The following is a 288,358-nucleotide window of genomic DNA, read 5'->3' as shown; positions in this document are numbered from 1 at the left end:
CTGTTAGCATGATAACTTTTTTGGGTATACTCACTGTCTGTTTAACAAAAAGCACTGCAGCTGAGCAGGCAGGGACTCGGGGGCCAGAGCAGTAGTGGGGGCAGAAGGAAGGAACTGGGGGCAGTAGAAATTGAAGGCTTGTCCTCTCTTGTGGCCAGAGGGTGTATGTTTAATTTCAGCCAGGCAGTGAGGCTGCTCTACACCCAGTCAGCCTGGTACAAAGCAGCAGGTTGCCCTCTCTGGGGCACAGAGCGGGCCAGACCCCATTCCTACCAGTGAGAGAGTGATAAGGACTGCCAAGATCCACCATCACCACCATTAACAGAACCTGATCCTTTGCCACAGAATAAGTCACTACACAAAGGGGAAACAAAGACCAACCTGAGCTTCCTCTCATGCATGCCTTGTAAGCCACAGGCTCATCCTGCCAGCGGGACAAGACCTGGTGCTGTGGTTCCTCAGCCAAGCCTTTCTCCATGATAAATCACTACACAAGATGAGCAGCAAGTTAGCTAAGCAACCTCAGACCTGTCAGGGTTTGGCTAGGAATGAATCCACATGCTTCAGGTGAAAGTCAAAGCTTCAAGCCTCAGGCCAGTGCCCACAGACACCAAGCAAGCAGGAAGAGCGCCATGTGCCTCCCTCAGCACAGCTTCGCTTCTCCACCACCCACAGCAGACACAACTCCCCTCCTCAGCAAGCAGAAGTTGCTTGCTCTATCTTCAATCTCATAGTAGGGCCATGTTAGCTCCCAGGAGCCACACCATGAGGGAGAGACAGACAGACAGACAGACAAACAGACACTGACCCCCTCAGAGAGCTGAGGCTTGTGGACTTTTCTGCCCCAGCCCCCTGAACGGGGCTGAACTGTGTTTTCTTCCTTTCCAGCTTTCTGATATTTAATAATTTAACAAAAATCCTTACCTAGAAGATGAGAACAGCATCTCTTTCCTTCCTCTGCCATCTGGTTGATATTTCCGCTCACTAGATTGCAAAATCCTATTTTTAACCTCTTCTGCCTAATGATAGTGCAATGCCAGCCACTGATTGACACGAGCCTGCCTCCCGCTGATGCTTCTCCCCAGCACCTCATCCAGCCTGGGCTGGCCTCACATGCCACCATCTCTGGGAGCAGAACAACAACCAGGCCCTCACATCTTCTGAGGATCACCCCAAGCAGCCATGAAAAGGCTTTTCAGAGGGAGACTCTCCAGGTGGAAAACCTGAGAGCTGATTTGGGAGGTGGTGCCTGGCAGGCCACACTATAACCCAAATAAAACTTCTCCTTCCTCTCTGCTTCCAGAACAGCCTCTAATTGACTTCACCTGCTTCACCCTGCACTCACAGCCCTTCTCAGCACCTCTGCCCCATTCCCTTCCAGGAGGTGCAGCTCCTTCTGCCTCGCTGCCTGTGCATCAAGTTTGAGCATAACAAATGTGTGTTTGTGGAGGCATTTAATTTCTAGCTTATCTGGTTTTATTTTGATTTTTTTAGTTTTGTTTTGGTTTTTTGGTTTTGGGTTTTGGGTTTGATTTTTTTTCCTGCTTTCTGGAAAGTGGGGGATATTTTATTTTGTTTTTTTAGAGTAAAGGCTTCCTCAAGTGACAGCCAAGATGGTGGCTTCATCAGCACCCAACAGCTTTGACTCATTTTTTTTTGTTTTGCTTACTGAATCAGCTTGCTGGTTACAGATTCCTGTGATGAGGAATTCACTAGAACGTGAGAAAAGGAGGCACATTATTAGTTTCTAAATGCTCTGCTTCTTCTCCCTGTGGTACCTCATTATGGCTGTTGGCAGGGTATTGCAGCTCACCTGTTGCCTTACGACTGCACAGGGCATAAAACTTACCTCACCTTAAGAGTTAATTTGCCACTGCCTCCCTTTTAGCTCTTGCTGAAGAAAGTATATGATGTAAAAAAAAATAAAATTAAAAAAGTAGGAAAGCCTGTAAATTTTTCATGTGAATGGGCAGGGGCAGGCACACTGTGTCACAAATACTGAACTCATTTCCTCCCTGGTATGAAAGGATGAACCTAAGTACACTGCACTGATCTGGATCAGCACTGTTTTGATGAAATATCCTAAGTATTTCTTTCTTAAGGCAATTGGTTCATGCATCCCTGGGTTGTCAATGGCTTCTTTAACTGTGTAGCTCTTTAAAGAGAGCCATGTAATTTCTGAGCTGCTACATGCTACTCAGGCAACTCTACTGACAGGTTTATTGACTTACCTAAATTGTAGATGCTCATTTGCTTTATTGATGCACACCCTTAATCCCTGTTGTGAGGGCATTGATTACCTGAGCCAAATTAAAACAGGGTACCCTATGGAAGCAAACGATTTCCAAAATCCCTCTCTCTGGTCACAGCTCTGCCACAAAGGCATTTCTCTTTGTCTCCATGGATTATTGCTGTTGGCTGAGTGTGCTCCCAGGTTGTCCAAACAGTCTTACTCCACAGAGCATGGGCAGCAGCTCCAGAGCTTGTTGAACATCCTAATTTCCATCTCTCAGTCTGCTACTACTAACAGCATAGGCATTGAACCAGTGTTGTCCCTTGGACTCCTTCAGATGCATCACTCCAGCTGCTGCCTTGAGGAGCAGTCTGGTTTATAGGATTTTTTTTGGCTCATCCCTCCCCTACATGTGGTCTATGTCTATTCTCACAGGGAGCTGTGATGTGCCCTCAGAGGTCTGCCAGGAAATAGACCTGTTTAGATAGTGAGTGTTGCAGAGGAACTCTGATTTTCTTTAGAACATACATATGAGATCTGATTGATTGCTCTTTCTTTTTTTTTCTCTTTTTAAAGTAATTCTTGTTATAGAAAAACTACAAACAAGTTTGTTGCCAAAGAGTGACCTCTACTCTAGCAGTGTAAGCAAAATTATTCTTAGTTCCCCTTTTTTGTTGCTGGTAATAGGCCTCAAGGGTAGCTTAAGAAATACTGAGAGAATTAAAATATTGGACGGGTGAGTGAAAAATGCAAGTGAAAAAACTCAAGTGAAGTAAGAAGCAATAATAAACCCATGAGGTCACTGATCATGTCCAGACCAAATCGGGATGAGAGGAACTTGTAGTCATTTACACAGCAGCTATCACCCCCCATGGAGAAAGGAGGGTGGAGTCCAGATCTCACCAGTTAGGTCACCTCCTTTCTGATCTTACTCTCCTCATACTTTTTGAGCACAACCGCTGTGGTTTTAGCAGGAACTGAGCTCAGCCCTGCCAGCTGAGGGATGTGGAGTGTCAGGAATTTCCAGACTGCTCATCAGTCCAGCCTGCCCCCCCAGCTGACGTTGTTTATGAGTCCCTGGACCCTCTCTGCTTAAAGAGAAATCTAGATCCACCTACTCTCTGCACATTTTGTGCTGTTGATGCATTGCAGGGCTGAACTTGCGTAGCCAGGGAACCTGACCCACACACACTGGTGCATGCACTGGTAGTGACTGGTTGGCGTGGGTTAGAGATGTTTGGGTGCCTAAACCACAGGACAAGTAAAGCAGTCACACTTCTCAGACCCTAAATCTCTTAACATGAAATGGAGAAATGCTTGGAGGTCCCTCATTCACTGCCCTACTATTAGACCAAGTAGCAGATGTAAGCTGATTATGCACCGTGCATTGCATTCAGCCTGCTTTGAACAGCAGAGATCAGAGGGACCTCTTTTTCCCCATTTGTATATGAGGAAGACCAGCTTTTGGATATAGGCACCATAGCTGGGTGTATGAAGGAGGGCAGAAGGAATGCCATCCTTTTCCCTTTCCTTTTTTTCCTCTCCAGCAGTTTTCTAGACATGCTCTAGAGCATGTCAGATTTATGAAAGGCACAACCTGGCTCTCCACAGAACTGTTCTTGCACTTTCTGAGACCCCCATCTATTGTGCTGCTGCACCAATGTGTGAGAGAGTATGGGCACACATCCAGGCTTTTCTGCTGCCTGTTTTCTTCAGCTATTTTTTAAATTTTATTTTTAATAAATCTAAATCAGGTTTTGCAATTCTTAATGTAGTTTTTTTCTTCCCGAAAGAATAAAATAGAAAAGTCACCAATGATTTGTTCTTTCGCTATATTTCAGTGCCAATACATCACATAGTGCTGAGCAGCCATCAATACCCACTCAGCCACTACCATGCAGCTTTTCCCTGTCATTCACTCTGCCATTTAGAAAGTGATAAAACTCCCTGCTCATAGCAGTATATTCACTTTTGTGGTCCCCTGCTTCCAGCAACATTTTAGAACACTGAACAAAATTAGCAACAAATTACTTCATGAATACCAAGCCCTTTTGTTACAGTGTTTTGAGAATTTGCAATACTGTCAGATTTCAATTAAATTTAAGAAAAATTAAGCTGCTCTGTGTGGCTGGTTGCTTAGACAGTGAGGTAATTATACATAATAAGGAGATGTGTTTAACAATTGCTCCTAGTCATGGCAACCCTGATTGTGCTGAACCTGAAGACAGACTGCTTGGTACATTGGTTTTGGAATGTGGCAAACAGGCAGCAACGGAGGCACATCATGAGCTTAATGCATGGAGTAGGATTTTTAACACTACCAGCTGCAGTGAATTAATTGCCATGACTTTTTTGTTCTCCTTCACAGAGTCTGGTCTTGCACACAAGTTTAAACAATGTAAGATCCCCAGCAACTTGCACACTGTGCCTTAAGTAGTAGGCACGAAGAAAAGTACCATTAAAACTAAGTTTTTGTTGATCAAATCAAAAATAGTTTTAATGGGTGCTTTGTTTAAAAGAAAAGGAAGTAAGATCATAAAATAGTCATTGCCTATCCATGTGTCCCAGTGAGATATGATGACAGGTAGTATCAGCAAGCACCCTGCAAAAGCCCTCTTCATCCCTGTGTTCAGGCCCAGCAGTCCCTCAGTGCCTTCCTTTCAGCCATGGTGCCACGGGGTAAGAAAGTGTATCTTGCTACAAGTGATTCTTTGTATTTGGGAAGACTAATGGACATGGAGACTTCAGACATCATCTTTCACAGGTGAGAACAATGACTTTTGTCCAAGCAGCCCTGAGGGCACACATGCTGTTGGGCTGGGAGCACAGCGCTCAGCTGTGGATTCAGTGGGGCATTTTACCCTGGAGGATGGAAAGAGGAATTTTACAAATAATGCAGTTTTTCCTGTGTTAGTAAAGTGTCTTTTTCAGGGTTAGAACTCATCTTCACAGTAGTGTGGCATTTTGAACTCAGAGAAGCAGCTGGAGAAGAAAATGTCAAAGTTCAGTTCTGTTCAAGGCATGAGTTTTGAGTCTTGGCTAAGCCTAACTATTGAATCAAGAAATGTAAGTCATCTTGCTGGTTTGTGCCATGAAAAGGAAGTAGCTCAGGCCTAAGAAAATACAAAACAGCCATGTTTTTTTGTAGGGGACAATACAGAAGTCTGTGAAAGAGTCTTCTTAACAGAGCATGAAGAGAACTAGGAGGGAGAAAACAGCAGGGAAGTACCTACAAGACCTTGTTTGGTACTGAGGGGGTTTAAGAAACATTTGTAAATAATTTCTAAATGAAGAGTGAAAATAGAGTGGAAACTTCTTGTAGGGCAGCAGTAGCCAAGTTGAGCTCCCAAACATCTCAAGCACAGCTCCCACGCTGGGACTGTGACAGAAGCCAGCAGCACAACTATTTGGCACAGGCAGCATCTTGGAAATCCAAAGGTCCATCTGTGGGAGAAAGTTATTGGGTGAGTAGGTGATAAGGTAGCCAGGAAAAGCACATAAACACCAAGAAAAGCAAAGAACTGAGTTCAGGCTTGGAGACACTAATTATCACTCAGGAAAGAGCTTGGCGTCATTGTGGATAGTGCCATAGGAATGTTGAGCCCATGCCTCACATCAAAAAGGCAAATAGGACACTGGGAACTGTGAGGGAAGGAAGAGTGAGCAAAACAGAAAGGAAAATCACACAATGTGCCTGCAACTGCTTCAAGCCCCTGTTATTCCTCTCAAAAATGACACAAAGGGTATAGAAATGATGGGGCAATAGCCATGACTGGAGCTACAGAGCAGCATGTGTGTGAGGAATAGAGAAATACTCTGGGACTCTCCAACCTGGAGAAAAGAGAATGTGCTCTTCAAAGTTCTGGTGGCTTCAGCAAAGGGCAGGAGGGGAAGAGTTGTGGCTGCTTCTCAGCATCTCAGACCTAAGGACATGAAATGAATTATCTTGCAACAGAACTGGAATGAGCAGAGGAAGCACTTTTCCATGTGGCACATAATTAAGCTCAAGTACAGATAACTCTGGAAGCCAAAAGTATAAATTGGTTTAAAACATAATTTAACAAATTAATGGAGGAAAATCAATCAAAGGCTGTTGGACACAAAGCCACAAGTCTCCAGCTCAGAGAGTTACTGAGCAACCAGGAAGGATAAAGTTTCATGATGCATTAGATCCCTTCCTGCATTCCTTTTTTAAACTTCCAAAGGAGATAGAAAACATCATCTGGTCTGACACTGCAATGCTATCACAGTGTCCCTAATTTAGCCTGCCCAGGCTGCTGCTGCTGGACTGTCCTGAGACCCAGCTGTATAGGTGGCTGTACCTTGCAGGACTGATGGGGAAAACTTGGTATCTCCTATTTTCAGCTCACTCCTAGAACTACCTCTTCCCATTGCTTTTTAGGGCATGGTCTGTATCTTTCATATTTCAGCTATACAAAGATTTTTGAAAGTTTTCCTGAGAGAGTTCACTGACTGTCACAGCGAATAGCAACCACAAAATTACTGTGAGAAAAAGAGGTGCTTTGCAATAAAAACAAATTAAAATGCCTATTAAAAACTCTGACTCATGGTCTGAAGCAACACATAGGAAAACACAGGAAAATTCATGTCTATAAAGTAGCTATGTGAAGTAGCTACGTAAAGGCTACCAGCATCGTGTCCCTCAGAGCAAAGGAATTGGGAGATGAGCTGGATAACACTGAGTGTATTGCACTTCCTAGGACTTGGGACCAAAGGAAAGGCATCAAAGCAGAGCAGATGGTTAGAGAGAATGAATACACCCAAGAAAATTACAGTGGACTGATATGATTTTTGAAAAAAAGAGTTATTCTCATAGTCTCCAAATCTGTTGTTTCATTTCTGTAGATTAAGCTGATCAGACATTCTGAGACACATTGGGGTATTCAGTGCTTGCTTTTGTTGGCACAGGATCTCCATGAGAGTTGCTCAGGAACCCAATGTCCCCATTTTCCTTGTGGGATTTTCCTTCTCATCATAAACCAACTGGCTTGGTCCCAGAAGAGTGTTCATCATGTTGAGGGAGATGTAGTCCTCTAGGGAGCCTGGCTCATAGAACAGAAAAGGGCTTCAATGTCTCAGTAAATCAATGTGGTGAAAGAGAACAGCAGTTTAGTGGCTTATTGCAGGATGAAAAAATTACATGTTCTTTGTAAGTCTAGTTAAGTGTTATGCATTAACTACTTCTGCTTGGATCAAATCAGCTAAAAGTGTATATTTTTTGTTTTCAATTTCTGTTGTAATATTAACATTTTCCGAATTTTTAAGGTTTCATTTTGTGTCATACAATAACTTCTCAGAAAATTTGCAATAAATGTTAATAATCAGATTCAGGCAGTGTAATTTTAATTCTACAGTCTCAATAAATAGACTTTTCCATAGATACAAAAAAGAATTAAAAAAAAAGAATTAAGAATTGTCCCCAGTCTCACACAATCTAGCACAGAGCTTAATAATCCAGAGAAAGAATGAAATCTATTAAAAAGTACAGTAACTGAAGAGGAATGGCTGCACAATTGATGTTGTCATGAACAAATCTGCTATCAATATGGTGACACTGGTTAGAAAGCCACAGAGGTAGCTTCAGTAAGACTCACAGGGGAAATGGACTTTACAAAAGGAAAAAAAAAAAAAGCATATGAGACAACAGCAATTAGTTAACACCTAGCACGAGCTACTATGGAAAGACATCAGGCCACTGTATTTCTGGTAGCATTTGCATCTACCTTTTAACCACCATGGCTGAGACTCAAAAGAATAACTGGGAGGAACTCACTGTGCAGCTTCTTGTACTTACTTAAGCTCAGCCCACCCTGCTGGCCCAGAGTTAAAAGACATGCAGATGATAGGTAAGCAATGCAAATAAGCCAGGGAGCAAATGAATATACAGTGGAGTATTAGCCCAGCAACAGTCCTCCTACATCCTGTTCAAGCTATTGCAAGACATAAAACATTATTGGATTATATGTAGCACAGAATAAAAGATTAGTTTGAAAAGCACATTCAGAGTCACATCCTAAATTAGGTAGACAGAAAGATTCCTGTCTAAGTGTTGCAGAAGTTTGGGGGTGGCAGCCAGTCTGCCTCAGGTGTTAGTCCTATTTTTTTCCTAGAGCACATTGAGCTCATCATGTCATTGAACAAGCTTTAGCAGCAAGTAACTGTGAAAAACCTAACTTCAGAAAAGTCTGTGTAGAGAGGAGAGGAAACAGAGTGTTCTCCTCCAGAGAGCAGAGCTATCTACTCAAAAAGCATAAGTAATCCAGTCTCTCTTTAAAAAAACAAAAAATAAACACCCAAAGAGAAAAACCTCTTTGACTGTAGCAGTCTTCAAAAATACATAATAACCTCTGGATGCAGAGCTACTATGGAAAATTCCAGTGCAAATGGGGCATTTGAAACAAGGGATTTATAGATGAAAGCCTTCCCCAGGCAGGTACAACCAGTCTTCTCATTGAAGGGTGTCAAACCCCATCTTCTCTGGTGGACAAGCCATATGCAGTGGAGACTAACAAGAAAGGTGGACATGCTGTACAGTAAATGAATGTTTCCTATACTGAGATTGCTGCTCACTGATCTCTCTCACACCTGGTGGATGCTGCTGGATCCAGGTGAGGTCAACACAGTGTCACCAACACAGCACACAACTCACCCTGCCCAAGCCAAAAAGCCCCTTGAGCGCACCTCCTGGCATATCCAAGTGCACTCTGTCTGAAATGAGCTGCTATGCCCACCCAGCTCTCCCTATATACTCGTGTCTTGCACTGTTGTGGGGCCCCCTGTACAGGCACAGTCAATGTTTCTGACCAATTCAACTGAAAATGCCCTCAGATTTTTAACTCCTCTTTTCTGTGTCCATCTGAAAGAACACCAGTTCTGCTCTTAAACTGCCTGGAGACCTTAAGCAGCATCTGACAGAGTCTCTGGTTTAATTTTATATTAGTATTTCGTATGGTTTTTTTGTCCAGACTTGAAAGCAGAATCACTCTTTTTTAAAATACAGCTGGTAAATAGCAGTGGTCACTACAGGCTGCCTGATGGGTCTTCCCTGATGGATTAATGAGCTGACTGGTATTATAGCCACCCATGAAGGACTTGCTATAGAACAGCATCCTTTTCAGATGTTTTTCCTGAGAAAAAGAAAAAAAAGGTACCTTGTGCTCATGGTATAGTGAGGATAAAGCTCAAACTTTATCTCATTACATGCATATGAGTTTCATGCATGTAATGCTTCCAGATGTTGATGTCAACTTGTTGCTTGTACTTATTTTCTTAAATATTTCTTCTGTATCTACTGTTACCTGAGTGGCTTGGTTTTGTTTAAATTAGGGATATTTTTAATTGCCTTTCTGTCCTCTTTTTTTGTTTATGTTAGGCATTGGTTTATGGGACACAAATTAAGCAGAAAATATTGTGAGGAATCTTTTTATCTGTCTCTGTAAAAAGTAGATTGAAAAGAAAAAAATGCATCCTCTGCAGACATAGGACTCACTTGTTAAAAAACTTCAAAATCTGGAGAATTCTGGGTACAAACTTAATTTGATCAAAGGAATGAAAAACTCTCAGTCAACATTTCATTGAACCTGGATACAAGCCAGAAAAAGGCTTCCAGATGTCCTAGACAGGACATAAAATATCTACCAGAAAAAATAAATAATAACCAAAGATAAGCTGTGAAGGTTTTGTAGAGACTAATCATCTTCTTTGCATAACAACCATACTATATATACTAAAGTATGCTTACTTTAAAAGCATATGTATATTAATTTTTCCATTCACCCATACTATATATTTTTCCACATACATACCCCACATGAACATTCTAGCAAAATGTTTCTCACCATTGTCTTTATTATAGCGTGAACTGAAAGTATATTTCTCTTTTGTAAAGCAATCAAAGAAATAAATAGTATTGTGTGTTAGAAACTGCTCTGAGTTTGTCAGTAAACTCATGCCCACTGTTACCAGACCTAAAGATATTAAGTACAAAGGACCCAGAATTTAGGCACCTATCTCAACCTGAATCAAAATCTAACTACTTCTCCTGTCTTACAGTGTTCTTTATTGCCAAAGTGCTATAATCAAAGCATCTTCCTTGTATGTCACTAGTATGAAAGGATCTTTAACCAAAATTAGGTTTTCTATTAAAAATGTGCTTTACTGAATTTGCATTGGAGAAATAGAACAAAGTTTAGCAAAATTATCTTCCTGATGCCAAAGAGCATCCAGGTCAGCCACTGCCACTATTTCTCTGCAGTGTTAATAATAGCAAAAGCAATAAATTTTTGTCACACAGAGTATGAGTTGAAAAGAGAGACAGATGATCCGTTGATGAGGAAAGGGGGTTTTGGTCATTTAAATCAAGTAGTTACTTAAAGAAGTAAACCAGCATTTTAAGTATCTAAGCCTGCAGAGAGTTTAGCAACACTGTGCATTTCAAAAGTAGCCTGGGTTAAGATTGTTTCTCCTCAAGAGGTGACATCTTGCTTTTACAGATGGAGAAAGGACCTTGAGTTCTAGCAAGATCAGTCACTGCCAGTAACACCACCACTGTACAGTAAGGAAAGTACAATTTTTGGATATAGTGTTACTTCTTGTTACATGGGGACTACAGTTGCAAAGATAAGGTAAAAGTTGGTGTTTTTTTTCATTAAAAAATGTTGACAAGGAAGACAATCTTGTTTCGACATTTCTTCTTCAATTTTATTTTGTCAAAAATCTCAAACCAGAAAGGTTTGGACACGAGCAAACTGAAACACTGAAGCTGAAAATAGCATGTGTAAATTTTTTAGCCAAATATTTCACCAGCTTGAATACTTAGTGGCTATTATTAAAAAGTTTTAAAGTTTAGCTGTAGTTTGGAAAGAAATTAATTTTAAAAAAACTTTCTTAAAAAAATCTTTTTTGTTGAGAAAACTAGAAGAGTATCAAGTTAAGTCTTTGTGCATGACATAGAATTGAAAACAGACATTTCCCCTAGGAATGTCCATTTCATCAAATTTTCCACTTCGACCAAGTGGTTGTTTTTCTACACACAAGGTGAAGGAAGAGTTTTACGACCATCTTTCTATTAGGTCTATTATAATTTATTTTTACACTCTTTATATTATGCCCACCTTGGGCTGGGGTTACAGAGATCTTAGCTGCTCCCACTTCTGTTGGGTTTGGGCATCTGCCTGCTAGCTGCTGGGAACAAAAAGGCTTCACTTGAAGCTTATTTATGACTCACTGGTTTTAAAGTGAACCCTCTTCCATCACAGCTCCACAAAAGCCATCTCTTCCTTCACACGTTTATTAGCAAGCAGATGCCTTCAGCTCCTCTGCACAAGCAAAAAACTTCACCCAATTCCTTAAAATCACTTAAAATATCACTTGCTCGAGAAAGACAGGTACAGGACTGCCTGTCCTCTCCTCACCTCATGCTTTTCCACAGCAGTGGGGCCTTGTGTGGAAAGTGAGCTATTCTGCAAGAGGCTCAACCTGATTTTTTCCAGCCACCCCCTGCAATGTTCTGTAGCAGCTGGGGCTCCTTGGGCACCCAGGGGTGGCTGCCTGCTAGCACCAGCTGGGCTTGGGTTCAGATGCCACCATCCCATGTGGACTGAGCAATGGGATTATTTGCTCAGACACAGGCAGATATCCAGCCACATTGCAGCAGGGACAGCAGGAGGGGAGCAAAAGAGAAAAGATAAGGGGAAAGAGACATTGAAATAAAGAACCTACGCACAAGCCAGAAACTGCAGGAAAAGGCAGGATTGTGCCTGATGGTCTATTTTTAAATTGGCTGACAAGAATCCAATGTGTTGTTTGGGTAAGGATACTGTGCTTATAAGTGGAGCCAGTCGTGGGATGGAGAGAACAGTCCAAATCCCCATTTTTTGCTTCTGCTCAGAGTCCCAACCAGCAACACTGGTCTCCAGCTGCCACCAGAAGCTCAGAGCACTGGGCATGAAATGACAGGTACTGGAGCTTCAGGTAGCATTCAGCCTGCCAGTCTCCAGTGATTTCTCTGCAGCCTGGTGGCTGAACACAAGACGAAGACCTGTCCCTTTGTTATAAAAATCATTGTGCTCTGTTAGTTCTAAAGGGAAAGCATCCAAAGAGGAGGGCTGCAAGGGGATGTCAGGCGAGCCAGGCTTCCTAACGTCATCTGGAGTCTTTCCAGGGGCTCTACATTGTGCCAGAATTTGTCTTTTAATTTGTACTCCTTGGTGGAATGAGCTCTGGCAAACCGACTGCCTTTTGTGCCTTGCTTCACCCATATAAGAACCACACAATGATAAATGGTATCTAACCTCCATGTCAAAGGAAGCTCCTAGCTTTTAGCATCCCTACTGATTTGGAAGACCTTAACTTGTTCCTTTGACACATACACAGAAATTTGGATAGGTGAAGTACTTTGAGGTGTCAATCACACTTCAATCCCAACTGGAATTTCTGCTTGGGATGTTTTTGGCCCACAGTTTCACTACATGTGTCCTGCTCAGAAATCACCATCTATTTCTGAAGCTTGTAAAAATGAAAGCTCTTCAACATTTTTGGAACATTTCTACCAATTTCATCTAGATCAGATTAATTTTGTTATACCCAAAATGGAGATACACTGCAGAAGAGCTGACAGATGGACCACAGAGGAGCATAATGCACAACTTTTTTGTGACCCTCACCACACAAGCATCTCCCCAGAAGTCTGAAGGCTGCATTTTGTGTTTACATAAACATACCTGATGGGCAGGTTCACTGCAGATCTCTTCCTTGATTTCACGACAAATCTCAACTACAAGCACCTTCTTATATTTTTCTTTATATTTGAAATCTTCTTCTGCCAAGTTTTTCTTTCCTTTTTTTTTTTTTTTTTTTTTTTTTTTTTATTTTTTTTTATTTTAACGCCTCTGTCTTTCATTTCCTTACTGTTATTCCTTCCATTCACAATGCTATTTCAAACTCCATTTCCCAGTAATTCAATTTCTCATCTCTTTTTTCTTCTTCTCTTGCACTCCAGCCATGGGCAACTTGGAAAAGTCATTCTTGGAAAAATTCTCTTATTGGCAAGCTACCCATCAGGGCAAAAGTCTGCAACAGGCCAGATTCCATCTTCATGCCCTATTTCTCTGGGTAGCACTGTCAATATTTGCCTCTTGTTTCATTTTTTTGTGGCCACCACCAAGACATCCTGCCCTACAGAGCTATGGGCTGCTGCCCAAACACATAGTCTTAGTCTCATTTGGGATTCCAGTCTCAAACTCTGCCTTTCCTGCATGTTGGCTCCCAGAGCTGAGTTCAGAAAAAGACAACCTTGGTGGTCCCAAAAGCTGAATTTTGGAGGTGAGCTTGCTCGTGCCCTGGTACCTTCCTCAGGCACCCAGCTGCATCCAGGGCTGGGGTCTGCCCCTTTTCTCTGCAAGCAGCTTCCTGCTGATGGGCTCCTCTTGGTGGGGGATATGTGAGCTGTAGCCTTTGCTGCATGTTACTCATACATTCACCAGGAGATCTGGAGGAGAACTCTCCAGTCTTATTGCTCTTTCGCTGAAATGGCTCCAACTTTGCAGCACCTGGTCTGTAGTTCCAGCATGTGAGGCCCCGGCTCCAACATCTTAAACCATGACTCCCCCAGAGCAAGAAGTGTATGAAGGCAGCTTGCACAGCTAAAACTCAAAGAAAAAAAACAAAAAACAAACCACCCCAACTTTTGAAATATACCTTTTTCCTTTTAGAAAGCGACAAAACGGGCTCAGTTTAGCAGGCAGAACAACACTACCATTATAATTGAAACCCTGTTACTGCTTAGCATTTACAGACTGGATGTTAAATAGACTCAGAACCCAAACTTACTTTGCAGAAAATTCAGAGCTATGGAGAGGGGTTGAAAAGGATTCCTAATCACACCAATTTATTTTTTTTTTCTTGCAAAATTGGCAATGGATTAAAAATTGCCTCACATTTGATATAGAACAACCAACATATTTCTAGGAATTCATTTATATAATGCTTATTCATCTCATTTGATCCCCTCATGTTAAATATGATGTGTGAGATAGTACATTTAAAATGAAGCATGTTAAAGACATTTTAATATAAAAAGAAAATTAAATGAAAACATGATAAAGTCAAAACAATTTTATCTTGTATCAAAACAAAATGTTTTTATATGATTAAAATAAATTAAGAAAGCAAAAATGAAATGTTTTGACTTCTTGTTAAAAATATTTGTCAGAATTGACATTCTTGCAAAACATTTGGATTTTGACAAACAGAATTCTTTTTTTACAGAGGAATTGTTTCACTGAGCTCTAATTAAAAACTGGCTAACTCACAGATCTCAAAAAGTACTTGTCAGTGGTGAATTATTACTACACATCAGATATATGGTGAAAGGGATGAGTTCATGGCCCACTGCTATTTAATATTAGCATCTGTGATCCTGAAATGAATATAAAAATACTTTTGAAAAATTCCTAGGTAATAAGGAGTTTGGCAGAGTGGCCAGGGCCATGGCAGTGTGATGGGATCTCCCTGGGAGTCTATTGACTCAAACATACCACGTTTCAAATAAGGAGAATTTAGACCTTGCCCCTACAAACAAAGATGCTGAGTTTGCTGCCTGATGGTAACTCTGCCTGGGCAGGAAAGGATCAATGAGTCTTAATCAATCAATCAATAAATCAATAATAAATGAAAGCAGGGAAGAAACAAGTAGGGTACTGAGAGGGGACCAATAGCAGAATGTGGTGTCCCACTCTGGTATCAGGAGTGTAAAACTGTAAGCACAGAAAAGTGTGATGAGGAGATGAGGGCAGTATTTATAAGCTGAATTAGTATGCTTCACTGTTCTGCTGGTCAGAAAGAAGACTAAAAGAAAAATGAGGTTAAAAGGTCATTTTTCCTTTTCTTTTTTTTTTTTTTTTTTTTTTTTTAAGCAGAGAGCTACAAAAAGAAATTTAGGACACATTGAGAGAAAAAATGAAGAACTGTTTTTACTGAATGCCCATAGGACAAGTGGCAAACTTGTAATTTTTGGCTCTCTTTAAATCAAGATTGGTTGGCTTACTCAAGGCACAAGTTATTTTTGGTTCAGCAGGTTAGCAGAATGGGAAAAAATATGCGACCTGATTTAAATAAAAGATCAGAGTTATTAATATCTGTTACATTTTAAATACATGTGAATCTATGCATTAATTATTTGTACATAGTAGATAATCTGAAAACAGGCAGGAAACTGTCAGTGAATCTTAAATTATGTTGAAAATAATTTATCTTCAACTTTGTTAACACTTGTTGGAGGTGGATGCTTGGATTTAAAATACTGTGCAAGACAACTTGACAAAAGCACTTCCAGCTTTCAGAATTTTGGTACAAATTCTAACAAGACTGAGGTTTTAAGCTTTATTTTAGGCAAAGAAGAAGAGGCTTGATCTGGAATTACTGCCCTATAGAAGTACTGCAGGGGCAGTCATGCAGATGCAAGAGAGAAACCTTCCCTTTCTGATTCAAAGATTCAGTGATGCCTCATACAATGCCCAAGATCTCAGGAAATTTTCAGTAAACAGAATATAATTGTAGAAACATTTCAGTATCAGTGAGCACCGTTTTCTCAGGAAAAAAACGTGTTTAATAAGCTTGATAATTTTAATATATGTTTTTTTCCTGTTCGCACTACAAAAGTTATTTTATGAAGCTAGGCTTGAAATCTGTATTTTTATTATGTTCTTCTCTACTTGTAAAATGGGAACATGACCTTTTTCTGCATTTATTTCTGTTGTAAAGTCCTTTGGGTAGAATCTGTTGCTTTCCTTGGATGTATATTTACACACAAAGAAAAAAGTAAACCAGCTTTGGGTTTCTAAGCTCATTTGTAGCATAGATAATGTCTGTTCTTCTATTGCTCTATTTAAGAAATATAGACAACTGTTAAAAAGTGGAAGTCAGAGATATTATCTGCCATCCATGACTTCAATACTATAGACTTAAATAAAACATTTAATTGTTTGAAGGAAGAGTATTCTTTTATGCCATGTGTGTCTTTGTTCAACAATATGATAGTAAGATAACATTTTGCTATTTCAGATCATTTCCCATGGCAAGTAAATTACATTTTCCAAACAGTTGTGGGTTGAGTTTGGTTTATTTTTTTTTTTGCATTTAATGTACACATGGTAGACTGATTACTTTAGTAGAACATTGTTCACAACTAAGTCTAATAACTGGTACAACCATAGAAAATCATGTTTAAGCTTCAGATATTTTCAGGTCTCAAAATTTAATCATGCTTTTCAATTTTAGAAGTCTTTTTGCTTCTGGAGTGGGATTGCTTTTAATGAATTTATTTAATTATGTGCTATTACAACACATAATACAATATATAGAATGCAATTAAAAGTAATGGAGTAGAATGCTGAACATATAATATATAATAATAACTTGTCTCATAATATTTAGTATTTTATAGCTATACCAAGTTTAAATTGGCTGTATTAATTTGATTTTGTTTTTTTTTCTTAATTAACTCTACTTTTATATAAAGGAGGGGATTTGTATTATTTTCACTGTGACAGTAGTAAATCTTTCAATGTGTGACACAGGGGCTCCTGCCCTTGTTTATCAGTATCTACAACCTTGACAATAGAAGTATGCAAAATAACACAGGAAAAGAGAAATAGAGAAAACAAGATTGGTACGAATGAGGTTGGTTAACGGGTTAGTAGCAGAGTAAAGTATTAAACTGAACTTGTTGCTCAGACAGATACATATTCATAGAATCATATCATAGAATCATAGAATTGGCTGGGCTGGAAGGGACCTCAGACATCACCAAGTCCAACCCTTGATCCACTACCACTGCAGTTACCAGACCATGGCACTGAGTGCCACATCCAGTCTCTTTTTAAATATCTCCAGGGATGGAGAATCCACTACTTCCCTGGGCAGCCCATTCCAATGTCTGATCACCCTCTCCGTAAAGAAATTCTTTCTAATATCCAACCTAAACCTCCCCTGGCACAACTTAAGACCATGCCCTCTTGTCTTGTTGAAAGTTGCCTGGGAAAAGAGACCAACCCCCACCTGGCTACACCCTCCTTTCAGGGAGTTGTAGAGAGTGATGAAGTCTGCCCTGAGCCTCCTCTTCTCCAGACTGAACAGCCCCAGCTCCCTCATATCTCATAAATTGAATATCTCCCCCTATCAATTTTCCCTGGTTTTCCATACTGAGGACCAGGTTATACAAAGTAAGAGGCAGTATTTATAGCTCTTTCACTGCACACAGAGCAGAATGGGTATTAACCAGCAGCTTATTAAAATCTCAGTCCTTCTCATTCACAGCCTATTAAGTCTGTTGCAGCAGTTTCGCTAATCTTAGCCACTGAAAACAAGCTAGGAAAAAAATCCCACAATGTTACTCTGCATCTCAAGCCATAACCAGCCAAACATTGAGAGAAACCCTTTTATCCCAAATATTCTTAGGTTTTTTGAGGTGACCCATGAGGTAATTTCTTTTTTTTTTTTCTCAAACTTTTGCATTATCAGCCACACTAGGTAAATGTTAGGTACAGATCTTTAGATTCATGTTAGCACAACCTAAATAGAAGCAATTGAGTTTTATTCAGCAAGTAGTTCTGGCAATTCCCCAGTGTCAGTGCATGTTTAATATCTCCTGCATGCATTTCTGTTTTTTTCCTCACAGGATTTTTGGCCTAGAGAATTATAAGCAGTTGAACTGAACCCTGTGTTGAATTAAGTACCCTCCCAAAATATGAAACAGAACTTGCAACTAGATATAGTTCTGGGACGCTGTAGTGAGCTGTGCTGGACACTGCTGAGTCTCTAGTTAGATGTTCAAATAAAATACCCCAAATCACTTCTGCTTTTTATAATGTGTCAGAGAAACAACAAAGAAAATTAATTGTGGCACCCTCATAAGGAGTTCTCAGTTATTTTTCTGAGCTGCAAACAAATCAGTTTACTCTGACTTACTCTTGCCACTCTAGTTAATATCTCCTGTACTCATTTTTGCAGGTCCCTTTCTTCCATGTCCCAAATTTTCAGCCCTCCAGTCCCCCACCTTTTCACTAATAGCTCTTTTTCTTTTTTCGATTCTCTTTATTCTACTCTTTCCCCATAATCCTTCCCTCATCTTCCTTCTCCATGGTGCTGGCTCCTCCTCTCAGAGTCACACTCTTCTTTCTGACCCCTGCAATGAAAAGCCCTTCTTTTACTCCTCCCTCTATATACTGCTACCTTAGACAACTCCTCCATTGTTTAACAATAAACATTAGTGTTAACATAGGTTAAGACTAGAGTAAAACTTTTTCTTCATTTAGTGCATAAGATACAGAAAATACTTTCTCATCCTTGTCCACTACTAGGCATAACTTGTTTAGGTTTTTTTTTGGTTTAACTTACTTGCTTCTAAAATCTTGATACTGTCAGCAGCTGCAGCCAGAGACTGCACTATTTGCCTTGGGTTATAAGTAGTCATGCATCACAAGTCCACAGCACAGGGAGAAGCTTTTGTTTCTTGTCAAGTCCTAACCACCTGACACCTGCATGACAACTTAATTTGCCCATCCCTGCAAGTTACTCAGCTCCACTTTACACAGAGGATGCATGAACAAGCTGCAAGACACTTTGGTGCAGGTAAAAGATCACCCCTGACAGGTTACCAGAATTGCTAAATCTTGACAAATGCAGCAGGACAGTCAGGAACCCAGTGCTCCTTCTCTAGCTTTTAGATATGTCCAGCTGCACAATCCAAAGGAGTAAAGAGCTAGACCACTAGTCATCATTTTTTCAAGCCTGACTGTAAGCTTTACTTTAAAAGCTTAACTCAATTTTGTTGCAAGGGCTAGAGGATGCCCAATGGCCAGATCAACACTGTGACTGGAAGTGACACAGATTTGGTAGGTGAGCTCCATTTCAGTTCTCATCAGCTCTCACAGGATTACCACAGCCCAGAGAAAAGCATGGCAGCAGCTGCTTGCAAGCTGAAACTTCAGATAAAATTCCAGAGAGCATCTTAAGTATCTAAAAGGTCAAATGAGTTTTTAGTCTCCCTCCCTCCGTGGTCTTTTCTTGGGGTTATCTTACCATTAAAAGCCAGGGAAAATATGCTGCTCTTTTCATAGTGCAACGTGATTGGCAAACCCACACTTTTGAGAAGTGTAAGTAGTAGCACGCATGGCTAACAATTAACGATGCTCATTAAAAAATGAAGTTCTGATGAAATTCATTAATGCTTGGCTTGAGTCTTGCTAACAGTTACGCAACATTAAGAGCAAGGCAATTACAGATCTTGGCTGCAATTCATTGAGAGATAAAAGAATACCCTTTTTCCTGTTTAACTCAATGTATGACATGCTGTACTACAAAAATAAGCTGCCTTGAAAAGCTTCTTCAACAATGAGATACAGTCTGCAACTCCATTGCCACCTGCGGGTAAGTGCTGGAGTCTGTCATCCCACTCTGTTTCCCAGGGCACAGAACAAAAAATTATATCAACAGAAAATAATGGCAAAGAGCCATGCTTCTGACTTGCCTGAATGCCATAAAGTGATTTGAAGCCAGCACCACCTTTGGCCTCTCAGGTGACTGCTACCATTTGAACAGCACTTCTTTCACTCTCCTAAAAAAAATGAATATGAAACAGCTTTATTCTAAATAGCACAGCAAGTGTCTCAAATGAGGATGAACTGCAAACAGATAATTGCACCAGGTTACGCAACCCACTGTTGCACATTACCTGCGGTCCCTTCACAGAGAAGAATTTCAGAAACAAAACACTTAGTAAAGGAAAAAAAATAAAGGTAAAAAAAACCAACAAACAACCCTAGATAGTTCCCCCATAAAATCAACCCTATCTTCTGGAAACTCGTTTTTGCTGTACAGCTCTGGGGAAGAGCAGTATCTGCCACTGGGACTGGGAGATCATAGAGGGATCCTGACTGCAGCTTTAGAGAAAATTTGTCTTTTGGGAGGTATTTGTCAAATAATCTGTAGAAGCTTATAATCTGTAGGCCCTGGGACGAAAGACTGTGAGGAAAGGCCATGTTTGGACAAGGTGGTCTCAAGGGTTTCTGGGGCTTGCTGGGGTGCAACCAGGCATGTGAGTCAGAAGAGGTTAGGTTTAGGAGTCAGATGAAGAGATGGAGTCAACCAGATATAAAATAAAGGAATATAAGTAGACAACAAACCAAACACCCCTTTTAGAATGGGAAGGTATGATTCTGCGCACCAGTTAATGAACTGTAAGTGGGTCAGATGCAACCAGATCCAGAATTCAAGCTAGGAGTGTCAAGCAGTGTTTGGGTGCTGAATGCAAAATTAAGACACCGAATACCACTGCACAGCTGTCACATAAGCCTGCAGGCACCTAAACAATTCCCTAAATAATAGGGAATATTACCAGGGAATGTGAAGGAAACAAGTCATGGTTAGCAGCTTAAGCCTGGAGTCCCAAGGAAGGCTTCCAAGAGTGTGCAACAAGAAGTTCACACTCCTGTCTCAAAGCCAGTTCTTCATGAATGTAATGTTTTTGCCACTATGTCAGTGATCAAAGCACATTTTACGGCTTAAAAAAAGCCTTCACTACCTGTTCAGCAGCAAGTACAGATTCTGAAAGGGGACTGCTACCATACACAGATGGGTGTATATAAAACACAGCCTAATGCACTCATGTTAGTGGGAGTAAATTCTTCCCTTTATTATATAAATCAACCTATAAGCATATCTATAATATCAATCAACTTTCTATTGCTACTAAGGCTAAATGTGCTATTTTGAACTCACTTGGAAACTCTAGGAATGCGCATTTTATGTAGTTCATATTTAAACACATCTGCCATTGTTTTCCCTCTTATTTAATGTCCACAGTTTGCACTGGGGGAAATACCATAATTCAAGACCATTTTTTCCAGAGTGGTCTCAAACATACCCCACCTCTATTTTTTTCCACTGACAACTTTTAGCTCAGTAAGAGCTTGCTCTGCATTTTCTGCAATACAAAGGCCGATACATGAATGAAGAAGGGGTTTTACCTAGAGAAAATAAAAGATTCCATGTTATGATGGATTAGTTCATCAGCACAGGAGATCTTTTCACTGCAGCCATGACAGTGAACAAAGATCAGTCACAACTTAGCCCTGTTGAAAGTTTTGAGGATTTAGGCAGCAGACACCAGAGAAAACACAATCTCTTGACTCTAAGAAGCAGTTCAGGAGGGACAAGTAACCTGAGCTACCCAGTCGCTGTGTGAGGATTTTCTATGAAACTGAAAAACAACTCTCTGATTCACCCATTCTCTAGTAGTATTTCACCAGCAAGAAAGCCCCCCATGAAAACAGGCCGTGTGTTTGGATCAACAAGAACCACCAATGCTTGGAGCATTTAAAAACCTTCAGCTGGGTAGCTTGTGTGTATAGAGCTATATTAAAAGGTGAAGGACTTGAAAATTAAGAAGGAATTGTTATGTACAAAGTCTTACTTAAGCAAAGACAAATGAGGCCTGTCTCTGGCCTCCTACAATTCTAGTCCAATACTTTTCATAGCCTAAAGTTTACTCTACTTTCACCCTCAGCAGCACTTTTTTCCAAGTTTTGGCTTAATTTATCCTGTCTGTCCCTTGCTACACTTACACAAACTGGTAACACACCTTCAAGCCTACTATGAACAAGCCCAAAATCTTGTATTCAGTGCATACAGACCATGCCCATTTTCAGTGACAAGAATGTCAGGCACACCATGAAGTGCAGACTGACCCAAGGAAGGTTCTACTCAAATTCAGTGTGGGCATCTGCACAGGGTAACTCAAGCCCAACAAAAACCAGCCCAGACTTGGCATGTTTTCCTCCAGTTCCTCAACAGCAGTAATCCCTAATAACCACCACATTCCTTCGAATTCCTGCCTCCCTGAGGGGAAATTTTAGTGGTCAGTGTCCAAGCCTATTTAATATGCAACAATGTTCAAAGAGTTGACTTGGTTCAAACCAAATACCAGCTCAAAGTAGTTATTTTTAACTGTGTTGTTAATACCAAAAAGAGGGATCTGGATAAGTCAAAAGCCCCTAAGAACCCAAGTATCCCATATCAAGAGCTTTCAAGCCTGGGGAAAGAGAAATAATGAGAATATATGCTAACAGTGCAGTTAGAAACAAACTTTATTGTTGCGGTTTGAAATTATTTACATAATATAAATCTCTTTGAAAGGTACATTACTTCATTTAAGGCCTGCTACCACTGATTATAATAGCTTGAATAACATTTAGTTCAAAAGAAATACAATTCACTCCAATGGATAAATGATGCATCTAAACTCCACAACATACAAGGAGGGTCATGAGGACTTTTGGGGGGATGACGGTGCTTGAAGATGACAAAGGCTTCTTTGTAAATTGAGCTTTTTTTAATTCACAGGACATAAATGGACTCATTTTCAAAAGAACACTGAAAAATATGCAGTACCAAAAAAAATGACACAGAATGGAATATACCCTTAATATGCTACAGCCCTATTTCTGCAAGTATTTGAAAGATTTTAAACAGCTGGATTAAGAGACAGACCCAATGGATGTAACTGTTTGATCCAAGAAAGATTGGATACATTCTCCATGTGGAGACTATGCAAAGCACTTGTGTACAGAGCAGCAATTGACTACCACAGACCACATTTTAAAAACAAAATGTTAAAAGAAACGTTTCTAAAAAAAATAAAAAAAAAAATCACATACTGAAGACTTGACACCTACCAATTTTTACTAACACTTAAAAATTACTACTACAAATGCTTTTTTCCAGTTTAAGCTGTGTTTTATGGCATTGTATAAATTTTTCAATGTTTCTATTCCATGGTCTCTTTCATCTTCTGTTTTGCATGGATCTCCATATGGGGAAATAAAAAAAATACACAGGAAAAATTCAGTTGCAATGCCACAAAAAAAGGCTGGTGCAGTACCTGAAATTATTTCAGCACTAATTTTCAAAGTTTGTTAGATTTCAAGTAATTTGCTTGCTTTCTAAAGATTCACACAACTTCCAATTTCCACCAAGTTGTCTCCAAGTAATGTCTCTATAATAAAATCCAACATATTTGGGAAGTCCATGAATTAAGTTCCACACCTTAGGGAACCCAAGACACAAGCTCAACTGTTTTAGCCCACTACAGAAACAGCTAATGAAAAGCCTTGAACCAGATGTTTGGTAACCTGCTGAAGTCTGGCTACCTGTTCTAAAATCCTAATGGGCTCCAGGGCTGATCCAGGCAGTTTTCTGACATTCCACAATAATAATAAAACCCTAAAAATCAGAGCCTGGTGCTGACCACCACCTATTATTAAATACATAGAAAAGACCAACGTGTACTTAAATGTTGAAAATAATAAAACTGCAAAGATTTAATTTTTTTTAATAAACATCTGTAAAGTTTTTTCCATCTGCCCCAAAGGTTTCTTAAACACAGGAACTTTATCTCTGCAGATTAGACCAACTCGAAAAGTTACTTGGAAAAAAAAACAAAACAAAACAGTATTTTTGTGTCTCACCATATCACTAAATGGAGCACATCCACAGAACTGGCACATGCAAACATTTCCCAGCTCTTTCCTTTCCCCCTCAGTCTAAAAGCCACAAAGTTGGATTTCTTCTGACATGTTCCACCTGGATTTGTATTGTTTCTTACTACTGAGATCCTCTTTCTAAAAGCTGTGTGGTGGGCTAAGAGAACCTCTACCTTGCTCAAGACCAAAGGTTCTGGCTTTTCATCTTTCACAACTAATGGAAAGCCAGCTTGCAGCTCACAGCATTAGAAAGCAGGGAAAAGAATTAGCAGCAAGACTTAAAATCAGCCCTGCATTGCCTCAAAGTTTGGTCTAATGCCTCATGTTCTATTATAATTACAACCTGTCTGTTGTGAAGAGATGACAGGAGACAGTCACTAACTCCAGTAGTTGAGACTCAATCTAGCACACTTTAGAAGGCATCCAAAAACACAGCAAATACAAAAACATTAAATCAGAACAAGACATCCACCTCAAACAGTGACAGGTAAGATGCAACTGCCAACTATAGGAAGGGCTATCCCAAACAACATATTATATTTGCTATTGTCCTTAATCCATTCAAGTTTATCCAATACCTTACTACATCAAAGGCTTATGCTTGAGTTTCCCAGTGAATTATTTCCTTCCACAGATTTACTGAGCCCATACCTCCTCTTGACTTGGACAAACTCCCTTCCCAGGATCAGTGTCAACATTGGTAAGCACGAGTACCTTTCCCCAGTGCAGGTAACACTGACAGGATCCACAAACTGTATCACAATCTATTTGCATGAGTATTTTCCAGCAGTTTTGAAGGACACCATGGAGTTCCAAACAGACAGCAAAAGGCAACAGTAATGAAACAGAGTTGAACATTTGGGGAAAACTATGCTTCATCCTGTCTGTGCTTCCCAGATCAAAGGCCTTTTCATAAAAGGGACTTCCTACACACAAAAACACTCGTGAGAAGTCACACACTAAAAAACAGAACAGAATTATAATCAAAAAGGAAACAGTGGCAATTAAGTGTGGAAAGGAAGCTTTTATATTCTTGTTTCCCCTAATCAAGTAGGGTTGTGGGCATGGGGAGAAGAGGGGATGGAATGGCACACAGGGAAATAAAACTTTTGTTTTGAATAGACTGAAGGGGCAATCAATAACTCTAGTGTTGAGGAAAATGACTGGCAGTTGATTTTAGCAATTTGGACAATTATTATAAGCACTTACTAGTTAGCAACTGATTCTATCATAAGGCTATATCCACCAAAAACGTTCAAGTTGGGGGACTTCTATCACAACTAACTCAATAGCTGCTGCCATGGGAACGCACACTTTAGTACTTTGATTCAACATGGTTGTTTAGAAGTCACTAGCATTCAAGAAAGTATAGGAAATTTCTGGAAGTTAACAATTTTAACAACTTTCCCTATGCCATAGGTACTACATGTACCTCTGACACATCATCTGCCCTGCTATTAGAACAGCCTCTCTTCATCTTAGTACTGTATAAATTTCATTATTCTCAGAATCATTCCCAAGAGCAGGATGCCAAAAAAGCTAACAGAGCAACAAGACACTGGATGCCCATGGTTACAAAATGGATACCCTTTAACATAGAACTATTATGCTCTGTTACAAGTCAATTTAATAAAAGAAGTCCACACACAGAGTTAGATTTCTTCTTTACATCAAAATTTCTACAAAATAGGAGAGAATACAATGCAATACACAAGTCCATAAATGCAAGATACAGTACAATTCACACTAATTTACAAATGGTTATTTACAGTGTTGTATATACATACACAGTCAGACCTGGTTAATGCAAATCTAGCGAGTCCTTTTAAAATGCAAATCAAGAAGTGTAAGTGAAGGAATCTGAAATTATGTGACAACAGACTAGTTATCATTTGGAAATCTGTAATGCTTAGGTGATTTAAGAGATCAGGCATGGATTAGCCAGATCTGACTGCAAAAATGAGAAGAAAAAAATTCACACTATTCTGCTTTACAAAAGCAACCAGGCCACTACGGTCTATTGACTTGATGCTATTTATGCAAGAATGCCACTACTAATAATCCTCTTTTTATTTACAATATGAGTTTAACTAGAGTGAGAATTATTAAAGTTGGCATTCCTGCCCTTATCTTAACATAAAGGCAACAGAGTATCTTCTTGGCAAGTCACAGTCAAAACTACTACAGGATGTTTCTAGAGCTCAGTCTTTTTTTTTTGTCCTTCAAATATCTAAATGTTGCTATTAAAGAAACAGATAAATTAACTGAAACAAGTACATGTTCTCTAGTTTGCTGTTCCAGTACCTAACTTACATTCAGAATGTCCTGTATTCACAGTTTCAAGCTACTTTATAACCTGCAATGCTACTGCAAACTACTGCTTCAAACATGGAAGTAAGAATATCCGAGTGCTACTGGCTCAAAATGGACAAGGAACAAGGCTCAAGGTAATGAGTGCTTCATAGCACTTCCTCAGAACTTAATCAGGAACTGTTTTAACCTGCACTTGTCTTAAAAGAAAGGTAATGCAAAGCAGCATTTAGACTTGTAGAATTATTTTGAACATGCAAAATGAAAGCCTCTAGCTGTACTGCAAAGTCAACCTCTGTAGCCTGTGATAATCCTTGTGCTTCTTCAAAGTGGCTCAGGAGAAGCTTGCAGTATTTACTATCTGCTTCAAAGTGCTTTTTTTAGGGGATTCAGTGGAACTTCACTCCGTAGAGTATAAGGATTGAGCTGCACTCACAAAGAGCTTCAGTTCTGCAGAAGCAAGCTTACACTCCTACAGTTATTGCTACTTGAGATGAACAAAAAAAAAAAAAAAAAAAAATATACTACTGAGAAAAATTACACAAACCCCAAACTTAAGTAGTACTGGTACCCGAACAGGGAATGTGTTTTGCCCACTGCTGGCAAAGGCAGGATCTGTCAAGTGATGGATTTCCCAGGATCAAGTGAACTTCACAGCCTTTTTCAAACCTTTTTGAAATATTTCACAAATATAACACCAGAAATAAAGCCACCACTTAAGGAAAATAGCAGTAAAGAGTTCAAAAATCTTTAAAAGTCTTTTTTTCAAGCAGATCTTGCTGAACTTAAAGGGACTACACCAAGACAGCAGAGTATTATTCAACATGTATCAATAATGTCAACAGAGAAAGTACAGAAAAATTAAAGTCTTCAGTGCTTTCATGAGCTCTAGCAACATCCTTCATAACTGCTTCAAAGGAAAATATAAATCTCTATTTCAGCTAACTGTTTCTATTTAACTACCAGGAAAACCTGTCCAGTACAGTAGCCTTCAGCTAACAAATGCTAACGAAACTTATTACCTAATTTCAAGTTACAAAAAAAGCCCAGTTCTTCCATTTTGTACTAAGATTAAGGTTTTGACTGAAAGAAAAAAATACTGGAAACATTCAGAGATGAATACAAACAACTTAAGAGGAAAAAAAAAAATTCTCAAATCTTGCTTTTGTAAAATGACAGAATGCCATTCAAAATGGTCTTTCAAGGTGAAAATTTTTCATCCACATTGATTTTCTTTGTCCTGATTCTATCCAAGCTTTTGTAAAGCACATACATATATGTGTGTGTGTGTGTGTGTGTGTGTGCACGTATATACACATATACTCATATACACACACAGCAGTGTGCCATAAAGCAATTTTGAATAAATATCTTTGCTGGAATCTGTACAGACTTCCCATAATATTTACTCTCCAGGTAAGTTTGTGTTTGCACATGTACATGAAAACACACAGACTTTGTACATGTGGGCACTTATGTGACCAAAGTGCAAAGTTTTTCAGAGTATAATCATTGTTGAGTACACACCTGCTCAACTCCACACTGCATTGTTGGGTTTTACTTTTCTGTTAGAGTTTCGTCCCCTCCCACCCACCACCCCACCCCCTTTCAGATTTAAAGCCTCTTTTCCACACAAACTTATACATTGTTTTGTTAAGTAAACATTTTCTTCTCAATTCACATTTTGTAATCCAGACCATTCTTGGTATAATAGCTTTAAGAAATAAGAAAGCATGTAATCAAAGCTCCATTGTTCAAGTCCATATCATCCTTCAATATGGAGACTTTGAAAAGTAATTTGCTGCCACAAAAAAAAAAAACCAAAAGAAAAACCCAAACCCAGACAGATCAGAATCTGCAACTACAGGACAAAGCAATTAAGACTAGAATCCAAGGTTGGAAGATGAAAAAGCAGAAAGATCTCAACAATACACAAACTGTAAACCTAAGTGTCTTGCTCCCCGGTGCAACAGGATCTCTATATTCACTGAGTTTCAGTTCAATAGTCCATTCTACTAGATACTGTTGAAGCACAAATACAGACACCAGAATAGTGTTCAAATTTAGAATCAAGTTTCAAAAAAGATTATAGATTTTGAATAGTGGTTTTTTGTTTTAAAAGTATGCTTAAGAAACAAGAGGCTTTCCCAGAGAAGTTAGATATGGTGCATTGTCCATCTAACACAATGATGGTACATATCCTTGAAGAACCTGATGGATGATCAACGAACTTCCACATTTTTACAGTTTAACACATCAAGAAGGAAAAAAATCAAACCATTATTTATAATTCCAGAAAGCTGGTTGATTCTTATACAAAAGAAAAGTACCATTGTTTGGAAAGCACCTTTGTTTGTTTGTTTTTTAGAAAGAGAGGGGAAAACAAAGATCATCTTAACCTTTTTTCCTGTTACAGCACACTGGTGATCTCAAGTCTATTATCACACATTTTGTTTGTATACATCTAAAAGGTTAATATTCTCTGACCATGTTTCTTTAATATAAGTTAATGCAACTTCAATCAAATAACTTGTTAAACAAATCCTTTGGAACAACTTCACTGTCTGCATCCAACTTTCACAAAAACTGATGAAAGCAGCAATGGAATCATGTTAAACTTATAATAAATAATTCACATACAACATGTTAAATTACAAAGAAGGATTAAATTGCCATTTCTACAACTTTTTATAGATTTAGCAAGTTTCTAATCCGTTTTATATAGACAGCAGTAGGTATGCTTTTCATATTAAATTTAACATTGAAGGATTGTTTAGAGGCATTGTTTTTAAAGCAAGAACCACCAAGTGAGCATAACAGAACTTAAACAAATGTTTAGCTTTTTTTCCAGTATCTGTTCTTAGAAAAGATTCAGGGGTTGTTAATCCACTTGGTAAGTTTCTTCCTCTTCATTACTCAGGAAGAGTTAATGTCATGACCTCCAGCTTCATTTTGAAATACTGGTTAAAACGAACAATTGCATACCTAGTCAAATGGAGAGGGAGAGAGAGAGAGAGAGAAATTTCAAGTTAAGCACAGATATCTCCTTCAATGTAAACAGCCAGGACAGGCAGGACTAGTCATAAGTCCACCTATCCTAGTACCCCATTTCCAACCCTTAGCAGCTGCCAAAGAAAGAAACTGAAAGAGAACAGAGCAACCACATAATGGCACTTCTCTTCACCTTGCTTTCCACAGTTTGCCAAACACTGTCCCAGGATCATCAAAGGTGGTGTTTTTGTTTAGTAGTTCTTAACAGTCTGTCCAATAACTGAGAGGTAAAATTCCAGAGAAATCTGATGTTGATCATTGCAAAAATGACATTTTAGTCAAAACTGAAAAGTTTTTGGGGTCTACCCCATGTGCTTTAGCTTGGCTTTTTGTGCCATCTAGCGGTTACTAACAAGTACTTCTACTTGAGAATAACTGGTCACTAGAAGAATTTCACGTTTGTCTTACAAATTGACACAACTGTGTCTTGTAAACTGGCCAAGTCAGTGCAAAAAATTCTTAAGTGGGTTCTATTACCAAGAGAAATGATTGACTGTATCACCTCTCCCGCTCCCCACGGAGAGATGAATTCCTCCGCTCATTGCCATGAAAGACCAGTTAAAAAAAATGTTTAAGACACACATCCACCTGAAACAGAACACCACTGGCCAGTGTCTCAGGAAACATAACTATGCATTCATTCACATTATGAAGACTCTTTTTAGGATAGATTAAGAATTTCCAAGATCAACACTCCATGCAAGAAGCAGCAAACAAGCTCTTCTGTACAGAAGCCCCTTTTCTTGGCTCTTGCAGTTGGAAATGCACAGCTTGCATCTGAGAGATAGCATACTATGCTTAGCAACTTGGGTTTTATGTCTGTTTTTCTAACAAATACCCCAAAAAATTTTACTCCTCTAGTTACCTTCCCAGCCTTGTTATATACTATGTGCTTCAGCCTAGAGGCACAGACTAATTTAGAGAACTTTCAGCAACAAAAGGCACAGATTTGACAGTTTTGATTGTCTTGTTTTCTCCTACAAATTAGGAGTTGTAGTATGATCACACAGATTAGGACTGCTGCTCTGATCTTTTCCATCCTAAATTCTGGGGTGATGGAGTAGATGACCACACAGGTTCCTCTCAGCCTCAAGTATATTGTGACTACATGTAGCATGCACACTTACCCTAGAAAATCAAAGTCAATGGTGGAATACTTGGCTTGAATTAGAGCCCACAATCCCCAAAAGAAGTGGGAAGCCTGAAAAAAAATTAGTGAAAGATTAACATTATATAAAATCCAACATGTAAACATATTCTGACACTGATACAGTTATCTGCAAAACAACTCTCAAAACCCAACCTTTCTATGAAGTTATTTGATATTGCTTTACCTAAAAGATTGGCAAATAAACATTATAGGATTAATTACTGTCATCTGGAGGGGCAAATCCATTGGCCTCCTTACTGTCCATGTGTAGTTTTCAAGAAAAATAATGTTACAGTTACAAAATACATCATCTATTAAGAAGACTGTTGTAGAACTATAGACACCATGTTAAAAAATGAGCAGAAGTGAAGACTATTTAATTTCTACTGCTAGGAATATATATTAGACTACATGCATTCAACTCTAGTGCAACTATGAAATTCCTTTTGAGTCTTTGATTATAACCCTAAGCTGTTATAACTACAACTCACTTTCACTACCGACTTGGACAGAGATGTGATCTGTAGCTATGTAAGAGAACCTCTAATTCATCAGCATTTACATTTCTGGATCACTCAGGTTATGCGAGATATTTCAGATTTCTGTTCAGTAAATCAGCTGCTTACAGCAATTACCTAAATCACTTTTTTAAGCTTGCATAACACCTTTATCAGAAGCATAGAAGATACATTCACGCACACACACCCGAAAACACCTTGTAATGGCAATTACTGTGTGTACATGTGAATCCTACCTGTACCTCTAGTTTAAATAATTTTGCCAGATAGTGAGCTGTCTGGCCTTTACACCACTATCCCCTAACTTCTGTTTGTATTCTCTTAACAAAGCTTCCCACAATAACTGACATGTGGATTTGGCAGTATTTGTGCATCATGTGTGGTCTACCGGCAAGTCCTGAGCTGTTCTCTGAACAGAGCTCTATCCTCTCAAACATTAGTATGACCAGAGTTTAAAACTGACAAAACAATCTTACATATATTAAAACAGACCACCAGCCTAATAATTGCAGATCTAAGTTTCCTAAATGAATGGGACAGCTAAATCTAATTTTAACAGTTGAGAATAGATATTTTAAAAGAGTAACAGCAAACAAGCTGGTATTTTTAAGAGCTTGTTTATTAATAATCTTCCTAGAAGATTATTCTTACTGCAACCATGAGCTTTTGCCAGAAAACTGAAGGTATTACTGTAACAGAAGTGTGCCTGAACTAGTCAGAGAGAGGACTGAAATTAGGCCAAACTGTGTTCTTAGCCTTAGTCCACCTATTAATAGTTTGCATGTTATTCTTCAGGAGAAAACAAAACAAAGTCCTTCAGCTATAGGGTTAACAGCACTTAGCCTGTAATGTTTCCTGTCACATCCTCTAGGTAGAACAGCCTCAGCTGAAAAGCATAACAAAAATAACATGAATCTGTAGAGTATCTTCAGAAATTAAACACAGATCAAGCTTGGAAAAAAAAGAGACTGCTTAAACTGCTAACAGTACACATAACTGGGACATTCCAGGAGTCAATGCCACACCTATTCTACCCCAATGAATCACACCAGATGTGGGTTTTTTTGTTTTGTTTTCTCTGAAGGATGAGGTACCAGAGCCAGACCAAAACTGAACATGCTGCATCTTTTCACAAGGAAAGAACACAAGAGCAAAGCTTTTACAACCAAAGTCTGCAAAGACAGACAGGAAACAGCTTATAATGCACAAAAAAAAAAAAAAAAAAGAAAAACAGCTAATGCTCAAAAAGCCAACTCTCACACTCTACAGAAAGGCAGAACTTCTGAGGTACCAAAGACAACTACATGTCCACTTTACTGCAATTTTAAACCACTACGGTGACCAAAACAAATCTGAAAACAATTCTCCAATTTCCAAGACACTGCAGGCAAGGAAAGAGTTAAGGTACTACTGACAGACTCTGGAGTGACCTAATTATCTGAAACAAAAAAAAAAATTACCCTAGCTGTACTCTAAAATTTAAAAAGACTTTTAAGAAGTCTGAAGATTTATAGGTATTTATGAAATCCTGCCTTGCTCTTTGATTGTCTTACCATTACAAGAACCTGCTCAATACAGACCCACCCTGAGCTCTAGCCAGTCCAGGACCCTGTCAGACCAATAAACAGCCAACAGAAATATTTACTAAAAGCTCATCTCCTCGTTCTCTGAATGCCTACTTCCTCTTTCAGTAGGACTACGCTACAGAGTATTTTTAACACACAACATAGTGGAAATTTTTCATGGAACTGTCCAGGGAAGGTTTTTTTCCCCCCACAGCACTCAATTTTTCTGACAGTGACGGTTTTGTCCATAGAGTAGCAGGCTCCTCTATAACATGTAACAAAGTTCAATGAAATGTTTATTTACCAGTGCAAACTGATTGACTTGGACATACAGAACTTCAACTTCTTTTTCACTGACTTCTGTGCCAAATCCTTTATACTCTTTGTAGGCCTCAAGGTAAGATCTCAGCCACTGTTCCTGTAATTTTCTGTTAGGATAAAGGCTGTAGTCTACCTCATTCACTCCTAGAAGAGAAAAAAAAAAATTAAAGCCTTTTGGTACCTAAAAAGACCATTAGAATCACAGTATTAGACAACCTCCCCACCTCCCTGCCTTGAACACACACATACAAATTGATGTAGACAAGCATCAGTACTTTTACTTTGATGTGATTTTGTAAGGTTACATGTTGGCATCAGAGTATTCAGTACAGCAGAAAGATTTATAATGTCTATGTTTTCAGCTACACACATATTCTACTTGTATTTTGAGATTCATCAAGTTTGGCCTTGAGAGAAACCTAGGAAAAAAGTATTTGCATTAAAAAACAAAAGCCCTCCTGAACATACCAAACATGACACATTTCACAGGAAAGGGGACTTCTACGCAAAAATATCCAAAGCTGAATCAATATGCATATATATTTCCACCACCTAAGCTCGTATTTGAATAAAAATTAAATTGTTAGACACCCACTTCTCTTCTCCATAGCGTAATGGTAGAATTAGAATAAAATTCTAATTTCCATAACTATACTTTTTTGCCCTATTTTTCTTCCTATACTGGAGATGCTTACTCACTGGCTGTACAAAGTATGCCAGGAGCCCCAAGCAGGGAGCACAGTTCACTCCCACTAGCTATCATTCCCAGAGGATTTTGCTCTTTAAGTCTTATTTTACGAGCAGTGCAATCCTCTAGCACAAACTCTTTTCTGTGTCATATACACTCAAATTTAGCTTTAAAAAAATAAGTCATGTTTTTACTGGATGGATAGACAAGTGAAGCACAACTGTTCTTCATAGGAAAAAAGAAAAAGTATTTGTGCATTCAGTCATCTTATTGTACTTAACTCCTTAAAGACTGTCAGATTCTGAAAGGTCTAAATGAAAAACTGAAAGCTCTCCAATATATTTTGTGAAGAATTTGACTTTCCCAATACGAAAATTATCAAGGAAACATTCAAGTTATCTGGAGTTAGCATTCAGTTTGTGAAACCGGTAGATTAAGGCCCCTAACTTCATTTTACTGTGTTTTCCATATGTACTTATTTTACTTATTTTTTCTGGTAGCCCATTTTCCGAAATAATAGCAAACACTCTAGGGGTTTGCTCTCTTATGGAATAAATAGAACAGGAGTTCACTGAAAAACTTTTAACAAGTCAAGTAATTAATCCACCAACCTCTTAGTCCTAAAATCCCACCTTTTTCCCATCAAGAGTCTTAGCCTGTCCCTCTCATTTTAGGACATGACTCAGGGCAAGTACTTAGCACAGGCATTCAAAGCCAAAAAAAAAAAAAGCACCACCACAAAAGCCAGCCCATTTGGAACAGTGGAACCACACAGCATATTCTCAATACATACCAGTGCTGCAACAGATACATCTGCAGTGTTTCACTACAGTGGGCTGTCTCTGCTGTGTCATTTCACAAAAGGACACTCTGAAAGTGGAAGGTTCTGTATTTATCCAACTCTACCAAAACTTAGAACGTGGTATGTATTTTCATTACTAGCAAAGCTGCAAAGGAAAGGCATAACTGGCCTGCAAATGAGATAAACACCTTTTGATGCTATCAGATGAACAACTACATATCTAGATATACAGGAAAAATATATGCAATTATAAGGTTTTTATAATATGTTTACTTTTCCTCACACATTCAGTGTTTACCTGCAAATTCATTGAAGTGATTTCCAATGTCATAAGCCAGGTAGTTGTACCCAGAATACTCATAGTCTATGAACTGCACATCACCTGTGTGAGACACAACAGCAGCAAGATAAGAATCCATATTAAATCAAGTCACAGCCCTAATCCTTTGGTGTCCTTTGAAATTCTACATGAAAAAACCGAAACAATACAACAAACAAAACCACACACCTATCTTTCTTGTGCCTTATTGTGTGCACTCAAGACATTCCAGGGTAAGGCTGTGATTTTTATGATGAGATTTGAACATTCATTCAAAAAAGCTCTTAAATAATTAGAGAGTTCTCAGTTTTTAAATTCTGAATAGCACAATTTCAGTTTTAACTTCTACCACATGAGGGCATCCCTAACCATCAAAATAAGGTAGCAGATGATTCTTTATTTAATATGCAGAAATAGCAGATTTTCCCCAACTTAAAAAGAACCCAGTCATGTCTATTCTCACACAGGTGTGCAATCACAGTGGATTGACATGTTGGCACGTTTTGGTATTCCTTTAACACACTATTTCCTGCTTCCTCCAACCACACTTAAAAAACCAATAATGTCCTTAATTGATGCTTTTTTTAGCTGTCTTAAACTACTCTGAAGAAACAGACAGTCCTCAAGTTCTCAAAATTATGAAAACTAAATAGTCTTATACAAACAAGGACTGATAAAGAAGAAAACACAGATTTCTCCAAACTACATTTACCTTTCGTGAAGCTGGGGACAATGCTTCATTCAAGGTAATACAGCATTGAACCTGCTCAAAGATGTCTACACAAATATCAAACAGTTAGGACATTAAGAAGATGGATTAGGTAAAGCAGGAGCTCTCGTATTTTAAGCGAAATCAGTAAAATTACTAAAAAGATCAGAAAAGGAAGCAATGGATTATCTTAGCTGTTTGCACTAGAACACTGAAATATAAAACATTTCTCCTATGGTGAAATGGGTAATTTTCACAGTTGCACCCTTTTCCTTCCCTACACCCATTCCTTTAATGACTAGCTGTGTATTTACTCAATAAAAATATATTCCTTCAATCAACAAACAGCATGACTTAAAAGTATCTTACAAATACTAATGCTAACTATGGAACTCAAGGACAAAAAAAAGTCCTCAACAACAGTAAATCAAGAATAATGTTGTTATATACTTCCTAGACTAAGGATTTTAAGTATCCTCATATAATGTCTCAAGATGTGGACATTGCATATATAAAAGGCAATAGCTTTGCCACATAGGTTTCCTGACCAAGGTATCACAAAAGAACTTTATTAGAAATATTCCTTGAATCTGTAACAGTTCATCTTTAATGTATTTGATATAGGAACATATTAATGGACAAATCTTGTACTTATAATTAAAGTTAAACCCCACAACACAAAATTACTTACTTACAATCCTCCAAGTCAGAATTTACCCCTATTTTCACAGAATGAGAGGATTGCTTACCAAGGTTATGAGGTTAAAAACCTTTTAGGCTCAGATAAACCAATGTAAAAATGGCCTGCAGAGCAACAAGCTCCTCCCAGGAGGATCTTGTTGGCCACAGAAAAGTGAAGTTCTCTAGATCTCTGAAGTGACAAGAAATTTTACAGCAGCTGCAGCCAAGAGACTGTAACAGATTCAACTTCTGCCACTGCTTGACTGGCAGATTCACACATACTTGTGTATGATTTCCTTTCTCAGTGCTTCTTTAGCACCCCTTTTAAAAAGGAACATGTGTACGTTCCAAGCCAAAATACACAGCCCGACCCTGGTTAATACTTTGCAACACAACTGACCTCCTGAACTTCCCCCCTTCATACTCCCACAAACATTGGATATTGCTTACAGTCAAAGTGTTTTCCTACTTCCTATATATAATACAAATATAGCAGGTACAAATTTACTTGCAAAATACCAATGCCAGGCATACTTAAGATTTCTTTCATGTGCAAAATTAATCTTGAATATACTTACGTGCCATTATGTATATTTTTAAGTACAGCTAACATTTAATACATACTTCTGAGATATAAGTGTTATCATATACAGTGAGAAGTCAAATCTAACAAGATACAACTGAGGCTGTTACCAGGCACTCTCATATAGGGAAATGCATGTGAACAGGTGATACAACAACCCTCCAGTCACTGCACAAGTAGCACATTGTATGCCAACACAAGGTAGCAACAATGGCATCTGTAGCAGATGAAGAAAACTGGCAATCTTGCATTCAATAAATCAAAAGTTCAAAATGAGCCTTACATTTTTACTGATCTCTTTCAGATTTACTCTACCGTGGAATTCATTCTCAAGTTCATTTTTAGGATCACAGAATCAACTGGGTTGGAAAGGACCCCTGAGATCATCAAGTCCAACCCTTTTTTCATAAAAAGGCTCAAAATAAGTCATATAGTTCTTTCTGGGAAACTGAAAGCAAAAAAAAGTTTTTTACCACTTCATAAAATGCTTACACATCTCAGCTACCTCGTTTTTGAAGAAGCAGAAGATACTCTGCACGATTTTATATAACTGTAGTATTAGAAGTTGTTACTTTTTAAGTTTTACTGCAGTTCATACAGGAAAGCCTCTTTAAAAAAATACAGCTTACACTAGTATTTAAGCAGTTAGCTTTTGTTTTGCTTTGTACTTATTTCTAGTAAGTACAAAGAATTTGTACATCCCACCAATTTCACTGTAAGCAGGCAGGGCAATAAGAGATGCAAGTTTATACAGATTTGCATTTTACTGAACAATTTAAAACTAGGATCTATCATCTCTCTGGAGAAGCTACAGTTATCAACAGGAATAAAGACATCAAGGGTATTGAACATCTCAAGTGGAAACACAATCCTTTCATCAAGAGGTCTACTAATGTAGACAACGTGTAATGCAATCTATAAGAACTACATAAAGACAAAATGTGATACATGGTGTTCCATACACCAGAAATTCAATTTTTAAATAGATCAAGTAGTAGTCAGGAGGACATCCATTGGATCTCCTCAGGGAACTGAAAGTTAGGAGGGTGATAGCACCTCTGTTTCTAGTGACTCTTCACTTGTAAAGGGTAAATAAGGTGAGCACTTCCAATGTGCAAGTTTCAGCTGCGGTTACCACAGCAGAATGATGTATCCTGAGTTTCATCTCATCTTGCTCATCAGGTGAGCCACTGAGGTCCTACAAGACAGGTTCAGTAAAGACAATAATCTATGCCATGAACATATGTGAAAATTCATGAACGGGCCATACACCCAAAGAGGAATTTTAGCTATAGATACCCAATATATCTTTGCCAAAAGAAAAAAAAAAAAAGTTTTTAGATCAAAACCAGAAGCCTTAAACATACCTCAGTCTTCAGAAGCACTGAGCACCCACAGACTCCTACCAAAGATCATAGAAAACATTGGGTAGGCAGAGGGAATAAACAGAACAAAACTAGCCATCTACCTACACACTTCCTGGCAGGTGATTTTAATACATTCAAAAAGAACACATACAGAAACAGACAAATGAATACTGATACTTGGTCTTATTGAATAGCAAGCAATACCATTAAAACATTAAGTATTATTGGTAACTCTCTGGTCACATTTAAAGAAAAAAAATAATCATACTTTTAACTGCATCAGGACACAAAGGCTATAAACAAGCAGTACCAAGCATCAATCATATTTTGATTATCTTGATGCCCAAGCGGTAATTAAGAGCAACACAAAGCTCTGAGTTATATCCCTCAGAGTATTTCATGCTGATAATGAGAAGTTATGTAAAGTAACACTCACAAATTTTCATATCCTGAGTGACTGCAAGCGGACATTGACAAAACAGCAAGAGGCTGAGTTCTCTCAGCCACACAGCATGGGCAAATTTAAATAAGGCAAGTGACGCTCCATTCCATGAAGCCAGCACTCAACATGCTATTCCAGACTCATAAATAAAATATAAAGACATTAGACAAATTTGTCTTAAAAGCAGTTTAGTGACACAACTGCTATTTTCCCTTCAACTTGAAAATATACCATGAATTTAATGCAGAGGACAAGTCTGTCTAAAAAAAAAGTACTGTGACAAGCTCCATTTTATGCATTTTAACTGCATTGGACAGAAATCTTAGCATCTGTTGATAGTCTGTAGCTCAAGAAACATACATGCACCTACCCTACGCCTGGTTCATGTGCAAACTAAGCATTCACAAGCCAAATTATATATACAACGTGGCTAAAACCACTCTGTTATTTTGTTTTTGCCAGTTTCTGAAAAGCCAGGCAAACACTTTGCTCAAAGTTCACTGGGAAAAGAAAAAATTGTAGTTAACCTAGAAAAGTTAACCTAGAAAATTGTAGTTAACCTCTTTCTTTAGTTCCATCTTAAGGTCACCAAGGTTGTTTTGATACACAGGAGCCTGTGTACAGTAAATTTAGTAGAAGTACAGCATCACCAAAGCTGTTAGTTATCTTCACACAGCTTGATGGCATTCCAAATGAAGAACCTCTTTAGAGATTCTATGTTGAGCTCTGCAAAATTATTTGTATACAGTAAAAGCTTTTGTTCTGCTAAGTAGAATTCCAGCAATACATTAGCAGTTAGAAGCTGAGCTTCCACTTCTAAAATCATGTTCCTCATTTTAAGACTGTGCTAACAAAGACTTGTATCTTTTGCTATGTAAAAAGTATAATGTAAGAAACAGCTTTCTAACAACAGTCTACAAATGGCATTGAGGTTTGGTTACTATGAAAGCAGTATCTGTTGTACTGATATTATAGAACTTTTATAACACGCTTAATAAATACATGTATTTCATAATTCCAAGTGTTTTAAACCCCAAAGATGTTTAGCTTGAAGCCAAAGTGCTTTATGCACCTCCCTCCACCCCACCTTGCCCCCAAACACTAAGCACTCACACACTCGTTACTGTAGGATTGCTCCTAAGTGATGTGCTGCTGACACTGTTTTTTCCTCCATTCTGTTTACAAAAAGAAAAGCATATAGCATTTGTTTTAAAAATACAAATTTCAAGCCTGTTGAATATGATAAGGAACTTTAAAGAATTCCTCCAGGTTTTTTTGCAGCATGGTTCTACTATGAAAAGTGACTATAGAAATTACTGTTATACTACAGAATGCTAAAACTCAAGGTAGTTTCAGCACAGAAAAAACCAAGTAGTAACAATGGCTTTATTTTTGGTACTACAGTTACATAACTTCAATCTCTGCAGTATCACAAGCAGATTTTTTTTTAATCTTCCATGCTTCCTGTCCCTACTCTTTAAGTAGGACTACCACTGAAACTAAGTAAAACCACTGAATTGTGAAAATTTAAAACTGCTGTTAATAGCATTATACATATTTATACACCTATAGAACTAAAAGCACTAGAAAGTGCCTTCAGAATGGTATTACTCAGAAGCTTGTGTATAAGCCACCAAAAGACGTATTTTCTCAGTTCACATACATTCAGTGCATATCTGATGCAGAGAATGGTTATACACACACAGCCAGTTTTCATACTAGAACCAATTCCAATGTGTTTTTATTAGGTTTTATTTAGAAATTTTGGCACATAAGTTTGAAAGGTCAAAGACCAATGAGCACTAATGGAGAACACTTCAGTTCCATTCACAGTCATATACTTCACACTTTTGGGCTTATCAGAAAACTAGGATGGTACTAGAAGGAATATGTGATCCTCATTTCAGAAGAAAATCTTGTTCTAACCTGATCTGAGATTTGAAATGGGAAGTAAATTGTGCATTTTTACTACACCATGGCCATTTTAGTATTGTAAGTTGTTTAGTATTGTAAGCCTTTGTTTTAACTTCCTGTTTAGTTGATTCATTTAGTAACCGAACCTCAAACCACTAAAATCCATAAATAAAATAAACTGTGGGTTTACACAGAGGCTTCACAGATTTTGATTAAGGAATTCTTTAATAACATGAATGAGTTAAAATTGTTATAACAAAAATATACTTCATCTTTGCTAAGATGTACTGTTTAAATACAGTACATACCTACAGTAGAAATCTGTAAGATGCCTATGTACCTCATGCAGGAAATAATACTACATTCTGTGACTCGAATACTTAATACTTTATATTAAGTATCACCAAGATACTTCATAACGAACCTGTCTTCGAACAGTCAACCAGAAAAATATGTATGTCAGAGACAATGTTTTCAGGTTATTTTTTGTGCTTGATTGATTTCTTTTTTCCCCCTCCAAAAAGCTTTATATGACTAGAATAGAACTAACAAACAACTATATACTTTGCAGCCCAGTCACACCGTCAGGCTAAGGATTAACAGATTCAGGAAAGCAAGGGACACCAGCATTCTTCTTCTGTACATATAGATGTAATGTGCATATAGGTGAAAATTAGTTAATTGAGGAACTTAATATTTGCACAGATATGACTAACGTTGGGTCTTAAAAGCTCAAATTCAGTTCACTTATTTAAGTCAATAAAATTATATTAGTGATGTAGCAAATGCAATTACAGCATTAACAACCTAAGCTACTACTTACTGTTTTGTCAGTACCTACCTCGTTTCTTGTTGTAAATTATATTCTTACACAACAGGTCATTGTGACAAAGTACCACTGGTGATCCTAAATTTGACAGTCTTTCCTTCATCCAGGTCATTTCCTCCTGAAGGACTTCAGGACTTGGAATGTCACTTAGAAACCTGTTCAGGTATAAGAAATTTGAGTGTTAATATTTAAGTAGCATCTGTTCCATACCAAGCACCTGAGATGAAAAAAACCTGTTACTTTCCTCTACATTCTTATTTCAAGTAATTAAGACTTTTCCCTAGAGTACTCTTGCCCCGGGCACCACAGCAAGTCAAATTACAATTGCTCTGTCCTCCTCAAATTTGCTCTGTCCTCCTCAAAAAATATTCTCTGAAAATTATCTGGAGCTGTAAAAGTGACAGTAGTCCAAACATAAGCAATATAATTTGAACACAATCCTGCACGTTTCTTAAAGGAGTAAGAATTAAAACTCTTAGAGCATGAATTGATTTAATTTCTTGCTCACATTATATTACATCCTTCAAGTACCAGATGTATCCATAAAGAGGAAATTTTAGTCACAGTGAATATGCTTAAGCAGGTATTTGCAGACTTCCTATTATATACTCAAATTTTCTCAGTTTTCTCAAGAAAAAAAACCTCAGCTTTGCTAAATCATTCTTTGATTACAATACAGCAAGAAGGGCAGCTGGTATCAGTAATTTTGAAGAAATTTATGAAAAATGGTAAGCAGTTTAATGCTTAAGAACAAGTGATAATGAAGTTTGATGTCTTGTACCAGCACTTCCAAACTACAGCTAAGTTAAAAGTTCAAATCCCAATCCCCCCCAAAACATCATCTTCAGCTCAAGCTTTAGATCACAGCACAGAAATTTTACTCTAGGTTAACACAAACATAAAGACATTGCTCCTAGTTTTGCTGTTCATCCCAATCTTCCAGTGCCTGATGCTAGAACCCTTTGTATGTATTCTTATTTTGTTAAGTCTTCCAAGAAAAATGTTTGATATACAAATTATGAGCTATACTGGGATGCTAAAAAAATGTCATTAAAATCAGGTGAAACTCCATGATAGCACAAGTCTAGAATGATTGCAAGGATACCTTCCACTGGGAAACACTTCAGGAGCTCATACCATCACCCAAAACAGCTTTTCATTAACTCTGCTTTTATGGCAGCCAATTTTGGACAAATTTAAGAACCGAATAAAGTCAGGACAGCTAAGAGGTGCGGGTTACAATGAGCAACAAGTTCTACTCTTGCAACCCCAGGAAATATGCTTTCAGTATTCACCCTAGAACATAGGCCTCAGTTTGGCAGACTTACTGATCTCTTAAAAGCTGCTGAGACACAACTACATGAAGTACTTCTATAGACCTTGGTTCTTTAGAAAGAGTGAGGAAAACTATTATCATTAATTGTCTGATCAAACCAAGAACTGCGTATACTTGCACAATAAACCAACTGAACTAAAAGTCCCTCCTTACCATATTCAACATATATATAGCTACTTCAGCATCCAAGAGTATCACAACTCAGTTTTACAAACTTCATTACATAACCCAAACCTGTTTTTAAAGCATTCTTCTACTCCTCAACCAGAAAGAATGCAATATATGGAAAACATATAATGAAATACGTACCTTTTATTTAATTCCTCATCTGTAAATTCTGTGGGTATGAGAGAGAAGTATTTCCCCATCTTCAGCCACAGATTAGATTTAGGGATCCATCCATTGTGTGCATGAATAGCATGGATTTTAGCAAGCTGTCTGGCAATGAGTCTAGAAACCCCAAAGTTTAAATTAATGTTATGTTTGCAACAGATCTGACAGTCTATCTTATTTTTCCAAGGAACAAGAGAAGACAACTACAACATATTTAACAAACGTAGAAAATGCAACAAGGGAATTCAAAGAGTTTTAAACAAGAGCAACACAGCTATGGAATAGCATCTTTAAAGACTCAAAAGGTCATTAGCAGCAGTATTTCAGAGAAGGGAGGCAGAAGCTCAGTTACAGCATGTATACCTCACCTGTATTTACATTCTACTCTTCAACTTTCTTATCTTTAGAAGAACTGACTCAAATTAGCTGCCATTGTTAGGAAAATACATTTCATTGTATACGTGGAAAGAAATCTAAAATCTTGAAGACATTAGCACTTTCTTTTCACTGCTAATAGCTTAAAAAGTTATGTTTCAATGGAAGACTACCTTGGACCTATTCACAAAAGTAATGTACTAGAAACAGAGCTAGGAGTACTTGGTTTTATCAAGTCAAGTCCCCTGCAACTCCACCATGTTAAATCATCTCCCCAGCAGTAATGTGCAAGTGTTAAACACTCACAATGAGCACACTCATATAATGAGAATATAGTCTTCTGGGATGATAACTAAGACAAGGGACAGCGAGCTGTCACAAGTGTGAACATCAGCTTTGTGCAAGCTTATAGAAATATTTCTTTTCTGTTTGTTCATCTACCCTTGAGATCCTCTGGGCCTGACGGAACACTATGAACACATCACAGAACTTGAATACTGAAATAGTAACGATTTAGAAAACTAAGAGCTTACCTAAAAATATCTGGATTGCATACATGCTCTGTATCCAGTGCTTCTCCCTGCATGAACTCGTAGCACAGGCCATTATTGAAGGTACAGTACAGCTGAGGAGCACAGCCATGAGCCTGCAACACACGGAAGCTCTTCACTTCCTCATCCCGATCTACTAAGAGCTCAGTCTTATTTCCGTAGATCCTAACTAGAACCACATCATCTGTTATGTCACCCACATAGCAGCCAATTAGTTTATTGGTGATCCCATCAGTGAACAGCTGAAAAGTAAAAAAAAAAAGTGTAACTGTTATGCACCTGAATTTTCAACATGCAGGAAAATAACAAAGGATTATCCTTGAGTGAATTCATAAGCCACAGATGAACACTAGATCAAGTATTTACAAAATAATTCTAAGATACCAGAAAGTCATGAAGAAAACTGCAAGGATTTTTTTTCCCCCCCAGCAATACATGAAAGGAGAAGGGGAAAGTGTGGAAGCATGCCGCAGTGAACTGAAGAAATACTACACGTAAAAGGCAACAGCTGAAAACTCAATACCGTAAAATTAGTTTCCACACAACCACTCTGAAACCGATGGATTAAAATATCTGAAATCAAAACCCCAACAAGGCAGCAATGCTAAGGCAGCATGAAAAGTGGTGAATACAGGGAGTATGGAAACAAACATTTTTGATGCACTTCACTACCAGTGCACAACTAGTAAAAGATACTCCTGGAGTTCAAAACTAATCCTTTTTAAAAGCTAAGTTCAGCTTAGAAACAGTTCAAGTTTGGTGGTTATCATCTTCCCACATGCCTTGACCTTTTACTGATCTTCAAGTCTATAAATTTGAGACAGTACTTGAAATTCAAGATCCTAGCCATTCCAAATCAAAAGCCTCTAAGAAGATGCACTATACCCTCATTTTACTTCATAATTCGTATATGCAAAAGATTTAAAAAGCATTTCCAGTCCATTAAAACATATACAAATGCAATTTTTAAAGCCCTGAAACTCAGACTTTCAGCAGTCTAGTCACTGATGACTGAACATCCTGAAAATTAAGCAGCTTTCTACAAAAAAAGAGCATTATCTCAGCATTATATTAACATCTAATGACAACCCACTCACAGCCTTTCAAATGATGGAGGTACAGATACCACAAGTTCCTAGCTATGGAAAAAGGGTGGAAGGGGTGTGTATACAAATAAAACCACTCCTCAACTGCTGCTTCTCCTTTCACATTTGATGACAAGGCCTAAAGAACCCATAGTACAGGTTGAACTCTTGCAGGTGCTATTTGAGAGACTGGACTCTGAGTTTCTGAGCTGAGTGTACTTACTTGCATGTATTAAAGTCTTTGAAATCCCAGCTCAATACCTGCCCTAGTAACAAATCAGCTCTTAATCTCCTACTAACTAGGACAGTATAACAGCTCAGAAAGCAGATGTTTAGCACTTTCAAACTCTCTGCATTTTATCAGCTCAGATTGAAGGCTCAAGAACTTGCTGGATGATCACTACCCACATTAACTCTGTTAGGTAAGTGACTGAAAGACAAGCCACTAACTTCTCAGACAACATCACAAGCAAAAACACCAATCCAGTGTTTTCATCACTACTGAGAAGCAAACAATTTAAAGTCAAGGTCCTCGCAGCAACTGTGGTTTGTATTCAAATATAATTTAGTTTTTACAGCCATGCCTCTCCTCCCACTATTGCCCTAAAATCCTATATAAAGCTTAATTAAAAAGCAATGAATCCTACCAAGGAAAACAAAACCAGATTTCACCCCTTTCATTAAAGCAAGAAAGCAGAAAGAAGTAGCTTCAAGTTTGTTAATACAGCTAGACACACACAATTTTCCCTTGGGTGGGCAATCTGCAGGTTTAACTTAACACCTTCTTTACAAAGTGCCCTCATCATAGATTCTCATTAACTCTTGTGGTATATGAATAAGTGGAAATACCATTTGATGACCTTCATTAGAACTTTTTAAAATACTTATTTAAAATACCCTCAAAGCTGCAAGCAGCTGTTATTTAAAGGCAACCTGAAGATGGTGGACAAGTGTTTTGGTTTGGTTTTTTTGTTTGGTTTTTTTTTAATTCCTCATTGTAACAGAGGTTCGAAAAGCAGATGAAAAATGAAACCTACTCATCAGAAATAAAATATTAAATGTTCAGTGACAATAGTTGGAATTCCTTATTTACTGATATCCACTCACACATCCTCCCCTGCATGTCTTACACTAAACCTTAATATTTAATTTAAAAGTATGCTTATTAAAAATACATGCCAACAACGGGCAACTTCGCTACTGGCATACTCATTCTGTAGAACCTTAAACAGTCTTGGGTGGGGATTTTTTTGTTGTAGGTTTTGGGTGGGAGTTGGTTTTGTTTGGGGTTTTTGCTTGTTTATTTTTTAAGCAAAACAATTCAGAAACATACTACTTTTCTTCCCCTCTATGACTTAGGGCTTTTTTGTTTTGTTTTTTGTATGTTGTTTTGTTTTTTGGATTTTTTTTAAGTAAAGCAGTATAATTCAAACACAAGTGACAGTTTATTTCCAGATATCAGGAGGCTACAGAAACTGAGCATCAGGAGCAACTTTTCTTAGGTCTTGAAGGAAAAAAAACCTGAAATAGGGGTCAAGACATTCACAGTGGAAGATACTGTTTTAGCTGTCCTGCCATGCTTTCCTGATCAGCTCTATACGATGAAGTGAACAAACTCAAATTAATGCAGAAGAGGACTAGGGAAAATTTCGTTGTTATCACAAGTAACAAGAAATAGTTCAAGCTCCTAAGATGCAGAATTGCAGAGGATGCAAAGATACTTCATGTTCTTAAACAGTTACAAACAATTTTGCAGAAGTAGGTTCAGCAAATGAAGTGCTCTTTATTTACACAGGGTAAGTATAAATTCAAATAAACTGGCTTACAAAGCCTCCTTGATTTACTCAAAATTAAGACTTGATAGTTTACGGACAAATTTTATTATTAGCTATTATTTTAATAATCCAGAATAGGAAACAACTAACGAAAAATCTTGCCTTAAACAGTCTTCATAACAACTAAATGTTACAATGTTACTCAATGCAACTAAGAAAACTGAAATTTAGCACTATAAGATACTGGTTTACACATTAGAAATAATGTAACTGTATTCTAACACTATCCTACTGTTTTGCTTGACATTTACACAGATGTTTAAAGTATTCTCTGTGTACATGAGCATATTGTTGCAACAATGTACATACTGTTCCACAGGAAGGATGATTTGCTTGAGCAGCTACCCACTTCGCACAGGCAGTACTTAAACACATTTAAAATACACCTTATAAATCACAAATTACATCTTTATATTATAATGTATTCATCCATAGCTTTCCCCCTTATGAGTGTACTGTTCAGACTGGAATCATTCAGTTCCTGTGCTCACACAGCTCAGCATCCCTGCTCAAGCAGGGCCAACCACAGTCAGTGGCCCAGGAATGTGTCCAGTGAATTCTCCAGAAATTCTGGAGACTCTACAACCTGTCTGGGCAACCTGTTCTAGTTTTCAACCACCCTCACATACTTGAGGAACGGAATTCCACGTGTTTTATTTTGTTCCCATTACCTTGTCTGTAACTGGGCACTGAGAAGAGTATGGCTGCCTCTACTTCATTCCCTCCCATCAGGTGTTTATCCATGTTGATAAAGATTCCTGCAAGCCCTCTTTCTGTCCAGTCCAAACATTTTCAGTCCCCTCCTCATATGAAAGATGATCCAGTCATCTTCACAGCCCTTTGCTGGACTTGCTTGAGTGAGCCTACATCTTTCTCATGGTAGGGAGCCAAGAACAAGACACAGCACTACAATATGGCAGATCAATGTAGAAGCACTGGTTCTCATACACTTTAGTATAAAACCAGGTTTTAACTCATTGAAATCTTTAAAGAGCACTTCACAGAAGTAATTTCTCTTGAACTATCAAGTTTAAAAGTATCTTATCTGCGATACACTTCAACAAAAACTTCTAAAAGGTAGCACTAAAAAAAGCTCTTCTGCCATTGCAGGGCCTGAAGATGAGTTAAAAGTTCTGTTAAACTGAAAAGAATCAAACCCAGTAACCATAAAATGGATTACTTCCTCTAAAGTAATCTATTCTCATTATCAAATGGTAAAGGAAGCTATACAAATTAGGCAGTAATTCCCAACATGCAACACCAGTATTTCAAAACACTGCAACTAGTGCCGCTTTCTACTTCTTTTAAAATGGTCCTGTAATGAAGGTTTTTCTCTACATACAAAATTGTACTATGGAAAAGGCAAGGCTTTGCTATCATCAGAAATCATGATACCACAAAGAACAAACAGATGTTAAGTAGCACTGATGCAAGCAAACAGTAAGAATTTGACATGCTTTTGTTGTTGAAATTCTGGCCATGCTATAGCTTTTGTCATACTGTACAAGTCGTTTATCCCCTTAAAATGAGTCTCATTACTGTTATAAAAAATAAATCTACAACAAGGAAATTGGACTCCCTCAACTGATAATTTAGGAACTCTACTTCTTATTAGCATCTATTTGTAACATGCTATTAAGTAATTATTTACACCCAGGAGCACTTTAATTATCGCTTCTTAAAAAGGCAGAACAGTTTGCTTACTTTTCTAATAACATTAATCAGAATAGACAATTTTCATATTCCATTGTGAAAAAAAACATCTGCTTTCTACCAGCAAAAGAATGTAATACTTTATTACAACAGTGTGCCCAGGTAGCCAAGAAGGCCAATGGCACAGCCAGCAGGTCCAAGGAAGTGATTCTGCCCCTGTACTCAGCGCTGGGGAGGCCACACCTTGAGTACTGTGTCCAGTTCTGGGCCCCCCAGTTCAGGAAGGAGATTGAGGTCCTGGAGTGGGTCCAAAGGAGGGCAACCAGGCTGGTGAAGGGACTCGAGCACAAGTCCTGTGAGGTGAGAATGAGGGAGCTGGGGCTGTTCAGCCTGGAGAAGAAGAGGCTCAGGGGAGACCTCATCGCTCTCTACAACTCCCTGAAAGGAGGGTGTAGCCAGGGGGGGGGTTGGTCTGTCTTCCCAGGCAACTCTCAGCAAGACAAGAGGGTGCGGTCTCAAGTTGTGCCAGGGGAGGTTCAGGTTGGATATTAGAAAGAATTTCTTTACGGAGAGGGTGATCAGACATTGGAATGGGCTGCCCAGGGAAGTAGTGGATTCTCCGTCCCTGGAGATATTTAAAAAGAGACTGGATGTGGCACTCAGTGCCATGGTCTGGTAACTGCAGCGGTAGTGGTTCAAGGGTTGATGATCTCTGAGGTCCCTTCCAACCCAGCCAATTCTATGATTATTTATTCAGAATGCCTTACTGTAGCATTTGAAGACTCAACTTAGAATGCCTTGCCTGAAAGGTAACCTGAGACACAGCAGAGCAAACAGGAGTTCTAACAAAAGCATCAACTAAGCAGCATAAACAAGGAATTGACTCTGATGCCACTGATAAGATACTCCCAAGGTCACATGGAAAGATGACAGAGGAGATCTACATAATGTTATGCATAGCAAGTAGAAAATTCTAAAAATTAATAAAATATACCAAGAACCAATAGATTGGCAATACAATGAAACAAGCAAAAAAATCAGCAGCAAGATTCTTCTACTTTTGTAATCTGCAAAAATGTAATTATTGTGATATATACTCATCACACTGTAATAAGTATTTTCAGGTGAGGTGATGCAAAGCTAAGACTAAATTCTGAACACATTTCCATAATGTTATTTATACTGGGCCACAATCCAGCCAAGAGATCTAGATTGAAGTCAATGTTTTCTAGGTCTCGGGAACAAACAGAAACTGTCCAACCGAAATGCAGAGTGAAGCTGAGATGGCTACAGACAGGCCTGGGTTACACATGCAGTCTCAAAGCAAGCCATGGTAGAAACAAGATATCCCAAGGAAGAGTCCAGGAAGAGCAAACTCAGTCAAGACACAAGGCATCTTTGCCAGGAAGCTTACACTGGAAGCACTCTTATCAGCAACAATGAGGTTATTAAGATTCCTAAAAGGAGAAGGTGATGGATGCATTCCCATTTCCTATGCAGGTGGTTCAAGAAAAGCTTTATCTGATCCTACGGTTCCAGGTGTTCAAAAGAATGAGAATGAAAAGAAAATTATGATCACATGTAACAAGCATAAACAGGCAGAAATAAAATGTTACGGGGCAAAGTATAAAGTACTTATCACTCGGAGAGATGTAAAACTAAGCAAATTTTTTTCCTTCTAGATCATTATTACATCCATAAGAAATACAGAAAGCAGTATTGTACTGCTGGAGGAACAGAACATTGATGCAAAATTCTTATATAAATAATTCTCCCTCTATTCTGCTGCTGAACCCCAGATTGCTCATTACGATCTCCAGAAAAGAAAACTTTAATACAACTTCTTTAATTGTTTGTATTTTAAGATGTAACTTCATTTCTTCTGGAAAAGTATAGTCTGTGGAGGCACATCCACACCTGTGCATCTTTCAAGAATCTAATTTCTTGAAACAAGGCTAGTTATTTCTTAATTTCTTCTTTCTGTAGCTATTCCTAAAAGAAGGACAAATTACATTTACATGAAAATGTAAGCCTTAGGTAAATTGTCAGGTATTAAGCAGGGCTTACAGGGAACATCATTCAAAGGTCTCCAGGTCCTGGAGCCATATTTCTCCAGATCATTACATTCAGCCTGTGAAAACCATTGGCTATGTGATTTTGATGGTCACAATCAGGAGCAAGAACATTTGGTGTTAAAAGTACCAAGGCTAGCACAGAGCAAGGTAATATCACCAGTCTATGATAAGTTTGGCTGTAGGCTGAACTCAGTCTTCTGCTGAACTCTTGAGGTGCTCTGCCATGACATTAGTACGGAGGAAGAAGAACCTATTAAATGCTATATAATATCACTTAGAACATGTTTTTGGCTACCAAACTTTGCAGCTTTGAGTAAGAACTCGGGGTTGTTTGTTTTGCTGTGTTGTTTTTTTTTTTCATGGCATGCGTTTTGTTTTGAGCTAGGTTTCGATATTGGTTTGTTTTTTTATTTTTTTTTTAACATGTTAACTGAAGTTAACATGTTAAAGTTAACATGAAGTCTTAAGTTGTGCCAGGGGAGGTTTAGGTTAGATATTAGAAAGAATTTCTTCACGGAGAGGGTGATTAGGCTATGGAATGGACTGCCCGGAGAGGTGGCAGATTCTCCGTCCCTGGAGACATTTAAAAAAAGACTGGATGTGGCACTCAGTGCCATGGTCTAGCAACTGCTCCGGTGGGTCAAGGGTTGGACTTGATGATCTCTGAGGTCCCTTCCAACCCGGCTAATTCTATGATTCTATGAAGTTTTCCATACTCCATATCCTCAATACCAATACCATATAAAAAGTGACATTCAGTGTCTATTATAAAATGCTACAAATCTGACACTCCTTGCAAGGACTGGTTCTGATCTAGGTTAAGTGACAATATGAGATAGCTCTTTGTTTATGTGAGAAGAAAACCTCAAAGAGAAACTATGTATTTTTCATCTTGTTTCTTTTCCTACCTGAAAACAGTCAACATCATCTAACTAGTTATAAGACTTAAAGTGAATTTATAGATTTTTCACAGATTTTCATTATACTGGGGAAAACAGTTACAGATAACTAAAAAACAAAACCAAATAGAAAAGGAGTCTAAGACTTCATTCTTAAATTTGCTGCTCCCCTCCTGAAAGATTTTGACACAAAGTAATGGTATGCTCCTGGAAGAAAAAAACTCCAGCAATTAAAACATCTCAGATAGCTACCTTCCTTTCCAATGTTATGTATCTATAGTATAAACTATACACAATTACATAGCCAGATCCAAGCTGTGCCCAAGCAAATATCAATTCTCAATAATTAGAATCAATCATCAATACAAACACAGCTATATTATGCACTACTGGATTACACCAGGCACTGTCATGTAGCACATGAGCAACATAAAATGTCACCACACATACATTTGTTGCTGCACCCACTGATACTATAGAGAACCTTTTACAACAAGGGATAGAGATTACCAAGCTTTATCAGAAGCTTAAAAAGAACAGAGAAAACAACCCAACCTCAAATGACAACTAGAACAGCCTACATTTCACACTTACTGTGGCACTGTATTCAATGCATGCCTCAAATTACAGTTTTTCCACAACACATCAGCAGTGGAGCCTATTCTGAACCTTTAACTTTCCTTACTCTTTCCTCTGGTCATCACTTCTCCTTTTACAGATACTGGTACTTCAGGATGGAAATCTGTGAACTCAGTCTTCCCTCTTCACATGGCAACTACTTTCACAACTGCTGAAGAGCGTGATGTCTTAAAAAATATCTAAGCAATTTTTTTAAAAATTTGGAAAAAAATTTCATCTCTTGAATGCGGTGACACTAAGATACAAAATAAAATGTTTAGTTAGTCTCCCAGAGACTTAAAATTCTGTTTCAATTTCAGTGCTTGAAATCCCACACTTGGTCTGTTTAAATAAACTGTGAAATACTTAAACTAGTTTGAAAATCTGAACTTAATCATACTTTGTTAAAAGAACATACCAAGATTCACACAAGTAAAGACATTAGAGAGGCAGCCAGAAGAAAACACTGCCTGAAGAGAAGAAATTGAGCACAAGTCAGGAAGAAAAAGCAAAGGGACAAGGAGGTAAGGTAATCTTCTATATTAAAAAAGGGGGGAAGGGTGTTTTGCTGGCGAAAGAACAATTCCTTACAAGCGTGGCTGTCTTGTATGTGCACGTTTCATAGCTAGAGGAACAAATTTTTGCAAATAATCATAAAATGCTGCAGTAGTGAAGCCATGCCAAGCACTAATAAACACAAAGGCATACATATCTTGCTAACAAAATACCAAAAACCGAGCAAGTTCTCGTTTCAGAGAATTAATGAATTGGATATTAGAAAGAACTTCTTTACCGAGAGGGTGATCAGACATTGGAATGGGCTGCCCAAGGAAGTATTTACTGTAACTTTATTACACTTATTTGGATATATCAGGAGCTTGCAGGATTCAACAGGAGGAATCTTGCTGAAGAATTTGATCCCCTTTGCAAAACTTTCTTCCTCTCTCCTTGGGTTTGTGCCCAGACAAGAGCACTGTTTGCCATAATTTTTGTAATTTTAGATATCTGAATGATTTTGCAGCAGATTTTTCTTTTTGCAAGATATGATGCTGGTCTCTCCAAATAATGGTGTAAATTAACACTGTTAATATTAATCCTTTTCTGCAATAAAAGAAGAGTAGCCTTTATTCCCAATGGTAAAGATTACTTCAGAATGATAAGAAATACTGATTGTTTTTCCTGCAGGGTAACATTACACTGCAGGCAGGAAATTATGTATCAAACTTCTGAAGCCTTTCTTATGATCAGGCTTACAAGATGTAGAGCAGGTCATGGGATAAGAGGATTCCAAATCTACACTTACAGAAGCAGCAACTAACCTCCCCATACTGTAACCAAACACTGATCCAAAAAACAAATGTATATCCATAAAAGAAGAAAAATAGACAACTGTTAAAGTAACATATTCTAAGCTGCTATTATATTTCTACATTAAGAAGGGTCATACAAGTATATTTTAATATTTCATTAAGAATTGTCCTGAATAAAAATACTGGAATGGCCACAGTCATAATTCAAGTCGCATACTAATTAAAAACAGTTGTCTGAGTTTTGAAGTGTTTGTTTATGAAATTTAAAACATGTGTTTCCCATGTTCAGCACAGCCAATTTCAGAATTAAGCAAGCAGTGATCTTTCCAGCAGGAGGCTGAGAGGCCTGAATAAATCCTTTCCAATCTTCTCGACAATTTCATTACTCAAGTCAGCTGTTACAGAAAAGTGACTACTGTAAAAGCACCTCATATCTGTTTTAATGACATTGCTTTGTATTACTGTAGAGCAGAGAAAGCAACTCTCAGAAATTTAAGGGTTAAAACACAACACCCAATTCCATGCAGTTCCCAGCACATTCACAGATGACAACTGCACAATGTACTTGTAGGAACACCAGGTTTAGATAGGAAAATTTTGTTTCTCCTTACCAATGTAAGAGAAATTGAATATTTCTACTGTGATATAATTCACATATTGAGCAGTGATAATACTCACATATAACAAGATAGGAGACACAATAGAGCTGCTTGTGATTCAGTAAGTAATTGAAATATTTACAGATTCCATAGATTTTCTGATAAATAATTCAACAGAATAATTTTAAGCACAGCAAATTTAAATTATTTCTTCTTCTTATACTTGCATTCCATACTATGATGCAAAAACTTTAAAAAATGTTATATATTCATGAGTTTAGATACTAATCTTACAGAAAGTAAGGGTTAGGAATTAAAAATTTTTAACTGCACTGTTTAGCCTATTTTTTTCCAAGAGAAGTCAATAAACCTTTTCAAGTCAAACTCTGTACTCTTTAACTTCTTACTAATTGTTCTGACCCAAGAAGTAATAAGAGCAAAGGTAGCTAATAGCCAAGTCCAACAGAAGAAGTAGGAGCTGGTTCCACCTATTAATGTTGTGCACTTTGCTATGATGCTGCTGTTTCAGATTAGTCAAGTATATTTTTCATGCAATACATGACTGTCATTTTATCTCCCTTCTAAATAAATGCCCTTCTGATGAGGTGACTCCAAGGCAGACCTTCTGTTCACTCCCATCCTCTGAACAAGAGCAGTCATCTTTCATTTCCGTATCTTACTGCTTGTTACATACACACAACAGTTTTAACATAGACTAAGGAGCTAATAACAAAGGAGCTTCAGCCACAGGATGTTGTTCTGCTGTTCAAAAAGAGTAAAAGGAAAAACACAAGTTGAAAAGTTTTGGTCTTAAAGTAACTTGACCAAAACAAAACTCACAAGTTTCCTGTCTAAAAATTGTCTAACCACAAACTACTTTGCTACTGAAAGACCAGACAAATGAGTCCCTGCTCCACACCAATGGTACCAGTGTTTTTTATTCTGTTACTTGCATCTTTGGGAAAAGTGAGGGGAAAAAAGCAACAGAATTTTCTTTTTCCTTAAACCTCCTAGAACTTTCCCAAAAGGTTAGAGTCATCTTTCCTTAATAAGAAAGTGTTCTGGTTTCATTATGAACATTTCTGTATTAAAGAAAAAATATTTTATAAAGAAGTACCCTCATCAGAGAACTGAAAGAACAAAACCATGTTTTACTTTAGGTAGTCCTGGATGCAGCAGGAAATTGGACTCAGTGATCCTTATGGGTCCCTCCCAACTCAAGATACTCTATGGACTCTAACAACCCTGTTTGTTACTGCACACTGTAAAACTATTTTCATTACATCTCAATGTTGGCACAGTGCTTAACCTATGGCTATAGGCCTGAAAAGACTCACTTAAAAATCTCATTTTCTTCCTAACTAGCCTGTCATGTGTCAAGTTTCCTCCCCTGTCAAGAAACTTAATTCAGTCAGTTAATGTGGTTTTACCACAAGGTGCTTAGTTTTCCTATGCAAATTAGTTCCAGCAGCTCTCATCAGAGGACCTTCACTGAAACAAGACACTTCCACTCATTAATAACCTGCCAAATAAAACAGTTTGAGAGCACGTAATAAAATGCTCAACTTAACACAGGCTGCAACAGAACTGCTGTTTCAGGTGGGTAAATCGACTGAAGGAAGGCTCGCATAGGGCCAGGTTAAGTATATTCTAGAAGCACAAAAAGCAGCCAATCCTCAAGCCGGTGACTCGTCATAAATATGAATGATTGCTCACCTAGAGAGTACCCGAGACTGAACGGCGGTACTTCTGCACACTAAAGAGATGCCAGCGAGGGCATTCACGGGGCTGGCGTTTACGGAGATGCCGTCAGCCCTAAAACCAAACCCGTCGCGAACCCCAAGCACGGTTTTAAATTTTTATTTGTTTATTTATGACAGCGTGTGGGGTCAGCCCGCCAGGGGCCCAGTGGCGCTCAGCCCTGCGCGGCGTCCCGGCAGCCTTTACCTCGGCGGCCGCTCCCCTTCGGCGCAGCGGCCGCGTCCCCGCCGCCGCCCCCTCCCCTGCCCCGGCGAGGTGGGAAGGCCCCCGGCCGCTTTAGGAACACGCCCTTCTCGGCACGGACAAACCTCAGAGGGCCCTCCCCTTCCCCGCCTTTGCCGGCATCTCAGCTCCCGGCCCCCGGGCCAGCACCAGGTGCCGTGCGTGCAGCAGGACTGGGGGTCTGGGGCGGGGGGTGGACGCCAGCCGCGATGGGGTGTAAGAGCTCCCCCTCCTACCCTACCCCCGCTAGCGGGAGGAGGCAAGTTTCAGCGGGGAAGGCACGAAAGCAGGAAGAGGAAAGCGAGCGGTAGGGAAGGAAGAGGGCCGAGAGGGAGGGGGGAAGCAGGGGATGCTGCCGCGCCGACACGCCCCGCCGCCAGGCTGCCTGGCAAATGGGGCTCAGCGCAGGGGGCTGCGTTTGGAGAGCGAGGAGGAAGGGGGAGGGGAAGGAAGCGAAGCGGCAGCACCCCCGCACAATGGCTGCCCGCCCTCCCCCCTTCCTTCCTCTCCCTCCCCAACCTCAAGACTGCCGCATCCCCCACCAGGACCCCGGGCGCAAGGCCCCGACAACGGGCTCGGCCTCCCGCCTACCTGCAGCGTCACCTCCTCGGGTCTCCAGTGGGGCCTCAGGCGGCGCAGGAGCTGCAGGGCGCCCTGGCGGTAGCCGGGCCCCTCCCGCTCGCTGACAGTGATGTCCAGCTTGGGCACCTCCGGAGAGCCAGGCGGGACGTGGATGTAGTTGGACATGACGGCGGTCGTAAGGGACGCGGTACGGGGCGACTGGGACCGGCGGCTCACGCTCCTGCCTCTCCTTCGCGGCAGAGCCGGCAACTGAGGGGGAAATTTCCACTTGGGCTCTCGATATAGCGGCTCCACCTCCCCCCGGCTGCGGCGCGGAGCAGCCTGGGAGAGCGGGCGGGGCTTTCAGGCGCCCTCCCCTCCGCCTCTCCCTCGAAACCCTCCCGGGCCTCCGCACCTGCCCGCCGCCGGAGACCGGGGAAACGAGGCAGCAGCCGGGGAGGTGATTGATAAAAGCTCCTGGAGGCTGTGGCGGGGCCTCTCCGAAGGCTGCCGGGGCGAGGGAGCGGCCCCCCAGCCGCTGGCCGCTCGCCGAACGTGAAGGAATGCGGCCGGCAGCTGCCTCGCCGCCGCCCAGTCAATCACAGGGCAAACGACTGATTTTAATCAGGCTTCGAGTTATCGGCCGCCGTTAATTTTATTTTTTTTTTTTTCCCTTTAATTTCTGTAGCAGCCTTGGCAACGCCACTTCTTTGTCTCGCTCCCTTCCCCCGCAGGGTGTATACCTGCTCACCACCTTGCTCCAGTTCCAGCCAGTTGTAGTTCGACGCCGTTTGTGGCCCCTGAGGGCACTCGGGGAGTATCACGCTACGTGCCCGCCCTAATTTAAACATCCTCATTAAGATCATTCTTTTCACGAACAGTACGAAACAGTTACTTTTTTTTTTTTTCTTTACATTTTTATGCTGCTTGCTGCCTTAAAGTTCAGTTATTTTCAGGAAAAAAAAAAAGCCCACGCTATACCGCATCTTTTTACCAATCAAGAAAAAACGAGACAAAAAAAAAGAAGGTACAAAAGATCCTATCTTTTTTAGACATGTTTTGCTGCTGCTTCTAATACTCCTACAAGTACCTGCCTCCTGTCACATTCTGTGATCTTCCCACGTAGGAAATACTGATGACTCAAGAAGGGGTTTTGTTGTAAAGTAATTTTATTTAGTTAGCCTACAGTGCCAGAACTGCGCAAGCAGAATAATGGCCCGTCTCTTCCCTGAGCAGTTGTTACTTTAGATAGATGCAGGTCAGGAGAAATGGGCATAATTTGCACTCAAAATGAACAATACTATGAGGGAAACAGCTGGTTCTGCCGATTTAGTTCTTACTCATTTTATACCTGTTTCTCTCCAAAAGTACAGTTCATTAGTAACCTCTCCACTGTGTCATCGACGACCATCTACTTGTGAATAGGTCTTTTGTCTTTTAACCAAGAATTGCTGTCGTCACTAAAGAGTTGTGCTTGACCTCACTATGTAAGTGCATCATCAATTCTGATATTACTTCTGTTGAACCCTTCACCTTATCCCACTATATATTCACTCATATATATTTGTTCACTTGCATGTATGCCTTTCCCCTCAGAGAGGATTAAACATTTGGAACAGTCTATCAACAATTTTTCAAGTAATTTCCTTGTTAAACCTTTTTTCTCTTGTTCCTCATGATCATTAATCTTAGTATTCTTTTCTGTCTAAACTTTTGTTCAGACCAAGTGTTTAAAATGTTTACAGCCAGGAACCTATCTTTGTGGGAGTTCAACAAACAAAATTCCTTCTGTTGTATTTTAAATTAAAATGTAATGTTTATTGGTTGATGTCACTGTAAATACGTTATTCTCTTTTAATAGCCTTTTTCTCTTAAGGATTAAAATAGTAAGAACATAGGAGTCCAAATCAAATTTCAAATGTAATAAAATTTCCAGATCTAAATGTTACAGCTTGAGTGCATTTCTGGTGGTAATATGCTTTTAGTTTTCCTTTGTTCAAGTTTTATAACCTTCTTTACTGTGATTTCACATCTGTCTTATATATACCAGCTCACCCCCTAAAATCTTTCTCCATCTCACCTGATCAGACCTACCCATTTCTTCCACTAGCCCACTCCACCTGTTCTTCTTTAAAAGTAAAGACATTTTGAAAGTTAAATTCTTTTAATTTATTTGACAAAAATGTCTATTTAAGCACACTCACCTTTATACATTGTTCAGTCCTGTAAATTACTATTACCATAGTAGCATTATATCACTCTCTCTGATCAAGCATGTGATACATGGTGCCCTCTACTTTTGCTCAGGCAGCTTGGTAGATGATAAACTAAGGCTTACTTAAAGACTAAGGGCAAAGTGACATTATTGTTGAAATAAAATATCAAAGGTTGAATGCTCCAGCTTGTTAATTGCAACAAGAACTGGTCTAATCACAGATTCAGTCTTGCTGATGCTGAACATGCCAGAAGATTCCAGCTGTTACCTCTGAGAAGCTTTGCTAACTTAACCAAGTCTGCCTAAATTTCCAGAAGTTAGCGATGAGTATTAAAGAGGGAAAGTTGGACTGGTCATTTTGCTTAGATTGCTTGGCAATTAAGGGAACTGAACTTTGCCTACTAAATATCAAGTAGATGAAAGAACCAAGAACATCAGGTAGGCAGTAGCACCTTTATCTTTCTCATCATGGTATAAAGACATACTTTTTCTTGTCCTTATGGTACATTGGGAATTTTAGATTCCTGTTTTAAAACAGTTAAATAAAATTTATAGCTAGCTACTCACCTCGATTCTTGTCCTTTTTACCTTTTATTTCCTGCAAATATTTGCTGTTTCCAAATCAAACCCCAGAAAACATCTGAAGATAGGGACTCTTTCTGAAGATTCCAAGTACAGTATATTTTTTCCTTTTTGAACAATTTCTTATCCTTTTTCTGTTCCCCCCTCCAGACACCTGTGCCCTACAAACTATGAAATATATAAAAAATCTAGTGCCACAAACAGGCCACAAACTATTCAAGTTAGCTGTAGACTTGTCTTTAGAAAGAGGTGGTATCACATGAAATAAGGCTCAGGAGTGAACAGAATATGCATTCTCTTAATTCATAAAAATTTTTGTAGGTACCCCATAGTAAATTAAAAGCATTTTAAGGCTGACCATGGAACAACATGGAACTGAAGAAACCAGGGTGCTTTAGTTATCTCCCAGGCCTGTGGTCTACCAGGCAGTCTGGGTACTGACCACATGGCGCCTGTCTGCTTATCTTCACTGTTCTGCCATTCTCTTTTCCTTCTGATAATCAGAAACAAAATTGTGCCATTTCATTTACACCTACATTTTCCACCTTGCCTTTTCGGTCAGTGCTAGATGCTTTTTTTTCTTTTTTTTTAAAAAAAAAACCCCAACCAACCAACCAAAAAATAAAAACCAAAACAAACCAACAAACAAAAAACACACAAAAAAACAACGAAAAAACCCCACAACAAACAGCACAAAGGAAATAGCAACATCAGGCTCAGAACCAGTTTTAACCTCCCAGGTGCAGTTCTGGCTGCTTTCCAAATCCTGTAATTCAGCAATTGCATCAGAAAAACTCCGCACATAAATGTGACTGCAAATGAGAAATGTACCCCTTCTAGCTACAATTAATTTTAATAACATTTTGCATTGCAGAGAGTCTCAAAATACTTTGTATTGTCCTAATCTCACCAATGCAAAAACTGAGTCATCAGAAGGTTAAACCTGCCATTAGACCAGTCAGGCGACAGACCTGGAAATAAATTTTGACTTCCAGTAGAGCCCTGTGATCACAGTCTTTTTCAGTGTTTTAAAGAATGTCATCTCTGTTGATTATTCATCATGTATTATTTGTGTCAAGATGAATCACATCTCCATACACACAATGTTAGACTGTAATTAAACTGTTACATGTATTTGTTTATAATATTGATTTTTAAGGTACCTGGTACCCTAGCATCCATATTGATTTTCCAGCAACAACTCTCGATGTCCTAAGTTGATATTTCTGTTGTAAGTTTATTGCACACTACAAACAGATTTCATTTTAATCTTAATGAAGACTAGCTTGAAATAGATTATTTTATAAAATCTTGATAGCTAACAGATTTCTCTAAGATGGATACTGCTTGGTATGTGCTGAAATGGTAAAAATCCTTCTCTTGTGCAAGTTGCTTGACAGAATAATAGGCTATAGCTTTTCCAAGTGTATTTTGAAAGCTACAAATGATAGCAGAGTAAAAGCCTTGGAGCTCACTAGAGTTTTATGGCTTAATTTTCTAGTAGGCTACCAATTAGTGACGTTTATCTGACAAATTCCATGTGATAACCTCGTTCGTGACTATCTAACCCCTACTTTTTCCAACATGGGAGTGGTGCAGTGCATAATGTACAGCAGTAACAGATGTGATTACATGTGAAATCGCTTCAAGCTCTTTCAGCTTTTCAGGGTTTCACCTAGAAACCTCTGAAGTTTCCAGTGGATGTCTGGCCATCTGTGCTAATTAATAGCCCTGGTTACCTCCAAGGCCCTTCAGATGGATGCACAGGTTCCTTCCCCCTGGCTGTCCCTGGCTCTGAGCCCATGAACTGTAGGCTTTGAGTAGTTACCCAGTCACATGCCCTGCTAGAAATCTGAGCAAACAGCAAAATGCTTAAACATGCCTGTTAATTCAGTTCAGTTCAGTGAGGAGACAAAACCTGCTTAAGTCAGGCTTATGCTTAAGCAGGTGCTAAATAAAAATGAACAGCTGAACGTGTCTCCATGATGGTGGAGCTAAACAGTACATTTGTCTAGGGCTATTTTCAAAACATTATAGCCACTGGGTATAAAAAAAAAGAAGAGAAAATGTTTGTATTGATTACATTATTCAAAAATACCAGTTAAGTAAAGCAGTACCAGAAAGGACAGTGTCAGCAGTTATTTCAATAGATGTATTTTTACATATATTTTACATTTTTATAAGTCTTTTAAAATATGGAATTACAAGTTGGCTGATCATTGATAAATTTGAACTGTACACATGTCCAGTGATTTACCATATCCTGGTGTTCTTCTCAAGGGCAACAAATACATATACAGTTTAAGTACCCAAAAAGAGCCAACTTAGGCACTTGTAGGATGCCTTGCATGCATGAATAAATTCACCTGCAGCAATATTAGAGGAGGAATTTAACTGCTTTTACATCTTCTAGAAATTGAAGCTTTTCTAACATTTTATTGACTAATTAAACATCCGCCTATGAAGAAAAGTTATAAACCTCAGCAATCTGAAACACCCTCTGTGAAGAAAGACAGTATCAAACGTGCATTTAAATGTTAATGTAAGCTTATTAAAGAAGCCTAGAATACTTTTTTCTATTTCTAAGGTACTATCAGAATGCCATTCTGTATTCTCTAGTGAAACCTGTAATCAATTTTATAGCATAAGAAGTGTAGGGGGAGTGAGCTAAACTAAATTAAAACAATTAAAAAATGTCTACAGAATTATCTTGAGAGACTGACAGTATGGTTATCACATATAAATGACTGTCAATACATATTCAATCTGAATCAATAATAAGAAGCAAAGACAAAGAAGGGCAGCAAAGAGGCAAGATTAGAGGGAGCAAGGGAGGGAATAAGCAGCAAACCATAGGGATTCTGTGGGAATGAGAGAAATTACTGAACTGGTGTAAGTATCTTCTTCACAAACCCACCACTCCCAGCAACTCTCTTGGTAGGTTCAGAAAGTCATGGGCTGAAAAAAACCCCATAGAAATTATGCTGCTTTCTCATGCTCATACCTAATGCCTTTACATCAAACTGATAGATAATGAAGACTCTGCTCCTTGTCTCCTTTCTGTATGCATTTGAGTTTATGTACCACAGCTTGTGTGCTCAGTAGGCACCCAGATGGATGTTTTCTTTTGGTGCTCCTATGTGCATCATCTCTCAGAGCATTACTGCCTTGTTTATAGTATATTTCATACAGAACTGAGGTTAATGTGATCAGATTTTGTGTCCACTCTTCACAGACTGAGGAAGAGAAACTTTAGAATTTCACTGTGACTTTCAGTCCCAAATATAAATTTGAAATCCTCTAACTAGGAATTAATGCACAAATGGAAAGAATCACCATTATTTCTCAGAGAGAGGATAGTTGAGCTAAACATTTATACATTCTCTTGCTGCCAATGAAATAAGTAACTTGTTTGATTTTTGTCTCTCTGTTTGCCACTTGTCAGCTGGGTAGAAGGGAGAGGTCCCTTCACTTTTGAAAAGTGCATAATCCCAATTTCCCTGGATTAAACCTAGTTTAGTATCCCCTGCTCAGACTTTGTCTCTTTATTTTCATCCCTTTGTCATGTTTCTAATGCAGCACTCTCATGCTTTGGTCCTCTCCTGACAGAAGAGTGGAAGTATGTAGCTTCTCAATGAGCAACCTGTCCTGTGTCCAGGGAACAAGCAACAGCACCCCAAATTAATCAATGGCTCTGCAGTCATCTTCCTTTTTTAGAGCTCTTTGTTTTATTCCATAACAAACATACTTATTATTGCTTTTTTAGTCTTTTGGGTTTTTTGTTTTGTTTTGTTTTACCTAATTTCTGTTTCATAGAATCATCACAGAATCATGATGATGTTTCCTTGTGATGTTCTCCTCTTTTATTGTATAACCATCCTGGTTAAAATCAGTTATGCCAGAGGAACAGACCTTTGAGCAGCCTGTTCAGTTTCCACTTCCATCACCAAGAAAACCACTGTTTACTTCTTCAGGAGCCAAATCAAGCGAAATAGGCCACATCCCTCTGTATAGTCACGTGAGCTTGGATTAAAGTTCAGAGAGGAGAGCTGCTCCCTTACTGCCACCAGCCCTCACCCAGCAGTGCTGCTCATTCCACCCACCACTTGGGGTGTATCAATCCCTCAGGACCAGGGGTGAGGGAAGGGCAGGGCTCATCCCACCAGCCCAGCCAAGGAGCAAGACAGGTTGGGCTGCAATGGGGTCCTGGGAAGGCTGTGCAAGGTCATTAAAGCCCATGACAACAGCCCAGTCTCAAAGGGGTAGAGGAGCAACAAATCCTGCTTTCAGAGGAACAGACTCATATCATCTTTAATATCTTTATAGATGATTTAGATGAGGGGATTGAGTCCATCATCAGCAAATTTGCAAATGACACTAAGCTGGGGGGAAGTGTGGATCAGCTGGAAGGCAGAAGGGCTCTGCAGAGGGACCTGGACAGACTGGAGAGTTGGGCTGATTCCAACGGGATGAGGTTCAACATGGCCAAGTGCCAGGTCCTGCACTTTGGCCACAACAGCCCCATGGGGAGCTCCAGGCTGGGCACAGAGTGGCTGAGAGCAGCCAGGCAGAAAGGGACCTGGGAGTCTGGATTGACAGGAAGCTGAACATGAGCCAGCAGTGTGCCCAGGTGGTCAAGAAGGCCAATGGCATCCTGGCCTGTATCAGGAACAGCGTGGCCAGCAGGTCCAAGGAAGTGATTCTGCCCCTGTACTCAGCGCTGGTGAGGCCACACCTTGAGTACTGTATCCAGTTCTGGGCCTCTCAGTTTAGGAAGGATATCGAGGTCCTGGAGCGGGTCCAAAGGAGGGCAACCAGTCTGGTGAAGGGACTTGAGCACAAGTCCTGCAAGGTGAGAATGAGGGAGCTGGGGCTGTTCAGCCTGGAGAAGAGGAGGCTCAGGGGAGACCTCATCACTCTCTACAACTCCCTGAAAGGAGGCTGGAGCCAGGTGGGGTTTGGTCTCTTTTCCCAGGCAACTCTCAGCAAGACAAGAGGGCATGGTCTTAAGTTGTGCCAGGGGAGGTTTAGGTTGGACATTAAAAAGAATTTCTTTATGGAGAGGGTGATTAGACATTGGAATGGGCTGCCCAGGGAAGTAGTGGATTCTCCATCCCTGGAGATATTTAAAAAGAGACTGGATGTGGCACTCAGTGCCATGGTCTGGTAACTGCAGCGGTAGTGGATCAAGGGTTGGACTTGATGATCTCAGAGGTCCCTTCCAGCCCAACCAATTCTATGATTCTATGATTCTATATTGCCACTCTGAACCTACAAGCTGTAGGTCACCATCAGGCTGCTTTTGAAAGTCCTGTGGATTAATTACATTTTTTTTTCCCCAATATTGTTTGTTTCATTCTTTGTCATACAGATTTTATTTACTCCTGAGGCTGGAAAACCTAGGGGGGCTTGCCAAGGAGGTACAGTGGGCATAAGGGAAGAATGGCTCAGAACAGCCTGATATTTAATCACAGGCTGTAAATATCTTTTACAGGCTTTGCTGTTTGCAACTGTTGCTAAGCACGGGAAATTACTGAATTAGTCAGCTTCATTTGTATTTTTGTTGTGGGAGAGCTTGGCACATTAATTAAATTACATTTCAATTTCAGGGATAATAAAGCTATGTATTCCCATTAGAAAATCAAAACAATAATACTAAAAAACAAATACGATGCAATAGAGCAATAGCAAATATACTGAGGGCAAGGACTTTGCCAAAGTCTCTGTCTTCTCCATAGAGTTATAGAGCTCAACAACCATCGAAAGAGAGGGGAGGCTGGGGAGAATTGCTTCACAGGCTCCTGACTGCTTGGGCAAGTTAAGCAAGCAGAAGGGTAATCGAGGAGAAAGGTAACTAAAGTTGATCCTACCAGAACATCGTGTCCTACTAGGAGTTTCCAGTGCAAGTGGAGTTTAAGCTTTATCAAAACACCTTGAAAGAGAACTGGAAGCCTCACTACAGCATAAGCAAACAGATCCTTAATCATTACCAGCTTTCCTAAATTCTGTTTCTTTCTCATCTTCTCTTAAAATATTTTGGTTTGTACAACAGATTCAACTCTCCAGTCTTTACACCTGAAAATGTAACAACATTCCTGGCTTGTTGGAATCCTCAAAGTTTTTAACATATGAAAAGGAAAGAATATTCATTCTGGCTTCACCCCCCCTCTCCAAAGCACCAGAGGTGGAAAGAAATGCCTCTGGTCCCTTTCACACTCTGGAATTTTGCATTTCTATGTCAGCTGGGCCTCCCTGCCTGCAAATCCTAAAGGCTGAAGCACACCCAGGATACAGCAGAAATCAGGATACAGCAGAAAGTCCCAACTGTGGCATTTTGTTTCATTTCTGTCATTCCGGGTATCTTGTGCTTCACATTTTTATCTTGACTTTAGCTTTCTAAGGGAGCAGCATTTTTGTCTATAGAAGAGACTATTTTCTCTGGTATTCGTTACAGCTGGCTGTGCTTTGCCTGTTTCAGGAGCTTTGTCAGCTGTTAGTGCAACCGAGACTTGTTTTTCTTCTTTTTATCCCTTTCACCCAGTGGAAAAAGTTTCCTGTTGCTCTCCCTACTGATATTTGATATCCTGTCTCCAACTGATGTACATCTTTAGATTGTAAAGAACATCTTATCAACTAGCTCTGTTAATTATCACTTTTTTTTTTCCTTTCTTTTTGATCTGCAAGATTATTTTGTGGGTGTTATTTCTCAGGGGAATGATTTTTTTCAGATCCAACTCCCTCTTTTGTAATAACGCTAATAATAAGCATTTTCTCATGCTTTGCAACAATGTTTTTATTTAATCTACAGAATTAAAGGAATGCTTAGAATAAGCAAAACAACCAGTCAGCTGGCTGAATGTCTGCTACAAGTAATACTTTAATGCAAAAAAAAGAGAACTTTTTTGAGTTCCTTTTAAAGTCGTTTACATTCTAAAAGGCTGTCCTGATAATCATATTTCCTCCTCTTTTTTTTTTTTTTTTAAACCAGAAATTACAGTTCCTGGCACCATGACCAACTATCTACTATTTAGATTGGAAGAAACAGTGGGAAGCCATTACTGAATAGATGATAACCAGATTTATTGATAAGAGCCATGCCAAAAGCTATCCACTGGTCTTTTTACAATGGGTAAACAAGAGCATTTGAAAAAACCTTATACTACTACAAACATTGAATTCCCTGCTTATTTTTAAAACTGTATATTTCCCACTGTCTTTGTGAACAGAAAACTTTAAGTGGTGGAAGAACACAAATATTTAAAAGCAGAACTACTGAGAGAATATTTGAAAGGTAGATTGGCCAACCTTAAAATCGCATGGATTAGTTACCCAAAATTATGCATTTATGAAAACACCTGCAATACCATTCATATATTCTTAGTAATGGATAAGTGGGCTTCATGAGATAGATCTTCTGTGACAATCAGTTCTAGTTCAATAAATCATTTCTTTTTTTACTGAGCTTTGCTAAGTTGCATAAAGTCATTGGTTCAGGGTCGACTTCTATGCAATCCTTAGTGTCCCAAACTAGCTCTGCCACAACCTCAAAAGATCCTATCTTACAAGCCAGTATTTCACATGGACCTGTGATGAAGAAAGTAGAATAAAGTGTTTTATACTTCAAAACAATTATACAAAATAAATTTTAAAAAAATTTAAATCTAAGGTCACAGCTTCTTTGTAGTTCAGTTTCTGCTACTCAGTGGTTTACTTTTTCTCCACCAAGGAGGAAAGCTTTTCCATCGAGAAGTTTTTCTTAATGCGTGGACATGAAAGTTGATGCAAGAAACCAAATCTCTGGAAGAAAATATTTTTCCTACAGTAACATCTCCTTTGCTTACTCTTTATTAAAGCAAACTCTTCAATTGCTTTCAGAAATAATCTGGGTAGAAACTCAGCTCTTCCCTTTTTTCCTTTCATGCCTCTTTCTCTTTGTGGTGTTTTTCAACATTCTTTCCTCAGCTAGCTGTTCAGATCTGATCCTCATAATTCACTAGATGTTTTCATTAAAAAGTGGGGGTTCTCTTAGAAATAAAAGCTCACAAATAAGAGGTTTTACTCAGCCAAAAGAGTCTGGCAAAATCTGAATTTCATACTGGAAAGATCACAGAGCAGAACACAAATACAAGAACAAAGCACACTTTTGATGCAGCTGCTGAAAGCGTAAACAAGATCAGAAAACAGAAGATGAAATGTAATTAGTACAGGGTTTGGACTTTTTTAATACTGTATCAGGAAACACAGTCTTTTATGGGGGGAAAAAAAAAGGAAATTACAGAAAAAATGCACAATTAGACTGAAAGTTCAAGAAACAGCTGAAACAGGCCAAGAAGTAGTAGCTGTAGAGATGTACTTCTTATGTCTTTGACCTAATTTAAAAAAAAACACTAAATTAATTCCAGTTTTACATGAGGAAAACATGTTTCTGTATGGACACAAGGTGAGTGAAAGCAGTACAGGCATTTAAAAAGCACGATAAGCTGTTTCTGTAGACATAGCCTATGGAAACCTTTTCCAAAAACTAATCACTACTGTTATGTGCTTTATCAGCAAAACATGGAATTCACGACAATAAAACTTATGTCCAATGAATTCAGAATAAATTAAGGGAAAATAGTGCTCTGGGCAGTTTAGGTAAATTTTGTGGCTGAATAATTTTATGGCTGATAATAATACCAGCCACTACTGCACCTATCAAGTTAAGGATAATAAAGATAAGGGTAATTTAAATCTTTTTTGGTAAGGTATGAAGTAAAATGGCAAGAGTCAGGAGTGAATTTTTTCCTTCCAAACTTTATTTATTATTGCACTGCATATATTTTTAGGCAATATTCTCACCTATTTCTGGAAGCCTCTGGTTCTTGGATACTGCTGATAATAGAAGAGTGAATCTCTGATTTCATCTGTGAACAGATTATTTTTGGTATTCTTGGTAGAAACCCAGGAGGCCTGAAAGCACACAAGCAAAAATTCAGAGCGAGAACAATGTATTGCATTGTGTATACATTAAAAAGTATGTTAAAACCTTAACGTAACCATCTTCAGCACATTTTTAAGTTTCTACCTTGGGGCTCCATGAGAATGAGGACCTAGTTCTACATTGAGTATTCAGAACACATGCTGCTGCCTGCCAGCATGGAGATCTGAGAGAAAGAGGGAGTTGTGCCACCACGGAGCCTTTCTGCTCCCTTAATGAGCTCCCCAGCCTTTTACAGACTGCTGAGGAAATTCAGGTCCTCTGAGGGCTCTGCATAATTCTCTGTTTCTTCATATCCAAGCTCAGCTGAATATGATGCTGCATGTATAGAACATACAGTAATAGCTTTCAGTTTCTACACCTCAGTTTTGATAATTGCACCTGACAGAGCATTATTCTGTTTTTATAAACTTGCCTGTTGCACAAATATGATACACTTACAAAAAAGACAAAAAGGAATAACAGGATGTATGAAGCAAGACTGTCCAAGCAAGGCCTAGTTACAAATGCAGAGGTACATGGGATACAAAAGTAGGGGAATTACAGCACAAAGCACTGCCTAGGACTCAGCTGAAGTACTGTGCATAATTCTGGTCCCATATTAAAAACAAAAACTAAAACCAAAACAGATATGGATAAAAGATAATATTTTGAGGTAAATAGAGATCTCCATTCTCTTGCAAGAGTATCTGGATCTTGGCTGGTTCAATCCAGCACAAGAAAAGTTGGGTGTGAACAGAACCACCCATCAGAAAAGGTTCTAGACAGATGTATCCTAAAGAGAAAAATCTGTTTAGGCTGAAAATCAGTACTGGTGTGCACAAAAAAGGCATAAACTGCTACTGGATTTTTAGCTGGAAATTACTAATCATGCAGGAAGGTTCTGAAATGACTTTCAAATATGAGTCATAAGGACAAGAAATGTCTTTTAAATTTTGCGAAAACAACAAACATAGTTAAATCACAAGAAACTTAGTAACTCTGTCCCTGTTTGATACTGAATCAAAACCAATGGGATTCTTAGTGTAGGGTAATATATTATCTCTACGAAATACCAGACATGCCTATATATTTATTCTCATCAGAGAAGAAACTGGAGAACAAGAGCTAATTGGCTGTTCTCTAAATTCAGCCTCCTCTTGTTTTCATTTGTGGCCATTTGTAATGAGAAGAGTTAGACTTGGAGGCATAACCCAGTCTACATCCAGCCCACCTCTAGGTAAGGGGTTTGATACTTTTCTATATCTGACCAAATGGTTATCTGATGTGGAGAAACCGTAATTTTTTTTTTCCAGGTTACTTTTCATCTGTGTCAGCTTCAACAATCTGATTTTATTCATCACAATTTAGGTACTACTGTACTTAACAGTCACTGCATGAAGGAAAGTATGCAGCCACCAAGAACAGAAAATGAAACTGTGACACTTATCTGGTTTATGAACTGAAGGTTCCCTTTTCTCTTCGAGCCATTCAGTATCACAGATAGGTTTGAAATACAACTTAGGTAATAGCATGCACTGATAATGAAGCCTCAGTTTGAGACTGGAAAAGACCATAGCTGCAAAGGTTTTACCTTATAGACTAAACTGTTACTTCTTTGCTGAATGCAGGTAAAAAAAAGTTGCGATTTTGTATGCTTGTCTAACAATCGTGAATGAGCAAAAATACTCCCAAGATGTGAATTACAGAAGGAGTCATCATCCTTTCCACATCTTTCTGTTAGTTGTCCTAGCTTGGTAGCATCACTCCCAAATAGATTTTGCCTCAGCTTTTTTGGTTCTCACCCATACTCTGGTCTGTCTAAAGCTAAAAATTCCTGCTTAGAGGAATACATCATGATCAAACAGATAACACATGTGCATCTCAAACAATCACACATGCATTAGAATTAGTGCTGTGGGGAAGAAGTACACTGCCAGCTGAGTTTGCCCTTAGGCCACAGACTCTGCTTTTAGACTATGCATACTCTGACCACCCCAGCTACAAACCCTGTAGCAGTGGCTATCTGCAGTATACCTCATCTGTTGTGACAGCTCAAGACTTCTCTTATCTCAGTGAAAGCTAAAAACCAAATCCCAGCACAATGTCAATGTTTTATATCGCAAGATCTTAAATGCCAGATATCACAAGAAAAACGTTTCAAATGTTGGAAGAGACAGTTCGTGCTTTTTTAAACTTGAAGATCAATGCTATCAAGCTGCTTCCCCACACATGCAAACAACAACAAGGTTAAAATAATATTAGGTCTGTCTTAATTTCAAAACAATCCTCCAAAATCAAGGCTGATGGAGTGATTAATCTGTTGACTTAAAGCACTGAACTTACATAGTGCATTGAGATAATCTCCAGCATAAACGGAAAATCACTGGAAAGGAATACGACACTAGAGGTGACAGCAGTTAACTCTTTCCATTCAGCAGCTGTGTGAGAATTAGGTACACAGATCACAGCAACACTTTGCAACAAACTCTAGAACTGTTTTGACTTTTGCAAAAATTACATGGAGTCTTGTTTTTGAAAGCCAGCTATAGCAATATTGCTTCCCATGTTCAGCCTAGGGTACAGGAATCAGAAATAAAACCAGAAACACCAGTATGTCTTCATACTATTGAAAGTAATTTGTGAGACACTGCAAGACCAGTGGTCTGAAATGGAGACACAAAATAAGCAAACATGTCTATCAGCTCATAGATGAGCTGGAATATTCTTATTTCCCCTTGCTTTTTTCACACTGTTAAATTAGCCAAAGCAGGTCTGTGTTTAGTCCTTATGTTTGGTAATGGCAAGATAGCAGAGATCTTCCTTACTCCAGAGCATCAACTGTAGGATACAGCTCTTATGAGATGCAATCACGTACTTGTATACATGAAAACTCTTCTGGACTACTGTAGAACAAAATTTTTTGTTACTCCTTAAAAAAAAGCAGCGTGACTCTTTACCTTGTGTTAAACATGATTTATTATTATTCTTTTATTTTAGCAGAATCGTCCTAGAAGCCTACTTACCTTAACTTCTGTCCTTAATAACATACATACCCTTGTCAGGGCTCTGAGCACACCGACACAGTTACACCAGCTCCAGCTGCCCTCACTGGCCTGTATCCATCTTCCTCCATAATCCTCTTCTGCAATCCCTTTCTCCTGTCTCCCCGAGCTTTAGCAGCCAGCATCCACCAAGAGCACTACCATGCCACAGCTGTTCAGCTTCTGTGAAAACTGTGAAGTGCTGAGAAAATCCTCACCATCCCCAAGGGCAGAAGGTTCAGGCCTCAGCCCTTCCTCCTTACTTAGTTCTTGCCCGAGAGCACTGCTGGGTTGCCTGCGTCCAGCCTTGTAGATCACAGTCTCTCCTTGCAGCTTTGTTCTGACTTTCAACTTGTCTCATTACTACAGTTTTGACTGCTAATTACCAGACTGCTGACAGAACTCTGTTAGCATCACTGTACACACTCAGCTTTTCTTGTTGGGGTGCTGTGAGACTGGACCAGGGAGGGCAATGTCATTGCCTCTGCCTTGCTGTTACCCTTATCTCCTGGCTTGCCTAATTAAGGTCTGTATTTAATTTCCATGCATTGGAAGATGCTCAGTCAATTTGCACAGTTAAAACACATAATTTCGTAATATATTTAGCATGTATTTCTCAAGTTGTGCTGTTCATAATAAAATCAAAGTAGGACCTCCTTCAGCTGCTATCAAGACAGTCCAAGGTGATGATCATAATTCTCCTGTACATAAAGACAGAGTAAGGCAGAACAAACCTGATGAATGAGAATTTTTGTACTTTGAAGGGAGATTGAAGACACTGTCCTCATATTTCAAAAGCTCTGTAAGTTGCCATTAACAGGGTCAAATGCAGCACTGAACACAACTCTGCCAGCAATTAATTAAGACAGTACTCGGAGAACAAGCATGGATGAGAGGATCCTACTGTAGTTAACCAGACTTTACACTACGAGAGCTTTTATTTAAGAAGTAAGGTGGTAAAATGTTTGCTCAATAACTAGTAATCAAGTGGGAATTGGATTAATTCACAATAATGAAGTCAGTATTGAGACCATTCATTTTCTCTCTTTTCCACGCTACAGAAAAGTTATATATCCAGGCCTATGTATAAATGAGGAATTTTTTTAAAAAAGTTTTGTGGGGCTTCATTTATCCTACAGGTCTTGACCCTTTATGCTTGCTCTGTGAATACACATTTCCCCCTGACCCTTTGGCAATATAGGGATGTGTACAGGAACTGTGTCATGACTTAGAAAAGAAAACCTCCTTGGTTATAAGCAGCCATCTTTACTGCTCCAATAACCCATCTGCTCTGGAGATGACTCTTTTCTACTTTGATGGTGCCTTCATATACAGGGTTAAGATTTTATCTGTAAGATCACCTAGAGACAATTCCTAGCACAGAGCCTCAAATCCTGTAGCAGCAGCTGCAACATTCTCTTGCCACACAGGCGACACAATGCACACATTGTCAGGAGAAAACATAAAATGAACTTGGGGCTTCCTGCCCACCCTCCTTCCCTGAGAACTCCGGATGAGAAGAGTTTCGTCTATTTGTTCATCTTTTTAGCCATCACTGTGCACCTGGAAGGAATTTTTCTATTTAGCTTGTTAAGTGCTTCATCTCGTAGCAATCATAGTTCCCCCTCCTGTAGTCTCATGGTGTGTCATGACCACTTTGCTAAGCTGAGCTTGACTGACATTTTCTGCAGCAGCAGAACACTATTTTCACAATGAACTGAGTAGCAGTGGAAAGTGAATTATGGTGATATTATGTATGGCTTATAGTTTAAGGTTCTAAACAGGGTGAGTCAGGAGCCTAGTTTTTCTGTTTTACATATATAAAGGGAAGAGACAGAATTCATATCAGGAGTCCCTTCTGTTTCCTCTGGCTTGGCACGAGCATTAAAGTCTTAAAATAAATGTCAACCCCTCTGTGTCAGATGTTCCAACAGCAATGAGTATTACAGTGTACATCCTTGTGTAAGAAGCTCAACATATGGTTCTACAGGCTGCTGAAAATGAAACAGTGAGTTTAATATGGTTTTACTGTTTATACATGAAAAAAAAATTAATGTTTAATAACATCATTTCTCTTCCAAGTGGAGCACAAGAAGCAAAAGAATCACGTGGTTATTAAGAACTGCATTCACTCCCTGTTTTAGAATACAAAGATTTATTGTTTTGATTGTAATCCAATTTAATCTCTTTAATGCACCACGAAATAACCTGCATATCTTGTGAAGGATCTTGAAGACTACTCTTTAGATAGATTATGCAGAGTTACTATACTTTAGTCTCCTCTGAGACACAATGACTTGCTGAGTAGTAGGTATGTACTCTTATTGCCTGTGCCATAGCTGTCAGCAAGACAAACTACAAGTACCACAGCTTTAATGAGCACTAACCTACTTCAGAATTTCAGGATCATCATCTTTGATCCTGACAGCAATTGCAATACACAGATATACACATTCATTAGTATGTCAATGTTTAAGGATGGGACTTGAATAAATTATATGTTACATTAGGAAAAAGAAAGAAAATACCAACAATGTTAAGTGGAATTTAAAAAAAACAAAGCAAATATAACCACTTTAATAACCGTGTAAGTCTAATACATAATTACAATCACAGTTAAATATTTGTCTCAACCCATAAAATGGGGAAGGGCAGAAAGTGTCACTGAAGGACTAATTATCTTCTAATGATATAAATACTGCTGCTGACAATTGCATTTAATTAAATTATTAACTAGGTGTTGACTGATTAACAAGGGCTTTCTAAGAGTGAAGCACTGTGAAGAGCTATTATTATTGTGCTGCTTCTAACTAAATATCTTTGCTGGAGAACATGTACACAGGATTCTGCTACAATCTCTGAACTGATACCCCAATTATGCCATTGCTGCTCATAAAGCACACAAAGTCATATGCAATGTTGTTTCCCTCACAGAACTGTAAGAAAGATAAATGATAGCCAATTACTAGCTGAGAACATGACATCAGATCCAGTTTTTGGATTCCCCCAGTAGGCAATTGCATACATTGCTGTGTTAGTGAATATTTATTTTATTCAATTTTTTTAAGTCCGTATGGAAATTCAGACTTCATGCAGCAATAATGGCATGAAATGGAATATTCTGAAGGCTCTCTGCTCTTGTGAACTGTTTGATGTGGACCAAATCCCAACCTGCTGAAATTAATAAGAAGATTGACTTGAGTATACTGTTGGAAAGATGTCATGTTCAAAAACATATGATGTGTTGCCATCTCGTTCCCAAAGGAAATACTTCCATTTGATATCCAGGAAACAAGTGTACATAAATAATTCAGAAACATAATATTAAGACTAAGACATATTGGGTCTTATTTTTATGCCCTTAGTATAAGCCTTGAGAGTACTCTTAGCTTTTTTTTCCCTGAAAGGACAAGCAGGTTTTATTCAATTCAGTAGATCTGTATGGAAGTAATATTTTAGAATATTGTTAAAATTAAAGAGGTTTAATTCAATAAGCTTTTTTTTCATCTGTATTATAGGACTTTAGCCCATTTATCTGGGTCTGACGATCTGTTTTATCACCAATTCAGTATATGAATATCCCAACAATGTTTAACTTCTCAAATTAATTCCAAGATACTGTCTGCAAATAAGTTCTGTATTCAGTTCCTGTATAAATGACTGTATTATCATCTCTCATCAATGTCAGCTCAACCTAGTTCTGTTAGCCTGGGAACAAATAGATTTAGGACAAAAGTAAACCAGCTGTGTATACATTACTCATGTCACATACTTTAATACCATCAAGGAAATAACTTGGCATAATAATCTGATTTTTACCTTATAGTTACAACATCGAGATTAAAAAGCATTATTGAGAGCTCCAGCTTTGTAGTAGTAGGAAGTCAGCAAAACTGAGCTCAAATAAACAGTACCAGGTAGCCACTGTTTACCTCACAGCATCTTCCAGCAGCTGTCTCCAGGCTCTCTTTCCACCTGTGCTGTGTGTGTGACCAAGGAGGGAGGGAGCTGCTCTGGTTACAAAGGGACAGAACTACAGACTCAAAGTGCTTCCAATGACTCATGAATAAAGGCAATTTAAAATGCCTACCTTTGATAACTTGCTCAGTGATAACTCATATTTTCATTAGTCATGTCTACGTATTTCCAGTTTCAATTTGTCCTTCTCAGACTTCCATTCTTTCCTTATCATGTCTGCAATATTAGAGACCTCTTATGGTAGCACTTTGTTCCTGTGACTAGAAATTGACATTAATATTGCTCCTAATATTCTATTTATACAGGTTAACTACACGGTAAATCACAAACCTCAGCAGCAAAGCCATGTTCCTCCCAGGAGTTCACAATAAAACCCATCTCCATTTCAGTGACAGTCTCACCTTCCTGAATTTCATTGAGACAGGATTTCACTCAGTATCTTTCAGTCTAATGAGCAGGATTAGGGCTTGCAATGCCACATCAAATACATGCAGGTAATGATAAACAATAGTGATCAGGATTTTGCCCCTGTCTAGATCCTTGTATTAGGATTAGACAGTGTAGCACATAGAGAGCAGAATAAGTTTGGGTGTTGTTTTGGTTTTGTTCGTTTTGGTTTTTGGTTTTTTTTTTCCTGGGATATAGGAGTCCTTCACTAAGGAGATGAGATATGTTTTATATATATATATATATGTAACTCAATAAAGGACCAGTTTGAGCATTAATAAAAATATTTTTGGATTGGTGTCCTGTAGATTTCTGCCAGATTGCTTTGAAATGTGTGGGTTTTAAATAGGAATATTGGGGGTTTTCCAGACACCAGAAATTGGCACTGCAGTTTTCTTTTTTAAGAACAGTTGACGAGGACTCCTGTTTCAAAGGCTACTAATCACAGTAACTGCAGTAAAAATGGAGCCAGCATCTTCTGTGAATGCTAATAAGCAAAAGCAGGTATAAAGTCTCTTTGGTGTGTTTCAACAAACAAACAAAAAAACCCCAAAAATACACAAGACCTTTTTCATTATTTTTTTCTCAAATCAGCTCAATGCAATATAATAATAAAACAAACAAACAAAACACCAAAACCCAAAAAAACCAAACCCAAACCCCACTTCCCCATGATTAAGACACAGGCCACCACATCTCAGGTCATGCTGTAACCTGGAGAAAGCCCAGACCACCATGTTCTAATCTGTATCTCAAAAGCTGCTGGTAAGTTAATAAAACTGAAACCTACCCAAAAGTGATGGGACCTCAGATTGAAGTTATGGGGAAAGCCTTTTCTTTGGGATATCAATTTCTAAACAAAGAGTTCAACACATGTCTATCACGAAGGAAATCTCTGTTCATCTGAAATCCAAGCATACACTCAGCAGTTAAGCAGAAAACACACAAACCAAAATCATACTACACTTAAAACAACTGGAGAAAAAGGGATACATGGATCTTTACGTTCATATGGTAAAATCTCCCAGAGTCCCCACACAAAACTTTCTTATCTATATGACACTCACTGTTCCACACAAGATGTCTTTATTACTGTAATTAGCAATGTTCTTGTTTGTATTGTTGGGTTACAAAGCCATTTAATGTATGACAATACCTGCTCAAATAAAGTAACACTGTTCTTTATGCATGTAACACTTGTCTTGCTCAAACACACTTCTGCTATTACAACCTGCTAAAACATTACTTTTAAGAAGAAGGAAAAAAAATTCAGCAAGAAACAAAGTGGATACTAAAATGCAATGTCAGGTGTCACATCTTTTTTCTTCCTTATGATGAAAATACACCCATAAGTATTTTCCGTGATATTCACGCATGCATATTGCTGAGAACATACATAGAGGTTTAGTTTCAAGTATATCTACTATATTGAACATAGTTTGCCTGAAACAGAGGGAAATCTAATGCCATTTTAGATGCATCAAATAGCTAGCATACTGAAGGGCTCTGACTGAACCTTCATCTGAGTCCCTACTGTGTTTCATTTTCCTTAAGTCTCTGTTGGCTCTAGAGAGCTGGACTATTATCAGCATGGAATGTGTTAAATAAAACACTAATTTATGGACATTCTGCCAGTTTAGAAAGTCTTCCACCCTAAGATAAATATAATACCCAAGAAAACTTCTTAATGTGTATCTAATTGATCCTTCCAAGTAGCTAATAAACAGATTTGAACTGGTTTTCTAAAACAGGTGTTTTTCTCATTTCTTTAGACTACTAAAATCTTCCACTGAAAACCTGGATCCTTAGACAGAATTTTTTTGAGAAAGAAATAATCATTACATTAATCCCTGTACTTCATAATCCCAGAGATAGAAACGTTCACTAAGCAACACTCATAAAGCTTCCCTGGAACCTTATTTCCTGTCAAGATACTACACTTTAAAAAAAACCCCACACAGTCTGTTCAGAGGGTCTTCAAGGGAAATTAAAATAATGTTCAGAACATGACAAAGACCTATGAAAAAGCAAAGGAAAAATTTAAGTTACTTGTTCAAAACAAGTCAACTTAAAAAAAAAAAAAACAACTTTAAGGTAAATCCATTTAAAAAAATGGAATGGGAACCATTCTCACAACAATATAGGAGTCCACAAGTTAAATCAGTTTGTAAATTCAAAATAAAAAGGTGGCAATTTTCTCCACAGAAATACAAGGAAAATTTTTCCCATAACAGGAAGTTAACCTGTGGATCCCGTTGGCCCAGATGCTATACATTAAACAACAAATGAAATTACCTACAAGAACACGTACACATTATTATAATCCTAATCCAGGAAGCCTTCTAAATATTTCTAAAAAGGGATAATCTGTTCTCTAGGTTAAGTGGTTAAGACAAAAAAAGATTTGTATTTCATCACAAACACACCCCCACCCCCGTGCTAAGTTTTAACTTCAGAAAAATCTTGTAAAAAAAGTTTGAGGTAGATTGCCTGGGAAGATAGAAGGGGTCTTTAGAGAGTCAGGAGGCTGCAGGTTTACAAGAACCTGCCTGGAAGAGTTCACTGTGTTAGATGTTCCATTAAATGCTTCCCTTTCAGCAAGGTCTTACGCCTGAATAGTTGAAGGCTTGCCCCTAAGTGTAGCTATTGAATGTAACAAGGCAGTACATAGAGCCAGGTATTCACTGTATTAACTAGCATTAGTCAGGCAAACTGTTCAGTCTTCGGTGAACAATAAAAAAACCTCAAGAGTTTTGTTGGGTGCATTCAGTGAATAAAAAGGGCTTTAAGAAGGCCCTGGCATCACATAGGTGTTTGTTAGAGCCACTTCCCATCTTTGAAGAGACAAAACTAACCTACATTTGTGTCCTTTGCTTATAATGTACAAGGCAGTTTCTGGTCTAAATTAAAATCCTAACATTAGCAGTATTTTTCTGGTTTTGATTCCTTGCCCAGGTCTTTGCTCTTTATTGGTATCCTGCCTGGGGAGCAGTTTCATTCCAATATTCAGACAGGGCTGGATGAGGAAGAAACATGTATCTAGCATGTTAATAATTTACTTGGATATGATGAATACTAGCAACAGTATGAGTTGTTCCAAAGATAACTTGAAAACAAGCTAAAGAGAGGAAGTGCAGCTATCTGGAGGCCAGCCAGCCAAAGATCTCCTATTCACTAATTTGCTGTGTCACACACGACTGTATTTCCATTCACATGGTTTGTGTTTGCAGTATCACATTCCAGCCCGAAACATTATTTAGTCTTTTTGTAAGATTAGAAAGAAGGGGAAATAATCCAACCAGATCTACTATTTGGCGACCGATTAATTAAAACACAAGGGTTCTTTTTTTCTTCCTGCTTACGACCATGCCAGCGATACAACCCATGACCCAAATTACCCCACAACCTGGTTTCGTACTCCCGGACTCCCCCCCATTAGGCACACACCCGATGTAACCCCTGCCCACCTCCACTTTTCGCTATTTCCGAAAAACAAAGAGCTTTTTCAGGCATAAAAAAGTCAAAACCTGGCTCCACGAACCATATCAAATCCTATTTCTCATAACTAAATTCCATTTAATCTATTCATAATCCCTCAAATACTGTAAATATTTGTCTTTGATTAAGGAAAATAAATAAATAAAAAAAGCAAACCCCAAATACTGTAAATATTTGTCTTTGATTAAAAGGAAAAAAAAAAAAAAAAAAAAAAAAAAGCAACCCCCAAACCACGGGCTTTGGTTTAAATCCTTTAAAGGACTCTCCCTCCGAACGCCCAGGGATGCACCGGGGTTCCACACCTCCCCTTTATCGGACCCTTAAGCCCGGGGCTGGACGACCCCTTCCTCGCCGAGGGGCCCGACCCATCTCAGCCTCCGGTACCGCTGCCAGCCCAGCGGGCCGCGCCGGCAGCCCCCGCAGCGATACGGACACAGAGCGGCCCAGCCCGACATCCTGCCCCGAACCCCGCAGAGCCGCAGGCACAAGGCTGCATATGGCAAGAGAGATGCGGTGCGGTCAGGAGGCTGGGGGCGGCCGCAGCCCGGCCCGGTCCGGTCCATCCCAAAGCGGGCGGCACGGCAGACCCAGAATCGATGACTCGGCGCTCAAGCATCCCGACTTCCCTGGGAAAGCGCTAGAGCAGCGCTAGCGCGGAACCCATCGAGGAGTCGGCGTTCGACTTCCAGCAGGGTCTCCGTGCCCGCGGCGCCATCTTGGCTAAGGGGCGGGGCGATACCGGCAGTGGCGAGCTGCGTGGCGGCGGGGGGGAAGTAGGGGGGAAGGAGGTGAACTTGACCCCCAGCAGAAAGAGAGTATGCATAGAACTCCCGGCTCTTTTCCCTTCGCCCGTTATTGTCCGCCGCTTTCCGCGGTAAACCGGTAAGTAGCGCATGCGCCCTATGTGCCGTTCCCTCCCCGCCCGGTTGCGTCATGGCGCCGGCTGCGGGCAGCGGCAAACCGTTGCTCGGTGTGGCGCATGCGCCTCCGCTCCCCCAGCCAACAGATCACCCCCCCCCCGCCTCACAATTCCTCCACACCCCCCCTTCAGCTCCCGCCTCTCTCTCTCCTCTTCCCTGTGGCATTCCATGGGACACGCGTTGTTGTTTTCTCCCTTACAGGCGAGGGGAGGAGGAGGAGGAGGAAGAAGATGCCGGGGAAGCTGAAGGTCAAAATCGTGGCAGGGCGCCATTTGCCGGTGATGGACCGCGCGAGTGACCTGACAGACGCCTTTGTGGAGGTTTGCGGGAGGATAGGCGGGGAGGGGAGGAAAGGGAAAAGGGGGGTGGGCAACTCCGGGGATGTCGCGGAGGGGGCCCGGCAGGTGCCTCAGACGCGCGGGCCCGCGCGTCTGAGGCACCTGCCGGGCCCCCTCCGCGACACCCCCGGTGACAGGTGGCACCGCGGTCACGTAGCGCAGCTCGCCTCAGACACGGTCCCACCCTGGGAGGTGTTGTAGTGGCGAGAATGCCCGAGGATATGTGGCTGTGTGCGTGGGGTTGTTTTTTTTTTTAAGTCGTTTTATCGTTTTTAAAATTTATTTATTAACCTTGGGCGGTGGATTTATTTTTTTTCTCATTTATTTATTTTTTTAAGCTGACAGCCGGGTAGGATCGGGAATGGCATGTGAGAAATGTTCCGCTCCTTCCCAGAGGTTGGCTGGAGGTTGTTAATGAATGGCTTCTTGTTGATACGGCAGTCAAACGGAATCCATTTCAGGATAAGCAGGATGGAGAAGTAGTGAAAAGCGTGTTTAAATGTATCTCTTGAGTATATGAAGTGCCGAGGGGTTGCACAAGCTTATATGGCACTTTTAAGAACAGTGTTACTATATCTACTTAATATATTTAAGCTGCAAAAATGGATTCGAAAAGTATGTGTTTTTATTTAATATTTAATACTGTGGGCTGCTCAGATCACCCTATGACAGCAAAAGTATCCAATTTAAATCTTCTCTGTTACCATGTAGCTAACAGACAAGATATCGCGATGTTTCTCAGGAAGAGATTTTAAAATAGGTTGATGTGATTCTTCCTTTTAATGATTCATTATTTCCTAGATGAATAACTCTAGAATATCTCAGTAACATTCCACAGATTTGGAAATAGTGCTCCCAGAAAAAGCAAAGAGGCATTTAAAATGAAATATGTAAATGCAGTAGTTGGGGTTAGTACAATAGAAGAACAGAATTAAGGCAGGAAGACAGAATGTCTTTCTAGAATTTTGTAAAGTGAGAAGTGATAATATTGATAGAAGAATAGATTTTGGTTGTGTAAGTCCTGATTCAGTGGGGTGATTGAAAATCTGATTTGCATTAAACACCAAGCCTGTTGCTTAGTGGGTCAGTAATCTGGTACTAAGGAATATTGCTTTACAATGGAGCTGATATAGTATATAGTTTTATTTTACTGAATAACAGCCATTCAACTTAATCTTCCAGGTTTTGGTTTCAGATGTTTCATCAGTTTTTAATTCATTATCACTTCTTATGTAATTTAAATTTGATTAATAGGCTGCCTACAGCAACTCTGATGACTGGCACTATGAGACAGGGAAAACAGGAATAGGAAAGAAAGCTCTGATGAGTTTCGTTTGGCCTGTTTTTATGCTGCGTTAGCAAGAAACAGCTTTCTTCACTTGTTGGTCACTTGTTCCCAACCCTGCTTCAGATATGTCTACCCCACTGAGAAGCTGTGTAGCAAAATGGTTTTGAAAATTCATCTGGTTAAAGTCTAGCTTAGCAAAAAAGGAAAAAAATTTTCAGAGAGATCAGTTTGGTTGCCCCTGGGTTAATGTGCAGTTTCATGAATGTCTTGGCACAAATGAGGCTACAGAAATACACAGACTGGCTTTACTTTTAGGGCTGATTCTTAGAAAAACTGTTGCAACTACCCTTTCCCTACGAGTGGCCATGCCAGCAAGTGAGATTTTTCTCAAAATAGATTGAGCTCTGTAGTGAAATGAGGCAATCAGGTGTTGCTAATTACAAGGTGGGAGGCGTGAGCTTGTGTTAAGCCCACCTGTGCCCAATTAGGGTTTACCCCAGCTGCGCATGAGCAGGATTGGGCGACCAATAAAAGGTGAGGCTTCCAACTCACAACCTCGGCGTTGCTCGGCTTTGTACTGCTGGATAAGCACCACGCTAACCTGATTGTGCCACTGGAGGCCCCCGCCCCCCCAGTCCTGCTCATGCGCAGCTGGGGTAAACCCTAATGGGGCACAGGTGGGCTTAACACAAGCTCACACCTCCCACCTCGTAATTAGCAACACCTGATTGCCTCATTTCACTACAGAGCTTGAAGCAATTGTTTTATTTTTCTGTGTAAGGCTTCTGAAAACCGTTACAAAACATTTTCACCTTAACAACGGAAGCTGAAGTAATGGTAGGGTACCAGTTGATAGTAAACCTTTAGTTCCCTTTTAAAATTTTCTATTACAAATCTAGAATTGGGAAAGAAAATGAGTCAAGAGTTTAGTGCTCTGATTTGGCTTGAGTTATGCGTAACTTTGTTGGCCTTTGCCAGCATGTATGATCTAGAGGAAATCAGCACAATTTCTTCTCTGATTATACTTCTAAATTTGTAGAGAGGACAGCAGTGTAGGGCTTGATTACCTCTACTAGCTTTGAATTAGCTTGACTGCTGGAGAAGTTCAGTTATAGATGCCTGGGGCTCCAAGGGAACTAATTTACTCCCTAGATAACAAGAAGAAATAGGCTGGGTGGAGCTCCGGCCTGGTGCCTCTTGGCACCCTCTGGTATAGTGAGGTAGTTCAGTAAAAACGTGGTGTGATGAATACACATTCTGAGTGGCAGTGCTGTTAGGTTTTTGTATGCACATAGGCTAGATCCACCTTTTGTTAGCAAGATGATTTTTAACAGTGAGGTTGCCTAATACTGTGTTTTCATACCTCCCTGTCTTTAACTTTAAAGTGTACTTTGAAGCAATTTTTTTAAAAAAAAGCATTACTATTACTATTTACTGAACTACATAGGGGGCACCATTTCAAAATTTTGGTTTTTCGGTCACAAATGCTGTACAGAGCTCTTATGACTGAGGTACTTAGGGTTATGTATGCAGAGGCCCACGTGAACTCATACTCCAGTTCTGCAGTAAAGTTAATTGGGTGTTCTTAAGTGCAACATTTCTTCAGAGCTAGGGCATGCACCTATGCAAAATAATGACCATATGGTTAATGCATCTAAAGTGTTTATTTAGTACTTTATTGAGCAAAAGTATTTTAAAAGTTGCTAGGCATTTCTCAAAGCAAAGCCTAAGTTTAGTCTCCAAAATCCTTCAGACTTTTAAAAAGAAAATGGCATTCAAAATCCTGAACTCTCTTTGACTGCAGCGTTTCTTTTATATTACTGAACTCATTTTTTCCTTAGAAAACTTGCACAAACTAAAAACCATAGCTTTGGGTATTTGTAAATACCATAAGATACTTGATATGGGTTGAAATACTAATTATTTTTACAGGCAACATTCAGAGAATAATGTTTGTAAATGTGTTGGACTGAAGTCTGCAGTAAAATAACTTATTACATTGTGCAGCTTGGTTTCTGGATATAGGAAGCATGACAGAAATGGAGTTTCATTTTTTTTTTTCCCAAAAACAAAAAACAAGCAAACAAAAAAATTACAAACAAAACCAACAGAAAATCCCGTGCTTAAACTACATTAATTATTATAAGTATAAAGAATAATCATTCTTCAGTAACTGGGGATTGCAGTGATATATATAGAGGTATGTATAAAGATATGTCAACCCTATAACCTCTTTGCCTGTATGCTTTCTGGAATTTTCTGTGTTTTAGGGAAGAAATAGAAACTGGTTAGATACTTCCCCCTTACTGCGCTGAATTTACTGATAAGTGTCCCATATATCAAGATTGTAGGTAATGGAGGTGGTTTCAGTTATTTCCTGTTGTGCATCTGGGGAGATTTCTTAAATTTAAGAAATCAATTCACCAATGCTACAGTTTATTTCTATATTTCTTTTATACATTGTCAGTAAAGTGGGTTTAGAAACCCTAGGAAGAACAGTAATAGGACATAAACTGTGGATATTTAGCTAGAATACTTTTGTTTTCAATATTTCTAAACAGAAGGCAGAGAGAGTATGCCAAGTGTCTCTGAATAGACAATATAAGTGGTATTTTTATCTCTCAAGAGATGGAGAAGGGAAACAGTTTTAATAGTGGGAGCATTTTACTGGAAGTGTTATTACAGGGACTGCTACTTACTGATATATGTGAATCAATAATAAAAAAAAGCCACTGTGTCTGTTAGTCTGAGGATTGGTCGATACTGAAATGTGCCTTTAAAAATATTTGCATGTATAAATTTGAGTTTCCAAATTTATTTCTTAATATTTATTATTAATAATTGAATGTTTATATTCTAGGTGAAATTTGGAAATACGACATTTAAGACAGACGTGTATCCCAAATCACTTAATCCTCAGTGGAATTCTGAGTGGTTCAAATTTGAAGTAAGTCTTGTTTAAGAGTTTGCCTGTCTCTATATAGACACTGTCTTTTAGGTGCCCTTAATGAGAGAATTTCAGTTCAGGCAGAAAATGAGTTTTGAGGACTGAAGTGTGTTTCTTTTTAATACACATGAAGCCTTTTATTAAATCTAGCTACAGTTGGACCTTGTTTGCTAAAGGTGTCTCATTGGCTTTTTAGGACTGTTTGTAATGATAAAAGCTTGCCAGATTGGATCCAACTCAAATGTTTTCTGAGTAATACTAAAAAAGATAAGACAGAGGTGAAAGTGAGGGGTATATAGCATTGTGGATTATAATAAAATATTATTAAAAAAATGAAGAGGACAACAGTCATTGGACCCTATCTTTTCCTGTTCCCCTTTTGTAACAGGGAAGGCACTTAGCATTTTCCTGTAATTACTTGTTTCTTTCTAGAGTCTAATTTGTTGATGTCCTTAGACATTATGCCCTGAAAAGCATTTACTATTTTTTTTGTTGTTGTTACTGCATTTTTAATTACTTTTAAAACAAATTATGTAATGGTATTTTAAATAAGTTACTGTTAAACCATTTAACTGTATAGCACTGGTTCACCTGTAGTGTTCTTAGATAATATTGTAGGATAGACATGGTTGTAAATATATGTATATGCACTAAGTGATGTAAAAGCTGGTAACATTAGGAATGTTTTATAGCAAATATGTAACAGAAATATTAGGCAGATTATTAACCAACAGGGAATTTTTGATCTAGGCCATCTCTTAGTCAGCAGTCCATGTTATTTCAGAAAGTAGTGCTGTGATGTTGAAGGTCAATCAGTTTTCTTTTATCTTGCAGTTTCTGAGGTAATTTGGGGGGGGAGGGCAAAGAGCTGATCTGTATGGAGGTCTAAGTGTTTAAACTGAAAGAGTATTTTTTACAATAACAGGTCTCAAAATTCTATCTTTTTGCATGGAAAAGTGGATTTGAGCCACAAAGAATTTCACATTTCAAAGAGTGGAAAAAACACTAACAGCTTAAGACATCAGAAGTGTGTGTGTGTAGTTTGATCTTCTTGCAAGACTACATGTTATAATTCTGCAAACACTTACATGAGTCATCCCATTGCATTTAGCAAACCTGATTCTTGGTTTCTGATGCTCAACATAAAAAGGTGTAGAATGCCTGTATTTATGTTTTAAAAAACAGTTCATGTATCATCAGATTGATTATTGCATTAATCTAGATAATTGCATGTCTGAAATTTCTCAATTTCTACAGAGGGTTGTATAAAATGTCTTCTTTAAATCCACTGATGAGTTTGGAAGGCTAAAAACATCAATAATCATATCTGCAGAGTATAGTAATCCTCTGAGATACTTTATCTTTTTTTTTTTCAAATGAAAAGTGTATTGTGGAGATGGGTAACTCTCTAGAGAATGTGACTTAAATCATGTGAATTTTAAAATGTGTAATCACTGTAATCTTGCTTTTCTGATTGTCTCCCACTGGTATTTGTGGTTTCAGAATCTCACCAGTCTGTGAATAATAAAATCAGAAAAAGTGAATGAGCTGTGTAGATACAGGAAATTAAAATTACAGATTTGTCTGTGCCAGGTCACTGTATGTAATTAAATCTCCTCTGTCTTCCATTTGTTTTTCAGCAGTGGTTCCCTGCATTTTTAAAAAATACTGATTCCATGTTAATATTTGGTTCTAGGTAGATGATGAAGAGCTACAAGATGAACCTCTCCAGATCACAGTTCTCGATCATGATACCTACAGTGCTAATGATGCCATTGGCAAAGTGTACATAGATATTGATCCCTTACTCTATAGTGAAGCAGCTACAGTTATTTCAGGGTGGTTTCCAATTTATGATACCATTCATGGTAAGATTTGCTAATTTAGTATGGCAGTGCTGCTGGATTTGTAATCTCCTTCTTATAATCTTAATTTTGTAACATTTTAGTAGTTTGTAGTAATTCTAGACTTGGAAATGCCTGTTGAACCAAACAGTTCTAGCAAGCCAACAGTAGTATTTGCAGAAAAACTAGCTCAATGGTAATACAAAGTTAATTACAAATACAGCATTAATTACTGATAATAGGGAATATTAATAAGGCTAGCTGTGTGTTCATTTGTGATACAACTTCTAATTTTGCATGGTTTTTGTTGATAGGTATACGAGGGGAGATAAATGTGGTGGTGAAAGTAGATCTCTTCAATGATTTAAACAGATTTAGACAGTCATCATGTGGAGTCAAATTTTTTTGCAGTAAGTAGAGGAAAACAGTTTATTTGAACAGAAAACTTTTCTTTCTCCCCTCCTTTTCTTTCTTTACTTGTTCTGGCAATTTCCCTTCTTTTACCAGCTCTTATATAAGCCCAATGGAGATTACATTGAAGGAAGTTGCAAATGCAGAAAATTGTTTATTTTATTTCCTTTTTTTTCTCTTAATAAATTTTTACTGTTCATATTTAGAAACAATGTAAATAACTTATTTTTTTTTTACCCCCTTTCTTAAGTTGCATTTCAGTGCACATTGTTCTATTTTGTGTGCATATCCTGCTAAAGAGGCACAAAGTAAAAAGGTTTCATAATGGAATGTGTTGTAACTGATTAACTGGACAGTTAGCAGTGTTCCAGGGGCTCCAAGAACAAAACTGCTTGTGTATGTCCACATTTTAACAGAAAATCATGTGGATTACTCTCTGGAATCATTCACAGCACTTTGTGTCTAATTTTATGTTTTTCTTCGAATTACGTAGTTGCATGCCCTACATCTTAATGTATATATATTTTTTTTAACAGCTACATCTATTCCTAAGTGTTACAGAGCAGTAGTAATTCATGGATTTGTGGAAGAACTTGTAGTTAATGAAGACCCAGAATACCAGTGGATAGACCGAATTCGTACACCAAGAGCATCAAATGAAGCTAGACAGAGACTTATTTCACTCATGTCAGGTATTAAACATGTAGGCTGCAATGGTTATTGCTGCTTTTAAAAATATTGCCACTTAATAACTTGCTCAAGACAAAATTGTATCTGAGTTTTGGTATTAATTATGTTTCCTTTTTCAGTTTGCAGTCTTTTCCTTTTTTGAAGGTTCTTTTGCTCTAACTGATAGTCAATATGTCAGACTTTTATTAAATTTTTTAACTTCTCATTGAGGCCATGGTACCATCTAATTTGTTGGATGTTTCTAGCAAGGTCAAAGGAACCTGTGGAACTTTCTTCAAGATGTTCTTAATCCATTTGAGGAGTATTACTAGAATTTTGACTCACATAATTAAAATAATGAACTACTCCACCCTCTGAAGCACTTTGAAGCATCTGTACAAATACCACCTCAAATAGAGTGTGCATTCATCCCATCCCAGTAAGACAATACAGTCTTACTCATCCCATCTTTTTGAAGTTAAGATTGTTTCATTCTTTCTCAGTTTGTATTGCCTTGTGTTGAGTGATTTGAGTCAGTTGATGTCTCCACAGTATCAAGTATCTTCACAAGGCTTTTTTTTTTTTTTTGGGAAAAAGGATGCTTACAAACAGCACTTGTGAACCAGCCCTTTTTCAGTGACAATAGAACAGTAAAAAGCACCCTTATTCTAGAATACTCGTGTGCTAAGACAAGAGACAATCAATTAACAGAGGTGGACAAAATTGAAGGTGTTAGTGTTACAAAGAAATGGTGAAGAATATCCACTAAATGGTAAGCTGGTTTCAGTTCTCCAGTGTGCTCTTAAAGTTTTCAGGCTTCTTGTAGATACAGCTATGTTTTAAGGAAGATACTAAAAGAAAAAGTGATGAGGGTTTTGCAAGCATCTGTGGAGATCTCTAGTAATTGGGGCAACATAAAAGAGATCATGGAGATGTGACTCAGTATCTTCACTAGGAGAGCAACCATGTTTTGAGGAAGAATAATATGTGAATAATCAGTACTGCTGTAACTAACATAAATTCACTTCTTACAAAGTGAATGCCTTCTTATGCCTTGCCTTACATGAATAAAAGTGAAAGTGGATAAAGTAGCACATTTTTATTAATGTATTTTATTAATATTTTTATCAGGGCAGTGCTTGGGAGGGAAAGCCCAAAAGACCTCATAGCAATACTGTTTCATGTCATGCAATATAACGCTTCACACTGCAATCATTGTTAGAGGTGGCCAGACCTAAGGCATACTGAAGAAATCGAACTTCTGAGAATGACCCAGGATGTTTGATAGATCTCTGTCATACTAAATGCTGTGTATGTGAAAAAATTCCTTCTCAGCCTTAGCTTGAATGGAATCTATAGCAATTTTCACTGAACTAGAAATTTTCTTACTCTGCCTTAACCTTAGAGTTTTTTTGAGACCAGTACAGGCACAATTTCAGCCTCTGGTAAAAATTTTACAATAGGAACCTGTTCTGTTAATTCTAAAACTGAGCTTCTAGAAAGCAGTAATGATCATTTCATTCCACTTGATTTCTTAACATTATTGACATTGGGACTGCTGGGCTATCCTCTGTGACAATGAGGCTTTTTCAGTTTATTGACAGAGAATTTAAAAAACCTTCTATTTTCCCCAGAAGAGAGGTTGTATTTTCCACCTAGTATTACCAAGGCTTATCTAGCTACATAGATCAGTGAAGTTTTGTTTTTTAAAATAAAATAAATTTTAAAAAGGCAGACTCTACTCCTGTAGTTAGAGTATTCCAGTCTTTGTGTGCAGCTAATACAAGAGAAGTGGCAATCTTTGTGTTTGCAGTGAGAGTGGTGTATGTACTACTTTATTTTGTTTATTTGGTGTTACATTTTGTAGATGAGGCTGCCATTTAACCACCCTTTATTTTAAAAGAGGAAAAAATATGAATTAGGATGAAATATCTTAAATAATTTTTTCAATAAAAAATTAAAGCTGCCTATCCACATGGATTTCAAAGGCGTTGCATTGTTCTGAACTGTATAGAGTATTTAGAAGCTTATGTGTGTTCCAGCACACATCTTGACCACCTCTTTTTCTCTCTAAATAAATGCAAAAGGGAAAAATGAATGAAGATAAAAAACAGAAAAAAACATTTCAGAAATAACACGCCGTTTTGGCAATTGGAATAAAGTTGGAGAAAAAAGGAAAAAAAGCTCTGCAAATCAAGAATATCAAACTATGTTATAGGAGGCAGAGATTGTGACCAGCTGCTTGGCATAATTATGTAAGATTGGATCTATTACCTGTTTTACTGCCTTGGCTGGCAGTTCCAAAGGGAGAAGCCAAAGATAATGAAATAGATTAGGAAAGTTCAGTGCAATTATGAGCTCTTCACCTTTTGTTTTGTAGGTGAATTGCAAAGGAAGATTGGCTTGAAGGTGCTTGAAATGAGAGGAAATGCTGTTGTTGGTTATTTGCAGTGTTTTGATTTGGAGGGAGAGTCTGGACTAGTGGTGCGAGCCATAGGAACAGCCTGCACGTTGGATAAACTAAGTAACACATCAGCATTTTTACCTGCATGTAACTCCCCATCCAAAGAAATGAAGGAGTAAGTATGAATTAATAGTTTGTAGGGAAACAATTTTCATCTCTCCTATTTTCATACTCATTCAGTTTTACATAACTGGTGTGATTTGGTTTTTTTCCCCAGAACTTGTTCTTTTGTAGTTTTATTTGTGTGCAGCTCGGTCTATATTCCACAATTTTGAGATGTTTTAGTTTGGATTACTTATGTTATTTCTTCAGAAGCTGGAGTGGTAATCCGTGCTTAATAAGACTTTTCTGAGTGTATATAGCAATTGTATTGCATATCTTTGGGTTGTAATCCAGCAGTTTCCTGACTAATAAGTAGTTCTGCCTTGACTGTGTGTTTGAACAGTAAAATTTTTGTGAGGGATTCTTACAATATGCCTTCTATTCATGATTTTCCAGGTTCAGTACAATCAGGTTTCAGCATTTATGCTGGGCATATAAGAAATGATAAATTTTTTAATTCAGACAATTCTGTCAGTGATTTAGAGAATGTGACCCTAAAGTAGTCTGATCCCCTCTTGTGTGCTTTGTTTTTTACTGTTGCAAAACAAGTCGGGCTGTTGCAAAACAGGTGGAGTTAAACAGTGGTCTTGCAGAGAAAACTTTTTGTAATGAGAGGTAGAATTTCTTGGTCTTTGTTATATGTATTGCAGCATGAAACACCTTTGAATGCTATTTCTACATGTTCTACAAATTAATAGAAAATACTTGCAGCCTTCTACAAATTGTTACTATTTGTTCCTTGGATAAATTAGTTATTTTCTGTTCAGTAGAGTGGTCCAATTTCTAGCAGGGAGAAACATCACCAAAAAATGTACTACTTCTGCTAAGTTTCCAGAGGTATTAATTGACGTAGCCATTTTCATTAACTTGAACTGTTTTGTCATTACAGTAATAATTGGGCGTTTTTGTCATGCAGACATCAGCATGCTCTGGCTTCTCAAAATTATGGCTTTCTATTTCAAATCATAGCTTATTTAATTTGCCTTAATTTTAAAAATTTGCCACCAAAAGAGCTTATGGATACAATGCAGCATACAATAACAGGGGCGAATAGTAATAATAAAAAAGGTGGGCCTGGTAGTTACCAACTTAAAAAGCACTCATAAATAAATCAGTAATTTTTACTTTGGAGTAAAATGCGGAAATTCCACCCCCCTAAATAGCTTTTGTTCAGTTTAGTGATGAATATTGTCAGAATCATTGTACCCTAGTCCAAAAAATAGTAGCGTTTCTCAATGCCAGCAAAATCAACTAATACTTCTTATTCTTGGCTTTACTAACTTGATGCCATGTTGCCAAAGGATCAATTATGCATTCACAAGCTAGTGCTTAAGCTGTTCCTGTCTTTCTTTTTATTTCATCTGGACTCATGCATGCTAGGAATTTAAATTCTTAGAGTCTGCTTTAAGTAAGAGATCTCCTCTAGCTAAACTTCCCTGAAATCATTTAAAACATAACTTTGCAACCTGTTTGTATGTATTGTTTTCTTTTCTTCCACCTTGGCTGCAAATTCTCTCAGGTCTCCGCTGGTTCATCCGCCAAGCCATGGATGCCGCTCGACTCACAACAGCCCAATTCACACTGCTACTGGCTCACGACTTACTCAGAACTTCTCTGTGTCTGTTCCCACTCTCATCTACACTGGTACGAGACTGCTCAGATTCAAGAGCTGGGGAGAGGCAGACCACAGGCACAGTGGTCACAAAGGGCAGGCAGGCAGGCAGTGTAGGCAGGTACCACCCATCTTTTCTCCCTCATTTTCCCATGGAGACACCTTCTGTTGTCAGTGAAGAACTACTCTGTGTGCAGCTGATGAAACAAAGGCAATAGCTTCTTGAAAGTGCTTCAGAGTCTCTTCCACAAAGCCACGCTTCGTTTCTTTTTAACATGCTTATTTCTTAAGAAATTAAGTAAAAAGAAATTGATTTATTAGGGGAACATTCACTATTTTACAGTCATTGGAGGAAATCACATTTTGATTGGAGGTCACAATTGCTTTCAAGCCTAATTCAGATATGGTATTTAGGTTTTTAAATGGTCATAGGAAGGGTATGTGCCGTTTGTGGAAGAGATGGTTTTAGAGTGCAGGTAAGTCAACCTGTTCATAAATGAGCTGTTTGTTAATGTAGTTGTTCCTGAAAAGATTCTCCTCTTTGCTCTGTTTTTAGCTGTGGCATGCTGCTGATGCTATAGGATAAGGAAACATTTTTTTTTTCCCCCTTAAAATGTATATGTGTGTATATACATAAATGTATGAATATGTATAAACACAAATATAATTTGAAATCATTTTTTCTTTATTAAACTAACTCAAAGCATTGTGTATTTGACCAGATTCTTAATCCATAAACTGTTTTCAACTTTTTCTTTTGCATAAATATAATTTTTTTGTCACATCTCATGCCTGTCATTTGGCTTAATTGTTTCATTGTAGATTATCAGCATCAATCTGTAGAACGCTGAATGGGTAAATCAGCATTTCTTTGCCTCTGGCCTCATCCCCAGTCTCACACCTAAGGAATAGCTGCTGGCCCTGCCCCAGTCCCATCCTGGTGTTTGGATCATGCTGCTGTCAGCCAGGTCCTTTGGCACAGGATTACTGAATATGTTTCCACCTTCTTCTGGCAGGATTCCCTTCAATGAAGATCCCAATCCCAATACTCATTCATCAGGACCCTCCACCCCTCTGAAAAACCAAACCTATTCCTTTTCACCTTCCAAGTCCTACAGTCGACAGTCCTCTTCTTCTGACACAGATTTGAGTTTGACACCCAAAACTGGTAAGGCGCTTCCACCCACTTTTTGTTTATGTTGTGTTTCTCTTTTTATATTTTCATTCAACCCCTTTTTGCTTTTTGACATTTTAAGTTATCAAAATGATGTGGAAATTGGAGACTTCAAATTGCACACCTCAAGCTTGAAAGGATTTCTGTAGGGTGAAAATTTAAATCCTGCCTGTATTTCCACTATTTTGGATAACATCAAAATTACATTTGTAACACCACTGTATTCAAGTCAAAATAAATAGTGTCAGGGCAGTAAGGGAGTCCTAAGTAATTGCCTTTTTCCTATTTCCTCCATTTCATATTACATATCATGGGAGTACATTTCTCACCGCATTATGTTAAGGACACTGTTATGAAAAAAATGTAGTCTTGAAGCCTAACGTGTTGTGCTTAAAGTGTGTTGTATGCATTCCTCTGTGATTTTTTTTTAAACTCCTTTTTGCAAATGCAATACTAGAAATGTAGCAGCTGATGTCTTTTTATTTTTCTTGGTGTATAGAAATGGCTTTACCTACACACTATGCATCTTGAAAGTTGCTTAAATTATACTCCAGCCATGTGAAAAGTACATTTTTCTTTCTCCATTGGTCAGTCAATTTCTTGAATTTGTTGTTTCTTCCCTCTGTATTTTTCAGCTTCTGGTTAGAAAGAATCATGTCAGTAATAATGTCTGCACAATGCAAAAAATTATTGTCTGTTTATTCTCCATTATGTGACCAATGCCCCAAGTTTTGCTACTGTAGGACAAACTATGTTGCAGAATTGTTTATGAAAGTTCAGTTGCTTTTTAAATGGTGTTTGAAACTGTGGTATTTGAAACTCACAGCATTCTCTCCTCAGTCTAGACAATTTAAAATAATACTAAAGTAGTTGATTCAGCTTGACTTGATAGAACCCCTTTCAAGAATTTTTCCAAGCAGATCAAATCACTGTTGCATTCAAATGTAAATATTTTACCCAGTTTATTCCTTAGACATCTGTTAAAAATTGTTCCCAATTAGGAAACTGTCCTTCTTACTACCTTTGCTGTCCCCGTTTTTAAGTAAGAAACAGACAAACCCACACTTTTTGTCTGTGTGTCCTTTTCTGTAAAAGATGACTGTTCTGTGGATCGTCAGTTATTTAAAGGACCTATGAATATAATGGTGTGCTTATTACACACAACCACAAATTCATGTATTTTGTTTATTGAATATTTGAAAGCCTGTTTCTTTTGATGTTTTTTCATGGTAAGGATCTTGCCATGTGAAGGGTTGAAAAGTAACATAGGTGGTCATCTTTAGAAATGTAAATGTTCCCTATTTCTAAAGATGGCAACTCACTGAATTTGTCACTTTTAAAGCAGCAACATTATATCAGTCCTGTCAATGTTATGTAGACCCTCTCATCTTCAATCCTTTCAGAACTGAAAGAGTGTAATTGGTACCTGCTATTTTTTAGGAATTTTTGAAGTTTATAGATATATTTTTTAGTTATCTTTTTAGTATTAAAGCTAACATTGGGCATACTTTTGCTTACTAGCACTGTCTTTAGCAGCTGTTAACTTTGCTACAGAAACTTGTCCTAAGAGGATATGTTGGTTGCATTTTAAAATTGTGCATCTTGGTGTTACAGAGTAGATTTTGAGCCTTAATAGCTTAAAAAGGCAGTATTGCTTGAGTTGTTTGTTTTACCTTTCACCCAGACTATGTTGTGCAGAAGATATTTCCACAACAAATTAAGTAAGTTTCTTTTAAAAATTCACTGTATATAGATAGGCCTCTATTAATTTCCTGTGACAGTTTATTGAGTTAGAATATTTCAGGGTGAAAATTGGAGGTGTTAATGTATTTTTAAAAAAATGTGTATATAAAAAATCCAAACATCTCATGTGGCACATTCATTGAACACTGTCAGATTTGAGATAGCCATTATTCAGATTGGCCCATGTAGAAAATGATATATTTTCTCATGTTTCTGCAGCCCATTATTTCTCAGTCAGGTAGCTACTGTGTTCACCTGTTTGAGGTGGAGACTAAACTTGAAAAAAGAGTGCAGATACCACAGTTTCACAATATGAATAACTAAATGGAGGAGATTGAAACTTTGAGCTTCTTAAGCATTTAGTTTTCAGTAATTCCAGATCAGGAGAATAGTACTTTAATATTCTTTAAGTGGAAGACTTTAATGTCTTTTATAAAATACAATTACAATTGTGTTAACCATTCTGGTCTATATCTGGCCTAAACATGAGAGGAAATAATTCTGTGCTGAGAAAGCTTGTTGTAGTTTGAAGTTACACATCTGCTATGCATAGTGACTTTATGCCACTGCAAAGTAACAGTGTATCAGGCTGACAAAAAGCATGAGGTATTTTAATCAGGTAATACATTTTGATGTGACATATGTTTGGAGGAAATTGAGAAGGTGGGAGCTCCTTTTCTTTGTGATAACGTAGAATTCTACAAGATTTATATCTCAAAATCATACAATAAATCCATGATTTCTCTAGAAAATAACTTTCCCTATTTAAATAATGAAAGTAATCATGTTAAGGGGGTGAGAAGGCTATTATTTAGCCATATTGGTTATCAATTTTGTATAAAATTTAAAAGAAATACTAGATTACCATGGCTTTTTAAAAAAATTACTGTCAAAATATAGTTACTCAGGTCATGATTTTTGAGAACATGCTTCTCATTTGCACTGTGGAGCTGTATTGTCATTCCATGCCTTTCTTTGTTGAGAAATAATTTAGCAGTAAGTTCTGGTTCATTTTGAGAAAAAAATAATGCTTCATTTTGATTTCTTCCGTCTGTTTCTTTAGTCATCTTCTGAATCTACATCTCTCTGTCTCTATTACTTTCCTCCACAGCACCTTCCCCACAGAGACCTAGGACTTTCCTGTTTCCCAGCTCCCCTACACTCTCTTGTGATTCCCCACATCTTAAGTCCTGTCTCCTCCTCTCGGGGTCTAGCCTTAACCCTCTACACTCTAGCCATGTCAGCCCAGTTGTTCTGAGGAAAAGTGTTTCTTTCACTGAAGAGCTGCTTCTGGCTGCTTCTGGTAGGATCAATATATTATGGCCTTTTAAACAAACTTTGAAGAAAATGTTGTTGTTATTTGATTCGGGGGCATTTTAACACACAGCCTTCTATAACCCTATGCTTTTGTTCAATGAGCCTCTGAAAACTGCTGGCTACATGACTGTTCATACCATCTCTCAGCTCTGCCCCAGAAGCTTGAAACAGCTTCAGCACTCCTTACAGGGTTGAAAACATGTAATTAATGCCACAGAACTTACTTCTTTTTCCTCACAAAATTTGCTTTGCTAATTGGACTAAAATGACTCACTTTTTAAAATCCCCCTCATTCCCTTCACTTTCTTGTTCCTATATGTTGCGTGGAACAAGCACTTGCTCAATAATTCATTTATAATTTATTGAAATAATGGCTATCAGATGGATAGCAACTCTGCTCTTCAATCTTTTAAACAAAGCCCATACAAATGTTTTATTTGTACTGCCTCTTTTTCCATTTCACTGCCATGCATTATTTTCATGGATTTAAATTGAATAGTTGATATTACTGCTTTTTTCTGTAGAAATTGTTTTAAATTGTTTGTATTTTTTGAGTTTGTTTCATGTCCAGTATTTATGCTGTGTTTGTCTGTATTTAATTTTGTATAGTCCCTGACAACGATCAATGCCAAAGAGTAAAAGCAATTTAATTTTGTTTAATGGGACTATACAGATACTAATATTTTTGTTTCCTTATCCAAGAACAGCTAAAAATACTTGTTAAAAATTATAGTGTGTTATAATTAGTTGGTAATGGTAGCCTTGTAATTTTTGAAAATGTTAGAAATTAGTATACGTTTGAAAGTCTGGTATTACTTCCACGTATCCTATTCTTTGGTTAAAACATATAACTGCACTTTGATGTATATGTGCAATCTCATTTATATTTGTTAGATGCTTAGTCAGAAAAAAAAAGGAAACTAGCAAGGAACTGTTATTTTAAATGTTATAAAATCTGCAAAAGGAGATCTTGGCTTCATTCAAAACTGTTCACACTGTGGTGTTTGTATTTCATCCTGCTCCTGACACTTTTTTTTTGTTTGTTTTCTATCCTGTGCTTTCCTATACAACTTAGTTGTTTTCTTTTGCTTTGTCAGGTAGCACTGATGGGGTTAGATACAAGTAGTACTAATGGTAGTGTATTTTTAGGCATGAAATGCTACCAAGAAAATCTGAATCACCAGCATTGTGTTTACTTTAGGAAAAATACAATCTTAGTATGAGTTTATTTTTTACTTTTGTGATGTCTAACAAAATAACGTGTTGTTATACATGTAACCTGCATCTCAACACACTCAGTTAAGAGTACAAGTCCTTGATAACAGGTAATTCAGTATCAAAGGTATTTGTTTATCTGGCAGAATTTTATATCTCTTCAGAAAAGCTACTATATTGGGAGGTAGGGATAGTAGTAAAACATTCAAAAGAAGGAAAGAGAGAATAACATGTATTATGCAAAATCTGAGGGTTTTTTCGTAGTATAATTTAGAGATATTCTGCTTGTTATCTGTGAAAATACAGCAATTAAACAAGTGTGGCAGTTTTAAATGCTGAGCAGTAGTTCTTAGCTTTTTTGAATGAATCAGATGAACATTTCATTGCATAAATATTTAAGAAAATAAAAATAATTAGTAATTTTTGTCAGATATTTCAAACCAAAGGATGGGCATTCCCTTGCAATTCGCTTTTAGGTCTCACTCATGCATTATATAACTACTTCTGTAACTATGTGTGCAATCTCTTCTCAGTGGTTAGGAAGGTGATTTAGTTACTCTGAAACACTCAGAAAGCTAGACTTGTATTCTTATTTTTATTTTGAAAGTGGTAATGAGAATGGAGAGAGATACTTGACTAGAGAGTAATCTGGCACAGAGGCACCATTCATCAGTGTGGAATTAATAGTGACATTGCAGCCCTTTTTGAGAAGGGCAGAAAATCTGATTATGTAGTAACTTTCTGTGAAAGGTAGAAAAGGTAGATCTATATTGAAATCATAGGCAAAACTCCCAATACTAACAAGAAAAAAGTAAAAAAAAAGTAAAAAAAAAAAAAAAAAAAAAGTTGTGTCATGGGAAAGAATTGCAAGCCCTGATCTTTAAATCTTTGGATTTTGAAGCCACATGAAATTCAGGTTGACAGAAAAAAAGATCTTTCATCAGAATTTTTTTGTGGAAATGTTAAAAATTGCCTGGTAGTCATGTCAAAATCCAACCCCAAAACACCTTCCCCAGCTCAAATTAAAATCTGATCCCCAACTTTTTTTTTTCCTGAAAATTAAAGTTATGGGGAAAATATGACTTTTCAGTAACTTACATATTTTTAAATCAAAGTTTGATTGCAAATTATAATATATGTTTCTTTGAATGTCATTTGTACTGACACTCTTCAGGAATGGGCAGTGGGAGTGCTGGAAAAGAAGGGGGGCCATTTAAAACTCTTTTAAGACAACAGACTCAATCCGCTCTGGAGCAAAGGGTAAGGCTTTTTATAATTGTGCTTGTGACCTAAAGTGAAAATTTAGCTTCAGTTAGTTGAATGTTTCCTGTTACTTCTTGTTTAAAATTATGCATTATTCTTTGGTCTGAAAACTTACTGAAAATGTTGAATATTTAATAGCCCTTCTATACAAAAATGTATTTAAATTTTAACATATTATTAAAGAATTGAGAAAACTGAAGCAAATAACTGTAATGTGCACAGCACTCAAATGTTGACATTTGGTTTTAGAAGAAACAGTTATACCATAAATTACTGCTTTTTGGTCTCTGTGTTAGTGATGCATCTATAAACTTAATGTTTTACCATCATTTATTTAGTTAAGTTTTTACAGACGCCAAATTCAGAATACTGGAGTAGCTTGAAACAAGGTGAAAATCCCATTTTTAACTGTGAAAACTTTCAGTTTTGAGAAATAGAGTTGGTGCCTAACTTAGTTTTTGTTCTGCTACATGGAATGGTGTGCATGGAGCCTTTAAAAATGGTAATTTAAACCACTTCCCAAGCAATGAGAAGGCTTTGTAGATACACATCTTGAAAAACCTCTATAGGATTGAAAATGCCATTGTTATTATGCTGAGTAGACCATATAATAAAATTTGGTTTTAATTCATATTTAAATTTTCTAAGGAGTCCTTACAACTTTCTTTCTTTATTAAGATTAAACACAGCTGCTTTTGTCAAAATATTGTTAGTGTGGTGTCTTGAAGGCAGAAATGTGAATGTTTTCCTATTCAGAAATAAATTGTAGTGTCATTACAATTTCTGACCACGTGAACTGTTTACACAGAGCCATATACATTTGTTAAAATCCACTATATCTGTGTAATATGTGAGTAACTACTATTTTGAGTAAGTGGATGATTCTCTTCTCATTTTTTGTGTTATCCATTGCTAAGGGAGGATCGCCTCATAGGTTCTGTAGAAGGCGGGTATATTCTAAAACATTGTGTGACTCTTTGTAGCTTTTTTTTTTTCTTTTGTCTTTAGGGTTTCTAGACAGTGGTTTGAAATATTTTTATTTTGAGATTTTGCAAGATTTTTTAAAAATCTTGTTTATGTAGGATTTTTAAAATATTTCTGATTTTAAGAGCATTTATTTATCAGACTGGCATATTTTGCTTAGTATTTTGCATGTTGATACATTGCAGTTAAAATTTTAATTTCTTTAAACTCAAATCCATTGCTTTTTGCTGCAGATGTTTTAGTTTGAAAAAAATGGTTTAAAATGAGCCTTTTATTTGTTTGCCTTTGATTTTGCTAGCATTATAGACACTTAATAGCTTTATGTTGTACAGAAATTATATTTCCTTAGGAAGCATTTTAAAACCAATTAAAAATGTGAAGTAAGACCACTTAATATATTTTCAGAGCTTGAATTACCTGCACATTGTTTTGGTAAGGCCTGTGTATAGTCTAGTGGGAAAAAAAACCTTGTAAAATGGGATGGAAATGTATTGGGTCTGTTATCGATGATGATGTAGCAAAGCATATGGGCTGTAAATTGATACAAAAAATATGTTCATTCTTTCAGAAAATTGAATATTGGATATGTTTTTGTTATGGTTACCTGTTATGGTTACTTTAAGGTTGATTTACTTACTTAGAATGAATAACACTTATTTTGTCTGTTTTAACAAAATATTGCACACATAAATTTTAATATTGCACACATAATACACTCTATTTACTTGTTAGAATTAGTTAGGATAGTACTTATTTGGGAAAACAAAAATAAATTCAAGACATAGGATGTATTTCCTAATGTGTTAGATAGATAGTAAGTTCTTTTGAGTCTTAATTCAGTTTATATGGGTATGTGGTAATGTGGCAAATCAGAAATCCGTTTATTTGTGGGATGTCTCCACAGCTTTTTTTCATCAAATTGGTTTTTAATGTGTTACTTAAATAACCCTAATTGCAGAAGGGAACAGATTTTGTTGTAAGGGCAATACTACTTTATTTCTTCTGGGAAAATATACCAGCTGTGGAAGACTCACATACCTGTTACGTTGTACATTAATATATCTTCAGCAATTCACAGGATGCCTGTTGATAGGAAGTGTAACTACAGAACAGCTTTGTCTGTTATTTTTGTCTGTATATGTATATGCTATCTTTGCACTTGTGGGAAAGTTTGAACTTACTTTACTGATAAAAAAACAGCCTGTGTTTTTATAGAAAAGTCCAAATGCTGCTCTTGATGGAATTTTGTATCTCTGTTGACCTCAACTTGGACAAATGCTGTTTTATTTCTCCACGTTTGCCTTTTGCAAGTGCTTGAGATCTTTACTGCTGCCTTTTCAAAATGGAGATCTGTTGATCTTTATTTCTGAAGGGCACTGCTAGATAACTGTTGTGTTAGTGTGCAGTTCTCTGTGTGATCTTTTGGCTGAATTGCTGATTTGAACAACTTTTCCTTCCAGTGACTTCTTGTTGTCATCCAGCCCATCCCCTCAGTTCAGTTGAAAAAAAAAAAATTAAGATTGTTTGGCCACCTTGTAAGATTGCACAGTATATGTCCTTGGAATAAAAATAATTCAACCAGGAAACAAGCAGTATTTCAATGTGGACCAGTTCCATGCTCTGGTTCAGCCCCAAAAGCTCTGTGAACATACCTGAGCATTATGATCATTATCTGAGGGAGTGATACAACAATGGGAATGACTGAATGGCTGGAAGGGAATCTAAGAATTGTTTCAACTGGCACTAACACCAAATGATACGTGTGTGTAGCCTTGCCCCATGTGCTTTTTCATTATTTTGTGTGTCTTTGTATGAAATGTAGTTGAAAAAGAATACTAGCAATACATGTATGCGCACACACAAGCATTTTAAAAGCTTGTATTAAACAAATATTGATGAGAATTTTATGTAACCTTATCAAACTGTGCCCAAATGCCAATTTCAGAATCTCTGTGTAGTTGCAAGGATTAAACCAGCAACAGTTCTTTCAGGGTGTATGCCAGTCAATGACTGTGAAATGGTGTTGTGAACTGGTAATGGTAAAGTGATTGATCATCTTCAGTTGTAGTGTGCAGACTGAGATGATTGTATCTTCTCACACACAGGAATTCTCCACTTGCATTACCTTGATGTAAAGATACTCTAATTTGCAGTGGATGAATAGAGGCAGTTGTAACTCAGAAACACTGTGTCTGGTTCCTACTGAATCTCAGTTTTCCATGCAATAACTATAGCTTTATAATTTTGAAGTATTACACATTACCACATATAATTGAAGCTGGAGCTTGTTTTTGTATAATTTACTAAAAAACCCCAAATCTCTAAATAAACATAAAAAAAGAGGGGGGGAAAGATATCACACAAAGTGATGGATTTCCATCTGATTCAAAATAAATGGGACACAGTTAATGGAATAAGAGCATGTCAGAATGGTTTAGTGAGTTAGTTGCTCTGACTTGTCTGTGCCTAAAATTAAGGAAATTGGTTTAATTTTAGCATGTACCATAATATAGACTTGCAACTATTGGTATATTGATTGAGATGAAGCAATATTGTTAGTTTAAAGCTTTATTCCTGGTTTGGAGTGTAAGGAATCAAACAAATCTGAACATGTTAAAATACTTGGATTACACAGCCTTATAAAAATGAAGAAAAATTGAAGGTAATTTCTGAATCTTAATTTATATTAAAAAGCATTGGATTTGCTTATGCTTTAAAGCATGGAGTATTGTTCACTTCGTTCGCTTACTGCTTCAGGGCAATGTATGCATATGTATGTATAAAATATAAAAAATAGCATTAATTCCATTAATGGAATTTCCTATGGAGTAGACTTTTTATTGATTTCTATAGTTTGGGGAGAGTTAATTATTTTTAATGTCATTAATGTGGGATAATTATATACAAACAACAGGATAAACATGTATGTTATATATTTAAATAAAAGTCATGCAGAATGAGTGTCACAGAATTATGAAAGGCCAAATATTATCATTATACTTGTGAATTGTAGAACTGTTGACACTACCAGGGCCACAGTGCAAGAGGGTTCTAACAAAGTGTAGATATACTATCTATTTCCTTTTTTTTGGCATGAAAGACATCCAGAAAAGAAGTTCAGACTGTTTTGTAGTCATAGCTTTCAGACTGTTCTGAAAACCTGCAAAGCACTTTGTCATCTCCTAGAACCTTCTGAGGGAATCTTTTCTGTAGTCGTCGCTAAAGATCCATCAGTGCTCCTGCAGACAGAATAGTCAAGCAGGTTTGCAGAGTCTAATTGTTAAACCTTTCTGCCTTTTGATTATGTCATAAGGCATAACTGCAGGTTTGGTGGGGTTTTGGCTGTTAATGGTTTGTTTTGGTTTTTTTCTGGTTGTTTGCTGATTTCAAAGTTTAAGCCAAAGGACAATACAGAAAACTTCCAAGTTTCTAGGACCTTTAAAAAGTTTTAAGAGTTCTAATATAAAGGGGGATAAGAATTTAGAATGTTGATTTTTAAATCTACATTGGGCTCTAGTTTAAGAGGACTTTTCATGCCATGTATTGCTGGAAGAACTGTGATCCTTACTTAATCTGCAGCATGAACACTGTTCAGGTAGAAGCTGAGTGGAACTGTACTGTTGCAAGTGTTTCAAGTATGTGAGAAAGGAATCCATACTTTCTCTCATATAAAATTACAGTGTTTATGTTTTCCTTTAACCAATCATCCTAATAACTATGATTGCATGATTTTTCTTTTCCTTGTGTTTTTTTACCTCTGTACATTTATAATTGATGATCAAACATCTGTTGCCTTTCCCCCATGAGTGTCCTATCATGTGCGTATTAGAAACTCTATTGAATGTCTTTAGAAAAGATGATCTTCCAGTTTTGGGTTCACCACCTTTGAACATGAGTGTCTTATTTCATTATGTGTGTCATGAAAAATAGTGTTACAATTACTTTGCCTCTTGTATGAACTAGATTTTTGAGTAGTGGCTGAAACATACTAATTCTTCATTGTAATGATGACTTGATGAAAACTAATCTATGCAAATAAATTGGAAGTCAATATAAGAGCTTACAGTTGTATTTTCAAGACATGCTTTATTGCAGAAGATTCATAATTACTTGTTATGTTTAGAGCTTATGGCACTAGCAGAGCAACCTGTTATTATTATTTATGTGTGTTTTGGTGTAATAAGACATTCATGATTCTTGCAAGATTACAGTTTGTTTTACCCTGTGCTTCAGGATCAAACTGCAGTCAGTTGTTAACGCTAAGACTTAAAAATTTGAGAAACACGGTCCTCTATTTTATATCAATTAATAAAGGTAGAATTATGTTGTTCAGCTGCCATCCCAAAAGTGGACCAGTAGAGACTTTGTTAACTCTAATGTGTAAAGTTTTGATTATGTATTAATACTGTGCTGAGATACAACTCTATGGGGGAAAGTGGTCTCATTTTATGTAAAATCTCTGCTTTTGTTATAATATGGGTATTTGAACATGGATGATGACGTAGTGCTTAGTAAGCCTGAAGGACATGTTTGGCCAAATGTAACCGCTTTGCTTGTATTTCAGGAAAATTGTCAATTCTGTGCATGTTTATTGGCATTCAGAAATTGTTGGTAAGCAATCATTTGATGTTTGTTTTTAATCAAAACAGGAATTTCCATTTTTTACCTTGACGACCTTTCCACCAGGCTTTCTTGTCCACGTTGGTGGTGTTGTCAGTGCCCGGTCTGTGAAGCTCCTGGATCGCATTCACAATCCTGGTATGTTTGTTAACATGAGAACAGCTTCCTTGCCTAAGTCCAGTCGTAATGATCATGTGCCTCTAATCTTTGTCACCTTCTTATATATCAGTATTTGAATAGCTACAAATCTATTGCATATTAAACCCGATATTTTTTCAGACAGTCATGTAAGCTTGAAAGCTAATAGTCACTCAGAAGATATGTTTATAGTGAGCAACTTTTCAGCAAGTTAATGAAAACTGCTTTGAATCCAGTCACTTTGCTCTAAAATAGTTTTTGATTTATTAAGAGTTTAATTATCTTTTTACAGTTTTTTTAATATTAAAACTTGATGTAAGTTTTCCATTCAAACAATAAGTTAAATCCTTCATCTTAACTATGAATATTTTCCAGTTTTCAGCTCCTTGAAATCCATAATGACATTAGACTACAATTTAACTGAATACATGTTTTTAACCTCCTTTGCTAAAACCTTTACAGTGTTGTGTCTGTTCTTAAAAACATAAACTAAACAGTACTTTAAAAATTTTATTTAATATTTACCTGAGAAATCCAGTACTGGAACATGTGTATTTTGCATGTCCTAGTTCTGACATCAGATTTAAGTGACTCTGAAGACTTTGTTGTTATATTCACTGAGACAAGCTGAGGAATGCTCCTTAAAAATTTGGAGTTAACAGCACACTTAAAAATGCAGACAGAGGAGAGTAAAAAAATAGCACCTGTAGTGGTTTTGCATGCACTAGTCAGGAGTAATAAAATAAAGTTTGTGCTCATGCATCTTTCAAAGCAATTGAAAAAAAAATTATTTTCAATTTCTTTCTTCTTCATGTGACCCAAGGCAAGTAATTCTGTAAGCAAGTAGATTGTTACTGATTTAAAGAATCAAAAACCTGGCAACATGAAATAAAACGTGCAACTTAAATTGAATTAAAACCCCCTACTTTAAGGGATTTTTTAAAAAGCATATGAGTACACACTGATTTTCTTTTTTTTCCTGTTTGAAAGATTTCTCTACACATCAAAGAGAAGATTAAGAGAAATATTAAAGTATAATTTTTATGTGGGTCTTCCCTTTCTTTGCCACACAATTGTATTAGGCTTTGCATTTTGCATTTTCATCAGGTTTCTGCTGCAGGTCACTTCTGTGCAAAACCTTCTGCGTGATAATTTTATCTAAGACAAAATGAAAAAACCCAACAAGTTTTAAATAAAACTTTAAGGGATTTTTTAAAAAGCATATGAGTACACACTGATTTTCTTTTTTTTCCTGTTTGAAAGATTTCTCTACACACCAAAGAGAAGATTAAGAGAAATATCAAAGTATTATTTTTATGTGGGTCTTCCCTTTCTTTGCCACACAGTTGTATTAGGCTTTGCATTTTGCATTTTCAGCAGGTTTCTGCTACAGGTCACTTCTGTGCAAAACCTTCTGCGTGATAATTTTATTTAAGAAAAAATGAAAAAACGCAACAAGTTTTAAATAAAACATCAACCATTTAAAAAATTAATTTATTAAATTATGCAGTCCTTTATTTTTTACCAGCTGAAAGCAAGATAGGAAATACGATGAGACAGAGATGCATATTCACAGAGCAAAGTGAATCTTTGCAGTGTTCTTTGGGGACTTGTAGATTGCTCCTGGCAAGTGGATGTAAGATGCATGATAATTTGATTTTGGTATATTACAAAATAATGGAAAAAACATTGGAATGAAGGCACATGTTTATGGGCGGGAAGGTGAAGAAAATAATTTCTCAAGTAGTGATGATCATAATAAGCATTTGAGTCAAATGAGTCTGTAAAATTTAAAGGAAACAAACTGGCAAATGATAAACAGGAAAATGTAGAAGAGGAAAGATTTGAAGGTAGATTGAGAACATAATAAGAAAATAAATGCTTTATACTGTACACTTTGATCACACCTAGTGCTAGATTGCTATAGCATGCTCCTTTTATCCCTTTCTATTTCAGCCTCTTATTAACTCTGCTGTCTGTGTCTTTCCAGTTCCTGTGGAGTGGTGTTGTCACTTGTGTTCTTGTTGGTAGTTTTTTTTTCACTATTCTGCTCCTATAACTGATCTACTAATTTGCTGTTTTGAACTCAGCCTTTGTCGGAATTATGGGTAACACAAGATCATACAAACTGCTAGACTGGAATAGTTTCAATTCAGGTATTTTACTAGTCATTCAGTACTACATATGCTGACAGAAATTATGGCAGCTCAGTGAAGTTTTTAGAAATGCTGTAGGATATTTAGGTTCATGCTTCAAATTTAAATCTGTTTTATCATCAAATGCCTCAATGTCGTGTTTTAATGTTGTTAAAGGCTTTCTTTAAAATTACAAAATGTTGCTTTAGTATAAAATAGTAACGCTAAGAATAATTTAATATCAAGCAGGAAAGCTGAATGTTCAGATGATTAATTTGTAGGAGCTTTCAGTTCAGTGTCCATGAAGCAAATAATTTAGGGAAAGAGAACAGCCTTATTTATATAGTTGGGATCATGTCAGGTATAATTTTTTTTTTACTGTTGTTGTTTTTAAATAATTTCTTTTTTTGTTGGTTTGATTTGGAGGGAAGCTGTAGGTTAGTTTTGTTTTGCATGAGCTTGCACTTTCTTCAGGAATGGCTGTACACGTGTAAAATTTAGTGGAAATGTGTTTGTTTAAATAATAGATATAAAAATTTGAACTAACAGAAGATAGATAAAAGGGACTATTTAAAGAAAAGACTAGTAAGTAGTCCAGCATTTGTTGGTTCATAAATCTTGTATTGGAAAACATAATTGTAAGCTTGCAGGACTTACAGTATAATTATTTGAGCACTGTAATCACTTGGATATGTAACTTGAAAAAAAAAAACAACAATATTCTGGTTTTAATGGAGTTTCAGAAATCCAAGTGTGTAACTGATTTGCTACAGAGAGAATGGATGAGTTAATGATGCAGTCTACATAAAAGCTACATAGAGTAACTGGCCTGTTAGGAGTAGAATTAAGGTTTTTATTCCCCCCTCTTTTCCTCTGGAAATGTAACATGTTTTGTAAGGAAGGCAGGCATAATTTCTCTGTATGTAATATCCAAGCCAGCAGACCTTGTCAAACTTTGATGTTTTTAAAGCTAGCACAGAAAAGAAGGTATAAAGCTGGCCTCTAAGTGTTTGTTTCCCCTGGAAACAAATTCTCCTTCTTCATACTTTTTCATACTTCACTGATGCAGTGAGCTATATGTCATGTTCTAAACTTCAGTTTAAATTATCTAGATGCTTTTTTCGTTTTACAAATAGTTCAGTAATAGGTAGTGCCTAAAACTATTAGACCTCATTTTTGTATCCGTGTTTCTTGCTACAGTAAACATCCTATAGTATTACAATTATGAGGTTTTTTATGGGTGTTGTGTTTTATTTGCAACAATAATTAACATAATAATAATAAAGCATCAATATTTAAAAATTAATTTTACTTTCTGTATTAAAAGAGCATTATGAAATTCTGAGATCTATTACTGGTATAGCATACCCTGATCCAAGGTGTTATAAATCTGTTGAAATTTTCCATCTTCTGTGCTACCTTAAAAAGTTTGAATTAATTGCTGCTTCCTTGACATACTGTTTAGTAGGATGTTACCATAGAAGAATTGTATTAGAATAAAATTCTAATTTATTAAAATTCTAGATAGGCTAGAAAGTGATCCAGAAACGTAAGTCTGGGAAGCTTAGAGGCAGTCATTAATTCACTTCTTGACATAACTTCCAAAACCAGTAGCCTAAGTTTCTTGGAGCCAACAGGAAAAAAGAAGGAGGATGTATATATATGTGTATGTGTGTATATAAGTGCACTTTATACCCAGAAATGGTTGTTACACAGAAATTTTGGAGCTGTGAGACCTAAACCAAACAGTCATTTTAGAGTGAATACCTTGCTGAGAACTCTGTGTTTCTGTTGCACTGACAGGTGTCAGCAGCTTTGTAATAAGTCTTGGTTAATCCTGCTGTTTAGGGCTGAGCAGGTTATGCTCATATACCTGGAAAATTGATTCTGTTGCAGTGTTAAGTGCATTGCTGAATGAAGGAGAAAAGAGAGAGATTAGTTGCATCTGACTGTATGGATAAGAGAGTTGCAGATTACATGCAAGTTAATGTGTTTTAGACTGTAATAACCAATATGCTGTACAGATCTCCTATAAATGAAAAACTAGAGGTCAAGATTTCTATTAATCTACCCTCCTAGAACTTTATTTCCAACTTTTTCATTGCTGGCTAATACTTGACCTGAAGGAGAGCAAGGATTTATACAGCTTAAGGAAAACATTACATCTTTACATTACATTCACCTTAGCAAGAAAGTAATCGCAACCATAAGTAGGCTAAGATTATTTTTCTTTTTTAAAATATTCAGGCATTTATTTAATCTTGTTAATAACCTGTGACTTGCATATAGTTCAATGAAAAAATTGTTTAAATGTCTGTAAAATTATGAAAAGGTTATGATCAAGATGAATCTGCAAAATGAAAGAGAGGTGAGAGCACAAGTCTTTAGAAACTAAGGCAGATTAAAGTGGAAGAAATAAGTGCTGTATCTGAAAAAGTTAAAGAATGTGCCATAAATGTAAAAGCATAAAAAGGAATCCATGATCCAGAAGACTGGGTCTTTGTGGAAGTTTGTCCACGAGGTTAAATACAGGGGAAAAAGGTTCCTTTAGAAACTTGTTGTAAGGAGACTGCTTTTGCATATGGCTATTTCATAGCCGTAAAATATACAGTGCTCTCACATTACTACATATTGAAGCTCCTTATTCAGGGAGCTGCTTCTGCAGTGATTCTTCAGCTCTAAGGGTCAGAAAGATGAAGGAAGAAAATATTGTTAATAAAACTACTAAGGATCCCTGAGCTCCTGGCATGATATGCAGACTCGCTGCTGGAGTGTGAAATTCCCCACAGCTCTAGCTTTGTATATGAGAAAATGCAAGAGGAAGGCTTGAATATGTTTTGGTTCTGTAACTGAACGCTTTCCTTTTACAGAAATACAAACATGCAGTGAATGTGCAAATTACATTTCATACTTCTGTCTGGAGTGTAAATGCAGCATACTTGTGAAAACACAGTAGAAAATATCAATGTTTTTGTTAGTGTCTGATGTAGCTGTCATTCAGAATTAGCAGAAAACCAACATTTTAAGCTTGACCCCTGGCCTTATCTTTGAGAATTTTCCAAGTTGACTTCTTGTACATCTGTATGTGTTGATATGGTTAAGGTAGTTGTCAGAAACTCTCCAACCTTTCCAGAGGAGTGAATATTCCTAAATGGTTTTTATAGTTAATGTGAATGGTATTTGAATATTCTTTCTGAAGCAGGTACACCCTTATATTAATGAAACCTCATATAAACCTTATATTAGTTTTTTTCTTTTGAGTAGGTATTTATGTAACTGAATAAAGTGTGGTCTATCAAAATTCTTTGCCTAATATTCAGTAATGCTATGTAGTCTGTTCATATTGATTTAGAAGCCTTCCTGAAACTTGGCTAATGGTGTGAAAGCCATCATACACTTTTCACTGCAGAAATGCTGTGATGAAACTGTTGTTTATTGCACCACTGCAGTTTGTTTTCAATTGATAGTATATAAGAGAGAGATCCTTGTTCTTGTGGAAAATTGTTATTCTTACACATAACTCTTCATATTTTCAAAATATGGTATAGTATCTTGGTATAATTTCCTTCATGGATTACAGTGAGTGTTTTAAGCCTTATGATGTGTCACTCTGGTTGCAAAGATGTAATTGTAGAATTTTTTGCTGGATCAAAATAGAAAAGAAGACTAGAACAATTCCAGTTAAAGGACACCTTCCTAACAACTACATAATTACAGGCAAAAATGTCCTTGTAAAATGTCTTCAGATAGTATAGTAGGAAAGTGGCAAATAACATAAGTTCTAACTGACCCTAATCATAGGCCTATAGAAATAACTCTGGTTAAATGTTAATAGATAAGAACATTATCTGAGCTGAATTAGGCACAAGATATTTTCTTTGTCTCTCCTTACATGCTAAAACTGAAGCTCTTCAGTATGCCATGTTTCTTATAATGAAATGCCATCGTTTGTTTGTTTTTTTTTTGTCACTGAGTTTTTACTTTGAATTCTGTTAGTACCATTTATCTTCGACCCTGTGCACTAATATTTTCAGTGGTTTTTGTAGGTTATGAGGTTTTGGTGTCTCTTAATGCAGTTTCATTGAGGTCCTGAACTCACTTCAGGAGGCACTGTAGGAAAAGTTACCTGGGTCCAGAAGTCCAGAGATGCTTCTCTGACTCATTTGTCTTAAAACAAAATAAGCAATTGTGAGTGTGTAGAAATAATGAATGCAGAGGTTCTGTTAATATAACAACTGAAATCATAGAATCAGAATGGTTTTGGTTGGGACCTTAAAGATCATCTAGTTCCAACCCCTCTGCATGGGGTGGGATACCTCCCATTTGATCATTTGATCCACTTCCAGGGGAGGGGCCATCCACAGCTTTCCTGGGCAACCTGTTCCAATGTCTCACCACCTTCATAGTGAAGAATTTCTTCCTAATATCAAACCTAAATCTACCTCCTTCCAGTTTAAAGCCATTACCCTTCATCCTATCACTGCAAGCCCTTGTAAAAGCTCCTTCCCCAGCTTTCCCAAAGGCTGCCTTCAGGCACTGGAAGGCTGCTGTAGGGTCTCCCTGGAGCCTTCTCATCCCCAGGCTGAACAACCCCAACTTTATCAGCCTGTTTTCATAGATAGAAGAGGTGCTTCAGCCCTCTTATCATCTTTGTCACCTTTCTCTGGACTCACTCCAAGAGTTCCCTGTCCTTCCTGTGCTCAGGACTCCAGAATTGGACACAGCACTCTAGTTGGGGGTCTCACAAGAGTATAGTAGAGGGGAAGGGTCACATGGTGGACACGCCTCTTCTGATGCAGCTCAGGATATGGTTGGCTTTCTGGGCTGGAATTGCACATTGCTGGCTCATGTTGAGCTTCTCATCAACCAGCACCCCCAAGTCCTTTTCCTTGGGGCTATTCTCAGTCCATTTTCCACCTAGCGTGTAATTGTGCTTGGGATTGCCCTGACCTATGTGCACGGCCTTGCACTTGGCATTATTAAACTTCATGAGGTTGGCATGGGCTTACTTCTCAAGCCTGTCAGGGTCCCTCTGGATGGCCTCACTTCCGTCCAGCATATCATCCGTACCACGTGGCTTGGTGTCATCAACAGACTTAGTGAGGGTGCATTCAGTTCCACTGTTCATATCTCTGACAACAATGTTAAACAACACTGGTCCTTGTAGCAGCCTGTGAGGATCTGCACTCCACTGGTCTCCATTTGGACATTGAGCCATTGACCACTAACCTTTGAGTGCAACCATCCAGCCAATTCCTTATCCACTGAGTGTTCCATCCATCAAATCCATAGTTTTCCAATTAGAGACCGGGATGATGTGTCAAACACTTTGTACAAATCCAGATAAATGTCATAGTAGAAAGCCACCAGATTTGTCAGGCACTATTTACCTTTGATGATGCTGTGCTGTTTGTCTACAGTTTGCAAGCTACCTGCATGTTTTCTGTGTGCCTTAGCAGAGACTTCATAAGGATCTGCTCCATGATCTTGCTGGGCACATAGATGAGACTGTAGTTCCCCAAATCTTCCTTTTTTGCCTTTTTGAAAATGGGAGTTATGTTTCCTCTTTTCCAGTCAGTGGGAACTTTACCAGACTGACATGAGTTTTTGTGGGAAAACAGTCTGCGGAGGCTTAAGGATTCCATGTGCACATCAATATGACTGTATGAAATCGTTTATTAACAACTTGCACTCACTTATATAAGAGAAGCCTTGTTTACACCATCTTATCATGCAGGTGGCTTTGTATTCCAATCAACATACCATTCTCACGGAAAAATTCTTCTCACATAATTATTTTCCTCTTCTGTTGCCAATTAAGTTATCTCTTTCCCATTAGCTCATTCTCAGAAAGCCTCTAACTAGGCCTCAATAACCATTAACCCAATGTGGCCTAAGATGAAGTAAGTCAGGATTGCTCACAACCTGTAGATTTCTTAACTGTTTCCCCAACAAGTTTTCAAATGATGGAATGTGACTTTGCAGCTTTATCTACAAGTTCCTTTGGGAACCATGAATGGATCTCGTCAGGTCAAATGGACTTGTGCACTTTCAGGTTCTTTAGATGGTCTTGAACCTGCTCTTTTCCTACAGCCCAGGGATCTTTCTTCTCCCAGTTTTCCTGCCTTTGCCTTCTGCTACCTGGGTGGTGTGACTGGAGCCCTTGCCCAGTGAAGGCTGAGGCAAAAAAATCATTGAGCACCAAAGCCATCTCTATATCCTGTGTGACCAGGTCTTCTGTTTCCTTCTGGAGAGGGCCCACATTATTGCTAGTCTTCTTTTTATCACTAACATACCTGTAGAAGCTTTTCTTGTTAACCTTGATGTCCCTGGCTAGATTTAATTGTCTAGGCTTTATCTTTCCTAACCTGATCCCTGACTGCTTAGACAACTTCTCTGTACTCCTCTCTCCGTTCTTCCACTCTCTGTAGACTTTATTTTTACGTCTTAAGTGTGTCCAGGAGCTCCTCGTTTATCCATGCAGGCCTTCTGGAATTCTTGCCTTCTTCCTGCTTTGTTGGGATGCATTGCTTCTGGGCTTGGAGGAGGTGATCTTTGAATATTGATCAGCTTTCTTTGGGAGTGTAACTGTGTAGAGCCTGAGGAGTGTAACACTGAATAGGAAACGGGCAGTATCATTTTGTGCCATACATTACCATCCTGTTCCTGCAGTTGTGCAGTGAGGTAGATAGTCTGTGGGGCAGTCAGCCAGAAAGCAGTAGTCTTGTCTGTGAACATCGAGCTGTGTTTGTTGAGTGATTTAATTTTTTGTTAGATAAATTAGGGTGTGGATTAAGAAAACAGAATAGTGTCTCCAGTTCTGCTTTATTGCAGTTGTTTGCAGATGTCCCTTGAAGACTGCTCATGTTTTTAAATAAGTTGTATTTACTGTGCCAAGTTGACAAAGCAACAGAGAGAAACAAGATAGATAAAAGTTTGTTATCCAGCAGCTCTTCAAAGTGGCAGACCTTGCCCTTGTTACTGTAATAGGATCAATTAAAATAGATCTTCTTTAGTGATCCACTCATGATTAGAGAAACCTTGTGCACAGCTGTGAGGACTTCACCATTAGAGGATGAATGACTGACGAAAATAATAACTAAAAGCTGGACTTGCAAATTTACATGTTCAGGCAGGGAACACTGCTTTTCCAGAGACAAATTTAATTTCCAATATTTAACATTTTGTTATATCTGGGGAGTACTTTTGAATTCTTATAATTCTAAGGAAGTGCAGTGAAATTTAAACTTCTAAAGAATTTTTTAGTAGTTTTATTTTTAGGTTTAATATATAGATATATAAATACTCTGAACATCATTTTTTGTCTTCAAATGCTGTATCTTTTGATTTTATTTTAGTTTTTCGGTTTTTTAAATTGTAAGTTATATCACATTGTGGATTCCTTTAGCTATAAATTAAATTACTGCAATTTTGGTATTATTGCAGTTTTTTGTTTGTTTGGGTTTTTTGTTTTAGTTTTCTTTGTTTGTTTGTTTGTTTTAAAGCTGGTACTTTTTGCAGCTTGTGCTGTTCCAATCAGATCTTTGTCTATAATTAGAACAAAAAATAACACAAATATTAAACGAAAAAACATTGTTATGGCTATTAATTAGTGGTGATATTTGCTTCAGATTTTCTGAACCAGTTTACAGGAAACTGTTGCCTCAAGGATTACTTTTAATATTCAGAGAAGGTTAAAGTATGCTGTAGTCTGTCCTAGCGATTCTTACATATTTATTCTTACAATCAATTACATCTATAACTTGCAGTCTGTGACTGAGACAGTCACAGAGCAGTGTAGCTTTGGTTTTTTTGGAATATAAAAACCTAAGTAGTTACTCTCCTTTTTAAATCTGGGATTGTAATATGATTTTCCTCCTCATTTCAGAATGTTTTATAATAAATGCAAATATTTAAGAAATTATACAATATTAAAATATTAAAATATTACAATATTACAAAAATCTGGGATATGCTGTTTATCTGGAACATTCTGTTTAGAGTTACTAAATCGAATTCCTTTCATAGAATCATAGAATGGTTTGGGTTGGAAAAGGCCTTAAAGATCATCTAGTTCCAACCCCACTTCAGGGACATCTTCCACCAGACCAGGTTGCTCAAAGCCCCACCCAACCTGGCCTTGAACATTTCCAGGGAGGGAGCAGCCACAGCCTCTCTGGGCAGCCTTTGCCAGTGTCTCACTACCCTCTTAAGGAAGAATTTCTTCCTAATGTCTAACCTAAATTTATCCTCTTCCAGGTTAAAGCCATTACCCCAGTCACTGAAAACTATATAAAATACTTGTGTTCAGTGATATCAGTCATAAGGCTTACAAAGATTATAATCTTTTCTAAGGAATATTTGCTTGAGATGAGGAACAAATGCAGGGAGACATCTCAAAGCTTGCTGTTGGGGAATATACAGTTCAGGAATATATGGCAGAGAGAATTAGTTGATGGGAAATTAAGTAACATTCCAAAAGCCAGAAGACTTCTATAATTCCCTCTTAGGGACGAGATAGGTAAGAAAAAAAAAATCTCCTGATCCATTTAAAATTTCCTTAATTGAATTACAGTTCCCTATGTTTCTAACCAAATTACAAATAAATTCACCTGTATAAGTGATACAGAAGCTATGGCGAGTTTGTTAATTCTGTTTCCTACTTAAAGTAACTTTTTTTTTTGTTTGTAAGAAAAAACAGTATTCACTAGCCTTCTAGCAGTGATATAGGCTTTTTCATGGAATTTGCATATAGGAAAAAAATTCAAGAGTTTCTATGGGAATGTTCCTAAGAGAAACACTTTGCTGCTTCTCTGTGTTGGGATATATCTTGATGTTAAAGCAAACATTCCTCGATAGTGAGCAGCCACTAAAAGGAATGATGCTGCTTTTCTGTATGATTCCTGCCATGTCCTCATGCGCTTTCTGGTGGTCATCTGGTGATTTGGCCTGACCTATCCAATAGAAAACTAGCCCTGCAAATGAATGGGTTTGTGTTCAATCAGCCAGCTGAAATATCTTGTCCTGTAAATGCATGAAAGCTGGATGCAGTTAATCCTAAAAGTTCTTAAAATTGTTTCTTCAGTAATTGAAGAATTTCTTCTACATCCAGACATAAAACCTGCTTTTTAGCTTATTCAGCAGTTTTGGCTTGAGAAGTGAGATATGTGCACTTGGACCTCATGTAGCAGAAAAACATTGATTCAATACCATTCACCAGGCTGAATGTTTTGTCTGTAGTTTAAAATTTGTAGGAGGGAGTGTACTGGTTCTCTTTGTGGTTGGCACAGTTCTGTGCTGTTGTAGTGTATCTTATTTTTCATTTGATAAATCTCAGTAAACTCCTTCCTTCAGTTTCTGTGTTAAAAGCAGAATCTTCAGGTTCACATCTTTTAGTCTTAAAGATTGCAGAGTCATAGAATCTCTTTGGTTGGAAAAGACCTTTAAGATCAAGTCCAGCTGTTGCCCTGTCACTGTCAAGTCCACCACTAAGCTGTGTACCTCAGCACCATATCTGCAAGTCTTCTAAATACATCCAGGGATGGTGCCTGTTTCAGTTCCTGACAACCCTTTCAGTGAAGAATTTTTCTGTATATCCAATCTAAACCTCCCCTGGCAGAACTTGAGGTTGGTTCCTCCTGTCCTATCGCTTGTTACTTGGGAGAAGAGGCTGAACCCCATCTTGATAGAACCTCCTTTTAGGTAGTCCTGGAGAGTGATAAGGTCTCCCCTCAGTCTTTTCTCCAGACTAAAAACCCCAGTTCAGTCCAACACTTCTCATGAGACTTCTTCTCCAGACCCTTCACCGTCTTTGTTGCCCTTCTTTGGGTACACTCCAGCACTGCAGTGCATTTCTTTTGGTGTGGGGCCAAAACCTGAACACAGTACACAAGGTGCAGCCTCCTAAGTATTGAGGACAGGGGGACAATCACTTCCCCAGTCATACTGGCCACATTATTTCTGATACAAGCCAGAATGGTGTTGGCCTTCTTGGCCACGTGGTCACACTGCTGGCTGATATTCAGCTGTGTGTTGATCAACACCCACAAGTCCTTTTCCTCTGGGCAGCTTTTCACCAAGTTCCCCAAGCTTGTAGTGTTGCATGGGATTGTTGTGACCCAAGTGCAGGACCCTGTCCAGATCTCTCTACAGAGCCTTCCTACCCTCTGGCATATCAGCACTCCCACCCCTAATGTTGTCATCTGCAAACGTACTGAGGGTGCACTCAAACCCTCATCCAGGCCATTGCTAAAGACAGGAGGACTGGCCCCAGTATTGAGCCCTGGGGGACACCACGTGTGACTGGCCCCCAGCATGATTTAACTCCATTCCCCACCACATCTCATTTGCTTACCTATTTCATGGATTGTAGTTGTTATCCCTGACTGTATAAATCTTCCCATTAATTGCTGATAACTGTGTATCAACAGTCACTCTTTAAGCTGCTACAGACAACTGTCTCTTAAAAAAAGGGAAGCAGAAAGAAAATCTTAAATGAAAGTGTGTCCCCCTTAACACTAAATAGTGTTTTTATGACCGTGTATGACTATGACAGTATTGTGCTATTGAAAATCTTATGACTTTATGTATGCTTTCTACCTCATGTGTAAACTCTTTATTTTTTTACTTGGAAATTAAAACAGGAAGTTTCTGCAAACAGTAGAACTATTGAAACCACATTTTGGTGGATTTATTATTCAAATATTCTTTATATAATGAGTCATTTTTAAAAAGGGATGGAGGTGGCTTTGAAAATATTTTGAAAATTTTAGATTAGACTGTTGTAAGCTTAGTTATTTGCTACTCGAGCTTTGTGTTTAAACTTTACAGACAAGAAGATTTAGTTGTTTATATACTTAAATATTTTAAAAGGTCATAGGAAATGTTAGTATTTATGGAATAGCCAGAGAGGAGAGGATTAAATTAAACCTTCAGGTCTAGGAAGGGGTACTTGTAAACCTAACAAAGATGTCTCCGAAAAGAGCCCCCAAACCTACAAACCCCCCCCACACTTTTCTGTATAAGATGATTAATGGTTTAAATAAAAAAGATACAAGAATAAGGGGATAAGAAAGTTTGGATAATGACTCTGTTTAGTGAAAGACTAAAGAAATTGAATTAGAAAGAGTATTACTGGTGTTTCCATTGCCATTTTTGATACAAAAGACTGGTAAGTCATTTGTAGATTGTGAAGATTTTTGTAATATGATTTTCCTCCTCATTTCAGAATGTTTTATAATAAATGCAAATATTTAAGAAATTATACAATATTAAAATAGACTGAAATGAATCATATAGTTCCTACATCAGAGTAGTTGTCTCAAAGGGTTGCCAAAGGGGTTCAGCTTTAACCGTAACTCTTGAGCATAATCTGTGTAATCAAGAGACCACTTTTCTTAATTTTTACTCAGTTTTAAAAAATGTGTATGGACCTACCTTAAAGCAGATTCTAGCTAAATTTTGAAAAGTGCTGCAGAAGAGAACCTCTAAAAAATAGCTTTGGAAAGAGGTTGCTTCTTGTGAACCAGAAAGTATTGATAATGTCTAGGGTTATCTCCAGGTGAAGATTTGAACAAGGTGTTGTCCTGTCGACAGTGCATCCTCACAAAAGTCAACCTTATGTTTTGAAGGAAAGAGAGGGATGAATTGGCCATGCATGGAACTGGCTAAAGGAACATTTAGGGCACAAAATAAACACAGTGCTGTTTGTATCTTCTAAACCTCTAATAAAATAAGTTTGGAAAATTTCAGTTGGAGGAGGTTGTGAGTTGGCATGATTTGTACAGAATAGAGTGCTTTTGATAACATTGTTCAGGTCTCAGTTCTAGAAAGAGTATGCTTTGCTTCCACTTTGTTATAAATATCATGCCAGTTTTGAAACATGAACAAAAGTAGGTTTAATATTCAGTCTTCTCTTTCCAATAAAAGATGCATAATAGCAGTGTAATTTTTGCAACCTTTTTTTCCTTGAAGTTGTAGATAAACCTTGCTATAAACTACTTGGTAGATATGCTAGAAAAGCTTGTGATTGAGTGCCATGTATGCTTGCCTTTTTGCTTCCACCTAGAATCCAGGGCCATTACTTTCTGTAACCATTTCAGTGAGCTGCCATAGTTTTCAGTCTGTACTGTCACCTGATCCAAGCATGCGCCAAAATACCCACCGTTTCTGGCTACTGTCTGCTGAATCTGCTTTGCAAACCCTTAGTTCTTAAGCTTTTGCCTTAGCAAAAAAAAACCAAAAACAGGCACTCTAACGGAGTGTACTGGACACATGCCATCCTGCTTCCCTAACTCCTTTAATTGTTTATGTAAATCCTTATCTTTACTAAACTTGTAAATGCTACTATGGCATCCCCGTGTGAAATTGTGTGGCTCATGTGTCAAAAAAAGGCTGCTTGTGAAAATATTTGTCAGAAGGATATGAATGCTACACATTGCACTGCATTCAGTGTTTTGTATCAATCTATTATTGCGATGTCACGGTGTTTGATTTTAATTGTAGACAATCATTTTGTGTTTTAATAGGCAAAGGTAAGTTAATGTTAACCATGAATTTATATATAAATGATAATCTTAATCGTATTTTTGGCCTCATTCTGGAAGAAAAAAGTAGTGAATTACATGTCTTAAGCAGAGGACCCTGTCTTCTTTACAAACAGTTGTTTATGCATGACTTGTAGAAATTTTTAACTTATACAATTTGTTGGATTTTTTGAAAGGTGTTGGGCCTGATCTTTTTAACACTGAAGTCAATGGCTGGACAATTGTTCTCTAATAAGAATTTAAAAGACTGATTCTATTATTTTAGTTAATAGTTTTGTTAATTCTGATGTTGAACAGGTTCTCAGAGCAAAGGGTTAAATGCTCCCTTAGCAAGACATAGTCTTGAGCAACCTGACCATAATATGTGCTTTCCATTATGATAAAGTGTTCTTGTAGATAACTTACGTGAGAGTTGTGTTAACTGTCTTAGGAACTTGTTCCTAACCATTAATTAAAATTGTAAATTTTTTATGGAGGAAAGTTAAAAATGTTTGTATAGAGTTTGGGACCCGTCACTATTTCTACCTTTTCTGTTCCTCTTCAGCATATCTGTTACCTTTCAACATTTCTTTCTGTTTCATTTTTACTGTGGCTACATACCTTTTCTATGTCATATTCTTGTTTGTAATCTTATTCTTTATTCCATAGCACTTTCCTTATTCATCCCCATTAGCTTCATCTGTTAACTTTCAACTCCTTCATTCACGACTTCACATTTTCTTGCACTGTCATAGAAAGCTCATTGGTGACAAGTAGGAGCAGTTTTTGACTAACTCAACCTAAAGGTGTGAAAAAAGAAGTGATTGTGAAGTAAAATTGGCTTTTTTTATCTTTGTTTATGTATACAAAAAGTTTACTTATCCTTTGTAGGTGTTTTTCTGTGAAGTACAAAAATCTGTGTGACTTTTATGTCATGTTTATATCCAACTGCCTGTTATCAACTCTATTGAGCAAGAATTGTTCTGCATAGTCAGTGAACCACTTCTCCTACTACTTACACTTTTTTGTTACTGGGAGAAGCACACTGATAAGCAATTATCTTGTCCCTGATTGGGTGTAGAAGGAGGAATTGCTCCCAAGATCCATGTCCATGCCACCATACAGAGTTAGTGGTAACACTTAGAGTGTGCTTGAGGTCTCACATCTCCCATACAGCTCTCCATTTAGTCAGATCATAGAATCATAGAATTGGCTGGGTTGGAAGGGACCTCAGAGATCATCGAGTCCAACCGTTGAACCACCGATGTCATAGCCTTTGCCTTAAAATGGATTTCCATAGTAACGGTTCACCTACCACTACTGCCATTAATTGGTGGCAGCCTCTGTTCAGAGGTGCACATGCAAAAGAGAAGGGATTTTGTCTCCTGCTGTCCCTTGTGTACCACAAAGGGTTCTCAGAGCTGAGCTTGGGAACTCCAGCTCTATGATGTAGGTTATAATGCAGCTATTTACACGATTCCCAGCTTTCGAAAGCTTAAAAAGTGTGAGACTACTCCAGTCATCTGAGTCAGGATTACTGTGTATCATCTCAAGCATTTGATTTTCCCAGTCAGTGGAAACGTCTGAGCAGTATTTTCCATGCTGAGAAACAATGAAGTGCAGTGCTTCGAGGTTCTACTGTTAGTGCATTGCAGCCTGATGAGGGTGAACTCGGATATAATGGAGTATGACTGATAAAGTTCATAAAAATCCTGAGTTTGTTTTGTGTCTTCATGTCTAAATTTTTGTCTTGATTGTGGAGAACCTTCCTAAGAGCTATCAGTGTAGAGTTTTTTTTCTGTTCAGTGTGCATTTCTTAAAGCAAAGGTTGGATAAACTTTAGTCTGCACACCCAGGTACAATGAGTTAGTGAGTACAATGGTAAGAGTTATGAAGCATTAACATGAAGTTAGGAATAGATGAATATACAAACCTCTGTGCTCTTTTTTTTGTTTTTTAATTAGAAAATTATATTTAGTTTCTTTTAGAAAGGTGAAAGCCTACATCTAAATAAAAAGTTGAGGTAAATTCATGAATTAATACACATTGCTGTACAGTATTTTTGTTTCAGTAAATTTCAAAATATATGTATACCTGCATCTTTCATTTTTGTTTGTCATGTTGTCAGAGAACCTAGTGTATGATAGAGGGTTATCATACACTATATTTGTAAGTATTCCTTATAGTACAAAATTGGTTCCAAATCAATCTCAGGTTTTGGCATTGATGTTTTAAATTATGATTTAGTAAGGTAGCTCAATGGATAGAAGTTTGTATCTACGCAAAGTTCAATTGATTTCAGGGAAATTGTGTAAAAATCTTATCTACCCAACCCTCTGTAGCATCTGAGTGCCTGCTGTTACTTTGTTACTTTTTCTTACTTTTTTCTCTGCTTCTTTTATGTAATAACAATACCATTTTCAGCTAAGTTTACTGGTACAGGTAAACCATTTTGTAAGGAGAAACAGTTGAGAAACTAATACAATACTCGTTGACTTCATATGTAAAATGTTTTCCAGACAAGAGCATTAGTTTTGGGAAATATTGCTGAACAGTTACAGTAAAGGCATCACATAAACTTAATCTAGTAGCAGTCTTTTGCATTTTTAATGTACTGTTCAAAAAAAGCAGGTAGGAGACATTTTAACACATAACCACAAAGACAATAAAGGTAATTATATTAAATAGTTAACATACATTTTGTACTTCTTAATGTTGTTATCATAAAAGTAGTTTCAAATATTTGCAGCTTCTCAGAAATGCTGAAATAATGATGGCAGAGTCATGTGTTTGATTAGTGGTAGTCTTGAACAAATATTTTAAAAATCTGGTTAAGAGTGAACTGCTTGCAGTAGGAAAAGCTATTCAGATTATTTTAGAATGTCAGGTGTATATCAAAGCAAAACATTATTACTACAAATACTCTTTCATTACTAGTTCTAGTTTTTCAGTATTACAGATGCTGTATCTGTGATGCTGTATTGCAAGCTACATGCTGCTCTCCAGTTGTTGGAAACTGACAGCATAATCTTCAAGTGGGTAGAGATTGGAACAGTACCCACAGTATTTTGGTGTTACTGTCATATGGACAACAATAAGAATGCTGTAATTTGTCAGAACCTATTTGCAGGGGTGATAAACAAGAAAATTAATGAAAAAACCAAACATTAGTATTTGCTTGAAGTGAAATAGCTTAGAAATAAAAACTGTCCAGATCCAACAAAACATTTGAATTTGAGAAATTTGACTTTTCAGATTAATTGCATGAAGCTTTATGCTGACACAGTGCAGAATAGTGAACTCATTTACACTTTGTCTTTCAGATGAACCAGAGACACGAGATACATGGTGGGCAGAAATCAGACAAGAAATAAAATCGCATGCCAAGGCATTGGGTTGTCATGCGGTAGTGGGCTACAGTGAATCAACCAGCATTTGGTAAATCATGATGATGATTTGATTTTCAAAATGTCACAGGAAACTTACTTCATCTTCTGTGAATTCAAAATGACGGACTGTTTCAACATAGTTGTTGGTTCTGTCTAGTATCCCTGTTTTGGAGAGTTTGTTAGAGTAACTTTCTGATATTTCAATACTGTGTTTCTTTTTTTTTTTTTTAATTATGTTTTGGGCTTTTATTAGGTTTTCAATTTTTACTTTAACATTACAATGAACATTACAATTTTTATTTGGGTTGTGGTTTGTTTTTTTTTTAACTGACATATTTGCTTATGTAATAAGAATATTAATCTATCTATGAAGATCCCTAAACCTAATCTATCTACTTAAAGAATTAAAGCTGTTACTAAAACTGTATGTATTGCAGTTTCGTTATTGGGTGACAAATGGCAGCCCAGTACTTGAATGGTGAACTTCAAAGTTAAGGCATAAATTTTTTACTAGGAATGTGTTAAATGCAATTTAAAGGTGCTAGTTATGCTGTCTTGTCTGGTTGTGTCCTGTCTTGCTTGGTGTATTAAAGACCATGTATACCTCAGAGTTGTAATGTGCAAAAAGTTTGCACTGCTGAGGGGTGAACTTGTGCTAAAATGGCAGATTTTTTCCTCTGGCTGTCAGACTCCTAGTAAAAAGCATAAATATTTTATAGGATTTTTTTCTACCTTAAGTATGTGCAAAGAATATACAGCGTATAGATAAACAGTTATTGGTTTATTTCACACTTCAATTTTTCCTAAGGATTTCATGTGGTAGTATTTGATCATTAATGAAATAGTTGATTAGAGTTCCCATGCTTACTTGCCAGTTCAGTTTTATTCTGTGCTTCCAGAGCAAGGCTCTGTTTGTAAGTACTCATCTGTCACAAGTTACAGATGAAAAACTGTTCTGGAAAGAAAAACAACAAATAAAAATGCAATCATTCTAGAAAATGTGGGATAGTTTTTCTCTGTACTTTTTAATGACACAGTATCTTAAGTACTAAGTGTTAGAGGTTTGTTTTATAATTTATCAGTTTCAGAAATAGTAAAAGCTCTGTGATAGTGCTGTCCACTTCTGAGAGCTTTGCTAAATCAGGAACGTGGCCAGGTGCTTTACATGCTGTGTGTATCATTATTGTAGTTGGTCCTAGTCAAATTTTACTGTTTTGCTACTTTTTATCCTCCAAGACTCACCCTTGTCAATGTTGTGTTGTAACTACTTCACTTTGAAAGTTTGTAAGATGATGAGACTCTCACCTCCAGTTTTACTTTGGTAAACAATTATGCCTTTTTTTTTTCTTTTTTCTTTTCTTTTTTAATGTTTTGTCCTTTTATGGGTTGGCTGGATTTCTTTGCATTATTGAGCATAATATTGAGAACCATACTAATCATGGTTAGCTTTTGTGATGTTATAGCATATTGTTTAGAATGGGGAAAAGCTCTTTAATCTTTCTCTTATGTCATGGTTTAAATACAGAAGAGGATGGCTTGTGATATTTAATGGATAAAATTGCACAAATGCACAAAATTAGTATCTATATCAAATTCATAGAATCAAGACTTTTGTACCAGCCTGTTAATGTAATAGTTTTAAATAAAAGTGACACTAAGTAGTAGGAATTCACTTTGTTTTAATTCTTTTCTCTTATAGTGAAGAGGTCTGTATTTTGTCTGCGTCTGGCACAGCAGCTGTACTGAACCCTAGGTTTCTTCAGGATGGCACCATGGAAGGCTGTTTGGAACAAAGGTTGTCATGGCAGCCTGGCTTCTTTTCCATAGGGTCAGAGAAGGGAGAGGTTGATTTTTTTCCTCAGAGCCAAGATAGTTCTTCTCTATTAGGGTAGGTTACAGTGTTACAGTGCAGGATGGGGACCAACCACTTTACTGCTTTTCACTAACAACAACAACAACAGAAGTAATGGAACTCTGCACCAAATTAGATATTCTGTTTTTATTTCTAACAGTCTGAATAAGGTAACACATTTGACTACTAACCACAGATCATAACTCAGTTTTTTTCTTTGCTGCTCTTCAGGTATCTTTCTCAACTTCATATCACACTATAGAAAATGGCAGATGTATGATAAATTACATAAGCCAAATGCTGCTGTGGCTGTAATATGTGTATATATGTTCTATATATAATATTTAAGAGCTGTGGGGGAGATAAAATAGTTTGGTTCTAAAAAAAAGAAGGTGCTAGATTCTTAGAGAAGGTGTTTGTTTTAGTTGGAACTTGTGAACAGAATCACAAAACTGAAAGGAAAACATTTCACTATGTTCTTGCTCTTAAAAATAAAATTTGAAAACCAGGAAAAGGCAGTTATTTTTTTAGAAAAAATAATGAGATTAACTAATACATATTTGTATTATTTATTTTTCTGGATAGTCATCAATTTTCTCAAGGCAATATATTTGTCATAAGTAAGGCTATTTATTATACCTTAGTAATTGCATTACTTTTTCCATAATAACCCTGCCAACATAGTATTATTTATTAATCTTTTACTTTGTTAGCAGGAGGCTGTTATCTTCTTGTGTAGGTAGACTTCTAAAACCCAAAATACTTGTTTCCATATTAACGTTATCATGTAGAGAAACAACTGCCATGTCCCTAATAGGAAAGAAATTGCATTTTTATCAAAATACATATGTCATCGATGCCAAGAGCCTTGGGATAGAATAGAACTGCCACAGGAAGCCAAAACAACTAAACAGACAAATATTTGAGGCAAATATATTTGCCAAAGTCTTTGATAACTAATGTTACAAACCTGTCAGATTTACTTAAGCATCTCTTCAGAATTCACTGAGAAGAATTGTTTATGTGAAACAATAAATTTCCAGTGATGAAGTTAGCCTATATTTTCCTTGTTTGTATTCTTTTAATGGTCATTCCTGGATTTTTCTTATGGTGGAGAGAGGCAAAGTGTTCTAAGTGAATAACAAGTTTTGTCTGATACTTTATCTTAGGAAATAACCTTGCTATTTGTCTTACAATGTTAATATATATTGTGCTACTGCTCAGTAGGATGGTTGGTTTGTTGTTTTATGTTCTGCTCCTTAGGTTTTTGTAAGTATCTGGATACAATCCATGTAAGAGACATTGTGTTTGGTACAACAAAGTCTCTGTACAAGTGTTGTACCATAGACTACATTTAGAAATCAGTGTATAAAGCCAGTTCAGTAATCTTCTAGTTTTATATATATCATTGGTTGTTTTATGTACTTTTTCTTGACCCCCGTGTAACACATTTTAATGCAAGTTTTATTTATAGCATTTTAGCTCGTAGTGTGCTGCCTAATTCATAAAATGCAATATTTATCACATTATTATGAATGGAGCAGAATACAGCTGTAGTGTATGTTTTAAGCAGGTATCTATAGGTATTTATACACATTTGTTTGTTGATGATTGTTAATAAGATGCAGATGTTTTAAGTATTTTCTCCATAATGTATTTTTAGGATTGAAGAAGCTTCACCACCAGGTTGTGGATTTTGCCATATACCATATGATGAACTGAACATGCCATTCCCTGCTCACCTCACTTACTGTTACAACTGCAGGAAGCAAAAAGTTCCTGATGTCCTTTTCACCACCATTGATCTTCCTGTAGAGGCAATAGTTATTGGGAAGGGATGTCTCATTCAAGCAAGGTATCTATCAAAATGTTTTCTTAATAAAATTTTGAGATCGTTGAAAGAATTTCTGTAGCAAAAATCTAGTATATCTTCAAACCTTACATTTCAATGCTGAATTGCTATGTGTTAAGACAGGTATCAGAAAAGTAGAACAAGTTCAATGGAAGGCCACCAAGTGGAGGACCTGCCCTATGAAGAGAAGCTGCAGGTGCTTGGTTTGCTCAGTCCAGAGAGAGGAGGGATTCAGGGGGACCTAACAGCAGTCTGCCAGCACCTATAAAAAGGTTTTAGAGACAGGATCTTCAGTTCTGTTTAGTGGAAAGTGAGAGACAATGACCATAAATTGAAGCAAGAGAGATTCAGATTGGATATAAGGAAAAACTGCCTACCCGTAAGGGCAGTCATGCAGTGGAGCAGATTGCTTAGGAGGTTGTGCAGTCTCCATATTTGGGGACTTCTCGGGATAAAGCTCTGAGCATCCTAGTCTGAGCTAAGAACTTGGCCACACTTTGTACACCGAGTTGGACTGGAGACCTTCTGAAGTCCTTTCTCACTTGAGATTTTTTTTCATATTCTATGGTTATCATTCTCCGACTTTTGCTAGAGCAGGATTACTGGAGCTACTGTGTTCTGTGCTACTCCTTTTGTATTTCACATATTATCAAACATGGTGTGGGATTTCTTATTATTTTAAGATAAGCATTTTTAATGTGATTAGTATTTAAACAGTGTGGGCACTAACTTTTTTTCTGTAACCCAAAGTGTGTCTTCAATATTTGTGTTCATAGGAATTTTACCAGAAGTTCTACCAGAAGATGTAATTTTCTGTGCTTGTACTTGAAATTTTTAAGAGGTTTCCAGCAACAGAATTACATGTTGGCATATGAGGTGTTACTAGAAGAAAAGCTGAAAATACAGATTTTTAGGAAAGAGAGTTGCAAGTAGTCCCTATAAAGAAATGACATTTTATTATACAGTTGCAGCAGTCTAGAAGAATTATCTAGTTTTGGGGAGAGGTATTTAACGAATACCGGGCAATTTGGGATAGCAAAGAAGTTGTGTTTGTTCAGTATTTGCTTTGACAAAATTGAGCAGGGCAAGTTTTTAACAGTGCTGTTACATGATAGCAATATTAATATATTTTGCCAAACATCTGGTAGGTAGTTGTCTGGAATTCATAGAAAACTTCTTTACACTGCAGTGTTTTGGTCTGATGTTTATGACAAAAACCCTGTGCGATGCATGTTGTGTCTGTCTTGGTATGTCCTTAAGTAAGTTCTAAGAAAGCAGAGATTACTTCATTCAGTGTTCTAGAACAGTACAGTATTTGTAGTTTTTTGCATTCTATTTGATAAGTGAATATTTTTTAATGTTGCTGAGGTTATATATTGTTCTGTTTCATAAGTTTAATTTTTATGTTGCCTGTTTTTGCTGTCAGGCTGTGCCGTCTAAAGAAGAAAGCTCAAGCTGAAGCAAATGCAACATCTATCAGTAATCTCTTGCCATTTATGGAATATGAAGTGCACACCCAACTGATGAATAAACTTAAGCTGAGGGGAATGAATGCTCTGTTTGGGCTGAGAATTCAGATCACTGTGGGTGAAAATATGCTAATGGGGTTGGCAGTAAGTACAGGTTTAGTCCTGGTATTCTTTTGCTTTCTTACAGTTTTTTGACAGGACACAAAGACAAGTGGAATTTTGAGTAACTAGAGAGATTAAAATGTCATTCTAGGAACAAAGGAAGTGTGGAAAGGGATGAGGTTTCTAACTGTTGCCAAATCACAACAGACTGCCTTTCGGCACCATAAAAACATTTGAATAACTTGAAACTCTCCTAGAGGACAAGACTATTAGAAAGAGGATGCAAGGAAAACAAACTCTAAATTATTTAATAGCATAAATTATGGAAAAACAGTTGTGTTCTCTGGAGGTCCTGTCCAGAGATCCCTTCTCTTCAAGTTGCATTACAGCTCCGTGACAAATAAGTTCATTAAAGTCTCTCAATAAAACTTTTGGTTAAATACTAACAACAGAAAGTGTCACCTCTTCTTTGGCACTGTAAAAATAAACCATAGATTGAAGTGTCTTAGAGATAGCTGAGAAATGTTCATTAACAGTATTTTCTAAGCACAATCTTGCAAGTGGGGTTAGAGCAGTGAAGTTTGCTGCTTCTTTGTGTATCATTGTAAGAGGATGCTTGGGTAATACTGACTGACTTGCCTGCTCTTTTCTCTGATCTATTTTCTGGAAATAGAAATGGGATCGTCACAACTTCAATGATACTGTAAATGGCCAAAGTCTTTGAAACTATCACTTGCCTATGAAAAAAATATACTAAGGCTTATAGGTAGATCTTCCTTCCTGCTTCATTTGGAACTTTTAGTTAAGGGTTCCATAGAAAAGACCCATGAGAAGGAGAGTATTTATTAAAAAGAATAAATTTAATTATAAAATTATTATTAAAGACTATTAGTAAAGAAATTATTCTCATTAAAAGAATAAATTTAATTAATAAAATCCCGAATAGGGGTGGTTTTTTGTGTTTTGGTTTCATAAATGAAGTGGAGAAGCAGAGATCCGTTTATTATGAAAAAAGATTATGCTACAATGTGCATGTCATAATGCTGACCATTATATCATAGGCATTGTGGTAAACTTTATATGACAATATTATAAGTACATGTTTATGTAATTCTCATTTTTCTAAATTACTTTTTAAAAGTCTGCAACAGGTGTGTATCTAGCAGCTTTGCCAACACCTGGTGGTATTCAGATTGCTGGGAAGACTCCAAATGATGGCACCTATGAGCAGCATATATCTCACATGCAAAAGAAAATAAATGATACAATAGCAAAAAACAAGGAACTTTATGAGATTATTCCTCCAGTAAGTAAAGATTTTATATTCTTGAAAATTAAGCATTCTGAGTAAAAATAGGTAGACACCATGTATATTCATAAATTCTTATTGACTGAATAATTCAGAACAGATACTGTTTTTTAATAGAGGTATAGATTCTTTTAACTAATTTTAGGGCTCCAAATGGGTTAATACTTATTTAAATTTATTTCTTAGTAATGTTATTTCCAGAATGTTCTGATTCCTGGAACTGTTAACAAATTGCTTATAATTGAAATTATTTCTAAGCTACATTTTATAATCTTAACATTTATGTCCTTTTTAGGAGCTACCTGAAGAAATCATCGGGTCTCCCATTCCAGAGCCAAGACAACGTTCCAGGTTATTAAGATCTCAATCAGAAAGCTCTGATGAAGTTACAGAGCTAGACCTTTCACATGGGAAAAAGGATGCTTTTGTCTTGGAGGTGATAAGTGTTTTCAATACTCATTTTCATACCTTTCTTGAAATACATATATAGAAAAGACAGTTCCCAACTCTGACCTTTCAAGAATAAAATAATTGTTCACTTAATTTTTTTATGAAAAGGTGATAAGAATAACTGTGATGAAGAAATTATATCAGATGCTGGGAAGGCAGTTGTGAGAGGTCGGGCTGTCTGTATTTTTGTTTTGGAGGAAAAAAAAAAAACTTCTTTAATTTTGAGAGAGAAAAGCAGAAACAATACCTGACAGAGAACCCTTCAATACTGGAATTAAAATAGAAACAATTTCAAAAAAAGCTTGCTTCAAAAATGTTGGTAATTAGGGGTAAACTTGGGTCTCTTGCATATCTATAAGGCAGAACGAACCTAGAGACACATGACACAAAAAAATTTATAAAAGGTAGCAGAACAGATATGATCTCAGTTTGATTTAAAATAACAGAAGTGTTTGAAAGTTGGATAAATCAAAGCTATTTGGATAGGAAAAACTAATAATCCCCAAATTTGTCATTTCCTATTTGATTTGCATAGAATCACTGAGGTTGGAAAAGATCTCTAAGATCATCAAGTCCAGCCATCAACCAAACACCACCCTGCCCACTAAACCATGTCCCATGGTGCCACATGTTTTTTTGAACACCTTCAGGGATGGTGACTCCAACACTTCCACTGCCTGACTACGCTCTCAGTGGATAAATTTTTCCTAATATCAAACCTGAACCTCCTCTGGTGCAGCTTGAGGCCATTCCTCTCATGTGTTTTCTGATGTTCAGACTAAGCAAGATTTTTAAAGTCCTGGAAAGGTTTTTTGTGGAATAGGCAGAGAATGATTGCATCAGTGTAGTAAGAGCTCTACTAACCAAATGTCCCTAGATGCAAAAAATTGAGTTTTTGTGTGGACTTTTGTACAGAGTTTTAAATTATTTTAAGAATTCTCTTTTTATCATTTTAGTTTTATCTACCGCAGTTTCTTAATGCAGAGAGAGAGAACTGTTTTTCAAGGGATAAGCATATTGCAGGCTGTCAGTTAAGATTCAGAGGTCTGGTTCATAGAATATCTTTTTTTAAATCTAGGCCAGATATGTCTCTCTTTATGACAAAATTTTTGCATCTTTCTGAGATTTGTGACTACAACAGCAGCATGATTTTTATCAGTCATTCCTTTTTCCAGATTGATGATACAGATGCAATGGAAGATGTACATTCCTTACTGACAGATGTGCCACCACCTTCTGGTATTGTTAAAATCATATTTTTCTAATTACTATTGTAAACTGCAAAATAACAGAATAGAATGGGTTTTATTTAAAAAAAACAAGTTCAAGAGTAACAATGAAAATACTGCTGAAGTGTTTAGCTTGTCAGATACACCTTTGAAAAACAAGTCATTAAGCCTTTTTTAGGGATTGTTGCATGATGAAGGCTGAAGTAAATACAGTATTTGTGTGGTGTGACAGAGCTCATTGATCTGTGCTGCTGTTTCGAATTTGTTGTTAATTCATAATGGTTTAACAAGTGAATCTTTTCTGCTGGAACATGCCAGTCTGAAGATTTTTAAGCTTAATGGGTGCTTTGTTGGTTTCAGCATCAGTGAAAATCGAAGTACGGAGAACAGAATGTTCTTTAAGTAGCATTTGTAGCCATATAATGTGACATATTGGTGGTGTATTTCAAGAATGTTTTTTAAAGTGAGCAATTTGCTCCTTCAGTACTCTTGTTCAGCAAGTGCATTTATATTTTCTTTGCTTTGTGATTGTGCCAATACTGTCAATTTAGGTCTTTGTGTTCACTGCATTTGTATTCTTTGCTGTTAAAAAAGTGAAGTCCACAATCATATGGAATTCTTATATCACCCACAGCATCTTTATCAAAGGCAGTATTGATAATTTTCTATAGAAGGCCATGAAGTCAAATAGAAATAGAGTAGAAGATTCTCCTCTAATAGAAATGTCTTCACTGTTTCTTATAGATGTACTTTTAAAAAGCTTTGCAACTTGACAACATGAAACTGACTAAAAGGAATAATTTTCAGAATTCAATCATTCATGATATTTGAAATTGGTATCTTTTTACTTGACATTACAAACTTGTTCAGGCTGTGTTGCTGGCCATAGAACTTTGTAAGAGGTCCATTTAATTGTCTGCATTTAAAAACTTAAGTACCCAACAAAGAAGGAGGTGCACTGAATCACTCAGTGCCTGCTTGCTGAGAAGGATCAGGCAAGAATGTATATATAGCATTAATGTAAAAGCAAGGAAAACAAAAAGAATCCCACATGATAACATGCTAACAGTTCATAGTTCAACAGCATCCTGAAATAAAGTTACTGTCTTTGTAAAGAGTAACCTTTCTCAAACTTTTCTGTGCATTTGGCTGTTTTTATTTTGAGCCCATGTGCATCTTTCAGTGCTGACAGAACTTTGCATCACGTTCTGTACCCATGTAAGAGCCAGCTTTGTGTGCCTGGTTAGTATCAGCCACTTTTTCCTTTTTCTTATCTTTGGAAGAACACTGAGTCATTTTTTTGTATCAGCCTTACTCACGCTATTTGTGGATGTGTGGATACCTGTCATATCCTCTACAGAATTAATGGATCTGGATAAGAGGCTAACAACCATTACGTGGAAGTTGCTCTGTACATTTGGTTGTCCTTGTCCTCCCTCTCTTATCTTCATGAGTTTTCCCATGTTTCTAATCCATTCCTAATAATTGGTATCAGTGTTTATAATTGAGTACAGTTGACCTCAGAACTATCCTTGTCATAGTTATCTATTATTACCACTAAATCTTTTATTCTTCATCAATTATCAATTGTTAGATCCTACTGCAGTTGATTTTACGACCTTAAAATAAGGCCATCAGCAGTCACCTCATTTTATTCACTTGTGCAGATAAGCTGAGAGTATCTGTGAAGCATACAATCCCCAGTTACAGATGTATCCACTGTGAAGACTATTTCGACCTTCTCTTTCCAATCTAACAGTAATTGTATTTTCTTCAGGGGTACTTCATTCTACCGTTCAGCATGTTAGTTTCTTAGAATCCTTTGTGAATGATCTTGCCAAATGCTTTTTGATGTCCAAAATAGACTCCTATCAGTCAGATACCTTTTATCTACATGCTTCTTGACAGCTTGTGAGCAATTACTATTGCTTAGAAAAGTGTCAGCTCTTCTGCAGAGTCTTGTTTTTCAGTCTGCATATGAACTCCATTTTCTGGAATAGCTTCCCTAGGTCAGTAGTACAGATACTATATTAAGCAAATTATTAGGTCTCAGTCACTAAAAGCACCTCACTACCTGAAGATTAAAGGAGCTTCTCCTCTGGTGATGGGGTCATTTTAAGATTGAGTTAAATGCCAGTTAGTTATTTCATCTTTTGCCTTCTCTATTGTGTAGATTAATCATTATTTTTCATTTGCCTACATGTATCTCCTTCAGATACTTTTGTTTAAAATAGATTCTCTGGTGGGAAATGACTGGTTTTCCATTGCTGTGGAAATCTCCATTACTGTCGTGAACACTGATGTAAAAAAAAAATGTGTATTTTCCACTGTCGCGTTATAATCTCTGCATATACTTGACTCTTCAGCAAGCTTTCTGCTTTGATATTCTGAAACACAATTATTAATATTTATACCTCCCACAAGGTGCTACATGATTTCTTTTCTAGCTTATTTTGTGCATGTACATAGGCCCTGTCACATTTTTCTAGCTATAGCTTTAGATTTTCAGCACTGCCTATTTGCAGTTTATAACTTCTTAACCCACTGTTCAATCATTATTCTTTTTTTCTTTTTGTCTTCTTAAGTTAGTAGTTGCTGCATATTTGCACTCAGTCTCTAGGTGGTATCTTTAAAGCATTACTATCCTGACTTTCAAGGGTTACCCATTTAGCTTTTACCATCTCACTTTTCAGTAAGTTTCCTCATTTGTACGTAGTGTGTCAATTAGAAACAAGACAGAGCAGTGGTGAATTTGGGGTTTTCACCCTTCCTACAAGAATTCTTAAGTATATCTTTATCAGAGTTCAAAATCTACTTTGAATGCCTCTCCCTGCTCAAGACCAACTAGTCAGGAGTTTCATGTTTTGTGGATGAAGCTATTGGATGAAGCATTTGGGCAGTGTGTTTCACCAATTAGTCCTGGCATCAGATGAAATAAGGTACCCACTTCCATGGGAAGCAGCTTTGACTATTGCATTTTATGCCATCACAGCCTCTCAGGTTCCTCAGCTCTCTGACATTTCTGGCTTTGCTTTTTGGTGGCTGAACAAATAGTTAGAATAAGAATTCTGTGGTGAATTAGTGTGAGAACTAAAGAATTCCACCTTCCCTATCAATTTTTCACTGCAGTAACAGTAAGAGAAAGCATGTGTTTCTTTTGTATGCTATTTTGTACGTATTCCTTAGATGCTACTTTTTTTTTTTTTAACATTTTTTTTTAACATTGATTCTATGATTCTGTGATTGGTCTTATTTCTGGCATGTTATTCAGTACCCAAAATATTCAATATCCAAAAACACATAAGGGTAAGTACTCGAAAAACATCAAGTATGGTCACATATGTTTCTTTAAAAGTGCTTTTATATCTCAGTGTGCAACATAAATTTCCTCACATACTTTCTTCACAGGTTTTTACAGTTGCAACACAGAAATTATGCCTGGTATAAATAACTGGACACCGGAAATTCAAGTAAGGCTGTTCAAAGAAAACAATTTTATTTTCCCAAATTGAATTTAAATGTGTTGTAGTAATTAAAAAATGTATTAGATATCATGAATTTTTAAAGATAAATTAAAAAGATACTCTGGTGTTAGAAAAGTGGTGCACAAGAGTTGGTTTCTTTGTGCTATTTTTCAATGTTGTTATGAAATGGTATAAAAATTAGAAAATAATTACTGTAAATATTAACTTTAAAGCTTTGGGCATATTTAAGAGCTTGGATAGATTTTTAAGCCCCTTGAGAAAAGCAAGTTGTTGAATGTGCTACTAGTGTCAGATATCAAATATGATAACTTTAATATGTTTAGACAAATAAGAATTAGATAAATCCAATCTGCTAAGTAGAGAAAAAATCCATTTATAAATAGATTTTAACATTCTGGTCATGTTTGTTTAACACAGCTCAGTCTTGCAGAGAGAGTTAAAACAGATCCAATTGAGCTTTCACACCTAGTTGGCACAATGCAAGATTTTGCTTTGCAGGGGCACAGTTAAAACTTGAAAATATGGGTGCACCAGCATAATACTCTCAGGTTGATGGGATTGCTTGTGTATCTGTTTATGATATTTCATTATTGTCTCTGTTGTATGTAATTTTCAACAGCGATTAACAAAATATGTAGAAAGCAGAATGACTCCTTTATGAAGCAAGTTAAAAGAACAGAACACTTAATATCTTATTTACTTGTTTCGTATATTCATACTTCAGTTCACAGAAAAATTGCCTTCTGTTTGTAAAATTTCATGAGCAACAAGCACTGTATCTGACTTTCTGTTGCTACCTTTTTTTTTCCTTTGCTTTCTCTCCCTCTCCTTCATGCATTCTTTGCTTTCTTTATGAATCTGTGTTGGTTTTAATATAACATACTGGCATATGTTGGGAAAAAAACCCGTTTTTTGTTCTAATTAGTTTGTTGCTAATTCAGATGTTCACAGCAGTAAGAGTATCCAGATTAAGCAACATTAATCTAACAAATCAAACCCTGAATAAGAACTTCAATGATCTCTGTGAGAATCTATTAAAGGTAAGAATCATATTTCAGACGTTTTTGTAATTGTTCAAATGAAAGCAAAGTACAATCAGGTTATATTGAAAATAACATTTTCTTCATAATTATGTTTTGGAATTAGACTACAACGTGTCTGTAATTAGTTTGTAAAATGCTCTAAAGATACATATATATATATATATAAAGTATACTGGAGATTTCCAAAGCTTTTTAGATCAGAATGAATCCTTGTTTGGTAGCATACTGTAGAAACAGAAATATGATGACTGCAGCAGAGTAGGGGTCATTCTGTCCTGACTTGTCACAGCTGTAGTTTTTCTGCAAGTGAAAAAAAAAAAATTAGAATGTTTTTACTATGAAAAGAGTTTTGATCTTTAATTTCTCTGAAATAAACTATACATTTTGTAAAGTAACACCAGTAATATCTAATGTCTTGTCTTCAACAGAGCTTGTATTTTAAACTACGATCTATGGTTCCCTGCTGTCTTTGTCATGTAAATTTTACAGTTGCTTTGCCAGAGGATGAATTAGTTCAGGTATGCAAACTGCTTCTATTGACTTTCTCAGCATGTAGGCATTCCAGTCTTGGCCTTTAATTAATGTTTGTTGCTCAGAATAAATTAGGCTAGAGTTTCATTTATGAGTATGCCTGGTGAATTGTAAAGTAAAACTTAAGGCCATAATCTTCAGTGAAGAAATAGGATGACCTATGAAGTTCACAAGTATTGAGAATCATGTGACTACAGGGTGTTTCATGAGCACTGTGAATCTTAATGTGTATTTTATTAGTTGGATAGGAAAGAAAAAGCTACTAGGTATCTGCTAAAATAATCTGCTAAAAGATGTTGCCACATATGCTAGAAGAATATGGCACACTTGTTTTCTTAGTGTTCTATCATTATAGTTGTCTGATCTTTTTCTTTCATTTTCAAGATGGGGCAATATATTTATTTTTAAACAAAATAATTTCATCGTTTTTGTGATTAATTAAACATCTGTTTCTCTCTCTTAAAATTATGATAATGACTTCTTATAATTCTTTTTTATGCCAATTCACCAAGAAAGAAGGAAAGAACTGATGAACAAAAATCATTAATGTGGTACAAACACTGTCAGGTGTCTGTTCTAATGGGCCATAGTATTACCTTTTATGTTCTGCTGTGAAGGGTTTCTAATATGTCTATTTGGATTATTTTTCTCCTTATTATTTTTCTATGGAAGAGTCTGTCCTTTTGAAAATCATTTTTGCAGATTGCACAAGAGATTAAATTATCTAATATGCCATATATTTCTGATTTGCAGATTGCAGTCACAGCTGTTGCAATTACATATGACAAAAACCAAGCATTGCAAGCCAACAAAGCCCCTACAGAAAAATCACAGCAAAGAGGTAAATGTTATGAGGCATGTAAAGATAAAAGAGAGAATATTTTTCTTGCCTTTTTTCTTCCTAGTACCTAATGAGTCTACATTTTAATTTCAGTTACATTTACACATTTTTCTGTAATCAACAGACTTACAGTAACATGGAAAAAAAAAGTTCACCATTTCTTTTTTTTGTGTAACATCCTTCTCTGAATATTTTTCTCATAGGAATTAATGTAACAGATAACATTTCCTTTGTATTTCGAAACACGTGGTGTAAGTCATTAGAGAATACTTGTTCTTATGAGTAGCAAATTTTATCCTTATTTCAAGAAGGCAGAAAAATCAATTATTCATAGTATTTTTTAAAAACTCCAAAAAACCCTTTAAGTAGGTCATCAATACTTTTGGAGATCAATGAAGCATATAGCATTATGGAGGAAACAGAAGAGGCTACTGCAATCTGTGTGTCATCTTGCGAATGAAGCACCATCTTATGCTCGAAATTTATGTATGCAGTCTGGATATGAGGAATTAGGCAGAACTATGGAGCTACCCCATTCTGAAGAGTGGAATTAGGTTGTAGAACAGAGCCTTATTTTCCTAAAACATTAGTTATACCTTCTTAAATAGCAACAGTAATTTGTTTTCTGTTACGTGAAATAAATTACCTTTTTTTTACATTAAAATGTGGCTAACTCATATCCGACTGCAGAATCAATTTTAAAGTGCATGAATTGACTTAATATTTTTTCCTGAAAATACAGAATCAAATTCTGGTCAATGGAACATAGATTCTGTTCAAATTTGCAGCTAGATTTATTGTCAGACATCTACCTGTTCATGCAGCATAGCATTACTAAATGCATATGCTGAAAAAGTCTGTTTAAGCAGACCTAACTAAATTGAGCCTGTTGTGTTTTTTATTACTGGCAAATCTTTTTTTTGGAGATTAATTATCAGTTGGGTATGTATTCTTTGTTGAAGCATCTACAGACAATGAAGAACAGCTACAGTTTCCGTTGGAACTTTGCTCTGATCCCCTTGCTTCTCAGCCATTCTCACCAGCCAAAGGTCAGTTAAAAGGAAGAATTCTTGATTACTATTTTTACTGATTCTGAGTTCTGCTCTTTCACTATTGCAGCAGCTTTAAATTAGCTGTACTTTTTACATGCTTTAAAAATTCTTTACTGCCTAAGCATAATGTATATGATCACTCCTAAAGTCAGATTTTTTAAGACCTATATTAGATGGGTTGGCTAAATATTCTGTATACATTCTCTTGTAGATTTCCTGTAGTTCATCAGTCCTTGCATTTGGAGTATTGAAAATGCTGTGAAGTGCTGGCTGTTGGGGGTCATTTGACTTAAAGAATTACAAATTACTTAATAATTAGGTTTGCCTCATACTGCTTTGCTTCTGTAAATGGCTAGAATACCTCCATGTACTGTCAGCCTCAAATAGTTAATCTTAATATTTTTCATGGTGGGAAATAATTTATCTACCAATACTGGGTGTTCAGCTGAGCAAAACTGCATGTGGGTGGAATGTGGGGTTTTTTTTTTGTTTGTTTGTTTGTTTGTTTTTTGTTTGTTTTTGTTGTTTTTTGTTTTTTTCTTTTGTTTAAGTAAAATGAGCCTAAACTTGCGTAAGAACCAATTGTACAGTGCAGCACTTTTTAGCTGTTGAACAGCTGCTTTATTTTTCACCTGTGACTGGTTGTCACAATTAATCTTTGTATAAAAAATTGTTGTCAGTCAATGAAATCAGGTGTTGTTACTTCCTTCTCTGTTGTTGGATTATGTACGACCAGAATGACTACTGATAAGAAATTTAGTATCTTAATTATTTTAGATGTTAACTCTTCCTGTTTTGCTCATTACATAACTTTTATAAAGGAGAGGGCCCACCCCATTTATTTGTATTTTCAGAGGTCAGTTTAATTTCAGCAATAATATTCTTATTGCTTTGTGGGTTTTTTTAGAAATGCATTTCCATGTGCTTAGCTCTTAACTGGTCACATTGTGATACTGTTAAACTTTCATTTTCAAAAAGAGTATCTGTCCAGAAATTTCTGACTGGTGTCTTCCACTGATACTGAACTGTGCTGCTTGTGTAGTGTGCACTCACCAGTAGAGGGTAGCCTGTTCACGTACATCACTTTCCTGACACTTTAAATTCTGTAATGTACTGGAGATCTGTACATTTACTTAGCATCTTATTTAATGCATTGATACTTTTTTTAACATAATTTTCTGTAAGATTGCTTTTTAAAAAATATTTATATGCAGCCTTACACAGTAATGACTTACAATAAATGACCATATCATAATTTGCAAGACATGATTTAGTAAAGTTAATTATTTATACCAATTTATTTTAATCTGTCAAAGTATTTAGTATAATGTATACAGCAGAGTTTTTCTCATATTTTACTATATGTTTTTTACTGTAATAAGAAGGAAGCTGTTGTCCTATACAATATGGCTGATAATATATTATCTAAATGGAATTAATATTTGTCTTACTAGAAGTCCTGGAGGGTGCAAGTTCCCATGCAGGTATTCCTGCCACTCAGAGAGGTGAGTGTACTTAATTTAGCTATATGCCAGAGCAGAATGAGTAATTTTGGGACATTGGATTACCCTTCTTGGATGTATCTTAATGCAGGAAATGTTTACTAGTTAACTGAGAATGCATGCTCTGGTGTGGCTTAATGATATAATATTTTAATGCGGTTTTTAATCACAAAAGTCAGATTTGTTAATAATAACAGCGTCTCTCTGTCAGATATATTGATATAACTTTATCTGACAGAAAAAAAGTTCACTGAGAGAGAGCTTTTTTGCTTGTCTTAATTTGAAGTTAGCATGTGTTCCTTCTGTTTCTTCAAGATAATGAAGAAATGGTGTTTGCAAAACTTCTTTTTTTTTTTTTTTTCCCCAAAGAAATGCAAACACCCCTGCAACTAATACCAGAAGTCATTACAGAAACAACCCTACTTCTCACTGTAATGATAACTGGGGGGGGGGGATGCTGGGAGAATGAAGACAGTGCTTTGTATGGAAAGTCCATTTGTGTTTTAAAACCAAGGTGTTGTTTCAGCTTGTGACTCTTACCCTCCTCACCAAAGCTTTTTTTTCAGTCTGTAGGTTTGAAATTAGGAAGTTTAAATAACCGGCAGCTTTTCATGAGAGAATGAATAACACAAAGTTACAAGTAAACAAGGCTTAAATTAACTTAAAGAAGCCAGAACTTATTACCTAAAAATGAGATTTAAAAACAATAATCTAGTGTAAGTCATTAATGACTGTATTTGAATGTTTTTTCAGTGATGAAGTCCCAGTCAGGCAGTTGGTTCACAGCTGGGACATCACCAGAAATCGGTACACTGGTTTGGAAGAGTCCAAACCTACGCTGTAACTTTTCCTTTAAACAGACCTGGAAAGGGATGTTTGTTCTCTCTCAGACACTTATATTTGCTTCCTCAAATGGAGCACTGAGATGAAGAAGAGACATCATCTATACTTTTTTTTCTTTGTTTTTTCTTTTGTTTTTCTGTCTGTGTTTTCAGCAACGTCAGTTGATTACAGTTCCTTTGCAGACAGATGCAACAGCTGGATAGAGCTCATTAAACTGAAAGCTCAGACCATAAGGCGCGGATCAATTAAGACAAGTAGGCGGCTGTTTCTACCACGTTATGATAATCTGAGACATATCTCTGATTTCCCAGTGGTGAATAAGTGGAGTTTTCCTGCCTAGCAATGGTAGTGCAGAACCCATGTAGAATGAATACCTGAGTGTGATGAGTGCTGACATTGTTGATGTCTTTGTAAGCTAATGCAGGGTTTGAAACCGGTATCAAAAGTTATTTCCGTTCACTTAGTAAAAATGGGTTATCAATAAATGTGTACGCCTACTAATTGTATAACATACACTGCATGGATGTAGGTGTATGTATGAGCTTGGAAAATTTTTGGTGAGAAACAGGAAGCAATCACCAAGGTGACAGTCAAGGCAATGGTCACTAAATTAGCAAGTGGTGAGTTATTTTTCAGTAGTTCTTTGGCCACAGGTCTGACTATCTTGCTTAAATTAGCAGAGATTAATATCTGTTTTAATGGAAAATGCTGCACTGGGGAAACACAACAACTTTCACACTTCCTGTAATTTGTTCTTTCAGCAGAATATGTATTCCAATATGTTGGCACTTTTTTCTTTACCTTCACTTTTTAACTGATTGTTGTATGTGCAGCTACTCGCCTCAATGTTTTCCTTTGCAGGAATGCCACTCTTCCAAATAAATTCCATTTCAGCTTTTTGTCTCTTTTTGCATGCATTGCATGATATTTTCCTTTCTCACGTGATATGGCTGAGCATCACAGGCAGCTGAATGTTGTCACCAAGCTATTTGGAAACCATAAAGAAGAATTTTTGTGTTTTGAGGGACAGTAATGGATCTTACTTGATAGTTACTTTCTCTTCTTTTTTTCCCATCTTTTTAGCTGCTTCCCTTGATAAAACAAGTCCTTTGGCTGAGGGATACTTACGGCACCGTTCTGTTCCATCATGCACCAACTCTACTGTCACAGTTGTTAAGATGACACCCCTTTCTTTCCTACCTGGGGCAAAAATAACCAAATACCTCGGGATAATCAACATGTTTTTTATCCGAGAAACCACTTCTTTGCGTGAGGTGAGCTGATCAGGGATTAGCATTTTTAGTTAATTATAATCAGGTAAATATCTGAAGGGGTTTGAGTTGAGATAAGCAAGAGACTAGAGCATTTTGTTACTTGAGGATAGGTGCTGAATGGCAGGTAAGTTGTGTTGTGCTGCTCTTGTCATACAACATGTAGAGCTGCTTTGTGTTTTGCAGTGTTAGAAGGGGGTTACTTGACCATTGTCATTGACTTTGTATTTGGATATAACACTAAAACAAGTTCTTAAACAGAACTATTTGGAAAAACAGGTCTTTCACTCTCAGTGGGATAGTTGAGTTGTTGGGTCATTTGAACCTAAAACTGAGATAAAAAGAAAAAAAAAATTACATGCTTCTCTCATTTAGCAAGCTCAATGATGAAATTCTACTTTCAGTGTATTTGTATATTGGAATTCTTTGGTTAATACAAGATTTCCCATATCATTTATATTTTTAATATTGTGTTCTGTGCTTTCTCAAGTCTGTGTGATTCATTTCTAAAAAGCATACCACAGAGTATATAACCATTTATAAATAGAGTATACTTTTCCCAGCAGATACAGACTGTATCATACAGAGGCTGTATGCTTTTGTTAAAGTTCAACTTAGCTGGCCTCTTCTACCTGGCTCTTTCATTTTTCAGTAGCACACAGAAAGTTTAGTGATTTTGCCTTTCATTTTCATTTTGAAATTTTATAAATGTTTTGAGCCAATAATGAGCTCTGTTTCATTAGGGTTTTTTCCCCTCTTTTTTTTTTATGTATATTTTTATTTCTTTAGTTGGTTTTCTTCTTTTTTGTGCATTAGTCATTATATCCCCCTAATGTAGTTTCTCACATTTTTTCATAAGAATTATCTAGGAAAAAAACCATACTTCATTGTTTTCCTTCTTCTTTCACAGCAATTTAAATTACTCAGTTTTGCACTAATGAAGTAAAGATCCCCCACATGAACCATCAAGTCAAAACACTTAATGAAACAAGATGGCTAGAATTTCTTTTGGGCTTCAAGGGGAAAAAAAAAACTTGAATATAGATTCCTTGTCAAGTCTCTCTTCTGTCTCTTGCTTATTTGGTATTTGGAGGTATCTTTTCCTTAGGGAGTGTTGGTAACTAGTGACAGTCATTAGCATACATGAAATTGCAATGTCCAAAGGTAATGGCCACTCCTTACCAGTAATTTTCAAGAGGACTAAATCTCTTTTAATCCTGAGTAGAAACTCTGCTCTATCTGCCTCCCAGTTTTTTAAAAAAGTGGGTAGTATTCTTCCTGATAAAAGAAAATCTCATTTTTCAACTGTCAGTGAAATACTACATATTTATGCAGATGTGTAGGAATGTCTGAAAAGTACGTGTAATATACTCACTGCAAAGAATATCAGTGAGAAATTAATAACCTACTTGTGATTCTTGTACTCAAACAGTAAGTTCCATTGGTCTGATTTTTAACATTCACATGCCCCATTAAACAGTGGATAACTTTTAAGTTCTGTACAATATACTGTTTAGAATTCACTGAAATATTTAGCTGATAAAAACACAACAAAAGTACCCAGCATCTTGTAGCAATACTTAAAGTAAAATGTTTTGTCTTTTTGTTTTTCCATTTTAGGAGGGTGGTGTCAGTGGTTTTCTCCATGCATTTATTGCTGAAGTGTTTGCAATGGTGAGAGCTCATGTGGCAGCTTTAGGGGGCAATGCTGTTGTCTCCTATATAATGAAGCAATGTGTTTTTATGGAGAATCCAAACAAAAATCAGGTAAATTATTATATGAAATAACAATGTGATTGTGACCATTATGACACAAATGCACATTCTATGTATTTAAAAACTAACACTGTAGAGCCACGTCTGCATAACAGTTTTGGATCTCTCATCATAATTCTTGTTTTAAGAAGCCAAGAGCATCCTTCAACCCATGAGTTAGCATAAAATTATAAATATGCTTTATGAATACCCAAATGAGTAAAAATACTGCGTTCACTACAATGGAGTAAATTGCAGGAATTAGTAGTGTTGAACTTGTTTATCTTTTCTGATGTTGCAGTGTTAGGATTTTCATCCTTTCTATATGAAGTTGCATAAAATATAAAGTGACATGAAGGGACAAACCTTCATTAGTTAAAGTGACAACTGAATATATAGCTGCTTTGTTACATGTAATGAATGCAAAACAGTAGTGAAAGAAAGTAGAGCTACCCAGTTTCTTTATTTCTGGTGCTCGTATAAGAATCTGTCTACATATTTGATAGCGCACAGGTGAGTGGATGAGAAAGGAAACATGACATGGATTGCCTCACTAATAAATTCCAATAGTTTGTCCTCTGATCTCCCATCAAATTTTCTGTTATCTGCATAGCCACATCTAGCAGATATAAATAAAACAGGTGTAACATAAATTATGTAATTAAATGTTTTGAAATTTTGCACATTGCTCTTTTATTTTTCCAGGCCCAGTGTTTAATAAATGTAAGCGGCGATGCAGTCATCTTTGTACGTGAGTCAGAGGTAGAAATGTTACCAGTACAACCTTCTGCAGTTGTGTCTCAACCCACAAGTTCTGCAGATGTCACAACGTGAAGACAGAAAAAGTGAAACAGTCTCTGCCAAATATAAAGGTGGTTTAAAATGTGGGAATGTTTAGGTTTGCATCTTCAAAATCAGTATCTCTCCATAACATTAAGAGACAAAATCCAAGACAATCAGCTCTACTTTGTCCTTTACATGATAGTCAGAGCAGCATATTGGCAGTTATGCTCTCATTCTTCTGTTACAATCAGAGGCCCCTTTTGAAACCTAGACAGAAGATGTAGCACAGGTATGAAATTATGGATTAAAATAGTAGGAATCACATGGAACAGTGAACACAAATCTGTCACATTTTTCAGCTATTTAACAGGTCCATAAAATTTTCTCATTCAGAACCATTTCCAAACTTGCATATAGTATAGCTGATGCTCAGCTCTGTTTAAAAAATGAAAGAGGAGTTGGGGTAGGTGGGAGATAACTGAAAAGCCTGTGTTAGGAACATTTGCCAAAGGAGCAAGAGATTGTGTGCAGGCTAATAAAATATGAGGTGAAGTCTGAACTTGGTTTAGATCATAGAATATGAAGAGGAAGAAGCAGCACCAAAAAGTCATAGTCTGAATTATTTCTGCAGACTAAAAATATTTTTCCACCATTTTTGAACTGCTGATTTATTTAAATTATTACTCTACAGTGTATATTGTGGGTGGATGTTTTGGGCTTTTTATTGTTCATTTTTCTTCTTTAAAGTTGCCAGACCATGAAGCTGTGTTCCTTGTCATCCCTATGATAAAAAGAAACCAAACAACTTAATAAAAATTTCCCAAAATGTGTCTGTAATAAGCTGTTCACTTCAATATTGACAAAACAAATCTTTTTTTTATATAAGATTCAGTGAAAAAAATTTCCTAAGGCTCATTTTCTTAAGGCATGGTCTCTTGCAAGGATGACAAACAAGCCTCCAAAAATCAATTATACAGAGTTATACTCCAGACTCCTTTCTGTTTAACAAGTTAGAAATGCCTGGTGGCTTGGAGATAGATGAATGTTTGTGAGGCTGATTTCTGCAACTTAGTTGGTTGGATTTTTGTTTCCGGTACAATAACTGGGAAATGAGGGTATTACAGAGAAAGGAGATTTGTCATTTCCAGTAAATATCTGAAAGGCAGTGATATTTGAATATAAAAAATGCAGGCTTTGATCTGAAGATGCATTCTTACTTGATTCTGACAATACCATACATGGAACTTGAACAAACATGTAAACTTGAATGTAAATACTCTGCTTAGTGTTGAAATTAAGCAATGGCATGATTGTTTGTTAAAACTAATTATTTTATTGTAAATGAGCATGAAAATCATTGTTGCACAATAAATTTCTGTATAAAATTTATTGCCTTTTTATATGTGTAGCAGTTAAATGTGATGCTGGATACATATTAAAGAAATCCCACCCCCACTCTCCTCAGAGGAACATTTTTTGTATAGTATTTTACAACCTGACTATTCAAAATCTGGAGAGTTAATTACATTTAAAGTGTTTGACTTGGGTGCTTACCAGAACACTTTACTCATACCATGAATTGTCTTTCAAAATTCTATAGCAGTTGCAACCAAAGCTGCCATAATTTAAGTCTCCTGTGAGTAGTTGCAGCTCTCTTGATTATTTCGCAAGGCAAATCTTGCTCCCTTTGAAGCCGATGGCAGAATATTAATAACTTCAGAAGGCCTTGAATCTGGCACAAGAAGTTGTTTTCAGCATAAGTATTTGACATGGAAATATTCTCTGAAGTAGCACATGAGAAAGTAGCTGTTCTTGTTATTTTGGTGTTTTGGGGGTGTTTTTTTGGTAGCTCCTGTTGAAGTATTAATGCCATCTTTCCATTTGTAGCTGTTTAAAAGGTCACAGTTTCTTCTGATGTGTTTAATTAGACACAGAGGAAGAGCTTTCTCATCTAGCAATTTTAATTCTCTAATTATTACTACAGAAATGACAAACATGTTTCCTAATTGTTACTAACTGGGATTTAGCCTTTCTTAATTGGTCCAGCCAGATAAATTCAACCTGTAGGAAGCTGTACACTTAAATTGCTTTGATTATTGTTTTCTTCTTTCCAGTGTAAAAAAGGAGATAAGTGTGTGCAGATCTACTGTCATTTGGAATGTCAGACCTTGTATTTCTCAGTGGAAAAAAAAAAAAAAGGCTTCAGGGAACTGTTAAGAGTATGTAAGGAAAGGAAGGCTAAAACATGAACAAACCACATTCAAGGAGATGTGTGTCTACAGCTGAATCTGAATTCAGAATGGCTGAAAATCATACAAAGGTGCCTCTTTAGTTAATGGTTTCTACATCTTTAGTCATGACATAGTAACATACAGTTCTAATTGTGGGAGAATCATGGAAGTTTCTGCTGAAATGTGAGAAGTTAATGCAATGTATCCTGCTCTCTACTCTGTGGGGGATTTACCCTTGCTGCATGCCAGGTGCCCACCAAAGCCATTCTATCCCTCCCCACCTCAGCTGGACAGGGGACAGAAAACATAATGAAAGGCTCATGGGTTGAGATTGGGACAGGGAGAGATCACTCTCCAGTTACCATCACCAGCAAAATGGACTTGAGTTTGGTAATAAATTTAGTTATTTTTCCATATCAAACCAGAGTAAGATAATGAGAAATGAAACACCCTCCTGTCACCCCTCACTTATTCCTGGGTTTAACTTCTTATTTTCTCTGCTTCCTTCCCCCAAGGTAGTGGAGGGGGATGGGAAATAGGTTTTGAGTCAGTTCATCACACATTGCTGCTCCTTCCTCTTGCCCTGCTCCAGTGCTGGACCCTCCCACTACAGATAGATCTCCACAGACTTCTCCAAGGTGTGAGGCATGGAGGGAACACAGCAGGGACATCTGACCCAGACCGACCAGAGGGATATCCATACCATACAAAACCCTGCTCAGCAGTAAACCTAGCGGGTGGTTTGCCAGGGGTGGCTGTTGCTTAGGGACTGACGTTGGTCAGCTGGTGGGGAGCAACTGCTTTTTGCATCACTTGTTTTTCTTAGTTTTGTCTTTTTTTCTCTTATGGAGCTGTCTATCCTGACCCATGAGTTTTCTCACTTTCACCCTTCCAGTTCTCTGACCTGTCCCACTTGAAGGGAAGGAGCAACCAAGCAGCTGTGTCACGTCTGGCTGCCTACTGGGGTAACCCCACAGCTTTGTTGCTTTCTCTTGACTTGAGGAATCCCAGTGATGGCACAGGTCACTTGACCTTACTTCTTTTAATAGCAAAATCAGCATTTAGAAGGATTTCAATTATCTTCTTACCTTTCTCGTAGACTTGCTGTGTCACCCCACACGATGATGTTATTGATGTACTGTAGATGTTCTGGAGCTGCACCCTTTCCCAAGGTATCATGGATCAGTCCATGGCAGATGGTAGGGCTGTGTTTCCACCCCTGGCGCAGTTGCAGTCGCCAATGAGAGAAAACAGCTCTGCTCCTACCTGCAGCCCTCAGAAGAGCCTCCGAGCCCAGGTTTAAAAACCTTCACCTCAATATTGTGAACAAAATGGGTGGCATCACACCTCATTCAAAAGGAGTGGTAGTATCTTCTCTAAAAGACGCCCTCCTCAGTCACTGCTTTACTTGCAAAAGGGAAGCTAGGTCTATGCCAAGCCTTCAGGTGATGGCAGTGTCCAGAGCCTGAACAATTGTCCCCTCTTCTGGAGAACTGCAGCATCTGCCCGTGCTGCTGCTGCTTGCTGATTCTTGGTCAGCTTTCTCTAACCATCAGTGTTGTAAGAGATTACAGAGTGCTTGACAAGTCAGCCAACTTGGTGGGCAGAAATGAACTTGGAGGGAGATACTGGCTTCATGTTGGAGTTCCAGCCAGCCCAGTGCTTTGAGAACTGATCTTCTGGCATAACATTCCATTTTATTAGTATTATTATTAGCAGTAGTAGTGTTGGTGTTGTTATTTACTTTTTATAATATTAGTCTCTATAATAATAATATATGAATATTATGTAATATAAATATAATATATATAAATATTATTATTGTATATAATATTGTTATTGTTATTATTATTTAATATTTATTTGTTTGTTTATTATTTTTAACACCAGGAGCATGCTTTGAGGCCTGGTTGAAAAATCCTTAGCTTGCATGTTTTTTACCTTGTTAACCTTCTAGTTGGTGAAGGTGCTCTGATGTGCACATGTGGAAGGTGCTAAATGAGCGGAAATATCCTCTGGGCTGAAGATAATTGTGACTCATTCTCCCAACCCCAACTCCTCTCCCAACCCCACCTCCTTCCAAAGTGGAATTAAATGTTTTTTCTTGCTGTTTTGTCAGACTAAAAGGCAGCCCTGTACCTGTCTCACTAGCAACTTACTGATGAAAATAGAAGCAGCACAGATGAAGGAATAACAATCGGTTGCAACAACTGGGATGTCAGTGACCATGAGAGAGAGAGCTCTTAATTCTCTTTTTGTGGTCAGATAAGGAAAGACAGAAGTTTTGATGGTTGAGCTGAGTGAGTAATAGTAACAATAAGTTATTCAGTAACAGAATGAGTAAGAGAATTCTCTTGGCAATGTTAAGAACAGCTGTTCTGCTGCAGCATCTGTGGCTTTTCTGTTGAGCCTTGGACTGTGTAGCAAAAACCCATTTTCTTGCCATGCAGCATTTGTAGTTTTGGTACACAGGACAAAGTTCAGTTTTGACTTATACATAAAGCTGAAACGAAGCTAAAGATAAAGTGACTTGCTTTGTCTGCAGAAGAGTGCCCTGGAGGCTCTAACATGTCTTATAGCCCCTGCCTGCCTTCCTCCCACCCTGTTCACAGCCCAGGACCCCATTTCAGCCCCCCAGAGCCTCCAGCCTCTGCCCCACTGATGCTGCAGCAGGACCCAGCTCACAATTCCCTGCAGCCCTTTCCAGGCCACAGGCCCTGCTGAGCTTGGCTGTCTCCAGTGTCGAGCCCCCACTGGTGCTTGGGCAGCCCCATGGTGCAGGGGTTAAAACTGGGTTTCAAGATGCAGGCTGACACTGGAGCTTAAATGCTGAAACATCACTCATTTTTAAACTTGCATAATTCATCTCAGTCTGACAAGTGACATGCTGAAGGTTTTCAGAGCAGGAAAGGACTCTGTCTTTCTGGGCTCCTTCTACCACGTGTAGGCCAACTTGCTTCCCAGGCTTTGGAGAAGTCAGCTGTGTAAACCCTGCTTGGTATGGGAGCAAGCTGGGCTGCTGCTCTTCCTCAATCCAAATGACCCCAACAGGTAAGAGCTTTGGTTGATGCACCTTGAGTGTGTCACATCTCCACTTTATGGCTGAAGAGACTGAGATGGGAGAGGTGTGAAGGTGCTAAGGTGGTGCTGGGAGCCAGTGGGAGAAGCAGGTCTCATTGCAGGCATTGAAATGCTATGTTTTGGAGTATGGTATGACAAACAAGACTGTGCTGAAGGTATATTTGCATGGTGCTGAGTCTATTGCCACTGTACCTATGTGATGAATGATTTGCCTGAGAAAGGGACCTTAGTCTACACCAATATAGCTGGAGTTAATGATCTAAGTTAAGAATTTACTGTGTATATCAAATTGCTGAGTAGAAGCTGGAGTTTGAAACTGTTTATTTAATTTTTAAGGAAACGAGTCACATTTCAATTGACTTGCAGTTTTTAGCATAAATGTGCACATTGACATCAAATAATGCACATATATTTTTGTTGCAAAAGCATTTCCTTTAATGTGTATGGAAATATCTCCCTAAATTGTAGGGAGGAGAGGAGCAAGGGGTATTCCAATTTTGGTTTTATTTTCTTAAAATCAGATGCCTATAACACTTTAATCAAGAATCTTTGCCTGGAAGTCTTGTGAAAATTTGAAAACATCAAAGTAATTACAACCTTGTGAACAGAATATTCACCCCTGAAGAGCTGTTAGATTTTGAGGGAGCGCAGCTGAGCCTGGTAAGGTTTGAAGAGATGTTGTCATCTCCTGGCATGTGCTCTGAAACCCAGAAGAGGAAGTGAAAGCATTTGCAGAGAGGAACACAGCCAGAAAAGCATCTTCCTTTCCTGAGGTCCTGCCCTGGGCGGCACATCCCTCATCCTTCTCTGCCTGTCCCATCTCTGAACCATCCCATGGGTCAGCAACAAGGCATCCACTTATCCTCTGCTTTTGCCCAAGGCAGAGGAGAGGAGAAAGCTGTGGTTTAAGTTAGGAAATTGCAGATTGTGTTCACACTTCTTGCAGGACAGCGGAGCTGCTATCTGCATTGCAGAGCTGTAATTCAGTTTTCATGCTTTTACTGAAATTGATGATCTATTTATACTTTGGCCTCAGTCCAAGGCCATTTGCATGAGTGGAAATGGCTGAGAGAAGGTGAAATGAAAGAGTTGCTTGTTATTAAATTGTCCTAAGCTCCTACCTCTGTCTTCCCCAGTGCTCAGATCCTGCCCTTGCACTGCATACTGCATGCTTTGTTACCAATTTACTCTGTCAATTGAAGTTCTGTGTGCAAGGTGATCAGAGTACGCTGGTCTGGAGGGATGTCTTGTTCATGCCAGAAACCTGCAAACAGGCTTTTAAATTGTCACTTTAATTTTACATATATCAGCTGCTAAGCTTACCCAGAGGCCATGTGAAGGTAATGAAACTTAGCAACAATGCTTTCATGCCATCATTTCTTTTAACAATGTCAGAGCACTGTCTATTGAAGATAAAATGCTCTTGTGTTTCTAATACCATGCTGGCTATGGCTGTCTCCACAACTAGCAGCAGAGCCAACTAACAGCCCAGGCAGAGTTTGGTGTCTCTAGAATATTTCCCAATTGCAACTGCAGAAAAATGGGCTGAAATAAAGAAGAAAAAGGCAAGAGATGGGCTAGGTAGAAGAATCAGAGAATTACCTTGACTGGAGAAGATCTTCAAGATTATTGAGTGCAACCATTAACCTAACACTGACAAGGCCTTAACTAAGCCATATCCCTAAGTACTATGAATATGTGACTCTTAAACACCTCCAGGTTACTACTATGAATATATGACTCTTAAACACCTCCAGGTTACTCTATCACTGCCCTGGGCAGCCTGTTCCAATTCCTGATAACCCTTTCAGTGAAGAAATGATTCCTAACATCCAATTTAAACTTCTCCTGGCTCCCTTTGAGGCCATCACCTCTTGTCCTATTACTTGCAACTTTGTTGAACAGATGGATGCCCAACTCTTAACAACCTCCTTTAAGGTAGCTATAGAGAGTGATGAGGTCTCCCCTCAGCCTCTACTCAGAAGAGAATGTAGGCAGGAGAAGCAAGGAAAGAGCACAAAATTAATTTTGAGTTTCTACCAACAAAAAAATGAGAGGAAGGACAGTAGCTGACTGTAGAGACAGGTGAATAATGATTCCCTAGCCAAGATAAATAATAAATACTGAAAATAAAGTATGACAATGTTGTGTTTCAGCAATCAATACAGTAATGTCTTGATCTCATACAAAGTTTTTCATTCCTGCAGCTTGAATCACTTTGCAAAGATCTAGATCTTTGTCTGGATTTATGGTGAGGGTCAAAAACACTATCTCATAGGAGCCAACCTCTTGAACACTGCTCTGAGAGTTACTTTGCCTTACTACAGTAGAAGAGATGGCTAATCGTCTGAGTTGTGCCCACTGCACTCCTGCACCCGGGATTCATGGTCTCACTGAGTTAAATGTCATGGAGCAATGTTTAGTCTTAGGGAAAGTCACTGTCAAATGTAATTGCACTTTTACTCCTCTTACTTGAAGAATAACAGCCTTAGTATCCAAGCTATGACCAAAGAAAATCCCTTATCCACTGTAAATCAAGGCTTTGTTTCTAGGCTTTATTATGAAAGTCAACAAACAAATCTTTCAGTGTGCATGTCTGACATGCATATATTCTGTGTCTGTCTGTATGCACAGCTATGTTTCCTTCTTTTCAAGCCTCAGTACACACTGCTTTTTGGCGTTACCTGTCATGACTGTTCCAGCCTTTGCCTATGAAAGATGCAGTGGGATTAGGCAACTATTCTTCATATACACATGTATGTAAGGTCCAGGTAGGAAAGCTCCTGCTTTCCTCTTACACCTGAAGGGTGCAAGAAAAGTCCTGACAGGATGTGACCATGGTGTTGGTTCAAGTAAGAAATCTCTATCAGAAGTATAATACAGCTAGGGTTAGGTAGCAAGTGTACCTTTGGAAAATAATGCAGAGATTACGGACAGAATCTGAGTCAATAATCTTATCCTTTTGAAAAGAAGGAAGATTCCACGTTTCCGGTTGACAAGAAGATAACATCTGAAATACTGCTGCTGCTTTGCTCACAACTCAGGTTTTGAATTAAGCTCCTCCAGAAAGGTGTGGGCCCAATGGAGAGGAGAGCTTAGTTTAGAAAATGTGATCTGCAAGGAAAGGTCTCAGCTGCAGTGTGGGAAACAGCAAACTGGCTGACTGCCTTCAAGGGCTGTTCCCTACATCTGCAGCAGATAGCATAGTAAATAATGGGCTTGAAGAGGAACAGGAAAGGTTCAGGCCACACACACAGACACAATTTTGCAGCTATGAGGAGCAAGAAGCAGTGACACATTGCATGGGGAGGTTAGCACTATCCTCCACCAAGTGCCTTAGAGAGCTGGTTAGATGAGCATCTTTTAGGACTTGCATGTGCACCTCTGATCAGGGGCTGAATCCGATGGCCTCCTGAGATCCCTTTTGCTCTGAGGATTTCTTGCTCTGTAGGTTTACATGGATTCAGTTTTGAACTGAGAAAAAGATCCTTCTGCCCAAGCACTCAGGGCTGCTGCTCCTAATTTGGTCTGGTTATGAGTTCTGGTAACTTTCTGTCAGCAAGTACTTAACTTCATTATATATGGATAGAGACAGACATGGATTTTCACAGTCACCTTGCCTACAAATAAACTGTCATGATTTTAATAATGTAATTAGAATAGCATAAAACCCAATGTAGTTGTTTTGCCTCTCCTAGGAAGAAAGGTTTATTATTAGTCTAAACTCATTATAGAGTTTAGATTTAAAAAAACCTCAACTACACCCCTGTGAAATAAAAGGGGTTTGTACTAGAGCAATTAAATCAGTGTCCAAATTACTTACCTTAAATTGGAATGGAGAAACAACCTGGACAGAAGTTTGCTCAGATCTCATTGATAGCATTATTACAAATACATGTGCATAAATATAACCTGATATTCTGCAGTAAAACAATTACATTGTCTCATTTAATTTAATGAACCATGAAGCCATTACTTCTTGCAATTAAGAAGGTGTACAGGACAAGCAGCTGATCTCTCAAGCACCCTGGCTGTACTTAAGAGAGAAATCTCTTTGACAGGAAACAATTTGAGACTTTGCAAAGCAGTTGTGCAAGCCATTAGGAAGTCTGACATTAGAAGCTTCAAGTGATTAATGACTTCAGTGGGTTAACCATAGATTTGTTTGATGCCAAACAGCCAGTTCTGAAAAATACTGAGTGTGTCACTAATTTCTCTGAAGCTCATTCTATTAAAACTCAGATGGCTGACTGCTCTTATGTACCTGCTATAGTGCAGAATGTGTTTCTTTTTAGGTGATAGCAAGCAGCTGTTCCTGTGACCAGTTGCTTCCTTTCAACCTTCCAGGTGAGGGCTTCTTTGAAAGTACTGAGCAGCAAAGTTCAAGCCCAGTCAATGAAGCATGAATAGGAAAGCTGTGGCACAATGCAGAGGTTTTAAGGAAACATGGAAGACCTTCCTGTGGTGGTGGAACACAAGAACATTATGGTGTGGACAGCATGGACAAAAACAAAGGTAGTTGTATGTATATGTATAGTTGTATGTACTATTTCTACACACAGAAGTACCAGGTTCCTGCTTTCTTTCCTTCCAATACAACACTGTGGATTTCACTGTGCTGTTTCCTTAGCCCTGTGCTGGGTGGTGGTGTTTCCACAGGTCAGAGTGGGCTTGTTTTCCTGAGAAGTCTGTTCCAAGTGAACTGTGTCACATTCTTCTGTAGGAACTGCAAGGAAATCAGGGTAAAATATTTCACCAGAAATAACAGAACAGGAAAGTAAAGTGGTAGTACTAAAAAGGAGGATGGTTTGAGTGTTGCTCTACATTTGAGGAGTAACTGTCCATGGAGCATAACCACACAATACCAGATTTTCTCCTGTCTTGTGATTCTTCTGGGGGCGGAAATAAAATGTACACTTCAGTGACAACCAAAGATATTTTTGGCTGCCACACACAGATTTAATTCATGTGATTTGCTTGAATGGTATAATTATATTAATTTTCATCATGTTGCCTAAATACAAATCCAAGTGCCAGAAACAGAAGGCTGGATTGGCCGCCAGTGCACACAGGAAGTATCCCAGACTAAAGTAATGTATAGATTATGAGAAGGATTGGGACTGAAACAACAGGAGAAAAGGAAAATATAATCGATGAAGGGGACAGGAAATAAAATTAAATACAAATTACACTTCTATTGCATTTTATCCCACAAGAAAAATCTCATGTTATATTAGTCCTGACTCCCCCAAGGACAGGGCATTCAAATACTTCTGACCATTCTCTAGCACAATGTCCAGAAAAATTCCTCAGTTTCTACAAAGTCCTACTGTTACAGGTAAGTGAGGGCTCAAGACACCTGAAAGCTCAGAACAGTCTTAAGACTGATGAATTATCTAAAAGAATTTAGAGCCAAGCAGAGAATGGATAGAAGTGTGTATGGCTGGAATAAAGAGGGGAAATACTCAAGTGCTGATACAGTTTCAAAGAGTAGTGAGACTCTACTGTAAATTTTCAAACCTCCTAGAATACAAAAGTCTGGAGAATTATCATTTTTGGCACTGAGGAATCTTTTGAAAAATTCCTTCTTATTCCTTCATGAGCAAAAAAACCCCCAGCTCTTCAGAGATTCTAACAGACACATTGAAAATCAATTTAAACTCTACAAGCTCCTCAATTTATTTTTTTTTTCATGCCATATGTTTCAGTTTCTTATGAAATTAGGCAATGTACTTGGTAGAATTTGGTCTACCAGATCCTTGTTTTATTAGAAGGATTGATGGGTAATCAATCAGTTCAGAAATATCTAGTTGAGTTTTACTGGATTTAGTGTGTTCTTCCTATGGTTTTATAATGATATTTTAGAGCTACTATGAATCATTTGAGTTGTGATTAATTAGCTCCTCTGGAAATTTGACTCCTAAGGATTTCTCATATTGAATAATTATAAAATGAGTCACTGACAGTAGACACGTTGTGAATATTTTCAGTTGATCACCCAAAAATTTGCAGTCACTGCTTGAGCAGAAAATGACTCAAAACCCAAGTGTATCTGCTTCTCTGATCTGTGTCATGCAGGCAAATAAACAATATTTGAATTAACTTAGCAGGGCACCCAAGGCAAAACTGCATAAGCTGTAGTTAAAGCCTAGGACTGAAATTTTGGCAGTCTGTAGCACTTATCCATGTTCTATCCAGCAGTCATAAACAGTTCCCCAGAGGCACAGAGCACCCTTTGTTACATCAGTCCTGTGCTGATGTAAAGTGTTACTTGCAGATGTAATTCATTGGTTTTGGGCATTTATGTCCTCTTCAGCCTCCACCAACTAACTTATCTTCGTAAAACTACAAACATACACAAACAAAACTCCCAGGTCTCTGAGGAATTGTGTGCTTGTTCAGCATTTATGGATTTTAAGAACCTGCAGAAGAAAAAAATGCAGACTTTGCAAAATGTTTGACATTTATAATTATTGTAACTGCAAAACACAGCACATTATTTGTTCTAATAATAGGTCTCAGCAGCAATAAAGTGTATGCCTTTCCTCCAGGTTTCAGCTGTGGGAAGTATTTTGACAAACTGGATCCACTGTATGTAACTATGTGTGGGCAGAGCTGCTTTTTTCTTTTTGCTGCTGAAAAGGGGCTTTGAAGTTTGCCACAAATCTCGGGCATATGAACGTCTTTTCCTACCAAAAATCCTTTCTTACGCCCTCCTTCCCTTCAGAGGAAAGGAGGTGGTTGAAATCCAGATTTGTACTTTCTAGTATCACCTTCTGGAAATGCTTCCACTGCATTGTGGGGACACCTCAATGTCAAGTAAGGCTTGCTCACACAAAGCTGTGACAGCTGCTACTGCAAGATAAAATTCCCCTCCAAGCCTCAAGCTAGCACAGTCTGTACATCCCTTCAGTCTCTTCAGCCCTTTTAGGAGACAAACAGCTTAGGCACTGAGCTGTCTTGGGTCTCTCCAAGGAAAGGTTTCAATTGTTTCTGGGATTATCTGCTGGAAATCACAACCACTGGAAAAGGGAGAGCACCCTAGCAATGTATCATGTTGTAATAAAACCTCTCTGATGTACCTTTCCTCCTTGTTTGGCAACAGAACGTAGGTGATGATGTACACTGACATCCAGCACAGGCAGCATCAATCTCACCACCAAATAATCCCTGCAGGAGTTGTGAGAGCTCCTCTTTAGTCTCATGACCTAGAAATAGAAGTAAAGCCTAAACCCAGGTCTAAGAAGCTGGAGGCAAGCAGCTGGAGAGTTCAGTGCCAGCTTCGAGAAATCCACCCTCTCTCTTGCAAACTATGGACGTTCCTGTGTTTTTACTCTGTGTTTACTTGAAGGCACAGGCTCCTTCACTTTTACAATCTTCAGAGTGCAGGCAACCACTGCTTAAGAATTCATTGATAATGTTCTAATTCCCACTTCCTTCTCTGAAAAGGTACAATTCTAGAAAGAGAGATACAAGTTCGGGTATTTTTTCTTTTCTCAGTTTGTGGTTATGGTAATTATAAATAACAGCTTTCAGTGCAATTTAGAGCTTCCTGGTATCCTGACATCAAAAAGCTTGGTGGTTTCATGCAGTTTGGTTAAGTGGCCTACATTTCAAGGCTTTTCCAAACACAGCTGGATCGGGAATCTCATGAGCACAGACTTCCCAGTGGTTGTTGAGCAATTTTGTCTGCCCAGCTGCAGCTGAGGAACGCAGAGAAATGGGAAAATGGAAGTTCAGTTTACATTGCCAGTCAACGTTATCTTTCTGTTAATCCATAATACAATATGCAGACCGTATGGATAATGATTTCCAGTTATTTCTGTGCCTTGGGGGAAAGAGCCACTCTGTACTCCTTTGTGGAACAGAGGCACAGCACTGCAGATATGTCAGGTCTTTGGTTTTTGAATGACCAATGAGTTATTGAATGAGTTCTGTGAATTGTTTAGCATCCAGAGTTGTTTTGCTTGGTTTTATTTTTTTTTACATGCCTAGGTATATCTCAGAGGTCACATTAATGGAGATCTTAATGATACTACAGCTCCACTCCTCGTTTTGGTGTAAGAAGGCACAGTAACAGGTGCCTGATTAATTTACACATCAAAGATTTTGTTCTTTCTTTCATTTCTGGTATATGGGTGATCTTCCCCAAAAATATTCTGTGTGCAACAATGTTAAAATATATGTTAAACTGCCATCTCACATTTCCTACAAAGTGAATAGGTCGGTTGAAAGGCATGCTGTGTCTCAAAAAAAGAAAAAAAGAGAAAGAAAAAGAAAAAGGAAAAGAAAAAGAAAAAGAAGAAAAAAAGAAAAAGAAAGAGGAAAAGGAAAAGAAAAAAAAGAAAAAGGAAAAGGAAAGGAAAAGAAAAGGAGAAAAAAAAGGAAAGGAAAAGGAAAATGAAAAGGAAAAAGAAAGGAAAAGGAAAAGAAAAGAAAAGGAAAGGAAAAGAAGAAAAAGAAAAGGAAAGAAAAAGAAAAGAAAAAGGAAAAGGAAAATGAAAAGGAAAAAGAAAGGAAAAGGAAAAGAAAAGAAAAGGAAAGGAAAAGGAAAGAAGAAAAAAAAGGAAAGAAAAAGAAAAGAAAAAGGAAAAGGAAAGAAAAAGAAAAGGAAAGGAAAAGGAAAAGAAAGGAAAAGGAGAAGGAAAAGAAAAAGGAAAAGGAAAGAAAAAGAAAAGGAAAGGAAAAGGAAAAGAAAGGAAAAGAAAAAAAAGGAAAAGAAAAATGAAAAGAAAAGGAAAAGAAAAGGAAAGGAATAGGAAAGGAAAAGGAAAATAGAAATGAAAGGAAAAGGAAAAGAAAGGAAAAGGAGAAGGAAAAGAAAAAGGAAAAGGAAAGAAAAGAAAAGGAAAGGAAAAGGAAAAGGAAATAGAAATGAAAAGGAAAAGAAAAAGGAAACAAAAAAGAAAGAAAAAGAAAAAAGAGACTTTGTTGATATTTATGTTTCTGTCTGGCTTATGTTATCTACTAGGTTCTGAGCCACCATCTGGATGAGTTAATGACTTGTGAAACTTGCCTTGTGATGACAGACGTCACAGCGTGACTTCTTAAAAGATAAAGTAATCCATCTCCTGCTCTTCTGAGGAGACAAAAGTATTTTTTTCTTGTTTTTCAAAAGTTTAACATCACTAACCTCAGGACAGAGTGAAAGCATGACCCTTCAAATGTTTTCAGAGGGAATCACATTTGAATAAATAACTTGAGAAAAATAAACACAACAAGGCTCAAGAACTTAGGATGTCTGTGGGTCCAGAGTTCATGTAATCTGTGCAGCACTGGCCAACAAATCATGAACAGACAACGGTGAAAGAACTGCTGTGATCTGGGTGCAAAGTACAGCTGAAGTCAGCAAGGGGACGTGCAGGTTGCATTAGCAACTTTTCCCAAGTCCTTGGTCACTCAAACTTTTCAGGGATGTGTTGATATCCTCGTGAGGCAACACTGCAGATCTGTGTGTGAGGCTGCCTTCCCTTGGAAACCTTTCTAAGTCACAGAATACTTCTGTCCTCCTTCACTAGTACTTTGTACTGTCACCCAGCACAGAAAATAAGACTTTAGCTTTTTTCTGGTTTCATCTCTTGTCCATTGGTGGACAATCTCCATGTCAGGCTTTGCTCTCAGGCTTGGGTTGCCAGAGGAGGGCATAGGCAACAAGAGTGTCTGTGAGGCTTCCTCTCAGATACTTATCTCTCCAGGCTTTGAGGTTACAGCCATCCTCGCTTAAACTTCTATTTAAACGCATTCCTGCATCATCTTTTTTGCTTCATCCATTTCTCCATCACCTTTTTCAGGGTGGACAACTGAATAAATCACATTATCTACATCTGCCAATTCTCAGCTAGTCTCAGAAGCAGAGGGGGACTTTCTATGCCTCACACAAATTCATATTTCTCTATAACAAGAGTTTAGGCTCATATGTTATAGCAAGAAAAGGTAGAGCAACAACAAGCTTTTTGCCTGTCCTCTGTTTTTCCTCTGTACACTTTATCCTGATCTAGAAGGATTACTTCTTACAAGACCAAATTTATTATGTCCTCCTCTATATCAGACATGACCTTCTCAGGAACTGGCATTCTTAAACAATGCTAAATTATGAATGATGACTTCCTTACAGCAACATTTCAGATTGAAATTTCAGCAAATGTCAGACATGAGTTCAGAATCTGTCCAATTCCCCAAGGAAAAGGAACTCCACTGACAAAGGAAGTGCCTGAAGTCTGCATGCACGTGTATGTTTATGTGCCATTGTTACTTTTATACACTTTTATTTCCTTTTTAAATGGTGCACAGTGAAATAGGACCCTTCCAGTTCACAATATTTTTGGTTTGGCAGTTCTAATACATAAATGATACTAATTGAGCAAGTCCCTTACTCTTCTGAGTACCCCTTCTCTTTGTGAATAAACAATTTGACTTCACTGGTAAGGACAACTCACAGAGCTGCACAGAGGATTCAGGTTCACAGGTGCTTTTCCCTGTGGGGGAATTCTGAGAAGATGCCAAGCACATCTGTCTCCAGTAGTTTATGTTCTTGTGTGCATTGTGACTTATGGATGTATCTCCTTCTATTGGATAAAACTTTGCCAATGGTCTGAATATCTGTATTATGGGTAGGAGAGGAAGAACTGGTTGTGCACAGTAAATAGACACGTGTTGAATTTGAAATGGAACTTCTTGTAGTGCACATGGAAGGAATTCCACCCAGAATTTCACTGTACTTTCTTTTCTTCACCTTTATTATACTCCTGCCCACTTGTATCTTTCCTTGGCATTTTACATATATTAAAGCATGCTAATGATGTATCCTGAAGCCCTTGCTGTGGAACAGAAATCTGGTATTTCCTGGAGATATTATAATGATGTAGAGCAGTGATGGTGAGGTTGTAAAAATTTACCTGTGCTCCTCTGTTTTATGAGAGAAACTCTCCATGCAAAACCAAAAAGCAAAGTGCCTGTGGCTAATAGGAGGATTAGTTCCATTTTACTTAACTCCTGCATGTTTCCACTCGTTCTTGTTCCACCTTGTTACCAACTAACATCACTGGTCGCATAAGAAAATATTTTGAAAGTCCTTTCATCGCTGCTCATAAAAGAGGTTCTCTGTTTTAGAGAATGAACTATGTCTTTCATCAGTAAGACCCTTTTTTCTCATTTTATGCTTCTTCCTTGTGCATTCTGACTCCTCTCTGCAGCTGGAAGGATGACTATAGATGCTGTCACAGTAATGATATTATTACAGCATGACAGCTGTGGGAAGAAAGAATGTGGCAACATTTGCAACATTTTTTTGAAGGACAACTGCCACAACCAGGTAAAAACATTAGCCTTTGGTCACCATGTCTTTTAAAGGAATATTAATTTGATATTGTAATTATAATTCCCCCCCTTCAAGAGGATTATATGAAAGTGCCTGTCACATCAGGAGCTTAAAATGCTATGTCAGTGAGAACACACATTTGTTGGGGGTTTTAACAAAGTAAATCCTGATAGCAAGAAGCATTATTGGAATTTTCCAACAGGTCTTTGTATGGGCAACTGTGTGTCTTTCATAAAGGCATTCACACTGCATTATGCTTGGGGAGTGAGATTCAGATGCCAGTTTTTCAAACTGTATCAATAGGAGGGATGCAGAGAAATCAGCCTGTTCAAAAGTGATATCATACAAAACCAGTATCTCAGGCAGGCAATGAGTCCTGAACGTTTTGCTGTGGTACATTTGGTCAAAACACATACCAAAGGATCACTGAGTTTTTATGGCAGTGGGGAATAAGAGCTGCCATGTGACACTGAACACCAGTTGGTTTTGGTTTTTTTTTCATCTTCCTTTTCCCTTAGAAAACAAATCCATCCTTCATATAGACTCTACTAATGGTGCAGGAAATACTGGCAGAACTGGAGGCACAGCGTAGAGCATGGCATTTCAGCCAGGTGGTAACTGCATGCATTTGGAAGATAACAGAGTTGCCTTGTAAGTATGATGACATTTGCATCAACTGAAAGGATGCCTTAGCCTGAAAGTTGATTCCAAGGCAACTCCTCTGCTAAATTCTGTGGAGTGGAGAGTGAGTGGGGTGCTGAAGTAGAAGGGAAAAACCCTGTTTTTTGGAAGTGAGAGGGTCTGAAAGGGAGCAATGAGGAGGTACTATGGGATGCATGTAGGAGGACAGGATTCTCTACAAGAAAGCAGGAAAAAATGGATTTTTGGAAAGATGCAGCCCAGGTTTTTGTGTGTGGTTTGGGCTGGGGCTAAGGGAAAGAGGAGATGTTACTTTTTAATGCTTGGAAAAGGTCTTCACCCTGATCTCCTGCCCAGGGCAGTGTCTGGTAGCTGAGCAGAGGGACAGGAGGAGAGGCAGGGACGGTGGGGAGGGAGCGTGGGAAGCTCAGGGCTGTACCTGCCCACCCCAGGGAAGGGAAAGGCTTGGCATGGCTCCATGCTTTGTGTGGCTGTGGCAAGTAACCAGGCAATAGAAAAAGGGAGAAGTGCTCTGCTGATGCATTTTGGGGTGAACCTAAGAAAACTGCAACACTCTGTTGTCTTTCTGATTGGTGAATAATCACACTCTTTCTTCTGAGTGTTTAAAATGCTCATTACTCTATATTTTCATTCAATGTGTTTCATTGAGCTGCTTTTTAAAGGCACATCTCAATAAAATTTTTTGTTTTGTTTTTTTTTTTTCCTTTTAAGCCTGTTTTTAGACTTTACGTGGGGGACCTTATTTGGGACCTTAGTAATGGAGGTGAGGTTAAATCTCTTCTCTCAGCTCTCATGAAAATGGAGAGCAGCAGAGAAGAATGACACCTGAAATTCAATTTTCTTCTTCGATTTTAGGACATGGATGGTTGATCAATGCATCTCCATATCTTCTCAGCAATTGCAAGCTGTCACCGAAGTACTTAAGATTATTTGCTTCTAAGAGATTCATGTTTGGCACTTTATACTTAACTTCTGTTTATTCTCCACCTGGAACTGTTATCCACAGCAGGAAGCATCAGTGCTCCTTGATGGAGGGAAAGGACAGAGACTGATAATGCTGCCTAGAAACAGTTGAATATGGAGTTAAAAGACCTGCGTTTGAGCTTGTCCTACTCTATCTGGGATTTGTGCCTGCAAGAGAGCAGAATGAGGCCGGGCATTTTCAGTTCCCCATGACAAGCCCAACAAGCTCAACCTCATCACTGGCTTGATCTGCCTTGCTCCCTGCAGGCAGCAAGCAGGACACTAGAATCATAGAATCATAGAATTGGCTGGGTTGGAAGGGACCTCAGAGATCATCAAGTCCAACCCTTGATCCACTCCCCCCGTGGTTCCCAGCCCATGGCACTCAGTGCCACATCCAGGCTCTTTGGAAATATCTCCAGACACGGAGAATCCACTACTTCCCTGGGCAGCCCATTCCAATGTCTGATCATCCTCTCCAGAAAGAAATTCTTTCTAATCTCCAACCTAAACCTCCCCTGGCACAACTTGAGACCGTGCCCTCCTGTCTTGCTGAGAGTTGCCTGGGAAAAGAGACCAACCCCCCCCCTGGCTACACCCTCCTTTCAGGGAGTTGTAGAGAGCGATGAGGTCTCCCCTGAGCCTCCTCTTCTCCAGGCTGAACAGCCCCAGCTCCCTCAGCCTCTCCTCATAGGATCTGTGCTTGAATCCCTTCACCAGCCTAGTTGCCCTCCTTTGGACCTGCTCCAGGACCTTGATATCCTTCCTGAACTGAGAGGCCCAGAACTGGACACAGTACTCAAGCTGTGGCCTCACCATCACTGAGTACAGGGGCAGAATCACTTCCTTGGACCTGCTGGCCACGCTGTTCCGGATACAGGCCAGGATGCCATTGGCCTTCTTGGACACCTGGGCACACTGCTGGCTCATGTTCAGTTTCTTGTCAATGCAGACTCCCAGGTCCCTTTCTGCCTGGCTGCTCTCAGCCACTCTGTCCCCAGCCTGTAGCGCTGCTTGGGGTTGTTGTGGCCAAAGTGCAGGACCCGGCACTTGGCCATGTTGAACCTCATCCCGTTGGAATCAGCCCAACTCTCCAGTCTGTCCAGGTCCCTCTGCAGAGCCCTCCTGCCTTCCAGCTGATCGACACTTCCCCCCAGCTTAGTGTCATCTGCAAATTTGCTGATGATGGACTCAATCCCTTCATCTAAATCATCAGTGATTTAGGATGGAGTCAACACCACAGCACAGGACAGACCATGGATTGTTGGAAATTCGGTGAACAGCCTGGAGGCTTCATGCTGAATTATAGTCAGAAAAAGAAGAGGAAAGGCCTAGGAATATCTCACAGGTTCACAATGAAAAGATAGGCAAAGTTCACAAAACTTTGTGTCTCATTTTGTGAGTGTAAAAGCCCATTATTAAAGAAATTATCCCTCTCCATGTTACTGATGGAGGCATTACATTACAGAAGAAATAAACAAATAATTGTATCTGGTTTATTTCAACTTACTTCATTGTAAGCAGTTTGGACAGTGAAAGAAAAACAATCATTCCTACTTTCTCTCTGTTCTTTTCCACCTTCTGGTTTCCCAAGAAACACTGAACCTCTGATTTGTCTCTCTTCTCAGCTAAGGGTGATCAAAGAAGAAGAATTTAATTTGGGATGCAGTTTTGCACATTTCACTATTTTGTTTGGGTTTTTTTTAATGAGCCTAGCTAGCCATGTTTTGAATTTTTCTCTAAAGATTGAATGGCTCTGTTTGTTTTTAAGAGAAATTACTGAATAGGTTTTTATTTATTTACTGTTGGTAAATAGCTTCCTCACCAAAATGAAAATATTTATCCTCCTCAAAATACTTCTTTTGGTCAGAGGTTGGCCAAATGCTTTGCTCAATTTCTTTTCCCATATTGTCCAGAGAAAACAAGTTTAATGCTCTAGAAAGCTCTAGCATATCAGATACAAATGAAAACAATATTTCTTACACAACTACAAGTTTCTGGCGTTTAAAAAATTCATTAGATATCCTGATGTTAATATTCTTTTTGACAGTGTATATTTCTACACACAAAGATGTAATGAAGCACCAAAAGGGCACCAATATTTCTAAGCTTATACTTTATTGAGGACTGGAATCTCTAGTTGAAAATGCTACATAAACAGCCAGTTAGTATTTATTGTTACTTTAAGGCTACCCTCCAGTCAGGACATATTAAACTAAATGTCAAAGTTTCTCCTTGCTTTCCTTCCTTCACCCAAAATTTGTTTCAAAGCTTCCTTCTGTCAGTAGCCCAGGGCAAGTTCCAGACGTTTGGAGGAAGAGACGTAGAGTTTGAGGTTGTCTATTTTCAACCACAGAAGTTGTTTCTCTCTTTGCTCTGGTGAGAATCTGAAATCAAAGATTTTTCTTTTCCTGTCCCGTGACTAACTACTGATACACATCACTGCACTTCAGACTATTTTGATTTTATTAGCTTGCTAATGCTTCCCTTCCCATCACCCACCATGGTTGACACTTTTCTGCAAGATGTGCCATGCAGGCAGAAGACATCATTGTCTTGTGAGGCTGTCAGCATTCGCTTGCTATCTTTGTTCTCCCAGGTTTGAGCACTTGAAGCTATCTATCCCTTTGTTCTGACTCAAGCTTGAAAGTGTCCAAAGTAACCAAGCCCCTGTGTGCATCTAAAAGTCTGGAAAGCAAATGACTAACTCAGACACACTTATTCCTAGGGCTATGTGGGAACCTGAAAAGTTTCTCAATGGGTCTGATAGATGCACCTGGAAATACTGAACACAAACTTAGGGTACCAGCCTGGGCTTAATTCGCCTTGTCAGCAATAACCAGGAACTAGAAACTGGGCTCTGAAATTGGGGACTGCCTCACATCCTCTCTGAGAGCAGTTGAACATGTGTCCCATGTTTCAGCCTATCTGAGCACAGCAGCAAAGTGTCTTCTACTGCTGGACTCTCTTGGCGCAAGATGATCACACTGTCTCTGATGATTTAGGATGGCTGAGAGCCATGCATGTGGCACCCTTATCGTACAGGGCAGGCGGTGGGTTCCCAGTAGAAAACCCCAGCTCAGTATTGCTGGCTCATGCTGCTGTTTCTTGCCTTGCCCTTGTGGGCAGCCTCTCTGCCCACCTTCCCATGCCCTGGGCACTGCAGTGATAACCCCAGCCGAGCTGGGATGCCCCATCAAGAGCCCACGTCCCACCCGAGAGTATACTTCCCACTGTATTTTCTTCGAAGACCCAACCACGCCAGTGCGTACAAACTGACATAGAACTGCTGCTTTGGTAATCGTGCTGCTGGCTGGAACACGCTCTTCTTTTAGATATGTCCTACCCAGTTTGCTAAATAAAAAAGAAAAGAAAATAAAAGCAAAAACAATCTTTGTAGAATGTACTTTGACACGGTCATCTCGGCTCCCGGGATGCTTACTGGGCTCCCGCATGCCCCGCAGGCTGACGCGGAGTGGGGACTGTGCGGAGCAGGAGGGATGGAGGGAGCGATGGAGGGCACCAGGGTCGCTGTCCGCCAGGGCGCGCTGGAGGGCGGCGCGGCAGGCGCCGGGCCGCGGCTGCCGGGGGAGAAAGCCCGGTGTCGGGAGGGACGGTGGGCGCCGGTTCCCGCAGTGGCGAACCTGGAGCGCGATCTCCATCTCTCTGCTCCGGGTCGGCCGGTGCCCGCGGGTCAAGTGAGAGAGGAGCGGGTAGGCCAGGCCGGGACGCTGACCCGCAGCAAGCGGCTCTCCGGCCGCCGTTCTCTTCCCTTTCTCGGTGTCTGGGGGGCTGGGGCACCCCGCGGACGGGAAGGGTATGGAAATTTACCGGGGCTGTCCGCAGGCGCTGTCCCAGCAAGGGAGACGAAGCGAGCGAGCTCGGCGGGAGGCGGAGGGAGGGAGGGACGAAGGGAGGGAGGGGCGGGGAGCGGCGGAGCATCGTCTGGCGGGGAAAAGCGAGGGACCAAATGACTGTGAGGAAGGGCGGCAGCCGCCAGCGCCGAGAGAGGAGACAGCCGCGGCGCAGCAGCAGCAGCCCCGGCAGGAGACCCGACGCCGGCGGGGCCCGGCTCCCCCCCTGGGCCCGGCGGGGAGACGATGGCGGCGGGCGCCGGGCGGCGAGCGGGCCGCCGGGCGTAGGGAGGGGGCGGCGGCGGGGCTGAGGCGGGCCCCCGCCCGCCCCCGGGGCACCGCATGGCGCGGGCCTGATGCCGGAGCGCGGCCCGGCGGCTCGGTGGCGCTGCGGGAGGAGGAGGAGGATGGCGGGGCTGGCCTGGAAGTGGCCGCGCACCCGCTTGCCCGTAGGGGCCAGCGCCCTGGGCGTCTTCATCCTCTGCTGGCTCTACGTCTTCCCCGTCTACCGGCTGCCCGACGAGAAGGAGATCGTGCAGGGGGTGCTGCTGCAGCAGGGCAAGGCGTGGAGGAGGAACCAGACTGCGGTCGCCCTGTTCAGGTAGCACCGTGCACGGCCCAAGGGCAGCCAGGGACGGGCAGCCGGGCGGCGGGAGCCCAGCCGTGCGCTCTCCCCGCCCCGACAAGCCCCAAACTTTATTTTTTCCTACCCGACCCTTTGTTTTTTCCCAGCGAGCCAGGGGCAGGCGGGGCCCCTCTCGCCCAGCAAAACTTTTTGGGTGTCTCTACGCTGCGGCGAGGAGAAGGGGCTCGGCGCGGGGAATGGAGGCTTGTATTTCCCTCGCGTGGGAAATAAGCCCATCTTGGTTGCCTTTCCTAGGAGGTTTCTGGAGCTTGCAGCCTTGGCAGCACAATAAGATGCTTCTCGCCTCCTGGGTAGGAGCCGCACCGGCAGCCGCTGTGGCTGCTGACAAAGCAAGGGGCTGGGTGCCCCCCTTCGCGTCTCGGGTGTGCCTGCTGCCGGAGGGCTGGGCTCGGGGGGGGTCTCCTTAGGGTCTGTAAGGGAAGGTTTGTTCCTTCGTGTCAGCATCCTCGCTCCAAGGAACACTTGGGATGCACCACGCTGGTCCTTAAGTCTCTGCGGTTTATTACGGAAACCACGTGAAAAGGCAGCTCTTGTTTTATTTTATTTTTGCGTGGCTGGGAGATGGCGATGTTCCTCGGAGCCCTTTTTACCTTCCCCAGCTGCACCGGAGGGGAGGAGTGTTGCAGTCAGGGTGCTACATTTTAGCGGTGGAGAATCAGGTCCCTGCAGCAGGGAGGATTTTTTTGAATGACCCTGCCGGCTTAAAAGCATGAGCAGTGGAGTTTGCATCCCGCTCGTAAATTTCTCGCATGTCTCTGACTCTTCCAGTCAACTGGAATAGAGGGTGATTTCCTTCCCTTTCCTGGAGGGAAGCTGTTGTGTTTTGTTTTTGGTGTTTGTTTGTTTTTTTTCCCCTAGCTTCTAAGTAGCAAATGAAAGAGCAGAATGAGTGGTAATCAAAACTGCTTGCAGAAAGGTTCCCTTTCTTTAGTAAATGCTAGAATCAATCAGATCGGAATTCCAAGACACTTATTTTCATTTTTTTCCCCTAAAAGTGGCATACAGGTTTATTTGATGTTCTTCAATATTATTTGAATGCAACTCAACTTGTATTTGTTGTGAACTGGAGCTTGCATGGGATCCCTTAATATCTTCTTTGCTGGGATAACAGGAACTTTACAGTTCTTCAAAAGCATATTCTTCCTTTAGCCTCTGAAGCTTGCAGGCAATACAAGCAATGAGAGGTGATAAGCAGGTGTGTGCTAATATCATCTCTGTGGGTAGGCCTGGAAGAAGCCATCCTTTTAATACAGATCTAGCAACAAGGTGCAGGTTTAGGATCCTTTTCCTAACACTAGAAACTAGGTTGATCTCAGATGCCAATTCATTTAATCCTATTGTGCCACAAATCCCTGTTTTTAGGGCCAGATGAATCCAGATTTTTTTTTTAAATTACCCTGATAGGTGATGTGCAGAAGAGTTTGAGGTACTATTTTTTTCATTTTTGTAACCCGTTTGTTGTCTGAAGATTGATAATGCTGCTGCAGCTTCAATTTTAAAAATGGCTTTTAGACCACTTCCACCACATGGTTGAGTAACAAAAACTCTGCGTTTCTTGTCAGCTATTCCACTTGCCCATATGTTTTTCTACTCCCTAAGCATAGTGATTATCTCAGAGATGCTATTGGAGAGAGTCTCTTGCAATAAAAGGAGCTATTGTTTCTTGTCTGTCTCCTGATGAGTTGGTGCAGCATTAAACACAAAGAGCTTTAAATCAATCTGCTTTAAAAAAAAAAAAAAGAAAGTTTTTAAGAGGAAATGTATACTAGAGATATGTAGTGAGTATGCCATGATATTCAAATAATTGTGATGTAGAAGTCAATTTTTTTCTGTGTAAATTTGCTTTTCCTAGTATTGGTAGGAGGTTATGAAATTGCAGTCTATGTCAGGGAAGCTGCTGTGTGTTGTGAGGCAATTAACAGACACAATGTCCTGCTCTTTGCCATGGTCCTCCTGTCTCTATGCAAGAGCACTGTAAAAGCTCCAAGGTTCATTTTCTGATGAGCTGTTTGTGAATGAGTCTCAAGTGTAATTAGGAGGGAGGTATAGAGCTTCACAGAAATCCTGCAAGCAAACTTTGAAGTAGTATGGCTTTCCATAATAGCCTAATATTAAGTGGTTTTAAAATATAATACTTGCATAGAATTATTTAAGAATGACATTAATTGCCATTCTTCTGCTACATTCTGGTTACCAAACGATTTTGGTTTTACTGATTTTTGAAGAATAAATTTGAATTTATCTGTGATAAAAATCAATACAAGAAACTGCAAACTTTCACATTACTCCTTTGTGTAAAACGGTGGCATTTGTGGTACTGATACATGAATAGCCAGTTTCTTGCTACACAGAGAAAACATCTGATGGCTTTCTATCTTTCTCACATAAACTCACTGGAATCCTATTGTTGAAGTAGATTATTTTCCCCGAGTAATTAACTTGACCAAAGAACACTTTTCAAACCTCAGAAGTGCTATTTCCCTTTTGCCTTCTCTACCTGGATCAGAGACAACTCCAGCAAGGAACCTAGCAGGGTCAGCAAAAATGTCTGGGGTAAATTGGATTGAACACTGGCAGCCAAGTGCCAGTAGCTCCTCAATCTCTTCTGCTCTTTCCTTCTGGCCTCTGGACAGCCAGAAACCTCCTGTGAAGATCTGACCCACGTAAATTCTTGCTAATGCAAGGATCCAGACTGTCCTGCTGCTTGTGGGATGGTTCACATGACACGTTTGAGTATAGATTTGTAGAATGGGTTTTCAAACAGATACCATGGATTGCTGCTTTGTGTACCATGCATGTGTTGCCTTGCTGCAGCTGTGAGTAAGGACAGGTTGTGGGAGTAACAAAACGAGCAGGATTAAGCCTTTGACTCTGGTGTGAGTCTGTTTACTGCATGCTCTCATCTCCGACTCTGCATACATGGCTTCTGAGAGTAATCCTGGCATGATCAATGTGCCAAGTCCCACTGCCAGCAGTGTAGTGGGTGTCTCTGCAAGGGCTGCCTGAGTTCTTAGATGGAAGGGCAGATCCTAAAAGAGGTATTAGTTCAAATCCTTTCCTCAGTGGAATGTAGCTTCCTTCAAAGTCCTCAAATTCCGGGCATTTGGAGTTGAGCACAACTAGCAAGTTACTGCTATTAGCATCCTTTAAATCTCAAGACACTAGTGGCTGAAGGTAGTCAAAATATCTGCTTTGGGAACATCTCCTCTCTGACTAATGCTGGATAAGAATCTGCCAGTCAGATGGTAAACTGCTTGATCTTGAACTACAAAGTGGTCAGAATAGGAACTAAACCATCATTAGAGCCACTAATGGCTAACTTGTCTAATTTACCTGCAATATAGTGGCTTGTCATCCTCTGAGGTTGTTAATGTTATTGCACCCTAATTGTTTTTACAGATTGCTTATTTTTAATTTTTTTAAGAGCTTAGTCCTGCTTAAATTATTTAGCCAAAAATATTGTTAATTGCTGTTTGTTATTAGTGAAGTAAATGACATACAATAACACCTTTAGGAAGATCTTGCTTAAAATGATTGCAGTTGATTAAAGGCAGATCTGGATCTTTTGATCTGCCTTACAAGCTCCATGCAACCACAAGTACCAAGTGCTCTATGTTTATCTGTCACTTCTGGTTTATTGGTTGCCCGGGGTGGGTCTCCTCTGGGTCATGAGCGCTCTTGGGGGAGGCAATGGGCTTTTGATTGCCAGGATCCCCACTGAAAGGGTTTGATGGTGATTAGTGACTTAAAGGGAGAAATGGGACAGTCTGCTCTGCAAGGCAACAGAAAGGCTACCTTTGAGATTCAGATTGTGATCTTGCTTCTGTTGCTGGCATTTTTGTGTTTTGCTGAAAGGTCCCACAGGGTTTATTCTGGGGGTGGCTTGGTTGAGCTGGTGGCAGATGTATTCCTGTGAACTCAGTGTCTGTGACCTGCCTCCTGTCTAATGCATCTGCTGCAATTGGGCACTGCTGCCCCGTGCTGTCCTCTCTGTCCCTAAAGCCAAACTGGCCACACAGCTTGGCAGGTGGCCTCTTAACTCCTTTTTTTGGTCACGTTTGGACTCTTGTCCATTTTCCAGGGAGAGAGAGGAGGAGCTCCCAACCTGAAATCAAATTGCAAGGTCAGAGTCTGAGCTGGACAGAATATCCAGATATGATGGACTATGGTGCTTGCAGTGTGGATGTGGGCAGACTGTGTGAAGCCTCTTCTACTCTTAGCTTTCACATGCTAACATTGCAAAAATAATTCTCTGTCACTGCTACATGCCCTGCCAGAGGGGGTCTTCCCACTGTAACCTTCTCTGCCAGCTGCTCTCTGCCAGCTGTTAGTGTCTGTACCTGGAGTGCAATCACAACAGGCACCAGAGAACATCCCCTTCTGCAGATCATCATTTTTCATTCTAGATTGTATGAACACACAGCTAAAATTCCAGGTCACTTCCCTGCTTGGTTAAGAAAAATGCTATTACTGGGTCAGTGTTTCTTTAGTTAGGATGCCTTTTTCTCTTCTCTTTTGATATGAGCACTGCAAATTACATGAGTGTTGTAATCCTTACCGGGGTATTTCAAGTCAAACCCAAGATGAAACTTCATATTTTTCAAGACAGATAAGACTTCTGTCCAATTATACAGCTTTATCAGTTACTGAATTATTCCCAACTCTTTCACTGAGACACATGAAAAGTAGAGTTAGGATTAGAGCAGGGAGATCCTGGATTAGATTAGTTTTACCTCTGTGGCCCATGAAGCCCTCTCCTGAAACCAGCTAATGTGCTCGAATGTTGTGTTTTGGCAGTGACCAAATCCAGTTCATTTTGCTGTCCTGCACAGGTGTCACTACTGCCTGCCTGTGTTTTTAACTCAGTTGTTAACATTTTGAATGACTCCTTTTAGATTGTGTTTGCTGCATTGGTGATAATTTTATTATTCGGAGGCTGTGATAAAGAAAGCAAGCTGGAGAGAGATCTGGCTCCATATCTTCAAGGTCTTTGGATACCTAAAGTACATGAAAACAATGAGAATTAGTTATCTGAGTTAGCTCATGGCATCTTTGCATATCAAGGCAGTGGTGGTTAGATAGGAAATTACTTAAATTCCTAAATTTTAGCTCCTAGGTGTCCTTCTTCTTTGCCCCTAAGTAGCATTTTCTTACAGACTTTGATTCTGCCTTCTTCAGGAATCATTCAGGATCTCTGTTTCTAGTATCTGCTCTTGCTAAGTTTTGAATTGCTTCTTAACTTTGAATTTTTAAAAACTCCAGGTCTGCCAGCATTTTTGGGAGGGTGTAGCCAACTCCCTGAGGCTCTTTTCCAGTTAGCTGGGAGCATCCGAAGGCCCAGAGCCAGCCAGTGGGGAACAGGAGGAACAGAGCCTTTACTGGAATTTAGGTTACCCAGCTAGGGCCCTGAAAGTCTGGTATGTACATACACAGATACTGCTGGATGTGTGTATTTTCACATCTGTAATTTCCCTTTTTTAGCCTTATAGTGGATGAAATCAGCCATAGGGGACTGAATCAGCCACACAATATAGTAGGAACCAGTGATTTATTCTTCTGGTTGTCATTTTCATCTTCAGAACAGCCAACAGTGTTGCTGCCATTTGATGTGGGTTCAATGACATATGTCAAAAGACCTGTTTCTGAGGCTATTTCCACCTAGGAAAATGCATGGAAAATGAATTGTCTTTCCCTGTTCAGAATTTATAGTTCCACAGTGAGGATGGACCTCATTAACTGCAGTCTACTGTTCTAGTTTTCTAAGCACCAAAAAAATACTTAATTTTAAAACTGTGTATATATTAATTTTTTTATATGCTCTATATGGTTTGTGAAATGCAGGAAAATTGGTCCTAATATTGAATAATTTTAACATAGTTGCATGCAGTTATGTTTATACAGAAGTACATTAATTCATATTATGTAGCATTTGCAAACCTCAGTGGAGGTTCAGGTTTTTGTTGTGTCAAAATTTTTACATGTAGAAAACCAGAGGCAATTCTTCTCCCAGATCTTGGAATCTAAACTGATTAGATAAACAGAGGGGGGGTGGTGGGACATGACACTCTTAAGTCTCTTTAACCCTAGTGAAGTCTTTGTCTGTAAAATATTTATTACAGAAACTCTGAGCTTCATGAAGAAGCATTTCCTGTTGCCTTGACCTTAGTAGCATTCCAGATTTTTAACAAGGTGAATTATACTGTGGAGAACAACATCCTGGTTTTAACCAGGATTCTGGAGGTCACTTTCCCACTGCTCCATTCAGGAAGAAGGTGAAGGCTTTGAAATTAGAATGGTATGGTTCATTTTCTGGCCATCAGAGTGGTGGTTTTTATTGTATGAAATCAACAGCTTGAATTATTTTGACTTCTGCTGTTCCATCTGTCTGGAAAATGCCCTTCTGAATTTCTCAATGTAGAGATTCTCTTTTCTAGTGTAAATGTGGCTACAATGAAGCTTTTAAAGCTGCTAGAAACAGCTGAATAGACATGGTTAACTGTTTTGTCTTCCATTTTTGTTGTAAGCATAATTTATTATCCTGAACAACCATTTTGCTTTCTTTTTTTGGTTTTTTTTTTTTTTCCCCTGTCCATCTCTTCTTCAGTCTATTCCCATACATAAGCTGCTTAATGTGCTCCCCAGCTTTCAGGGGACCCCCAGGCTCTTTGAATGGATCCTTTTATGATCATCCAACCAGCATCCATAGCAGTGACACAAAGAACTTGTGTGAAATTATTTACTCCTTTATCTCCCTCCCCTACTGAGTTGCCAGTCACCTTCTTCAGAGCCCTGCTGCTCCCACTGATGCTCGGCACATCTGTCATTTTCCATCCTTGAGGTGCCAATTGTTGGCTATCAGGCTTCCCAGGTAAACCACAGACTTTACCCTAATGTAATAGCAAGATAAAAATTTCTACTTATCAGGCCTCCTTTGCTGGGAGGATGCACAGCCAGCTTTAATTTAAAGGCTGCTATATAGCTCTCCTATATATTAAGAAGTGCTAGTAAAACAGATCAGCTATTTTGCTTGCTTTCCTGTGGGAAAACTTGCTCTGCCTATTTCTGTGATGCTTGGAGTGGCCATCACTGCAATAGAGGAGTAATGGCTTTGGATTTCCTGTCAAAGATGAAAAAAATTTCTTTTTTTTATTTGTTTCCCAACCCCCCCCCAAAAAAAAAAAAAAAAGATGTTAATGTTTTCCTATGTACTCTGTTTCGGCCAAATGTCAGCTCTGGGAATGCTAATTTGTCTGCTTCAGTGTTTGGAGTTTGTCTTATAAATTATGTTCCACTTTACACTGCTGGTCTCACAGTCTGGTGTGTCCCAGTGCAGGACAATGAAGTACCTACTGCTACAGGTAGTACTCACAAGTGCCACAAGAGTTGAGAACCAGCCTCAAAATCACTCAAATATGCAATGAGGGGAGTGATGCTGAGTCCAAGGCTCCCCAGTACCAACATCTTTTGGTGAAAATTGGTAAGACTTAGGCCTAATGGCGACTGGAATGAAGATTCCAGTTACTCAGATATGTCTGAACTTTTGACTGTCAGGAGAGACTTGATTCTGGCTCCCCAGGTACTTTTATATGGTAAAGGAAATAGTTATAAAGGGAGTTAAGGAAAAGATGTCTCCATGAGGTGGTTATCTCTTGCAACTGAACATGGCAGAGGGGCTGGAACTATGTGATTAAGGTCCCTTCCAACTCAAACCATTCTATGATTCTACAGTTCTAACTTCAGGTCTAGGGCATTACTAAAGTCAGTAGGGAGTCCTGGGAATATTTACGAGTCAGTAGAGAAATTATCATTTATGCCATAATCTTGCAGAGACATTCTGTGCTCTGAAGGATTTTCAGTCCAAGAATGTGTGTAGTGAGATGTAGCCCACCTATGCAGATTAGGAATTTTGATCAATTGAGTGGGTTTTCCCTCTGTTAGTACAGTTTTTAATGGGAGGAACAGTCTGGGCTATTTGCTAGTGACAGGCTGCCTGAATGTTTGCTGGAAGAATGATCCAAATATTCGTGCTGAGGATTTTGTGGGTACTGATCTTTCTTTCAAGTGGTACCTGGAAGTACCACTTTACTACTTGTAAAGTGTAAAGTTTACATTTTTGTGTACATTTTCATCTTCTTTCCTTTGCTTCTTCCACTACAGCTTCAATGTATTTAAGAAGGAATAGACTCTTTCTTCTGTTTAGAATATTCACTCGAGAAATGAATCCCTGTTCCTGGATAGTAAATTGCAACTTTACTTTTTTTTTTCCATGAGTTGCAATGTTAGCAATGCTTGCATGGTCTTCTTCTTTTTCTAAATGTTGATGAAGTTTTTAATTACTGATGGGTAAGTACTTTCATTACATACCACACTCTTACATTTGTCACGAGTCCTCACCAGTATTTAAATGATGGTATGTTGCCATTTGTAATAGATTGCATGCTCTATCTGCCCTAGTATTTAGAAGCATGCATGTGTAATCAGACACGTGCCTGAAACACAGAGAAACACAGAAAAGGACTAACCAGAGGGTAACAAGGGTAATAAAGAAGCCAAAGAACAAATCCTTAGCTACTGATGAAATTCAGATTCTCTACTTTTGACCCCCCCTCTTTCTTTGGGCTAAGTGAGTGTTTGGTTTAACTGTTGTCCTTCTTCTTTAGCCCATCTTCAGTGTTCCCTCTTCTCTCCACTTACCTTCTTTCAAAGTCCCCTCTGGGGAGAAAAAGGGGGAACTATGGTAGAGCTTGTGTGCTCTCTGCTGCCATTGCCCTGCTCAGCTGCCTGGTATATGCATTCCCTTCCCCCTCCTAGCTCTGTCTTGAGTGTTTGGTCTCTGTCATGGATCACTCACTGAGTAGCACTCTGGGTCAGCATCACATCCCCCCAGCTTCATGCCATCACCTTGCATTTGGGGATTTGCTGGCATCCCCCCAGCAACCGTGTTTCCTCATGACTTGTGTAGTGTCTTGTGGGGCATTGTGTGGTGGGCCCCACAGCACTGGCCTGTGGTCAAGACCCACTCATCTCACAGCACAGGGGTCTTTTGGTCCCCTACACACTGGCCTTGTAGCATCACCTCCATGTTATCCTCAGGTTCACCTCAGGACTTCTACTGCAGTCTTAGGAGTTGGAGTGTGAAATGGTGTTGGGTGAGTAGCAGCTTGGAGCACAGTGAGATCTGCTTGTGTGGAATGGGTGGAAATTAGGACCTGAAGAAAGGCAAGGAGGCAAATAAAAGAAAGGAGGTAACAGGCTACTTGGGGAGTTGAGCATGAGTAGGCTACTCTTTCTTGCAGCATCTTTTCAGCTGGTCTTTATGTACTCTCATGATGAACTTCACTTGTGTGAATTGACTTCGTGTGCTTGATGAAAGCAAGAAAGCTGAGAACACTGAGAAAGGTGGGAGCTGCAAGACCTATAGTCTCTGGCACTAGGCTGCAGCAGGGGGTACTGCAGTAGCTGGAAGTGTAATGCTTACATTGTGATCTTGCTTGTTTATGAGTGATTTCCCTGTCCATCCAGTCAGGTAACATCAGGTTCTTGTCTGAGCAAGGTTTGGGCTTCTGAATTGTGCCATTTTATTGCTTAGTGGCAATGTAAAAGGCATGAGAATAAATCCATATAGGCATGGCCACAGTATGAGACAGAAAGGAAATGCAATATTCATGAGGTAATAGCAGAGGAGTGCTGCTGGATCAGATGAGAATGAGAACAATGGGGAAAAAAGTCTCTTACTATTGTGGCTTGTAGATCGTAGCCGTGCTTGCCCAGCCTGGTGCGGGGCTCCTTGGCTTTCCTGGCCTTCCTCAGACTGCTGTTCCAGGAGAGCAAATACTGACAGAGCAGCTTGTGCAATTGTTAACTCTTGGAAAGAAATGAACAGGCAGCAGACACACAGGGCTGTGAAGTGGGGAAAGTGTTGGTTTTGTTTCTTCCCACAGCCTTTAAACATAGGAAGTGCAGTGCAGTGAGGTGAGTGAGGTGGAGCAGTCCTGAAGCACAGAGGATGCTTCTGCCTCATGTTATGTAGGACTCTTTGGGATGCACACTGCTGCCTGATATGGGTTAAGACTTTCCCAATATTTGCTGCAAGTGGGGAGTCTGGGACAGTGTGTCTGTGTGTATTTGATGGGTATGATGAGGACAGCAGTTTCTGGAGTATGTGCGTGAGCTAGCAAGGTACTTGGAGTTCATGCTAATGCTTGAATAAGCCTGAGGGGCAAATACAGTGTTACAGAGCTTGCATCAGTGGAAAGCTGTTTGTTTCTTTGTGGTCCAGATGTTTCCACGGAGCAAGTAGATTTCCAGAAAAGTCATAACGAAGAAAATTTTAAAAGCCAGGTGAACAGATAAGGAGAATCTCAATGAAGCTAAGTCATGTCTTGGGCAGGGAAAAAGGGAAAAACGCTTTTCTAGCAAGAAGGGAAAAAAACCTGCGTGGAAGGATCTGTGAGGTGCATGGAAAGATCATGGACCATGCCAGAGCAGTTGATTGCAACCCAGGTTGAATCATATCAATCATATATCATATCATATATCATAGAGTGATTTGGGTTGAAAGGGACATTAAAGACGATCTAGTTACACACCCCCTGCTTGGGCAGGGACACCGCCCACTAGACCAGGTTCCTCAAAGCCCCATCTAACCTGTTCTTGAACACTTCCAGGGAGGAGTCAGCCACATCTTCACTGGGCAACCTGTTCCAATGTCTCAATGCCCTCATAGTAAAGAATTTCTTGCTAATGTCTGAGCTAAATCTACCCTCTTCCAATTTAATGCTTTTAGCCCTCATGACTACATGCCCTTGTAAAGATACCCTCCCCAGCTTTCCTGTTAGACCTCCTTCAGGTACTGGAAGGCTCTTCCAGAAGGAGGTTTGGGAAGGTCTGGAAGGTCTCCCCAGAGCTTTTTCTTTTCTAGGCTGAACAGCCTTGAGTGAAAAATACGTTTGAAAGGAATACATGTTGGTTTTAATTTTACTTGCTTTTTACCTGACCTCTGTAATTGTTACGATATTAATTAATAAATACAGATGGGATGAGAAACTTAAGTTTGTCTACACACGTCTGTCCTGCACTTCTGAAGAGTTATCTGTAAATCTGATAGCTCACCTCTAAGTTCTCAGAAAGTTCATACTTTTGCCACACCTGTTCCTTGGTTACATGGAGAGGAATTTAAAACTTAGCATTGTGAAGGTCTTAATTCCAGGAATATTAGGAGACTTCTTCTAAGGACCATGACCCCAACTGATTCTAGGCTTGATGCTCTGAGGCTCAGCAGTTCTGGGGATGTTCACCTGTGAAATTTGACCTGGCTTAGTGATGGTTACTTCCTCTCCCAGAGCAAAGCAGGAGCAGAAGCTGAACTCTATGCTTGTGATTAGGGGCAGTTAATATGCCTTGGGGGATGCTACAAAGTCTTCTATTGCCCACCCTGTGACAGTTGTCCCAGCTCCTGAAATCAAGTGAATATGTGATAGTCTTGATTTCATGGAATAAAGATGGGGGAAGGAATTTTTTAGTCCTTATAGATGAAAGTGAAGGGCTTGAGAACATAAATGGTGGCTTGTGCCCCAAAAGGCAAAACAAAAATCTTTTGTGAGTTGTTGTTTTCAGAAGTCTACTTTCTGTGCCTTAATCATAATTTTGGTGCCTGACTCATGATTTTTAAATGTTAGGGATTGCTATAGTGAGAATTACCCATCAGCCTATAATTAGGTGCAGTTTTTTTTTTTTTTAACTAAGGAAATTGCAACAATGAAGGGAATAGGAGAAACAAAACCAATCTGGGCATTCCTTTATAGGCCATACTATTAATTGAACATTATGTCTTGGCATCCAGCAAGCATCTAGTGCAAACACACTTGCTGAGCCTTATGGACAAATGCTGAACATCTGCAGGATTTAGTATTCCCAGTTGCATGAAGCAGTAAAAATGCATGAGATATTTATTTTTTTTTGTACCACTTCAGTCTTCAGTCATTGGCTTTAGATGTTTAAGCATATCCAGAAGGGAATGGCAGAGCTGGAAGTTGAGCTAGCTGATCCAAAAATGGTAACAACAACAAAAAAGTAAACCTATCATTAGAGAAATCCTGTGTTTTGATAGTTCTGTTTAGACAACAGAACAAGTGAAAACACTTATCTAGTGTAGTTCAGTAGATGCTAATGGGTCCAGCATGTGAAAACATGTTTATTTTTGCCTTAGGTCTTTGATGACTGAAAATAGTGCTTTCTCTCATTTTGTTTTAAAAAATCTGTTCTGTGCTTGGCTTGTCAAAGAGGCCATTGCAAGCGAAAGTCTCGTACTAAGAGGGCTGAGTTTGTTGTTCTTCCCCACCTAATCAGAAAAATGTATTGGCTGGCTTGAGTAGTTACACTGTCAGTGGGTCTTATAAGTTTAGTACAAAATCTGCTTTCTTTTCTGCTGTGATACAGCAGATCTACATCGTGGAGAAAAGCAAAGTTACCTCTGGGGTTATGGGGGAAATGGGCTGGTGGGGGCTGTAGCAGGGTGCAGTTTCTTCTCTGCAGAGAGCACGTGTGCTTGCACTTGAAATCACAGCCCAGCCTGGGTGAGTGTGAGCTTGATCAGGACTGGAGAGCTTAGTAAGCTGTTTCCCAAATTTGACTTGATCATCTGCTTTCGAGTGGTGTCTTGTGTGGCTGTGCAGTCTGTCCTGTGAGACTCTTACTCCTTTCCATTTAAGATCTATAATTTATTTTGCCACAGAGAAATTAAAAAGAAATTGTAGAAGTCCTGAGAAGGAAGTAGCTTCCACTCATGAAACACCCTCAATCTGCAGGTATTTTTAAAACAGCTTGGTAACTGCTAAGAACAGATTATTTTTCAATGAGTTTAATGAATAAATACCTAGCCTTTGTCATTTCATTATCATCTTTTTTGGGTCTAAAGTAAATGGATTGAATGTATCAGGGAGGAAAATCTCCCAAAACACTTGTTCTGGGCTAGGCATTGAGCACATGAGTAGGATTAAAAATATTTTTAAGCAAGCTTTCAGGCAATATTCCTATCTTAAGATATGTAGTTGAAGGACTTAGTAGACTGAGTAATGTATTTAATGAACATTTACTTTTATCCTCATACTTAGCATATTTCTTGTATCAATTGCTTGAAGGGTTGTTTTATGATTTTGCTTGCTCTGTTTATCAGCATCTTTTGAATATTGTTACTGTAAAAGACCACTTTAAAAAGTTGATTCATGTGAAAAGTACTTTGGTTTCTCTGGGCTTGTCCTTTATCTGAGGAAACTGGTATGTCTCCCTCCCAAAAGAGTACTAATGAACATTTCTTTCTTTATCAAATTTTGTATGACACTGAGTGTCTCGATAGCAGACCTGCTCTGGTCCACACATCCACTTGTTTTAAACTGAAGCAGTTTGTGAAGACTGTCCTCAAAGTTATCCTCTACAACCAGCTTTGCTGTAATGTTCTTTCTGCTTACCAGAACCTCCTGAACACTGGTCTCTGTTGCTGTTTTAGCATCTCCTTGCTGGAGGGATCCCTTGCTCTCTTATTCCATAATATCTGGACCTTCTCAGTGTTAGAAAGGGAAAGTATTACAAGTGTGCTGGTAGGGAGGTAACCCAAAGGTTTCTTCCTTTCCCTGGTCAGGCCCTGTCATCCTTCCCTGCCTGGAGACCAAGTGGTGGTGGCTGAGGATGCTGTTGTTCCTCCCAAGAGCTTATTCACAGGTGACCTTGCAGGTGCTTCAACTCAGGAATAACTTGTGTCCCGAAGTGGGTTTGAAGTGGATTACCTTAATGCTTTTGGATCAACTTCAAAACTACCTCAGCTGTCATCAGCAGGTCTTCCTTCTTTGAAGAATAAGTTGTTCTATAAATAGCAGTGCTAATTAGGCTCCCTTTCTGTCCCAGTTCCCTCAACTCCTTTTGTCCCCTGTGAGATGAGGGTGGAGAGAGAGGCAGCGGGTGCTGAGGGAGCATCAGCTGTACTCAGGCAGGGTGTGCAGCTCTGCTGGCATGGAGCTTCTGAATTTGGGTCTTCCTTCTACCCAACTTTCACAGGACTTGTGGGTTCTTAATCATATTTGATGCTTTCCCTCTTCCCTGTTCAATTGTTGCTAATCAACAAACGCAGAAGTCTACAAGGTGGACAGGGTGAGTAGCTCAGTTAAACTTCATTTACCATGCCTGTTTAAAATACATCCTTTGCTATCTGCTACCCACAGAATTGCTTGCTGTCTGCTGGAGCCCTGTCTCTCTGACATTCTCATTCTCTCTGGACCAGGCCAGCTTAGCCCCTGCTCTCTCTGCATGCAGCCCAGTTCAGACCAAACCACCAACCAAAGTGAGCCTTCAAGTCAGAAGCATCCAAAATCACATATTCTCAAAGACAAGAGTGTGCTCTTTCCTGGCTGTGACAAAACACATACAATATTCCTTCTCCCTTCTCAGCATTAGTCTCATCCTTGTTGTTGGCTGTTCTCAGGGACAGGATGTCTTCATATATTCTTATTCTTTCATAAAAACTGAATTTTTGGTTGAGAAACAAAACCCCTCAGGTCAGAACCCTCTTGTCAGATGACATGTAAGGAAAGAAATTATATGTGCTTGGAGTGGTGATGGTAAGATGAGGAGATGTGGAGGGGCACTGGGAAGTGAAAGGTTGGTAGGGTTTAACACAATAGGTGCAAGCAGTTTGTAATAGCACTTGTGCTGAAGAGGGAAAAAATGTTAAAAGCAGAAAAAAAGTAAAGAAATATTTATGTGGAGCAGTATAGCAGAGAAAGAAAGACTGTAGCTAGGAAATTTGAGAATAAATATGTGGACAAATCAGAACGGGCAATCAGTTAAGAATGAAACATTCAGTGAAAGTGAACAGTTTAAGAACAGCTCAGTTAGTTAGGCAAGATAACCCGAAGAGGTAACAATTAATTAAAACAGTATGGGTTAAATTATAATCTCAGTTAAGAAGATCAAGTATCAGATGGAAGCAGATAACTTGAGTAAATTGAAGGTCCAGTTTCAATGGCCTAATCGAGGTATAAGAGAGGCTATAAAACTGTAACAGGAGAGGGCATTTTCATGCCACAAGACAGGAGGAATGGGAATCATGCTGCTCTAGAGATGACTGTTAAAGTGGTGAAATTTGGAAGTAGAGTGATGAAATATGTGGAGTACAGCCCACTCACTGCAGCTATCTCTGGTACCTGTCCTACTTAAGAGCTGTGGTAAGGAAAATGTCCATATGGTTAGCAATAAGACAGGAAAACAACATTTGTTGCTCTGTTTTTTCATTCTGTTGTTGCATGTTGCCAACTAGGCAATCCAAAGACTTGGCATCTGCTGAACTTTATGTTAACTGAGGTTTGGACTATCCTCTGGGACACTAGCAGCTCATACTTGGAAATGGTGAATTACAGTGGAGTTAGACTTTAAGAAAAAGGCACTCAGTGTTTGCTCTGGTTGCCACCCATAGCATTTTTGCTGAGCTGTCTGCCCACTGTAGTAGGGTCATACAAATAGTTGGCATTAAATTGGTGATTGGATACTGTGTATTTAGAATCAGGGACTCAAAATTACACTGTGTTGAGGTTATTCAGCTACTCCAGATTTCCTTGGCCACCTGCACTTGAGTAGTTTTGATTCTAAACTGGAACAACTCTGGGAAGGAAAGGGATTTGTGGTGGCAGGCATGGAGCTTCTACACTTCTGGCTGTCAAATGCCAAACTTCTCTCAATTGATCTCACAGGGCAGGAGGCAGAGTGGAAAGCAGTGAAATTCTGTGTCTCAGGTGTTTTCTCTTCTCCGTCTTTCTTTTTTTTGCAACATCTAATCTTCCAGTGTCTGCCCTGAAAATGCCTGCTTTCCCCTTTGGGGATCTGCAGGGCAGATTTGTGAGCAGTGTGTAGCATAAGTCAATTGACAACAGGCTTTTATTACAGTGCATAAGAACACAGAAATGTCTTTAGTAGGACAGATTACTAGATTAGGTCCATTTAGTTTAGTTTCCAGTCGCTCTGTCAAAGGCTGGTGCCAAATGTTACTGAAAAAGTAATGCAAGAGATAGGGATAGGTACTACAATCTCTCAAATAAATCAGGATCTCAGATTCTTATAGTTATGTCTTATTCAAAATTGATGTTAATTTTTGTTAATTGTTGTTAAATATAACCAGCTTTCATATTCTTGGTGCATACAGGAACAATCCCTTCTTCGCATTCATTATGCTTCATTTAGTAAATGCAGGTGGCCTCAGAATGTTTAGTTCTTAAATATATATGTCTCATTCTTAGACTGCTGCTTAATCACTTGAAAATATATTTCCTCTTCAGCTGATAAGCTACTTTTGTACACATTTGCTTATTTACCTTTATTTTTAGATTGTGGCATTGTAGTTGAAAAAAAAAGCTGTTATCATGCTGTTCAAGACTTTATGGTTCATCTTCAGCCCTGGAATAAACACTTTAATTACTGTGGAAAGGCAATTATTACTCTTTAAAATTGTTCAGTTATTACTTCTGAAATATGATTCTTCTTTCTGAATAATTACCTGATTGTATTTCTTGAGATGAGTAGCATGTAACAACTGAAGGACATTCCTGTATTAAATATAGCTCTACAAGATGTCATGTGTTCTGGAGCTGCAAGGTGAATTTTTAAGACAAGTTGGAGACCTAAGAAGCTCGCAGTTAAACTGCACAGTTGCTGAATTCTCTCAAATGCTGTTTGAATTTTCACCAGCTAGTTTCAGGCCTGGGTGCTCTGAGTGTAATGAAAGGCTCGGTCAAAAGTGTTCCTAGAAAGCAAATGTTGGGTTAACTTTTGTGCAGTATGCATCCTCTGGATGTGAATGTGAAAGTTTTCCCACACTGGTCACGACGACTGACATTTATCTTCCTGACAGGACACATTTCTCATATTCTCTCAGTAGCAGGAAGATAAAGCACAAACCCAACAATCATATTGGAGTCTATTGTTGGTTCATTATGGAATCAGTCCAGTGCTACCCTGCCAAGCTGGGCAGAAAGGAACCAAAGAGTGTCCTGGGTGACCATGTCTTTGGGCCAGGAACTGCCCCTGCTCCCTGTCTCTTCTATGGGACCCTTGTTTTTAAACATGGAATTTCTGCAGTGCTCAAATGACTATGAGCTCCTTCCAGTCCAAACTGATAAATTCAAGGTCAGTCAATAAATTATAGAATCTGTTACTCTCCTTCCTCATTCCCCTCAGGATCTTGAATGCCACTGTTTCATGGGTCAAGGTTTCTATTGATTACCACATACCCAACCAGCGCTTCCTTGTTGGTGAAGAGTAGACCCAGCTGTAAGTTGACCCATCAATACTTGTATCAAAAATTATCTGTGACACCCTCCAGAGAGCTCCTTGAACACCTCCAGAGAGTGCTTGCATCACTCTCTGTTACCTTTCCTACAGATGTCAGGGAGATGTAAGTCTCCTAGTGAACTCAGAGTTTGTGACCCAGAGACTTATTCAAGTTGTTTAAAGGAGGTTTTTGTCACCAGCACTATGGTTTACTCTTCTGGAACTGACAACATAGACTCCTGGGTGAAAGTAAACTTGGATTACTGACTTCTTTGTAGGAGGGATGCAGAGTTGCTAAATATGATCTGTATCTGGAGGTGAAGCAGTAGAATGTGAGTGGCAGAGTGGCAGAAGATGGATGGCAAACAAGACGACTCAGCCATAAAGTGGTCTTTACAAGACTGCTGTTTTGTAATAGGTTGTTCCCCATGATGATTACTTAGCCTGAGATGCAGGTTGAGGGCCTGAGCAGATCCACTGCACTTAAGCTTGCTGTCTGTATACTATAGAGAAGGGCCCTGGTACTTGGAGCTCCAGATGGGCAGAATTTGCCAATTCTTTAGGAGCGGTACAGGTCCTCTTCCTGTTCCTGTTCAGTGGGACACCTTGGACACGCAAACCCGAGAGTCTTTGCATGGCTCTGAGTTTTATGTCTTGTTTGTAACCTCTGGTTTATAAATTCCCCTTTCAGCCCTTTTCAGAACCTAGTGCCAGTGTTTTTTATTCTTTAGATTTCTTTGGATTGGGGGTAGTCCATGAAAACTAGAGCATGGCAGCTAGTTAGCTGTAGGATTTCAACAGTCCTTCAAGCAAAAATAGTTCCCTGTGATATGTGTATGCTTCAGGTTTTGCTTTTATTTAGAATTTCACGATGTTGCACTATATATAATTCTCAGAGGCATTACAAGGTAGCATGTTTTGCATTGCTGTAATACACCAGGTGGTTACCAGGTGGTTATCTAAACAGCAACAGGTCACCTCTTTACCACCTTACCTCTAATGAATCCTGTAACTGGGCTTTTGGGATTAAAGAAGTCTAAGAACTCTCAACCAGTGGAACAGAAAGAAGAGGGAAAGTAAAACCCCAGGCTAGAATTCTGGCAGGAAGATTTCCCATAGCTTTAGGGAAGCTGTTTTGCAGCACTGGAACCCTCGGGTTTCCCTGACGCGCCTGTGCAGAGGAGGTGTGATTGTGTAGATGGGGGCAAGTCCAGCAGATGGCAAAGGCAGGAGAGGTAGGTGGAAAATAAACATCTTGGCAAAGTTAGGTAGGAGTCATAGTGTGTAGTAATCTCTGCAGTTTTGCTTTTGACAGACTTTCAGGAAGTCTCATTTCGCATTTAGTGTTGTCTTGTTAAAGGCCACCAGATTAGACAGAGGGCTGAAGTTGGATGTGTTGACTTTCTAGCCAGGATTTCAGACCTAAAAGAACTTGGTACATAAATTGTGTTTATCCCTTGGGGAAGCTTTTTGATTACTCTGGGTAACGGGGGTTGTGCATTCCTGACTTATTCCCAGCAGCACAGAGCATAGGGCAGCAAACTAGTCTAGATTAACTCAAAAGTGGTTCCTCTCTCCTCCTCACCTCTTCTTTCCACTGCCAAGCAACTGCCTGGTTTCTACCTCTGCTGCTTCTTCCATGTCTGTTTAGGCAACCTGCCCACCTTCAAGCCCCCAGGGGGGAACTGCTTAAATGTTGTGGTTTGTTGTGAAACTCTGTGTTTGCAATGAGTGCTGCCAAATATCAGTTGTTTAACAGTAATGGCAAAACAGTGTGCATTGAGTTGGAAGCTGGAATTGTAAATAAGTGACAATCTTGGTGGTCAAAGCTGTTTAGATTATGCTAAGGACTGTTTTAGAGCCCTGACTGATGTGCCTGTGAAATTCAGGGAGCTTTGGAAATGTGAAGTTCAGAAACTGGGCTTTAAGCACCATGTCAGTATTCGTCCTGAAAGGCCAAGTTTATGTGCCCTGATTACACTAGCAAATTCTTTCTAGCTGGCTGGGGGAAGCATTCAGGGGAATCCTGCCAGCTCCTCTTAGGGTCTGGAATAGCTCAGATGATAAACCTCTGCATGTCCTATGGAAGTAGATATTGACTGAAATAAATGCAGAGCACGTGTGTAGAGGAAACATGGAGTGCTTAGGTCCTGGCTACTTATGTCTGACCCAGGAACTTCTGGAATCGAAGTGCATAGTTCTGATGAAGAACAGTGAAGAACTAACTGGTGCTGTGATGAAGAGACTTTGCTAGGTTGCCAGTGAAGGATTGGTGTGACTCAGAAATGAGGTGATGTGGGTGGAAAGTGGAAAAATATCAGATTCTTCCATCCTTCCTGCTAGATACCAGTTAGGTTGCTTTGCAGTAGTGAGCACTGGTGAGAGTTGAGGTCCGAGCATGCTGTAAGTAATCACAAGAGATGTTTTTCATAGTTGTCAGTAAGTTGGCAGCACTGTTGAGAGCAAATGGCAAAAGTTTATTTCTGCATCTACATTTTATCCTTTCTAACTAGGTGCTACAGGGGAGTAAGGTATACAGCAGATGTTTTTACTGAGATATGTTCAGAAAGAAAAAAACCCAGATTTTCCTGTCATTGTGTTCCTATTGTGTAGTCATGAGGATAAGCAACAGATTTTTGGGGTATATAGTCAGCTATAGATATAGATCCTGTCTAAAAGTAAAGTTTTTTCACTAGCACTCCTACTATAGTTTCCTTCTGCTATAGGTAATGGGCAGGCAGAGGTATTTGCAGATATTGACAGCCCTCTTCTGCTTTAGATACCTGTGTTAGGGTAGGGTAAGTGTCCTGACTTCTGGGCTTCCTTCCTTGTCACATCTAGACTGTGGAAAGGCTAGATGACCAACATAAAATAGGTGCCTAACTGTGGTGGCTGGGCTTTGGTGGGGTGAGTATCTTAGGAAGAACACTGAGACTTGAAGCACACCCATAGACTGTTGCATGAGTGCAATATATTGCCTCACCCACTAAGAATTCATCCATCACAAATCAATTAATACAACTTGTAGTTGTCATTCAGCCCCTGCAAAAAAGAAAACCTGTGGTCCACAACAAGCTTAGCATTTGTTTTTGCTTTTGGTTTATCATACCAGTGTCTCAATTCTGCACTATACCTGATGATCATCAATAAACTTGATTTATTTTTTTTTTTGCTGAGCCTACAGGTCAGCAGTCTGTGAAGACAGAGAGGGTATGTAGCCTTTTGTTCCTGGTACAGGTGTTTGGAGATGACTAGTAAAAGCATCTCAGCTGAACTTCCCTGTAAGAACAGATTCATTTCAACTCAGAGCTGATGAGTTTCATTACATCTGTAACACAGGCAATATCCAGAATTCAAATATGGTAGAGTTAAAGATGAGTGCAAGATGATTGCTGTTTAACTTTTTTTTCTGGGGCATCACCAGAGGAAAAATTGACTTGAAAAGATTTGGAATTGGAACTTCAAATGTAAAGACATTCCAAATTGGATGTGTTTTTCCTTTGCTTTAATGCACTTACTGCACTTAGCAAAGTATTTGCATCAGTGAAACAGATGTTACAGCACCTAGTACTCAGGCAAGATTTAAAACGTGTTAACATAAGTGCTTTAAAAATGAAGCTTGTAACAGCAAACAACAGAAATTCAAGTCCAAAGCATGTTTCAGGTAAATGGTTCTGTTTTAATCTGTGGTAATTTTACCATTCATTTTCATCTGTGAGAAGCCATATGTCAGCATGTAGAAGAATCACTGAACTCAGAGGAAAAAATGTGCTTGTTTGGGGTTTTTTTTGTTGTTTTGGTTTGGTTTGGTTTTTTCCTGACCAGTTCACCTTCTGGAAGGTCATGACTTTAACCAACTAAATTAGTAAAAAACTCCTTATGGATTTTCTGGGATCAGGGCATGGGGGCACTTGGGTGTAGAGTGTTCTGTAATACTTCCAGAGCTCTGTGAGGGCTGTATGAACAGGGCTTGAAGCCCATTAAGTGAGGCTGCTGGCATCCTTCTGTGAGATGCTGTAGACAGGCAGAAGACCTACAGTCTCCCCGTTGCAGCTCACATGAAGGTGGTAGGTTTTCTAGTATCTGTAGCAGCAGGTCTGGACTTCTGGTCCAGTCTTCATGGACTGGACTTAAACTACCCAACATAGAGGTCTCTGTCTATGGTAGTTGGTCTCTTTATGGTTATTGGAGAGGGAATAGCTTTAGTTTGAGATGGATCTCACCCTCCAAGACACTATCTTTGCAGTGAAGGAGTCAGAGTGACTTAGATAGAGGTGTTTACCTTTCAACTACTGCAAACAAACTGAGATGAACATTGTGTCGTCCCTCGAATGGGCCCTCAAACACAGTTAAGGGACCAGTGGTGGTGGCATTAGCAAAGCAAAAGAGCAGTTTGGTGCAGTGCCAGTGAATTCCAGCATCATGTGAGGTTACTTCTCTTCATCTGCTGGCTGCTGCCCAGAAACCGTCAGCTCATGCTCAAATTCATCACTTCCCAAGTGAATGTGGCTGTTAGTTGCAGTTCCTAGGTGAGGTGGAGAGTAACAGCTCCTGTCCCTCCTGGATGTGGTTAGGGTTTCATTTGGAACAACAGAGATAAGTGGAGGCATTCTGCTTTCCCAGAGATTTCACTTCATGGGTACCAAAGCAGCACTAAGGTGGTGGTTGTGCTACTGCAAGTCACAGCTTGTGATGGTTTTTCTCACATACAGCTTTTTATGCTTCTGGTAGGAGAGCCTTAGAAAAACATCATCTGACCAAATAGTAGAATTCAATTTCCATAATTCTTACATTGTAGTTTCTACGTTACAATTTATTTTTCACAGCTTATAAGCAGGCTTTGTATACTGCAGTTTGAAATGAGTTTGCATGAGTCAAAATGTATTTTCTCTGAAAAGAGGGTAACAATTCTGCATTTCAGTAGCTTTCCAAATCAGATCTGCTCAGTTTGTAAGTAAAAAAAAACCAACAAAACCTGTCAGGAGGGAAGGTAAACTTAAGGCTTGTTCAGGTAGGTGTCTGTTGACTGAGAAATACCAAGGTTTCTTCTAGTTCTCTATCATTGTTCAATACCTAAGATGGTGCCTGCTAAATTTTGGCCTCATCTATATTTCTACAATCTCAATGTTGCACAGTTCAGTCTTCCTTTGCGCTTGCAATATTAATGAAGATATGAACTAAATAGATGGGATGCTATTACAAAAATCATACCTGTTTACCTGTTTAGTGTTAGGAAAGTATATCCTTCCAATTACTTTCCTTAAAATGCAGGGTTTTGATCAGAGAAAGGATGCATAAACAACTAAAATAACTGCATATCTGAAATTTGAGTTTAAATTAAAAGGAGGACCTGATAGAGATTAGAGAATCCAGAATAATATGATGTAGAGAAACAAGATAAACCAGGTGCCTCGAGTTGCCAAAGAGTGGGTGTGAGTCCACCTGTGCCTGGTTAGGACAGGCCCCCTATTATCAGGGGGCCAATAAAGGTGGGACACACACCCACAGAGAGAAGCTCGTTCTGATGTGAGGCAGCAGAAGCCAGCAGCTCGTTGAGCCTCAGGAGCAAGAAAGGCTCTTCCCGCTACAATATGAAGATTCAGAAACTGAGCTCTGCCACACTTCAGTTTTGAGAGAACAGAATTTAGGCAAGCTTGGGGAATTACAGGTGTGCTGTGTAACACTGTTGCTACTGCTTTCTTCTAAAAATGAATGAAAGACAAGATCCTTGAAATCTTAAGCACAAAGTCTATCTCTTTTTTTCTATTTGAAAGGAGAGTGGAGGAAAAAAAAATACTCAAAACATTTTCCATGATGCTTCGAACATTTCTTGGAAAGCAAACAAAAAAATAAAAATCACTTGGATATTTCCAAAGAAATAAAAGATAAAAAAGAGTTTCACAAAATCAGTCCCAGCTTAGGTTGATACACTGAAATGGCTAACAGCTCACATTTTGCCTGCTGCAAGGCAACAGGTTTTGTTTGTACTGGACCAGCACAGCAAAGAGAGAGGAGCCCCACACAGAGGAGAGAAAAACAGTTTTAAAGGTCTGGAAAACAGAACTGCTAACTGTGTTATGTGGGTGGCACCAAATGTTTTGTTCATTGATTTCAGAACTGTGAGCCCCCTAGGAGACAATATTCTGAGGTCACATATATTACTTTGTTTCCCTTTTTGGGTACCTCAGAAAGACTGGCAGAAAGTTCTAAAGGAAAAGATACTGATGAGGCAGAAAAGATGGAAGTACTTGATTATGTAATTCTCCCTTCTAACTTTTAGTTTGGAAATATGGAGAAAAAATATCTAATGGTTTGTAGATAAAATGTCTTACTCACTTTAAAAAGTCATCTACAGCTGTACTGCTAGGCTAATGAGGGTTGTTTTCATGAACTGTCTTTATCCTGAGAAGTATCAGTGGTCTGTAACCTTTTTTTCTTTCGTGTAGGTTGCAGCACCAGGCAGTTCAGTACATGATTTGCTTCTGACTGTGACCTTTTTATTGTCCTACTAACTTTCCTCTCTTGAGGCAGATGAGGGAAATATTACATGATCCTTGTGAAGTCCAGACACCAGGAACGGCTGCAAGGGGCTTTAAAATAGGCTGAAAGTTTCATAACAAAGAAAGATATAATAATAAATGTGAGAAGAAAAACTGTCATGACTTTAGTCTTCATAAAATCTTATCATATTATAGAAAGCTTGGCTGGGAAGTAAATCAGATTATCTCTCTGTTCTGCTCTGCGGTGTCCACTCTCTTTCATATTTCTTTTTCATTGCCTTTAGACCTATTCCTCAAGCTTAGGTAATGTGATTTTCAGAAATGAACCTGTGCAGAGCACTGTATCCTTGATTTAGATCTTGTTTTTGGCAAAGGTCTTAATTTTAGAGCTTACACTAGTACTTCTTTCCCAAAAATAACCAATTTGGTATGCTTTTGTGAATATCAAGAGCATTAGCATTGGCACTTCTCTTTTTATTTTGGTCCTTGTCCATGATGTTCTTCAGAGGGCAATTTTAAGATCATACTCCACCTAGCTGTGCTGAGAGTAGTTTTAAATTTCATCTCAGGTGGGGTGGAGTCGACTGTAGAGCAGGGTGGTGCCAAAATACTTACAAGGCTGAAGCTGATTTTGGTTTTTATGTGAAGGAGAAAGACCTGGCTGTCTTGTCTGACTTGGATTTCAGTCACTTTGTCCCTTAGCATCTGGTGGCAGCAGAAAGGTGACAGCCTCCATCTCCCTAGAGAACTCATTGTGGCTACTCATGTTCTGCCCACAGCTTTGGTATAGGGGCAACTCTTGAACCAAGAGTTTGATGTGTGTGATATCTGCCCTGATAAGAGAAGAACATTACATTCCCCTTCCAGTTCAGGCTAGCATGCCTTGTACCCCATGAATAATAGGGTACATTATACAGCATGAAAACCTCAAAGCCTCAGTGATTTCTTCAAGATAACCCCCATTTACAAGTATTATATTGAGCTCGATGGGAAAGAGCAATTCATTGTGTGTCACCAAACCCAGCTAAAGATGTGTTCAAAGAATATTCAGAAGCCAAGTGCCAACTGTAACTATGAGTTCATGTGGCCACACTGATTGCAAGTGAATAAGGGATTTTACTGTTACTGAATAGCTTCTGTAGAGCCATGAATTTCTCAGGTTTGGAGCAAAAATGTCCACAGGTTAGCCATGATGTGTCTATATATGAGAGGACTCTCTTCTAGCTGTAAGCATTAGCTACTGCCTGCCATTGGAGATGGGATATAGGGCTAGATTTTTATTTTATGTTCTTAGACGGCAATGGTCATTGAGTGGGTGAATTTAGGATGTGTACATGTGTAAGCTTGCTCAATTACTCCTTGATCCTCTGCGTTTCTTTTATTCAGTGATCTGCACTCTGACATTAAAATATTGCTGATAAATTTTTCAGATGAGAAAAGAAGCAAGGCAGCAACTAATCCAGGGGACAGTCCCAGGAGACACAGTGTCCCAGATTTCTTGCTAAGTTTCCTAATTTTCTATAGAGAGATGTGTAAAATCTCACGTTTAGCAAGCCAAAGTGCAGGTTGCAGTTACAGATGGATGCTGCCATCCTGGGAAGCATAGGCAGCAAAAATAGTAGTAAGTAGTTAATCAGATAAATGCTTTTGCCTTGGACGTGGAACACATGGGTAATAACCAAGAGGTCATTTTATCCCTGTAGTTGGCAGGGGGTGGCTACCCTAGAAATATTATTTCCAGGCTTGGATTATTTAGAGATGGATTTGGAAAAAAAGAGAAAATAACAGCAGGAATGGTGCAAGGAGTAAAATTTAAAAACTTTGTTCAGACCAAGTAATTCAGGGAACTCCACCTTTTCTATAAATCTGAGGGGAGGCTGAAATTTGTGAAGCCAATAATCTCTTAAGGAAGCAGGGGGAAAAAAAGTATCAGCCAAAAATTCAAATTCTAAACTGGAGATCTACTCCTCTGCAGGCTTTGGAGAGACAGGATATTCCTGCCCTGCAGATATCAAGAGATTTTCATCATTCTTTATATTAGGATATTAATTGCCGACCTTGCTGTGATACAGAATTTTTGCTCAATACATCCCTTCAACCACCTCACCAGCTCTCAAATTTCTATTCAAGCTGAGTAATAAGTATTTTGGGGAAATGACTGTGTAAGAGAATATGCAGTTTGGGAGAGGACACAGAAAGTATAATAAAGATAGATAGATAGATAGATAGATAGATAGATAGATAGATAAGTACTGGGATTACTCAGGTTATACTTCAGTTAGAAGGCAGGTTCTAATCGCTGCTGTGAATGTAGCACAAGGGTATTTAGTAAATGGAAAGAGATATCAAGTTTTTCCCTACTTAAGTTATGTAAATATGGTGTTTCTGGAGGCTTTCTCTTCATAAGATTTAATACTGAAGTTTCATCTACCTTAGATTTTAAGGAGCTTCTCTGATTTTTGTACTTTTTGGAGACCAGTTTTTTTGCTCATTTAGAAGGGTTGCAAATTCTGGCATTTCTTTTGCTGAATCTTGGTTCTATTTCAACGCCCCTCAAAAGTGAATGGAGGTTTAATTTTTTTACTGTCTGTTTCTAAGTTTTTGCGAAATAAAATCAGGTTTGATGGCCCTTGTGTAAGTCAGAAAGAGTCACCTATGGTTCATCTGCTGGCTGGGGAAGATGAATGCTTTGCTTTGACATATTTGAGAGTGGCAGGATCTCAGGTGTGAGGAGGAGGGGTAAGTTATCAGAGAAGGAGATCCGAGGTGATAATTAATGCAGCTCTTTCTCTTTTGGTTGCCTTCCCTAGGAAGCTGCTGGAAGAATGCTGTGACCCTGGGCAGCTCTTTGCTATGACAAAGCATAACTCCCCAATGGGAAAGAATCTCTGGTTTGATGGGGAATTTTTATATTCTGTCACTATCGACAATGCAACTTACTCTCTCTTCCCACAGGTAAGTAACCTTCTTTTCGCTTTAAGTTTTAATATACTAAATGGTAACCTGGTATTAATGAGTGTAAATATTCATCAAGGAATTGTATCTATTTCTCAATACAAACCAGTCTCCTCTGCTATTTTATTTCTGTGTTCTGAAAGTTATGTTTGTATGCATCTTAGTATTTGCCTGGCTGCTTTCCTGGTGTGCAGATGGATATACACAAGGGATGAGATTGAGCCACGCATCTTGATTTTTAACATGCTATGTTCTGGCTATTTAAGATGGTGATTTCTGCATTTCAGTCAATGATCATGCTTCCTGGGACCATGATCCCTCATCTAAGATTGCTGCAGTTCAGATCTGTTTAGCTAATATATGACAGTGCTATGTGTTCAGGTGTCCAGATTACTTCTAAGTTAAAGTTTCTTGATGTCAAGCAATGTGAGTCCAGTAACAGAAGCCAACAACTTGGCTTTTGTCAATTCTTGCTATGTTTTGAATATTAGAAGCAGCTTGTTGATGTTCAGCAAAGGTGTTTTGGGTTAAGTGCAGACGTTTTGGGTGCTGGCAATTTGTAATATTGAGCTAGATTTATTGTTTTTTTTAAGTAATGTGTGAAGTGATGTTAAATAATGACTTTATTATACGGAGTTTTGTATGTGGGAGGAGAGATGTTTTATGTGGCTACATATTTACGGAAAGCTAAACATCTGGATATATTAATGAATTTACATATTACTTTTAATTTCTCAAATTAAAGATATGAGTATTTAATAAGCCTCTCAGTCAGTGTTCAGTCATTCACACCAGGCTTTTCAATTAAACATGATTCAGTTAAGCATGTAGCGGAGTTCTTACTTGTTAAACTCATCCTGCAAATAAAGCATCAAAAAGGTTATTTATAAAAAAAAACAAAAACCAACATTGTTTCCAGATCTTCCCACTGTGTTAAGTGCTGGTGAGGCTGCACCTTGAATATTGTGTTCAGTTCCCTGGCTACAGGAAGGACACTGAGGTGCTGAGGCATGGAAGGGCAAGAAAGCTGGTGATGGGTATAGAGTTCAACTATTATGAGGAACATTGCAGGGAACTGGGGTTATTTAGTCTGAAGAAGAGAATCTGAGGGAAGACCCTCTACCACTACCTGAAAGGAGGTTGTAGTGAGGTGGGAATCAGTCTCTTCTCCCATGTAACTGGTGATAGGACAAGAGGAAATGGCCTGAAGTTGCACCAGAGGAGGTTTAGATTGGATATTAGGAAAAATTTCTTCACTGAAAAAAGTGGCCAAGCAGGGGAATAGGCTGCCTGGGGAAGAGGTGAAGTCACCATCCCTGGAAATGTTAAAAACCCCAGTGGATATGGGCCTTCAGGACATGGTTTAGTTTGCAAGGTGGTACTGGGTCAAGGGTTGGACTTGATGACCTTAAAGGTCTTTTCCAACCTTAGTGAGTCTATGATCTCAGCAACAGAGTTATGATTTCAAATGAGTTTCTTTAGTGGAGGAAGGGTGAGGGGAAGATGCAGTGTAAGAAAGAGATGGAAGCAACCACTTTCTGTGTTAAGGCATCATCTGGAGGAGCAATGTTACAGCTGTGTCCTGTCCAGTCTGCTGTCTGGTCACTTGGCTAATGGACCTCTCTGTCTCCCTCGGGCTGCTCCCCAGCTGCTCTGTCCCTGCAAGCTCAACAAACAAGTCATTGCTGAGACTGCATGGAGATGCAGCTTTTCTTGCAGTACAGCTGGAAAGGGGCTGCCAGGATGGAGTGAATTTCTTTCCCTTCCTTTGAGGCAGGTAGAAAGTTTATGGCATGTCACAGAGAAGCAGCTGTAAGTCTTTTTTTATTATGATGTGTATGATTTGTTGCTATAATAGAGCATCTGTATTGGAGAAAATTAAAATCCTTGGCAGAGTTGTGAACTTTGTATCATGTAAAGATATTGGCAGCAACTGCTCAAAACGTGTGGATCCTTTCCAAAGTTTCAGGAAAGCCCCACCTGGTCTGGCCCAGGGAAGTCACTGTTTTGTGCTGGGGTTAGGATTTCAGATTTGGTTTTCTTTGGATAAAACCTAGCACTCTGCCTGGCCACAGCAATGTTCTGCCTCCTCTCACAGAAAAGAGCAGTGCTGGGTGGGCTCCTTCAGACAGGTAAATGCTGGTTAGAGAGTAACCAGAATCTCAGGAACTCCAGTGGTTCTCAGGCTCCTGAGTCCTATCTTCAAAGTTTACAAGTTGGCCATGTCGAGAGCGAGGATCTGGGAAGCCGGAGAGACAAACTGCTGAGGGACAAGATGAGCTAAGGACTTGGGACTTAAATGTCCCTTAGGTTTCCCAAGCAGGCTGCAAAGAGAATGGTTAGGTGCTCTTGTAGGGGTGGTGGTGGAAAAGGTGCATTTTTATGATATTCCAACCCTGGAACAATGCTAGAAAGTAGCCCTAGGACATGTGCCAGAAATGCTGTTCCTTCAATGAACTGATGGGCAGTTCATTTCTGACAAGTGCTGCTGACAGCTACTATTCCCTTTTTCCCTTTTTCCCTTTTTCCCTTTTTCCCTTTTTCCCTTTTTCCCTTTTTCCCTTTTTCCCAAAAGAAATTTGTAAACTTCTATCAGATGAAATTCTGCTAGGCTTAAAAGCTTAGGAAGATTTATTTGCAGCACATTCTTAAACGAAGTATTTTTCTACCTCTCTCTTAGTTTCAAGAAGAATACTTGCCTAAATTTTTCAGGCTTCTGCTTTGAAGAATGGTGTCTATGGGTTTGCTAGCAACAGCAAGCGATTTTTGTGGAGATGAATATTCCTTTCAAAAATATCTAGAAGCTTAAAACCACTCATAAAATGTGGGCAATATTTTGAAAAGCTCAGGGGATGCAACAGGAATGTAAAAGGCCTCAGCTATGTTGATATAATCGAAAAAATATTTCCTCCAAAATAAATAAAAAAGGCTCCATCTACATCAATCTTCTGGGCTTAAGCCATTTTGTGCTTGCAGAAGAATTCTCAGTCCTGAAGTAGTTATTAACTTACAGGATAAAGTAACTCAAAACTAAACAGGAAACTTGCTGTATTTTATGGCATAGAGGAAACTGGCTATGCATCAGTGGAAGTTTATACAGAAATAATACAACTGTGTCAGAATTTAATATGTAAAATGTCACTTATTTTTAAATGTGAATAATACAAAATAGAATACTTTTTCTTCTGAGTCATCTGTAGATAGTTTTTACAGCTGGTTCAACATTTTCTAATGGAATGCTTTTCTGATAAAAATGCTTTTTCATCAAAATATAAATTTAGTATCTGTTCATTCATTTTTCATTTTTTCTTTGAATTGAAAAGGTTAAAAGGTTTTGCTGGTGTTATGACATTTCATTTTACCTTTTTTCAATGTAATATTTCAACTGTTTTCTCTTTCAATCAGCTCCACTGATAGCTCTTTTCAACCCCAGACTTCATTATATTCCTCTTCTTTTTATTTCTTTCTAAAGTTTTTGATTAGCCAAGGGAGAAATTTACAAAAGGAATAAAAAAAGCTTTCCTGTGGAAATAGTAATCCAGAATTACATTGCTGCTTATAAGAACAAAAGCTGAAGTTGCAGAGTTCTGCATGAACCAACAATCCCATCTGCTGGAAGTGGCTCCTCCTACTGCCCCCCTTTTTGAGTTTCATTTTCCCTCTAGTTTCTAGAATTTACTTTTTTTGAAACAGAAATGAAGTATTACACAGATGGCACCATCTTTGCCACTCCAGGGAGAAACTGCTAGTGGCTCATTGTCAATACCTGATCATCAGGAGAAGATGTGGAGTAGGATGTGGCTCATCACAGATGTTCTGGGGTGCTGGAAGGGTGGGCATCCCACCTGCATCTCATCTCCCAGCACCTATCATGGAGTCATTGCCTGGAGCTGTTGGATCATGCAGTGTCATTTCAACTACAACCAAACATTTATTGACAGCAGCTTTGTTGTATTACTTGCTGTGATCTACAGCATTATTTACCACTCTTAGGAGACAAAAAGTGTGGAGTCTGCATGTAGCTATAGATGTAGCTTACTATTAACAATGAGAGATTGATTATTCCTGCTGCATACCTACATGGCTTTTTTAAAGCTTTTCCTGTAGACTTGAAGCTTCAGCATTAGTTTGTGCTTTTAAAACATAGCTGGGGGCACTCAGAGTTTAGAGCTGCAGGTAATACAACTTTACTTGAGTTCAGTGGCATCATTGGATAAACCTCTGAAAAGCTGGGCTCCCCTGTTGGCCACTGGAGGCCATGGGTAACCTGTAAATGCATTTTCTCTCTGCTGCATTCCGACTGGTACACAGAAAATGGAACCACGTGTGGGTGAGTGTTCAGAAGTCCTGTCCCTCTCAGGGAAGAGACACAAAACCTTCTTGCTTTTCTTCTTCTGGAAAGTTAGCTGTGCAACTCTGGTCCTATTTCCTCAAACTGGGGCATGACAGAAGGCTTGACAAGCATTTTCCACCCTATGCTGTCTGACTAGAATGGAAGAAACCAGGCTTCCATATATGCCTGTAGTAATTTTCCAATGCTACGAGTAAATTTGATGTAAGCACAGGAGCAGCTGGGATGTAACTCAAAACCATGTGAGAGAACGATCAGCTAACATTCACCTCCTTTTGAGTTGGAGAATAAAACAAGTCTCAGTTTCAAATGTTTTCTTTGAAATAATTTTGCACTCCTTCCCTTTTCTTCCTTACCATTTCAAAAGCAAATTTCAGACACTTTTACCATCAGGGGAAAGAAACCCCTCACCCCAGTATTTAGATGCTTATGCAAATAATAGGTTTTTTCTCCTTTTTTGTTGGCAAAAGCTTATAGCAAGCAAGACCTGAGGTGAATTTCTAAGGTCTGCTTTCCCCTTCCCTCCAAAAGTCAAAGAAATATTTAAATCAAATGGAACTTTTCACTATGCATGTACAGTACAGTTCTGGCAGGTAGAAGAAAGAATGCACTTCAAAAGAAATTTCAAATATTAAACTTTAACTTTTTAATTTGACAGAATAAAATAACTCAATGAAAAAAAAAATCTAGTGTTATTGTATTTCACCTGAAGCAATTTGACACATTTGGTACCAGTAAATTATTTCATATTGCTAAAGTCTGACTCCCCAGCTGCTCCAAATCCATTCTGAAGTTTCACCTGCAGAATGCTTTCAGGTAGAAGAAAATCTGTTTGCAGTGAGCTTCTCATGAACAGGCATCATAAATGGTGTTTTAGAAATCCAAAAGAAGTAGCTTCAACCACAAATATATCTCAGAAAGCTGGCAGCTGTTTCTGGATACTTTGGGATCAGGAGAAAGGCAGGATTTTTTAAATTATTAATTAAGAGTTTAAATTCTTGCCTTTAATATAAAAGTAGGGAAAAGAAGGGCATGGAAGAACACCTATGAGTGTTAGATAGAGACATTCTCTGACATTTTCTGGGTTATTGGGGTGAATGTTGTATTGGGAAACATTGAATGATTTTACAACTGTGCTGTGTGATTTACAGTTTTTATCCAGGCTACCCATTAGATTCTGGGAGCTTGATTAATTTTAGTTGCTTACAACATTCCTCATTTGGCCAGAGATTTTATCATCTCCTTTTCTGACGCTGGTACTTGTAGTGAAATGAGGCAACCAGGTGCCAGTAATTGCCAGGGAGTGAGCATGAGCTTGTGTCAAGCCCACCTGTGCCTGATTAGGGCAGGCCCCCGGTCCTGCTCATGCGCAGTTTGGGCCCACCCTAATCAGGCACAGGTGGGCTTGACACAAGCTCATGCTCACTCCCTGGCAATTAGTGGCACCTGGTTGCCTCATTACACTGCAGGTACTTGTGCTGTGTCAAAGCAAATTCCCTGGCCTTAGAGTTACAGCCTACAGCTTCTAGAATAATGTGCAATTATTTCAGGGAAATAATTCAGATTTGGAAAGGGAGTTTAGTGCAGAGTCTGTGGGCTCTTCCCCTTTTTGCATGGCAAGGATTACAGGGAAAACATACTCATTCCAAGAAAGAAAATGGCAGTTTGGTTCAAGTAAAATTGTAAAAAAGTAAAAAGTGAGATGTAGGAGCAGCAAATGCTGGGAAGCGTTAGGGGGGAGCTTGATGGCTTTGTACAGGTGGAATGTGAAGCTACAGCTGTGTAAGGAATGTCAACCCCAACCCCATTAAGAGGACAATGTTACCTCTCTTCAAGCAAGCACTGTGTGTTGTTTGGACAGATTTTAGATCCACATGATCTAAAAATTGTGCATAAAATGGGAAAGTGATAGAAGTTAGGAGCTGATGGGCTGCAGTGTTGCCAGGAGGCATGAATTACTGCCTTTGGTGTTCACTTTAGAAATGCTCTGATAATTTTTGCTACCAATCTAATGTACCAACTTCCTCTGTTCTCAATAAAGCTCTGTGATTAATAGCTGCTTGGAGAACTACATTGAAATATTGGTTTTCATATGTGTCCTGATATTTTTCTTGGTGTCTGTAGAACTAACATTTAACGAGCAACTCTTAAATTTATTTTCATTAGTTCTACAGTCTAAATAGAATATCTCCCTGACTTCTTTTGAGTAGTGTTTAATTAGGATTTGGGGGAATTTCTTGGTGCTCTCCCTTTGGTTCCATTTGTTTTTCTTTCCCCAGCATACTGTAATACAAACTGTATTCTTGATTGAGGGATTGAGGCTACATATATTTATTCAAACTGGAACCATAATAAACATTAATTATTGCAAACATGAAAAACATATTGTATACTCAAAGGCAAAGAGGTACTTTTGTGAAGTGGCATCTGCATGTTACAATGCAATTAAATAGAGAACTTTCTGAATTATTCAATCCATTGTATTGTATAGTGCCTTTCATATACTGGGATATGCAATGCAATCTATAGAGACCCAGCAAATTTTGCTGTTCTAGAGCATGAGTCTTGCCTCATGCCTCTTGCCTCGAGCATGAGGATTACCCATCCTGGATAATCTCTAGCCATTGGCATCAGGTTGATTAAGATCTAAAATCTGGCTTAATATTTAGTTAAATGAAGCCCCTACCCTCACTTTGACTGCACACTGACTAATTAAGTACTGTAATTGGACCATTTTCTATACCTTATTAGCAAAGCTGGAATAGGGCATCATCTGTTCTGTTTGGTCAGTTAAGCAAAAGCCATAGTCCACCTCTGAAACTATTCCGTATAGATGGGATGAAAACATGCCTGATGGTAAAAATCAAAATTTATGCTAAAAAGACTGAGATACAATGCATATAGTTTGAAGTAATTAACTAGAGAATGGGCAACACGTTCTTGTTGAAATAAGTTCAAGCAGACCAAGGAGTGGCTTTTTGTCTCTGTTGATCATCAGCTGTGTGCTTTGGTTTCTCTGGGATTGCTAAAACATCTTCAGCCAAGCTGTTTAGCCAGGCTGTCTGTGGTGAGCCTGGTTTTCTGGACTTTATCTGCAATAATGCACGTGCCAAACTGGCTTTATCTCAGTCAGTGCAAATACATAAATAGACACTGACCTTTCCAATGTAAGAGAGAGGAAGGGAAGGACTCGATCTGGCTGGAAAGTGTCAGTTTGGCCTGCAGGCAAAGAAGGAGTAATGGCTGCCCTAACTCAACATTTTTATTTCAAATACAAAGTGACTGGGCATCACTCTCTTTCCAAGGTAGCACAAGAGCTGATCTGAGCACACACCAGTGCCTTTGCCAGACAAGGTCCTCAGGCCCTTGGGCATGAGCCCCCCAACAGATCAATCCCACCTCTGTTGGGATTTTGGGTATGTGGAGAGGAAATATTGTCCAACATCTATGTTGTTATAGACACTGAACAGTACAAAAAGCAGTGTAGAACCCTGTGGGATGGTTGAGGAGCCCACCAAATGTGGGATGTGGGATATTTTCAAGAGGGTAATTCCACCATAGTGGTGTGATTGGAGTGATTTTATATTTGGAAAATACTTCACAGAGCATATTTATTCACTTCTATTTGTACCTGTGGCTGTACAGTTACTGACAGGTAAAATGCAAGCCTTTGTGTGGAGCAGCTGTTGAGTGTAAAGAAGCCACAGCAGGGTGAGAAACCTGAACAAGGCTGAGTGATGGGGTGTCCCAGGGAGGGAGGCAGAAAGGGAACACTGTGGAGGGGAAGATCTTGAGGCTGCACAACCAAAATTTTCTGCCTCAAGTAACATTTTTCGCAGTAGCTAAGGGTGACAACTACAGATGTTATACTGTGGGATTGTAAAGCACAGAGCAAAAAAAGCAGTTTTGAACCTAAAGAGGAAGTGGGCAGCTCATCCAAAGGTGGCCAGAGAGGCTGTACTACTGCCCCGGGAGTTCTGTGGGTTTTTAGTCAACACTCACGTGATTTACAGGGGCATAAAGTTGCTGCTTTATAAGCAGGAAATGTTGTAAGGAGAAGAATAATTAAAGGAAGTGGTCTCAGATGCAAAGCTATAGGAAGAGCAAATTTCTCATGGCTAGAAGTAACTACAGGGCATATGAGCTGCCTGGCTGAGGGTATAAAAATAGAAATAAGAGTTGGTTCTAATCTGCCCAAAGGCAACACAGTTAGATTTGTTTGTTTTATTGTAGCTTTATATAACTGATGAGATGCTAAACGGAGGTTCTTTCTCCATGCAGGGGGTTTTCTGGCTGTGAATTCCTTTTTATGCCAAGACTTCCACCTACAGGTGCAATGAGATTTTTTTTCTTTGGGTGTCAATGTCTAAATCTTGAGTAAGCTTTATCCCTTATATCATGGCCACCTGATTGCCTTTTGTAGTAATTATGAATTTTATTTTCAGAAGTCATCTTGTCAGTTTATAGACTTTTTGCTGCATATCTGACTATATATTTGAATTATTCAGTGATTACATTGCATTACATTTAATTGCTGCTTTTTTTTTGTGAAATATTTTAAAATAGGCTTACTACCAATGTTGGCTTATTTGAGGCTTAGGTTTGGTTGCATTTCATGCTTGGCCATGTATCATGTGGCAGGTGTGTAGGCACTGATGAAATATTACATACTTATTTATTTCAGACACTTATTTGATTTCTTAAAATGGCTCATGTGAATTGTACTGGAGTGTGGCAGGGTATCAGTTTGTGTTCAGAAAGAGCATAATCTGTAGCAAAGACATATCCCCCCCTTTTCTTCCAGGTATTCCTAAACAGGGGTGCAAGCCTGGCTTAAGCAGAGTTTGCAGGCTTTGAAGAAAGTCAGGGAAGGTTACACCACTGCAGAAGCTATTAAGAAGGGCTAGCATGGTTACAAATCATGTAGGAGGATTATATAGGGACTTTCAAAAGATCCTTTATGTCTTCTTGCTTAGGGGGGAGTGTAAGGCCAGCTTTACATTTAATGAGAAATCTGCTGTATTACAGTTCAGAAATTGACTTATGTAGCCAGGCATGGTTGATTTAGAGTCCTTGCAACCTGATATGGTGTGGAGGGGAAGAGCTGTGGTTCTCTTCTGAACAATTTTTATCATCTGAATGGCTCCCATGAGGCAGATGCTGGCTTCCAAATGACATTTTGGACATTGAGAAAGTAACACAATAGTGGTTTTCTTACATCATGATTCCTGTGATGCTGGACCTGCAGGTGAAGGATTGTTAACTTGCTGTTGCTCAGATAAAAAATTCAGCCTGGTTTTCTCCTTCTTGGTCACAAGAGCTTGATACTGTTTTCAGAGTTTTTAGGAGTAAATTTGACAATTACATCTGTGCTGCTCTGACTGTCAACAGGCCAGTAACCACCAGTCTGAGGTGCCTGTTTGGTGTGTGGTGGCTAAAGGGATAGTCTATGGTGGGATGCAAAGGCAAGGTGCCTGAAAGCACTGATGTCTTTCCAGCTGAAATGAATCAGGACATGGCATTTAACAGACTTGTTGGATCCTAGATGCAAAGAGAGAGAGAGAGACAGTTATTTGCAGCACAGAGATGATGTGCTTTTAAATAAAAATTTATTTTTAAAGACTGTCTTAGACCGTCTGCAAACTGAGGGCATCTGGGGGTGTTGTCAGTTGGCAGTGCAAGTTTATGGATGTGAAATACTCAAGCTCAAAGCCATGGCTTGGGCTCACTGGTTCGAGTCCAGGCCACCAATCCCAGGGATAATGCTACAGGCATTTGCAGGGTATTTTCACGTGGGGTACATTATTTCCAGCATGATTCTGAGCACTGAGCTAAGTGAGCCCTTGATGGATAAGCCAAAAGTCAGTTATAAAATCTGTGAGCACGGTTAGGGTGGAGGTTCAAGGTTCCTGCATACCAGCATGATGGCTGCAGCAGAGCTACCTGAATATCACCTCATAGAAGCTCAGTCTTCAATGGCTGTATTTTCCTCAGTGTGAAATGTAATGGGCTAATGTTCTTCAATTTCAAAAGGTTTAGATGAAAGTCATTGGGTTCTAGATGATCAGGAGAATATTACCTGAATTATATCCCAAATGTTAGCTCTGGGAGACTTGAAATGTTTTCTATGAACTCTCAAGTCATGAAGGTGCAATTGAGCATCTTCATTCTCTGACACAGGAATTTCATGATAGGTGAAGAACAAAAATTATACATGTCAGGGGAGGCTGACAGGGGTGCTGTCAGTCCATTCTCATGGTATCAGAGTGAAACCTGTGTACATTCATTTTGTGGAGGACATACTGAGTGGTCATTGCCCTCTTTGTCTCTGCCCTGTGGCAGACAGCCCTACCTGGGCTGTACCTGACATTTATCTAGTAAATTTTTACACCTTTCAGTAATGGAAATTGCACAGAACACTAGGCAGTCCCATCCAGTACTTTGCTGGACTTCTCTTTCCTTATGTGTGGTATGTGTTTCCTGATGGCTAACTTAAAATTCCCCCTTAGCTATAATTTCAGAACATTTTTCTCTTATCTTTTCTATGTATGTCTGCTATCAAGTCTCCCCACAATCTTTTTCTGTAGGATAAACAACCACACCTCTTTTAATTAGACCATTTTTTCTGAAATTCTGTACATTTCTTAGTTTCTGATAGTCTATAAGGAAGATCCGTGACAATTAACTGTGTGATGCCCTCAGAATGTATTTTCTGAGTTTCCTGTTGGAGATGATGTAAAAACATCAATGCCATATCCTCTGAAGTGCAGAGCTTAATGACACCTTTCTACTTGAACAAGCTTGTGTTTAGTGTTGCTGGTTATTCCTGTAGCTGGAAGATCACGGGATGTTGCTCTTAGTGAGGTGTCCTGGTTTGGGCCAGGATAAAGGTGATTTTCTGTCTTGTACTTTTGCTTTCAGCTAAGTCTCTTGTAAGTAGTTGCACTTGCTGACATTAACAGCAAGTTTCTCAGACAGTGTCTGCTTCTAGGACAGATAACACTTGATGTTTATAATTACTGCTAGAGACTGGTGTGCAGAGCCAAGGACACTGCTCAGCTCTGAGGAACATTTTACCCTCCAGAAGGAAGAAAGAGCTCCCACCTGCAGCCCTCCTTTGGGGAAGGACAAGATAGATGCCAGAATTGACCAGAGTATTGCATCCCATACACACCATACTCAATATAAATTTGAGGGATCACAAGGGTCAAACAAGCTTCCTGCCCTTCCTGCTTCCACTTCTTTGCCTGTTCCCTGTTTTGCTTCAGCATCCTGGAAGGATTCCATCCATTCCTCTGCCTGTGCTCCTGATCCGTGCCAGCCCATATCTGTGTGTTCCTGCCTCCAGCTCCCAACTGCTGCCGACTCCAGGAGTCCAGCCTGGACTTTCCCAGGGCTGCCCTGCAGCCTCAGTGGTGACGTGAGAGTTATTGGGGGAAAAGGAGGCAAGGAATGTGGGATCAATTTTCCTGTATATTTGTATATATTTAGTAATTTTTCCTATTTATCATTACTGTTTCATTACAGTTGTGTAGTTTAGTATCCAACCCATAAGTCTCTCTCCCTTATTCTCTCTCCTTTCTCTATCAGGGAGGAGAGAGAGATTAATAGAGAGCATCTGTTACTCGGTTTAATTGCCAGGCCAGTGTTGAACGGTGACGTGAGGCAAACCCAGAATCCCAACATACACACTCATCTTTCCTCCTTAATAATATTCTCCCAGGACTGAACAGGGAACAAAACTGAGATATCTTCTCCTTTCAAGGGTGCTGCAATGACAGCTCTGACAGTCTGTGTTGGCTCATCTCACTCATCTTTTTAACTCAGTAAACTGAATGTACTTCTTGCAGGGGCAGACAGACAGACAGACGGGTGCCAGCAGTGAGCTCCCTCTCTGGGGGGGGCACATTGAGGGTTGTGTGAAGCTGCTGCTGTGTGACTTCACTTGCCAGTGTATAGAACCAAGCTGAACTAAACCCACCTGCAGGGCATGAAGTAATACCAAGTAATATTTTCTTTCTGTTGATGATATCTAACAAGGTTGTGAATGTGATAAGAGTGTAGAATGGAAATGTGTAGTGTATTCTGGTTTCTTGGCTGGCTCACCTACTTGTAGGTTAATTCATTAGTGGAAATTCTTCCATCCCAGCCATTTCCAGCCTTTTCCTTAATCTAAAACCCATTGGCTTGTCTCCCTTCCCTTGCGGCAGGGCTTGACATATGCACAGTGTAGCTTGTTATTACGAGCAATGCTGCAAATCTAAGTGATGGGACTAGGCTCAATAGAAGATAGTTTAGGTGAAATGAGACAATAAATGCAAAGGCCACACAGATCTGTTCTGCGAGCCACTGTTGTGCCAGAAGAAGAAATGGGAAAGCCAAAGATAAATAATCCTTGGTGTGAGTATGATGCTCTTTATAGCAATTCCCTCAAGCACTTTATAGTCATTCAGATTCCATGTGTGGTGTTACTGCACAGTTAAATCTATCCCTAGAAGTCTCTGGAGACAATTAAAATGAGGGTTTCTGCATAGGGAGTATGTGGGGAAGAAATATTGGAACCCCTTTTTCCTCTACAGTAAACAGACACACATGATGAACCACTTCTACTTTTGCTGCACAGACAAAAAAATTGGGAGAGAGCTATGGCACCCCTGTGATATTCTGGGCAGTATACGAATATAGCAGACAGGAGCTTTTTCTCATCCCTGCAGTATTAAGCAAGGCCTTTAAAAAGCAGGACTACATCGGTTAAGTTCATCAGCACTGCTTTCCTGGCTCCAGTCTTGTCAGATTTCTTGCAGTTCCAGTTCCCCAATTCAAGATGTGCCATCCAAGAAGTACCCAGGGCCTGCTGCCCCTCATCCCAGCACTGTGGCTGTGACTGGCACAGTGGCTGCATTCATCTTTTCAAAGTAGTTGCTGGGCAGGGAGGTGTGAGTGCTGGATTGTTAAACACTGAAAGAAGCATGGTAAGGAAATGAGAACAAACTGTGTTGCAAAATAGGTCATCAAGTCTGGTTACCCCAAAGTCAATAGCAATGTTCCAGTTGACCTCAGCATGACCAGGATTTAGGCAATGGTACTTCTTTGCCGAGTACAGTTCTGCTGGGCACAAGTGCATTTGTTTTTGTGGCTTTTTCCTGGTTAACAAAGAATGACTTTTTTTCCATTTTTGGCCTTTATGAGCCCTTGTTTTCAATTAATGAATGAGCGATTTAAATTCTTCCTCTACTCTGACTGAAGGAGACTTGTTTATATTCCCCTTTAAGACAGGCCCTGAGTGAAAATACAAGGCAAATCTGAAACAGCCTCTCAGATGAGATAAAATTGAGCTTTTTGTGGCTGCTCTTCCTTGCTCCCATCCCATCTGGCAGCATGCTTTTTGTTGTCCATGCCAATAAGCAGGGAATCATCCCTGACTTGCTGCTTCTCTGAGTCCTTGCAAGTAGATTGTAAGTCTTGAGGAATCTTTGCACACTTTTCTACTTCTCTGTCTCTCTCCATGAGCCAGTCTTACTCTACTACAGTTACTTTTGCAGGGCAAAGGCAGCCTTTTTTATATGCTTGTGCACAACCAGGAATCATGGTGTCTATGTCTGTGTATGAGGATGGAGCATGCAATGATATGACCCAGTGGTCAACAATACCCTATTAAAGGGATGTCATCCATAGCTGTTGTGCTTATTTTTATTTTTTATTTATTTGTTTTGTTTTTAAGTAGTGCAGAGATCCTTGGCATGTGACCCAAGGAAAGATGTGAAATCACTGGCATCCTGTTTTTCTGATGCAGTAGTGGGTATGTTATCTTCTGCAACTTTTTTTTGAGGGAGGACCAGATACCATCCTCTTGAAGGCATGAATTTACCCCAGATTGTTTTTAGGATGCCTGGATAGTCCCAAAGCTTGGGGATTTTGAAATTGCTATATCTGAGAAGTGAGGAAGTTGTAGAGAGAACCTATATATAGTGATAATTAGCAGTGGTGGTTTCTCTTTAAAGTTTGGTATCTGATCCCACTGGGCACTTGTAAGGCTGAGTACTTTTCCAAAACCTGCTGTTATGTGAAGCCTACAAAAAACCCACCTTTTCCAGTGAAGATCAGAAACCTGGATTTTGTGATTTCAAAGTCTTCTCTCATCAGAGATGAAAAACATGGAGGCAAAGGCAGAAAGTGTTAGGGGTGGTTCTATCCCAATGTAAATTAAGTTCTTCCTGTTAGCTTCATTGCTAGCATTTTGATCCTGGAAGGAGCATAGCTGCAGAACTCTTCATTTGTACTAATTAGGGATGCAAGAGATAATATCTGTTTTTGTTCTTTTAAACATAAGCTTTCAGCACTTCTTTTCCCCTTTTTCCAAGCACTCCAAAGTTTGATATGCCAGTTTCCTCCATCCAATATTGCTCTTCCTACCCATGTAAAGTTGATTTTCATACTGATTTGGTTTGCACAATGCATGTTAATTACTATGTCCCTGTTAGCCTTCCTCTTTTCTTTCTCCTACTTCTGAGGACTGCTGGGTCTGCACTTCGTATAACTTTTCACTTTATTCTCTTTGCCAGCTTTTGTTGAGGGTTGTAGGGTAAGGTAACCTGGTAGGCCAGCTTGGCCTGGCAGGGCCCTTAACGTAGTGGCTGTTCCTGGCTCAGGTTTGGTGGTTCCAGAGAAGTACTGGGGGGAGCTGGAGTGAAGGGAACTTAGCCTGATGCTCTGTCTGTGAGTGTAGGTCTAGCAAATGACTTAACTTGTGTATTTATGCAGAAATGCGAGCTTGTAAAAATGGCACCTTGTTACTCAACAGAGTCCCTTCTTTCATATCCTGAAGGTTTATTTTCCCACTGATGAAAGCAAGTTTTCATTCCTTCAGAGCACATTCAGCTACAGAAAAGCAAGTCAGTGTATGTTGCTTTGCTCCTAACTAGCATCTTGCTAGCTTAATAGGGTTTTTTATCATATGTTTGTCAAGTGTTAAAATTTTACATAACTATGGTACCTTTTCTTCTCCTGGGAGCTGACAATGTACAAGACAGATCAAAATCAAAGCTGATTTACTAAGAGACCTAACAGAGGTCTTGGTTTCAGAAATTACATGTTCTTGTAATAGGCACTTTTTCTTTATGTCTGTAAGAGCAAAACTCTGGCTTGTCAGTTGAGATGGGATCTTTTCATGCCTAAGCTGAAATTTGGTGCTGGTGTCTGACTGAGAGGGGTAAAAATGAAAAACCACAGTAAATACAGCTTTTGTGTGATAGCAGCAGTAGTTCTGATAATATAGAAGTGAGGTGAACTGGTATGTACACTATACTACAAGTGTATTTGAGGGTAATCCTATTACAGGTAAGAGGGTGAGAGTAAATAAGTATTTTTCAAATCTCACTGATTCTAGTGTGCTTTTTTGATGGCTCTTGTCAAAGATATCTGCTGTGTACAGTGTACCTTTGGATCAGTGTCCCTGATACAGGAGGTCTTTGCTGTCTTTCCTGCTTCATACACACAAAAAATTCACCCCCCAGACATGTGAAGCTGAGCCTTAGGTCTGACTCTGTTCAGAAGGAGCCTAGTTTGTGACACCTGGGCCCCTCAGTTCAGGAAGGAGATTGAGGTCCTGGAGCGGGGCCAAAGGAGGGCAACCAGGCTGGTGAAGGGACTCCAGCACAGATCCTATGAGGTGAGGCTGAGGGAACTGGGGCTGCTCAGCCTGGAGAAGAGGAAGCTCAGGGGAGACCTCATCACTCTCTACAACTCCCTGAAAGGAGGGTGTAGCCAGGTGGGGGTTGGTCTCTTTTCCCAGGCAACTCTCAGCAAGACGAGAGGGCACGGTCTCAACTTGTGCCGGGGGAAGTTTAGGTTGGACATTAGAAAGAATTTCTTTACGGAGAGGGTGATCAGATATTGGAATGGGCTGCCCAGGGAAGTAGTGGATTCTCCATCCCTGGAGATATTTAAAAAGAGACTGGATGTGGCACTCGGTGCCGTGGGCTGGGAACTGCAACGGTAGTGGATCAAGGGTTGGACTTGGTGATGTCTGAGGTCCCTTCCAACCCAGCCGATTCTATGATTCTATGATTCCTTAATATCTGAGTAACTCAACCTGTCTTTTTCCTGGTTTCCAGCCCAAGCACCCTGTACCCAGCCATTGCTGGCAGCTACCCAGTCTGCTTCTTCAGTTCTTTATCAGTGTTTTTCTCACTGTGTTTTTTATTGTGGCTCTGACATCTCTCCTAGGTACTTGCCAGCCCTCCCCACCTGCAGCTGCTATTTTTCAGTCTTTATTAGTGTCTCTTTTAGTCGGCCTTTTAATTGCAGTTAGAGGGTCAATTGAGTCCCCCATTAATGCTTTCTGGGCTGCTGTCATGTTTTGTGGAGTTGATGCAGCTTATCATAGCCTTTGGAGACAGGGTCATTGCAGCAATAAAAAGAAGGAGCATGAATCTCACGCAGCAGCTCAACTCTTCTGGCTTCTCTGCTTTATCCTACTGTGGGGATTTCAATCCTGTATAAAGAGGAGACAACCCCCTTCCACATAAGTGCTTCTCCATTAGTCTGATACGGGGGTAATTTGCACACCTGGAGTAAAATTCAAAGTGTTCTAGAAATTAATTACAGGTCTTCAAGGCTGTTTTTTCGACTGTGAAATGATGTACTCGTGACTGGTTTCAGATGGGGGTTGCAGTTGCTTTGCTGTTGCCTGTTCCTTTGTTGTGTAGATGTCTTTTTGATTACCCATAGTAATTCTGTGCAATAACGTTCTTGTTATTCTGCTAGCCTTGTCCTGGCTTTGAAGGTATAAGAACACAGATGAAACAAACTTTGTAAGAATATGTAGTATTTTTTTATTAAAGCAAGATAAGCTTAGCTCTTGGAGGGCTCTGCACACCCCCGCAGTACAGATCTCTTGGTTTTTCTGTTTTATGGATAGGGAAACAAGCAGTTACCTAACATGATTAGGTGATAGCAGAATCTAGGGCAGACCTCCAGTTTAATCAACATAAATGATATAGGCTATATGTTTATTTTGACATGTGCAAAGGGAACTGTGCACAATTCTTACAAGTTTTCAATGTCTGTGTGAGGTTTTGGGACATTCTGTGTTTGCTTAATCTAAGCCACTGAGCTACCAGTCCTTTCCAGTGATAACTCAGAGGTAAAGGAGGACTTCAGAAGGTTTGCTGGTCTGAATAAGTTTTTTTTTGTTGTTGTTGTTGTTTTGGGGGGTGTGTGTGTTATTTTTTTTCTTTCAGATTGGTAGAATTTAAGCTCATCTCCTATGCTATCTTCACTAACATCTGAAGTTTAACTGGCTAGTTACTGAATTTCGTCCAGCAATGTAAAGCCAAAACAGGCAGGCACTTACTAACCATAGGCAATATGAGGCAAAATGATGATTTTGCAGAAGGACTACACATGTAGTCAGGAGTTTTGATTAGTTGGCATTTATCTAACTTTAGCTGACTTATGGTTTTCTTTTCTTTAATGGGACAAAATTAGAATCGTCTTGCTGATACTTTTTCTCTGAATTTTCCTGAAGTGGGAAGTTCTCCATTTTGGCATTGCATTGTATATAAAAACAAGATGTTTGGGTTTTCTTTGTATGTCAGAACAGGGAGTATCCTGTCATGTTAGTCCTCCCCCCAACCCATTATTTAAGAGTATAGGCACAAAATCGATTTCTTTCGTTTGCTCTTTGCATTTGTTTATGTGTATTTTTAAAATCTTTTTAGGTCACAAAACTACCCTAATTCTCAGTCAACATGTTATGGTGACATTTGTCTGTGGCATTTAAAAGTGAATTTGGTATTATTTTAATGCTGTACAGATCACATTTTTGGAAACCATATGCAACTATTTTGTAAACCATCTCCTTAGCAGGCCAGATGTGCCTCCTTTTTGAAGCCTCCTTAAAACTTGAGTAAATACAGAAAATCTAGGATGTGCAGCATTCCTAATTTCATAGTACTACATATCAGCCACTTAACTGCCCTTTTTACCTGCAAACTTAAGGAGTTTCTGGCAAATATGTAAACATTCCACTTAACTGTTGTACTTTCAAGAGGCTAAATACGGTGTAACTTGCAAAAATATAACAGGTATGTGATGGGCTTTGATGACAAGCCTTTCTGAGAGAATTCATGGGATTTCTTTTGGAAAAAAAAACACAGGGTCTTCCTCATTTCACTAACATATGTCTAGCTGTTGTTTACTGGCAGTGCACTCCAAATTCCTGACAGAAGGATTAAATTTAAAACCCAAAGTTTTCTACTTTAAAATTCTTCATTTGATTGCCATATCTTTGTTTTGCTTTCAACAGATGTCTAGGTATGTAGTCAAGGGAGAAAAAGCTGTCTCTGCAAAAATGATGAGCTGAGTAAAAATGATTTTTTACTTTGGCAATGTGTTAAGAACAATTTACATTGTGCATTGATATTTTTCCCACTCCCTTAGGACTTGACAGGAATCATTTGTGATAGTTTCATTTGAATGAGGAATAGGAACTTTAATTTGAGGGAAGGAACAAAATAAACCAGTTATGATAGAAGCTTTAATACAGCCTGTAAATTCTCTGGGATCTGGAATCCCCATTGCCTGTTTTGGAGACCCATGGGAAGGCTGCTTGCAAATCAGATCCCAAGCATGGATATCATGATGATTCTTATTCCATCCACTTACTTAACATCTTTCTTCAGATACTTCTAAGATCTGCAGGTGCAAAGTGTTCTGTGTCATTATTTCCAGTGCAGCAGCTTTAAAGGCAGCAGAAACCCTTAAGACCCAGCCTGGCCTCTCAAGTAACTCAAGCTGTAGGGTTTTTTTTCTAGGATTTCTCAGCCTAGTAGAGTAGCAGTGCTTCAGCTGCAGTGTGTTAGTGCTACAGGACTGCAGTTACTCCTTCTGGATGGGAAAGACTCCTCATAATGGAGCTTTTACCATTACCCAGTAGTGAGTTCCAGGAACTCACTGCCTCCAGAAGTCTGGATCTTATTTCCACCATCCCTTCTAGTGTAAACATGGGAATGGAACTGCTGACTTTTCACATCAGACTGTGTGATACCAAAATACATCACTATGGCTTGTAACAGTGATTTTTAGATAGTTTGCTACCTAGGTCTACCAGGCAGAGAAGAAATGTAAAATATGTTACCTTACCAAATCATTGAAGCACATCAACAACCAAACCAGAAACTAAACACAGCACACATCATGATCGTGATCAGAATATTGAGAAATGCTAGCCATTATCCTAAATTTAAAATTCACTGTAGAAAAATATAGATTTTATGGAGAAAACCTTCTAAATTCTGTCCCTGCAGCTTCTTAGACTGTTAATCGAATGATAGAACTTCTTTGCTTTTGTGCTTCAGGTTCTTTAAATCACTGCTCTGGCTGTGCAAATGGGTATAAATTACATCAGTGTTTAGAGACAATGAAGATCTCTTGGGTGTACAGTCAGCTGTGTAGGATATTACTTCATCTGCTGGGTAAACAATGAGAACTTGCCCTTCTGTTATGTTTATTGCAAAATCATTGCAGTATTTTTTTCATTCATTTATGAAGTTTGATTCATCATAATTTTCCCTATTGAATGCTTATTCCCAGCAAATACAGTCTGTAATTGTGTTTTTGTTGTTATTCTCTAGCTTTATAGGTATACGTGCGTGCTATATATGAATACAAAATCACATCAGTCAGCATGCTGGCAGTAACTAACAATATTTCATTTACCTGTGAAATCCCTGTTGAAAACTCTCCATGTTACAGCTTTATATCTCTCCATATGTATGCATGCTTCAGGTTACAAATTACAGAATTTGTCTGACCAAGCTTTTGCATATATCCTAATCTTTTAATTTTGAAAAATTTTCTTGTGCGTGGAAGAAAAGAGAAAGGGAGACATACCGAATGCCAGAAATCTTGCATCCTGCTAGGAAATGCTCTTTCAAAGACTATTCACCCTTTACTGACCCAGTATGAAGGTATCCCTGGGCCATTTAGTGGGAAGAAGCAGAGAGGTGCTTGTGGAGAAGTTAACTCTACCACAAGGTCCTGGATGTGACTGTGTATGATGTTAGAGATTTCTGAGAGGTGAGGCTGAAGCCCTGGCATTTCATGGGGATTTTCTTGAGTGTGAGACCATGGTGGGAGTTTCTTTTTGTCAGCTTTTGTGCTTATCAGTTGAGTGCACTTGGGATAAAAACTCCTAAAGTGGGAGAGAATGGCTGACTTGTAAAGTGATGTCACCTTAGTAGGGGAATATGACACTGGGGATGAATCTCATTCATAATACCTGAGGCTCAAGAGGTCTGATGAAGTGTTTCCTCTCAATTCCTGTGTGACCTGACAGAATATGGCTCCCATCCTGAAGCACATGGGTTTTGTTCCTATTCTATTGTGGGACAAAGTCTGTGGGTATGCAGCAAGCTCAGAGATCTGTGTAGAATCCCGTTCCTTATCAATTACCACAAGTTCAGCAGAGTTGTGGCATTTCTTTGGTGTAATGTCTTTGAATGTCTGAATTTTAAGTAGGAGTGGGAGAAGTGATTTAAAGAAAATACTGTAGCCTTTGACCCATAACTTTGCCAAACACTGTGTGAACGAGTTGCCCACTTTGAATTCTGATGTAGAATTTTTGTTTCTTTATCGTTAGCTACCTTCTTTTCATGGTAATACTTAAACTGCAGTATCTGCCAGTCAGTTGTATCTAGTATTCTCTTCAGACTTAATGAAAACTTCATGGAAATGTTCTTTACTTAAGTGGAGGCTTTGCAACTAGACTTTGTTGTGAACAAAAAATGCAGGCCAGTAATTCCTTGGTATCCATAAACATTTCAGCTGAATCTTATTTAAAGTTGTGAATGACTGTGAATTTCATGGGCTTCCAAGATTTGCATGCACAATCTCAATGAAGCTCAGTAGTTCTTTTAAGGTTTCACTTTGAGATTTAACTCTGAAATGAATTAATTTTGAAAGACAAGAAGGTGTTAGTAAAATTTGAAGGTTTTGAATTTATGGGCATCCAGGTTATCTCTACTCTAGTCTTAAAAAAGATGACAACCCAACTGATATTATTTCATACCAAACAAGTGTTGGTGATCTGGGGGCAAGAATAGTTGATAACAGCTATCAACTTTGTTCGTGATAATGGTGAGGTCAGCAGTGTTTTTGACAAGAGGTAGCACAGGAGCTCATTTTTTCACCACCTCTTTGGCTTGCTCTTTGCTTCTTGTCTTCAAAACAAGTCCAGTTCATCCTTGGTAAAGTCGTTTCCAGGAACTACTCTTCTCAGTGTGACAGCATGAGGTGGGTCAGAAACATGGGCTTCCAGCTCTGGTCTATGGGCTGCATTGTGACTGTTACAGCTGTCACTACAGATGTGGTCACAGGATGCTGGTGCCACCACCTCTGCCACAGCCTCTATGCCCAGAGGTTCTTCTGCACTGTCATGTTGTTTTTTTGGCAAACAGCTGCCTTCTGCAGGTGGCCATGCAAAGGAGTCCTTGTGCAGTTAAACTGATCATAGCTTTTGACTAAATACCTTGGAGATGTACCAGTCTGATAAGCTTTATTATGGATGTTTTACATATCCTATTTGGCTGTGTTGTTGGTAGAAACAATGAAGATAAATAAGCAAAATATGCCATGCATTGCTAAAGCAAAGGAGAGGTTGAATTAAAAAAACCCAAAAAATAGTGTAGTGTATGACCATCCAAGACAGAGCCACATTTGTTCTATTTGTTCTCAGCAAGAAGAGTGCAGATTTATGTTGAACAACATGGAAATGTAACTAGGAGTAGAAGAGGGATGCTGTTAAAAAGAATCTATTTAATCTATTTGCTATCTGCATATTCTGAAGTCATTACACCCTCATTAAGTAGAAAAAAAGCACAGTGTTGTTGTTACCTTAATTTTTACAGTGGGAAGGTCTTTGTTTCCAGGTATCGTGAGTGGCATTGTTAGGATGTGGCACAAATATGAAAGATCTAAGCGATCGACTTGTGTTCTTACTCTGTGCAGAATGTTTACCAATGATGGTAAAATACAAAAGAAAAGAATCTGATTTGACTTTTAAACACAGGTAATATTTTGAGATTAGGTCACTAGGGGGAAAACCCATAATTTTTATTTTCAGTGTGACACTTTCTAGCTGGATACAGTTGAGAAGGAGTATAACATGACATTCACCATGTCATTTTACCATAATTTTTTTTTCTAAGCCCTTTAAAGGCTATCCAGACATGAGTGGAGTGCAGCACCTCTTGAATATTTCTCTTTAATTGACTGAGAAAGCTCTAAAAATAAAGCTAGAGAGTGACAAGATAAAACTGGAGGACACAGTTACATGTCTTACCAAAAGCCAACAACCAGTCCGTGCTGTCTTTTTTCATAAAATGAGGCTAATTAATAAACTGTCATGCACACTGGGGACACAGATGTTATCCACTCATAGAATCATAGAATGATGAATACACCTATTTTTCAGTTTAAAACCATTTCCCCTTGTCCTGTCACTGGACACTCTTATTAAAAGTCTCCCTCCAGCCTTCCTATAGGTTCCCTTCAGGTATTAGAAGGCAGCTGTAAGGTCCCCCTGGAGTCTTTTCTTCAGGCTGAACAATCCCAGCTCCTTTAGCCTCTCCACGTAGCAGAGGTGCTCCAGCCCCTGTATCATCTTTATGGCCTTCCTCCGGGCTTGTTCCAACAGATCTCTGTCCTTCTTATAATGGGAACACCAGAACTGGATGCAGTATTTGAGGTGAGATCTCACAAATGCAGAGCAGAGGGGAGAATCATCTCTTGATCTGCTGGCCACCCTCCTCTTGATGCATCCTAGGGTACAGTTGGCCTTCTGAGCTGCATGAGCACACTGCTGGCTCATGTTGAGCTTCTCATCAATCAACACCCCCAAGTCCTTCTTTTCAGGGCTACTCTCAGCCTACTCTGTACCCATCTTCTAATTGTGCCTGGGGTTGGTGCAACCCAGATGCAGGACCTTCAAGACCTTCGTTCTTTTACCCCTGCCTTCATCCAAGCAGCAAATGTTCCCTGTTAGGAAACTTTTGTAGCGTTTGAAAGGGAAAGGTGGGGTGCGGGAGAGGGGAGGGGGGTGCGGGACAGGTTGCGGAGGGGTGCGGGTCAGCGCCGGGAGCCGGGGCGGGGTCGGTGTCCGGGGGAGCGGCAGCGGCGTCGCGGTGCTGTCCAGGGTGCTGAGCCCCGGCAGGAGCTGGGTCTGGCCGGGGCCCGTGGTGGGAAGGATAGAGCAAGGTGCAGGTAGGAACTACTGGACTGATTCAGGGGCACTGAAGCAGGTAAAAAATCCCAAGGCTGCCTAATTTTATGGGGTTGACCCTGCCTGGAGCAGGAAGTTGGACTAGATTACCTGAATCATATGATGCTAAAGCCAAGGGATGCACCAAGACAGTGAGTCGCAAAAGATAAGGCTTTGTAAGTGAAATCACCTTACAGCTGCCTCAGTCTGCACAGTTTATTGAACTTCTGATTCTGATGTGTACATTGCACTACTAAGACTCCAGTTTATGGCTGGGTTTCGTCCTGTAATATAGCTTCCTGTTTTATTGTGCACTGATTAGAGGAGTGAGTCCCAAACGAACTTCTGTGTTGGCTTGCAATAAATCACCCTTTCTGTTTGCTTTTCTGGGGGGACCTTCACTGTCGTATAATAAAATTACACTTTTCCCCATTCTACACTTGCATTATGAAGTGTTTTATTACTGGTATAAAAACGACTGAGTTTATTCAAATCAGTTTATGGCATGTTAAGTTATTCAAACAAGTTCATTACTTACTTTCATGCATCTATGTGAAAATACATTTTAAAGAGGTTGTTTTGTTTGGTGGTTTTGGGTTTTGGGGTTTTTTTTTTTTGGTTTTTTTCTTTTTTATATTTTTTTATTACTGGAAAAAAATAAGAAGCTTATGGAAACTTCATTAATTCTGTAGTTGTAGCAGCTTTTCCCTTCTGCCTCCCTGGTCTTCTAAACTTCTGTTTTCAGAACAGAAACCTCTATTTATTTCCTTGTTTGGTGACAATTTGGTAGTCACCATTATATGTAAATCCTATTGTGCTGCTAGTTGCCTTTCTTTGTGCAACATCTTTTCTATACTTTTCTGCAGAAAGACTGCCATAGAGAATGATAATACTCTAAATGCAGACCTATATCCTTGCTTTAAATGCAGTCCTTAAAATACTTTGTGCTGCTTTCTTTGCATACTATTATTTGCTTTGCTTTTCAACTCTTGTTTGTCAGGTTTTCTTTTATTGTTAGTTATACGAGTAAGTTCACATGCCACCTAGGTTTGTGAATGACAGACAGACTAAAAATATATAAGATGATAAAAATTGATGCAGACTACTGACCTGGCCCAGATATAGCTCTTTGGAGCTAGGTACACTTACTGATTCTGAAAATTGTTTCTTATTTCTTAGTGTATTTTATGTATTTGTTTTGACTGTGTGGTATGGGAGGGGAAAAAAGCGATTGCTCGCTTCTCTGGATTCATGCTGTTGTTTCATTCACTTCAGCAGTGCATTAAAGTGTAACCACTGTATCTGTAAGATGATATTACATGATAGATTTTTTTTCTGAGCAGCCCAATATCACAAGGCTTTTCCATCCACTTGGAATGAGAGGGAATGATTTAGTTTTTTACCAAAAAGAAAGATCAGTAAATAAATCTGAATCTATTCTGTAAAATTTGGAATTCTCAAGGTCTAAAATTTGTCTTAAAATAGGTAAGAGACTCTGTCCTCATAGGTGAAACTTTCTTAAGAGTCTTAATTTTTGACAGTAAGGGAGAAGAAAAAAAATAGATCTCCTACTACTGAAGAAAGTCAACAGTGCTTCCATGCTCCCACAACTCCACTCAGACTCTAATTACAAATTTTCTAGACATCAGTTCTTGCTACTTGTCTTTGTCTTTTTAACTAGTGATTCTCAATAGATGTCATTTATCTATATGAACTAAAGGTAGGAAATGTTTTTTGTTTAGGGGTTTTTTTCCTTGTAGAAGCTCATTAGTTAAAATACTAGCTAAATGGAAGTGTCTAAATGGAAGTGTATTGCTTTTAAGAGAGCCTAAAAAACAAAAGCCAAAGCTTTAAACTTCAGTATCTGTCACATGATAACTAAATCTGTATTTTGGTGCCTGTATGAGCTGATTGATTTCCTTTGCTGCAGCTACTTATTCATATCAGTGGGATCAGCCCATAGCAATTCAGAGAGCCATTCCTTTGTTTAAATGTTATTATCTGTTATACAAGTAGAATTGGAAGCCCTTTATATTCTTTTTGAGCTGAAACTAACCTTATTTATGGCATGTACTGTGTACTACTAATAAGGCTTTAGAAAACTGTATTTGTGTAGCTGAATGAGCTTTTTAGTAAATCAATCACATAGATGTAGATGGGTCTTCTGACACCTTTTCCAGAATCCTCCTCCTGCTTGCTCTTTCCTACCCCCACCCCTGTTCAGTGCAGGCTATTGTTGTGTTTCACCATTATTTGTATTCTGCTCATGCCACTGTAGCAACATTCATCCTGCATCAGTTCTGCAGGGTTAGTATTGGCTTTAAAAATGCTTAAGAACTGTGTGTTTGATTGTGGATTGGTCCTGGCAATAGCCTTTCACAGATAGGAAACTGTATTGAGAAATCCTTTGTAAAGCTGGAAAAATGAGTGAGTAGTTCCCCTTACTCAGCAATAGTTGGTCTTGCAAAATTTCTGAATATTTTCCTGGCTTTCCTGACTGTGTATTCTTCCATACTATAACAACAGACTAGTTCAACATAAAAGTTCATTTTCTATGTATTCTTACACCAGCCATATGTAAGCAGATACCCTGCAATTTTCTCTGTTGTTTTGGTTGCAGCTTCTTGCTACTATTCCATCCCGAAATCACCAAGGGAGAAAGTACAGAGTTGGAGGACCTTGTCACTGGGCAACCATTTCATTTTCTTTCTGTCTACATTTCTCCAACTGGAATATAATAGCTATTTTCCTTAACAGAAACTTTTGTGCATAGATGTTTAAGTGTGCACCTATATACAGTAATTTCCTCAGCTAGAAAACTGCACTGCAATGCAGGAGATTAAATTAAAAGTCAGTAATGGTTTTTTCCAGGCGTGAAGAATAACTCATCAATAGTAAATACTCTTAGTAGTTGCTCTGTTTAGTAGACATGTATGGCATTAAAAAAGTAGTGTTTCCCCCTTGTTTTTCCCCTTGTTTCCATGAAACATGTAGTCAAAACTCAAAAATGTTTTGATGCACTTAACTGACTTTAGCTTAGAGCATTTTATCAATGCAACCCTGGCTTATATACCTTAATATACTTAACTTTTTCTCTTCTGCTCAGACTTGGAGCAGGGTAAGAAAGGGACAGGGAAAACATGGAAGATGGGCAAAGCGTTCAGAAGCAGCACCTGAAAATTATGTTTCTAAGCCCAAAAGATATAAGGCTTCTGCCAAGCACTCGTTGTAGTGCAGTGTTAAATAGCCAATGGAGTACCTGTTGTTTCTGACTGTCTTTGACAGTGAAACAGGAGGTGAATTGGTTCCAGGTGTGTAAATGCTGTACAGTGTGAGTCAGTTATCACCTAAGTGTCAGGGTGTTATGTACCTGACTCTGGAGGTGCTGGCAAAGCAGAGCAAGGTGGAGAGTCCCACACAAGGGATGGGGTTTTCCTTGAAGCTCATCGTTGTTTCTGGGAATGTGAGGTGATCAAGTCCAAGGAAGGATTTGCTGAGAATTTCTGTGGCTGTGGGTAGAGTTTGATGATTTGACTTATGAATCAAAGTTTACTCTTTTTGCTACACAGTATAAAAAAAAAAAATAATTAAAAAAGATCAAATGTATGAGAAGGTGTTTAGAGAAGCCAACACAGACAATTATTTACAGATTCTGGTCAAGCTTTTTTATTAAGGAATTTGTACATGATTTTCCACTGTACATTTTACATGGGACTGAGTTCCTCCATGGAACATATAAATGCAGCTATTTGGAAGGAAACCCAAGTCCTCCTTGAGGCATCCCAGTTCAGGAAATGTTAAAAGCTCTAACATCTTTCAGAGCTAGGTACACCATCCTCACCCCTAGTAGGTTGAGTTCCTTTTTCTAATTACTCATGAAAAAGCATTCCCTTTTTCTCATTTTTAATCCAGTTGAATTAATTCAGTTAAGAAATTTTAAGTTTAAGTTTGTGGTTCTAGTACACCTCAGTCCATAGAACATGGATCCAGGAATCTTCCAGAACTTTAGAATTACCACCCATTATTTTGTCCTTGTCTAGAAAGTCACATAAAATGGAAGCATTTCCAGCACATTCATCATTTAAAACACTGTTTATGATATACCACCAAGACTCTGTTTTCTAAAATAACTGTGACACTCTCCAAATGTAATGTGGTTTTCCACAGCTGCTGCACTGGCTATCCTGGCTGTATGAAGGCTGCTTCCATTGAGCTAAATGGTGCAGCAGCAATCTGAAATGTTCTTTTGAATTCACGGCAAGTACTCAGTTGCAGTGACTTCATGCTGGGTGGAAAGCTATTAGAGAGCACACAGTCTTGAAGTTCCCATTTAAAGAAGACCTTGAACTGAAAGTGAGTGCTAGCCAGTTACTGGCACTCCATGTTTTTTGTGAATATGCAGGTATGCTGCAAAGTGTTCTCTCTTTTGTGTGTGGTTGCTCTGCTGTTAGTAGCCCATGTGGCCTTTTGGAATAGAAGAGGGTTTCCTGCAGCTGCAGAGTGATGCATTCAGTCTTCTTAGTGGTCTTTTGCAGAACTATGTCCCCGTATAAATATTTCATTAGATCTTAATATCATGAAAAAGAATACAGCCTGAAGTACGCATCTGTGAAGAGCACAAAGTTTGCATAGGGTTGAATGTTTAATTCCACTTCAGTTCATGATAGACACTGCTGGCATGACCGAGGCATGCATGCATGGTACTACAAAGAAGCTCACCCCACCTGGACCACTTTTCTTTTTTTATAAACAATGAGCTTTAGGTTTCAAAATTTATCTGGCTGTGTCTTGTTGAGCAAGTGAATTATAAAAAAAAAAAGAAACAAAACACAACTGGAGGGTCATTTTAAGATTTTCTTACCTCCTACAGGGATTTGACAGTCAGGCACTCCCACCATTTCTTCCTGTAATAATTGCTTTGCAGTCATGTATGGGGGGGTTGGCAGTACCCAGAATTTGGAAATCCACACTCAGCTTATTTATTTATATTCATAATTACCATGTAGTGGAACAAAGCAATCAGACACCTCTGATTACTGAGAAGTGGGTGTGAGCCGGTATCAAATCCACCTGTGCCCAATTAGGGCAGGCCCCCTATTGAGCATGTGCAAGACCAGGGGGCCAATAAAAGGTGAAACTCACAGCCACAGACTAGCTCACTCCCGAGCACTGTATTACCTTTATTGCGCCACTAGCGCTAGTCTGTGGCTGTGAGTTTCACCTTTTATTGGCCCCCTGGTCTTGCACATGCTCAATAGGGGGCCTGCCCTAATTGGGCACAGGTGGATTTGATACCGGCTCACACCCACTTCTCAGTAATCAGAGGTGTCTGATTGCTTTGTTCCACTACATTAGCATACACAAAAAGGGCTGCATACCTGGGATCAGTCTGGCAGAGGCTCCATTCTGATCTCACACAAAATGTCTGCAAGTATCCTTATAATACTCTGCTTTGTGATAGCACTACCAAAGAGGCAAGGTTTTTGGCTTGCTTCTTGCTTAGCATTTCACATATTATTTCACGTTAGTGGAATATAGAGAATTTTGTACAAGTTGTAGTTAGCACACACATTTAGCAAGTCTCAGTGGAACGTAGACTGTGATCCTGACAGATTTTGCACATGTGAAATTCAGCTTTCAACAGTTTCACTAATGTGCTTTTCTAATACAGCTTTGTGTGAACACAAAACTATTTAGGAATTATATTGCATTCAGTAAATCTACCCGTAAAGTATCAGTGTGGTTTCTTAATAGGTTAAAATGCACTCGTCTTCTAGCCCACAACATTTGCTCAAGATTTATCACGTGGAAAAAAATTTCTCCTTTTCCACTATGCACACAAAGGCATTTTATTTCTAATGCGTGTCTCTTCTGTCTCTTCAAACAAAAACTATTGTTAACATTTTAAATGCATTTCAAATTTTGTGCAATTATTTCAATCATTGACTACAAACAGGAACACCAGGCTGAGAACAGGTAGATGATAGAAAATGCCTGAATTTATCAATTAGTACATTCAAGACCTTTTCCATAACAATGCACCCAGTTCTAAAGGTAAAACAAAAGTCAATCTTTGTTTTTCAAAATTTTCACTAAAAACCCCAAACCTATCCCTGAGGATTTCTTGGTGAAAACTGTTTTGTTTTGGGTTTTTTTTCCTGAGAAAATAACAATTCTAAAGGGTGGAAAGAAGAAAGTTATTTATCTCCCTGTAGTGGCATAGTGTGGGAGGTGAGCTGAAAACTCCTCTCTCTTTTTGGAGGAGCAGCTGTCATCCTGACCATGGTGATGGTCACCTCTTTGCCATCAGTGGTTACCTCTTGCTCTGAGCTCCTGTACCCAGGTCAGTGCAGGATTGGAGCTGTTTGGTGGGGAGGAGTCAGTGAAAATTGGAGAACTACAGCTACCCTCCACTTGTCCCTACAGAAAATATGCCATCCCTGACACTGATGTCTTTTGGAACTGGTTGCCATCAGGCTGTCATGTCTTGACAGCTCTGTAGGAGGAACAAAAAGCCCATCAGACCGAAGTTGATTTGTAAACAATGAAGAAGGAGCATTTGCCACCCTGCCATGGCTGACAGCTTCAAACACCAACGCTGTGTTACCTGTGGCTGACATGAAGAGGCTGTCCTTTAAAATGTCAGTTCCTTCCTTATGCAGAGGTGCAACAAAATGTTTTATTAATATCTGAATTTGGGTTTGTGTTAGCTCGTGGGGTTATGCTGGCTCCTCAGGAAAATCAGTAGAACAACGCCCTTTGCATCAAGATGCTGCCTTCCCAAAAGGGATGATAAAATCACAGCATCTCTGGCAACATAAAAAAAAGCTTATTTAAAAAAAAAAAAAAAACTAATACACTTTCTCAATGTATTCAGTGTTTCTGACATCTTCAGCATTAAATCAGGGGCTGAATACTGTAATTTTTCCCAGTTTCTCAGTAAGAACTGGGTGTCTGATTAAAGTCTTTGGCAGACAGTGGGCAAAAATTAGTACATTAACAACCTAACGGTGAAATCAAAGTGATTTAGAGTAGCATTATGTAAAATAAATTGTATTTTGTTAGTACTGTGCAATGTTCTTTTTAGCTGATGAGAATGATTTATTTCTACTTAGATAAATGATGAAACCAATCAGTGAATTACTGGATAGATGCTTTGTTAAATTAGTACCATATTCAATTGTGAGTTTTTAATCTGTAACTTTGTGTGATTATTTATCATTGAATTCACTGGGGTGGGGTGGGGTGGGAGGATGTCCTGTGTGCAGGTTCTTCTTTAATTTCCATTAGTATAAACTAGAACATCTTCATTGATTATCAATGTAGCTTCATTGTTTTAAACCAGGAAAAATGAGACAATGGTGCCTTTCCATCTTGAGTTTTGTTTGGAGGTGCCTTTTACAAACCACCTCATCAAATCCTTTTAAAAATTATTTAAAACTTATTTTTAAAGGGAATTAATTCAGCTTATTTCCAGTGTGCAAGGTGCTTTTAGTTAACAGCATTTGTAGATTCTATAGTAATGATTGCTTAAAAATGGGGATGAGCTGGTCCCTTATTTTAACATTTTCTCAATTACACTAGATGAACGGATGGTGCACTATTTTTTCTAGTCCACCCACAAGACTCCAGCTGTTCATTAAAATTTTATGAATGAAGAAAATAACAAATGTGTTGACAATGAAAATAACAGTTTCAGGAAGCCACTATTGGTGGAAATGCCTTTGTTACAACTTCACAGTCCCAAACCAGCATTTGGTAGGCCAGCTTACAATTCTAAGGAGAAAAACAACTAAGCTTTTTGTGAGCATTTAGCATAAATGACAGCTGTCCCCATACTGTGGCAACTTATGTGCTGTTAGCTATGAGATGACAATTTGCCTAGCAAAGAATTAAGCTGTGGGAGGTGAAGAAAGAAAGCATGAGAAGGTTTTTCTAACTCCTCTGAAACAGATTTTGCTGGTAATAGAAACCTAGAAGCAAATTTGGGTTTACTATATAATATTGTCTCCAAATAGCACCATCGTCTTAAAAATATAACCATCTTGATTGAAAATTGCCTCGTACTGAAATGACAAGTAATGCCCAAGTCTTATTTTACAAAACCAGGAAAACTTAATTCTTCCCAGGTCCATAGAGGGAGTGGATTTCTTTGCAGGTTGGGCAATAGGACAACCACCATGGTGATTTTATCTGCCCCTTCTGTTTTCCTTTGGCTCCCTCAAATCAGCCTAGCAGCCCTGAGCTTGTTCTGTTGCTTTTTTGGACTCTGAGAAGGACAAGAGTTTCAAAGCTTCACATGCTTTTAGAAACAAAAGTCTGCATGCATATATGACAATAATATTATCATCTTTGAGAATTACAGGATATAAGACTCCCTTGAAGGATGGCAAGTAATCTCAAACAATCTCGTATGATGTTCAGAACTCAGAATTTCTAAGCATTTAGTAACTCCTTGGGGGTCTAAAGTCACTCAACATGTACTAATGCCATGTCATTTATGTGGCAGTGTGTCCACAACTCCTAAAAGCAAGAGTTAATGGCTGCTGCCTTTGTCTGTGGTTTGTCACAGCCTTGCCTTTGTAAACTAGATTTCTTGGAAGGAGTTTTGATATATCTTGAATGTGAAAGATGCTGCTATTTATAATCTCTCTCTCTTCTGCTCTTCTTTTGATTTCTCTCACCCCTTCACCCCCCCTAACAGAGCATGTGAGCTCTCATTTGGTCAGAGACACCTCAAAGATAAGATGTCCTTTGAATTTCAAGATATGCTGCTAGCTCAGTAACTGTGTAAATTAACAAAATGTTCTTGAGAAGGCAGATGCAGGACAAGAATGTAGCTGCATACCCAGTACTGCTCTGCTGGGCTATCACTGGTTTCCTAGTGTTTGCCAGGCTTCAGGAAACTAAAGTTTATTTTTCTGCTTTAGAATATTTTAAGCCAGAATTAGAGTAAGCTAAATGTCTTAATGGTTTCCATTAAAAAAGCCTCATGTTGTGCCTTTATACTAGCTGAATGAAATCTAATTTTGTGAGGAAAGAAGATAAAGCAAATAAATCTGAGGAAGAAAAGAATTAAGACTTTAGAAATAAGTGCAATAAATAGAGTACTTACTGTAACACTGGATCTGTTTTCTGTGCCACAAACAGTGAATGCCTGGTGAATACCTGATGCATTGTTAGATGTTGCTCTGTACATGAAAGCCAGGACAAGTGCTGCCACCATTCTACCTTGTCCTTCTGGAGAGGAGAATTGCTCTGTGATGCTGCTGCATCCTGTCACTGTGGCATGTGCATTCTCCTAGGTCTGTGCAGTAACTTCTGTCTCTGCTGCCCAGTCAGGTTTTGACAGACCTGAGAAACAGAAAGTCCCTGCACAGTATTTTTGTCATGCAGAGAATAATAACTCTTATCTATTCTTTAACTGAATCACACAGCCTTACCTTCATATCTTGACACCACTTTAATGCTGCTCTGATGCACTGTTTGCTGTTTAAAGGACTGTCCTGACCTCACTAAAGGTGAATGACTTGGGGCTGACAGGAATGTGTTTCACCCATAGTTTTGATGTCCTCTGGAATGCAGAAGACTGGACAGAGACAGTTTATGACTGGGTTTGATGCATAAGATAGCATGACAATTTGACCTTGCACTTTAATGCCCTGCTAAGCTGCTACAAGAGCTGCTTAGTTAAAATGGTCCCTTTCTAATTTTAATTTATGCTGTGTCTGGGCAGCTGAGTATTTAAAGAGCTGCAGTCAAGCTCTAAATATCTTTGCCTAAGGCTTGAGAGTAACCTGTCCCAGCAATGCAACCATGGAGGAAGCCAGGGTGACTTCTGATTCCCAGGATTTTCTGTCATCACCTCGTTCCCTATTTCTTCCTTCCTGTCTTCCCTGGAGCTGCCTTTTGTATATCAGCTCAGGAAGGCCACTTCCATGGATTATTTTATTTCCCTTTTTACTGTGGTTGTCTTTTTTTCCCCCGTGTCCTTGCAGCTTGGCTTGAAGGTTTACTCTGACTGCCTGGCTTGGTCAGTACCTGCATCAGGACTTCAGGCAGTTCTTGTTTTGCAGAAAGTTTGTTATCTTCCATATCATGTTTGTTGCATCCTGGTTTGAGGAGTGGGGGTTAGACCTATCCTCTGTCTACTTACCAGCTAATTTCTCTACTTCTCATTTTTTTTTCCCTTAGCCCCTAATTCTCCCTTTTCTTTCCTCACTTCGAGCCTTGCCAGCTCCCTGGGTTTCTCCAGAAGCGGCTGCTACAAAGATGTGTGTGTTCTCCTCTGTAAAACCAGTCCTTGTTTTGTGTTGCTAGGCTACTCCCTTCCAGCTGCCACTGAAGAAATGCTCCGTGGTGGGAAACGGTGGGATCCTGAAAAAGAGCGGCTGCGGCAAACAAATAGATGGAGCAGATTTTGTCATGCGGTAAGGCAGAAAACTTCAACGCCACGTTTTGTCTCCCCGTACCTCTGCTAAGCCTTGGTCTTTTCCAAGCTATTCAATTGTGATTAATCAATCATAATTTGCCTTGTTTCCTCCCACCCCCAACTCCTCTGCAAGATGCTTTACACGAGTGATTTGAGTAACAGTGCAAGGAGGGGTGAAGAAGAGTTGTGACTGGGTTCTGAGGATGTCGTGGAGGAGCAATCTGCAGATGGATTGGTTGTGGCTGTGGCAGATTGTGCAGCCTCACAGAGGTACAGAAGAGCTGCTTTACTCTTTAATTATGCAGTGTTAGGCAGGATCTTATCCTGCAATGTGCTCTGTCCTCTGCAGCTCTGAATGCCATCATATGCAACTCAAGATGAGTAGGTCGTGGGGTCTAAGAAACTGGAAGATGGAACATGTTTATATCTGTGTTTTTATCCCTCAACAGTGATTTCTGGCTGACATGTGTGAGGGAAGGCTGAACCTCCTTCCTTAATACAGAGTTTCTGGGATTCCTCTCATTTCCTTTCCCTCCAGCCTTCCTGAAGTCATTGGAACCTGTCAGGAGGGATGTTGAACCAGCTACTGCTTTCATGATTGAATTTGGCACTTTCTAGGTCTGCATTCTTAGAGGAACAAAGTCAGAAATTAGTTCCTCTCTGTTAAACATGAACAAGAAAAACATTGTGAGGGAGAAACTGGAGAAATACTCCCGAAGAGATGTGAGATGGAGTTTCTTTGCATTTTGAGATGGACCCATAATGAACACCCACTTCAGGAACTTTTATTAGATCCTGATAGCTTAGGATAGCCACATAGATTTGCTGCAAATCAAACTATACGACTGTAATTTCTGATTTGCATCTCAAAGAACAAAAATGCCTTCAATGTTAAAGCAAAGAAATGCAACAAACAGAAAGGGAATGTATACTTACAGCATTCACAGAAGAGAAGATGGAAGGCACAGGAGGAGAGAGGCTGTGTGCTGATTGCCATTACTGCCAAACTCCTTAGGTGTTCCACAGACTAAATATAAGAAGCTGCAGGATATGTTATTACTGTAGTAATATTATCTGGATGAAATGGGAAATTGAAATGCTGTAGGAGCAATCAGTCACAAAAACAACAGAAACTTTTTTTTTTTTTTTTTTATTTTATAAAAAACAGCAGCTGTAGCTTGATCATAAAAATCTTTTTCTCTCCAGGAAGGGTAAAGCAGCCATTATCTGTATAGAACTTATTTTGAATTGGAAATAAGTGATAGGGAAAATCCTGCAAAAATCCCAGTAGCTGCCTGCAGGCTGTATCATATTAGTGCTGTGCTGCCGTATTTATGGAAAATGTTTCAGTTCTTTCAGGTTAGAAGCTAGCATACCACTGGGAGAAAGTATTTTTATAGGATTTAGCTGATCTTTTCTAAATCTGATTTCTATAATGTCAGAGCTGAGAGAGAAAAAGCACAATAGTGACTTGCATAACACGTTTTAGTTTTTAAAAAAGAAATTTGGGTAATTTTGAAACACTATTTCTGCAGTGTGAAATATCATGCCAGGTTTTGTCCTTGTTCTTTTTTTCCATTCACATATTTTTTAAATTTCACTCCTGTGTATTTCCATAAACTCTGTCATATGACTGCAGCCATCTTCTCTGATATATTATAATTGCTAAGGTTAATTAATGAGTTGAAACTCATCTCATCACTGAGAATCTTCTACAAACACAGTTGTACCAACACAGAGATTAAAAGAGCAGCAGTTTTCAGCCTGTAAGGCACAACACACTGCATCTGATATGAAAGAGGAGCATGGCATATTGTCTACACGTTTAGGTACTGTGGTTATAATAGGCTCTTCTTCTGATACCTGGCTGGTTTTCAAGTCTGGAATCCTTATTTCTAGGAAAAAAAAAATATTTGCCCTCTCCCTCCCTGCTAATGCTTATTTTAAGAGAGAAGTGTTGGGTACTAAACTCTAACCCATGGTTTTGTCTGTATTATGACAGAAGAGACACGTTTTCTTGGCATTAGATTTTGAACAAATATTTCTGCATCTCACAATTCTCCCTTTCCCCCAACCACTTTATATGGCCTTGCTATGGTTTGTTCATCTCCCAGACAGAGGGTTGCTCTCTGTAAAATAGCAGGGGTTTGAAGGGAGTTCTCCAAGCTGTTTGCTGATGAATTTATTCCAAAACTAGAAGCAACTTGTCATTATTTCAAGTTGGCTCCTAGCTGACCTGGTTTGGGGACACCAAGCTGTTATCTTCCAGCCATGGTGTGCTATGCTGTGTTGCCATACCAGCCCTAGTGGGTTTGGGGAGGTTAAGTACAGTGGAATTTAGGGGTTTTATGGTGGTGCTTCAGGTTTTGTAGACAAGAAACATGGCTTTCAGCTGCCTTATGCACCTATTACCTTGATGCTAGCTGAGGTGCCACAAAGGAGTAAAAATTAATGGTTGCAGTCACATATTAAATTCATATTAGTCCCCAGTTTTTAGTATATGTGAACGCATAACATTCTAAAATAGCTATGTAGTCTCACAGCATCTACCAAATGAACAAATATCAGCCAAGTTGCCTGGGTTTTCTGCACCTGCAGGACATAGTTTACTGTCTTACCAAACCCAAAAGAGCAGTTTCTGCCTGGTGAGTGTAAAATAATCCCCTTTTTTTTTTTTTTTTTTTTTTTTTTTTAATCCCTGCAGCTGATTCTTAGGATATATCTTTTGTTTCTTGGTGTGTTCCTCACCTGCACAACACTCAGCACTCTGTTTACCTGGTCAACAGAATAATCAGGAAGGCCAAGAACTGATTTCTTTCTGAGTTTACTTGGTATACCCAGGCCATTTCTTAATATTTCATGCAGAACAATCTGGGAATGAGTCTTAGTGATGAAAGGAATTAGATGTGTTTAAATAATGCATCTGGGACTGGCTCATGAAAGAAATTTCATTATTGGCATGTTAAGGTGTTAATAAGTAGGATCTTGGTCCTTCATAGTGCTTTTAAATAAACTGCAACAAAAATGGCCTTTTAAAACTTGCCCTATGAGTTTCTGTTTATTCAAATTGGAGATCCTGAAACTGCAATTGGTCAGAGGTCTTTTATGCCATCTCTCTGCTCTGAGACAAATCACCTATGTATCTTGCTTCATAAATATTTGTTTGACCTGATTGATGTCTGAGAATTAAAATTTGGCTATGCTTCTAGCCTTTCCTCTTTCTTTTTTTTTTTTTTTTTTTTTCCTCTATCTTCTCAATGACTGCATTTGATTCCTCATTTCTGGCTTCTTTTTACATTGTCTATCTTCTCTTAAATTACAGTAGACCAAACTAGAAGCTTCTTTCCAAGCTGAGATCTCAATGCATTATGCACATCTTAACCAATGCAGTCATGAAAAGGAGAAAATATTCCTGGAAATTTTATTTCTCTTGGTGAAATTGATATATGTTCCATATAGGTGGGACTTTGCTGTTCTTTCTCCTTGGCATTTCCTGATGTTATGAATTCAAGAAAATGTTTTTCAGAGGAGGTGGTTGTCTGTAGAGCTTAAAGCAACCAGGGGCTGCTTGACCCTCTTCTTTAGGGTCAGTGTTTGAAACCAGCGTGGGCAAATGGAGATGTCCTGGTTTGGTGACTGAACTTAAAAATTGGAGTACAGATTTCGTTATGATAGAGCCTTAAAGTTGCTTTTTTTAAAAAATAAACCCACAACAAAACCCAACAACCTAAAACCCCCCAAACATTTTAATGAAAACAAACCAAAACTGTACTTGCCTCTGACAGTGCTGCTTTCATTTTTGCCTTCTGAGCATCAAAAATATTGTTCATATTTTTGATTTACAAAGCTGGACAAAGTTGAAATTAAAAATGTTTTGACAGCAGTTTTTGGGGTAATTTCAGGGTAATTGGGGGTAATTTGGGAGTGCATTTCTCCTGATTGTAATTTTAGATACTGTTTGAGTGTATTTTCATCTTTAATGTGCCTTCCTTCTTCTCCTAGGTCTTCACTATTGAGCATTTAGGACTGTTTATTGTCTGGAAGTTTCTCTTTACTTTTGTTTTTCAGAGTCTTATCTCTGCTTTCCTAAGTAAATTTTCTCAGTCATTTTATCTTTGTTGCCTTATCAACCTGGCCACCTGACTATGGTTGGAACAGAGATACACGTTTTTAAATAAAACTCTTAAAATGTTTTCTCTGTGTTTTTTCCCAGTAAATTTTGGTACACTGAAAATATCCTCAGTGTAGTATTAAAAAAGCTCTTTTTTGTTTGCAAGTCATGTAATGCTTGTAATACCCCAGAGTGGGAACAGTCTGGAGCATGCTACTGGTAGTCAAGACAGAGAGAAAAACATTAAAAGAGTTTGATGAAAAAAGTATTTGCAATAGATAATAATGGCCTCTTCCTCAGTCTTTAAGCCCACTGGAAATGCCAAGTCTGTCTCTTTGTTTTTGCTTAGTAGTTAGGATCATCTTTGCAAAAGGTTTTGTTTCTGCATTTCCCCACAATCTGGTACAAAGATGTTCTATTTTGCTTCTGGGTAAAATCTGTAGGGGAAATTTGTAGCTTGGTCTTGTATTTATACAGCCCTTCTGCATTTTCTGATAGTTTGTTTTTATTTTTCTAAGAAAAAACCCCAAACCAACTGACAGCTGCAAACATCAGTACTGCAAAAGAGTGAGGTTGAAGTCTGTCAGTCCTGAATGTCATTTAAATCCTTGACTGTCTTTCTGTCTACAGGTGCAACCTTCCTCCTCTATCCAGTGAATACAGCAAGGATGTTGGATCAAAAACCCAGCTGGTGACTGCAAATCCAAGTATAATTCAGAAAAGGTAGAGAGCATATTTTTGCTTCTCTGGTTGGGGGAAGAAAAACCAAAAATACTTCACCTGTGTTATAGATATTTGTGCATCTGTTACGTTCTTCATGATCTGGTCCAGGAAAATTAAGTGGAAAAGATGAAATGAGCAATGGTTTGGTGTTAGGTGAAATAATCCAGGACTCTGATCCTTTCACTGTAAGCAGGGAAACCCAGGGAACCTGGCTTCTCACAGAACTATTTATTCTACCATAGCCCACATAGTTCTTCCAGCTCCATCCCTTTACCACAAGCTGGGCGTGTGCCAGAGGTGCTTTGGCTGCTCCCAAGCCAGGCATCTACTGATGGGTGGTCCAAACTATTTTGCTGGTCAGGCCAGCTGGCTGCTGCATCCCACAGCTATTCAAGATGCTAATTTGGGTTTCTCTTAGTTTCACCACCAATAATCTCTGTGTCTTCACTCTCTTTGTATTATTTGTTCTATATTGACTTAAGGTTACCAATGAGGTTGGGATTGAAATGATTGGCAGGTTGTGATCATACAAGCCTTGCTTTGATAGGAAACTGGAACAAATTTTGGTTCTTTATTGGAGTTGTTTGAAACTTTTGAAATGTCAGTAGCTGATGAGAGGGGGAAAAAAAGTCAACACCATCTCACTGATTTTGCCTTCCTGAATTTTAATTGCTGTGTTATTTGTTTATCACCTGCAATGACGTAGGCTGTTCTCAGGCAGAACAAAATCTGGAAGTGACCTGCAGTGCTCCTGAAAAACACAAAGAAAAGACAGAAATCAAGGGGATGAGCAGGAAATGATAAGGCATAAAGAAATGTATAATGCAGGTACTGGGAGGTGCAGGAAGCAAAGCAGGGGAAAAAAATGCATAGTAGAAAGCCAGATGTTTTAGTAAGACAGACAGACTTGGAAATGGGCGTTTGATGGTATTTAAATGTAATATTTTTCCTCTCTAGCAGGAATTGAAGGTTTTCTAGTTTTGTGTGTGAAAAAGATGACAGTCTTTGACAGAGTAGAAAAGAGAAGGTGAACAAGTGGAAAACGAAGTAATAATCAGCTTCGAGAGCTAATTCCAGGCAGAGAGTCTGAATAGGAGAAGGCACAGGAGTGCTGGTGGGCTGAGATCAAAGTAAACCAAGCAGAATTTGCAGAGGATAGCACCAGGTGCCTGGCAAGAAGGAGGAGCTGCTCAGGGCAGTCAACGTGACGATAAAGACTGAAAATCCTGTGGGATGTAGATGGCTAATGAATATCATTTGAGTGGGATAAAATGTCCAGAGCATCCCATCAAGGAAAGATTAGTTAGACCATGGCATTTTGAATAAAATGAAGATGAGCAGTATGAAGCAAAGTTTCTGAAGGATTTTGCAGTTGTCAAGGCAGAGGATTAATAAATTCATGGATATTTATTTTGCACCCTCGGCTCCATCAAGGCCTAGAGTGGAAAGCCTGCTATACTTAGTATTTTTCAACAGAAGAGGAAGAGAAAATAGAGGTTTTGTGATGCTACAGAGAGACTATGGAGTTATCCAGCAAAAACGAAGGGAAGGAGCGAACATATGATTGAAGAAGCAGGAGAGGGTGAGATTCTACTTTGTGAGAGTACTATATCATAAGAAGGACTGGAGGAGTGGAGGGAAATGAGAAAAGAGAGAAGGTGGAAGGAATAGATGAAACAGGATTGTGCTGAATTACAGTTTTCAAAGTGAGTGGATGATAAATGCAATGTAATGTAATAATGACAGTAATGTGGGATGTGTATTGATTAGGAGGAGATATACAACCAGTTGACACAAAGGACAAACTCATAGCACTGGAAATTGGCAGAAACCCCTGAGGAGCAATTTTGGAGATGTGTCACTTGACTTCCTCTGCATGGTCAGGAAGAGATTTAAAAAAAAAAATAAAATAATCATGCTATCATTTCCTTCCTGCTGTCTAAACTCATCATGTTACTTCCTATGTGTTCAGTTAGAGTTGGAAAAAAAGCTTAAGTCATGGAAATCAAAATAGAGAAAAAGGCTACCTCTCTGTCAATTCCTATGGAATGCCAATAATCAATTCCTAATGAAAGAATCTTTTTAAGCATTTAAGACTGCTTATAAGACCAGACTTTCATTAAAGTCAAGGACATTCAGACTGGTGACTGATATGTATCTGTTTGTAAGCTGTAAGTTAAGTAGCTTCAGATAATGGTATTATTCATTATTATTCTACCCCTGTCCTCTTGTCCTTACTCTAAGGAGGTTGAAATTGATGAGGCTTGACATCTCAATTATCTCTGAAGTGTGTTATGGCAGATTTAGTGAATTGGTCCTGCAACACCATTCATGGCTTCTAAAAGATTTATCCTTACCAGATGATCTATGACGGGGCATCCAGGATAGGACAAAGTTTTTATACCAGGGATATGGAAGCAATTTTCCATGTTGTTCTAAAATAAGAATTATTGCCTTTAGAAAACTAAATTGTTGGCAGTAATTATTGCAGAGTGATGTCTGAGCTGCCATTATATCCCTCCAGATTTACAGCCTTAGGATGGGAGAGTCAAGATTTTAATCTACAAGTACGCCAGCTTTAGAGATACTGTCTACACATTGCCTTTTGCAAAACTTAGAGATCAAGTTCCTATTCCATTTCAGCAGGAAATGTGACTGTGCAGGTTGTACAGTTTTCACTTGTAAAATACTGTGCTCAGGTCTCATTTGGGCTTGAAAAATAAGGAATTTTCTACCCTAGTTTTGCTTCATATAATATAGGAGTACTGACAATAGGTGTCTCATGATATAAATTTCCTCAGCTGGCTAAGAGGACACATGATGACTGCCCCAGTTTCTTATTTTGTCTAAAATACTTCACAAGCATCTCCAATTAATACTGGAACTCACAGTCCCTTGAGCCCGTGTAAATCCCCTTTTTGCACGTTGTATTAAAAACTTACTTCTCTGTCAAACCCTTGATCTGAGGTTGCAATTGGGATTGAAATGTTGCATAAAGCCACTCACGGGGCCACTGTGACCTCTCCCACCCTCCTTGCCCCTGTTAGTGTTGAGGGAATGGAAAAAGGCTGTGGTATCTTTGTTTCCAGTTCATTCCTCTAGCACCCTAGTCAGCTTGGCCTTATCTGTAGGGAACCTCTGTACACAGAAGATTATTCTATATTTATCCTGGGTTTTATTTTCTTTCCATAAGGAGCTGCTATAAACACCTGCTAGGAAAAGAGGCAGTGCAGTGGCAAGACCTATGGTGTGCCTGCAGCTCTTCTTAGACTCTGGGAAGAATCAACAATGTTATGTCATTTACAATGGTTGTTTCTGTATTCTGAACACTTGTCTATGGCTGTGGAGAGGGAGTAGTCAGTGAATTGCACGTGAATGTAAACATGCTTAAATAGATAATTTATTTTTTATTAATGCTGTAAAATTTTTGATTAAGAAATACAGAGAGTTACTATTTGGGATGTTGATATTATGTGTTTCTGAAGTCTCTGTCATATTCAAGACAAGCAGATTCTAGCAATTTCTTACCATCTTCAACAACTCTTGTATATGACATATAATAATACTCCTACCTTTTGTCTCAACTTTTAATTAAAGCTGCAAACAAATGCTGTGGGCAGCAATCTTCCTTTCGAATCGCCACGTCTGTTTAGTCTTTCTAACCCATGCACATATATATCATTAATGGGGATATCATAGTCCAAATAGTTGTTTTCCCATTATTCAGTAGGCTTCAGATCAACTGATGTTTGTTGGGGAGTGTTCTGTCCCTGAGCCGTGTTGGTGTTTCTGTCCTGTGTGGAAATAATCTCCTTAGAAACCAGCACAATGGCTACAGCATCACTATTTGTTATAATTCAGCATTGGTATAACTGGCAGAAGCCCCTGGGGTATGTAAGACACACCTTCCACGCTGTCTTTGAGATCTGACAGTTGGTTGAATTGGGTGAAGCTTTTCCCTCTTCTCCTTTTGGGGTACTGTATTTTCTTAGCACTAATGGTTCTGAAAGGAGAGAGGACACAAGCAGATGCTCCAGGCGTTGCTGCTGCTGCTGTCAGCTTGAGGAGCAGATGGTGAAGAGGGACTCAGGGTCACTGCCCTCACAGGCCTTGATGTATGATGAATAATTTAGATTTGCTCCTTTCCCTGGAGAAAGCCCTCTATTCCTCCATATCTCCTTTGAAGTGGGAGCTCAGACTCCTGTGCTACCTGAGCTCTCCTCCATGCTGGAAAGCACATCAGTCCATGGAAAGGCAGAGCACAGGCTGATGCTTGTTCTAGCAGGAGAGAGCACTGCTGTTGGGACAGCCAAGGAGTCTTTCCCCACCTCCAGCTCTCCTCTGCAGCTTTTTGCTTTATGGCTGCAGAGCCTGCAGAGCTGGGCTCTGAGGCAGAGCACTACTGCCCCTTTTTGGTGTCTTCTCCCCTCATCATGTAAATCCACTTGGATGAGGACCAGGTCATCCCTGTATGTGTTTAGGGCTTTGGAGGTTACCGTAATTAGCTTCATTTTGAAAATTTCTGTGAAATACCTGACCTGCAGGACCAGTATGTAGGTGATCCATGTTTCTGCTGCTAGGGCATTTTTATTAGAGCATCCCTTGTTGCTTTGAGTACAGAAATAAGTGAAGGGTTAACGGAGGTGGTGTCAATCTTCATTCTTCGAAATGTGGATATTTTTGCTTAAGTTTTTATATTGGAGTCTCACAACAGTTGTATAATGTTGCTGGAACTTGGACAAGCAGACTTAGGATCAGCTCTTACGCTTTGCAGCTCAGTAGAAACTTCCATCACTGAATGTGAACTTTTTATTTTTTTACTTCTTTGATCTTGTCTGACAAGTTTTTGTTTCATCCAGCATCCTCCTCTGAAATGAGATGAAGGAATGAGACTAAAGGCTAACAAATGCAATGGTTCTGTATCTGAGCTTTGAAATGTCAGTTAAATATCGCTGCTGTTTATAAGGTTCCCACAAAATTTGAGTGGGATTAAATTTGCTTTCCAGTTCTCCCTGCATTTTTGAGCCAACTAATAATCTTTCCTGGATTCAGTCCTGAATCCAATTGACTTAAGCCTTTAAGAGTAAAAAGCTGAAAATGAGGAAATTATTTAATTTGATTAAAGCTCCTTCACCTTTGATTAAACAGATGTAAAATATTAAGCCTGTCATTGACACTCATGAAAATGGTACATGAGAATTCCTCTTGACTATGTCTCCTTAAAAACTCTATATTCTGTTCCTAGTTAGTTACTTTTTAGTTTGGCAAAGATCAAAGAAAGAAAGAAAGAAACCCATATAATAAGTTATTAGAGGAAAACTCCTCTTGCTCATCTTGTTCTTTCATTAGGAGTAAGATGATGATTTCCATGTAAAGTCATTTAATCATCAGATTTTTAATACTTCCCATAGAGGTTCTTCTTTCATTCCTGGTATATTTCAGATTATTTTATTGAAAAGTACTGCAAAGAGATAAGAATAACAGTTTTCATTCACATTGCAAAACAGCCCTTTTATGTTCTACAAGAGTCTGTGAGCTTCCATGCTGACAGTGAGGGCATAAAACTGGGAATCACTTTTTTAGACAAAAGTATAGCAACCCCTTCTGTATAAGGAGGTTGCTTGCAGCTCCAGTTGTTGGTGATCAATCTTTGCTCTTCTCTAATACAAAGTCCCTTTAAAAGCTTTAAATTTATTAAGAACTGAAGCCATACTTATCTCTGTGAGGAACACCTATTTTTGTCCTCATTTGAACAGAAAAGGAAGCGAAACTGTAGTGATGCTGAGCGCTTGCCAATGTGTTACCACTAGGCCAAAGGCAGAGCCAAGAAAAAAAATAATTCCAGAATTTTTGATTAGATTTTGTGATTTATTAGCTGATGAACAGAAATATGTCAAAGCCATGTTGTGGTAAGGACAGTTTGATGCTATTACTACTATGCTTTGATCCCATTTAAATCAATGGCTTTTACTCTCTCACATGCTCCCTCTCTCCTGAATTTCCAGTGTGGACAGGAGTACAATAATATTATTAAAGTAAGAAAAGGATATAGAATACATTAAAAAAATGCTAATGTATTTTATATTTTCCTCTGCTCTTTACAGGTGAGATTTAGATGTTTGGTTTTTTCCTTTGAGAAATTGCAGTATGGCTGTAAAGTCACATTTTTCAGTGATCTAGAAATCCTAACCTGTATAGGGAGACTTGTGTGAAAGCCTTTTGCAGTCGAATTAAACATTCCCCAAGAATTTAATGAATTTAATTCATAGAATCATAGAATCATAGAATTAGCCGGGTTGGAAGGGATCTCAGAGATCATCTAGTCCAACCCTTGACCCACTGGAGCAGTTGCTAGACCATGGCACTGAGTGCCACATCCAGTCTTTTTTTAAATGTCTCCAGGGACGGAGAATCTACCACCTCACCGGGCAGTCCATTCCATAGCCTAATCACCCTCTCCGTGAAGAAATTCTTTCTAATATCTAACCTAAACCTCCCCTGGCACAACTTAAGACTGTGTCCTCTTGTCTTGTTGAAGGTCGTCTGTGAAAAGAGTCCAGTTCCCACCTCGCTACAGCCTCCTTTCAGGTAGTTGTAGACAGCAATGAGGTCTCCCCTGAGCCTCCTCTTCTTCAGGCTGAACAGCCCCAGCTCTCTCATAGGGCCTGTGCTCAAGTCCCTTCACCAGCCTGGTTGCCCTCCTTTGGACCTGTTCCAGGACCTCTACATCCTTCTTAAACTGAGGGGCCCAGAACTGGACACAGTACTCGAGGTGTGGCCTAACCAGCGCTGAGTTCAGGGGAAGAATCACCTCCCTGGACCTGCTGGTGACGCTGTTTCTGATACAGGCCAGGATGCCATTGGCCTTCTTGGCTACCTGGGCACACTGCTGGCTCATGTTCAGTTTCTTGTCAATGCAGACTCCCAGGTCCCTTTCTGCCTGGCTGCTCTCCAGCCACTCTGTCCCCAAATTCATTTGAGTTAAACCTTATATGTGCTACTCCAATCTTAAAGTCAGCTTTTGAAATCATAGCAGTAGATCAATCCCATTGAAAAGCATCAATCTTCTCAGTACAGATGTAAAGCCAGTAGCAGCTGAGGTAGCACTGCAAGCATTAGTATTGGAATTCAAAGGTATGACAAAAATTTAAACTTGACAGAATGTTACCCAGAAAGAGCAAACGTAGAACCCTCCGTGTGGGTAGGAATATCTGAAAAAATGAGGGAGTTGTTTGCTAGGTGGCATTTCTGCTGAAAAAGAAGTTTGGGATGTTAGGCCAGTGACTGAGCATGAATAGGCAATGTCCTAGGTAACAGCAGATGCTGTGTTGGTTTATCTAAATAAGTGTAATGAATGAAGAAATATATTTGAAAACAACTACAGTCTCAGCTGGTGAACTGAACTCAGTTTTGGTACCAGTTGCTTCAAAAAAAGTCACAAACCCCAAACATGTAGTGATGAGTAGGAAAAAAGAATTCTATGAAAACTAAGCCCTAAGGAAAGGACTGCTGGATCTAGGGGTCTCAAAATGTGCCAGTAGCTTCAGAGAGAAATATCAGCTGCTGTTGATGAGATGAGAAACCATGGGATGAAGTTTTGGGTTAGAAAACTGAGATGAAAAGTGGTGGAGGTGAGGATGATACCTCAGCAGCAAAAGCAATTGCTAGATATTAGGAAGAACTTCCCAGAGAACTCCTTTAAGTTTTCCATGTTACAGTAATTTAAAGGGCTAATGGATAAAGGGATGTAATGGGAAATAACAAATTAAATGTCATTAAATCAGTTTGATGCTTTCTCTGAAACAAAAATAAATGTTTTAGTAGTAATTGTCATAATGCAGAGGTGGAAGATGCCAAGATTAAAATAATCCATTTGGATTTCTGATTGAAATATCCTCAGATTTCAATTCTAATGTGTGTTTATTGTAGAACTGAAGATGAATGGAATGCATTGTCTTACATGCACATTTGTATGTCTCTAAACTTAAACTGGGATTTTGGTTATAATCACAGTTATCTCTATTATGAATGGCATTTTAATTGCAAATTTTTGCCTTACCAAAATCACTTGTGTTTGCCCATATGTGCTGATATTCATTAACACCTTGTCTCTCACATTTTCATTTTCTTGGCAAGCCACTGCATGATTTTTTTTTTTTTTTTGGGGTGGGTTTTGGTTTTTTTTTTTTTTTTTTTTTGTGTTGGGTTTGTTTCTTTCTTTTTTTTGGGTGGGGGGTTTCCTTCCCACCTCCTGATGTCTTCTGAAGACCACCGAATTGAAGAATCTGACAGCAGTACAGAGCAGAAAGACAACCATCTGTCTAATTTTCCATTATTACATTTTTGAAATGGAAAAGCTATCTGTGTCCTTAAGCAAATGATACTTTTAATTATGGTGATTTTTTTTCACCCTTATATTACTGCAGTAGGACTGCTTAAGAGGACTTCTAAATCCTACTGACAGTATGTGGCATAGTACCTCATGGTTAAGTATATAAATAATATCATTAAAGTCAGTGGAATATCTATTACAAGTTTTGCTGGATCAAGCAATTTGGTGTCTTGCATAAGTGACCCAAGTTTTTTCAGGATAACATGTCCAGAGATTTTTAAGTGCTTATTCCTTGTGTAGGTAACTAATCTTTCTTAGCAGTCTCTGGCTTTAACCTATACTTTTCTACCACTATTCCATCTCGTGTTTTCAAATATTGGTTAGAAAGCAAAGTTTGTTTATTTTTTTTAAATTAAGATACAAGGCATCCTGCAATCCCAAAGACTGCAGATAATGAGAACAGAGAAAACAATTACTTCTCTGTTGTCTGTCAGATTTTGACATCCCCACTTTTTATGTTGTTGCTGTCTCTAAAAAATTCACTGTTAGCAGCATCTTGCAACCATGTGGTCCCATAAACATCAAAGAAGGCCTCTAAATTCAGGAGATGGTCACAGGAGTGTAAGAATTATCCTTATGTGCTTAGACACAGGCCAAAAGCCTTAGGTTGTTCATAGGTGTCAAAGAGGCCAGGAGGTTAATTAGTATCTATTTTCTCATTAACAGTGGAGGGGTTTGCCTGGAATGGGATTATGTAGCTGCTAGGTTGGTCAGCAAGAGCTTGTGCCTTGGAAGTATCCTCCCTGTTTTTCTTTTTGTACCCTCAATTGAGGACAATATCCAGAGAATCTTTTTTAGACAGCATTTGTTATAATGAATGCAAAAGTATGTGAAATACTTTTCCACTTACAGTTTGGTTTTCACAGATAACACTTCCGTTCATGTAATGTCTGAAAAGATTTGCTTGCTTGTTACCAAAAGCAAAGTTTTTCTCAATAACAACTGTAGGACATTATTTCATTGTGAGTTTCAGTGAGAAAACAAAGCTGAAGGAAAGAATGAATGGAGAGAGAAGCACTAATCTGGAATCCTTTAGAGGAACACTTCTCTCTTGGTGTAAATCACTGTACTCCCACTACAGTACTTTACACCCACCAAAAACCTAACTTGAATTTTTTTTTTTTTCCCCAAATCTCAGGGAGGGTTGGATCTTGCACTCATGTAGCCTGTGGCTGGACTTAAAAGAAATCCAGAGAGTATGAATGAGACAATCTCATCTTTCCAGCCTTCTCTGGAATTTGGGTAGCCTTCTCTGCCCACCCTCCATGCTGGAAATACTTGAAGTGTAGCCTGTCCTTTGTAGGCAAGTTGATTTGTTGGAAAACATCAGTACTAAAGGGGATGCTAGAGGAGGCAAGGCACAAGCCTGAGTTTCATAGCTAGGCCATTTGGTTCAGATAAGTTTTGACTGGAGATTTTTCAGCTCTAGCTATCATTGCTAATTCTGTTTTTGCCAGCTGGCACTCTAGGTGCTAGCCAGTGTGGAAATTAGAATATCTTTTTGACCCCAAATTGGTTATTTCTTGTAACTGAGTTAGTAATCAGCACATGTAGGTATCTCAGCACTATCGTCTTACTGATGTTTGCTGTGTAGACTTAGTGAGTGGCCAAAATGCATTTCATTAGTCATGAAGGTAGCCTCACAGAAACCTCTAAATTACTTCCAAACAGTCCACACCTAAAGAAAACCCCTGGGAAATACAAAGATTTGTTGACATTTGTTGTTTTTCAAACTATGATGTTCCCTCTAAAAGCTGGATGTGGACTTAAATCTAGGAGGGTGAGGTTGTGACTCGTGGAATGCTTTTCTATAAGCAAAAAGTGAGCTGATTAAAAGGACAATGGGCTTGAGTTAGAATGCTAAAAGACTACTCTGTCTTACAAGAGAATGCTGTTAAAATGCTAGAAATGAGTCATTGTAAGCACATTGTAAGAACATTTTTCATGATTAGCCTTTTATGTATGACAGAGATAGAATAATTTTCAGCGAAAATACACCTCCAAGAAGAGGAGGGCTTGTTTTATTTTCTAGTGAAACTACCTATTTCCCTGAACAAAACAAATCCGGTCGTAAAAACTGGCATTTGCGCTGTAATGCTTGTAGTTTCCTTCTGTAGAAAATCTGGGAAGGTGGCAGCTGTCAACTTATTTTTTTTAGATAAATGTTTAGCCATAAAGATCCTTGGAGGGTAAGCGATAACAGCTGCTTCACATGTGACTGAATTACTGAATCATTTTGTGCATGGGAAGGTTGGTGGGGTTATCAGTGAAGATTGGCTGCAGGTTAGATAGGCAGACACAGGGCTTTTGGTCAAGATGTTCTTGAGGACCTCTGCCTGGTGCTGGGTCCTGCAAATATTTCATAGTTTCAGAGCAGAGCTGCTGGAAGATTTAAGTCAAGTACGAAAAGGTGCATGTTGCTCTGTGCATGACAGTTTTGGTGCCACTTAATACAGCCTCTCCTTTTTCTTTCTTAATGCTCCACATTTGGAGCTGGATGCTGACCCACTGTGTGTTATTATTTGCTAAATGTTTTCCCTTTCTGTTCCTTGGATTTACTACTTAAAGTATAAGAGCTGATTTTGATGGAAAAGTATTTGAAATATTAAAAATTGATTTGGAGAGGTAGGAAAAACAAAGCATGAACAGTAGAGGGAAAGAAAGAAGCTTTTAAAAGTACCTGCATGTTAAACAGAATCATTTATCTTGCATAGGGTTTTAATTTTTGTTAGTTTATCTGTGAAATGACTAAAGGGCAACAAATCTGGTCATTGTGTGATGAAGTTGTGACTAATGAAATTCCAAACAAGAATTTTGCAGTAAAATCCTGAGAAATTGCTAGGCATTTATTAAAAGTGGAATAATACAACACCTGCAAGGCAATATTCTAATATCATTGAGGCAACTGGCATCTGAGACTATAATACATGGCAAGAAAGAGGACATGGGCTAGAATAAGTCTAGTGCATGGTAGTGAAGGAGTCAATACAGCAGAAGTAAATATTTAGACTTAACAGAGAATTTATAAGAGAAGTGACAAACAAACAGTTAAGAGATTTTTAGGTAAACCAGGATTTAGAGGGATGTGGAGATTTTTTTTTTTTTCACAAGTTTGAGAGTAATTAGAGCAATATCAGAGCCACTAAGGGAGGATCTTTGGAACTAGTTCTTCACATGCTCTCAGCAAATGGTCCTAAAAGAGTGAGGGGAAAAAAAAGGACAGAAGATTTCAAAGGTGGAGTAGCAAAAAAGAGACAGCGAGTTGTGGTTGCAGAGGGTTCCTTTTAAGGGTTTTCCTTGGTCTTGGAGGAACAATTCTGGGGTGAAAAGGAGAAATGTAATGTGTGGCACTAGTTCATCTGTATCTATCATCAGAGAGGTTAGAAGCAGGAAGCCCTGTGCAATAAGGTAAGAGGAAGTCAAAAGGCGGATGGTAGTGATAGTGGAGACAATCTAGTGATGCAAAAAATCACAGTATCTGTGGAGGTCCTGGTGTGGTTTTTGTTGTCCAAATGCTAATGGAAAAAAAACACAGTAAAGGTGGCTGCATTTTGGGTTGTGATGTGAGAGGCTGTCATGCTAATTTGTAAACATGGAAGATAATTTTAGCAATTTATGGTTTCATTTTCTGACTAAGCTAGAAATACCATAGACGGAGAACATGTCTGCTGCTTCTCTGGTTGGGCTCACGGTTAATGGGAGATGCATTTTCTTTGGCCCAGTAGGAGAGACAGGGCTTAAGTACAAAAAGAAAGGGATTAGGAATCAAGGCTGCGGTTTAAGTTGGAAAATGGTCTCAATGTGTGGCGTCAGCCACCTGACTGGTCAGGGCTACCTCTCATGTGCTCCATCTGATTTCCTGTCCTTTCCCCACATGGTGGTGAGCTGAGCTGGCAAACCTACCCGAGACCTTAAAGATTTTCCCCAGTTTCCAACAGCATGTAAGACACACCGAAGGATAGGGTGGCAATTTGAGCTCCAAGTCCCATCAGTTTTGTCATCCTGGTAAGACTGAAAGCTTTCAATGTGTTTATTTGCATTAATTTAGCATCTCTGCTCCACAGTGCTAGATGCTGTCTGAACAAGATGAAAAGATGGAGCAGGACAGTTCCAAAGAACTTACTGTGGACGTGAAGGACAAAGGACAGATTCAGTTTCTTACTTTTCACTGTGCTGTTATTATGATCAAAGCTGGCTTTTCTTTGGACACAAGGCAAGAAATAAGAGTGTCCTTTTTTAATTTGATTCCATTTCTGAAGCAAAAACCTTACCATTACATTAATGGAAGCCTTGTCTTTTGTGCTTCAGAGCAGCTTCCACCAAAGTCCATAGACATCATGGTTTCTTGCCCCCTGAACACAGTGTTCTTTTTCGTCTTTGAGATTGGACTTAAATAGCAAACACCCAGTTATACTGAGAGCTCCAAAAAAAAAAAAAAAAAAAAAAGCCTATGGCCTCATAGTAAAAGAAATCAAGTCTTGAATACCTGTGGAATAATGATAAAATAAGCTCAGGCTTGCATGAGTTTAAATTTGATCAATTGGAATAGAAATAGAGATCTGAGTGTGTAGACAGCTTCTGATGTTGAACTGTGCTATTAGCAGCTACTAAAAGATGGAGCTGTGAAGTGCAAGTATAAAAGAGCTCCAGCAGAGTAATTTTAACACCCTCCCTTGAGGACACAAATATACAACCGTAAGGTTTGGCATTGCTGATTTTGGCATGCTGTTTATGCATTTGAATAACTTGTGTACTTATCACTGAAACAGGCAGGCTGCTAAAATCAGACCCTTAAGGTTCTGACTCTTTGAGTCAAACTGCACACTAAAATTAAGTGTTCATTTCACATGAGTTCTGAAACAATGCAGAACAGATTTCTCAAGTGTCTTAGAATAAGACATTTTAGTCACTTCTTGAACTTTTTGTACATGAAATATTTTAATTATTTTTAATGTTGTCTGTGCCAGCCCTTTTAATTGGCTTATCTGTAGATATATGCATTCTTTGTGCTTTAAAAGGAAACACATTTTTCAGGCAAGAATGTCCCACTGTGACATTCTTGCATTTTTGCTTTACCCTGTCTAGAAGGATAGCAAACAATGTGCAAAATACACGTAGTCTTGAATTTCTAACTCATTTATTTCATTGCATGCTGAGAGGGTGTTGATTCGTCTATGATAATTATGACTTCTGCTACTTTTGGCAGGCTTTACTGACAAATAAGACAGTATTTCTGCCTGTGTCTTTGCCCAGAGAAATGATTCAAATAAATTGCAGGGGTGAATATGGACTGTTCTCAGAAATACTCTTGGCTCAATTTTTCAGTGCCATTTCATACATTTCATACAGTAGCTTGGGATTAGTGAGTAACGCTGATATGAAACAGTGTAGAATAGACATTGTGGCTCATTTATAACTTAAATCAAAATTTCCTTACTGGTTCTGGTCAAGATCTATCAGATTCGTTGTCTGCTATCTTGTACTAGCTAATGATGGAATGGTAGTACCAGTATAAGTAGAATAGACTTACATGAGATGGTTGTATTTATTATCCAAGTAAGAGACACACTAATCTAATGTTACCTTTTCCAATCCTCCTCCAGGCAAAGACTTGACTAAATCTTGTGGGTAGATTTTTACATTCCCAAGACTAAGCCTGTAATTTGTAAAGGTCTGCTTACTCCCTGGAGAGAGGGAATGGATTCAGGTTTTCATAGCTAAGGTTAGTTTCCCAGTCTGCAGTTCTACAAATATGCCATCAAAACTGTCCCTGTCTTGGTAGAACTGAGTTGAAATCTTTTGTACAGCTAAGCTTGATCAGGATGAACAGAATAGTTGAGGTTGCAAGGAAGTCCTAGAGGTCATCTTCTCCAACCCTCTGCTGAAGCAGGGCCACCTAGAACTGACAGCACAGGACTGTGTCCAGATGGGTTTTGATTATCTCCAGGAATGGAGACACCCCCACATCTCCAGGCCACCTGTTCCAGTATTTACTACCCTGACAGAAGTAAAGCTTTTCCCTGTGTTTAAACAGAATTTCCTGGTTTCACACACCAGCTGCTTGAGTCGTTAGATGTGTCTGGTTTGATAGGTCTGCTGATAGGTGCATAGCTATCTATCATCATCTACTATCATATACTATAATGTATAGTATAATATCATATTCTATCATAACTCTATGACCATACTATCAGTAGCTGCTAGAACTTGTGATGCAGTTATGAATAGGACTACATCTTTCTGTATAATGAGATTTTAATCTATTTTTTCTCTCCCTCTCTTCCTATCTAGTAACTCGCTCTTTGTAATTGCTCTTCCATTTTACATGCCAGCTCACATTAAGGAGGCATTCTCCTTGTCACTGATACCATAGGTCATATACTCTTTTAGAATTTACTTTTTTTTAAGTTGTAACCTAGTCTAACACATGTAGCAATACTTATCATGCTTCTCCTACTCACTCTCAGTGACAAAATTAAAGACTGAGCTGAACTAGCTGGCCAAGGAATAGCGAGTTGGGTGGCACTGCTCTGCTCTGTCCTAACTGAAGGTAAATAAAAAACAAGTAGAGAGAGTAACTGCCAAAATGAGTGAAAGACAAAATGTAGTAAATATGACATTTTTTTCTTCTCATAAAAGTCAGTTCAGTAACTGGAAAATCTACTACACTGCACAAGGTAGGAGGGGCCGTGTTAGATTCATTAAGCTTTTTGGATTGCTCTTGATATGGTGAAGGGTTGCTTCTTAGGTGTTTCAGAACAATCTACACCCTACCTTCCACTATTTTTATTGCAGACTAACCCCTGGGGGAAAATATAACTTGAAGAAGTAGCCAAATTTGTATCCTGACGGTATACTGCTTGAGCAATAGCCAGGAGAAGAAAAGAGTTAAGCCTCATTTTTAAAGAAAGTGAGTGAGATCTAAACCAAAAGAAAACAAAAACCCCCAAACCAAACACATTGTTCATTGACAGGAACTGCGGTGTTCAGTTTGGTGAGATCTGGGCCTTAAAACAGAAGATGCAAATTTAGTTAGATATACATCAGAGGTTGCCAACTAAAATACAGTGAAGACCCTGCATCAGCGACAGGTTTGCTGTACGATCCCGTTACATGTGGAGGATGGGAAGGATGAATAGCCAGGGGAATACTCTTGTAAATCTGCATTGGGTTAGGGGTGGAGGCAGAGTAATACTGAACTTGTTTACCAATAAGAAAATGATCCCTCTGCATGTACAGTTCCAGAGCTTTTCATAGGTGTAGAGCACAGCTGTGTGAGCCAGTAAAGCTCCTTACTCTCTAAATGATTCATTACAGGAGGTGAGCAGTTCATCATCTGCTCTTCCCATGAGTCCTGCATGTTTTGTCCTCAGGTCATGCTCCACACTCTGTCCAGCTATATGGGGCTGTCTGGGCCACCTTGGTTCCAGCTGTGGTCTGGTCTAGTTCAATAGAAGTTAATGCAGTAATGGCAGAACAGGGTTGGATCACCAAGTGCAAGTTTCTTGGAGGTAGAACAAAAATAAAAACCAGAGTTTGTATCAGCATGGAGGTGTCTGGCAAGTAAAATAGGAGGCAGTTCAGAGCTGCATTTCCTTCATGGGTTGTCAATTGGCTGGAATCCAGTTGTGCCTTCTCCCAGTCAGTCTTCCAGAGAATGACTTCAGCTTTTCCTCCTTCTGTGTCAGGCAGGAAGGAGCCTTCTGAAAAGCTGCAGAGTGTGGGTGGTACTAAAGCATATTTGACAGCCAGCTACAAGGTTTTCAGTTGGCCTTCAGGAAAGGTTTCTGAATGTTGATCATGCACAGTAATGAGGAGCAGGAACCCAAAGGCTTGTTTTATGGGGTGTGATATAAAAGATTTGCCCCTCATCCCACTTTGGAAGGCAGGTTTTGTTGTTGGTGTTTTGTAAAAGGAGTAAGCTTAAGTCAAGCTGCTGTTTAGAGGATGTGGTGGAGCTGAAGCATTTAGCAAGGCAGATGAAATGTCATTGTCCCCTATTTTCAGATGGGGTAGCAGAAACACAAGAGAGCCATCACAGCCCAATGCTGAGTCAGAGTGAAGTCCAGAGCTGGCTCTGTGCCCACTCTTCCATCCTAGGTGTTTGTTGAGGTACCTGGTGTGAAGAGCAAACTTCCATTCTTGGCTACTCAACACAGTCTCTTTCATGAGTATTAAACCTGCATAAAGAGATTAATGGGACCTGCCAGAGAACCTGTTCCTGTCTACAGAGTTGCTAATTGCTGTTCACACACTATCAAAATGTTGCAGGGTTTGGTTCTCATCTGTGGTGCTCTCTGTTTCTTCTTCCTTTGGTACAGCAGTGTACATCAAGTGACAAACTTACCATCCAAAGAATTTTCCTCTGGCACGGACTGGCAGGATCCCAAGCATCCCACTTTCCTACAGAGCATATGATATCCATCAGTTGTTCTGGGATGTGTCCCTTCTTATTAGTTTCCTGCAATCACAAAGCAGCCACGACACAGAAGGACCTCCAACATCCTCATATTTTTCATCAGTGTTCTGGGATGTTGCTGGGTCAGCTCAGTACTGGAGTAATATTTGAGCTTCCTTTCATTCTGCCCTTTTGTAACCTTGCCTTAAAATGTGTCTCTGTGAAATGAAGCCTTAAATAATCACCATCAGCAACAGTCCTGGATACCCAGAGGCAGAGGAAAAATAAATTACTCAGTGATGGTAGTGAATGGTAATTAATTACTTGAAATAATGTGCATGTGAAATATTAATGTTTTTTTGGTGTTTACTTATTTTGGATTGGTTTGTTTGCTTTTCCTTTGTGTGTTTACTAGTTGTGAAGGAGGGGTCTGGCCTGTAGAATGAACTTGATTTTGAGGGATGGATTCCATGGTCACAAAGAGACAGGCACACATGCATGGCAACCTGTAAGCCATGTTCCATTGTCTTCAGATGGCTCTACTAAGGGTTTGCTGGCTCTATGAAGATACTGGAGATACAGCAGCTGAAGCCCTGATGCTGAGTTTTCAGGTTGAATTTTAATTAGTTTGCACTATTCAGAAAGTCTTCTCATTCCCTGAAGGACTTGTTATTCATAGTGGCAGGGACATTGTAGTGGACAAAGCAAGAACTAGGATGCAAGATTTCTGTTCTGTTCTGGCTTTCTGATGTCAGGAAAGATTGTTTTTGCTTCAGATCATTTGTTTCAAACACTGTCTATAATGATACTCATTGGGAAACAAGGGGTTAACTTTTATCTTAGGTGTTTGTGCATTTCCTGGTGACCTTTGTTAGAACTCTGCTAACAGCTTCTGTCTAAAACTGGAGTGAGACCGCTTTTGCCTTTGAGCAGCATGAAGTTCTTAAGTGAGCTGAGCTGTGATATTAGGTCATCTCATTCCCATTTTCTATTTTTTGCTTTATTCTACACTCTAATCTGGGTTTGTATGTAAAACATTGTCTAACTGGGGGAGTTGGGGGGGGGGGGGGTGGGGGGCTGTATCTAGCCCTTGGAAATCTTGTGTGTGCTCTATCTCCCTTTCTCTGAAGGAGATGGGGTATAGTTGGTCAAGCAGCAAACACAGTCTGACTAGATAAGTGACTCTTCCAGAGCCTTCTTACAGCCTGACAAAGAGAAAATTGCTTCTGCACCTGAAACCAGGGAGATATGGGGATTATGGGAGCTACTGCATGCTACAGATTGTTGGAAGACAAGGTGGAAGAAGGGAGTTGTTGGCAGATATAAAGATACCCTGGATCAGCTTCTCCTCTTGCATTAGTTGTCTCCCTTTCCTCACTAAACATGCAACCCAGTGAACATTTAGCACCAGCTCTACATGGTTGAGAAGCAAAACTGTCCGTGCCATAGGACACTTGGTGACAATAATGTATCTGACTGCTGTAGGGGCACATTGTGTCCCTAAGGAGGCGCATGTCCCCTCCGTATTGCATGCTGAGTGGTCATGGATGTCCTTCAGCAGCCACCTGGCAAGGTCTCCCCTGTGGATTGCTCAGAAGGTTCTTTGCAGTTCCTTTCTATGCAGTTTGCCAGAAGTTTTGAGTGGTGTGAAATGACGGAGTGGTTGCGTGCCCAGACTGTAACGATGGCGTGCAAGCTGTTCAGGCAGCACTGACAGCAGCATCCTGAAGAAAGTGGACATCCTAGTATACAGGGAGCTTTCAGGATGGTGGCTCACTAATAGATCCAGGCATATGTTGTCACCGTTTTTCTGTGCATATCCTGTAAGTCGCTGACCTAGATTTTACTTCCTTTTTTTGCATTTGCACATAACAGAAAAGCACATTTCTTCTGAAAATGTTTGAATCTGTAAAATTGCCCTGAATCCTGTGGAATATTTAGAGGTGGTTAAAGAATTTTAAGAGCAAACTGTTTGTAATGTAGCAGCCCTTTGGCATCTCCCATCTTGCAGCAGCTTTGGACTTTATGCCTAGTAAGAGCAACTTGAGTAGGGAGTGTTCAGTGCTCGTAACTGCTTATGAATGGTGCAACACAAGTCATTCCAACAAATAAATTTTCAATTACTATTTTTGTGTGTGTGCATGGACCACTCAGTGGACTGTTTAATAGCTCTCTCAAGAACTGTAGGGTTGGTTTATTTGCTCTGCCATATTCACTTAGCTTTGAGTCATTGTGAGTTGAGGAAGAAATTATCTATGAGTCTCTTCTTGGTATTTAAATTATATTAGGCAGTCTGCTTCATGCCATATAAGTCTCAACTCAAAGATCTGTCTGGATTAGCAAAGGCAGGCACAGCTGGAGTTGCAGATAATGGATAGCATCCTCAGCTGGTGTATTATGGCCCTATAATTCTAGTGAAGCCAACCAACTATACTAATTTGCACCATCTGAACAGCCATAGTTCCTACAATTGCTCTTTCTCTCAGCTGCCAAAGCTTACGTTTGGGCCTTTGTGCTTCTCCTACAGAACTTAATGATATCCCTAGTGTGTGAATAGGACAGACTGCCCTATAAACAATAGGTTTTCTTGTGAATGGTTGAGTGTTAATTCTGGGGGGTGCTTTTGCCTTTTCTCCAAATTGAGGATTGTTCAGCACTTCTGGAGAACCAGACCTAGGTTACTCGTGAAGTACTTGTGTTTTTTACAATAGTTTTCATTTGTAATGAAACTAGCACTGAGCTAAAGCTCGTTATTTAAATTAGCAATTCATAAGACCATTATACTGGAACCCATAATTAATCAGAGACAAATTACCCATTTCCTTTAGCATTTTAATTATTTATACTTATGTATCTTCTCTCCAGATGTCCACAATAAAACACAAACAATACACATTATTACAGAAATCTATTACATAAAAGCTTATGGTTCTTAAAGACACAAGCAAATAATTTCTGAATATTTTTCTCATGCTGTTTTCCCTAGTCCTTCTGAAGATTATTTGCATTATTTGTGGTTTTGGCCAAATGTATTAAAAAGAGTAGAACTGGAGTAACGTGGACAAAGAGCTGGTTTTTGGATGAAATTTAATGACCCTGTAGTTAAGTGAGGTTCATCTGGGACATCTGTAGAGCTTGAGAACAAACCATGCTGCAAATCACCTCACATAACTGTGGGTATAAAAAAGTCCAAGGTTTCCTCTAGGCTTCTGCAGTTCATTATAGAACCATATAGAATCACAGAATGGTTTGGGTTGGAAGGGACCTTAAAGATCATCAAGATCCAACCCCCCTGCATGGGCAGAGACACCTCCCACTAGACCAGGTTGCTCAGAGCCCCATCCAACCTGGCCTTGAACACCTCCACGGAGGGGGCATCAACAACATCACTAGGCAACCTATTCCAGTATCTTCCTACCCTCATGATTAATAATTTTTTCCTAATGTCTAACCTAAATCTCCCCTCTTTCAGCTTACAACCATTGCCCCTTGTCCTGTCTCTACCCTCTCTGGTGGTAAAACCCCCACCCCAGCTTTCCTGTAGACCCCCTTCATATAACTGGAAGGCCTCAATAAGGTCTCCTCAGAGCCTTCTTCAGGCTGAATAGCCCCAAGAGAGGAGGGCCTTGTGAGGATCAGCTGAAGGTGCTCCTTGCTCTGAGCTGGTGAGTAACTAAAAAGAGCTGCCTAGATTGAAAAGTGCCTTCACCCTCCTCCCAAACCAGCCCTCTCCAGCCTCTCAAATGAGAGTTGGTGCTGGTGAACAATGTTCGCAGCTTCTGGGTTGCACTTCAGAAAGCATCTTGGATAAGTAGCAGTGGCTCCCAATGGAGCATCCTGTTCTGTGTAGCAGCTTTTGATTTGTAACTGCTGTGTAGTTGACCTGACATGCATCCTGGTGTCTGTTTGCTACCACCACATAAACTAAAAATTGTTTGCTGATGAGTGTTACTGCAAAGAGGCTGGAGCAGGCTGCATGTACCAATCAAGGGAATTATGAAATATAACAAACTCTCTGTCTCATATATGTGCATAATATGTGTGTTTGTTTATATATATAATCAAGATTCACTTCTGACATACTAATCTTAGAGCTGTGAAAATAGCTACTTACTTTCTTAACTGTTTTGTCCAAATAAACTACAATAATTATTTTGAGTGTAGAAAACTTTTTTGAGGAACCAGACTGGACTGTTTAATTTTGTTTTGAAGCACTGGAAGTATTTGTAGCTGAGAAAAATGACATTTGAAACACAAGAGCTGGCTATTTTGTTTAGAATATATTGAAATACGTTCTAAAGTATCTTGATATCTAAAGTATACTTTTACCTTTGAGCTCTTACTGTGAGATGATTTCATCTAAGCATTAGATAGAGGGCTCCATGAAAAACATGACCTAATTCCTATCAATTAAGTTCAGCAAGCAGAAAAACTCTGAATCAAACTTTTGGTAGCCTTTTATTCTCATAGTAGTATTTTATCTCCTAAATCAGTTACTATGGATTTGCAGCTATGTACTTGAAAGCAGAATCTTGGTTTGGTTTATAGGAAACCTAAATTTATTAAGAACTAGAAGCTACTGATTATTAGCTGAAATTGTAATTTCACATTGTTTTTATACAACGATCAGCTACAAAATGACTAAGACATCCCTTCTAGCCATGATTAATATTAATAGAAGTCTTAGTGCTTCCAAAAGGCTGTCAATCTTAGTTTCTGCATATTTTCTGGTGTGTGTTTTCTGCTGCCCATCACCTATACGTGTGATTTTAATTTTTTTTAGAAAGTGTAATTGGATATTTTTATTGTGTATAGCAGAGGCTCACTAATATTCTGGAGCGTGACATTTTGCTGACTACCTATAAAACAGCAGCCTGCTTTTGGCCACCAGAATGCTAACATTAATTTTTCTTTGAATCAGCCAGCCCATAATACATCTAGCAGCACCAGTGTATTATTTATGAAAAAAAGGCTATGTTACCCCCTTTTTCATTTACTGTAATGCCTGTACAGGGTCCTATAAAAGCTTTAAGTTACAGTGTACCTTCTTCTAATAGGTCTATGATAGGACTAAGGAGATAAACACTAGTAAACAAGTTTCTTTTTTTAGGTGCAACTTCACAGCCTTCCTGAAAGAGGAGTGCCTCCTATTTTGAGCTCATCTTTTTAGGCTTTTTTACATAAAACATTTAGAATGTTGGACCAATAAAACCAGGGAGCAGCCCTGTGACTCCAGTGACAAGGTAACTGGTGTTGTCCATTATGGCTTACGAATTTCTCCTGCAACTGAAGTTAATTACTAATACATTTGGTACCTTTTGAAGTCAGTTTCTGATATAGATACAGGTAACATCTATTCTGCACTTTGCTGCAGCTCATCTCCATGGTGCATTTCTCTTCATCTTTGTGCAACCCCAGGAGACACCTCAAGCAGCTTGAGAATGTGGAAAACCTTTGCTTTTTCTTGTATGCAGCTGTCCAGAGTGGGTTCAGTATCACAGCTGCAATTTCACAGCTTCACTGGTAGTGAGAACAATTTAATTGATTATAAAGTTAGGGAAAAGATGCATATCTTTTAGCCAGGCACTGAGAACTGAAAGTGGCACCTGGCAGACATAGGCTTAGACTTAGCACATGTGTGAAGCCCTGGAGCCAGCAGCTGAGCTGGACAGACAGCTGACATATGACAGCAATGCTCCCTGCTTTAGCAGAAGTGAAAAGTGAGTTTATGTCCTCACTGCAGAAGATTAGGAGACCCTAATCTCCACCAGCTGGTTAGCAAGTTCTGCTGTAAGTGAAGAAAAACAGTTTTCCTGTGTTTACTTATCATTCTAATGAATTAAAAATAAGCTAATGAGTGTGAAGTGATACATCTTCAACTTTTGGTGTTTAAAAAAATGATGATTAAAAGATAATCACCTGATTTATGGACAACAAATCATTCCACCAGACAAAAACATCTTTACAACTGTCAGAGTAGTTATTCTTCAAGTAGGCTTTGAATTTCTGGTCCCTTTCTGTAGACTCACAGGCTTAGACAGAGAGCCTTGTCCCTTTGGTGTCTGTTTTCTTAGCTAACACTGGAGGTGGATTTAGCATCCTTAGCTACTTGCTACTGATCTGAGGTGGAATTTGTGGTATCAGGTGCCTTCTTCCACAACTGTAGCCTAATGCACCTCTGAGTATGCAGCTAGCAAAGTAGCAGAGCTTTGTGTCAGAGCAGCCCTCACAAGTTTCATTTTACTGATTTTCCTTGGAGGCAGTAACCCCTAGCAGGAGGCAGGAATAAACAGTTGGGAGAACAGGTCATTAAATTTTAAATCATCAAAATGAATGTGAGTCAAAGCCTGAAGCAACTCTACAAACCCATCCAACTGTTTCTGTTTAGCTTTGGACTGTGTATTGTAACCCCTTTTAAATAGACCTCTTTTTAAACTGTCCTTGCTATAAGACAAGGAGTGTTGCTCTTGTGTGGCTGATAGTCATTTGTATCTGCCAGCATTTTTGTCTGCTAATGCCATAGCTTAACCCTTGTGATTAAAAAAAAAAAAAAATCATACCTGAAGTGAGAAAAAAGAAATTATTTGTGATGGTTATACCCTGTCAAGGGAAAAAAAAAACCCAGCAACAAACTAAACACAGAGTTATGGGGAATTTATAGTTTAGTACACGGTAGAAGGACAGTTGGATTAAGTTGGTGATATCTGGAGGGAACATCATAGTCTGCAATTTTGAATGCTGAACGGAGAGCATCTCTATTTTTCATTAAGTGGCATCAGCCTGTTTGCCTCAGACCTGCAAAAGCTTAGATGCTCTTCCCTGCTGTAGAATAAGAGGGATAGCTTACAGTAAAGATTTTTTAAAAATCAGAGAGAGTGGGAAATTAATCCCTGAATTACACAACAGCCATGATAGCTAAAAATGGATAGGAAACAGCTGTTTCCAATACCAAGGGTTTTCTCCCTGGATAACAAAAAATGTTCTCTTTGGGAAAGATTAAAATAAAGAACAAGCAAGCAAACAAACCAACAACAACAAAAAACAACAAGTCAATGAGCTGGGAAAAAAACAGGATCAGGATGCTTCAGGACTTTAAAAGGAGGAGAGGACCTTGATTATTTCCTTCTCTGTTAGAAGCAGCTCTTTCTTCCCCCAGCCCTAGCCAGCATAATGTGTCTAGCACACAGAGTACAGTCACAAAGAGAGGGATGGTGCCTTGCTTCTGGCAGTGGATCTTCCTACAGGAAAGAAATCTTTTGAGCAGTGGTTCAATGATGAACCACTTTTACCGAAAGCGGTAAAAACTACTTGGCCTTTGCATGTTATTCTGCACTCACTTTTCCTTCATCTCAGGAAGAATTAAATGAAAGAAGTTCTATAAATGTGTGCTCAATAGATGTGAGAGTGAAAGCTGCTGTTTGAAATCCCAAAGATGATTAAAGCTTATTTCCTCACTGATCTGTGATTCAATTACAACATTAGATTTGCTTCCTGTTGGACTTCCTGGGAATCACTTCCTGGGAAGCAAATGTAAAAATAACCTTGGGTCCACAGGACACAAGGCAGTTTCTTGTTGTTCTTGGAGGCCTTGTTTCAAGATGGTCAATGCAATCAGTTGATTCAAACACTGTATATTGCTGTGTATTATTTTTGTGGGAAGAGTCCCCTGTGTATTACTGTAGTGTGGAGGATGTAAATACCATAAATTAAGAACTGGGATAGGAAGGGGAAGTTTTGTGAAGCTGGGTTGTGGTGACATCTGAGTTGATGACCTGCTGTTGTGAGGTGGGAAGGAAAGGCAGATGTAGGAGAGAAAGAGGGAGGTGGTGTAGGTTCTTGTTACAAAATAGTTCAGCAGGAAACTTTTAAGAAATTTTCCTTTGTGCTATACGTCCACTGGCAAGGGTTCTCCAGAGAGGTTTGTAGGGTAGGAAGCATGTTGCTGAACTGTCTCAGTTTAATTATTACTTTACTAGTGTTCCCATAAGCAAAACAAATGTTTTTGCTGTCACAATTGCAGCTGCTGTTTACAACTGAATGAAATAAGAGAAAGAATATCAGAATATTTATTTACATATTTATAAATCTAAGTTCTGCAGAATTAGGCATTTGAGATTATAGTTAGGTTTTGGTTTTAATTCCCTAGAGTTCTTAGCTGAAGCTGTCAAAAATGGTTATTCCCGAATCTTAAACCTCCAGGAACTCATCACTTGGCTGAAAGTGGATGGAGGTGTGAGTTTCACTGCTATGTTGGCATGAGCCTCCTGGTTAACCCAAGGTGCTGAAGAAGGTTGTTCTTAGGTTTGAAATGGGAAATGGGAGCAGTGCTAGTAGATTCACTGCTATTTGCTCATCAAAATCTGGAACCTCTAAAACACCATCAAAAAGCCATTTGTCCTCATCAGCTTGGCTACAAAATAATTTGCAAAGATGTCCCCTCTACAGCCTAAGGATAGAGGATGCCCTTGGCCTGCCTGCCTGACCTTTGATGAGGAAAGTCATCTGGCAGTCAGTTGCCAGATCACTGGGGTGATTAATTGTTACAGTGCAGTTAAAATCAGAAAATCTCTGCAATACTGACCAAGAGGCAGATTCCCTCTCTGGTTTTTGGGTTGCCTGATTTCCCTCCAGTGTGAGAGAGGCAGGTCAGGCAGCCCACTCTGCACAGGCAGCCTTGCTGCCTCTCACAGATGTGGCAAAGACACATCCAGCTCCAATGGATGTTTTAACTCCCTGCTAAGCTTTGCTTTTAGCAGGAACCACCTGGTTCCACTGAGAGCAGCTCTGCTTGAGTGATAAAATGAATGAAAAATTGTGGGTGGGTCCTATTTGTTTCATATCAGAAACAGTTGAAAGCAGTGTGTTTTGGTTTTCTTTTCTTCCTTGTTTCTGCCTTTAAATCTAATATTAAAACCCAGTGCAACAATCCCATCAGCTCGGCTTCTTTGGCTTGCCATTCCACTTGTCTTGTCCTTATCTTGGTAATGATCAAATCACTCTTTACTTCTTTCTATGCTTAAATATCTTGCTGAAGAGTTTTCCTGGTTATCCTTTTCCACATATTGTTCTTCCTTGAGAGTTTGTTCCCTGTGTGTATTTCTCTGGGTTTCTTTGCCTTGTGGCTGTATCATCCCTCCTGAGAAGCTGAGCACATCCTACAGCATGCCATATATTCCCTTTCTCCTCATCTGTCTTTACCCCACCACTCCCCCAACAATTTCAAAGAGATTAATGGGAGCAGAGAGTGTGTAACAACACAAGCTGGGCCCAGACCACCATTTGTAATCATTAAGCCACATTATCACAGCACTTAGGCAAACGTGCACACACAGACAGCAGATCTACAGCTTGGATAAAACTGCCCTGCTACACACTTGAGCTGTTGGAAAAACTCTGCTATGCAAAACTCCTTGCAAAGTCTCTTAATTTTTTTTTTTCACGTGTCTGTTTATTTGCAATATTTTGGAGAGTTTCATTTCTTTGAATAGCCACTGCTTTTGTTTTTGCTGGGTCAGTAAAAGACCATAAAAAATATGTGCCTCATAATCTGTGAGGCCTTAGTTATGGCTGTATGAAAAATGTTCCTTCTATATTATTTGGTGTCTCAACAGTGGCTGTAAGTCTGCTTTATTTTCCTTCCTAAACTGTAACTATTTCATTGCAAAGCTTGCATTGGGGACCTACTCAACTCATTTACCATTTCTTACTCAACTCAACCCTTTCAGACACTGCTTATTAAGCATGGTAATAGTGATAAAACTAGAAAACAAGGGCAGGAGAAAGTTGTGCATCATGAAGAGTGTTTATAGAATTATAGGTACCAATACATCCTTTTCTTAATTAAGCTCTTAGCTGTCTGGTCCTATGATTCTGCTTAGAAAAATAGGAGGAATCTGGAGGATAGAACTAACTGTTCAGTATTGGGTCAGCATGTAGTTTGTGGTGGCCTCCAGTGAGGGTCTAACAGTTGTTAGTAAAGCATGAAAAGGGTCAGAGAAACCCTGCCACTTTTGGAGCCTTTGGGCATGAACTATAGCTGAGAGAAGGCAATGAAGAGATTTTTAAAAGGTGCCAATATTTACATATAAACCTGTGTCATTTGATGTCACCTTTGTCTTTCTCACCCTCTCATAAACTGAACTCAGCCTGTGACTCCCTTGTGGTTTGCACATTGCTAGTTTTAAAAAAAAATATTTCCACATCATTGCTTTTTGTTGTTTTATAGGGAATTTGCTCACTCTGTTTTTATGCTGCATCTCCCAAAGGAACTTTTCTCTGTCTCTGACCTCAGCCTGTTCCTAGGTAGTCTGTGTAACCTTTGCATCTATTTTGTCTCTGTCTTTTGCTTGCTTCATTATATTACACCACCAGCTTTGAAATGAAGGCATGATTAGTTGTCTGTGGAGCTACCTCATTTCATAATGTGTTCAAAGTGCTCCAAGGTAGAGATAATTTTGTGCAGTGCAATTTTTTCTGCTGAATGAGGACAGTGTGTTAAACAGATCAAGCCACATGATAGCAATGAAAAAAGCAAGAGGAGGGTGCATCTGCTGGTCAGGACATTGCCTTGGGGAGTTAAAACCCAGTATGATGCTATCACACCTGATCTTCGACCACCTGCACTTGTGCTGTACAAGCAAGCTTTCAAGCTGTTCTGATGGGGCTTTGGTTTTATTCCTGATAGCTGCTGTGGTGTTGTCACTGTGCTCCTGGTTAAATTGTTTGTTTTCATCGTTTTGAATATTTATGTGTCTAAGTAGTTAAAGGAAAAGGAGGGTTTTTTTTTAAGGTGCCATCTTTTGGGAGTTGTGGCTCATTTCTTGCAGACAGCCTAGTGAGGCCAATGCACCATTGTTGACTTCCAAAGGCTTGGATAAGGTCCCAAGAGATTCGTCTTCTCTTCCTTTACTCCTTCCCCTGACAATTGTGCACGATTTGAAATGCTGCTGCTGAACCAGTTGTGCCCTAATGGAGAAAAATCCTGAAGGGACGCAGAACATGAAGAAGTCAGACATCAAGAGCGTTGCTCTGGCAGCGAGCGCTTGGTCCCGTATCCCTGTCCCCCAGTGCATTTCCCGAGTCCCGGGCCAGAGCTGTGTAACTATGTCAGATGCATCCCATCTTTCAATGGGAGGATGCAGACTCAGCACTTCAGGCACAGCCCGGGGATTTGGATGCAGCCAGTGTTTGCACTGGCAGGCTTTTTTTGTCTTTTTCAATAATTCTGTTGTCTAACCAGCACGTTCGGTGCAAGATCCCAGCGTTAGATAAGGCGATGCTGTTTGCTAGCAACCAGATGACTTGTCATAACGTGTTCAGGGTGCACTGCTGGTGCATAATATTCTGATCCATCATCCTTTAAATTCACAAGGATAAATGCAGTCCCTGAAGCTAAGCTGATATATATCACCTCAAAAGTAACTTCACCTGGGATATATACCAGGGTGATATTGAATTAATCTTTGTTAGGTTTAGATAACTTCATCCCGGTGACTTTCTTGGCGTGACAGTCATACGGCTGGATTGTAAGTCCACTTTTGTCAAATGATGACAGCTTCAGACAATGCTTACTTACCACATTTGATTTATGTAGTGTGTTCCTGTATGCTGAAGGCAAGAGGAATTTCTTTTGGGACTCTCTTGAATTGGGATGAGACCCTTCTGTTTGAAATAAGTTGTCTCTTTTCTTTGATGGCATTTGCTTCTAGAGTGTGTTGGTGTATTCCATGTTTCACCATCTCTGAGCTCTTTGTTTCCACATGCATTTTAATGTTTGCTTCTGGCCCTTTTCCCTCAGTCTCATTATAGCTTTCTCTGTCTCCCACTGAGCTGATGAGGCATGGGTTTTATACAGTGCTTTTTAGCTCAGTCACGTTGAAGATACAGCATAGAACTGCTCCCTGCTGTCCAACCAGCATGGGTGAGCTTCCATGTGGGGTCAGCACTTCAAGGGTTACAAGGGCTGCTTGCTCTTGTAACTAGTGTTCCCTGTTTATACCCCGCACAGAAATGTGCATATAATTTTCACGAGTGATAGCTTTAAATCAGCAAAATCCAGGTGTTTTAAGATGTTTTAAGTTTGCACACAATTTCTGCCTCTGGTTCATGGAGAACTGCAGGTCTGTGAGGAAGCTTTTTAGCTCTCAAGTGTCTGAGCATGTCTTGCTGGTCTTTCTGCTCATTATCCTTCTTCAGCAGCAGCAACCATACACTGAGCAGCTTGTCCCTGGCTGTCACAGACCCTGTTAGGGCAGCAGTGGTTTGGTTTTGCTTTCTTCCTGCTGTGTCAGTGAATGGAGTAGGACAGCTGTGACCTAATCACTGCCAATCTTGTCTCCTTCTTGCTCTGATAGACTTAGTCCACTGCTCTTCTGGGGTTGCCCAGGCCCAGTGTCCTTGGAATTTAAGCCATTTTGTTGTTTTGTTGTTGTTTTGGGGTTTTTTTAAATTTGTGTTTAATTTATGTTTTCTCCTAATGTAATGTTTGTGGTTTGGAGAAGGTGACTGGGCAAGGACGAAAGATGAAGGTTTGTTTCTGATCTGAGCTCTGAAGTTCATAATTCTTCAAGGAATCTATGCCTTTCTGATGCTTATGGTTGTAAAGCATTAATGTATCACAAGCATATTTATGAATGTAACTGTCTTGAAAGGATTTCCAGAACCTGGCTAATCAGTGCCCTTCACAGTATAGGGAACATAACTTTATTTCTTATAAACAGGTCCCAAAGCCTGGAAGTGGGGCTGAAACTTCTGAGGTACCATTTCCAGAAGAATAATCTATTCATTGAAAACTACAATTTACTATATTTTGGAAGGTACAAAAAGGCTTTATAAGTTCTTCTCAAGACAGTAGTAATTCATTTTAAAAAATAGTTAGTTTTGGCGTTTTCTAAATGGTCTGCAACAATGATAACCAAAAGTCCAGAATAAAACATAAAAAAAGTCCCAAGTATAAGCATGAAAAAGGATGGCGGTCAGAAGATCTCAGGTCAAGACACAATATTGTATTGCAGAACACAGGAAGATTCCTCTTAGGGATGCACTGAAGATGTGTCTGTAGATAAGCATGATGTGCAGGGTGACAAATGCACACCCAGCATTTTCTATTGGCCTGAGTAAAAATAAAATGAAAGAAAATCTTTCATTTTGTTTTCAAGGCAAGAAAAATATTTTTCCTCTGAAAGGTTGCTAGGAGCAGCTGCTTCCTCCTGAAGGCCTAGCCAGGACCCTCCTGCTTTGGTTGCTGTGTCTCTGCCCAGGCTGAAGGGACGTGGATGCTGCTTTCCCAGTTGCAGGTGCTCACACTCTCTCATATCCCCACCAAGTCTGGTTCTCTCTTCTGTCTCCCTTAGCATTTGTTGGTCAGGTTTGCTCCCCATGTTGTTTATTTCTCCTTTTCTTACTACCCCTTTAAAAAAACCACTTTTAATAATATTAAATATTTTTATTTATTGAACAAGTCCTTGACAATATATCCTTAAAGAAGCAGACAGTTTCCTTTCACATACTATTCCACTTCCTGTATTTTCCCCCCAGTTTGCCTAGGAACTAAAGAGCAATTTTAGAAAAAAATAAACCCCTGTAGTATCTTTTCTTTATATGAACTTTAAAGAATAAAAAGCTTTATTAAAATTGGTTTTTGAAGTATATATGGTAGAGGAGTATAGAAGAACCAGATGGACGTATGTTAAAGGAGAGAGGAAGAAAAGAAGGGTAGAAGGCTTTGTGCGATTGTTCCAGAACCACCAGAAAAAAACCAAAACAAAACAAAAAAAACCCCACAAAAGATGTAGCAGCTGAAAATAGTAGATTGCAGTAGAAAGAGGAAATTATATTTTATGCTGCCTGAGATAACCATAGGTCTAGGCAGGAACATCTGAAAGACCAGCATGAGGGGAAGGAAAGTTAGGGTAAGTATGGGCCAGAAATCCATGCTTATCTACCAAGACAGAAAATCCCTTTCCGTACCTCTGAACACAAACTTGGTGATGAATTGCTTCTTTTGTGTTTGACACGCAAACTACCCTCCAAGATCCTCAATTTTTAATTTGCCTTGATGAATCTGTCCAGATTTAGTCCCAAGTGCAGGTGGCAATCATAGGAACTTAATCCTGACTCTCAGATTGTGTCTCCTGTCATTAACCATTTGATTCTGCCACTGCTTCAGGACAGCAGGAAAGTATCTTGCTATCTCCAGCACTTGGCAAGTGATTTTAAAATGTTGGCAATCTTTTTATCCTCTTTTGGTACTCTGCAATAAGTGTAATAGCTTTCAGCTGAGCTCAGATCCATTGCCCAGAAAGAGACAAAAGGGAGGTGAGCACAATCCTTACTAAGAAATCGTGCTGATGATATGTAAAGACCTAAGGAAACTGAGTTTGCTCTGTGTCTTTCTTGGCTATTCAAAAATAACAGAAAGAAAATGCAGTAATAGTTTACTTTTTTTTTTTTCCTTGAAGAGGGCAGTTATACTTATAAAAAAATAATTAATTGTGATTTCTGTTCATTCTTTTTTGGTAAAAGCCAATAAATCCACTAAGGCCATCGGATTTTTGTCTTAACATTTTTTACCAGTTATCCACATAAATTAGAGGTTTTTAAAATTAAAGGAACAGTATTCCTTCTCACATCTATCTCCCCAGCTAAGTTAAACGCATTCAAACTTAAATATGAGTTTCTTCATCATATGTCGTTTTGGGGGGAAAACTGAATGATTGAAATTAGTTCTGTTTGGTTGGGGTTTTTTTGTTGTTTTTTTTTTATTTGGGTAACACAAAAAATGGCACAAAGTGCTTTTGTATTGAATTTGGTCACTCTTTTTGAAGAAGTTTTTCTAATCAGTTTTTCATGGCATTTGTCTGCCATCTGCTCTGAATGTAATACAGGCACGGACTTCTATGGAATCATTTAAATGAGATATGTGCCACTTTAATACTTAATTTCTACTCCCTGGCTCCTCTCTCTCATTTTTTTTTTTTTTTTTTTCCTCTAGCAGTGATTGGTTTTTAATTTCAGATTTAAAAGAGGAAATAGTGAAACCACAGAGATTTTCAGTATACATGGAGGCATTTTGGTAGGTTTAAGCTGATCTGCTGGAATTTTTCATCTCAGTTTCATCGTTTTTCCACAATAGCTGGTTTGTTGGAAGAGGAAACGGAAATCTGCCAAAAGCTATCATTGCACTGAGAGAGAACCAAATGCTACTTCTGAAAGATAAAGCAGGATGGAGAAAATCAAGCTGTCAGTAAGGGTAGTGCAATTTAACAGGGCAGAGAATAATGTGGTTCACATGGAAGAAAAAATTAGCCAGAATGAACTGAAAGTAGAATTTGAATCTATGTGGGATTTTTCAGTAGCAGTGGAAAAATAATAGTAGTTTCAAGTGACTCTGCGACTAGAGATGGAAAAATAGATTGAAATAGTTAGGATTTACCTATCTAGCCAATTCCTAGCTTGTGATTCACAGAGAGAATTTTCCTAGTGTACTTGCTGAAAAATCCTTAGCAAAATTATCTCTTCAGATTTCATTGATTTCTTAGCTAATATGTACTTCCTAACACCAAACAATCATCCATCAAACAAGCAAACAGGAGTAGAGATGCTTAAAAGTTTCATGCCACTGAAATATCAGGATTTGTGGAAGGGAAATAGAAAAGTAACTTCTTCCATTATGTTTGTAACAAGCTATTCTTATATAACAAATTTGGTGACTTACGGGTTAGGAGCAAATGCTCAAGAGTGCTAGTAAAGTAGGTAAATAGGTTGTTTTCAAATACAATTTAAAATTTTTATGTTTTCTCTGAGCTTTATTTAAAATATTTAAAAATTTAAATTTAAAATGTTGCTGTATATTTAGAAGCACAAAATGAGTAACATAACTTTAAAATGCGAGTTTCTGAGTTTGAGTATTGTGATCCTAGAATTTTATTCTTCTTTTTTTTGTTGTTTTTTTTTTTTTTTTTTTTTTTGTGGTTTTTTTTGTTTGTTTTAATGAGGTTTCTATGTGGAGGGTATGGCCTGCTAATATATCAAATTCATATCAGAAAATATATCATGCTGTGATGTTTCAGAATGCTGACATGGAAGAAAGTTGAGGGTTTTAATGATTCAGGGCAGCAAATCAGAAAGTGGCTACTTGACTCTTGCAGGAACTTCCCCCAAATATATTAACTTTGGGAAGATGACAAGCTGGATATTTTAAGTGCAAGCTTGTACACATATGGGAGTTGAAAACATGTGACAGTATATAGCAGCATACTCAGCATAAATGTAAAAATAAAGTTAAGAACTGTTGGCAGTGCACAGATTGTGCTGTGGAGGGTATTACACAAGACTCTGTCCCCTCCTGCTTGAGGGGAATACGTCACTGGCATCATTCGAAGGGAGACCCTTCCCTCCTGTCCTTCCTCAGCTCCTTCCCTGAGATAACAGCGTGGTTCAGCCTGAGTGCCACCAGTGCTCAGCCCTTCCCCAGACTTTGGTGGCCTTGTCCTCTTGTTAGTTTGTTGTGGGTTTTTTCTGCAGGCAATATTTGGAGCATGAAGTTTACTCCCGGTTTCAGATGGGATCCTGGCAGGACAGCAAAGCACTGCCCTTGACAGGCTCAGCTCAGTAAGCCTCTGTATGTACTGTCCCCAGACAGCAGCTGAGGTTTTGCTTTTAATTCCCTTCTAAGGTCCCAGGCTGGCTTATAGAGACATTCCTAAGACCCATATTGGTTAGGAAAGCTACACAAACCAAAGTCAGGTCTGTTGACTGCCTCCCTTGGGCTTCCCTGGGCTTCCAGCTGTAGTTCCAGAGGTGGTTTGTGACAATGGCAAAACGTAGCTTGTTCCTCATTTCTCTTGAACTGTAGTGGTGCCCTTTGCTCACCTGATGTGTGGTGGAGATACAGATACACCAGTAAACAGAGAGGGCTAGGGACCAATCCATGGCCTCAAAGAGGAGCAGAACAGACTGGTTTATAAGGACGTTGAGTCCCATATTTGTCTCGGAGAGAACTAGCTGGACTACCTAGACCAGAGCCAAAATATGAACTAAAGTAATTAAGCTGTGTGAACACTCAGAAATCCAACACTTCTGTGGGGCTTTGGGGTCCTTTTTAATTTAACAGGGTTAATATATTTGTCAGCACTATTATAGCACTGTGTCCCCAGCAGTTACAAGGTATGGCTGTATAAAATTGTCATCCTGAACATGGATACTTGCACAAGTTCTTGGTGTTCTTTCAGGTAGAATGATCTTTAGAACAGGCTTAGACAGTGAAGATGATATGGCTGCACTGAACATTTGACTTTGTATGTCTCAGTTTGTGAACCATCTGGTCTTACAAACTAAAACTGCTGAGTTTGGAACCCTTCTGGGTAGGGTTTGAGAGAGGGAGCTTGGGCATATCGAGCTGGAAAGGAAAAATAATTTAGAGAAAGTGTTGGGAGAAAACTGATCTTTACATCTGGATTTTTCACCATGTCACTAGTGTGGACTGTGAATCTACTCACAGATTTTCCAGCATAAGCCACAGATAACTTTTTAAGATCATCTGTGAGCTTCTTTTATAGTAGATATCATCATAGTTCAGAGGCAAGAGGAAACAGGTGATGTCCTTGATTTCTTCAGCTTTTTTTTTTCCCCCCAATGTCTGTTGTTTTTATCATTTGTCACAGTTTTTCTGTTAGTTACAGGACATTACGTTAGTTATGAAGCATTTCAGGGCTGCTGGAAGCTCCTAAACAAGCTCTTTGCTCTGTGTCTTCTCTGTTCCTCCCTGGGTTCCCTTCTGGCATTTCAGCTCTGCCAGAACACCTGCAGCATGTCCCTCACCCAATGGAGACTTTAAAACCAAGTGATCCCTTTCTACTTGTGCCTTTGTTCCCCTGTCTGTTGGGGAAATTTGTACATGTTGCTGCACAACAAATGAGTTATTCACAAGGAATTGAAGATAGCCCTGAAAAACATACTGCTTCTTTGCTATCCCTAGAGACCTGGTGGCTGGAATAGGGTACCTGAACTAGCTCATGCATCTGCCTTGTGTGTACCTACTACTCCAGCACTTAGGAGTGCAGAGAATAGCATTGAGAAACATAAACCAGAGAACTATCTGGCATGTATTGGCTGAACTATTTTTGCTGACTGGCTTTCTAAAAGAAAATTCATTAGGCACACTTGTGGCCTTGTGCAAACTGTTTATGTTCTTGACTTCATGCTCCTTGGTCCATTAAGTTGTAAATGGAACTGAGTATGGCTGATGGAATGGAACACATAGGACTTTTCTGCCAGAGCATCAGTGCAATGTGCTTTTTTTTTTTTTTGATTTCTCACTTCATGCTCTAGAACAGTTGCTGCCATCCTTCATTTTTCCTGGTACATTAAACATCCAGGGTTTAGGAATGCAAATGATTATGCTGAGTGAGTCATCTCCATAGCTTTGAGCATCCAGATAATATCACTGTCTTTAGTTGTAGGTTCACAGTGTTCTTGAATAATGCAGTGTACTGGTGGTTTCTGAAGCTTTAAATATCTGGCATATGATATCATGAAGACTGACCTATATACTCACTTGGTGAAAGTGTGAGCCCATTGATATCAGGGGAATTGTGTCAATTTAAAGCAAATCAGCAAATCTTGAATCTTGCAGGAACTTTCCACAAAGAAACTAAGGAAGACCTTAATGATCATATTTCTATGCCATGTCAACATATGTTAAAAATAGAGAAGTCTTTGAAAATGTAACATTCCTCAAGTTGTTTTTTTAAACACTGAAAATGCAGCTGTGGGGGGAGGTAGAAGAAATGGTTTGAGTTTTATGAGCAGAACCAGTCTGCAGAGGACTTGGTACTACAAGTGAAGTGCTAGATTTGCTGGACCATGCCAGGTTCCTGAGTTTCCCTTGGTAAAGCAAAGCAGCACTGTCACTATGGTGTATTACACTATCAGATCAGGGAAGGGAAATTTTGGCCTTGAGACAATTCTGCTTGTTAAGAAGTGTCTTTGTTTTCCAAATCATTATCTGCATACAGCCTCTGGATAAAAATCTCAGCTGTATCTCCTGAGTGTTGTGTATGATTGTACAAACTATTCTGGCCGCTGTCTGTAAAACAGAAAGCTGGGTTTCACTGCTGTTGCTGTTTGTTTAGTCGCTTTGATAATATGTGTACTGAGCTGCTGGGGATTTAAAGGTCTAGCAGCTAAAGCAACTGATCACTGAATGATCCTTCTGGCATTTGGAAACCTGGGAGGAAGGAAACCACTTTCTCAAGGAGGATTTTTTGGCCATGGCTGTTGTTTGCCCCTTGTGATTCATGGCCAGCCTCAGGTTCTTCAGACCTGCTGACAGCTTTGACATTTACAGCTACTTTCAAACCTACAATCTAGCCTTATCTGAAGAATGCCTTGTCCTTATCAAATGGATGCCCTTTTTTCCCATCTTTGTGCTGTAGACCCTAGACCATACCTTCCTCCTCACTCCAAAATACCCTTTGGCCTGTTTGCTAGGTCTAAATCTGAAGTTTTTTCAGGTAGTTTGTTACTGCTGCTTCAGGGAGACAAGCCACTAATCAGTAGCCTTTGTTCCTGTTTTATTACTCAGAAATACTTTAAAAGAATGGTTTAATCTGTTTTCACATCTTTGGTGTTTGTTGTAATTGTGTAAAGCATGTGGGAGTTATTTAGTATTAATGTGATTGTGAGAAGTCCTTTGGTAGAATTTTTACTGTAATTGAGTAGTAATTACTCTGAGCATTAAAGAAAAAGAACTTATTTTTTGTGCTACCTGATTGTGAAAGAAATCTTAATTCCATAGGAGATGGCACCTTGCTTTCCTTAATAATTTGAATGTGAATATCTGTAATAGCTGATGTTTTTTTTTTTCTTTTTGGAAAGAAAAGGTAGCTCAAAAGAGTAGAAACCTAAGAGCTTATGGTTGGACTGTAGTTTCACATAAAGCACTTGTTGGGAAGGTGCTCATCATCTCCTCCACAGTCCATGCAATATGAGGGGGTCATCTCAGTCTAGCTCCTGTTTTGCCACCTTAATCAAAGGAACTGGTGCAAAGACCTGAGTCAAAAAGAAATTAATTTAGGGCTGGATGTATTGGGGTTTTTTTTCAGACGAAAGCTTCCGGATTACCTAGTTTAATTTGTCCCCCAAGCAATTTAAAAAACCAGGCTGAGTAGTTTCAGCTGAACAGCATAGAGTTCATTTCAGAACTTCTCCAAAGCAGATGCCATATTTTGTGAAAGGCCAGTAGTGATCTCAATCACTGAAACTGTGACTGGCCCAAGTTCAGCTCCCTTTTCTGTGTGAGGATGTGAAATTCTGTCTCTCTTCTAGTAGGAGGCATTTCTAACCATCAGCAAAGGGATAAGTTGGGCTGGTGCCGTCAGCATCAGCTGCTGATCCTACTCCGGTTTGTGTGATTAAACAGGGAGAGCCTGAAGTTTGGGTTTACACTCACTTCTTTCATTTTCTTCTGTGATTTAATGAGTATTGCATTCCCAGTAAAATTAACTTTAAGAAGAGGGATTGAAAGGCCCTTCTTCATTCGTTGCTTATATCCGAGATTGCATTGCCCAGACAAATACCCTCCCAATGGTGTCTTCTGGAGTTAAGCTGTATCCAGGTCTGATAATTTGTTGTTATTGACTGTACCCTCAGATAGGGAGTGAAAGAGAGAAAGGTTTCCTTGCCTGGTGTTCAGAATGTGAGACAGTGGAACCACATCTGAGCTGTGGTATATTATACAAGACAAGAGGCGTAGCACCTTTAGATGTGTGACATGGGAAGAACACCAACTGTAGTCACAAAGCTACTGCATTATGATTTAGGATCAATCTCACTGCCCCTTCCTTCGTGTTTGGAAACAAAGAGAAGCAGGGGATTGAAAGCTTTGCTCTACTTCCCTCAGTTGGCACACAGAGGGCTGCCAAGCACTCAAGTGGCATGCACTGCCTTTTAAATGTATTACTTTGTTCTGGCAAATAGCAATTATTTCATACTACCCTAAAAGAAAAGAAAAAGGCTTTTTGCTTCTTTTACACGGTATCTCATTTGAATGAAATTAATGAGGGGGAAAAGGGTGAAAGAACTCTAGTGCTTTCACAGGTATCAAAACAATTGAAGAGATGAGCTAAAGCTCCAGCAGGCTTCAGCTATCTGTACTTTGATTTTTGTTAAGTGTGGTCTAGCTATAGCAATTTAGATTGAGTGCAGGCTGTATGAACAGTTAAGGAGAAATATTGGCAGCATAATCATGTTGAAAAGAAGTTTAAATAGTATTCTCAGCATTAAACACTATCCATCTTGGGAAATATATCTGGATGATCTACTCAAAATAGTGGACTCTCCTAAGGGTACCAAACTGGAAGTTCAGTGCTAGAAACATCTATCACGCCTTAAGAAAAGGAAAAAGGAAGTTGGCATCACTAAAGGGCAAAGAAAAGGGATTAGCGGAAACAGAAAAATGTCCTTCCAAAAGCTGAAGCTGTTCCCAAAGGAAATTAGATTTATTATAAGCTCTGGCAGATTAAATTTTTTTATCTCTGTAGCAGGCAGAAAAAGTTTCCAAAAAGAAGTAAGCAGAGGAATGAAAACCTTTGTCCTCCTCCCAGCAACAGCACAAACCAAAAAAAGATCATAAAACTCCCCACCCCATGTGTGTGTGGTCATTTGATGATCAGGTGTAATAGAAGTGCTCAGAGATGACACAAGGAGGCTGTGTGAATTATGTGCGTCTCTGTTTACTGTGGAAGAAACTGAGGACATTCCTTGTGCCCATGGGGAGAATCAGGAGGCAGAAACTGGAGTAATTACTAGAGTTCATGGTACACATACAGGATGAATGTGAATGGTGAATGTATTGGCAGGACTGGACTCATCCATGAGTGCTGAAGAAACTAGTGTGCATTTCCCCACTTAAAACTGCCTAGGTACTCGGGAACTGGAAGGTGTTAAAAATTCAATCTGTGTTTAAAGCTAATTAATAAAAAATAATCCAAGTGGATCTGTAAGCCTGACATCTCTACCAGCTAAATTGGTAGAGACTGTATTATAATATTAGTGACTGTCTGGCTGAATGTGTCAGCACTGGCGAGTCCAAGGGAAATTGTACCTTGTAAAAATTCTGGATGTCTTTGATTAGATGCATGTAGATTTAGAGTAGTCCTAATCCAGTAGATGAAATCGATTTGAATTTTTAAAAGGCATTTGACAAAGCTATCAAGGCAATCATGACTGAAGAGGGAAGCTATTGGTAAAACAATTGGTTAGAAGGATATGGAGAATAAGAGATCAGGCATGTGTTTGGAAACAAGATTCACTGTGTTTTCTTCATTGACAAAATACACCACTATCAGGAAATCTTAGGAGCTGAAAATACTGGGATGTGCAAACAGTTTAAAATACACTTGTTGTGTTCTTAATCTTCTCTATGTGTCTGCATATAAGTTGCAATGTGAAGGGTGGACTCTTTCAAAGATCTGGTGTGCAGCAAATCAACACATCTTTAACACTGTCAGAAACCTTGAGAAGCATCTACCAGCATGTCTGAGCATAATTGAACAGCACCAGAACTACTGAGAAATAGTGCTCTAAATTGTTGCTAGATGAAAGCAAAGTGGTTTTTTTCAACTGGGCTATTCTGAAATCTCACTAAAGGTAGTGACTTTAAGGTCTACCTCTGCAGTCCTTGGGGTGGCTTGAATTCTTTGGGCTCCTTTTCAGGCTTTTACTGATGGGCTTTTAGGGACTTCTCATCTGTTGAACTGCTGTTTCATTCTCTTTTTCCATCTTTTTAGCCTTGTATTTAGCCTCTGTTAATCAAACTGCTCCAGAGCAATTTATCCCCTCTTGTGCTTACACTCAGGTGGTCACTAGTTTGTTGTTCAATTGCAATAATCATCATAATAGGAATGATAAAACAAGTGAGATTGTCCAAAGGGAGTGGCTAATAGAATAAATATTCTATTTAATAATAAAGTAAATATCTTGCATATTTTAGAGTTGTGTGAACTGATTTCACCTCATTTAAAGTATTGTAGATTCACCAGATATTTCAATGGGCTCTGAACAACTATTTTTATTATCAAAGCTTTAATTGACAATGTTGTTTAATTGGGGATCCATGCTCAAATATCACCAGCAATACATGTACTATAATTTAAAAATGGTGCTTATATACTTAAGAAAGGGAGTAACCTTTACGATTGTTGCTGTAATGCCCGTCGAGGTATCTACTGTTTTAAATAATCTCTCTTCAGTCTACTTTTTATATCATGGAGCATCTTTAAAAAGAAAACACATTGCATTCAAATACTGCTGTTTTCTCAGTCTAGTTCTGTTTTTGGAAAGAGCTCTGGGAAGTTATATAATTGAATGTCACCTTCACTGACACTTGCAAATTATTAATATGCTAAGGAGGCCAATGATGCTAAAGAGATAACTCAAAAGACTTAGCAAGCAGTCAAGTATACCAGCCAGAAAGTGTTCTCAGTTATTAATAGGTCTTTCATGGATGTAAATATTTGGTATATTTTATATACATAAAGCCAGCATGTACAGACAGAGAAGGATAATGTTATTAGCTCTGTGATTGCTGCAATGCTATTGCAGGCATTGATCTTCAGAAACTTGCATCTGGAAAGAAGTTGAGTAAAAGACCCAGAAGTTCAGGAGAATACTGCACTGTTCTGTCCGTGTTTGGTTTCTGACCCAAAGACACAGCAACAAACAGACATCCTAGGGAAACCATGTTAATCAAAAGTAAACCTATTGAAGACTATATCTGGGCATTGTTGCAGTTCTTTTTCCCATCAAGACCTAAGAAAATGTGATCTGATTATGTTCCTTCTTAGAGACTCACTCTGGCATGCAGTCCAGTGGAATTAAATGCTAAAGATACCAGATTTAGTTCTGTAACTTTTTTTTTCCTAGCTGATTTCATTGGTTCTGTATTTTCTCATCCTCTGGATTGTTCAGCTGTAAGAACTGTGAAGTACTTAAAAGACTTAGAAGTACTAGGCAGCAATTTAATTTCAAAATACAAGTAGTTTACAGCCACACTATTCTGACTATCGTTTTATATTATTTCCACTTGTGTGTGACTTCAGCAGTCACAATCTTCAAAGAGTCAAGCTAAGATGAACAGCTCATCTTCTGAAAGCTAAGATTCAAGCTGTCAGATAACAGAAAGGATTGATGTTTAGCTCTACTGATTTTGGAAAGAGTAGCTATTAAAAGCACATTCTAATTTGAGTTGGCAGAATAAGGATCACACACAGTCCCAAAATACCATAGAACACTGATTTTAAATGTTTCATTACTTTGGTGTATAGGATAGCTCTGTGTTCCATTGAAAAACAGAGTCAGCTTTCCCTTGGCACTATATATAGTATACAGGCGACAACATAAGATCAGTAATGGGTGGAGGTTTTAAAAAAAACTCTAATTAGTATTGAATTCAGTCAGAAGGGGAGCCTGCCTCTTCATGGGGATTAGAGCCTACCTCTGCAATGTCTAAATGGACTTGGAGGGCGTCAAATTATTCTGAAGGTCATGTGCTAAGGACAGTGTGTCTTTAAGAGTAAGGCTGGCAGAGAAAGATGTAGTCTGTAGTCACTGTGGAAAGAGTGTGTTGCCTTGCTTTTGGGTCTTTGGGGCTGACGGTGGAAATAACTAGAATTCCTGTCCAGGAAAAAGACACTGAAAAAATATCTAAGAAGGACAATCAGTCTGAATTTTTTGTCTTTAAGCTTTGCTACCAGTGACAAGAGGAATGGACAGGTTCTTGGAGACTGGAAGTCCCCATTCCTAAGAAAGAGGAGGCAGTGTGGGGTCTTGGCAGGCTGTGCCTAAGGGACCAACTGAAGAGAGTTTTGGAGTCAGCTGAACCCTGAGAGGAAGGAGCATCTCTGCTGAGTCACTGTCTTGAGGTCCCCAAAGGGCAGTCAGGTGAAAATGCAGGGAAAGGAAAGGGGAAAGGAAATGCAAAGGGAAAGGAAAAGATGGGAATAGCATCACCCCTTCCATGCCACAAGCTCTTGATTGGGTGACAGTGGTGCCTGTGGAGGGGCCTGCAGTGAGAGCAAAAGAGGATCACTTGTGCTGAAGCTGTTTGACATGAGAGTAGACAAAGCCCTGGGATTTATCACAGGAATAAAAGCCTCCTGCACTGATGGAGAATGATGGCATTTTTAATTTTATTGGTTTAATGATCAGACTGTATGATTGCTCATGTTACTTCATACCTTTCCTAATCACTCTTGAAGTGCATTCCAGGCCTGAATTTTTTTGCCTGAGGCTCTGAGCATAAATCCAGTGAGATCAGAGCTGGTCTTGCCATTGACTTGAATGGGATTGTAATTGAATCTTAAATCAGGTAGCTATCCTTAGGCTAAGTAAACAGTGGCCTGTGTAGTTGGGGAAGCTGGGATAAAACAAGAAAGGGGATCAATTTACAGTGCTGCTTAAGTGTATGTCTCTGTCTCCCTGTGTGGACAAGTAGAATAGTCTGCTTTGCACCTAATACATGCTAAAAGTGCCTTTGGGGAGAATGAGTGCATGGAAAGTAGTGTGCTGTTAATTCAAACACAGGCTGTGTTTTCATAAGATTGGCCTCACAAGGCCCAAAGGGACAGATAACCAAGAAGTGCATGATACGGATGAGAGTACAGTGCATTAGGAAAGGCATCACTGTTTGAAAGCATAAAAGCACTCTGAGAAATGAGTATGGTAAAACTTGGTTACAGCAGCAGAGGTTCAAGTATGTGGTTGCAAGCTGACTTCTTATGACTGTGCCTGTAAGCATATTCGAAAAGCTGCAGCACATTGCTAGATCATTCTTGGCTAAAGGTGACAATCAAAATATCTAAATAATTTTTGTAAGCCTATCCTTTGTCATAGGAACAAACACGGAAGTCTTTATTTGCCTTTTGCTCTATTCCCTTGAGCCCTATTTGTCTTAATTTTAAAATAATGCACTATTTTTTTGGCATTTGAGCTGTTCCTCTAATAACTCAATCTTTTTTCCTTCTTTTCTGTAAGTCAATTTTCAATTAATCCAGAATGCTGAAATTGTGACTTTGCAGATGGCACCACAGTAAGTGCTTGGGATAATATCACAAGCATGAGATAGTGACTCTCCAGGGAGATCAGAAAGAAACCAAGATGCAAGAAAATGCTGCCATTATTATCTGCAGGCAGGTTAGCTCAATGTCAGTGCAGCAAATTCTTTGTGGTTACTGGAAGTCATCTCTTAGCACCAGAGAGCAGTCCTGTCCCTGAGTGTCTGCTAAAGAACATTAAATAACATTAAAGACAGATTAAACAAAAAGCAAAACACTTAATGCTCTGAAGTCTTTGGCTGTACTGTCATAAGAATGTACTGTGCCAGTTTTCTCTTGGATGCTCCGTTCTCTTTGGAAAAGCAGAGCAGAGCATTTGAGGGAATTCTACAGCTGGTATCAAGGAAATTATTTCTGTTATCTGTGCAGCTGTGCGTAGATGTGCCTGTTGAAAGTTTTTTGCTTTTTGAGCTGATCTGGCATATGGGTCTGAGATGAAAAGTGTGTTTATGGTGATTTGATTTGCTCCCTGTCCATTAATGAGAGTAGTGGAAGTAAAGCACCTGGGCTGACCATGCTTGAAATCTGCTCTCACCAGCATTCACATCATTGTCACCTCTCTGGGCTGCAGTCAGGCTGGCAGGACATCTTACTGCAAATGACTGAGCAGCTCTGGTAGTCTTCAGGTGCTGCTCAGGGCCTGGGAGATTCCAGCTCTGGTTTTATCTAAATGCTGGCAACCTGCCACACTTTTTTCTTTTTTTTGTGTGTGAGCTTGACTGCAGAAGGTCGTAAGACAACCTCCAAAGCCATTTGGTGGCTGTTTCTTGCTGACAGCTGAGCTGGGGAGATAACATTGCCTGAGATGCACTCTTGCACAAGGGGCTGGATCTTTTGATGGGTTTCTTTTGAAGGCTGCTGCATGTGGGGAGGGGCTGCACAGCTTCTGGACTCTGCCACAGAGAATACTGAATGTTCAAAGCATGTCAGGTAAAGGCAAGCATTAACAAGGAAACAGTAGCTCCACATCCAAAGAAGGCCACGTGAGGATTGGCATGGGGGAAGGTGTTTCTGTCTGTATGGAGGCTGGCAGCATCCATGCCAGGACAAGGAGAAAGGACCTGTATCATCACACTCGTGTGTTAGAGCTGGACAGCTACAGAAAAGCCTCCTGGCCTCTCTGTCAGGCTTGGAGTAGCCTCCTTGCTGTCTGCTGGGATGCATGTGGTAGGGTAACCCCAAAGCCACCACTGGAATGGCACTGCCTGCAAGACTCCTCATATGGATTGTGAGCTAAAGAAAGATAAACTTGAGCTTCCAGTACCATTTCTACAAACTTGCTGATGCACAGGTATTTTCCCCAGATTTCTCAGCCCCTAACCAGCCTGTGAAATGTCTGAAAGCTGCTCAGGGCTCTCACTTTTACAAATGGGGAACAGAAAATTTCATTTGCTTCTAATATCTCCCCTCATGAGTAGTCCAAGATGGGCAGCAGCTTTTTTTTGAATGTGTTCAGCCATCAGACCAGCCACAATCAGAACATGGGCTCCAGGCCCACCTGTATTAACATCCACCTGTTGACCTGGGTGTGATGTCCACAGACACTGCAATCCAGGACATTTGAATGGGGTACAGGTTTCCAGGAGGTGGTATTCCTCAAGGACACTTTGCAATATCATGGCAAATGCTGTCCTTTCTACACAAAGTCACTCCTGTGCACCACTCTCATGGCAGTGCTGTGCACTTCTTGTTACTTTAAGGCATTTGGAGAGATTCATCTTGGAGAAATGTTAATGCATCATGGCAATGATAGCAAGTGAGAATTCAGAGACAGTCCATGGCCCTCTGTGAGGCCTCAGAGAAATTCTAATGTAATCATTTCAGAGCTGCACATCACTTTTCTCTGAATGGTTAATTTTCTGAAAAAAATTTGCACTATTAGAATAGCTGTATCTATTTGCTATTGGCAGTAAAATTTATTAACTATCTGTAAGTGGGAAACTGGCTTCTAGGAGTGACAGAAGACCTCTCTCTGCCTTCTCCTCTGCCAAGGTGCAGCCCATCACATCCAGCTGTGTGCTCATTTCCTTTAATGTGAAAGGAAGTTTGAACTTGTGTCTCCTACCTCCCTGTGGATATCCCAGGTTACAGGGAGGGTGAGAGTCTCAGAACCCTCTGATGGTCTTACTTTATCTTTTGTAAGTAATTAGGGATATTAGAACAGAGTTTGCATACTGAGGCTCTGAGCACCTGGGTGAATATTGAAAGTATTAAGCTAGGGGTTTGGGTTTTGGGGTTTTTTTACCCTGTGTGACTGTGTCCTGATGGAAATAGAACAATAGTCTGATGGACCCAACTCCTGCACACAATAATCTGATAGGTTGTCTCATTGCTCCTTAGGAAGAGGGGATGGTAAAGTCTGTTTTATGAGACACTTAGCTGAGGGTCTGATAGTTATAGAGTAAGAGGGCCCGTAGGATAAGGAATAGCCAGTGAATTTCTGCCAGGGCACCTTGATCTTGGCTGGCCTTCTTGGCTGTTGCATGGTGGCTGTTTCTACGGAGAAGAATGCCAAATGCAGTAAGTTATTAAATAATTTTTATTGTTTATTGCTTGTACGTTTGGGTTGCATTGATTTTTTCTTTGGAAGATGGAGGCTTTGTCTATGTTAGCGAACGGCACCATGCAGTAGGAGCAGATCTGCAGAGCAAAACAGTAGTGAAGACCCAGGGGTATTGCTGCAAAACAGCTATTATTCTAGTTCCACCTCAAGGAAATTTTGAAAGAAACTTGTAGAAAAACAGGAGACCAAATATTGGGTGTTGAAAATGTCAACAAAGTCTTTCAACTTATTAGGAATATTTCAAGTTTTCTGCCAAACCAAAGACCTAAAAAAGCCTGTTCATGAGACATTTCAGTGCTCTTTAAGCTGCAATTTTTGTTGGCAACTGTTTGAACTGAAATTTCATCTGGTGCTTCCTGAGGTCATCTGGCATCCTACTTAAACCTGTGTATCTTGGTTTCTGTGTAATTCTTGCTGTTGTTTCACGTATTCAAAATTGATTTCTTCAGAACCCTTTAATTAAGGTACTCTTATTACTGTCTGCACCAGGGAAAGGGAAAAAAAAAACTCCTGCTGCCTGACTATGAAATCAGTCATGACACACTTGCCTTAGCTGCAGGAAACGGAGAGAGAGGTGGCAGCAATAATGGCAAGATGGGCACCTGGGAACTGAGAAGAAAAATTAAGGATCACATGCGGGATAGAAACCCAGCTGCAATGAAAGGAGTTCATGTGAGGCTTGTGCAGAAGTGGCTTTTAATGTAATAAGCCCTGCCTGCCTGCTTAAGGCTCTGGATGTTGTCCTGTGGTAAAGGCAGGGAGAATTTGATGGTGTTCTGAAGATTGCTTGGACTCTGGAAAGAAAGCAGATTATTGTGAGTAAATTCTGCTGAATTTCTTACGCAAAAGTATTCTCCAGTGAGATCAGCTCTCCAGGATAGGAAGTGCTCCTATTGCTTTGCAAGTTTGTGGTTTAGGTAATGGATTTGACCCATGGCTTTGTCTGACCTTTAATATTTTACTGAAACGTGATTTGTTTTGTGTCAGATGTCAGGACAGGTCAAACATCAGTGGATGTGTTGGCATGTATGAAGGGTCTAGGATTTTCTGCCTGATCTCTCACTCATTTTGGCACATCCAGAAGGGCATGCCAAGGAAAGGTTATAGTCTTGACAGAATACTGGTTTTGCACTAGTATATGTATGTCTAATGTCAGGGATAAAATAGACACTGGCAAATAGTTACTGGGAGTTTAACAACTTGTGACCTGATGTAGTTTTTATATCAAGAGATGAGAAGACTATAATATTAGAGAAATAATCTGTACATATGCATTGCCCTCCTTAAGGCTGCCATCTACTCTTTCCTGTAACATGCTGCAAGTACCAGCTGCTTTTAAACCTAGTCAGTGTGTAAATGATGCCATCTTAAACACCGACACAGAATATGGTTTTCTTCCTGTTGCTAAATTTTTGTGGTGATCCTTAAACAATGAATAGATTTCCATTGTACTTGCTTACAACAAATTGTCTTTTTGATCTACTATGGCAGTGCAACCTAAATTGCCATACAGGCATAAAAAAGACGTGTAACAAGTTTTATAAGTCCAAAGTGTGTATTTAAATATTTCTTTGTATTGCTTGTTCAGCAGTTAACTTGGATTCTTTTCTGTATGCCTTTAAGAAACAAGAACAGTAGACTTGAACGTTTCTTTCAAAGATTCCTCTGCCTGAAATACAGGTTGTCTTTTGGCCAGAAAGAAAAACGTCACTAAAAATTACCGATTTTCAGGAAAACTGTCAACATTCATTCAAGGCTTTTTTAAAAGATGAAATCAGAAACTTTCGGTTTTGGAGTAAGCAGGATAATAGATAGTTTTCTACTGTCTCTTCAGATTTATGTTTTTAAAAGAGGCAGGGTGTGACTGTCAGAGGTTTGGGAGGACATTGTCTGGGCTCGACAAAGGTGTGCAGGTTAGTTGTAAATGTGTGTATGAAGAGCAGCTTCAGGTTCTGAAATGACTGGGAAAACCTACATGTAATCAGTTTGGTTTTTTCTGTTGTTTTCCAGGTTCCAGAATCTCCTGTGGTCTCGAAAAGCCTTTGTGGACAGTGTCAAGGTGTATAACAACAGCTACATCTACATGCCAGCCTTCTCGATGAAGACAGGGACAGGACCCTCCCTACGTGTCTATTATACCCTGGAGGACTTCGGTGCCAAGCAGGCAGTTCTTTTTGCCAACCCCAATTTCCTACGTGACATTGGCAAGTTCTGGAAGAGCAAAGGTATCCATGCCAAAAGGCTTTCCACAGGACTTTTCCTAGTCAGTGCCGCCCTTGGGCTGTGTGAAGAAGTGACAATTTATGGCTTCTGGCCATTCTCAGTGGACTTGCGTGGGAAGTTTATCAGCCATCATTACTATGACAATGTCTTGCCTGATTCTGGGTTCCATGCCATGCCAGAGGAATTTCTACAGCTCTGGTTTCTTCATAAAAGTGGTGTACTGAGAATGCAGCTAGAACCATGCGAGGACCCTTCAGTCCAATCTTCTGCCTGAGGATCGTAGGATTTGGTTTGGGAGATTCAATAATTTTTAATTTCCATGCTCTCCAACAGAGAGTTCTGTTTTCTGTTATTTCTTTTTAAAGGGAAAATAATTGTGGATCTGCATGGACCATAAAAATGCTACTTGAAGGCCAAATGGATTACGTCCTTAATGTATAGTGCTTTGTGGAACTGGGGTGGGGGAAAGCGAATCCCTCCATCGAGTCCATTCAGCAGCATTGTGAAAATAATGTCAGAAGCAGCACAGCTGAAATTTCTGTGGATGTTTTTAAATGACCGATGTGAAAAGGACATTATTCAGAGAGACGAAGAGCCACCCACAAGCTTTTGCTGACAGTGCCAAAAATGACTGTCTATTCAAAAATCCATTTCATTCCAGATTGGCATCTCATACAACTTACAAATTTCCTTTTCCCTTTTTTCCCCCTGTGTGTCTGTGTGTGCGTAAGAGAGCATGTGTGCTGTAGGCTTGCTTTATTTCTTTTCTTTTTCTTTTTTTCCTTTTTTTTTTTTTTTAGTTGCTTGTGGGGATTTTTTAAGTTTATTTTTTTTTCCCTGATGGAAGGAAAGGCTTAAAAGACCCAGGAGCTGAGTACTGTCAACTCATTCAAAGACTCTTGGGAGAGAGAAGGGTGCTAAGAATCTGGATAGAAGAATGTCCTAGTAATGTCCTGCTGTTGAGTATGGGTGGACCTACTTGCTATAGGTTTTAGCATGATAGTTTAGGTTGCTGCACTTATAGCTATGCTAGTGCTATACTGTGGGCAAGAGCTGATTAAGGGAAATCGGTCTGAAAATAAAACTTGTGTTACGAAACCAGTACTGAAGTGCAGCCTGGTTTCTCTTGACCTGCTGCAAAATTTCCACAGTGTCTTTTGTAGCAGGGATTGTTCCTGACCTGTTTTGTTGTGCGGGCTTGGGGATTAATTTTGTATTCATTTGGACTCCAGATGTTCATTGACTGTACAGGGGATTTGAGGTGTTCAGTGGAATGCAGAATGAGGTTATTCATTTGCTTATAGCAGAAAACCTGCAGAAATGAATGTAAGCTTCATTTAAAATGAGTTGATGCTCTGAAAAAATCTTTCTTTGTGTGACTTCTGCCTGGATTGTAACGTTAGCCTTAAAGACTTGTACTTTTCTTGGAAGATTGTCTCTGGTTAAAGATAGTCTGAAAAAAATAAAACAGCCTTTGGGAGCACTGAAAAACTGCATAGCCAGCAAGAAAAAAAAAAAAAAAGAAAATAGGAAAGAGAAGGAAAAAAAAAAAAAAAAAAGTCAAGCAGCAGGCCCTTACGTAAGGGAGGCTCTGTCCTCACAGTGGGTGAATTATGTCAGTGTGCGCATTGCACACGTGCTCTCCGGCCAGCTCAGTGCCTGAAGGGCTGTTTTATTTTGGGTTATTACTTGGGTAGCAGATGGCCCTATTGCCATGTAAATGAGAAATCTTTTTTGTTTGTTTGCTTTGGTTTAGCACTGTAGGACAAGAAGAGAATACCAGCTCAGTCCCCAGTGCGATTTGTGATTTCAGCTGCAAGATGTTATCACCATTAACCTGAAAATCCAGATCAGTATTCTCTATCTTATCCTTCCATCATTAGTAGCTGAAATCCTAGTCAAAGTATTGAAACAACAAAACCGTCATCAGGGTTCCACAATAAATTCCTGTGCTACCTGTTTTAGCTCCAAAGTGCTAGTATTCTGGGGGATGTGTCCTATCGTATGTTGACAACATCTCTCTTTGTAGACTACCAGCTGCAAGTTATATAGATATAATTAAAAAAAAAAACAAACAACAAAATCCATGGCTCTTCTTTAAATATGAATAATTAAACTACCTGTGTAGGACACTAGGAAAAAATAATTGTGCTTTGCTTTTAAACTTATGTTTCATAATAAAACCTTTCTAAATATGGATATTCCAAACATAAAGTGGGAAGTGTTCCACAGGCCTACAGGGCAGTGCTAAACTGTAACCTGGAGATCTGGATGAAATAGCATTCCAGGGATTGTACTGATAAAATCCAAATGTGCTTCTATTATGTACATTTTATCTTTGTCCATTTTTCTGCTAAAAGTACAGTGAACACAGTGAACACAATGATGGAACATCACTTGATAACGTGTTCTCTTTTGTGTTTGTTTTGTCTATCATGTGGGTACTTGGTGAGGGAAGAGCTGAAAGTAAAATATTTTCTTTACTGCTTGTTATGGGAGAATTTTACCAAGCTGCCTTTCTTGGAGAAGAGGTGTCTGTATTTTAATTGAATGCATCCAATTTTGCACTTTTATATTGCTTTAAAGATGCCATTATCATGTGAGAACAACAGTTGAAATATGTTGTGCTAAAATGGCACTTCAGTAGGAATCAGGCATTTCCATGGGGGTGTGAGAGAACAAGGAGAGTCAGGGGGGAAACTACCTCTTTGCTGGTCATGGTTTTGTATTTTTTCCAATACTTGGGAATTTAGTTCTGAACCTTTCTGATGGCTCTTGAACCCTTTGGTAATCCTTTTTTCTGTGTCTTGGGAAAATAATCAGGCTAGTAGAACAAGAGAAAACCATGTATTTTTGTAGGAATACTTGGTGCAGTGTTTCATAATGTCTGGCTTATTCATGTCTGCCCTGGGTATCTGGAGATGTTATGTTCCCCACCTCTGTAAGACTGAGACAGACTGAACCTTTACTCTGGTCTTTGTGAGTCCCTTCTGATGGCTGCACTACTGACATTTACTAGGAGATAATAGCTATCAAAAATTGTAGGAATAGGAGGGACCCAGGCGGTGTGTGACATGTGACTGTTGTTGGAGAAGTTGATCATTCTGGCTCTATTCACATTTGTGTATAATGAATATAACTGCATCTCACAGAGACAAGCCCATTTGATGGGGAAGTAAAGCCTTCAAGGATAAATGATTTTTTTGTAACTTACAGAAAACTGGCAGCTGAGGAAAGAAGAAAAATGAAAATAAATGCCCCTTTTGAGAGCAAAATCTGTTTTAGCTGGCTGACTTGTCAGTCGATACAAATACAGCCTTTTGCCCAGCATATTAAAAAGGATGCAGGAGGGTACTGCAACTCTTTGTGTGGCAAAAGAAGTCTAAAAAACTAATTAAAAAAAAAAAAAAAAAAGAAAGCAAAACAGCTGGAAACTTGAAATCTTGCAGTAAATATGCTCTGTCCATCCTGCTCATGAGGCTTAGAGGCTTAAGTTGCCTAAATCCTAGGGGTAGAGGCATCCATATATAGGATGACTGATGGGAAATATGGCATTGCATGCAAGGGACTGAAGTTGAATCCTTCTTCAGGAGAAAGGTCACACCATGGGATAGAGCCATACTTCTGCTTAAAGACAGGCATGATCAAATCCAGAAGGCTAACTGAGAAATCAGCATTTTGCAGTCATGGCAAACTTTGGTTAAAGTGATTATACCCATCCAGCATTTACCTACTGTTTGATTCCAGTCCATTGATGGCAGTGCCCTTAATCAATCTCATTGCTTGTGATGCTTTACTTTCCTCAAGGTGAATTGAAATCTTACTTTTAGGTTTTTAGTGGAATTCCTGACTCTAACTTCTCTGTTCCCACTGCCAGTCCCTGAATTTCTCCAAAAGTGTATCTGAAGCTGCACAAGTTTTTGCTAGGTTGAAAGCTACTGCAATTCATCCTCAATAAAAACTGGCCAAATGATTTGTTAATGTTTCTTGTTGCTAATTTTCTAATTTTATCATAGAGGTGATAAGGTACAGAAGCACTGGAATCATTGCTCTGCATAGGAAGAATTGCTCCACTTTTGTAAATAGAATAAATTAGATTCCTTTATAAGGGCTGTGCATGGAAGATGTTTGTAGATACAGTATTTTGGGGGGTGTATATGCTTTTGAGTAAATCAAGACCAACTTTTGAACTTGCTCCAAAACCATGTAGAACTTCTTCTTGTTGCTCATGAAGCCTTTGGAGCTCCTTCTAAAAAACACAAACAAAATAGAAGCCAGCAAACTAAAATCTTAGGGAAGGGATGTGTGTACTCATGAGAATGAAAACATTTATAATTTTGGCACAGGCTTTGCTATAGTACTAAGGATCCTCATTAAGGAAAGTTGTATTTTGGTATTTTTGCTGGAATGAGATCAGATTTGGGGTGAACCAGCTATGGAAGCCAAAGGTCAAAGCCTTGGTTTGAGGTTAATATTTGTAGACTACAGAAATACTGCCCATTTTGTCAACTTGACTACTTTCTCCTTTTTGTTTTCTTAATCAAAATTATGTCATAACTGAAGCAAACTGAAGTTTGCACATCTGTGGGATCTAAAACTCAGCATAGCATCTGCTTTTTTAAACAATGTCAGAGTTGTGGTAGTTACTTAAAACCTTCCTCTGCATCATAATGGCAAGGGGTTTAATATCTGATCACCTTTACCAATAATTAATAACAAGAACAGGAGTGAGAAAACTTTTGATATAGAAGTGAGGATGATAGAGGAGGCAAAGGCTATCTGTAGTGCAACAAGGTAACCAGGTGCCCCTAATTGCCAGGGAGTGGGCACGAGCTTGTGTTAAGCCCACCTGTGCCTAATTAGGATGGGCCCCCACTGCACATGAGCAGGACCAGGGGGCCAATAAAAGGTGAGGCCTGAAGCACAGGCTCAGCTCAGTCCTGAGCACGCTTGCAGAGAGGTCAGTTGCTCTTGGAGCACTGTGTTACCTTCATTGCACCACTAGCGCTCATCGCCCTCAGGGTGAGGCTCTGAGGATTCCCGAACCCAGGGCCTTGGCATTGCAGTACTGGGTCTTAGCCCGCTGTGCCACTCAAGCCTCACCCTGGTAACTAGGGGCACCTGGTTGCCTTGTTACACTACAGCTATCTCCTGATTTGCTGCCTGCTTTGGTTCTTTTCTTCAGCTCAGTAGGGAGTATTGGAAAAAATCCAGATTATATGAAGGACAGGAAGTTCTTGAAGAGTTGGATGCTGCTGGGAAAAAAAGGAAGATCAAATCAGTTGTGTAACAAATTGGAGTGCAGCAATTCTTGATAAAGATCCCCAGTTCCTAGCAACTGTAGGACATTTTCATCTGATAGTGACTATGAAAAATAGGACTACTTATGACCTGTAGATGGCTTTCTGAAGGATGGCAGCAAAGCAAAATGCTGTGAGGAGGGGAAACAGATTAAGCAGGAAAGAAAAATACTGTGGAACAAAGAATTATGATGAAATGTCTGTCCATGCTCTCCTGCAATAAAATATACTAATCAGCCATTATCCTGAGTCATCATCTCCTTCATGGAAGAATATGGTGGGCTTTCCATTAGCTCATACTTTCTAGTAAACATAATTCATCAACTTTCCTAGAAATGTCTAGTTCCCTGCTCCATTGCTGTTTGGGGATGCTCTGTGTGCTATGACCTCCCTACTGGGACCTCCTCCTAATGTTATGTGGTTCCAGATCTCCCTCTGGGATAGTTTGGGCTTGTGTTTGTGTCCTACGAAGTCATCCTAAAATATCTGTCTGTTCTGTCCTTCCTGATGACCATCCTCATTAAATGTGACTTTAAAAAATCAGCTGTAAGATAGCTAATATACTTTGTAATTTTTCTTCTAAAGTGCTGATAAATCCAACAGGACTTATCTCCAGATTAAAAACATAGCTTCATTTAGGTGTTGGTAATTGCATCCCTGGAGAATTGAAAGAGGATGGAAGAAGGCTGCATTTTTTAGTGACTTTTGTAAAATAACTTCTGTTTGCTTGAATTCACAGGTTTTGTCACTTAAAATCTATCAGATGTTTGACTTTTTGGTAGTTTCTGAACAGAATAATTTCTAAAGAACTCACTGGCCTTTTTTGTTAAATCCTACCAAACTATTTTCTTAAATGTAAAACAAATACCCAACAGGAGACATAACCTATTCTCCTTAGCTGATATTTCCTTGGCAGCCATGAGCACTTGAACAGCTACTTATTCTTCCCTGATTATTCATTTTCACCAGTTGTTACTACACTAGGTTGAGCCCCAGTGTATTCAACCTCTTAAGCTTAATGCATACACTTGGAAATTAATTTCACTCTGTTTTTCAGTGAGAAAAAAAAAAAAGCTAATTGAAAATGATTGCATGTTCTTTTTACAATCTGGAGAGAGAGGCCCTTCCAGATGGTGTTTTATACTTTTTCTGGACATGGGCTGCCTTCAGGACTGTGAAAACATCCCAGCTGTGTCAGCAAGACTAAGCTGGGCCAGGCATATCCCTTGTGGTGCACGGTTTGCTTGTGAGAGTGCACTGCTGTGGTGTTCTCCTAACAACATACTCTCTACAACTACCTGAAAAGAGGTTGTAGCAAGATGGGTGTAGGCTTCTTCTCTCAAGTAATTAGTGATAGGACTGGAGGAAATGGCCTCAAGTTGCACCAGAGGAGACTTAGACGATATATGAGAAAGGATTTCTTTACTGAAAAAGTAGTCAGGTGCTAGAACAAGCTACCGAGGGAGGTGGTAGAGTCACCATCCCTGAAGGCATTCAAAAACCATGTAGATGAGGCACTTTGGGATACATTCCAGTGGGCATGGTGATTTTTATTTTTCCTGAGTCGACAATTGGACACGGTGATCTTAGAGGTCTTTTCCAACCATGACAATTCTGTGATTCTGTAACTGGTGCTCAGGCACTGCACAGTGTGAGGGATGCAGCTCCTGGCAGCTGGCATGGATGATGCCAGTCTGCCCAGGGGAGTGATGCTGTGTGAGGAGCTCAGCCAACCCTGACCTGCTGCTTGTCCTCAGGGGCAATGAGGGGTCCTCTCCTGTGTGGAGGCAGCAGGTTTGCTCAGGGTAATAACTTGTAAGGATAAGGCTGCTGACTGCTGCTGGGAGTTGGCAGTCACTGGAGTGGATCTCTTTAGATTTGCTGTGGGTGCAATTCAGCAAGTGCTGCTGCAGACTGGGTCCTGGATAATTACCTGTGGCAGGGATAACACTCTCCTACTTCAGAGTCAGAAGTGCTAGGCTTACTGGAATTGATGGCAGCTCATCTCTTTGGAGACCAGCCTGCTTCTTGCCCTGAAACACTTTTGGTCCCTGGCAAGTCTCAGAAGGGCCTATTAAAACTGCATCTTAAAATAAATCTACGTGTACTCCCTGCTGCTGTTGAGGTGGTCAGCTTTCTGCTGAGCTGAATATTTATCCTCTTTATGTCCCTCTAAGCAAAGTGTACTCTCAGCACTTAGCCCACCTGGAATTTACTCTGCTATTGAGTGCCTTTGCCTTCCAGGTTAACCCCATTTTTCTTTTAGTCTGCATTAAACTAATGCAAGTGAACCCAAGACAGTGTAAGAAAGTACCACCAAAAGTAATTTTTTCTGGGTTATGAATAATCCACTGCAAAAAACACTAAGGTATCTTTTATATAGGTCCTGTTGATTTTTAATTGTACATTAAATTAATTATTTTGTTCAGATGAATTGCATCATTTTCTGTTTATTTGAAAGGAGCAATTACAGAAGCATAATATATTATGAACTAAATTCTTTCCAGGAAGTTAGGGAATCTACATATTCTTCAAGAAGCTTTGTTAAAGTGTAATTAACTTGATAGTAAAGGAAACATTTTTGCTGAAAAGGGATGCACAGAGGAAAAGAGGTTTTGATTAGAAAAGTATAATCTGGCGCATTGAGACAGAGATTCAAGTCCCTTCTCAGAGGTCTATCAGGATCTCAGTGTGTTTTGAGAGCGTCATAATCACAACTTCTTTTTCTTTTCTGCATGTATTTGTTTGCGTAGAAGATGCTTGAACACTTTTTAATAATCCCTAGGTGTGCTGAAAATAAACGCTTCTGTTTTTCAGGAGAGCTTTTTGGATACCTGTAGCTTTTAGCATGCAGAGCAAACCTGGCAGAAGATGTCTGCATTTCAGGAGAAAATTGTTTTGGAGTAGCTCTGGCAGGACTCTGGCAAACATAGAGTTGATTGCTGCCTCTTGAGCAGTAGAGTTTCAGCAAATGATCCAGAACATAAAAAAAAAAAAAAAAAAAAAAAAAAAAAAAAAATTTAGCTGCTGCCCTCCCTGCTTTATATCTCCCATATGATGAGTGGTAGTAGTTCTGTGAGGGTTCTTCAACCGTGGACTTTGATCCTGAAGATCATAGGTTGACTAATTTTAAATGACTGGGCTTTGAATGTACTGAAAAATGAATTGAGCATTGAAATGACTGGAAATAAGCCCTGAAGTGTATTAATGTGGTCACGCTGCATGGTTTGGCCTTTTACAAAGCAGACCTCTCTGTGAAAGCCATTTATGAGCTTGTATGTATGAGGAGTTCACTGGAAGGTGATTGCCTGATGCTGCATAGGGCAAGGACTTCAAAAAAAATGTGGTTTTATTTATATCAGTCGCAAAATCCCCATTGAGCCATGGGGATTAGATCATCATTGATTGCTCTTGAAACTTATGTACCCTAAGTATTTCCAAGAGTTGTTCCATGCACAGGCAGACACAGTAGATCTTCCTTTTCTTCATGCACTTCACCTTGCATTGAAAATGGAATGAATTGTCAATCAGA

At 39.0% G+C, this 288,358-nt stretch overlaps 3 protein-coding genes across 20 annotated transcripts; 2 read left to right on the top strand and 1 right to left on the bottom strand.

Moving 5' to 3' along the window:
- Positions 1-22,380: 22,380 nt before the first annotated feature.
- On the bottom strand, positions 22,381-56,610 carry ETNK1 (ethanolamine kinase 1). The gene is made up of 8 exons (XM_030448887.1): positions 56,286-56,610; positions 43,620-43,879; positions 42,688-42,828; positions 41,055-41,197; positions 34,497-34,580; positions 32,692-32,852; positions 30,282-30,355; positions 22,381-29,088 (listed from the first exon to the last, which is right to left on the bottom strand). The coding sequence occupies exons 1-8, from the start codon at positions 56,439-56,441 to the stop codon at positions 29,016-29,018; spliced, it is 1,092 nt and encodes a 363-aa protein (XP_030304747.1). The 5' UTR covers positions 56,442-56,610; the 3' UTR covers positions 22,381-29,015.
- A 23,073-nt stretch (positions 56,611-79,683) lies between these two features.
- C2CD5 (C2 calcium dependent domain containing 5) lies at positions 79,684-144,888 on the top strand. 18 transcript variants are annotated; one of them, XM_030456931.1, is made up of 29 exons: positions 79,684-79,857; positions 80,097-80,215; positions 84,382-84,468; positions 86,165-86,336; positions 86,627-86,722; positions 87,260-87,415; positions 89,773-89,971; positions 92,587-92,738; positions 95,599-95,790; positions 98,194-98,279; positions 103,916-104,024; positions 122,007-122,121; positions 123,772-123,960; positions 125,588-125,779; positions 127,203-127,389; positions 128,489-128,653; positions 128,952-129,092; positions 130,282-130,345; positions 133,744-133,805; positions 134,762-134,860; positions 135,292-135,381; positions 136,148-136,235; positions 137,198-137,284; positions 138,742-138,792; positions 139,543-139,596; positions 139,785-139,886; positions 140,716-140,906; positions 142,524-142,670; positions 143,364-144,888. In XM_030456931.1, exons 2-29 carry the CDS (start codon positions 80,126-80,128, stop codon positions 143,490-143,492), a joined length of 3,492 nt encoding a protein of 1,163 aa, XP_030312791.1. In that variant the 5' UTR covers positions 79,684-79,857; positions 80,097-80,125; the 3' UTR covers positions 143,493-144,888. The 18 variants fall into 18 exon arrangements, with proteins under 18 accessions (XP_030312791.1, XP_030312763.1, XP_030312754.1 ...); XM_030456903.1 differs by lacking the exon at positions 79,684-79,857 and having other exon boundaries at positions 79,897-80,215; positions 123,772-123,867; XM_030456894.1 differs by lacking the exon at positions 79,684-79,857 and having other exon boundaries at positions 79,897-80,215; positions 123,772-123,900.
- Positions 144,889-165,903: 21,015 nt separating this feature from the next.
- ST8SIA1 (ST8 alpha-N-acetyl-neuraminide alpha-2,8-sialyltransferase 1) lies at positions 165,904-280,306 on the top strand. The gene is made up of 5 exons (XM_030469465.1): positions 165,904-166,148; positions 192,814-192,958; positions 226,891-227,000; positions 231,744-231,836; positions 279,314-280,306. The coding sequence occupies exons 1-5, from the start codon at positions 165,904-165,906 to the stop codon at positions 279,798-279,800; spliced, it is 1,080 nt and encodes a 359-aa protein (XP_030325325.1). The 3' UTR covers positions 279,801-280,306.
- The last annotated feature ends 8,052 nt before the right edge of the window (positions 280,307-288,358 follow it).

The sequence above is a fragment of the Calypte anna genome, chromosome 1 (assembly GCF_003957555.1).
Source record: "Calypte anna isolate BGI_N300 chromosome 1, bCalAnn1_v1.p, whole genome shotgun sequence".
NCBI lineage: Eukaryota > Metazoa > Chordata > Aves > Apodiformes > Trochilidae > Calypte > Calypte anna.
Note: the sequence above shows the minus strand (reverse complement) of the source record. Positions and strands in the feature narration are given on the sequence as shown.

Coding starts and splice junctions, on each gene's coding strand:
- ETNK1 (XM_030448887.1), bottom strand. CDS start 56,441: ATGTCCAACTACATCCACGTCCCGCCTGGCTCTCCGGAGGTGCCCAAG. Junction 41,198..42,687: donor GATGAGGAATTAAATAAAAG/GTACGTATTTCA, acceptor ATACCTGAACAG/GTTTCTAAGTGACATTCCAA. Junction 30,356..32,691: donor AAGTCAATCAGTTTGCACTG/GTAAATAAACAT, acceptor ATTTTTTTTCAG/GCTTCCCACTTCTTTTGGGG.
- C2CD5 (XM_030456875.1), top strand. CDS start 79,955: ATGCGCCTCCGCTCCCCCAGCCAACAGATCACCCCCCCCCCGCCTCAC. Junction 86,723..87,259: donor TGGAGTCAAATTTTTTTGCA/GTAAGTAGAGGA, acceptor TTTTTTTAACAG/CTACATCTATTCCTAAGTGT. Junction 140,907..142,523: donor AAACCACTTCTTTGCGTGAG/GTGAGCTGATCA, acceptor TTTCCATTTTAG/GAGGGTGGTGTCAGTGGTTT.
- ST8SIA1 (XM_030469465.1), top strand. CDS start 165,904: ATGCCGGAGCGCGGCCCGGCGGCTCGGTGGCGCTGCGGGAGGAGGAGG. Junction 166,149..192,813: donor ACTGCGGTCGCCCTGTTCAG/GTAGCACCGTGC, acceptor TGCCTTCCCTAG/GAAGCTGCTGGAAGAATGCT. Junction 231,837..279,313: donor CCAAGTATAATTCAGAAAAG/GTAGAGAGCATA, acceptor GTTGTTTTCCAG/GTTCCAGAATCTCCTGTGGT.